General features: G+C 43.4%; 2 protein-coding genes, 2 long non-coding RNA genes and 2 pseudogenes across 8 annotated transcripts; 3 read left to right on the plus strand and 3 right to left on the minus strand.

Annotated features, from left to right (window-relative positions):
* Nucleotides 1–12814: 12814 nt before the first annotated feature.
* Nucleotides 12815–22342, minus strand: LOC144581970 (uncharacterized). Its single transcript, XR_013533523.1, has 3 exons — nt 22231–22342; nt 18222–18390; nt 12815–17747 (listed from the first exon to the last, which is right to left on the minus strand). It is a non-coding gene; the product is annotated as an uncharacterized LOC144581970 (long non-coding RNA).
* Nucleotides 22343–64564: 42222 nt separating this feature from the next.
* CCDC149 (coiled-coil domain containing 149) lies at nt 64565–176797 on the plus strand. 4 transcript variants are annotated; one of them, XM_078367418.1, is made up of 14 exons: nt 64565–64787; nt 100665–100826; nt 103408–103446; nt 125251–125358; nt 140269–140385; nt 141144–141316; nt 142050–142122; nt 143512–143596; nt 146889–147033; nt 154654–154830; nt 156226–156302; nt 158016–158048; nt 159112–159228; nt 170911–176797. In XM_078367418.1, exons 1-14 carry the CDS (start codon nt 64725–64727, stop codon nt 171339–171341), a joined length of 1800 nt encoding a protein of 599 aa, XP_078223544.1. In that variant the 5' UTR covers nt 64565–64724; the 3' UTR covers nt 171342–176797. The 4 variants fall into 4 exon arrangements, with proteins under 4 accessions (XP_078223544.1, XP_078223545.1, XP_035149839.1 ...); XM_078367419.1 differs by lacking the exon at nt 158016–158048; XM_035293948.3 differs by lacking the exon at nt 154654–154830.
* Nucleotides 175201–176061, plus strand: LOC128931637 (zinc finger protein ENSP00000375192-like; annotated as a pseudogene).
* Nucleotides 176798–179451: 2654 nt separating the features above from the next.
* On the minus strand, nt 179452–184821 carry SOD3 (superoxide dismutase 3). Its single transcript, XM_035293950.3, has 2 exons — nt 184738–184821; nt 179452–180846 (listed from the first exon to the last, which is right to left on the minus strand). The coding sequence occupies exon 2, from the start codon at nt 180829–180831 to the stop codon at nt 180130–180132; it is 702 nt and encodes a 233-aa protein (XP_035149841.1). The 5' UTR covers nt 180832–180846; nt 184738–184821; the 3' UTR covers nt 179452–180129.
* Nucleotides 184822–194536: 9715 nt separating this feature from the next.
* Nucleotides 194537–195477, plus strand: LOC100395551 (small ribosomal subunit protein uS5 pseudogene; annotated as a pseudogene).
* A 20480-nt stretch (nt 195478–215957) lies between these two features.
* Nucleotides 215958–218368, minus strand: LOC118152340 (uncharacterized). 2 transcript variants are annotated; one of them, XR_004741021.3, is made up of 3 exons: nt 218304–218368; nt 216493–216882; nt 215958–216205 (listed from the first exon to the last, which is right to left on the minus strand). It is a non-coding gene; the product is annotated as an uncharacterized LOC118152340 (long non-coding RNA). The 2 variants fall into 2 exon arrangements; XR_013533524.1 differs by having other exon boundaries at nt 215959–216205; nt 216656–216882.
* Nucleotides 218369–288358: the final 69990 nt, after the last annotated feature.

Below are 288358 nucleotides of genomic sequence, written 5' to 3' on the forward strand. Positions count from 1 at the left end.
TTTATTTTCTCACAGTTCTGGAGGCTAGAAGTCTGAGATCAAGGTGTTGGCAGATTTAGCTCCTTTGGAGACCTGTCTCCCTGCCTTACAGATGGGTGTCTTCTCACTACATCCTCACGTGGTCTTTTCTCTGTGTGCACACATCCCTGGTGTCTCTCCCTCCTCTTTGTTATAAGGACACCAGTCAGATTGGGTTAGGGTCCACTCTGACAGTCTCCTTTTAACATAATCACCACTTTAAAAGACCTGTCTCCAAATACAATCTTATTCTGAGGACCTGGAGGTTAGGGCTTCAACATATGAATTTGGTGGTGGTGGTGGTGGGAGCAATCCAGCCCATAATAGCAAGCAATGGAGAGAGAGAGAGAGCGAGAGAGAGAGAGCGAGAGAGAGAGAGAGAGAGAGAGAGAGAGAGACTCTCTGCTGCTTGGATTCTTTCACTATAGGGAAGATATAGGTCTTCTAGGTCTTCTTTTTTTTGAGATGGAGTTTCACTCTGTCACTGGGCTAGAGTGCAATGGTGCAATCTTGGCTCACTGCAACATCTGCCTCCTGGGTTCAAGTTATTCTCCCACCTCAGCCTCCCAAGTAGCTGGGATTACAGGCACCTGCCACCACACCCAGATAATTTCTGTAATTTTAGTAAAGACGGGGTTTCACCATGTTGGCCAGGATGGTCTCAATCTCTTGTTGTGATCCGCCCACCTTGGCCTCCCAAAGTGCTGGGATTACAGATGTGAGCCACTGTGCTTGGTCCATCTACATCTTATTTTTGAGGGTCATATGATTATCTCAGGCCCATTCAGGGTCATCTCCCTTTTGATTAACTCAAAGTCAGCTGATTAGGGACCTAAATTACACCTGAGATCCCCCTTACACCACTGCCATATCACATAACATAATTACAAGCATGACATCCCATTCCCTTGCCATATTTATTGGTTAGAATCAAGTCACAGTTTCTGCCAACCTCAAGGTGAGGCAGTTATATAGAGTGCAGAGCTAAGAGGTAAAATCAAGGGGCCTCCATGGGGAGTGTCCACCACAAAAGACATGACAACCTCAGTTTGGTTTCCTGGGCCACTCACCTGAAGCTCTCTGTTACCCATGTAAGTGGTCTTACTGTCCCAAGGCCTCCATGTTGAGAGGAAGCCCAAGCTAGCCCACGTAGAGACCTCAAGGAGAGCCTTGAGACTAAATGAAGAGAGAGGAAGATACCTGGGCAGCCTCTACTGCTCCAGCCACGATTTGACCACAGTGCATGAGAGACTTGAAGCCAACACCACCTGGCCAAGCTCTTTCCAAATTCCTGGCCAACAGAAACAATGAGAGCTAATGAAATTACTATGGTTTTAAGCCACTATATTTGGGGGCCATTCATTATGCAGTAATAGTAACCAGAATAGTAGGTATTCCAAATGGGACATCACTCCTCGTATTGGTAACTCTATGGAATAAGCATCATAGCGAATTTATTTAGCAGCCTCTCCTGCCTCCTACCACCCCCATTCTCTAACCCCTTATTTGTTTATTCTTCTCCATTGCGCTTACTGCTCTGGCATACTGTGTGTTCAGTTGCTTGTTTGCTTACTGTTTGATCCCCACCACCACCTTCCAAAATGTAAACTCCACAATGGAGAATTTTCTCTCTTTCCTCATCACCTGGCAGGTATAGATCCTCAATACAAACTTTAGTATTTCAGCTGTTGAAGTTTGGCCTAACAGCTGGAAAGAGGCCAGAACAAGATAACAAGTGTCCTGAAAAGGCAGAAGATCAGAAGACCATAGAGAAATCAATCTGGAAGGGTCCTTAGAGACCATACAGCTCAATGCCACAACATCCTTGAGGAAACGGATGCCTAGAAAACAAGGACTCGAATGATACAGGAGGTAATGGTAGAGCTGGTTACTCCAGCCAGGTCCTCTGCTCCTCCTTCTTGGGTTCCTGCCACGAAGTCACTTTCATAGGGATCCCATGCAAGGTGGTCAGTGTCTTGACTGCTCCCTAAGTTTTCTGGTAGAGTTCTGCTGGGACATGTACACATCAAAAGACATTTTAATTATTCTTAAGATTCTTTCATTTTTATTTCTCTATCAAAATTCAGTTATTGCATTACATTGATTTTTTTCAATGTATGGAGGTAGGCTATGTTACACTGTGAATGTATTTCATTTCAGAAGATTAGGGGATCATTTTACACTGGGATCCCTGGAAAGCACGGCCTCATGGGAAGTCTTTGTTACATGGATTGACTATTGGAGAGCAGGATCTGGGGGAGCTGGAGTGAGGAACAGAGGGAGGAATAAGCTTGCCCATGCTACAGGGGCTGCTGCCTGAGCATCCCACTGGGACCTTCTAAGTAGCTGTATTCGATGTATTTTGGAGCTGCATACCACGGAGATGAAAAGGGAAGCATTTATCCAACAGCTTTGTTCATCCCCCATTGGCCAGCGGTGGCCTCACAAGCATTTACTCTCCCCACTTCTGAGTCAGGCAGGCTCTGGGGGTGCCCCATATGAAGGCATCAGGATGTATGTTCACCCCAGACAGGAGGACAGAGGTGCGTGGTGAATCCCAGTACATATGTCCAGTTGTACCTAAATAAAGCTGGTCAAAGTCAGCCTGGAACTGGTCACTGCAGTAGTGGCTGGGATAAGAGGTGGGGCTCAGAAGATTTTAAGAAGTACTCAGCAAAGATCTGTCTAATCCCCTAAACCTCACAGTGCAGACAAGTGTCAGTGCTTTAGAAGGAAGCGTCTGGGAGCTTCTGCGATGAGCCTGTGGCATTTCTGGCTAATCACATGACCTGGATTTCTCATCTTAGAGTCCTCTAGGAAATTCCATCTGCAGCATCAAAGTCATAGGGGAAGTTCAAGTGCCTTTATATTTGGAAAGAACTGAAACAAAATCTCACTTCTGGGAATTCTTGGCTCCTTAAGGTCTCCCACTTCCTTGATGCTGCAGTGGGTTTTCAATTTGTCCTCACATGGGCTCTGAGTCCATGGAGGTTAGTAAGGGGGGTGCAGGGAGCTTAGCCTGCCAGGGAGGATGCTGTGAGGAAATTAGCTGTGCTGACATAGAGCAGCCATCACTCACTGAGAACCCACCAGTTCCAGGCACTTGGCAAAGCACATAAAAGACATTTTCTCATTTACATCTCTGGGAAATAGTATTCTCATTTTATAGAGAAGCAAGACTGGCTATATAACTTACGTGTCCCAGGACACAATGAAAATGCAGGGCCCATGTTAAAAATTATTACAAATTTCAAGATAGCAACAGCAAAGCATGAAACTAAGTAGGGAACCTTTACAAGTGGAGGAGAGCCTGAGCATCTGCACATTTCACACTCTTGAAACTGACCCTGTAGAGGCGGAAACCAAAGCTCAGAGTGGTTTAGTGACCTTCCTATGATCACACACAGTGGTAAGTGTTGGTGCCGTGATTTGAATCCAGGCAGTCTCGCTTCTTCATGAACGTTCTTGGGCTGAAGCAGAGGGGTGTCCTCGGAAGTACACTCCATCCAGAGGCAGACGACTGGTGTTCCAGCAACTCCTCACTCGTTAGGTTTCCCGACTCAGGTTTCTTCTACCCGGCTTCCTCGCTAGCAACTTGAATTCAAATAGTGATTGTCAATTCACTCTGTAAGCCCAGCACAGCAGCAGCCTCCAGAGATAGAGGCGAGTGGGGATAATGAGAGTTGTCTTGCATTTTGCCGATGGCACAGACGGCAGCGTACTTGCAATGTACGGAACTACCTAGAGCAGTGTTTCCTGCTGAGAAGTTAAAGATTCCTGTGTTTTTCCTTGGGAATAGGATTTCAGTAAGAGACTATTGAGGAACAGGACCTTAACTAAATCCCAGCTGCAGCCATCAGTGCTCTAGGCTGCAGGCAACTGATGCTGGCTTGGGCTGGCTAAGCAGAAGAGGAGTTTATGAAAAGGGTGCCCAGGCTAAACACTAGATCCTCTCCTCTAGTTTCTTTGAATCAAAGCCTCCCTTAGAACACTGACTGGCAGAGCCTCATGCCAGGAGGGACTTGGCCATTGGGGGTTTCTGAGTTCTGCCATGTGGAGGCCCAACTCTTAATGTCAGAATTCCCCCAAACTTAGCAAAGATGCTCAAATGCTTGAGACAGACTGAAAAGCAAAAACATCAGTGCATTGACTTCAAAATGACACCATAATGATCAGTGACGCTCATGTTTAACTCATGTCACAGAAATCCAGCTCCTGTGGCCGAACCAAAAGAGGGTTTATTCTGCTCACGTGATGAAGAGTCCTGGGTGGGCAGTGCCGGGCCTGTGAAGCTGCATAAGGAACTAGTCTCCTTCCTCCTTTCGCCCTTCCTATAATGTGACTGTCAACCTCATGGTTTCAAAGAGGCTACTGGACCTTCAGGCGTTGTGTCTGCATTCCAGGCAGCAAAAGTAGGGAAGGGCAAAGGGCAAAAGGCAGATATCAGTCAAGTCTGCTTTTTCTCATGCTAACAACAGCTTCCTCAGAGGGTCCACCCAGTTGACTTCCATTTATTCTTTTTGACAAAAACTAAGTTACATGGAATCTAAGGAGGAGAGTATTTGAACACAAGACCATCACATCAGGATTTTGCTAGTATAGAAGAAACAGAGGTAACTATTGGCTGGGCTGGCCAAGCAGTGTCACCCACAGCCACTCTGACACCATTTTGGCTTAGAAAGCCTCACTAGCATCCCACTGCCCATTCCAGCACTGTCTAATAAAAATAGAACACAAACCACAAATGCCAGCTCCAGCTGTCCTTTAACATTGTCTAGCAGCCACATCAAAAGAGCAACAAGAGGCTGGGTGCAGTGGATCATGCCTGTAACCCCAGCACTTTGGGAGGCCAAGGCAGGCAGATCACCTGAGGTCAGGAGTTGAAGACCAGCCTGGCCAACATGGTGAAATTCATTTCTACAAAAATACAAAATTCAGCCAGGCATAATGATAGGTGCCTGTAATCCCAGTTACTCGAGAGACTGAGTCAGGAGAAGCGCTTGGACCCGGGAGGCGGAGGTTACAGTGAGCCAAGATCGTGCCATTGCATTCCAGCCTGGGTGGACAGAGTGAGACTCCATCTCAAAAAACAAAAAAAGCAGCAAGAAGCAGGTGAGATGAATTTAAATATATCATTTACCATGATCTATCCAAAGTATTATCATTTCATCATGTAATCAATCTTTTAAAAATATTAATACAATTTTTTTCATAGCAAATCTTCAAAACCCAGTGTTCGTTCTTTTCCACGTGCAGCACACCTCAGACTAAGTTCATCTCAAGCCCTTCACAGTCACTTGTAGCCAGCAGCTTCCATACCGGAGAGTACATGTCTATACTTAGGCAACTGGTTTTCAGCTGGGTGTAAAGGCAGGGGAGTAGGGCTGTCTTTTGTCAGCAGAGATGATGAGGGTCCTGAGAAACCTTTGGTAATCACACAGGCTTAGGACAGTCCCATGACGATGAAGAATTTTCCCGTCCAAATGCTGATAATGCTTCTATTGAAAAGCACTCTTTCATACATGCAAAGAGCGTAGAACAGTGCCTGGCCCACAGTAAGCACTGAATGCAAGTTTATTATTATCATTACTGCTTTCCCAAGAAACCACACACACACAGCACACACACACACACACACACACACTCCATAATAATACATATGAGTAGTTTCTATATCTTCTATGCATATAATATTTGTGCATGTGTGCGCGCATAGTCCTGAGTGTGTATATGTGAATATATATATAAATATTATTTTGGGGGGTCTTCATATATCTCACTTCATTGCTCTGCAAATCTACCTTGAGAATAGGAGAGTGTATTAGTCCGCCTTTACTCTGCTGATAAAGATATATCTGAGACTGGGCAATTATAAAAAAAGAGGTTTAAGGGACTCACAGTTCCATGTGGCTGGGAAGGCCTCACAATCATGGTGGGAGGTGAAAGGCACGTCTCATATGGTGGCAGACAAGAGAACTTATGCAGGGAAACTCCCTTTATAAAACCATCAGATCTTGTGAGACCTATTCACTATCATGAGAACAGCACAGAAAAGACCTACCCCCATGATTCAATTACCCACCACCAGGCCTCTCCCACAACACGTGGGAATCATAGGAGCTACAATTCAAGATGAGATTTGGGTGGGGACACAGCCAAACCATATCAGAGAGTAGCTATAATTAGTTTTGTTGTACAGATAAGAAAACTAAGGCCAGAGAAGTGAAGCTGCTTGCTTAAGTTCACACAGCAACTGAGGAGGAGCCACAATTTCAACCTTCCTTGCTAGAGATTAGAGGTTACTATCCATAAATCTGGGAGCGCTAGCAATACCAAGGCTATGGGTATCATGACTGAAGCCAGTCCATCTTCCACTGGACTTGCCAAAGACCTGCCAAGACCTTCCTTGGGTGACACACCGGAAGAATTCTGCCCATGCCTGGGCCTGAGGCTCACCATGCAGTTTCACTCCTGTCCTAGAAACAAGCCTGGAGCCGGCGACAAAGAGAAACATCCCAGTGCAATTTCAGTCTCAACAATGACAACTGATGATGCACAATAGCGGGATCTGGCCTGTAATCAGCTTCAAGCTATACTTAGCCACTTAGGCGTCCATTCTGCTCACTCCAGAGAGTGTGGGGGAGAGTCGCACACCCCTCAGCTTCAGCTTCTGGCTCATCACCGCGAGCACCATGCGGAAAAAGGACCCCTTTGTGACAGCGCCGTAAATTACAGCCCAGGCAATCTGGAGTCTCAGTTAGAGTGGATTTTTCTGTCTCCTAAAAGAAGAATCTGTTTTAGGCTTAATTACAGTCTGTCATTACCCACAATCTTATAATGATCCAAAGCCCCTGGAAAATGATACTAATAATAAAAAAGAGAGAAAATCGATTCAAATATGAATGGAAAAAGTCAGACAAATGGAAAAAGGCAGGGAGGTGCTGGTAGTGTTCTTCAGAAACAATTGCATCATGACGATCAGAGCTTTATAATGGTAAACACTTATTCTGGCTCAGTTGTCAATTTACCACGCCCAAGGGCTCAGTATTAACTTTACCCACTTTCTGAATCTTTAATCTCGTTGCTTCAGAATTCACCTTATAAAATGCAGGCGGCAGCTCCCATGATAAATTGATGCTGAAAATTAGACAACTGAGATTTAACAGGACAATGCTTCTCAGATCCCGCGAGGACGCCTTGAACAGACGAAAAGTGTTCAGTGATTGCTCTTGGTATGTTAGCAAGGCGATGCTGAGGTTTATCAGAATCAAGTTTCTTTGTCAGTTTTCACGGACAGGACTTTCAGGTAGAGCGACCATTGGGAGCTCCCTCTGGTGGCCATATCAGGAATGAAAATGTATCTCTTCCGCCACCTCACTCACCTCCAAAAGCAAGACTGAGACCAACTGACCCAAGCTGGTGAATCCGCGATTGCGTACTAGAGTGGGAGGCCTTTGGGAAGTCTCGAATGTTATGCTTAAATTTTCCTGGAGTCCAGATGTCCTTCGGAATCCACAAAACCTTGTGAAGCGATGTGAACGTCAGGAAAAAATTCTTTTTTTCTTCCTGTTTAACTTCCTCAAGTTATTTATGGACATAATTACTTTACGTTATATACAGATTATATGAAATAACTCCTTGATTATTTTTAATTTATTGCAGTGAGAATTCCTGGTGCATCAAAGAAGCCTTTTAACACCATTTGGTTCCACAACAAGATTCTCGGATGAATTCAGTTTACTGGAATTAACATCAGTGCACTGACGTGACAGTCATTTTGGAACATGGAGCTGACTGTGTTTAGAGAGGGTTGAACAAGTTCCCGGGGCAGGTTCTTTTTATTGTGATGGTCCCTGGGTCACAGTGAAAACTTGGCCACCATCCCATGCAATGCCTCCTTTTCTTTCCCTTGCACTCTGGTTTCAGGAAGGAAATGATGACATGACTTACCCATCAGCCCTGTTTCCTGATTTTGAAACCACATGGAATCTATTCAACTGTAGGAACCAGGTTAGGAAAAGAATGAGTTAGGAATCATTACATTGTGAATAACAGAAAACCCAAACCAGTTTAAACAGCATATGGCATTTATAGGTGCAGATAAGTGACAAATCTAGATGTAGGTTTCAGGTAAGGCTTGATCCAGTAGATCAGGACTATCGCCAAGGACCCCACTTCTCTCCATGTCTTCTCTCTTTCTTCTAAGGTATAGCAGACACTGTCTGTGCTCTGACAGTTCCCCACAGCCTCTCCTGAAGATCACTTGCGGACATTTCCTGTATACTTAATAGACTGCCTTCATCTTTCTGCCTGAGGGCATTCCTGTTCCCGGTGGTGTACACCCAAGCTGGAAATGCCAGAAGGTTAACACCCGAAGGTCGATCCTCAATCCTAACAAATACAAGTTAATAAATACCCCGAGGTTCCTTACCCACGGACAATTAGGAGATACGCTCCACAGTATTTCTCAAGGTATTTCCCAAGACACTGAGTCCCTGTCCTCCATGGTGGCCTTATTAATTCACTCTTTACTGGCTTCCATGTGTTCCCTGTCTCACTTCCCTTCTCTCTCAAAGTGCTCGCTGTGATTCCTCTGCCCCAAACCCACTTGCACGCAGTCCTTCTCAGGGTCTCCTGCGGGGGAAACTCAGGCTAAGAACAAAGTGCATCGCTTCCAGAAGGGAGCCGTGAGTGATGGAGGACCAGCCACAGATGTCATCCTATTGAGAAATCCTGAAGCCACGCCCAAGTCAGAGAAACCAGAAGACTTCCCTTCTGGATATGGGGCATTTTACCAACGGAAACCAGTGAGTCCAAGTAGATCTGAATATGTAGCAAAATTGCCAGCATTTCAACTGCGAACGGCACATAGCATGCTAAAACCATTTCATTCTCTGGTGGGCGGTGGGTGGCGAGTGGTGGGAGGAATGACAGGGAAAGGGAAGACAGTTCATTTTATTCACAGGGAAAATTAGAGCCAACGACCATGGGAGAATGGGCTCCAAATGCTGTCCTACCCCCATCCTTGCTGCTTCATCTGAGGTTTTTCTGATTTTCCTGATTACTCCAGAATTCACTGACCTCCCACACCAACAATGAACCATCCCTCACAATTTAGACTAGTGGTGCCCGACAGAAATAGAACGTGAGCCACAAATGCAAGCCACCACATGCAACTTACAATTTCCTAGTGTCTATGTTAAACAAGGGGAAAGAAACAGGTGAAATTAATTTTAATAATGTACTTTAACTCAGTAGATCACGAATATCTTTCAACATGTAATTAATATAAAATTATTAATATGTATATTATTAAAAATATGCAGTCTTTGGAAGCTGATGTGTGTTTCACACTACCCCACATTTCAGCTCAGACTAGCTGCATTTTACATGCTCAGCGGCAGCCGGTAGCTTATGGCTACTCTGTTGGACAGCACAGATTTATTTATTCATTTTTTTTTTAAGACAGGGTCTTGCCATGTCACTGAGGCTGGAGTCAGTGGTACAATCATAGGTCAGTGCAGCCCCAAAGTCCTGGGCTGAAGCGATCCTCTTGCCTCGGCTTCCAGCGTAGCTGGGACTACAGGTGTGCACCATCAAGCCCAGTTAATTTTTAATTTTTTGTAGAGACGGGACTGTGGTTATATTGCCCAGGCTGGACTTGAACTCCTGACCTCCTACCTCCTGACCAAGGTAGAAGCAATCCTTCTACCTTGGCCTACTAAACTGCTGGGATTACAGGAATGAGCCATTGTGCCCAGCCAGGTAGCACAGATTTACAACACACCCTGTTACTATGTTTGCATCGAGCTTTTGATTTTCAAAATGCTTTCACATATGTACGTATGATCATCTGGTCAATATTCCTAAGAGGGAGACCTATGTGGTATTGTCCTCCCCGTATTGGTAATGCCTTAGGGAGGTCAAGCTATTTTATCCTCCTTAGGGGTAGCAGGGCTGGGACGAGTACTGGACTCCAGGGCTGGCCGCCTTCGACCTTGCCTTGGGTATTTCATCTTTGTTATCTTCTTCCTCTGCTATTAGCTAGACAGGCTTGTTGATTCACAGGTAACATGAGTCAGATTTTGTTTGGCCACAAATGACAGAGACTTGATTCAAACTGGCTTAAGCCTAAATAATGGAGTTGTGCCGGGGGTGAAATGTTGGTTTGTAAAATGAATGCACGTGGTTTCAGGAATGGCTGGATCAAGGGAGAAATGGATGTTTCCTGACCCATGGCTCTGCTCTTGTCTGTGCTTAGTAGATCTCAGGCAGGGTCTCCACACAAGACAGCCAAGAGGATCTCCAACCTGCCAGCTTGGCATCCTCAATGGAAGAAGAATACTTCTTTGCTGAAGCTCCAGCAAAAGCGCTGGGGAAGGAGCTCGTTGGTCAGGCTTGGGTCCATGCCCATCCCTGAACCAGTCACTGAGCGCCATCACTGAGTCCCGTGTCCACTCCTGCAACCACGAAAGCAACACAGTGCCAAGGGTGGTCCCCCAAAGAAAGGGGAAATAATGGGTCCCGGGCAAGCAGCAACCACAGCTGTCTTCCCTGCCAACCCTGCACGTCTGTCTTTGAATTTTGTAATTAGAAACGAGCCTTGTTTGTTTTTCCTGATATGGTCCATCCTTTAATCTAGCCTGAACAGGCATCCTGGGAAGCGCAGAGCCCTTGTTATGATGTGACCCATGCACACTCCTCTAGCGGCCAGATGTCCTCCGCAATCACGCATAGCTTCCAAATCCCCGCTCGGCTCCAGAGCAGGTGTCCATCGCACACACCTGACAACACTTCTGGGAACATCCTTCACAGAGGACACCGTATCAGCACAGGCCAGGTGATGGCACACTTTTTCTTTTCTTTTCTTTTTTTTTTGAGGAGGAGTCAATCTCGCACTGTCACCCAGGCTGCTGGAATGCAGTGGTGCGATCTTGGCTCACTGCAACCTCTGCCTCCGGAATTCAAGCGATTCTGCTGCCTCAGGCTCCTGAATAGCTGGGACTATAGGCGCGTGCCACCACGCCTGCCTAATTTTTGTATTTTTGGCAGAGACGGGGGTTTCACCATGTTGGCCAGGCTTGTCTCGAACTCCTGACCTCAGGTGATCTGTCTGCCTCAGCCTCTCAAAGTGGGAGCCACCACACCTGGCCTGATGGTACACTCTGGATAAATGTCCTGGTGGTACTTCTACACCCATTTCCACCTTCTCCAGCCCCTTGCCCGACAGATGCCTGGTTCCAGGGCCACACAGTGCCCAAGCAAGGATACCTGCAGACAACCTCAAGGGGTCTCTGCCTGTGCCCCATGTTGTTTTCCTTGATCAGTGGGCCCTGGAATCACTCTAAGGGGCCCAGATAGACTAGTAAGGATCCTTTTGAGCACCAGGTACCCTTAAAAACAATTAAATTGATTTAAGGAAGAAGCTAATTATCAGCTCAAATAACTAAAAAATCTAAAGTAGGCCAAGCTAAATACGGGGTTCAGATGATTGCCACCAGATCTTTCCTCTCCTTTCTACTTCCCTCCCTTCCCCTCTTCTCCCGTCCCTTCTCCTTTTTCCTGTCCCCTCTCCTCCTCTACCCTCCTTTTCTCTTATTTTCCCTTGTGTACCTGGACCACACTGGAACACACACTGCACTTTTCAGGACCCCATCCAGGCTTGAGTTAAATGATAGACCTGATTAGAAATAACTCATTTCTAATTGCAAAATCCAAAACCAGACATGGGGAATCAGCAGGGAAGACACCTGCGGTTTCTGCTTGCCTGGAACAGGGACCCATTATTTCCCCTTTCTTTGGGGGACCACCTTGGCACTGTGTTGCTTTCATGGTTGCAGGTGTGGACATGAGACTGTGGTGTGCACAGTGCTGGTTCAGGGATGGGCATGCACCCAAGCCTGACCGATGAGCTCCGTCCCCAAGACATTTGCTTCTCCTCTCCTCTCCTTCCCTCTCCTCTCTTCCCCATCCCCTCTCCTCTCCTCTTATCTTTTCTCTCCCCCGCTTCCCTATCCTTTTTCTTCCCTTCCCTCTCCTGTTCCCTCCCCTCCCCTCCTTCTCCTGTCCCCTCTCCTCCCCTTTCCTTCTCCTGTCCCCTCTCCTTCCCTTTCCTTCTCCTCCCCTCCCTTCCTTCTCCTCCTCTCCTCTCCCCTCCCTCTCCTGTCCCCTCTCCTCCCTTTCCTTCTCCTCCCCTCCTGTTTCATATTCTCTCCCCTCCCCTCATGTTCCTTTCCTTTTCTCTGCCTTCTCCTCCCCTCCACTCGCTCTCCTGTCCCCTCTCCTCCCCTTTCTTCTCCTCCCCCCACTTCCTCCTTCTCCTTTTGTCTCCCCTCCCTTCTTCTTCCTTTGTCTCCTATCTTCTGTCTTTTCTTCCTCCCGTCCCTTCCTGTTTTAGTCTGTTTTATGCTGCTATAACAGAACAGTTATCATAGAATCACTGAGATTGGGTAATAAATAAAGAAGAGAAAGTTATTTCTCATGGCTATGGAGGCTGGGAAGTCCAAGATCAAGGTGCTGGTGTCTCATGAGGGCCTTCTTGCTGCAAACTCACATGACATCAGAGCAAGAAAGCAAGCCAGTGGAACCCTGCACAAAGCCTATTTTATAAGAGCCTTAATCCCAGGAACAAGGAAGGAACCCTCACGGCCTCATCACCTCTTACAGGCCCCACCTCTTAATAGAATCACATTGGCAACATCTGAATTTTGGAGGGGACACATTCAAACTACAGCATTTCCCTTCCCTCCCCTTCCTTCCCCAGCCCCTCTTTCAACCCCTTTCCCTCTAGCTCCTGGTTCCATTCTCTTCACTCACCTGTTTCCCAGTCTCTCCAGCAACGACAGGGTGGCTGAAATGGGGAGCTTCAGAATCAGGGAGACCCTGAGCCCCACAGAACTGGATCATCTGAGGCCATGCAGTTGAATGGGAGGATGTGATTCGGCAGACATTTATTGAGCACTTACTGAATGCAGACTGGTGTGGGGAATGTGGATGAGTAGGACATGGCTTCCCTTTAAGAAGCTCAAAGTCTAGTGAGAAGAAAAAATGAGTCACATTGGTTGAGACATTCTTATGTGCTAGGGAATTACATTATGAAATCCTCATGACAGAGTCACCCAGAAAAATGCAGAAAGGTCTGGTGATTTCTGGGTACTGCAGCAGAGCTGGGAGTTGACATTAGGGCTGCTTGGCTCCAAGGGGGTCACTCTGACCTCCAGAGCCACACATTTGCCACTTGAAAAACTACGTCTCCTGGAATTGCTGAAAAAGCAAAGAAGTGAGGGTTTCCTCTGCAGAATTCGGGGATTTTCACCTCTCTAGGGTTCTGGCTGGGGGTGGGGCATACTCACATGGGAGGGCAGGATGCAAAGCTGATGCCTTTCGAGTCTCTCCTAGGCCTGTGAGTCTCAAACCACAGATGGCTGATTGGTGGGAAAAGCAGCCGGCACCTGCGGGTCACCTTCCGCCCTGGGGAGCAAACTGTCAAAAGGAGCAGTGCCCGAGGCTGACCTAGTTAGACAGCGGGTCGCACACAGGCGTCTCCTTTGCAGGATTTGTTCCAGGCATTTGTGTATTTGTACACCACTTTATTTGCCACTAAAAATACTTCTCCAAAGCAGAGGTGCAACTGACCGTGACTCGCGGAAACAGCCGAGTGCACAAGCACTGAAGTGTTCTCTCTCGGGTTTCCAGGGCTCGGGGACTGCAAGGGGGGCAGAGCCGGGCCTTCTTGCCTTAGGGTGAGCAGCTCTATTCACTTCCACAACCCCAAACCCAGTCCCTCCATGAGGTACTTGCTGATGAGGAAGCACCTCTCAGACTGCCTGGTGGTGGTGAGGTTGCACAGAACCCTTCAGTTCCAACAAAGAAAACTCAGTGCAGACTGGGTTAATCAGACACACACACACACACACACACACACACACACACACACACACGCGCGTTGTCTCAATGAGCAGAAGTTCCTGTGAGAGTTGCAGGCACAGCTGGACCCAGGACCAATGGCTGGCCGGAGTCCGGTCCTACTCTGGCCTTTTCAGTCCTCTTTTTTCCTCTTGGTTGGCCTCACTCTCAAGCAGGTTTTCTCCTCACCATGTCAGGATAGCTGCCGGTTGCCTCAGGCGTGCTTACTCACAGCTCCAAGTGCAACCAAAAGAGGGCTTCTTTTCGTCGAGCCTTTTTTTTTTTCTTGAGAAGGAGTTTCGCTCTTTTTACCCAGGCTGGAGTGCAATGGCACTATGTCAGCTCACATAGTGAGCCTCCTAGGCTCAAGCAATTCTCCTGCCTCAGCCTCCTGAGTAGCTGGGATTACAAACTTCTGCCATGACACCTGGCTAATTTTTTATATTTTTAGTAGAGATGGCGTTTTACCATGTTGGTCAGGATGGTCTTGAACTACTGACCTCAGGGGATCCACCTGCCTCGGCTTCCCAAAGTGCTGGGATTACAGGCGTGAGCCAATGCGTCCGGACTTTGAGACTTTTTCCCAAGAGTTTTATTGAGGTACAATTGATATACAGTAAACTCCATATACTTAAAGTGTACAATTTGATAAATTTTGACATATGTGTACACCCATGGGACCATCACCATGTCGACAAAAAGAGTGAGACTCCATGAAATGTTTTAAAAGGTTTATTCTGAACCAAATATGAGTGACCAAGGCCCAGGACACAGTCCCAAGAGGTGCTGAGAACATGTGCCCAAGAGGGTTGGGTTACAGTTTGGTTTTTATACGTGTTAGGGAGAGAAGACATCAGTCAATACCCGTGAGGTGTATATTGGTTTGGTCTGGAAAGATGGGACAACTTGAAGGGGAGGGTTACAGCTCACATGTGGATTCCAAGATTTTCTGATTGTCAATTGATTAAAAGAGTTAAGTTGTTATCTAAAGACCTGGAATCAATAGAATAGCATGTCTAGGTCAAGATAATGGGCTGTGGAAACCAAAGTTCTTGTTACGTAGATGAAGCTTCATGAGTGCCCACCCTTAGAGGCAATAGACGGCAAATGTTTCCTATTCAAACCCTTAACAAGTGCTAAACCCTCAGTTTATCTCTTCAGGATTGGGAGGGCCTGGAAAGGGAGAGATCTAGTTAAGAGATTCCTTACAGATGCAATTCCACCACGAAAACAACTTTGCAGGCTATTTCAAACTATGGCAAATAAACATGCTTTGGGGTAAAATATTTTGATTTCCTTCTTCATCTGTAATGTGATGTCATGCCAGGGTCAGGTTGGAAAGTCAGTCAGTCAGTCAGTCAGTCAGAGAGGACTAAATACAACCTCTCTCATGAGATTTTACGGGGTGAGTCCCCAGGCCTCTTAGGAATTTGGGCAAGGGGGGAAGAAAGGCTGGGCGCAGTGGCTCCTGTCTGTAATCCTAGCACTTTAGAAGGCGGAGGCGAGTGGCTTGCTTTAAGCTCTGGAGTTTGAGACCAGACTGGGCAACATGGAGAAACCTCATCTCTACAAAAAAATGCAAAAATTATCTGGGTGTGGTGGTGCATGCCTGTAGTCCCAGCTACTTGGGAGGCTGAGGCTGCAGTGAGCCGAAATGGCACCACTGCACTCCAGCCGGGGTGACAGACAGACCTTGTCTCAAAAAGGTAAACAAAAGAAAAAAAGAAAAGAAAAAGGTCAGAATTTAGTCCTCAATCACAATCAACATGGCAAACAGTCATGACAGCCAGAGTTCTCTTGTGTCCCTTTGTCATCCTTCCCTCTGTCTGTGAAAAGAGGCAAACTCTGTGAAATGTTTGAAGCAATTTGTTCTGAGTAAAAGATTAGTGGCCAGTCCTCCACAGATTCTGAGAACATGTTCAAGGTGGTTGGGCCACAGCATGGTTTTATATATTTTAGAGAGACATAAGAAACCAATTGATACATGTAAGGTATACATTAGTTTGTTCTGGAAAGGTGGGACAACTGGAAGGGAGCTCATACGCAGATTTAAATATTTTTTGATCAGCAACTGGTAGACTTATTTTCAACGGAAAGAAATGTCTGGATTATCATAAGGGGTTGTAGAGACCAAGGTTTTATTATGCAGATGAAGCCTCTCGGTATTAGGTTTCAAAGAGAATAGATTGTAAATGTTTCTTATCAGACTTAAAGACTGTAAATCCGTTCTATCCATAATTCTAAAAGGGAGGAGGATATAATGAGGCATGTCTGGCTCCCCCCTTCACATCATGGGCTAAACTAGTTTGTTTTTCAGGTTATCTTTAGAATGTCCGTGCCAAGAGGAAGGGAGTTAGTGGGTGAGTGGTGGATAGCTGGGAAAACACTTGGGGAATTGTAGGCAGTTTCGACATGGCTGTACTCTTTCTCTGAGCATGAGCAAGCCATATATACAGCGTTAGCAGGGTAATTCTACCTTTTACAGACAATAGTGGCTTTGAGCCAAGCATGAGTTCACATGAGTGATCCCCTAATGTGCCTCATGGGGTGTGGTTATATGATGTATGGGGTTGTGCACTTGCACTCCAAACCTGCTGGATCATGCTGCACTGGAAGGCCACCTTGGCCTACTCCTGACAAAAGTGGAGACATCTTCCCTATACTCCACGTCCCAGGCTGAGGGCATCCCCTGGGCAGGGACACGTGCCCCTAGAGCACAGCCCTGAATTCATAACCCACAACAAAAATACAGAGAGCAACAGCTCACTACTAGGATCCCAGCTATGCTACTTATGACCATTAGGGCCCAGTGTAGGCCAGAGCCTAGGGATGCACGCCATCTCTGCAGGGGATTGTCAGGCTCTCAACCACCTTAATCTCCCATGAGACCCCTTGCAGAGCTGCTGTTATGTTCTTCTGATTGTCAGGGATAACGGTACAACATTGTGTTCCTAAAAGGGCACAGGTGCCTCCTTGGGCAGCAGACATAATAATGTCTAAGGTCATTTGGTGGTGCAATACAACCTTTCCCATCTGATCAACCTGAGCTGTAAATGGAGAGGGCCACTCGGGTGTAATTCAGTGCCCTGGCAGTGTTCTCTGCAAGACCAGTAACTTGTGCTTCTGCAGTTCTGACATCCGCTCCAGGGATAGTCATTGCCAAGGGGTGGAACCACCCCTTGTGAGGGCTCATCGCACTCACAAAAACCGAGAGCATAGTGCCTCCCAGTTATGTGGGAGTCTGGGCAACTTGGGGAGAACAGTGCCAGGCACATAAGGCCACCCCCAGGTACAATGTCCAGTCCAGTCCACTGGTGGGTAAGGCCACCCTGTGTCAATATGGACCCATAAACTCCCAGGGGGCACAAAATCCCTTGGGGCCCGATGTTGGTGGGGCTGCTTGTTCCACCATGCCTTTGGTGTGGTGGCATGTTTTATGTTTACCCAGGCCATGATGTGTACCCACCCCACAGTGGTGTTACCCTAGTGTTGCTCTGTGCACTACAGCACTTAGACATGTAGTACCCCCACTAGCCAGACCCACCCGTCATATTGCTACAGGCCAGCCAGAGGGTGGGCGTGCCCACCTCTGCTGGTCTTTCAGCGTCCTTTGTTCAAAGCTTGTAGCTTTGCGTTCCAGGCATCAGCCATGGGACTCTTAAGTCTCCAGCCATGTGCAGTTCTCTGCAGACACCGAATGTATGTGCCAAGGCAAGCCATCCACAGCTGTTGCTGGAAGGGCGGTACAGGTCCAACAGTTGGAAACACTGGTCACCTCAGCGTAGGTGTGGGCCCCATTCACAACGCAGTTGGAGCATGTTAACCTACGGTCAGAATGACAGAGCAGGCACAGGTACTAATGGAGGTAAAGCACGTCCCTCAGGCAAAATACGAGCTAACCTTTCATTTCTGAATAATAATGCAGCCACCAAGGGCTTTTGCCCTGGGCAATGGTACCATAACTTCTCAGCTCCCCATGGTTCCTTTGAGTCCTGAATCTGTGCCCAAAAAGTCATAGGGGAACTCTTAATAGGCCACACAGACAGTACATATGTCCCCAAAGGAGGGTTTCTTTCCTGGCCATTTCCCTATAAATGGCCAACCACGGGAGCCATGTATTGCACATCCGAGGAGTGGATACCAGTCATACTTTAGGCCCTCCCACCAGGAAGCTACAATGGCCAACCACCAGCAGTGAGGGCTTGGAGGGTCCATGGCCACAGATAAGTGGCCATTCTGTTCTGCTGCCTTCCGGGAAGCTGGGGTAGGCAACAACAGGTTACCATTCATCACCATACCTGGTCGAAGGAGGTCATCCTTGGTATGTATTGGCAACTGACTGGGGATGGTGACCCGGTGTAAAAAAGCCTCCACTGGGGCTGGGCTGCCTTTCTGTGGCCATTCATTTAAGGTCAGGAGCACCGGGTCCAGCCTGGAACTCCAGCCCTGCAAAGACGGGGCTGTGACCTGCAAGTGTAATCCATTATTCAAGAGTCCGTTATATTGCTCCATCCTACCTGCGGCTTGCAGGTTGTAGGGCACACGGAATCCCCACTTTATGTCCATTTGTTGTGCCCGTTGTTGTACCTGTTGTCCAGTGAAAAGTGTTCCCCTATCACTCTCAAAGGCCAGAGGGTGATCGTATGGGTAGATAAGTGTTGCAAGGCACAGATGGTGTTCTGTTGGTCAGCTACCTTGCAAGGGTGTGTGAACAACGGGCCTGTGTCCACAGCTGTTAGCGCATGCATATACCCTCGTGACTTCAGCAGTGGCCCGATGTAGTCTACTTACCACCTGGCCAAGGGCACTCACCCTATCGTTATTTGTTGTGTGACACTGGGCAGCTGCCTCTGTTTAGATAAGTCTGAGCACATGCCGGGGATTTCTAACAAGAGTCCCAAATGTCTTGCGTGGGCAGGGAGAGACTCCAGTGCTTATTGACCTGTTGGTCAGTTCACCCCTCACATGTCCCAGTTTCCAGTGTAGCCACAGGCCACCCTCTCATGTAGATGCCGACTCTATCGGACTTTGACCAAGGCATCTACCTCATCATTACTGGGGGTGGTCAAAGGCATATGGCTTGACACATGATAAATAGTTATCTCACTCTGACCCATTTCCCAGAGGTCTTGCCACATGACTTGGCCCCAAATGTGTCAGTGGCCAACTAGCCACTTCTGTATTTTCCAGGTAGTTAACCACAAGGATAAGCCTCAATAGACCACCCAGCTATTGGAACAGATTACCATAGGTGTCACCTTGTTGATCACCACCCATACTGTCCAATGCGTTATCTGTCCACACCCACAGTGTCCAATGGGGCTACTTTGTACTTTGTCAAACTGTGTGGCGTCCCTACTAGGCCGTTCAGGAAGCAGTAGCACCTTAGCTAGACCAGTCTTTGTACCATGCCCCATTGGGAATAAGACAACACCCTTCCTTAAATGGTGAAGTCTCAGGGCCTAGGGGTGCTGCAGGCCCCATGACCTTATGTTGTGTTAGGGCTATAGGTCCAAAGACCTCTTACCACTCTATTGCTAAGGGACCTGTACTCAGCACATTCTGCTGCTCCAAGTAGGCACCCCACTTTGCCAAAGGGGTTGTCTACACTGTCCCAGTCCAAGGTGTCATTACCCATAAATGCACCCATTTTGCTATCAGGTAAGTCATCCCTACGAAGACTGCAGCCCATCCTGTCACACTCCCACAAGCCTGAAGCATGGTATATACAGCTTCTAGCTGTTTCTCTATCAAGGAATACCAGAGCTCAGCTCCCTTCTGTAGTTGGGACCAAAAGCCTCGTGGCATTCTCAAGCACTTCGTGTGCTGCCACAGGCCCCAACTGAAACCATCTGTGGTCACATGCACACCCAGCTCAAATGAGCACCCCTCATCCACTACCTGCAGGGCTGGTGCCTGCTGAATAGTCCGCTTGGCTGCCAGGAAGGCAGTGTCAGCTGCATCATCCCAATCCCAGGTAGCTCCCTTGTTTGTTAACAAATGGAATGGTTTTATCATCTGGGCTATATGGGCCACAAATTCCCACCAATATCCCAGGAGGCCCACAAAAGTTTGCAGCTGCTTCATGGTGGTGGGCCAGGGATATGCCTGAGTCTTATCAGTGATAGCCTCTGGGATGGCCTTTGTCTTACCCAACCAGATTACTTCCAAGAATTTGGCAGATAATCCTGGCCCTTGGACCTTGGACATTGACAGCCCAAGTGCATGCTGCCAAATGTTGCTGCAAGTGGGGTGCTGCCACAACATTTGGCAAGGTTAATCAGAGGTTAATGTAGTATCATCAATATAATAGAATAGGTAGACCTCTTCAGGACATTGCGAGGTGGCTAAATCCGTAGCAACTAGACCATGACATATGGTGGAGCTATGCACATAGGCCTGGAGCGACACTGTAAAAGTCCATTATCGCCCATCCCATGTAAAGGTGAACTGTTCCTGGCTTTCTGGAGTGAGGTCTATGGAAAAAATGCATTGGCCAAGTCCACTACATAGCGGTACTGTCTCGGTTCTGTCATCAAATGGCCCATCAAATCCACAATTGACAGTACAGCTGCATGCAAAGGGGGTGTTACTTTATTCAGGTCCTGATAGTCCACTGTCATCCACCAAGTTTATCAGGCTTTCTAACTGTCCACACTGGAGAATTGTGGGGGCTGTAGGTGCCACACATTATCTACGTCTCCTCCAGCTTTTTAATTGTCTCAGTAATCTTTGTATACTCAACCAGCAAATGGTATTGATGGACGGAAATAACCCATCAGTGTTGTGGCAGGACCTGAGGCTGGTGATGCATATGTTCATCACATGCACTCAGAGTCTGAATTACCTGGCCATGTCTTGTAATGCCAGGCCATGTAAAATGTCTGCCCCAGAATGTAATTCAGTATGGGAGAGACATACACAGTGTATAAACGAGAAGCAAATGGCTGATGCCAAGGTGCAGAGATACAGGTTTCACTTTCACTGATCAGCCTCCATAACTGTCAGCGTAAGCAGGTTTGCCCTGAAACTGTCAGTGTAAGCCAGGTTTGCCTCTGGCTTCTTATAAATGAGGGTGCAATCTGCTCCAGCATCCACCAATGCTAGTACCCACCATACATTGGAGAGGGACCAGTGAATCGCTAATTCCACATGTGGCTTCCAGTCATCCAGTGTTCCCCCAAGCTGGGCGCTTCGGCTAGTTTTCTAATCAAACAGAAAAGGCTCTACATTTCCACCTGGCGGCAGCAAGTAGTCTTTGAGCTGAAGCGCCTGGGCAGGACCAGGTTGTGCAGCAATGTCCTTCTCCCCCTTGAACATTTTCTGGAATTGCTGCTCCTGAGACAACTGTCTCCACAAAGTTAAGAGTACTTCATTGGGCTGCTTATCAATTTTCTCTTGGTCAACTCTGGCCAAAATCAAGTCTATCCAAATCCATGAGTGTGTCACTCATTGGGGCCCCCTTTTCTCCTATCAGGGAGGCCCCTGTGGATGGAGCATCTGCCCTTTCTTTAAGGCACGGACCCCTTAGTCCCACTAATGGCCTTATGCTTTCCCAAGAGCCACCATAGCAGTGTCACTTCATGTATACAGCACCCTGTGTGTGTATGGGGTAAGGACAATAGCTAGGGAGCCAAAGGCACTTGGTGGGCACAAAACCCCACATAAGATCCCTCATGTGGGAGGTGAAGCGTTCATCATCTGGCCTCCAGGTATTCAGGTCAAATGTAGCCTGCTGCATACCTATTTCCCAGAAGACTTGCACCAAATCAGCATATGACTGACATTTACTCACAGTTTTGGATATTTCACTGGCATTATTTTGCACAGTCTGTATGGGCTGCCCATAGCCACTCAATCAGGGTGTGGTCATGTTGCCTTTGTGCCAACCACCTGCCCACCTGCGATTGCTCAGGATCCTATTTGTGATGCCAATTGTCAGGTGCTAACTGAGGTCTGCGGGGAGTTATGGGCAAGTGGCAGGTAGCTGGAAAAACACGTGAGGAATCATAGACAGTTTCCACATGGCTTTTGTAAGCCCAGTTGCCTCACTGGGAATCAAACGGACACATTCATCACTCTCAGCACCTGATAACTACGTCATCACCCAAGCTCCTTATCTGGCCTTGCCACATGGCTTCCCCGCACATGCCTCTGCACACCATACCCAAGCCCACACTTAGCATTAAATAATGCATCCAACCTCCAGCCCGCTGTTGAAAAACCCTGCAGAAAAACTTTTTATAGAAGCCCCACCATACCCTGCCCAGCAGCAGCCTGCCCTGTAAGCCCCCAGCAGGCCCTTACCCAAGGTCCTGCCTGCCAACCAATGGCAGCTAGCCCCATGTGCTTCCTGCTTCTCAAAAGCCAGTAGAATTGCCTTCACTTTGTTTCCCCAACAGCCAATTAAGGCCCACTTACCCAGGTCCCGCCTGCCTACCAATGACAGCTAGCTCCAGATACTTCCTGCTTCTCAACAGCCAATGAAATTGCCTTCCCTTTGTTTTGCCAATAACCAATCAGTTGCCTTCCCGCCCCATAAAACCCCACGCCCTATGACTTCTTTGGCCCCTTCCTGGAGCACAGAACCTCGCTAGGGAGCTGAACAAATTAGCTTCTCATCTTCTTATACTTGCCTCAGTTTCCTCATTTTACCTCGGCAATAAACCTTACAGCTTTACTCTCTCTCTGGGGGCAATTGAGCAGTATGTACAGCATTAGAATGGTAATTATACGTTTACAGACAACGGTGGCTCCAAGCCAAGCACGAGCTCACATGGGTGATCAACTAATGTGCCTCAAATGGCATGGTTACATAACATGCCAGGTTGTGCTCCTGCACTCTATACCTGCTGAGTCATGCTGCACTGAAAGGCCACCTCAGCCTACTCCTGAGTAAAGGGCAGCCTTTTCCCTTACAGGGAGGTAGTCTTGCATTACTGTTAGTTAATTGACTGGCCCTTGTTTTTCTAGTTTCTGAAGGTGGAAGCTGAGGTCTTCTTTCTTCTTGTTTAATGTGAAATTTTCTCTAAGTATTGCTTTAGGGATATCTCAAATTCCGATATGTTGTGTTTTCAGTTATATTCAGTTCAAAATACTTTCTAATTTAATTGTTTATTTTAATCCATGTTCTTTACAAGTGTGTTATTTAGTTTCAAACGTTGGGGAATTTTCCAGAGATTTTTCTGTTGTTGGTTTCAAATTTAATTCCACTGTGGTCAGAGAATATACTTGGTATGACTTGAATCTTTTTATAGTTTTTTAGTAGTTTTTCTAGGTATTACAATATACATGTAATTCATCACAGTCTGCTGGTATAGGTGTTTTCCCATTTTGAGAGTAGAAAATTTACTTGCATTTAGGTACCTTTATCCTCTCCACTTAAAAAAATATATAATCGTGCCATGTATTTCTCTACATTTACTGATTAACACATAAAATGTTATAATTTTTGCTTCAACCATCAAATGTAATTTAAGAAATTTATAAGAAGTAATTTGTTGCTTCTAATATAGTAGCATGTTTTATTTACCCCTGATTTTACCCATTCCAATATTCTTTCCCTTCTGAAGTTCCAAACCTTCTGCTACCATTTTCTTTCTGCTTAGAGAACTTCCTTTTACAATTTTTTAAGGATAGTCAGGAACAAATTCTTTTATCTGAAAATGTTTTAATTTTTTCATTTATTTCTGAAGGATTTTTTCATCAGATAAAATTTGCAGTCTTTTTTTCAGTACTGGAAGAAAATACAGTTGTTTCTGACTTCCATGATTTCAGATGAGAAACCTGCTGTTATTTGAAATGGTGTTCAATTAGTATTGTGTCATTTATTTCTAGTTATCTTCAAGATTTTAAAATTGTCTTTGGTTCTCAGAAGAAAAATTCTGATGAGTCTTACCATGAATTTCTTTGGGGTTATTGTATTTGAGATTCCCTCAGCTGCATGAATCATAAGTTTGTGTTTTTTGCCAAGTTTTCAGCCATGAGTATTTCAATTTTTTAATTCAATTTTCACTATTCTCTCCTTCTGGGTCTCTTGGTGATACAAATAATGGTTATTTTGTTATTGTCCCACAGGTCAGTATTGCTTTAGGGGTATCTCAAATTTTGATAAGTTGTGTTTTCAGTTTCTTTTTTTCTTTCTTCTTATTTTTTTTTTTTGAGATGGAGTCTTGCTCTGTTGCCAGGCTGGAGTGCAGTGGCGCAATCTCAACTCACTGCAACCTCTGCCTCCTGGGTTCAAGCGATTCTTTCAGTTTCATTCAGTTCAAAATATTTTCTAATTTAATTGACCCACGTTATTTTGAGGTTTTTTATTTGGTTTCAAATACTGGGGAATTTTCTACAGATTTTTCTGTCATTGGTTTCAAATTTAATTCTACTGCAACCAGAGAACATAGTTGGATCTGTTCACTTTTGTCAGTTTATTTTTTTGTCTGTTTTTGGACTGGGTAAATTCTGTTCTTGGGTTTGATGATTTTATCCTCTGTCATCCCCATTCTACTACTAAGGTCACACAGTGTGCTTTTTATTTTATTTAATTAATTAATTTATTTAATTTATTGTATTTTTCAATTCTATCATTTCCATTTGGCTTTTTTTGTTTGTTTTTTGAGAAGGGTCTCACTCTGTCACCCAGGCTAGAGTGCTGTAGTATGATCACTTCTCATAGCAGGCTCAACCTCCTGGGCTCAAGTGATCTTCCCGTCTCATTTGTTAGTAACTGGAACTACAGATATACCACCACAATTAGCTGATTTTAAAATTTTTTTGTAGAGATGGAGTCTTGCTATATTTCCCAGGCTGGCCTTCAACTCTTAGGCTCATCCTCCTGCCTTAGCCTCCCAAAGTTCTGGGGATCCTCCTACCTTGGCCTCCCAAAGTGCTAGGATTATAGGCATGAGCCACTGTGCCTGGCCTGGCTCTAGTTTGTAACTCATTTCTTTGCTGAAATGTCCTATTCTTCACTTGTTTCGAGATAAATTGTAATTGCTTGTTAACGCATTTTCATGATGAATGCCTTAGAATTTTTGCCAGATAACTCCAACATCTCATTCATTTTAGTGTTGGTATCTTCTTCTCATTCATGTCATGATTGTCTTGGTTCTTGGTATAAGTAGTGATTCTTGATTGTCTCTTGGACATTTTGGACATTATGAGACTCTTCATTCTATTTGATATTTTTTTTTAAAGCAGGCATTCCTCTTGTTGAGATATAAATTTATGACTAGGTAGGTGTGCATTCAACTCCCTGCTGGGCTCCACTAACACCTTCCCAGAAATTGAGACATTGACTTGTACCACCTTGTTGCCATTGAGTGAGTGGGAGCACAAACTCAGTTCCCCATTGGGCCCACTGACTCCAGGGGAGAGAGGAAGTAGAGAACCAAGTACCTTGCTTTGCACCACTTTGTTTACATTGAGTGAGGGTGAAGGCTCACCTCCCCTTGGGATTCTGCTGACACTGAGAGTGTGTGTGAATCCCAGTGGTGACTACCCAAACTGCCTTGTTAAGTTTTATTGCTGCTGGATGTGGGTGGAGGTTCAGTTCACCTCTAAATGCCAGTGCCACTACCTTGACTTTGGAGATTAGAACTACCTACTTTGGCCAGGTGGGGAATGGAAGATAACTCCCTGTTCAGTCCTGCTGACCCTGCCTTGGCAGGGAAATTGCTGTTCCTACTCCCACCAGGCAGAAGACGGTAAATTAGATCCACACTTGGCTTTGCTAATACCACACAGCAGAAAGAAGAATTAAAATGTGCTTCCTGCTTCTCTTGGGTGGAAGATCAACTCCCTGCTTGATTGTGGATGTTTTTACATTGATGTTTGGCTAGAGTAATGAAGGTATTGCTACAAGGTTTTCAGCTGTTAGTCCACCTCTTTCTCAACCCTTTGGGTAAGGAGAGCATGCTTTACTTAAAGGTTTTTTTGTTGTTGCTGTTGCTCTTGTTGTTGTTGTTTTTGTCAGTGTCTGTTTGTGGTTCTGGTTGGAGGCATCTGGAGAACCCTGTTTGGACTATGTGGAGGAAACTCACCACCACCATGTCATTCCTCAAGTCCTGAGACCCTAGGCTACCCACCTTCTTCTTTCTGTCCTTCAGCATCTTCCAGTGAGCTGGAATCCTTTTACATTTATTGAACCTCGTTTTCAAGGCCCAAAATACGGTCTATTTTGGTACGTGTTCTGTGTGCAATTGAGAAGAAGGTATATTTTGTTGCTGTTCAGATCTATGTAGGGTGACCAACTATTCTGCTTTGCCTATGATTCTTCTGGTTTTAGCACTGAAAAGTCCACCTTCTGGGAAATCTCTTTTCTCATGCAGATTTGGATAACTGGCAGTTCTAGTCTAAAAATGTCAATTTGGTCAAAGTATGAAGTATGCTGCTTCTGGAACCCAAAGATTCCCCCCATGTTTCTGCTTCTCTTAGTGGTAGGTGATTCAAAATACAATGCATTTAGTTGTTTGTTTATTTACTTTGGATGAAATGTCATGGCCTGCCTCAGGCCACTGAACACCTCTAAATTTAATCAGTGTGGCAGATCTCTGATCCTTTGTAGGGTTTATTTCTCATCTCCTAGAGTGTCCTACTGTGGCATCCACAGTACTTCTTACTCACTGAGCCCAATTACTATAGGTATGGAGTGCCCCAGGTAAAGTATGCATGTGGGTGCATGCTGGGGAGAACTGAGGTACTGGATTACTAAAATAATTTATTTTAATAGCCCGAAGTTACCTAAGTCTGGTTTCACTCTCATAGGAATGGCAATATAGTAATTCAGAAGTTCAGGTGGGAGAACAGAATCAGAAGGTTGTCAGCAGCCTTTAAATGAACAAGACAGTCACTTTGAAAGTTTTTAGAAATCACTTTGAAAGTCTTTACATATGTTAATCGAGGGTCATCAAGAGGGTGAGTTGGGACTATCAGGCCTGGGGCAAGTTCAGAGAAATCCTTGTTATGGGGTCGGGTTGTGTTAACTAGGTTTGCTGTCATCTCACAAGAACTTTGTCTTTTAAGGCAGCAAAAGGAGAAATGACTCAGCGTACATCCAGTTAATTTGGGAGACGATACATGAAAACCTTGAGGCCTATATTTTTTCCTCTCAGTAGTCTAACAGTTGTGCCTCAGTTATTTCAGAACCACCACTGGAGTCTAATGTATGCATTAAGCTTTCTGCCATCTCCTTGGATTAAGATTCAAGCAAAGATTGTTTTCCTCTGTTTGGGGTGCTAGGAGGGGTATGAAGAAAGTGTTGTTCAACTAAAGTCCCTGTAAGAATTTTTTTTTCAATCTTTTCATTGTGATAAAACAGACAACAAAAAATTTACCATGTAACCATTTTTTTAAGAGTACAGTTCAGTGGCATCAAATACATTCATAATGTTGTATAATACCATTTCCACCACCCTTCTCCGCTACTCTTTACATCTTGAAAAAACTGAAACTCTATACCCATTGAACAGCAACTTTCCATTTCTCCCTTCTCTGGATTCTGGCAACCACCCTTCTACTTTCTGTCTTTGTAATTTTGACTACTCTAAGTACCTCGTATCAGTAGAATCATACAATATTTGTTTTTTGTGATTGACTTATTTTACTTAACATAATATCCTCATGGTTCATTCATGTAGTATGTGTCAGTATTTCTTTATTAAGGCTGAATAATATTTCATTGTATGTACATATTACATTTTTCTTACTCACTCGTTTGTTGATAGATACTTGGGTTATTTCCATATTGCTATGGATTGAATGTGTCCTCTCCAAAATTCACGTGTTGTCAATGTATTAAGAGTTGGGGTCTATAAGAAGTGACTAGGCCTTGAGGGTTCCTACCTCATTAATGAGACTAAGGCTGTATGAAAGAGGTTACTCAAATGCAGCATCTGAGTAGTTTGCCCTTTTTACACTTCTGCCTTTTGCCATGTGAGGACAGAAGGTTCCTCACCTCTGAAGGGATGCAGCAAGAAGGCCTTCATCAGATACCAAATACCAGTGTCTTGATCTTGGACTTCCCAGCCTTCAGAACCAAGAGAAAAATAAACTTTTCTTCTCTATAAATTACCAAGTCTTATATATTCTGTTATAGCAACACAAATGGAGTAAGATAAAAGTTGGTACCAGAAGTGGGGTATTGCTATAACAAATACCAGCAGCAAAACATTTGGGATAGTGTTAACCATTTACAATAAAATACAGGTAGAGACATTATTTAATTTATAATTAAAAGGGAAGCAGAATGTAGAAAATTTAAAAATTCTCAGCTTACCATGTAAAGAATTAAAAAGCATGTTTAAGGAAGAAAACCAGGAGTGTGACCAAGCAACCATTTGATAAGATCAGTATGAATAGAAAGCACCCAGGTACTACTCATCAAGACAATAGGAGAATGACCTTGAAGGCATTTTGGAGCTCTTCAGGGCTGCCATGCTTATCACAGGCCCAGAGTGCTAGGACCTTGGGGACAGAACTCTTTCTAGGGAGGGGGCCTCAGGACTTACTGCTCAGGGCCATCTTGAATCTATGCTCCTTGCATTCCAAAACAGTGTCCTTGGCTTGGAAGAAGTCCAGCTGTGGCTCAAGTGGGCCTAGGTGCAGCTCAAGGAACCACTCTGGAAAGCACAGTGGTGAACTTTGGCAGCATCCGTTGTGCAAATCCTGCAGGCATGCAGAGTATATAAGCTGTGGAGTTATGGCTACCTCCACATGGATTTAAAAGGATATCTTGGATAGCCTCGGAGCCCAGGCAGAGACCTACCACAGAGGCAGAGCTGACAGAGAGCCCTCACACAAAGCATAGTGGAGCCTTGGGGGCAGGGCCATCCCTGAGACCTTGGAACTGTAGAGCCACTAGCATGTAGCACCAACCTGGAAAATCTGCAAGCATGTGACTTGCATCAAGCCCGGGCTGTACCCAGCAAAGCCATGAGGGCAGAGCTGTCTCGAGGCTGTCTATAGGTTTTTTTGAGTTTATCCTACTTTGAGCTTGTTGAGCATCTTGGATGTTTATATTAATGTCTTTCATAAAATTTGGGAAGTTTTCAGCCATTATTTCTTCAACTATTCTCTTGGTCCCTTTCTCTCTCTCTTCTTTATCTGGGACCTCCACAACATGTCCCATAGGTTCTTTAGGCTTTGTTCACTTTTTTTCCATCTTTTTTCTTTCTGTTCCTCAGACTAATAATTTTCATTATCCTGTATTCAAGTTCACTGATTCTTTCTTCAACTTTCTCAAATCTGTCTTTGGATCTTTCCATTTTGGTTATTTCATTTTGGTACTTTTCAGCACCAAAATTTCTTTTTGGTTTCTTTTTAGCTTTTCCCTCTTTTTGATATTTCTAGTTTGTTCAGACATCATTTTTTTGACTTTCTCCACATCTTTCTTTAGTTCTTTGAGGATCTTTAACACAGTTGTTTTAAAGTCTTTGGCAAGTAGAGCTACCATCAGGTATTTTTCAGGTACAGTTTCTGCTGACTATTATTTTTTTCTTTGAATAGGCCATACTTTGCTTTGCTTTGAAATATTTTTGTTGAAAACTAGACATTTGTATATAATAATTTGGTAATACTAGAAATCAGATCATCCTGCTTCCCTAAAGTTTGCTGTTTCCCAAGGATCAGGCTGAAGTGTAAACTTAAGGTCTTTTGGGGTCTTTTCTGAGTGTGTGCCTTTTCCTGGGTATGTGCAGTCACTTTCTAATTTTTCTAGTATAGGCAGTTGTTTTTGAATACCTTAGACTTTAATATCTTGGTCTCAAAAAGCAGAAAAGACAAAAATGAAGTGGGGGGTGGGGGAACTCCTTTAATCTTCCAGAAGTCATTTCAGCTGGAGCAGGAGGGACTTGTAATAATGCACATGTTCCTGCACAAAGCTTGCAAGAGCCAGGGTAGGCAAAAAGGGCCCCATCCTCCAAAATGAGGAACCTGTGCTCTGATCACTGATTGCTACTCCAGTGGAGCCCCCAGCCAGACACTGGAGAAGTGGTCTCCCTTCAATTCCCAGATGTCATCCACTTGCCAGTCCTTTCTGGACCAAAGTAGACAGTGGGCAACAATCGGAAGGGGGCAAGTTCTGTTACTTGGGGAATGATCACTTTATTTGGGGTTCAGGTGGATCTCACAGAGCAGCCCAGTATTGTCAGTCACAGTCCACTGGCATCATGATCACCTGCTAACAGAAGTTCTCAAACCTAGCCTTCTCATCAAAAAACTTACTAAAAGACAGTTACTCTCTGATTCCACTTACTTGAGGTATCTGAAGTAGCCAAATTTATAGAAACAGAAAGTAGAATGGAATCACTAATTCTAGGGGACAAAAGAGGGTGGAGGAAAGGTTTGTTTTTTAAGGGGTACCAAGTTTCAGTTTTGAAAGATAAAAGTTCTGGTGATGGATGGTGGTGATGGCTGCACATCAATTGAATGTACTTAATATCGCTGAACTGTACACTTAAAAATGGTTAAGATGGTAAATTTTAGGTTATCTGTCTTTTACCACAAATATATATATATTTGGGATGGAGTCTTGCTCAGGCTGGAGTGCAGTGGCATGATCTTGACTCACTGCAACCTCTGCCCTGTCCCCCAGTTCAAGCAATTCTCCTGCTTCAGCCTCCTGAATAGCTGGGATGACAGGCACCTACAACTGTACTTAGCTAATTTTTGTATTTTTAGTAGAGCTGGGGATTTACCATGTTGGCCAGAGTGGTCTTGATTTCCTGACCTCAAGTGATCCCTCTTCCTTGGCCTCCTGAAGTGCTGGAATTACAGGCAGGGGTCACCTTGTCCAGCCAAAAAATATATGTTTTAAAAAGTAATTTAAACTTCATCTACTTCAGAACTGAAGTGGCTCCAAACCATTATTAATAGAATACACGTAGGTATAAACAAAGCCGAAGGTTTGAGGCGTGCACATTAGCATGCGCTGCACACAGATATGTACACATATACTCCACCATGCTTCCAGGGGAGCGGGTTGTGAGTTTCCTAAAGCCTAACTGAGAGAAATTCTTGGGGACTTTATGTGAAATGATGAGAAAAGGATGATCTGAGAGGGGAATGTTTTAATTTAACTGAAGCAAAGGCAATAAGCACCCAACGAAGAGGACTCCCCTTTCAAAATTGAGAAAGGAAAATTCCTCATCCTTCACAGAAACTCCTTTTCTTCTAAGACTGAAGATACCACATTACTATACAGCACTTACCCTCTTCAGAGTTTCAGCACTTACCTTCTGCAGTGTGGGCTTTAGTGAACACTTGGATTATTAACATGCACATTACTAATCATAATTCCTGCCCCTCAAATCGCACTTATTTCTGAAAGGCCTCAAAGAGCTTTACTGTTTACCATTCCACACAAAACGCTGCTTTCTCTAATAATGCTGTGAGGTGTGAATGGCCACAAAACAGATAGAAAAAGAAAACAATTTAAATACAGTCACTATCACAGGTGCATTTGGGATGGGAAATGTATTTGGTTAAATAGATTGTTATCAGCCAGCCTTTCCCTTCTTTTCTGTTTTTTTTTTAAAGCCATCAGAAAAATCCAGAGTAAGTTACCATGAAAAGCTATAATAATGCTAATTTTGTTCCCATTTCCTGGCTTTTTCCACTAGACTTGAGGCTTTTTAATATGACTTTAAAATTATTTTTCCCATTAATAAAGGCCTTTCTTTTGGGCTCTGCTCTTTTGAAGTTGTACTATTATTTACCTCTAAGACTGACTGTGGCGTATTTGCTGTTTAAAATCAACTCCTAATGCATGAAAGCATATTCCCAAGGGCCACGCTGTCCCCCAGAGTTTAAAAGCTTCCAAAAATGAGTGGGGATGCATCATTCTGAATAGAAACATTTGGGGCAACTTGCCCTGAAACATTCTTGGGTGCAGGCAGATCTGGACTATGGGGTGAATTTAAATGAGGAGGCTTGCATGTCATCTGTCACTTGCCGCCTGCAGTCCTGGTGACAGCCTGGGCACCCACAGAACCGACACATGTGATCATTACCCACTGCAGGTAGCGATTTCCAGTGTATCCCTGCCTGTGGCCCCTTTTTCCGCTCCCCCAGCTTAACAACACCTGCTTTGTAACCCAAAGGAGTCCCTGAGGATACACAGATGCTGAGCTGTGGTGTTGAGAGATTCTGAGTCCCAAGGGCTAGATTTGAGGAACACAGATAGCAGCCAGCCAAGAAGTGAGAATTAAGTCAACTCCCTGTGGCAACTTTGGCCTCGTCCTGTTTATTAGAGGCTCTGAATGGTAGCTACACGTGCCCCAGACCCCTAAATTGGGAAACAAGTTTGCTTCCTTAATAAACACAGCTTGCATGGTGGGAAAAAAAATCTGTTTATTGAACACGTGAATGAATGAGTAAATAAAAAATGAAGGAACTTGTCATTAAGCCCCACCTCTACCCTAAGGGATTAGTACTGTAATTATCCCCATTTTATAGATGCTGCACTGAGGATTGGAGAAGTTCTGAGTGCCTGCCAAGATGATGGAGCTGGCTGATGGCAGAGCTTACTTTCAAATCTTTGTCTTACTCCAAAGGCTGGGATTCTCCACTCCCCTTCCAATGTTGTGCTCATAACCATTAGCCAATTCCTACCTCCGAGTCCACTTGATTTGGGGACCATATTGAAATGAAAATAGTAAAGTGATGTTGAGTAATAATAACTAACATTTGCATTGCACTTACTCTGTGTCAGGCACTGTGCTAAGTGCTTGGCAGATACTAAATACATTTTCACAACCCTCCTATGAGGTTGGGTTACAATCTCACTTCACAGATAAGAAGGCTGAAGACAAATATATTACTCAGCAGCAAGTGGCAAAGACTGGATTCAGCCCCGGGGAGTTTGGCTCCAGAGTTCCTGCTCACAACCTTTGCATTATCAGTGTGATAGAGACAGGGGCTCTGGCATACTCTCTCTGCCACCTCATAGGGCTTGAGGAATGTCAGGGCTGTCCCTACCAATTTCCACCAGGACAATTTCCCTCTCAAGTTCCCAGGCTGGGGTGAATCCTGCAGAGATGACTCTGCCATGCAGATGGTTTCAGCCATGTGCCTCTGGCATGAGCCCAACTCTCCGATCGGTGGCACGATCTATTGCCTCTGTCACCATCCTTCTTTTCACAGCCACCTCTGCTGTCCCATTTGTGCACCCGAAGGTTCCCAAAGCAACCACCCACCTTAGTCATAGGCCCTGGGGAGTCCACACCTGAGTCCCTGACAACATCTTAGAGACAGATCCCATTGGTCTTATTTTTCTGCCTGCTGCTTCCTTCCTGCACAGGGAATTAGGTCCTAACTCCACAATGCACTGTTCTTGCTGTTCTCTCTCAGTTTGACAGAGCCCGAGTCCTGCTTTTCTGGCCTCAGTGCTGCTGCAGAGGAGAAGTATCTCAGGGCCCTTTCTTTCTGCCTCTGAGGTTTTTATAGTTGGCTCGTGTATTTACAAATGTGTGTGAGCCCCTTGAGACCTGGAATTTTATCTTATTTATTTACCCCTTAACCTCAGAACCTAGCACAGGATCTGGCTCAGGATACGTGCTGCACTGGTGTTAGCCGAATGAGTGAATAAACAAAATAGGAGCTCAATGTATCTGGATGACAGATGAGGGAGGCCCTCCACCTCTCTACGACAATTTGGAAGGAATCTCAGAAGCTAGAAGTGTCTTTCTGCACAGGATCAGGTCCCCATAAGCACATGACGGTGGGCACACTGTGTGCAGGGCGGCCCCAGCTACACTCAGGGCACAACCTCTCTTGTCTGATTTACCTAAGAAGTCTGTAAGTGCATCTGTCCCAGCAGGAAAGAGATATCACATTTCTGTGGGGTCATTGAGGAGAGTGTAATGAAAAGCTTATTACCAACAGAATGGACAAGGTTCAAAGAAACCCTAAAGGAGTGATGAAGCTCTGGAAACTAACAACAGCAGCTGCTACCCTTGTCTGAATGGGCAGGGTTAGGGGATTGCGACTGTTTTCACGCTGCTGATAAAGACATACCCAGAACTGGGTAATTTATAAAGGAAAGAGGTTTAATTGACTCACAGTTTCACATAGCTGAGGAGGCCTCACAATCATGGTAGAAGATGAATAAAGATCAAAGGTACGTCTTACGTGGTGAATGGCAAAGAGAGTTTGTGTAGGGAAATTCCCCTTTGTAAATCATCAAATCTCATGAGATTTATTCTTTATCACAAGAACAGCACAAGAAAGAATCGCCCTCATGATTCAGTTGCCTCCCACCGGGTGCCCCCCATAATATGTGGCAATTATGGGAATGACAATTCAAGATTTGGGTGGGGACACAGCCAAACCATATCAAGGATGATTCTGAACCCAGAGAGAGGAAGAGAGAAGTATGGTGAAAGGAGGACACTGGGCAGGAGCACTGCCACTGCCAACCAGTGGCCTGGCAGGGTGGGAGTTAAAGGTGTTACTGTCCTGACCTCTATCTTATTTCATCCTCCAGTCTCCTATGGGCACCTCCTGCTGGCTTCCACTAGGTTCAGCAAGCAGGCAAGGGCATTTGATGATGCACTCCTCAGCACTGTGGAGCAAGAGCAGGGTGAGAATGCTGGAGTGTGGGTCTGCAGAGGCAAAGTGAAAATCCATCAGAGTAGTATGAATCCATGAGCAAAAAGCCTCATACTATTACAAAGACAAAGACAACACAATACTGTGGAAGACATTATTCTGCTTCAACTGTTTTATTCCACAAGAGAGGAGACTGAGGTAGAAAACAGGTACTTGAGTTGATCCATTTGCAAACCTAGAACGCTTGTTACCTGATGGCAAATCCCTAATTCGTCCTAAAGAACATCCTTTGAACTTTCTCCCTTGGACGTACTTCAGAGTCACACGCTCCTCTAAGGACTGCTGTTGGCAACCACTTGCTGATTTTTCATGATAGGTTTCTTAAATCACCTGCTGTAACCCACTGCCTGCCACTCCTATTCCTGTGAATTTACAGTTCCAGTTAAAGTCATGTCCATGAACGGGGAGGGAACAAAGGCTCTCCCTATCCCTTCAAGCCCCCAAATTGATTTGGCACTCGAAGTCACTGTTATATTTTATACTGAGTCTTCTGAATCAGTTCATTGAATTTTAGCTGTAGCTATATAAAATCCTCTCCAGTGAAATTATTTGGCCATATTGCGGATGGCTCTGCCATGATCCATCAATGCCACTAACTATCAGCAATAAAAAAAAAATCCTCCTCTCTTTTCATTGTAATGAATTTTCTAAACTCGGATTGAACCTTGGAAGGTGCTTTACTGGTTTTTTAATTTTTAAAAGGTAGCATTTTGTATTTTTTATATAAAGCTCACAAGATGGGTGGTGGCAAATTTTGAATATTTTCTATTCTGGGAAAGATCGTTGAGGATGAGGTGATTCAGGCAACCCTGGCTTGGATTTCATGGAAGTGGTAGATAGATGTGGGGAGGGCTTCACTGGAGTTTAGTTTCACGTCGACATCTGTGACTTTGTGGAGGTTAGGAGGGAGGAGTTTTCTAAGTGTATTAGTCTGTTCTCACACTGCTAATAAAGACATACTCGAGACTGGGTAATTCATTAAGAAAAGAGGTTTAATTGACTCACAGTTCAGCATGGCTAGGGAGGTCTCAGGAAACTTACAATCATGGCAGAAGAGGGAGCAAATATGTCCTTCCTCACATGGTAGCAGAAAGAAAAAAAAGAGAAAAATTCCCCTATAAAACCATCAGATCTCACGAGAACTCACTCACTATCATGAGAACAGCATGAAGGTAACTGCCCCCATGCCTAAATTAACTCCCATCAAGTCCCTCCCATGACACGTGGGGATTATGTGAACAACAATTCAAGATGAGATTTGGGTGGGGACACAGCCAAACCGTATCACTAAGCAAAGAGCAGGGATGAAAATCCAGCTGTGATTCTTTCAATGCATTAGTAAATAAAGGGGGAAATTAACATAATTTATCCAATAGTTGCAAAAATATTTATTATTGTCCTGCACAAGAACCTGATTTCCTGGGCAGAGAAGAAGCTATTGAAATTGATTTTAGGAAAATATTGTAAAGTGGCTTGGGTGGAGGAAGCAAATGGCATTACAATGAGGAAATAATTCACAGTTCAGAGAGGAAAATCTATGAGTACATATGAATATATGGACACCACAAGTAACTGTGTATTAAAAACCTAAGTCTTAAACTCTAAAAGTGCATCTGGAGTTAACATAAATAAGATTTTTCAGGCAAATCTTTAGACTAATCACAAAGCTGGCCTTAATATTAACTTGCCCAGTAGGCTAGCAGAGGTGAAGCTCCTATCCAAGCTAGGATAAAGTGGCCACGTATTCACTGTGGTCTCCTTAGATTGCCACTTAATATATTTTCCTTTCTCAAAGGAACATCCTTTAGTGAATCAACATTTTTTTTTCTCACTAGCTATGCAATGGCATTTTAACCAATGGAAAGTTAATCAAAAAGATTTTTAAAAATATCTCTAGCAAGTACCTTCTCTTTGTTGCAACATTTGAATTACTTTTGTAATTAGGAAGAAAACCAAGACGTTTTAGTTGAAAAATGTTATGTATGAATTATAGAAAAATAGAAGTAGATAAGTTCTCATGCCTCCTTAAACCAACTAAATACAGATCACTTCAAAGACACATATGAAGACAAGACACATAGAATAACAGTATTCTAATGTTAGTTTAGGTTCTTTGGTTGCAAGCAACAGAAATGGACTCACTAATTTTAGAAAAAGGGATTTATTGGAAGGATGCTGGGGAGTCACAGAATCTCAAGGAGGCTGGAGAACTGGCCTGAAAGTGGACAGGATTCAAACTAAGCAATTGAACCAAGACACATGTCCACAGTGGTGCCTAGTCATGGCACTGGGAAGAAGAAATGCTATATGTTTGAGTCTGCATCTCTTGCTAACAATCTAAAGTCCCAGAAGAGAGAATGATTGGCCAAGCAAGGGCGATGGGTAATGTGCCTATCTCTGACTGTAAAGCATTTTTATCAAAAATACTTATCACCTAAATTCTTCCATTTTGCCTATGGAAAGGTACTTGGCCTTCTTTTGTTTTTTCCTAAAACAATCGTTCTCAAGTTGTGATGCCCAGACCAAGAGCATCACCATAGCTTGATAGATTAGTTTGTCATTTGTCATGGCTGCCAGGCATGGTGGCTCATACCTGTAATCCTGGCACTTTGGAGGCCCAGGAAGGCAGACCACTTGAGGTCAGAAGTTCGAGACCAGCCTGGCTAACATGGCGAAACCTTGTCTCTACTAAAAACACAAAAATTAGCCAGACATAGTGGCAGGACCCTGTAACCCCAGGTACTTTGGAGGCTGACGCAGGAGAATCTCTTGAACTTGGGAGGCAGAGGTTGCAGTGAGCTGAGATCGTACCACTACACTCCAGCCTGGGTGACAGAGCAAGACTTCGTCTCATTAAAAAAAAAGTTTGTTAGGGCAGCCATAACTAATTATCATAAAGAGAGTGACTTAAAACAACAGACCTTCATGCTCTCACAGTTCTGGAGTCCAGAAGCCTGAAATCAAGGTGTCAGGAGGGCCATGCTCCCTTCAAAGGCTCTGATGGGGACTCCTTCCTTGCCTCTTCCTAGTTCCTGGAGTTGTCAGCAGTTCATTGGTTTTCCTTGGCTTAGAGATGCATTGCTCTAATATCTGCCTCTGTTACCACATACTTGGCACCTCCTTATATGTCTCTGGATCTGTATGTCTCTTCTCCTCTCTTTACAAGGACATCAGTCATACTGGATTTAGGGCCAGTGTGACCTCATCCTCACCAATTACATCTGCAAAACCCCTGTTTCCAAATAAGGTCACTTTTGGAGATTCCTGGTGGACATGAATTTGGGTTTGAGCAGGGGTGGGGTGCTATTCAACTCAGTACACCTGGGTAATGGAAATTCCCAGAAACGCAAATTCTCGGCCTCCACCCCGAGACCTATGGGGTCATCAAGTCTGGGAGTGGAGCCCAGCAAACTGTGCTTCCGTAAGCCCACTCAGAGATTTGGAATCCTCTAAAGCATGAGGACCTATGTCCTAGAAGGGACAACACAGGCATCTTCCCACTTCAGCATTCAGTTTTCATATAAAATATACTGATAGTTTTCCATTTAAGGAGAAAGGAGGGTTTGATGGGAGAGGTAATTGGGGAGTAGGGGCTGGACCCTGAAGCAGAAATGAACCTGCACCTGCGCTCTGATGACCTTACCAGTGTTGTGAATTCCCTTACACTTATACTTGCCAAAATAACCACCATAATCACTATTCTTTCCAATTATACATGGCAGAAAACAAGTCACTGCATAAAAGCTCTCAAAATTTATTTTATTTTACTTTCAGTTGTGGGATACATGTGCTGAATGTGCAGGTTAGTTACATAGGTATATACATGCCATGGTGGTTTGCTGCGCCTATCAACCCGTCATCTAGGTTTTAAGCCCTGCATGCATTAGGTATTTCTCCTAATACTCTCCCTCCCCTGTCCCCCCTTGAAAATTTATTTATTGCAGTCAAATAATGATACATCTACCTTAGCAACAGATTTAATTACTTTAAACTTTTTTTTTTCAGTTGCTAATGCTGTTTTTTTTTCTCCCCAGGGAAATGAAGGCTTTTCTTAATAGCCAAAGGAAAAACAAATAATATTTCTGTTTTAGGATTTCTAACCTCAGACTCCTTCTGATCAGGGCTCTCTCTCTCATTAATTTCTCTTTAATGCCCATAGCTGATGTATGACACAGATTCATTCTCAGGGTCTGGCTGAAATGAATTTACACTATTTGGAGATCTTGGTCCTGATGAACTATGGTGATTTCACCCTGATTAAACTTTACTCCACATATCAATCAACCCATCAACGAAGAAGAAATTTCAAGCATATGCTCTGTGCTCCAACACTGTGTTAAGTATTTTTAGAGAGGAATAGGAAGGCACATACAGAAATACCAAATAGCCCCTACATAACCATTCCCCTGCCCCACCAACATATCCTTAAGGAGGCAGTGCAGTATTTAGGAAAGAGTGTGAATTTGGTGTCAGAAGACCTCACATGTATTGCCAACCTCCCTCTTCAGTTCTAGAGCAGTGGGACATTTACTCCTCACCAACTTCCACGTGCTCTTCTGTACGTCCCTGAATCTCTTACGGTTAGGAGGAGTCACGTGGCTAACTCTGGCCAGTAGGTGTGAACAGAAGTGATGTACATCACTTACAAGCGAGAGCATTAAAGGGCCAGTGTGTAACTCTCCAGCTTTTCTCCTCCTCTTCCTCAGCAAGCTTTGAAGCCATTAGCTGTGGCAGTACAACCAAAATAAACTTTAACAGCCTGCATCTCTGACTGACCACATGGCAAGAGCCTCCAGCTTAACTACAAAGACTAAGAAAAAACCAAAATCTTTTGATTTGGTCTTCTGAGATACAGGTTTTTAATATGTCACTGCACCATAACCTATTTGTTAAGCCACTGAAATGTGGGTTTTTAATATGCTATTGCAGCACAGCCTAGTCTGTTGTGACTAATGCAGATGCTGATCTAAATTTGGTCAATAGGTTATTCTCCCAAGACTTTGAGTCCTGAGTGAGCACCTCAATTCATGAATAAATGCTTGGAGGACATTCATCATGACTACAGTTTGCTCATCAGAGTGTTTCTGCTACAAAGCTAACACCACAGCACCTCCTTCCGCCCCTCCTGAGTTCCATTTATTCCTGTCTGTTTCTCAGCCAGGTTATCCAGATTTTTGTCAATTCTGTGGTTCTCTTGATAACCTTCTAATAAATTCGCTTTTGCCTAATTTAGGCCAAGGTCTGCTTCTGTTGGCCTTGATAAGACTCTCTTCTCCTTGGCCTTGGCACCACCAATAATGGGAAGTAAAAGAAATCCACCTGTGCCCCTGAAGATATTTACCATTCTTCTTTCGTCAGCACTGCCCACGGCACCACCAAAAAGTACTTCAGAAACCAGGCTCCGAAAGGAGTCTGTAATTATAACTGGTTTTCCCTTTCCCCAAGAGACTTTCAGGACTGATCTCACTACCTCGGACATCACAAAAGCGTGCCAGCCCCTCAGACCACTCCTTGCTGACCCAATTCCCATGCAGCTCTGGGCATCTCCTAATGTGAGTCAAGCTGCCAACCCTTCCCACTCTCAGGTTCTTCCAGTGAGCCTCTAAAAGCCCCGTTCCCCACCAGCAGTAACATCCCCACTGCCCTAGTGGGGGACTGCGGAGGTTGATTACTGGGAACAGAGTTAGACAGGAAGGATACATTTTGCTGTCCCATTATATACTAGGGTGAGTATAGCAAATAACAATGTAGTATATATTTCAAGAAAGCTGGAAGAGGAGATTTTGAATGTTGTTACCACAAAGGAATTATAAATGTTTGAAATGATAGATATGGTAATGACTTCCACTTGGTCATGATACTGTATACACATGCATTGAAACATTATATTATATCCCACAAGTATGGACAATTATTAGTCAATTATACATTTAAAAAATAAATTAAAAATATTTAAAGAAAATAAAGACTCGTTTTCCCTGAGAACAGTTTTCCTAAAGCCCTCTCCAGTCTTCACAGGCTTTCTTCCTGGAGGAGGTAAGGGGCACTTTCCTCATTGCTCCTTCCAGGCCACTGTTTTCTACCCTACTCCCTGCCTCCCCATCCTGCAAACCTTGCAGCTCCTTGGAAGCATATATACTACTTTCCTAATGCCCTTGCCTACCAGCCTCAAAGACACCCTCCTCATTCAGTGAAGAGTGAAGCAGCTGGCTTGGCTCATAGTATTTTCTCTCCACCATTACTTGTCAGCATTCTTGGAGGCTTTAGAATTCATATAGACTGCCTATCCAGCACTCTGGGCTCTTGGTTCCTCTCTTCCAATTGTCTTTTCTCACACCCATCTCAGCTACCGATTCCCAGAATCACAGTGTAGATCTTGACATTATCAACTACTCCATTTCCTTCAAAATCTCTGTTTCAGTGAGCAACCTACTCTCTAATTATAATACCTCGTCCCATCTTCCCAGCTCATTCCCTTTGCTATCCTACCTCCAGCCAAAATCTTCCATTCCACTGACCCTACAAACTCTTGCTGTCCATCACTGACCTGACGCCTCTGCCTTCTTCCTCGCCATCTTATTTCCAAGGTGCATTGCTACAACCATTTTTATGCACGCATCCTCTGCAGAAACCTCACAGGACTTAACAGCACAGGTTCTGAGCAGACTGCTGTTCACCTCTTGACTCTGGCACTTACTATCTATGAGTCCTTAATAAGCTATTTAACTGATCTGCACATCAGTTTCACTATATACAAAAAGGGGGAAATAATAGTATCTATCTCACAGAATTGTTGTAAAGATTAAATGCATTAATATTCATAAGGTACTTAGAATTGTGTCTGGCCCATAGGAGCCACTGTTTAAGTGTGTTAAGTTTTTAAAACTCCTCAATTATTTTTGAAAAAAAAAAAAAGCATCTAACTCCTTCTCTTTTACTTATCTGGAAAAAACTATATCCTTGGATAAATCCAATTCTGCATTTATTCCACACTTGGGGTAAAAAGTAGACAGCCATATTTTATTTTAAATTTGTGAATGTATGACTGCATACCTCACGTGGGTTCAGATCCTACTGCATTCCCTAATCAATACATTCTCCCACTCTGTTTTTAAAGCATCTTCTCTCCATGCATCTGTAACATCCCTCCCCACCCCTTAGCTGATGACCTTGTTTCTCCCTACATTGAGAAACCAAGATAGCTGGAACTTTCTCATGTTGTGAGCTCCATATCAGTTAGTCCACTTGCATCTGCACTCATCTTCTCTTCTGTTTTAAGGGCAATTCTTCTTCTTGGGCACTAGATCCCATTCTCTTTTATCTACTCAAAGACTTGGTTTCTGCAAGTCCTCCTTCCTTTCTGCAATATAAATTTCTTTCCATCAATGTTGTATGTTTCAATCATTATAAAAATATGCAGTAATATTGCCCATCTTAAAAAAAATCTCAAAAAGCAAAACTGAAAACCTCTCTTATCTATACCCCCCACTGATCCTACTGACCCATTTCTCTCCTGTCTATTTAAGCAAGAGTCTTGGAAAGAGTTATATATATGAGCTGCCTCTGCTTTCTCATTAGTTCTTTTTTCCCTACTATACCACTGAACTTGCTCTTGATGAGGTTGCCCAAGACTTCCACACCAATGAGCACTTCTAATCTGAGCTGACTAATATCAGCAGCTTGGGTGAGCACTGCCTCTTTCTTGACACATCCACTTTCCATGGCCTCCTGGACATCATTCTCTTTCTTGTTTCTTCTGCTTCCTCACTGGCCACCTCTTTTCTCTCTCTTTTGCTGATCTTTCCTGTCCCTGACCTCTAAAAATCGAGAGTTCTGGGCTCCATTCAGTTTCATGGGCTCTGTTCAGTTTCAGCTATATATTGATGACTCCCAGATATATAACTTTGGTTCTCCCTCTCCCCTAAACCTTAGACTCATATATTCATTGTGTCTAGTCTTTTTCTGGCTGCTATGACAAAATATTTACTGGGTGGTTTATAAGCAACAGAACTTTATTTCTCACAGTTCTGGGGACTGGAAATCCATGATAAATGCCCTGCAGATTTGGTGTCTGGTAAGGGCTTGCTCTCTGGTTCACAGATGGTGCCTTCACACTGGGTCCTCATACGATGGAAGGGGCAGGGGAGCTTTCTGAGGTCTCTTTTATGAGGGCACTAATACCACTCATGAGGGTTCTGCTTTGATGACCTAATAATGTCCCAAAGTCCCCACCTCTTTAGACCTTCACATTAGGGGTTGGGTTTTAACATGAATTTAAGGGAGACACAAACATTCAGATCACAGTACACTGTTTAACTAATATCTCTATTTTGATTTATAATAATCCCCTTGAAGTATTTAAAATATAAGTCTTTACTTTTACTACCTCTGACCCTGAATCTGCTCTTCTCATGTCTTTTCCATTCCAGAAATTATACCATGATTAACACAGTTGTCTAGTCCTAAAAGTTTGAAATGAGTTTTGTATGCACTTTCACTTTTAATCCAATCTATTAGCAAGCTTTGCTAGGTCTAACTTAAAAACACATCCAAAATCTGATAATTTATTGCAACTCCATTGCTACTGCTCTGGTCTAAGCCACCATCATCTCTCATCAGGGTGATGGATAGAGCCTGCTATCTGGTCTCCCTCATCCCACCTATTCTCCTTCTTTTCTCTGATCCATTCTCTATATGGCAGCCACTGTGATCCTTCAATATATAAGCATTTCATGTTACTCTTCTACTAGAGATTCTCATCCCATTTGTAATAAAATACAAGGATCTAATCATGACCTTCAAGTCTCATGATAACCTGACTGCCTCTCTGTCTCCATCAACTGCTTACTTACCCTACTCTCAGTCTTTAGCCACATCCCAATCTTTCTTCTCTTTGACCTTCTCATTAATCCTGAAAGACACTAAGTGTTTCTAGATCAAGGCCTTCGTCCTCATGCTTCCTTCAGTCTAGAGTATGCATCTAGGCCATCTTTGCTGTAACTCAACCTCTCTCTTCATTCAGGTCCCTGTTCAAATGTCATTTCCTGCTATTACAATATCTAACATAGTCCACTGTTCCCAGTCAGTCTCTGTGGTAGATAGCAAATTCTGCCATTAGAAGGTTGAGTCGGTATCTCCACCCTTGAGTTTGGGCCAATTTTGTGGCCTGCTTTGATCAAGAGAATGCAGAAGATGTAGCAGTGTGCCGGTCTGTATTAATCTGTTCTCATGATGCTAATACATACCCAGGACTGAGTAATCTATAAGGGAAAAGAGGTTTAATTAACTCACAGTTCCACATGGTTAGAGAGGTCTCAAAATCATGGTGAAAGGCAAAGGAAGAGCAAAGCCATCTCACATGGCAGCAGGCAAGAGAGAGAAGAAGAGCCAAGCAAAAGGGGAACCCCCTTATAAAACCATCACATCTCATGAGACTTATTCATTAGAACAGTATGGGGGAAACCACCCCCATGTTTCAATTACCTCCCACTGAGTCTCTCCCACAACATGTGGGAATGATGGGAGCTATCATTCAAGATGAGATTTGAGTGGGGACTCAGCCCCATATCACAATCCTAAGATTAGCCTTTAAGAGGATTGGCACCTTCTGCTTTGGTCTTCTCTGGAGAGGCCAGCTGTCATGTTGCAAAGAAGATCAGGCTAGACTACTAAATGGTGAGACTAACACCACAGAGGGTGACATGAAGGAGTCCTGAGGCATCAAACATATGAATAACTTCTTGGATCTTTCAGCATTGTCCAGTGCCAACAGAATGCTGACAAGTGGTTGACTCCACCTGGTGTCTCATGGAGCAGAAGAACCATCCAGCTGAGCCCTCCCCATATTTCTAACCCACAATCATGAAAAATTGATGTCATTGTTTAAAGCCATTACATTTTGGTATAGCTTGTTACATGGCAATTGATAACTGAAATACTCTTCAACTCTTCATTCTGTTTATTTTTCTTTATAGCAATTATCTCAATAAGAAATTACACAATTATTAGTTTATTTGTCTACAGCTTATTAACTCTCTCCCTCCAGAATATGAACTCTGTGAGGAAAGGACTTTGTCATGTTCACCACAGTATTCCTAGTGCTTGGAACAATACCTGGCCTATTTCAGGACTTAATATTTGTTGAATAAATTAAATATTAAGAACCCTACACAAAACTTTATTTTCCATAAAAAATTACACCCATCTTCATAGAAACATTTTTTGCTTTAATCTCCACATCCAATTACTTTTCCCTTTTATATCAAAGTTCTCTATCAATTTGCTAGAAAAACTTACCAGGCATTTTTTTTTTTTTTAATCCAGAAAATACTTTGGTTCAAGATCTGCGGTACATTTTAAGATGACTTGGACATTATTACCATTCACTGAATAATCCTGTGGGTAGGTTAATGACAAAGTACCACTTAGTATCCTATCTTCCAGGATAGATTTCTAGCATCACCCAGCCCCTCCCATTTAAGTACATACAAGCCCTCACGTTCAGAATAGCACATCCAAGCAGGGGCTGTAGTTCCTTATTAATTCCTGAAATCCCACCAATTTTTCCATCAGGGCAACACAAGAACAACCCCCTCTTTGTTAGTCATCGAAGAAGATCATTTTCTGGTATTTTTCCTCCCTGACTCACTGGCCCTCACCATGCATAAGACATTGGTTGCTGCCACATTGGGAATGCCTTTCTCTGAAATAGGTTTGCTGTGATTTCTTTCATGCCTGGTTGGAACACAGAGCCATAATTAGAACAAAGCTCCTCTCCCAGATCATTGTTCTGATGGCTCTAAATTGGTTTGCACAGTCCCATTTTCTTTCTAAATGAACAGGACCTTTGCTTTTCTGATTGTAGACATGTGAGATTGATCACCAGGTCCCTGACACTTCCCTCTGACTAATGTTTTCCCTGGTGTTTTCAGGTATTCTGCCCTATTCATTTCACTTTGGAAGCCAGTGCTAGGTTGCAATTTAATTTTTCTAAATTTAGTCTTAAGAAGGCTCATGGCCAATGGGAGGGGATTACAGCTTACCAGGAATCCGCATTTAAAGCAAAGGAAAGTCATCTCTGGGGATCTGGATTTATTTACGGAGTTTGAGGACTCAAAAGAAGACCAAATAGACTTAGCAGCCACACTTCCCTGCTTCAATTTAACAGTCTCTTAAGCACAAAATCAAACACAATATAAATAAAGTGGCTTGACTCTTTCCTGAGTGTCTTACCTCCTGTCTTCTGTCTTGCTGTCCCCTAGGTGTCCCCAAAGACCCCATTCTATCTTCTGTAAAGACCTCTAGTTTTTAAAGGAGAAATAATCACATCTCCTAAAGCGATTCCTGGTACAGCTGGAGCAGTCTGGCAGTGTTGAAACTTAAATTACTAAAAGATCAGATCAGTTGAAAATCTTCATTAGAAAAGGTACTAATTGTATGCAGTGTCTTTCAGAAAACCTGTTAAGCGCTTAAAATTGTACTTGGCATTATGAGAAATACAGAAACAAATCAATTTTATATTTTAGTCTTTGCTAACAAGGAAGTTAAAAAGAGAAGCCACAATATAGTATAGTAGTTTTGAGCAAGGATTGTGGAACTAAACTGACTGTGCTACAATCCTGTTAGAACACTTAGCCTTTCCGTGCCTCAGTTTCCTCATCTGTAAGTTGGATACTCACCTGTACTACCTGGTTAGTGTAATTATTTCAGCAAACATATACTTAATGGTTTCCTGTTGCCTTGTGGAATAAAGTCTAAAATCTTTTGTCTGGAATTTAAGAACATAAATTAGAATCTTTAGCCTTTCTGTGCCTCAGTTTCCTCATCTGTAAGTTGGACACAATAAGTGTAGCTACTTCATAGGGTTACTATGAGGATTTAAATGAGTTAATAAATATAAACAGAAGAGTGTTTACTGACATGTTACTGACATGTAGTAAGTGATTTATATTTTACATAGATGTGGATTATGCATACTTCTATATAGATATACTCTCCATACAATATAGGGAGGAACATATGACAGTGCTGCCAGAATTCAGAGGCAAGAGACATTGTTTGTAGCTAGAGGAAATCAGGAAGGCTTTCTGGAAGATGCAGTGGCAAAGACAATAGTGCTCATAAATATGCATTGCATTAGCTCCACCTGCTTGCTTCCCAAGGCTTTTACGACTAGAGTCATGTGACTAGTTCCTGCCAATTACATGTGTCTAAAAGTGCTGGGTTCATTTAACCTCTCTTCTCTCCTGCTGCAGTGAATGAGAAGGCCACTCACCCCAGATGTTGCAGCTGAAGACGGTAGAAAAGCCATCAGCCTGTGTGCCTGAGTGTTGGTGTAGAGCAGCGACACATCCCCCCACCCCAGCACACACACCTCACAATGGATATGTAGTATGAGCAAAATATAAACCTATCATGTGCTAAGGCACTGGGAGTTTAGGCTTAATTTTGTACTGTGGCATAACCTTGCCTGTCCTGATATATATATATATATATATATATATACACACACCCACACATATATTATAAACACACATGTATCTGTGTGTGTATGTGTGTGGGTGTGTATATATATATGTATATACACATATACATATACACACATATACCCAACCTATTACACTGGTTAAGGTAATCCTAGCTGCTGTAATCATTCTGTTTATGTAATCAAATAAACCCAAAATTGTGCAATGGCTGAAACATGGGACACACTTATTTCTTACACAGAATTCCAAAATGGTGCTTCTGAATGGTAGGTGGCTTCCCTCCATGTGATGATTCATGGATGCAAGCTCTTTTCATCTTGTGGCTTTGCCGGCTCCTAGCTGTGGTTTACAAGGTCACCATGCTTATCTGCACCAAGCTGGCAGAGGAGAAAGGTAATGGAAGGTCCTTTGGAGGTTTAATGCTGGTCTAAAAGCGACACACATCGTTTCTGTTCCCTTTTCACTAACCCAGTTACAGGGTCTCCTTCAGCTGAAAAACAGGCAAGTAAATGTCATTTGTCTGTACAAATTTCCTTTTTTCAGGAAAAAGAGGAAAGGGGTAAAGGTGTTGGGGAATCACAGTAGGCCCTGCTAAACACTTTTCTTGTCAACACATGTGTATGAAAAGAATGATAGTAAACGTACAGCTTCTTGTTCTTTCAACAGACATTTGTTGAGCATCTGCATTCAAAGTGCATACTGTTGGCTGGTGGGGGAAGAGACAGAGAGTCAGAGAGATAATCTAAAGTTCATAATCAAATAGGGAAAAGTAGGTATATAATCAATAAAATATAAAGCTGAAAATGACAAGAGCTCCAAAAGAGGCTCAGATAAGACTTTTTGGGAGCTCAGAAGCAGGGCTCGCTGGAAGATTCTGTGATGGGAGTGGGTGTTCTAGGCAAAACATAAGCAGAGGCACAGAGGGAGGAAATCAGGGAGTCTTTATCACAGAAAGTCAGAGATTCACTTGGACTGCAGTGAAGGGTGTAAGAAGAGAAGAGAGAGAGTTTATGTTGGAAGATGGTGTTGGGGTCTGATCTTCCAAACTTTCCCTAATCACACACAATGTGCATTTCTGAGAGACGCTATTCAATCATCCATCTCCACAGTTTCTATTTTTTCCCACCTATTTTTCATTAAGCAGGTACCCTGCTCCTTTTCCACTTCAAATAATTATAAAGATGATTATGGAAATTATAGTGGTGGTGGCGCTAATGATTAGGAGGGAGATGAGATTTTGTAAAATGTCCTCATCTAACCAGAAATCTTTCTGCGTTGCTCTAAGAAGAATCCTTGAGACCATGATTCACAAGCCACTGAGAGCTGATTCCCAATCCCTGGGAGCCCGCATGAGAAACAGTGCTGCAGACGATGGGCTGTTTGTGAGAATCAGCAGAGCAGGGCTGCTTGGCAATCGGTTTAGGAAACACAGAAGTCACAAAGCAGCACATTTAGGCCAACTCAGAATGGGACCAAGAGTCTTCACCAGACCATGGGACGGCAAACCCCAGGTGTTGAGGCGGGATTTCCACACCTCAGCCTTTCAAAAAAGAACCAGTGGATAAAAGCACTCTGCAAAAAGAGTACTGATTCTTCATTTAAATTAGGCAGACAGATAGCTCAATGCATGACACTGTAGCAACCTGGCAGATGAAGTTTAGCAATAATGCAGGATTATTTCACTTGACCATAAATGTCTCCTGAAAACAGGAAGTGTGCTGCCCAGCCTTGTCACATGAAGTTCACCCCATTCCTCTTGTTCTTGCCTTCCTGACCTTCTGGACTCATTTCAGCTTTTGGAAACATTAGGGAGTGACAAAAAGACACCTCTGCCCTGTGAAGACCATGACGGCACCTGTATCAGTTTCCTAGGGTTGCTGTAACAAATCACCACGAACTCAGTGACTGAAAACAACAGAAATGTACTCTTTCACAGTTCTGGAAAGAGCATTCCAAGCAGGGGGTCCCTGAGGTGGGAGAGTGCTAGGCAAGTGTGATTGGAGCAAAGAAAGCAAAAACAAGAGTAGTATGAGCTGAGGGGAGTCTTGAATCACCCAGTCATGGTCAGGTTCACATATTGGCAATGAGGAGTCAGGGAGTTATTGAAGAAAATGAGAAATACTGGTGGTCCATGTTAGGCCTTCGACTTTTATGCATACCATCCATTCTGTTGGAATTCTTAGGCATCCTTCAGGACAAGCTTGTGCCCGCTTTCCCTCCCTATGCCCTACCCTCTCCTCCCCTTCACCATCTTCTCCTTCCTGAGCACCTGCACCATCTACACATAGTATTAATCTTAACCTCTTTTGTGCCACCACCATCCAATGTATGTGTCTCTAGAAACACACCTAGCATGTCGCTTTGCTCACAGTAATCCCTGAATAGTGTTTTCCTTCTTTATCTCTTAAAATCCTTACCACAACTTCAAGAATTTTCACTGCAAATCAAATTTGAACTGAGTTTTTAGAGAAGTCCAAGTTTATGTGCAAAGACATAAAGATATAATAGAATCCTTTCAAAGAGCTCTCTTGCTAATGCTCAATCACAGGAACAATGCATTGCCTGACGTTTTCAGAGTCCCAGACCAGACATAGAATATGATAGAGGGAGGGAAAGGGGTGAACCATTTTATAGAGGTTTTTTGGTTCCTATCCTTCTTCCAGACTCCATCTTTATTCCCAGGGCAAAAGGAAGAAGTTCACTTAGATTTCATGGATGTGCACAGGTGTAAAAACCATGACTTTTTTCAAGCCAGTTCATATATATAAATATATACACCCTGTAAACGATTTAAGGAACTCTAAAGGACTCCAGGGTGATACAGGAAAAAGAGAGAGAGAGAGAGAGAGAGAGAGAGAGAAAGAGTGTGTGTGTGTACATGAGTGTAGAGAGAGCCAGAGTTGGTGTATGTTGGACATGGGGGAGGAGGTGGTAGATTAAGTTAATATAAGGAAGTTTAATAGGCATTTGACTGCTTAGCTAAATGTACGAGTAGCTCCTAGAGAACTACATCATTGTATGGGAAGGAGGTTGTTTGTAAGTGGCATACTTCAGGCTAGGAGAAGGTTTCAGCGCCTGCTTTCATCAACCTTACAACTATTTTTATGAAGATTTACACTTACAAAAGTTTGAGTTTTTTTCTTGAGTTCCTTCCCTTTGCTTACAGTTTGGAATTTTTCCATGTTTTTGGACGCAAATAAATGCAGCTGTTTGCTCTGCAAGAGCTATGGAAAACATATATTTATGCTGCATTTGTAATACAGAGAATGTTCAATTGAGACTGCATTTGGCTTCTTGTCTTATGTTTTAACTTTTCTTTTTAATAACGTAAGATCTTTCATTCATGCAAATGATGCTATTGACTCATCAGCATGGTATAGTGAAAGAACAGGGGTCTGGCTATAAACACAACTGAGTTTCAGTTCTGCTTTGGCAGTAATGACCTTTCTGGATGTGGAGATTATATTTTTGAAAGACGGCTGCAAGAATCTCACATCTCATATACTCCTTTACAATATGACCTTGATATCTTCTTATCAAGAGGTGAAGTCTATGTCCTCTTCACGAAAATCCAGATGATCTTGGGACTTCCTTGTAACCTCTTGGATGTAGCAGAAGTGACCATGCATGACTTCTGAGGCTGGGGGTCTTAAGGCAATGACACTTCTGCTTTGTCCACCAGAACATTCACGCTAGGAGCTGTGCCGCCTCTAAGGAGTGTGACTGTCCTGAGGCTGCCATTCTGCGAGGAAGCTGAGTGGCACAGAGTAGCCCGTGTAGGTGCTCCAGTCAACAGTCCCCGTCTTCAAGTTGTCCCAGCCCAGGTACAAGACATGCGATTGAAGAAACCTGCAGACAATTCACAGTCCCAAGCAGAGAATCACTCCCAACCTTCAAGCATTTTCAGCCGAGACCCTAAACAGATCAGAGACAAGCTTTCCGTGTTATGCCCTTTCTGAATTCCTGACTGACACAATCCGTGAGAATAATACAATGAATGTTTGTGCTACCAAGTTTGGAAGTAATAGAAACAGAATCAGGAGCAATAGAAATAGAAACATTGAAACAGAAATTTGGAACCTGGAAGTGGGAGTTGATTGTAACAACAACAACAAACAGAAACATGTAGCATTAGCACTGGGAGGCCCAGCAGTCAGGGGGAAGCCTCTTGTGAGAGAAGGCAGGACAAGCTGGACAAGCTGGAAGGGCCTCACAGCAAGTGTTGATGAGGGTTTAAAGAAAACTGAGGAATATGTTATCAGAAACCTAGGAAAGGGAGATTCTTGTTATGCAGTGGAAGAAAGTTCAGCAAAACTGTTTCCTGTGATAATGCAGAAAATAGGAAACATATTTATTAAACTTGATTTCCAGGCAAAGCATTGAGGGTGCTGACTAACTTCTTCCAGTTCCCTATAACAAAATGACAGGAGTGACAGAAGCTAAAGAATGAATTCTTACGTCTTCAAGCATAATTGGAAGGATATACAAGGCCTCAAAATAGTCATCTCAGCCAGGAAAGTGTCCCAAATTAGGACATAGGCTCTGGGAAAGCATATATTCAGAATGGGTCTGTAAGATCCCTTGTTTAAGTCTCAGAAATACCCTACATGCTACTTCAGAGAATCTTCCAGGAAGATAAAAGTCCTTCTCCAAGAATCTATAGTGCTTGCCTTATAGATTTTCTTTATTAAACAATAAGACTGCAAAGAATCTTGAGGGCACTGTCCCACAATAGTGACACAAAGACCCAATATAGAGAAGGGCCTGACTCAAAGAGATTTGAAAGTGTGATTTTTGTCTCTAAAATGGATTATACATTGTTACAAAATAAAACAAAACAAAATACCACAACGTTTTTTTTAAAGGAAGCATGTCAGCTCAGCTCTGATGGACAGGAACGGACACAGAATAAAATGAAAAGAATCCTACTGATCCCCCACTCCCAATCTTTTAAAGGCAAGAAGCAGGCTAAAAAGGCTATTCAATTACATACTAAAGTATTTCTTATGGAAAAAGAAGGGTAACTCAGAGAGCTAAACCAAAAACCACGAAGAAAAACTCCCAGAGAGTGTGAGTACTAAGCTGGCCCCACATTTCAGAATTGCTATGGACCAGTGACCACCAATGCCTTTCATTTTTCTGCTTTTGAACAGGAGTGTCTACAGCAGTTATCCAATGCCTGTTCTACTGTGGAATGCTGCTGGCATGAGGGAAAGATAACTCATCTCTTTAGTTCATAGATCTACAGAACAAGGGGAAGATTAACCCCAAAAAACTGTACCTGAGGAAACTCAGCCACACTTGGACAAGATTTAGTTGAGATTCTGAACTTATAACTGATGTAGTAGCAGGAAGAAACTTTGGCTGTCTTAGGAGAGAGGGGATTCATTTTGTATACATGCTGGGTATTGTAGCCAGTGGATGTGGCCACAGTGGAAGACTGTATTTTCCAAAGGTGACTGCAACAATTTCTTACATCCCATAAGCTCCTTCAAAATGAAACCTCAATACTCATCCATACACAAAAGGTGGCATCTGGACAAGTTTTTGACTCACTCGTAACCGAAAAATAATGTGGTGGAAATGATATTGAATGACTTCCAAGAATAGTTGATAAAAGGCAGTATAGACTCCACCTTGTTAATTAGAATAGTCACTCTTGTGACTCCATGGCACCGTGAGAAAAATTCACTACTCTGAAGCTGCTGTGTTATGAGGAATGAACTCCACATGGAGAGACCACACGTAAGGCATTTTAGCCCACAGTCTTAGTTTTTGGGTCCTCCCAAAGTAGGTGTCAGGCATGCAAAAGAATGAGTCTTCAGATAACTCCAGCCTCCAGCCACTGAGTCACCCTCTGCCTTTGAATTTTCTCAGCTGAGGCCTCATGCTTCATGGAGCAGAGCCAGCTGACCCTACTGTGCCCTTTCTGCATTCTTAATCATGGAATCCATGAACATAACGAGATGTTTCACACCACTAAACTTGGGATGGTTTGTTATGCAGGTATAGTAACTGAAGCCCTGGTCCTCATTTGGCTTTCACATGTGTAACATGAAAAATTTGGCTTAAGTGACTTCCAAGATCCATTATTTCAGCTACAAAGACTTGAATATCTGATCTCATCACTTTATGGCTTAAGATCTTTTGGGTCAGAGTGGTACTGCTCCCCTTATCCCAAATCCATTTTCATCTTTTTTGGCACTTGGCCACCTGGCTAGAGAGTACATTTCCCGGCCTCCTTTGCAGTGGTGTGTGGCCATATGACTGTTCTGACTAATGGAATGTGAGTGGAAGTGACATATACTACTTCCCTGTCACTTGCTTAGAAGGATATTGCCTGGACCTCTTCCTTTCCCATGTGCTGAAACACACTTGAGCTGCAACCCAGCTTCAAACCTGCATCTGAGGGCAGTATCCAAGGTGAAGAAGAATCATAGTGTGTAAGGAATCTAGGGTTCAGAGTGGCCTTGGGGAGTAGAGCTGCCCTGCCAACCTGTCTTGTGACGGAGAAATTATATTCTTTCTTAGTCAAGCCACTGTATATTTGGATGTCTTTGTTACTGAAGCTTAGCTTTAATCCTAAAACACACTTCAAATGTTCCCAGCGCTTGTGTGCTAAATTCCAACTTCCTTAACACATGGCTAAGGCTCTGGTCCTCCCTCCAACCTGATCTCCTGTCACTCTCTTTCCTCCTCTCTGTTCTCTGGTCACACTAATCTTCATTCAAGTTCTTTTGTTCTCACGCTGTTCTCTGTGCCCACATGCCACTCCTCAGTCCACTTTCTTGCCTACCTAACTTTCATACATTCTTCAGGTCTTGCTTTCAATGGCACTTCACTAAGATTCCCTATTAGATCTCTCAATGAAAACCTGTTTTTTTTTTTTCTTTCATAGCATTTATCACCTTAGTGATTAAATAACTTTTGCATAATCGTTAGATGTCTGCTTCCCCACTATACTATAGACAGCATGTGGCTAATACTTACGTCCCTCTTGTCTCCCCTACTGGCCCCAGTACTTAAACAATGCCTGGCACAGCAGGAACTCAACACAGGAGGAACTCAAGAAGTATTTGTTGAATGTTGTTGTAAGAATGAACTTGTAAGACGGCTGACCAAGGTTTGCAATTTAGGCTTGTGGCCACAGAAGTAAGCAAAATATTAACCTGCCCCCATGAGTATCAGCCTGTGACCTTGTCCCCATAGTTATTATGCTCACAAATCAGCTGAGCTCAGCCCACCAGGCTGTGACCCTCCTGAGCTTGCTCCCTACAGACTATCCTGAGTGTCATCAGGGACGCTTCTGATAATAGACTCTCTCTCTTTAAAAAATTGGTTTATGGATGAAAAAGTCCCAAGTATATAGGATGCTGAGTTTAGCAGAATCTGTATGTAAATTGGTATTTTGCTGGTGATCAATCTTGTGCTAAAAATGGAAAATCAATAAAAAAAAGAAAATCTAAGGGGAAAAATAAGTTGTAGACGTTTTTGGTCCAATGATTTTCCAAGTCTGAGGACACTGCATCTGAGACCAAGGTTACTGTATGTTTCAAAGGAGTATGCAGGAAAACCAGACAACTGTCGCACACACTCGGAATATAGCACAAGCCCCCAGCGAGAGAAAAGTTCCAAAGGCAATACCTTCCTATAGCATTCACTGGGGAAAGCCTTTGTAGTATCTCCTTGAACTAAGAAGGGATTCATCATTTGAGAACAGCAGTTCCAGGATCTTGCCAGCTGCAGAGTTCACTAAACTGCTGAAGGGACAGGAGCTGACTCACATACCAGCCACTGATTGTACGAACAGCAGTGAGCTTCAGGACGTTGGAGAAGCATGAAAAAGAATAAAAATGAGTCCAAAATGCCCCATCTTGCAGCCTTCAACTAGGTATCAAAATGATTTGGCACAATAGAAAGATGTCAATTGCATGGAGGAAGGGCAAATATTACTCAGTGAGTGTCAGTTCAGACTGCTTTGACTGAAGTTGGTGGGGCAGGAGGAAGTCTTGAAATGGTGAAGCATTCCCTAGGACCTAGTGGACATACACAATGTGAACATTCTCTAGATAACTTATGTAAATGCCTAATTAACTTTATTATAATGGGAGGGATGTGTCATTGAAAAGAAAGTCGCTATAAGGGCTGGATTGTGCCCTCCTCCCAATTTCGTATGTTGAAATAGCGTCATCGCAGATGTGATTAGTTAAGATGAAGTCATGCTGGAGTTGGGTGGGTGTCTTATCCAATATGATGGGTGCCCTTATAAAAAGGGGAAAATTGGACACAGAGACAGATATCCATAAAGGGAGGATGATGTGAAGAGACACATGGGAAGGCCTGGGACAGATCCTCTCTCAAAGCCCTCGGAAGGGACCAACCCTGCCGACACCTTGACTGCAGACTTCTAGCCTCCAGAATTTTGAGACGATAAGTTCTGATGTTTAATCACCCCCCTCTGTGGTCTTCTGTCACTCCTAGCAAACTGACACCCTAGCATAGCATAGCACTGGGGAGCTGGGGATATGGATTTTGGAGGCAGTGTTGTCCTGGATCCACTCCTTATGAGCTATGTGACTTTCATCAAGTCTTAAAAAAAAAAACTCTTTAAAGTCCTCAGTTTCCTTTTCCTTCACATATGTGGGTAATTAAGACTCCAAACAGTCAACAGCCCATGAAGTGCAGGCAGAGGCTGCCATTCCCATACGTGCGCTGAGGGGTGATGGCAGGCACATTAGTTCTGGAAGACCTGGTCTAGTCTTGCTTGGATGGCTAGATGGGCACCAAACATTTGCCTGCTGAGGTACCAGCACCACCTGCATCAGGGCTTTGTCTACCTCTTTAAGGTCTTGTCAACTTGGTTTAGGAACGGGAGCCACTGTAGGAGAGCCATAGAGAGCTCTCAGTCGTGAGGGAGGCTCCTGGGCCATGTGCATTGGTTCTCTCCTGGGCTGGGGATTTGAATGGGGGAGAGGGGTAAGTGTAGGGTTCATTCAAGGGAGACAGAATAGCCATAATTTACCAAACTATGTGGAAGTATTTTGATATTTCAATGACCAATGGGGCCTTCCTGGCTTTTACCTGCTGAGTATCAGGCCTGGGATATCACAGATAATTATATGGTTTTGTGAAAATTAGATGCAGGGACATGTCACATGCTTAGAAAAATGTTTGGTGTACGACAAGTCCTCATTAAATGCTATTTATAGTATTAATGAGAAGACTAGTAACTAAATTGAGCTCAACAATCATTTTTAAGCACCTAATATGTGCCAGGCACTGTAGGCGCAATCACTGCTCTCAAGGAGTTTATTTTCAGCAAAGCTGAGACACTCTTTTCTATTCCCCTGCTTTTCCTGATAAAGGGAAATTGAGGGTCTTCCAGTGTTTCAGTACCTGTTGCTGACAGTTCCACCTTCTTTCCCATGCTAGATGTTCTCTCATACATTCCTCAATAACAATTAATTTAGGAACCCTCTTATGCCATGGTTGGGCTTAAGTAACCCTAGAACTGGTATTTTCTAAAAATATATAGGTATTGAGACCTGAGTTTAATTGATTTTGTTTCCACTACGGTAAACAATGTCGGTTTCGTTAATACTTGTCTAATATGTTTTTTTCCAAACAGGGCATGATAAAAACCAGAATTTGTGATAAAAATCAGAATTGCTGCAATGGTAGCTTGCCTCCAAAGATGGAGGTCATCAAATCCTTCCCTTCCTGTACAGACATGCTTCTTTCTATGACCATCTCGAGGTGGAGTCTATTCATCCACCCCTCTAAATCTGGGCTGGCCTGGTTTTGAATGCTTTGACTAATAGGATATGGTGGAAGTGACTCTATACCCATTCCAGGGCTGGACTTTAAGAGGACTGGTAACTTCTGTTTCCTCTTCCTTAAAACACTAGCTCTTGGGAAGCCTTCCCTTGGGAACTCAGCTGCCATGCTGTGAGAAGCTCCCCTGGGAAGCTGCCATGTTGTGGGAAGCCCAGCATGAAAAGACATGAGTGGGGGCTTCAGTTGACAGCCTCAGCTAAGCTCCCAGATCATGGCCAGCCATGTAGATGGGCCATCTTCAATGTCCAGTAGATAACTACAGCCATGGCCATCATTTGACATTCACCCAGGAAACTCCACACGAAAACCACCCAGCTAAGTCCAGTCACAAAACCAAAAGAAATGGTAACAAATTGATGTTTAAGCCACAATGTTTTAGGTGGCTTGTTGCATAGCAATAGACAACCAGAATTCTGCTCTTCTTGAACTTCAAATACCTTCAACTCATAAGCATTGTGAGGGAGCCAGGGCATGGGAATTAGAAGTTCCAGGTCATAGCTACAGCCTTGTCCTTATTGTACTTTGTGACCTTGGGCATGTTGCTTTATCTCTCTGGGCCTCTCTTTCTTTCTTTACTTTTTTTTTTTTGAGATGGAGTCTCACTCTGTTGCCCAGGATGGAGTGCAATGGTGCAATCCTAACTCACCACAACCCTGCTTCCTGGGTTTAAGCGATTCTCTTTCTTCAACCTCCCCAGTAGCTGGGACTACAGGCACACACCACCATGCCTGGCTAATTTTTTTTACATTTTTAGTACAGATGGGGTTTCCCTATGTTGGCCTGGCTGGTCTTGAACTCCTGACCATGTGATCTGCCTGCCTCGGCCTCCCAAAGTGCTGGGATTACAGGTGTGAGCCACTGTGCCTGCCCTCTATTTCTTCTCTTGTATAGCAAGGGGTCCAGATCTCTATGATTCTTAACATTTCTGTGTGCTAAGTTATTATAATCCTTCTTGGATAATAGTAACAGCACCCTCATTAACCTTTCATACAGAGTCCCCACCCAAATGTAAAATTAATTTCCTAGAGTCACAGGCCATGAAGATCATCTGGCCCAATCCACCCATGGTGTAGGTGAAAACACTAAGTCACAGACAGGTTAAGGTGTCACACTTCCTGTATCAACCCACTGCTCCCTTTTTAAATGTTTTGTCCAATTACTACTTCCTTCACCTGGGAAAGTTCATTGTTCCTCGTTTTCCAATGTCCTGAGATTTGGTGAGTCTAATCAACCCACTCATGCTTTCCTCATCTTGGTAGTCTTCAATCCTGCCCCTCCCACATCTTTCCAAATAGACCTGGTTTTCCTTTCAGTTCCCCCCTGCCCACCCATCAAGGTTGTTGCTGTTGTTTAACAGTAAAATACACATAACATAAAATTTTCCATTTAAACCATTTTTATATGTACCCAATGAATCTAGTTTTATGGTTCATTTCCGGTTACTGAAAAGGCTTTTTGTGTCTCACATCACAGCTAGAGTCTAATTCTGGGGTGTCTCTTCGTGTTTCTGCAGTATTAAGCTCTTGGCTATCATACTCCAAAAGCCTGGAGGACAGAGGTCTGGGTCCTGGTTGTCATCCTCACTGCCTAGTTCAGCATATAAGAGAAGCTCAAGAAAGGCTTCTTGAGTGAGTAAATGACCTGATATGTTAGAGACCCTGCTTAGCCTCTCTTATAATACCTTAAGATTGCTTTTTCTGTCTCGTGGAAACAAATGGGGTCAATAAGTGGCAACCAATGTGTCATATGTGGGTACAGAGGGGGCATCCATGTAACTCTTTCCCGAAGGTAAGCTGCTTGGTGCAATGGCAGGGAACGTGATATGCTGTTAAACACCCTTGATGACAGTGTCTATCTAGAAATCACGTTTACTTGCCATTTTGGAGAACAAAGAGAAATTTTGCTGAATGAGGTCAAAGTAATATAATGAATAGCACCAAGGGCTGGCAATTTCTGCCCTACAGATATAATAAAAGTGATCAGGTCACTCCCACTTTGAAACAGTTGCCCCAATACACTCACACACCATGGCTCTGAGCTACAGATCAACTCCTCTTTTCCACTGCCAGGCAAAGGGAGCCCCAGCAACTCAGGAACCCAAAAAGTTTTGGACAAAGAAAGGAATCACAGCTTTGGCCAAAGGCAAGAACCAGTGCTGGTAAAATCTGTGTCTAACAGGAGCGGAGGAACAGTAAAACTCTTTGGTCTGGCTTTGCACCTTAGTGTCTTGAATCTCCTGTTTCAATGCAATTGTAAGGTGCAGAGCAAGGCGTGGCCCAGGGAGCCAATTCTCATACTATGAAAGCTTTGATGTCCTGTCTTGGTCACAGCCACGCTGGAGAGGTTGCTACCAACTGGGAGAGCCACATCATTAGATAAATGCCATGACCTGTTGTGGAGGTGGATGTGGATAAAAATCAGTGTTCGATGTTTTGAAGGACAGCCTAATGGACAATAAATATGGCCAGCACTGGCCATTTATATGAAATGCCACCTTTTCACCTTTTCAATCAAATTGTTTTCTTTTATTTCCCCCTTCCCCAAGCCCCATTATTCTTCTACAGTACAGAAGAAAAAACATTTCTGTCACTTCACTAGCAATTTCTAGATACACAGTAGGTCCTTGATCATATTTATTCTCTTCTTTTTTCTCCCTTTCCACCCATGTCCACTGGCTAAAGATTTTCCCCCACCCTAAGACAAAAATTAGATAGGAGGGCAATGTAGGTGATCCTATTTTAGACATTCATCAGATTTTTTTTTCATAAGGCTTCCAGAGCGACAGGGTCAGTCCCTCTTCTGGCCTGCAGAAGAGGCCAGTGGCCCCCAAGTCAGACGTTTCTATTTTCAGCTCCCCAAGTCCAGAGAGCAGTAACCTCCACCTTGCCAAGGGCCAGGCTGCTAACCCGCAGGCAGCACGGGGCCTGCTGCCTCTCTGCGTTTTCATTTCCATAAATTTACATCAAATTTGTGCTGAATCATATCCCCCCCACGCAGAAGAAATGAAATACATTATCAATAAGTACAACAAATTTGAATAATCTGAGAGTGGATGACTTTTCTTGTCTCTTTTCCATTTAACTCCTTACGTGGGCTGCATCTCGATCCACTTCCCCCTCCAGCCTGGGGTTGGATTTCTCCCCACCCAGCTGGCTCCCAGGGTTTTCTGCTCTCCTCTCATGGTTCTTGATCTTTGGGCCTCTCCTCTGGTGCCCCAGGCCCGGCCTCTCCCTCTGTCTCTCTGCTCCTTTCAGGTCATCCTCCTTTCCTCTTGACATCTCAGCCCTGCTTCTGGGAACCCATCCACCAGCCAAGGAGTGGCCTTTCTGCCTCCACTCCTTCCCAACCCCTGTCTCCCGCAATGCCCAAGCCAATCACGCCCAAGCTTGTGCCCCCTTAGGATGACAATTGCCATCCCCAGCCTGCCAGGCCGTCATCAGACCCACTCAATCATTGTGAGCGCCTCAGAGGGAGGCAGTTCAGCAGGGAGTGCAACCTCCGTCCACCCCCTGCTGCCTGGCTGATTGGCAGCCATTGGGGCTGGAGGGGAGCAGCTCGTGCTGATTGTTTGCCACTGGGCAGGAAGGGCTTGGTAGGGGGGTGGCCGAGAGAGGACCTGAGAGCTCAGGGGTTTAATAGACACAGAGGATGTCCTGAGTCAGGAATCTGGCCAGAATCTCCCATCTGCCCCTCTGGGGTCTGGCTGCTGGCCCTCTGTAGGGAAATGATAGATGAGGTCCCTCTCAGAGGCCCTCTATGTAGCGGGAGGAGAGAGAGGCTTATCTTCTCCAGAATTGAGGCCAGTGGTTCAGGGGACCTCAGGTCTCAGGACTCTGCAGGAGGCCTGGCTACAGCACACACCAGTACCTGCAGTCTCCTGACCCTGGTTAAAATCAAGAGCAAAGGAAGTAGTTCAACAGCCAGGCTATAGGGGCTCCTGGCAGGAACTGTCAAAACGGCCCTGCCTTGAGAAGAGCAAGAATTGGGGACCTTGGCTCATATAGAGCTGATTAATAAATATATGTATGTACACACAAACACACACACACACCATTATAAACTACAGTCATTATGAGTCATTTTCTGCCCAGATTGAGTTTCTTAATTCAGGCAGGAGAAAAGTCACTGGGGAAAAAAATGGCCATGAATATTGCCCCAACTGATATTGCCGGGCTTCAGAGAGAAGCCCGGCCAAAATCTCCACTGGAGATTTGCTTAGTTTCCTTTAATGAGAACTCCAACCGCCAGAATTTTGCTTGGGCAACCAGCATTTGAACTGAAATACTGTCTGGAGAAGTCACATCAAAAGCTTTAGGGCTTTCCCACGTGTCTGGGGCTGCTGAGACCTGGTCAGAATCTTCATGCAAGTCGGTATAGAACCCATAATGAGAGCTTAGGTTGCTAACAATAAGTTCAAATCATCCTCTCTTTCCCAGTCTCCCCAGAGATTTCGATTGTTTGTTTTCATCAGTCTGTGCTGGCTCGTTTTTAGATTAAGCTATTTTGGAGTTTCTGCGTCTAAAACCCTCTCAAACTTTTAAAAGTGAAAAGCATCACTCAAAAGCATCTAAGTACTTTCTTCTAACACTATAGGTGCACATAAATAAATCAATAAAACTGGTCCTGGGGCTATGAATATATATGGAAAAATTAGGTCTCTAGAGATGAGTTTTCAGAAAGCTAAGGGGATGTGAAAATAGTGGCGAATGCAAACATTTCAATACTTTGCAACAGGGTGGCACATTTAAGACAAGGGCACTGGGTTTTTAAGCGATCTTGTCCAGTGGACTGTCGGATGAGACATTTAATGTACTGCTTTTATAGGGATAAAGATAGTTGGTGTATGGGTTTATTTTTTTCTTTGAAAAAAGTTAACCACAAAATAATTAGCTCTCTTTTTGTCAGTCTGGGCTGCTGTTGATGAGGTATCTAGAGGCCTTCTGGTATAGGTGCCTAAAAGCTTAAACCGCATTTAATTATTATTATTACTCAATGTCAGGCTACATAAACGAAAAGAGATAAAAAAGAATTGCTTGCAGCTACATTGCCTTGGTTTGTGATTTCATCACATCTCACAAGCAAAGCAGGTTTGAGCTGGCACTTGGGGCATGAAACCTCTAAGGAAAACCCAGGCAGCTAGAGAAGCCGTTTCAACTGAGTTGAAAGTTTCTCCACATGCTGAGGAGGGTAGAGACTTGCCATGCTTTGATTTTCCTCCCCAGCTTTATTTTTAAATACCTTAATAACTGTCTCACTTATTTCAGAGAAGGGGAGCAAATAGGGGAAATGGAGTCACAGGGAGTACTCTTAAAGGTACATAGTCTGGAATGTGAAGATTTCTTGGTTCTCAGTGGCTCATTGTCTGTCCCGCTGCCTGAAACCAGTGAGGGCGCCAAAGGAGCAGTGGTACATCATGAAGGGCTCAGTTAAATGTGGAAAATGGAATGGGCTTTCCCACCTGAATGCAGGCAGAGAGCAAGGTGCAGACAAGGAGGCTCGAAAGGCAGATGGACCAAGTTCTGCCCACTTTTCCTACAGTCTATTTCATCCACAGGTCAGGATGAAACCAGATGGCTTGCCAAAGGGCAATATATTGGCGGACAGTACCTTGCTTTTTAGGCATGAGACGTCAGGCTTAGGAACAAGTGCTTGGCACTGAGTTAATTAACTCTAGACATTCAGCTCAAGGATGACCTTCTTTCTACCTCCTTGGATTCAAACGATAAAGAGTTAGGCAGTCTCGAATGGTCAGAAGACCAGAAGCTTTAGCTGCATTCTAGGCTCCCCTTCACCCTTTTTTCCTTTTGTTCTCTAGAGCATTAGTTTGCAAGCCCCCTAGGGCAGAGACCATGGTGTGCAATCTTATTGAACTTTCCCAGGATGAGTGCTGCAGTTGTGTGCAACAGGCAGAAAACCAACGTGCTGACTAGTACACTGGTTCCTTTTCTTAGATCCTGGCCAGCCAGTTTGTTGTAGAATCTTCTTTAGATTATGATGCCAGGGACTGTTGCTTTTTGAAGGGCTGCCAGCAAGAGTTCAAGCCATTCAGGCCTGTCATCAGTTGTGTCACCATTCATTTTGATACTTAGGAAATCGCCCTAAAACTTAGTGGCTTAAACTACAACTACTTATTTAGTATGTGATGCTATGAGTCAGCTAATTGAGGAAGGCTCAGCTGGGTGGTTCTTCTGTTGGCCTCAGCTGGGCTCACTCATGTGCTTGTCATCAGCTGCGGGGGTCAGCGGCCTCATTCATGCATCTAGTGATTGTTGGCTGTTGGTAGGGAGTCCTATCCTATCCAGCAAGCTATTCTGAGCTTGTTTACGTGGTGGTGATCACAGGTTGCCAAGAGCAGAAGCAGGAGTAAGTCCCACTGCACAAGTGCTTTACAAGTCTTTTATTCTGGTAACACATGGACAAATGTTGCTTTGGCCAAAGCAAGTCACATGACTGAGAACAGAGTGAAAGAGACAGTGGCAAGGCAATGAACAAAGAAGGGGAATGACTGTTACCATTTTGCAAACAATCTATCATGTGCAAAACAAGGCCAAGAACAAACTTCCAAAGTGATACTTCATCCTTAGATTTCCAAGATGCTGGAGCCAGAAGTCCTAGTTGAGTCCCTGTTTCTCCATGATTCATGTCTCAGTTTTCTTATCTGATAAATGGGGATAACATTTATTTCACAGAGTTGATCCAGAATCAGCAGGGGTAAAAGTTATAAATAAATGTTGTCTATGATGCTTCCACAACTGTACAATGGGTTCACGACTTCTCAACCTTCTTGCTCATCTCCACACATAGTTTTTCTGTGAGTACAGAGGGCTCATTATTGGTGGTGGTCCATGAGGGGATTTTAGGTGTCACCACCTTGAATAAGATTGACTTACAGGTGAGATTCAACTTCCCTCTGTCATTCTCTTTCAGTCCTTCCTCTTGGGAGAAGTCTCAGCTTAATGCCAATGTCTTTTCTTTTTGCTAATTATTTTATTTTTTGTAGAAAGGGGGTGTCTTGCTTTGTTGCCCAGGCTGGTCTTGAACTCCTGTACTGAAGGGATCCTCCTACCTCAGCCTCCCAAGGTGCTGGGATTACAGGCATGAGCCATGGGATACCACCAATGCCAGCTTGTCTTTAACACCTCTCCCAAGCCATGCTAACCACCTCTCTCAGAGTTTTTGGCCCTATTTAGAATTGAATGCTTTATTTTCAGTGTTTACATTTGCTTTCTATTTATGATAGCTGATACGTTAAAAAAAAAAATAGATATAAGCAAACATTAACAGTTTAAAAAATAATGCTAAGTATATAATAGTATGCGGTTCATTCATTATTGCGTTCAACAAAGATTTGTAGAGCATCTCCTAGGTGCCAGGATCATGCCATCAACGAACAAAGGAAGCCCTGCCCTCGGGGAGCTTACACTCTAGGGGTAAGAGTCGGGATGGTGGTCACTGAAGGGCTGGATTTGGGGATGTGCTTCTTGCGGGGGCCACAGACCGGTCCGTGGAGCCCACCTTCTGCGCGGAGAGCGCTGAGGGGTCCCGAGTGAGAACCCGGTCTCCGTTTGCCTAGAGGCCGGGCAGGGGGTCCCGGAGCCCGGGGTCGCGGCGCGGAGGGCGCGGGGCGGGCCGGCGGGGCTCGGCTGAGGCCCGGGTTGTGTCTGCGGCCCCGGCGGCCGTGCCCCTCCTCCCTTTCCTCCCGCGGAGGCTGACGTGGAGTCAACAGCGCGGGCGGCCGAGGGAGGCGGCGGCGCGGCGGCTCGGAGGCGCCGGGCCCTCTTAGGGCCGCGCGGGGCCCGGGCGGCGGCGGCGCGACGCCGCGAGGAGGAGGAGGAGAAGGAGGAGGAGGCGGGGGTCCGTGAGGCCGGCCCGCGCATGGAGGAGGAGGCCATGAACGGCGACCGGACCGAGAGCGACTGGCAGGGGCTGGTGAGCGAGGTGAGGCCGCGGCGCCGGCCAGGCGGGATGGGCCCTGGGCCCGCGTCCCCGGAGAGACCGAGCTGGAGGGACGAGCGGGGGGCGCGCACCCCCAGTGGCCGCGGCTGCCGCCCCTGCGCGACCCCGCCAGGTGGCCGCCCCTCCCGCACTCGGGTCTGCGCGGGCGCCACTTTCTTCAGCGCCATCTGGTGCCAGCCTTTGGGGAGGGGCCTTCCCCCCCCTCCCCCCGGGCAGGGGTTAGCCCTGGATTGGAGGCTGCAGCCCTGGGATCCGGGAGGAGAAGGTGCCAAGCCCCACCTGCCTGCCCGCTCGCCACTGTTGTGGAGCCAAGCGATTGGACGCCTGATACTGAAGCGGAAAGGTGGTGCCGTGGGGGAGAATCTGAGCCCTGGGGTGGCACCTGGGCCAGGTGGAATTCTCTGCGGCGGTGGTGGTTCGAGTTGGGGGAGTTCGGGGGTCCCCCGAAGCCGTTCACTCATTCACTCACTCAATCCATTCAACACGTGTTTACTGCAGGCCTACCATGTGTAAGGTGGGGAGCGGCATTTACCAAAAAAGTGAAACACAGGTGCAGAAGTATTTCGATTTGTGGAAGCACAGAACACCGTGTCCCCTGCCCCGCGACTCTTTTGTCAGAAACATACCCCGGGGGCCCACTTTCAGGCTCCTGTGCTGTTTGCTCTTTAGTCCCCACTAAGAGTTTTGCTGACCAGGAGAAGCTGCTGGCCTCTCCAGGTGAGAGGGAATGCTGATGTCTTCCTCTCACAGATAATCTGCCCTGGTTTGCCACCATTTGTGCTGGCAGTTCCCCGTGTTACTTAGCCATACCGGGGAATTATTTCACCCTTCTGAGAACCAAGCTCCAGCCCAAGGCTCCTTTCCTTTTTTTTTTTTTAGACGTCTCACTCTGTCAGCCAGGCTGGAGTGCAATGGCACGATCTCAGCTGCGCTTCCCAGGTTCAAGCGATTCTCGTGCCTCAGCCTCTCGAGTAGCTGGGATTACAGGGGCGCACCACCACGCCTGGCTAATTTGTGTATTTTTAGTAGAGATGGGGTTTCACCATGTTGGCCAGGATGGTCTCAAATTCCTGACTTCAGGTGATCCACCCAACTTGGCCTCCCAAAGCGCTGGGATTACAGGCGTGAGCCACCGCACCCTGCCGTGGCTTCCTTTTCTTTACTCACTTGCACTCAATGCGGAATGTATGGGTTTGCCCTTTTCCTTCCCTTGTGGGGTATGAGAAGGGAAACCTTCTGCTGTCTCACTCCTTTCATCGTTTTCTGGGTCTCCAGGTCAGTCTGATAATAGTGCTTCATGCCCAGTATGTGCAGAGCGTTGTGTTTCTGAAGAGGAATAACAAGGGGTAGCTTCTGCCCCAGTTTAGTTTGATCAGCATTGGTCTAGTACTTGAAAGCTCTCCTGTCTGGTGTTATGATCCATTGTATTGCAGCCTGGCTCCATCTTCTCAAACTGTCAGGCTTTATGTCAAGGGACAGATCCTCTGGGGACTTTGTTTATGTGCCCATCAAGATCCTTAGTAGTCAGGGAGGCTGGAGGTAGTTCTCCTTAGAAGTCCAGTGTGAGGTCCTTAAGTCACATTAGAACTGTCACTACAACAATTGCATGTCAGATGCCTGTTAGGAGTTAAGTACATTGTTAGGTGCTTGGGATTGGGATTCAGTGATGCATAAGACAAAGAACTCCCCTACCCTCAAAGACCTCCTGGGGCTTTCATGATATAGTCTGGGAGGAAGATCATACCACAGAGAATAAGAGCATGAGCATACTAAAGGATGGAATGTCTTCAGGTGCTAAATGGCATGGGATGTCCCTCAGTGCGCTGGGCTTTCCCCCACCTTGTGCTGACCACATTATTGTAGTGATGGGTTTCCTCACTAGACTGTGTGCTTTGTTTGACTCTTTATTTCAAGGGCCTATACACTGCACTCTGTATGCAGCAGGTGCTCAATAAATGCTTGTTGAATAAGTCAGTGAATCCTGAGGTAGGTCCTTCAGGAGTTTTCCTGCCCATTCCAGCAGAGTTTTTCCAGAGTAACACCTCCTTAACTTCCACCAACATGAGGTGGGCACATAGCCAGTGTCCATGAGGGGGGTGAAAATGGGTCTAACTTACCACTCAGCTTAATAACCAATGACTATTTCTTGAGTGTATTGTTCATGTGAATCATTTTACATGGCCTTGTACTCACAATGACATAGTGTAGGAATTCTTTCTTATTTTACAGATAAGGAAACAGTGGCTCAGACAGGCTAAGGAACTTGCTCAGAGCCTCACAGCTGATAAGTGGAAGAGGCAGGATTTGAATCCTGGTCTGTCTGACTCCTTGCTTGTCTGAGCCTTGCTAAGCCACACTTTCTGTTGTAATCATTGCTCATCTGTCTGCATCTTCTGCTGGATGGCAGGCTCCCCAAGGAAGGGGACCATATCTGGTTCAACTTTGAGTCCCCAGCAACTGGATCAGTGTTTCTCAGAGTATGGCCTACAGATCAACTGCATCAGTCATTTTGGGTACCTGTGAAAAATTCAAGTTTATGGGTCTCTCCCAAATTTATTGTAATGAGTTGAATTGTGTACCCCCCACCATAGATGCGTCTGAGACCTAACTCCAGTAGCTGCGAATGTGACTGTATTTGGAAATAGGGTTTTTGCAGATATAATCAAGTTAAGAATCTTTTGATGGGATCACCCTAGATTTAGGGTAGGTCCTAAATCTAATGACTAGTGTCTTAGAAGAGAAAGGACAGAGAGATTTAAGGCACAGACACACAAGGGAGCAGGCTACAGGAAGACGGAGATGCATGAAAGAGACCATGTGAAGACAGAGGCAGAGATTAGAGTGATGCAGCCACATGCCAAGGCATGCTAAGGGTCACTGGCAGCCCCTGGAACTGGAAGAGGCAGATTGTCCCTCAAAGTTTCCAGAATAAAAACAAATGCTGACATCTTGATTTTGGACTTCTGGCCTATATCAATCACGTGAGCAAATATACTTGTTGTTTTAAGCCAGCCCATTTGTGATCATTTGTTATAGCAGTGTATTAGTCTGTTTTCATGCTGCTGAGAAAGACAGACTGGACGATTTACAAAAGAGAGGTTTAATTGGCTTATGGTTCCATGTGGCTGGGGAGGCTTCACAATCATGGTGGAAGGCAAGGAGGAACAAGTCACATCTTACGTGGATGGCAGCAGGCGAAGAGAGAGAGAGCTTGTGCAGGGGAACTCCTCTCTATAAAAGGTGATTCCCCTACCCAGTCACGTTTGACTGGCAGGGTTTCCATGGGTGTGACTGGGTCTGGTACCAGCCAAGTAGGAATCAGGGAAGAGTATGCTCAGCAGCTGTGGTGTCACACAGTGATTTGGGGACCTGACAGAAGAACGTGAAGAAAATATCACCGCACAGCTAATCTGTGCGGTGGGATTTTTGTGAGCTTGCATCTATTTCTGCAGAAGTCCTGGGTGCTGCCTCCCACTTTGCATCCTTTCTCGATCATCCTTCCTGCCCAGAGCCCTGTCCTCTCTTTCAATCAGTTTGCTTCCTCCAGTTGCCTCTAGGAAGCTGTTTTCATTTAATACGATCCTACAGAGATCAGTCTTATTTTCATATTTTTGGTATAATAAGCTGAAATTTCAGCCTTCTCTCAGGCCCTGAAGTAAACACACCCATGCATGTGAAAGAAGCATGGCCAGTGTTCTGTTTTGGAAATTAAATGTCTGGGGATGGGCAGATGTTCTTATCAGCACCTGAGGTGAGCTTTCAAAATTGGAGATATCTCAAAGTGCAACCATGCAGGCAATCAATAACTTTTTATTTCCAAGATAAAAATCCTGGTCATCACTCAGGCCATCACTCTATGATAAATGATGCATAATTTCATTTCACTAGTTGAATTTTGGTTAATTAGATAACAATTAATCTCCTATTCCTTGAGCATGTTGTATGCAGGGGTCAGAAGGCAGAAGAAAGTTAACAGTGGGCCTTCGCCCAAAGTAAACATGATTTTTTGTTTTTGTTGTTGTTGTTTTAGAGATGAGGTCTCACTCTGTTGCGCAGGCTGGAGTGCAGTGGTGCAATCCTGGCTTACTTCAGCCTACCTCTCCTTCTTCATTTACCAAAAAGTAACATGGATATGGTGCAGACAGCCAAAGGGCCAGTGGACACCTGAGGTGGGATGAGGGAAGACACAGTGACCTAGAGTGACCAAGGGCAAGATACAAGACTGAATTAGGAGAGTGTGGGTAGGCAAAACAGCTCACCCCAGCATCCCAGCCAAGACTTAGCCTTAGTCTTAGTATTTCATAAGTCCCCTAGAATTTAAATACAAATACTCCTGCTTCAGCCTACTGAGTAGCTGGGATTACAGGCACATAATACTATGCTCAGCCAATTGGCTGAGCATAGCCAGTTTTTTTTTTAGAGATGGAGTTTTCATGGCAGATCTTGAGCTCCTGGCCTCAAGGAATCCTCCTGCCTCAGCCTCCCAAAGTGCTGGGATTACAGGCATGAGCCACTGTGTCTGGCCTAACCATTGATATTTGGAAAGGAGACGTTGAGTAGGTGTAGACGAGCTCTGTGGTTAATTAAGGTAAAGACCCAGCTTTGAGTTTCAGTTGTTGACTTAGACTCTGAAGGTAATAAGAGACGTCGGGGTACATCTTGACCCTGCTTCTTTCTTGATACAGAAGATCAAAAACCCAAACCAAAGTGGATAAGCTTAGAGGGAATTTACTGCCTGATGTTGTAGGTTTTATTGTGTCCCCAAAAAGATTTGTTCAAGTCCTAACACCCTCCCCTCCACTGCCACCTCACAAACACCTGTGAATGTGACCTCATTTGGAAGTAGGGTCTTTGCAGATATAAACAAGTTATGATGAGGTCATCTTGGGTGGGCTCTAATCCAATGACCTGGTGTCATTATCAGAAGAGGCAAATTTGGACACAGAGATGCACAAACGGAAGACAATGTGAAGACACAGATGGAAGAAGGCATGGGACAACAGAGGCAGAAACTGGAGTTATGCAGCTGCAAGACAAGGAAAGCTGAAGATTGCTGGCAACCACCAGAAAGTAGGAAAAGGCAAGGAAGAACCCTCCCCTAGAGCCTCGCTGGGGAACATGGCCCTGCCAAGACCTTAATTTTGGACTTTTAACCTCCAGGATTGCGCAACAGTTGAATTCTGTTGTTTGAAGTCCCCCAGTCTGTGATAATTTGTTATGGCAGCCCCAGGAAGTGAATATAACTAACATGACTAGTAATTCCATGCTAGGGCTGGCTTTTGAATGATTCAACACTCAGTTTCTCTCCATCTTTGAGTCTGCTTGCTGCCTGGCTTTAGTCTCAGCCTCTCATCCTCTCAAGTTCAAGTCCAGAAGGGAAGGCGAGATCCTTCTCTAGCCGATCCCGTGAAACCCTGGGAAGCTCCATTTAAATCCACTTAGATCACTCACCTATTCTGCAGAAATCTCTCAGGCGGGTAGTGATCTGATTGTTTTAGGCCCGGAGTTGTACATGGCACCCTGTCCCAGGACACACGGACTGAGTGGAGCTAGGGTAGATCCCCAAGTAAAATTGGGGGGCTATTTTCCAGAGGAGGGAGAATGTGTGTTGAGGGAATGACTGCACCATGCAACTTCTCTGAGCCTCATTTTTCTCAGCTTTAAATAGGGTAATAAAAGTACCTACTTCCTGGTGCTCCTAATTGTGAGGGTCAAATGAAATGGTCATGCTTGTTAGTGTGTAAGCCTCTGCCGGGCAATGCAGTGGTGGAACAGTGAGTGTGAACCTCACAACAGAAACTCTGGTGTGTGAAAACTGTGTTTTGCTATAATGCCTTCATTTTGATTACAAGTTTTTGTGGTTTGAGTAGTGGAAATGTAATCTGCATATGAAGCCATACCACTCCCTTTTCCTGAATTTGTATTTAAATTCTAGGGGGCTTATGAAATACTAAGACTAAGGCTAAGTCTTGGCTGGGGTGCAGGGATGAGCTGTTTTGCCTACCCACACTCTCCTGTCAGTCTAGTGTCTCGCCCTTGGTCACTGTAGGTCACTGTTGTGTCTGCCCTCATCCCCCTCGGGTGTCCTCTGGCCCTTTGGCTGTCTGTACCACATCCATGCTACTTTTGGGTAAATGAAGGACAAATTGATGAACTGCTTTTCACTGCTCTGGGCATGATGAATGTTGCTGTCTTGGCTGAGGTGGGGCAAAGTTTATGCATTTTTAAAATTTGGCTGGGTGTGGTGGTTCAGGCCTGTAATCCCAGCAAGCATATAACCTGAAGTCAGGAATTCGAGACTAGCCTGGCCAGCATGGTGAAACCCTGTCTCTACTAAAAATACAAAAATTATCTGGATGTGGTAGCATGTGCCTATAATCCCAGCTACACAGGAGGCTGAGACAGGAGAATTGCTTGAACCCAGGAGGCAGAGGTTGCAGTGAGCTGAGATCATGCCACTGCACTCCAGCCTGGGCTACAAGAGTGAAACTCTGTCCCCCAACCTCCCCCTCCCAAAATAAGTAAATAAATAAATAAATAAATAAAATTTGTTCTGCTGCCTCTGAGTTACTCTAGGGCTAAATTATTATGCTGCCCTCAAATCACTCTGGGGCTTATGGGAAACTATTGTGCACACACATGTCACAACACCAAGGCTGGGTCCAGGGAATTGGAGATTATTTTCTACTTCTTAAGAAATAAGAGTGTGTTTGTTAGGGTAAAGTCTACGCCACTGTGAGAAAGATGCCTGCCTCCAAAATAGAGTGGTTTAAGGTAGACAGTTGTGTCTTTCATGTGACAGTGTGGTACTCCAGGTCTAGAGGGCAGCCCTGCTCTGTGAGTCATCTCAGAATTCAGGTTTCTTCTATCGTATTTCTCCACCATTAGGGTCCTCATCTGTGTGGCTTAAGCTTGTTGCTGCCACATTTGTGTCCCAGCCCATAGGAATGGGGAAAGAGAGAAGAGAGAAGTCCAGAGCAGGGGCCTTTTCTTTCATTAGGGATTAATGGAGAGCTGTACATATCACATCTGCTCACATCCCATTGGTCTGAGTATAGTCATATGGCCACTCCAAGCTGTAAGGGAGGCTGTAAATGTAGTCTTTAGCAGGATGTGCCCAGGTTAAATTTGGGAGGGTCCTGTTAAGAAATAAGAGTAGGCCAGGCACAGGGGCTCATGCTTGCAATGCCAGCACTTTGGGAGGCCAAGGCAGGTGGATCACCTGAGGTCAGCAGTTGGAGACCAGCCTGGCCAACATGACAAAATCCCATCTCTACTAAAAATACAAAAATTAGCCGGGCGTGGTGGCATGCACCTGTAGTACCAGCTACCCAGAAGGCTGAGGTGGGAGAATCACTTAAACCTCGGAGGCAGTGGTTGTGGTGAGCTGAGATCGCACCATCGCACGCTAGCCTGAGCAACAAGACCAAAACTCTGTCTCAAAAAGAAGAAAGAAGATGAGTATATAGGACATGAAACAGATAAGTTATCAAGAAAAAAATGAATACATTGGCATTATCAAAATTAAAAAGTCATTTTCTTCAGAGGACTCTGTTAAAACCATAAAAAGTCACAGACTGGGAGAAAATATGTGCAGAAGAGATACCTTGTATCCAGAATATATAAGGAGCTCTCACTACTCAATAAGAACAAAATAAACAATCTGAATTTTTTAATGGAGTAAAGGAATAAATAAACCCTACACTGAAGAAGAGATATAGATGGCAAATAAGCACATGAGCAGAGGCTCAGCATCCTTAGGCATTAGGGAAACGTAAATGGAAACCACAGTCAGATACCACAACATACCTATTAGAATGGAAAAGTAACAAGTTACAAAACTCATCATCCAAAGGCTGACAGGGACTCAGAGCAACTGGAAGTCTCATACATTGCTGGAGGGAATGTAAAATAGTACAGTCGCCTCTGTACTCTTTTAAAAAAACTGAAAAATACTGAGTTTACTGAGGTATAAAAGTTTTGCAGTTTTTTTAGAAGTCAAACATACACTTAACCAAACAACCCAGAAATCCTTCTCCTAGGCAAGACTGAAGAGAAATGACAACACATGTCCACACCTCCACACCTGTCTACACTCTGTGTATGTAACTCAAACAGTATACAACTAAATAACTTTCTTTTAAAACAAAAATGTTTTAGCAGCAGAGGTACTGCTACTTGTGGAGCAGGGCTTCCCCACAGGCACTGTGCCCAGAGCAGCCGCAACCAAATGACTCATTTGCGGAAGTGGGATACAGAGTACATGGTACAGGATAAAAGCTGATGGTTTTAACATTTGTGATGAGTGACTGTTTTGTACTCACGAATTAATACTATCTCTTTTTAAAAACACCTTTATTAAGGTATAACTAATATATAAAAATGTGCACATATTTTAGGTATACAATTTGATGAGTTTGAATGTGTGCATACAGTGGTGTAACCATCCCCACAATCAAGGTATACATGAAATTCTTGAAAAGTAAAAACTAAAAAGACAGAAAACTGATTAATGATTGCCAGAGCCTGAAGGTACAGTAAGGAAATTGGCTGCAGAGAAACGTGAGGGAATCTTTGGATTTATGGATGTTCTCTATGTCTTGATTGTGGTGATGATTACGTGACTGTATAAGCTTGCTGAAATTCATGGAACCTTACATCTAAAAGGGGTAAAATTTTCTCTAAACTATACCTCAGTAAACTCAGTGTTTTTCAAAAGTTGGTGAATGGATATTCAAGACAGCCATTGCTGCAGAGAGCTTTACTCCTTACCTCTCCAATTCCCGAGCTAATAAAGTTTCCACCAAAACTAGCTGTGGCCCCCAAACCTCAGCCCCAAGTCCTTGCTCTGCCCTCCCGACCCGAGGCTGATTGGGCCAAGCTCAGTGTTCCTCCTTGAAAACTGATAACCAAGCTCTCCTTTGCACTCTGATTCTGCCCTTTTCTCAACTTGGAAGGTCCTTTCTAGTCTTTTGAGGAGCCATGGTCAAGGGTGCCACTGTAGAGACTCCACTGTGCCATCATATCTTCAGGAGCGGGCCCTCAAAATGGAAAAATCAGTCAGCTGTTACCTGTGTTCTGCTGTTCTGTGTCTTTCTTGGACATAAAGGCAGAATGTCTGGCTTCTTAAAAACGAAGAGGGATATGTGGGGGAGAATTAGGGTAGGGGTTTCAGCAAATGGAGGCAAGGTGGGAAGATAGGCTGTCAGTTAATAAAATACACTTGCTTTCTTTTTTCTGAGACAGGATCACTCTGTCACCCAGGCTGGAGTGCAATGGCACAGTCTTGGCTCACTGCAACCTCCGCTTCCTGGGCTCAAGTGATTCTCCAGCCTCAGCCTCCTGAGTAGTGAGACTACAGGCATGAGCCACCAATGCCTGGCTAATCTTTGTATTTTTTGGAGAGACAGGGTTTCACCATGTTGCCCAGGCCAGTCTTATATTCCTGAGCTCAAAGTGGTCTGTCGGTCTCAGCCTCCCAAACTGCCGGCATTACAGGTGTGAGCCACCACACCTGACTTAAAATACAAGAGTATTAGCTGGTATTTTAAGATGAAAACACCATGTACAATAGTGGACAATAGATCTTAGACACTAATGTAGGCAGTTGGTGAGGCTTGATGAAGTGGGGAACAGCTTCTTAGAAGTTGAGCTTGAACTGAGCCCCTCCCCTTTGGCTAAAGAGGGTAAGGGAGATTATGAGCAGGCATGAACACTGGGCCAACTTGGCCTTTGCAGAGATGGTCCAGATAAAGGCAGAAATCACTGGGTTGAAGTACAGCAGAAAATAAGATTGGATAACCAGGGATGACCAGATGGTGAGTGACTTCAAAAGCCAGGCAGCAGGATGTGCCCTGACGTAGCTGGGAATGGGGAGGCACTGAATGCTTTTTTTAGCTGGAGTGCAAATTGAGGAAAATACTTGGGATAGGTTTGTTTCTATTGAACTCAACAGTTATTGAGTCTGTTTTGTCTGCAAGGTACTATGCCAGGCCGTGATGATATAAAAACTAATTTGGTGACTCTGCCAGGAATCAGGGAAGGACAAGTTTGGAAGTGATACCAGTAATCTAGTCTTTTCTGCGGCCAACAGCATTCTCAATTATTCCCATTGCGCCTAAGTCATACCACTTATCATGTGGTTTCAACCTAACCCTTGACTTATCTATCTCTCCACTGGACCCAAAAGATCCGGAACTCTTTGAGAGTAGGGACCATATGTTATTAATGAATAACCTTAGCAGTTAGTGCTGTACCTTGCCCATTGCAGGTGCTCAATACTTGTAGAATATATGGATGTTTGGATGTTTGAATGAGTGAGGTGTGAAGAGGTTACAGTATTGGTGGGAACAGAGAAAAAGGGGTGGCTATGGGAAACATCCTAAAGGAAGACCCCTACAGCAAATCATGGCTAGCAGGACTGGGGAGATGGAATAGAATGAGTCCAGGATGGCCCTTGCTGCATGGCTGGAGCGAGGTCAGCGGAAGTGAGTCTGGTGAGAAGAGCATGGGTTCTGTTCAGAGTTTCCTGGGAGTACTCGAGCTCTTGGGAAGCAAGCTTAGTGCTTACTGGGAACATTTTCGATGAGCAGCTATCTTCATAGTGGCAGGCTAATTTCAGAGTAAGTTTATTAAAATTAGTGTGTGGGGGAAAGTGAGCTCAACTGCTATTTTTAACTGATGGGATTCATGTTCTCTCCTGTGCGGGGAAATTCACATATGTGCTCCTAAAATTGACAATTTCTACTCTTATTATGTTAAAAAATTAATATAGTGAGTTTTACATTGAATAAAATACATTGGCTGAAGATGAGAAGAGGACTTTGGCCAGTCTCTGAATGAAAATGACCAGAGTGAATGACATTTCTTACTCACTGTCTGGTTTTCCACCAATAAAACCTTCCTGGAGCTTTGGTACCTGGAGGCAGAGAACTTGCTTAGGTTGAGAGTCTGCACCTCTCTCTGGCCCATCAGGCAAAATGGTTCCCAAAGAACACAAACCTTTGGTTGATTTTCATTTTGAAGTCTTTCCACTTTCACCTCTTCTGGTCCACTCTCTTTTTATTATCTGAAGCTATTTTATTGCAACAGACACCCTAATATTGTTCAGGGTATCAGATTCTCTTCAAGTCAGTTTATCCTCTGTACAGCTAGCCAATTAAACCACCTTTAAGAAAGAACATTTTTCACAAGGTCCTCTTACTCAGAAACCTTCAGTGGTGGTTCCCCATCGTCTGGTGTTCGAGCCTTCTTATTCTGGCCTTGACCTGTCTTTCTGCCTCTGTCTGACTGCTCCCCGCAATCTGCCATGCCTTCTGGCTGCCACCTCATCCATCTCACACCCTGATCTCATCCAGGTGGCCCTCTCCCTTCTCCTCTGACCACAGCCTTCACCAGTCCTACATCCCTCCTAAGATCCTCCATGACTCCAGTCTTGGAAGTGAGCTCTTTGTCCTGTTGCCTTATGTGCCTTGGCTTAAACTGTGATCCTTTCACACTCACAAGCTGCCTAAGAAAGAAAGACACCTTCTCTCTGTGTAGATATTAACTCCTATATAAGTTAATGAGCTCCTTAGAGAAAGGCCTGTGACCACCTGTGTTGGGGCAGGAGCCAGGAATTCTGGAAGGATGAGGCATCAGGCAGTGGCTTAGGTGGTGCAGGAGAGGAGGCACTGATACAGAATACGGAACCAACCTGGTTCTGGCCCATTTGCAGAGCCTCTACTTTGATCTCACTTCCTTGTTTAGGGAAAGCAGCTCATGGATGTGCCTGCCCACCTATAGCTTTATTAATGGCAGGCACAGAGGTAGGGGTCAGTGATGTCAGGGAGATCCACCATTGTACTGGGTTGGCTGGTTGATGTGAAGGAAGAGTGAAGGACACCCCTCATATGTCAGTAGGACAGGATGTCTAGCAGAGGAGAAGGTCAGCATTCAGTGTGCCAGTTAAACAGTGAGCATCGCTATGTGCAAAGCCTTCTGCATATGACAATTGCCTTCTAGGAGTTTACAGTCCAGTGGTGATAGAGAATGGGGGTGAGGCCACTACCCTATGGTGTGCATTGTGATAAGGGTTCTTCAGGTTACAGGGAAGCTAATTCACATTGGAGGATTGAGGAGGGTTCTTGATGGAGGTGGCACCTGGGCCAGGAAGGTTGGGCAGAATTTCAGCAAATGGAGATGTAAAGGAAGGGTATTCTAGACAGAAGGAATGGAGATGGCAAAGGTGCAGAGGTAGCAAAATGCAAGCCTTGTAGGGGAAGTCCCAGATCATCTGGTCTCTGGTGGGGACACATAGTAGAGCATCAGGTGGTATTGGTTAGGCAGACCTTGAATGCCCTGTTAACTGTATAGAGGGTGCTAGGGTCCCGAGTATGGCATTCATTCTGGAGGTGAACAATGGCACAGTAGTATGCTTTGCGCAGAAGAAGTTCCTGGATGGATTGGGGAGGGAACTGATCTGCCAGGAGTATATGTGAGGGACTGGACAGGGATGGGGCTTGGGGAGAGCACAGGAGCCCATCTGTGTCTGTCTGTTCCTTTGCCCTTATCCACTGTCAACTCACTTGAGTCTCTCATTCACAGCTTCATTGGCCCTGATAATGCTTTGCCAAGACTGCTTAAGACCAGCCTCCTAACTGCCACACCCAGTGGTCTTTCTCTAGGACTCAGTCCCTGGCTTTGCAGCCTCTGCCACTCTCCTCTCCTTTTCCTACACGCTGAGCTTCTGCATCCCTCCGTGTGGCTCCTGGCCATGTCCCCAGGAACTAAACACCTTACTCAGTGTGCCCTAAGTGGAACTCCTTCCGTATCACACTTTTCCTCTCTCTCCTCCTTCCAGCCTGTCTCAATGATATCACTGTGAAGTCTACCTCAATTCTTCTTCCCCTTACACCTCCCAACCCAATTTAATTATTAAGATCTGTCTTTTCGGCTTTTGAACAAATCATTAAACAGGGCATCGATATTACCATTCCCGCTCTTTCACTGTGGCCCAGATTCTCAACCCATCTCTCTGGAATAGCTTCTAGGATCATCTTTCCTCCATGCAGTTACTAGAGTCATCATCTAAGCACTGAAGTCACGTTACCACTCTACTGCTGAGAGCTCTCTGATGGCTTTCCAGGGACTGCAGAGTGAAAGCCATGTCCCTCAGTTGGCCTTCAAGGGCCCTGCCCACTCCACATTTCTGATAACTCCTGTATCCCGTATTTTCATCACCTCCCCTAGTCTTTGTAGAACTCCCGACTGTGACAGATCACTCCATGCCCTGTAGCATCTCTAAGGCTTGCTTATATCCAAAGGGGACCTCCTACTCATATGATAAAGCCCAGCTTAAACATCACAGACTCCCTTTGGGTCTCCCACTTCCCTTGGGCCCCAAGAAGTTGGGCAATGAATGATACATTGCATTTGGGAAGATGGCGTGGGGGACTGTTGGCAGGGCCACTGGGTCCCTGAGGATGGGGTGGTTAGTGGTCATCAATGTCTAGCACAAGACCAGGCACAGGAGAGACACTTAGCAGTAGCTGGTAGAAGGGACAGATCAAGAAGGAAAGACAGTTAACCTTGCCATTTCCAGGTTTGTCTTTGAAACCAGGCCTGCTGGTGTGCCCCACTTCCAGCCTCTCCCCCAGTCAGTCATGGCTCTAAGAGAGCTGGGAGTGTCTGAAGTGCCCCAGAACATGCCCAGTGTCCCGGCCAGCTTCCGGGCTCAAGTTGCAGTGGGTTTTGTAAGTCACCAAGCTCCACCAATAGGTAGCTACCTGGTTTTGAGCAAATCTCCTGAATTCTCCAATGCTTCATTTTCTCTGGACTTTGTACGTGAGGATAATGGTACCTACCTGTGTCTCTCAGTTAAGATGATTATCATCGATAAAGTCAGATGATGTATGTGAAAGTGTGTTATAAAGCCTCCAGTCCTCTCCAGATGAGGTAGGGCTTTGGGAAAACCTTTCCTGGGGCTTCAGAGATGCTCCTGCAGAGGTAGGTGGGGTGTCAGCTGCTGGCTGTCAATATTATGCCATGGAAGAATCATATTGATGGGGTGCAGATTTCTGTGCCTGCTTGTTCTGCCATTTGCAGACCCTACGACCAAGGCAGTATTGAAGGTGGCAGGGATGGTACTCTTCTCACTAGCCAGTTCCAATTTGCTTTTTAATTTGCTCCAGCCTGGTGAGTGCTGCTGGGGTCAATCTGTAACCTCTTCTTCCTTCCCGACAGTCTCCGGCTTTGCCAGACTTTGTAGCGTGTGTGCAGGCCACTCAGTCAAGCCTGGGCAGCTGCCATTTCCACGGCCTCCTAGTTACTTTCCAACTTCTTACGCCTCTTACTGTACCCAAGTCCAAACTCATGCCCAAGTCCAAACTCGTGCCCAAATTGTTCTTCCTCTCTTCATTCATACCCCTTTCTGGCCTTCAGAGCATCCGCTGGCCGCTCTCCTTTGCTAATTTGCTTGGGTTTGAAGAAGCCTTTTATTAAGCTGATTTCAGTGCTTAGGGAAGAACACTGCAATTGTTCACAAAGAACTCACAGCAAGCGCTCTCTGGGTTTTTTTGCAGGCCTCCTCAGCAGCCTCCCTGCCTCCTGTGTCTCCTTGTACTTTTCCATTGCATTCATGACTGCCTGATCAAGTGCCTGGAAGCTAAACTCTGACGGTGACCCTTCCTCACTCACAGTCCTCCATAGCTCCCATCAGTTCTCATGTTGGCTCAAACTCTGTTGTGATTTAAGGCCTTTCTTTCATCCAAACTAAACTTCCAGCCTCATTTCAACTTTCTCCTTTTCACACATCCTGTGCTCCTGGAAAACAACCTCTTCCATTTCTGTCTGAAGCCCGTACTGCCACACACCCAGCCTTTGATCAGGCCGTGCCCTCTGCCTGGAACTCCTGTTCTCTTACTTTTTCTTACTTCTCTCTCCAGGTTCAGTCACAACTCTCTTGCCCCCAGACTAAAAGCCCTCCTCCCCTTCTGTGATCTCACGACTTCTAGCCATGCCTCTCTGACCGCGTGTCTCCCTGGTCACTGTGGGTTGGAATTACATGTGTTCGTGCCTTGCCGCCAGCCTGGAGTTACTCCAGTGCAGGAACTGACCAATTCATCCTTTGAATCTCCCACTGTGCCCATCACAATGTCCTGCATATAGTGGAAAAATTTAAAAGAGATGACAGACCTCACGGTTTCTCAGTTAATACTCAAATTGAAAAACTACTGAATTAACACAAGGACGTTCATTTTTTTTTTTTTTGTCCAAACAACATTCTCAACTGTTTCTTTTCTCAAAGTCCCTTTGTATCCATTTTTTATTTATTTTTATTTTATTTATTTATTTATTTATTTATTTTGAGACGGAGTTTCGCTCTTGTTACCCAGGCTGGAGTGCAATGGCGCGATCTCGGCTCACTGCAACCTCCGCCTCCTGGGTTCAGGCAATTCTCCTGCCTTAGCCTCCCGAGTAGCTGGGATTACAGGCACGCACCACCATGCCCAGCTAATTTTTTTGTATTTTTAGTAGAGACGGAGTTTCACCATATTGACCAGGATGGTCTCGATCTCTTGACCTTGTGATCCACCCGCCTCGGCCTCCCAAAGTGCTGGGATTACAGGCTTGAGCCACCGCGCCTGGCCTTTGTATCCATTTTTATCTTACAGACATGACTTTCAAAATATAGATTGTGATCTTTTCAAGGTAGTAAGTCAAATCACCTTTTAATAAGCTCTAAGGGATTTATGAACTTACTATAAGTCACTTCCTTCCTCCCTCCCTTCTTTGCCTTCCTTCCTTCCAAACTGGAATTTTATTATCTCAGATATATTGCTTGAAAAAAGCCAGGCAGAGGCTGTGGGTGGGAAATCATTTGGTTATAAAGAGCTACGTTCTATAATGGGATCTGACCTGTATTATATTGTGTCTGAACATACACCAGGCTTTAACTCTCTTCTGCTCTAGAATTCAAGCTTGCCCCAAAGGTTATTTGCCACCCACGGTTGACTCTCGTGCAAAAAAGTCATGCAATTTCTTTGGCCCCTGTGGTTTCCTCATTAAGAAAAATAATAATAATTCTTTACATTTGCCTTTCTTCAACTGATACTTACAAGGATTTACTGTGTCTCAGGCACTCTGACAAAAGTTGGGGTCCACAGTCCACTAGGATGTCATCACCTTCCTCCTCATTTCCAATGGAGCCCTCATAGCAAGCTTGTGGATTAGACTGAGCGGGCGGTCGTGACCTCATTATATAGACAAAGACATGGCAGTTCAGAGTATTCATGAAATACTCAGAAATTCAGCGTCCTTGTTTATGGTCGGTCAGCAGGTAGAGCTTGGTTTCAACTTCCTGTCGGATGTTTTTCCCTGCTGCACCCTGGGTTTGTGTTGGGAACCCTGGATTCAGGTCCCCTGCATGCTCACCTCCAGACAGGAGACGGCAGCCCTTGCATGCTGCAAGAGTGCTTTCCTCATCTCTAACCTGATCTAAACCTGAGCATGTGAGCTGAAAAGGAGACTTTTGGGGTCTGGTTCTAGATTTCTGCCCAGACTTCAGTATAGGTTGGAAATTGAACAACAGTGGGGTCAGGTTATCCTGAAGGGATGGTCTCACAGCCCTTCTGCTGTGGGAGTCTGAAGGCAGGTGCCCCAGGTGACACAGTCCTGTCTGAGCAGGACACAGTCCTGCCTCCGACTCACCCCCCACCTCATGCCTGCTTCATCCCCACTGTAGAAAATTTCCTCAGGCAGCCGTGAGGGTCCTGCCCCAGACTGCCTGAGCCTGTGAATGAGGAAATGTTTGAGTTGAAAGTGAATGACTGAAGGTGTAGAGATGATAAATGTCTTGGGTAACAGTGAATTTTAACTTTAAACACTGAGCAATGTAAATTCACTGTACCCTCCAAATTTAGAAAATACTAATACATATAAAAGAAAAAAAGCCACCTACAGTTTTACTACCCAGAGCTGACTGCTGTAATTGTCCATGTTTCCATGCTGTAATTTCTAAAAATGAGTTTTTGGTATATGCTGCTTTACTATTTCATTTGTATCAAGGCTAACATGTAGGAAGCAAATGCACACATTTTAAGTGGACAGCTCAGTGCAATTTTACATGTGCACACAGCTGTGTAACCACCACCCAGAGCAAGTTCTAGAGCATTCCCAGCTCCCCAGAAGGCTTCCTGTACCCTTCTGAGCCAAGATAGTCCTCCTGCCTCACCCAGAGGTAACCAGTATTCTGGTTTCCAGTATCATATGCCGTCTTTATAGCTTGTTCTTATTCCTAGTCAGCACTAAGTAGTAAATAGTTTCCATGTCACTCACTCATCATCACTGTCATTGTTGTCATCGTCATCATCATCATTGCCACCGCCACAGTGGCAGCTTGGGATTCTGCAGTATTAACAAACCATGCCTGTGTTGGACTTTAAGTTTATGTTTTAGAAATACCTACTGTAGGCCAGGCGCGGTGGCTTATGCCTGTCATCCCAGCACTTTGGGAGGCTGAGGCAGGCAGATCACAAGGTCAAGAGATCAAGACCACCTGCTCTGGGTGGTGGTTACACAGCTGTGTGCACATGTAAAATTGCACTGAGCTGTCCACTTAAAATGTGTGCATTTGCTTCCTACATGTTAGCCTTGATACAAATGAAATAGTAAAACAGCATATACTAAAAACTCATTTTTAGAAATTACAGCATGGAAACATGGACAATTACAGCAGTCAGCTCTGGGTAGTAAAACTGTAGGTGGCTTTTTTCAACATGATGAAACCCCATCTCTACTAAAAACACAAAAATTAGCTGGGCGTGATAGTGCATGCCTGTAGTCCCAGCTACTCGGGAGGCTGAGGCAGGAGAATTGCTTGAACACAGGAGGCGGAGGATGCAGTGAGCTGAGATTGCGCCACTGCACTCCAGCTTGGCAACAGAGCAAGATGCCATCAGAAAATAAATAAAAATACCTACTGCATTGTTTCCCACTGTCAGAAAGCCTATGTGGCTTGCATTAGGGGTTCTTTTTGGTTCTAGCACAGGCTGCAGGGGTGTCAGTGACTTCGAGATTTTTTTTTTTTTCTTTAAGGCCTGCTTGTGCCTTCTGTGGCTTGTTTAGTTTTTTGAATATACATGTGTTATGCTAAACATGCTAATAACCATTGCTGCGTGTGTCCAAAAGGGCATCTCACATCCTAGCATGCGTGTGAGATGTGCTTTGGAACATACATTTGCTCTGGTGTTTACAGGAGAACAAATACCAAGGTGCTAGTTTGTCCCATTCCTCAACTTCTTATACCTTTGCTTTTAAAGAGGAGAGAAACTCACTGGACAATTTAAGTACCTGGGTTGAGAGAGAAGTTCTTTTAAGATGACATTGGCAAGCAAGCAAAAGACTATTTTGATTACAGGAATTATTTGTGAAGACATTGACAAGGAAGAGAAAAGCTTCATGCATCTCCCAGAAACACCCTCCTACTCAGTGCTGAACAGCTGAGTCTTGATTATGTAGGCATTGACTGTGCACACTTGGAAACCTGCCTCTCTTCACCCTCGCTCACTTTAGGTTTTGATTATCTTACTACCACTATCACTACACCACTGTGATTGCTACCACCTCTCTTATTATTATAACTAATGGCAATACAATTATATTAAGTTTCCATCTGCGGTGTGCCAGGCACCGCATGAAGATTTTAAATGTAATTTTCAGAAACTTATTTGAAGGGAAAAGGAAACATTCATTGAGCACTTTTTAATACTTTGAGTCCTGTGCTGGATACATGATGTATGACTTTCAGTACTGCTAAAGGCTGATAGGTAAACATGGGGGAATATGCAAGGAAAGCCAGAGCTGGGATTTGAACTCCAGATTTCTCTGATTCTGAAGTCTGTGTTGTTCCTAGTCTACCACAGCCTCACCAAATGAATGAATGAAGGAATGAATGAGTGAGTGATTGCACCAACCGACCTAGTGCTGCAGCACTCATGTTTAAGAAGTTGGTATTTTAGCCCCAGCGCGGTGGCTCACACCTGTAATCTCAGCCCTTTGGGAGGCCGAGGCAGACAGGTCATGTGAGGTCAGGAGTTTGAGACCAGTCTGGCCAATGTGGTGAAACCCTGTCTCTACTAAAAATATAAAAATTAGCTGGGCCTGGTGGTGGTGCCTGTAATCCCAGCTACTCAGAATGCTGAGGCAGGAGAATCACTTGAACCCAGGAGGCAGAGGTTGCTGTGAGCTGAGATCGCACCACTGCACTCCAGCCTGGTCCAGAGAGTGAGACTTCATCTCAAAAAAAAAAAGTCTGTATTTTAGATTGTGCTAGAAGGGAAATATTCTTTTATTTAAAACTCTAACTTCATAATGTGCTGATGTCGTGCTTACATGCTTTTGTGTCTTGGATAGCCAATGTCATCTGTCAGTGGTGACATAGAATTCTGATTGTGAAATGGATTACAAATCTTACAATATTGGGTGCCCAATTTCCTCATACCAGTTATTTGGGTATGTTCGTATTTTATTTAGGATTAATTTTAATGAAATACCAGAAGTAATAATGGCTTAAATAATAATGAACTTGATTTCTTTCTCAAGTGCAATAAATTTGGAGCTAGGCAGTTTAGGGCTGGCATGCTGGCTTACAGTCTGTTAGAGACCCAGCCACTTTTCATTTTTCATCATTCCACACTGACTCATACACAGGGTCTTACTTGGAGGTGTCCACTGCTTTCCATCTTTTGAAGTCTCTCTGCCTCTGAATTTCGTCTCCTTTTGGAATGGTCAGCCTGGGCATATATTAACAGTCCATTTTGATGCTACTATTTATGATCATCCTGATGAATACTGAATTTCTTTTTGACCCTTTTTTTTCTTTTTGAGGCAGGGTCTCACTGTCTCCCCTAGGCTAGAATGTAGTGGTGTGATCATGGCTCATTGCACCTCAACTTCCTGGGCTCGAAGGATCCTCCTGCCTCAGCCTCCCAAGTAACTGGGACTACAGGTGTGTACCACCACACCCAGCTACTTAAAAAAAGAATTTGTGGAGAAGGGGTTTCACTATGATGCCTAAGCTAGTCTCAAACTCCTGGGCTCAAACAGTCCTCCCACCTTGGCCTCCTAAAGGGCTGGGATTACAGGCGTGAGACACTGTGCCTGGCAAATTTTTTTTGTTGAAAGTGAAATGCCCAAACCTTGAGCTTACCTGAATTAGTGATGTCTATGTGCACTTCTCCAAAGGAATTTTTAATTTAATATTAGATCTTATAGATGCACATGCAAAAGAGTAAACCGAACAACCTATTTTATTGTCATTTAAACGTTCTCCTGATCAATAGTGATGACAGAGGCGATGATGGTGGTGGTCAATGGACTGTTAAGGAAGGCAAGTCAAATCATGCCCATCATTGGCTTGCAGTCCACTGGCAATCTGCAGCCAGAGAAGATTTTGGCATTTTCCCTGAAAGCCATAATTCATTTGGGTCACCCATGGGAGCCTTTTGATAGCACAATCAACCCATGGCAGTTATCAGTCAGAGAAACACCTGGATGGAGTCCCCACCTTAAGCAGTGTTTACAATTTAGTTTGTCCTATGTCTCAGAATAAATCTCTGCCTGACTTTTTGCTGGGGGGCTGAGTTCTGAATTGACAGTTCTTGTTGAGGAACATTTCTCACTAATCAGGAGTGTCTGGAGTTGATAGAAAGAAAATAAAAATGACGAAGATGAAGTGCAGGAGCAAATTAACAGTGCTCAGGAAAATTTGAGCAAGGCACAGTGAGAGGGAGAAAACAGCTCCCAGCCACAGGGCTTGGCTGGGGAGGCCTGCACGCTATAGGCAGAAATTCAGAGCCCAAGTGGCCCTTTAGCAATGACTCTGAGGTTCTCATCCAGAGAGAAATACTGTGATGATCATGATTGGTTGAAATCTCAGCAGATGGTGGTAAGAGCTTTATTTACTTGGATAATTAAAGTAGTGATGGATTTGCACGGCTGATTTCAAAATCTCAAGTCTGCAGATGACTGCCTTTTGGGGCAGACTGGGATGGAACACCTCCTTGCTTTAGAGTATGTGCACCTGACTCAAGTATCAGAGAGCTGGGAGCCAGGGACTGTTCTCACAGATGCTCCATCTTGAGTTGAAGCTTCATCTTGAACACACTGGCCCTCTTACAGGACTGTTCATCCCAGTAGGGGAATCATATTTTTCAGAAGGCAAGATCTGCCGACAAATTGAGGAATAGAGAATGTTTTCTGTCTTCAAATGGGACAGACTCAGTTTTTTTGATTACCATGGTAATAAGATTGGTGTCTTTAGAGTTTATTGAGTGCTTTTTTTCATGTGTATAGTTTTATAGAGTCCTTCCAACTCTCCTGTGAGTGAATGGGGTGCTGTGGCAGAAAGGGCATGGGACAGGCCTGGGTTCAAACCCTGCCTTTGTCTCTTACAAGCATCATGATTTTTGTTTTTTGTTTTGTTTTGTTTTTCAAAAAACTATTAGAGCCTTAGTTTGTTCACCTATAAAAGGGGGTAATGATGCCTACAGTTTGGGGTTGTGATGAGGATTAGTGATGAATGTACGTGAAACGCTGAATCATCTGTGAGTACTGAGTAGGCTTCAAAATGTTGCTGGCTGTTCATATCATTATGGAAAAGAAAACTGAAGCACAGAGTGGGGAGTGGCTTTTTGTGGTCCTCGTGGTAGGAGATGGTGACAGAACCCACATCATTTCACTCTCAAGCCCAGGTGCCACATTGCTTCTACTAATGATGTCTTCCTGTCTGTATCTCCTGAGTTTCCCTTTCATTAAAGGACAGTCAAGGAATCAATCCTCGTTCTGCTAATACCTCCCTGTAACCCTCTCAGCACCTCATCTATAAAGTGGAGGCACAATTACAGGCCTCACGATTGCCTCCCAGGGTTCGGGAACAGGTATAAGAAGTTAAGAGCTGATAATATACAAAGGTACACTGGGGCTCATCAGGAGTAGGGTTTTTAGGGTCTTTTAAGGATTTCTTTTGAGACAGATAAAATGAACCACAGCAGTTTTGCAGCTTTTAAAGTTAGTCTGATCAAAATATCATACATGCTTTGCTTGTACTTTTATTGCCACACAGCCCACAAGAAAAGCTCCTGCAACTGAATCGAATTATTACTCTGTGACTCTATCATTACATCCCATATGTGATAGTTCTATGTCATAATATGTAATGGCAGTATGTGAGGGCTGGTGATACAAACTGTCTGTCACCTGTATCCAGAAGATCTCAGGCTCCTGGCAACCTGAATGGCAAAGAGAGGGTTTCAGATGCTTGGGGAATTTTAGTGCTTCATCCTGAACACATCCATGATCTCTGAAACAAACCAGAACTGCAAGCCACACGGCAGCATCTTGGCCTGAGGCAAGGTCGCATCAGCCTAGCACTGGGGACAGAGCAACTTCACTCTAGGCAAGCAATGATTTTTAGAAGCAGATACTCTCTTCAGCAAGTGAGAGGGGGTTTCCTAGCCCATTTATGGCCAACGAGAAAGAGAGCCAATCCTTTTTCCATGTCTTTCCTCCTCTTAGTTAGAGACTTGCAGAGGACAAGGGCATGGTCAGTGGAGAATGCAGAGACTGAGAAGATGGTGAGAGGGAGGAAAGGAGAAATAAGAGAAATGAAAGGATTGAATTAGATATTCAGGCAAACCTTCGTTATTCAAAACTTTGGTTAACCAAGACTGTCAGTGAATTTCACATGCCCCCCAGCTACTATAGTTCACATTATAAACTCTTCCAATTACCTGAAATCTCACTTAAATTTCAGCACATCCCCTGGGGCATTCAAATAATCAAAGTTTGCCTGTCAAAAGTAATACCAGAGAGGGAAAAACACCATGGTGAGCCTGAGAAAGATATATCATAAAAATAAAAAGTCATCTTAGAGAATGGCATTAGAATCATTAAGCTACCAACTTGAAATCGCTGAAATGTTATCTAAAAATTACAGAGGTGAATACAGATTTAGAAACGGCTGTGGAAATGCCCAGGGAGTTTTACAATTGGAAGATGGAGCATACACGTGGGTGAGAAAGGCTCACACCCAGGATGTGAGGGAGTTCACGTTGCCTGGCTTAGGGATTGCCGCGGCTGGAGGACTGCAGCAAAATGAACATCAGTGTGTGACCAGCCCCACAGGGCACTGTACTCCACAGACGCCCAAGCCCATGTCTGGAGAGGTTAAATGTACATGTATCTCCAAGTGGCAGTTCTGAATGCCTGTCTAGGGTTGGTGAATCTGCAGGACTTTTAAGAATGAAGGTGGTGAATGGAGTGTATGCCCCTGTGATGGCAGGGAAGTGGTCCTTTTAAGCAATAAAAATGAGGTCAACACACAAATGTCATTTTGATGATTTTTTTTTTGAGATGAAGTTTCACTCTTGTTGCCCAGGCTGGGCAATGGCACGATCTCAGCTCACCACAACCTCCACCTCCCAAGTTCAAGAGATTTCCTGCCTCACCCTCCTGAGTAGCTGGGATTACAGGCATACACCACCACGCCTGGCTAATTTTGTATTTTTAGTAGAGATGGGGTTTTTCCATGTTGGTCAGGCTGGTCTCGAACTCCCAACTAAGGTGATCCACCCGCCTCGGCCTTCCAAGAGCTGGGTTTATAGGTGTGAGCCCCCATCAAAACAACCTGTTTTGATGATGTATAGGAACATTCCTTTTTATCCTCTCCATACACACTGAGCTTGTGTAACTGATTTTTTTTTTTTTTTTTACTCAAAGCATCATGCTAAATGAGATTTAGACCTTTAGGCATAATAATAAATTGATGGCTATCTGACTAAAATATGTAAATCGATCTATGTATGTATGTATATATTCAGCTTGGTGGGAACTGAAACTTATTTCTCAAGTATGTATTCAGGACACTCTGTGGGCCAGGAGCTGTGTCCGGCTCTGGAGGTGCAAAGATGAACAAGATGGGCCCTGGCTGCAAAGAGGCCTCAATCAGACAAGTGGGCAGGTGGGCAGGTGCTGCAATGCAGGGTATGTGCGTGCTACTCTAAGTGTACTTACAATGCTGTGGAGCCAGCTCTCACTCTGCCTGGGTATGTGGCAGAAGCTTCCCTGACAGGAACTCGGGGAGTGGAGGACAGTGTAGAAAAAGAGAGAGGTAAGGAAGCTTGAGCGTGGGGGCAGCAGTAGGTGGGCTGAACAGGAACGTGGAGGGCAGGAAAAGGAAAGCTGATGATGAAGTCAGAGAAGCGGTTGCAGCCAGATACTGAAAGGCTCCTGTTTGCAAATCTCTTTAACATCAGATTTTTTTTTTTTAAGAAGAGTGGCAGGGCCTAATTTACATTCCCCAAAGGGACTGGTACCTGGACTAGCCAGGTAGGGAAAGAAAGCTGCTGTGATAGTCCCGGCCAGAGATCATAGGGCAGAGCCAAGTGGAGGTTCCAGGCATGGAGGGGTGGCTTGTTGGAGGCTGGGGAAGGGATGTTGATTGTTGAATGCTGTTTGTTTGGAGCTGTTTGTTTGGTGGAAAGTGAGGTTTTGCTGGATCAGGGATGCAGAAGAGGGGAAGGCAAGGGTAGTCACAAGTAGAGGGTGGCCAGGGAAGGAGGCACCTCTGCAGAAGAATGAGTCTGCGGTTGAGAAGTTCCTGAATTATTCCTGAACATGAGCCCTTTGGCCATGTCTGTTTATCATCTGCTGAGAAGCCTGTCTGGATTAGCAGCATGTCCTTGCAGCAGCCGATGAGAGCTAGCTTGATCCCATTAGTGAAAACTGCCAAGGACCAGGAGTCTTTGTTTGGGGAGAGGTGACTCCACCCCATTCCCCCTCCCACCACCACACCTCAGCTACCTTCATCTCTCAGCAGCAGTTATCTGGCTCTAAAGCCACCCAAATAGTAATGTGGTACGTCAGATAGTCATTTAATTATTATGATCTTTTGACCTTTGTTTTAGCAATTATGATTTGCTTTAGTGCAGGTATCAGTAAACAGGCAGATAAAAGGCCCCTCGATGGCTGAGGGTTTGGGCTCTTAGGATGACGAGCACAGGGCTGCCTTCATGGTGTTTGTGTGTGGGCATGAATTAACATTGACAAATGAGTTATGAACTCTGCTTTAAAAGTGTAATTGAAATGCAATTCCAGAGAAATATATTTTGAGAGAATAATAAAAACATTTTATGATGTCTAGTATTCACACCCAAAACCAGGCATATTTTACTGAGTTTATTCCATCCGTGTGTCACTGGATACCCAGTATATTTCATGTTAGTATATACCAGGTGGTTTCTTTCTCTAGCTGGTATGTGTGTACCTAAGGGCAGCCACATGAGCCTCGCCCTGAGTGTTCCTGCAGCTTCTAGGGACTCCTGTGTTTCTGCATATGATTAATAGAGACTCAGAGGTTAATTAAAGTGAAAGGATTATTATTAACTGATCACCATTTCTTTTTCAATCTTTATTCAAAAACCACAAGAAGGGGAGCCTTAGTAAGACTGAGAAATACACTCAGTAGCATGGATCCTCGCCAGGTTGGTGCAATGCACATTTGTTGTCTTCTCGCTTCCCAGCATTCATTTATCTTTCTCAGTAGCACGCCAAAGTGGAGGGTATTACTGTTGGATACAGTCTGTGTGTGTTAAGCACTGCAGAGAGGTGCCCAGGCAAAGGCTTCCCATGATCTGCTTTAGGCTGCTGGAGACATCCTTGAACGGAGAGACAAAGAGACTGAAATGTAACAGAATCCAGTTCATCCTGTTGGGCATCCTCTGACTCAACCTTTCCTGCAACAAGACCTGGTGGTTGGTGGTCCTTGGTTCCTGTCCCCATTGCCCAGAGTTCCCTTGCTACCCAACTGTGTCTAAGTCTAGCTCTGCATTCTCTTTCCAAGTCTCTAAGTGCCAGTATCCTTCCAATATATTCCTTTGTTAGAGTGTTGGTTACTGTTGCTTATAATCAAAGAATCCTAATTGCTATATACAGGTAACAGTCTGGCTCTGCCACTTACTACCTTTGTGATGAAAGATAAATTTACCTCTTTGAGGTTCACTGTTCTTCTCTGTAGATTGGGACTAATCTTACAACTTATTTCATAGTGGCCATATGGATTAAATATGGTGTTTCAAGTAGAACATTTAGCAATGTGGAAAATAGTAATGCTCACTAGATGGTGGCTGCTCCTGTTACTGTTATAATCAAATGAAGGTCCTATTATTACTCCTTTTTTTTTTTTTTGAGACAGAGTTTTGCTCTTTTTACCCAGGCTGGAGTGCGATGGCATGATCTCGGCTCACCATTACCTCTGCCTCCCGGGTTCCCGCGATTTTCCTGCCTCAGCCTCCTGAGTAGCTGGAATTACAGGCGTGTGCCACCACACCCAGCTATTTTTGTATTTTTAGTAGAGACGGGGTTTCTCCATGTTGGTCAGGCTGGTCTCAAACTCCCAACCTCAGGTGATCCACCTGCCTCAGCCTCCCAAAGTGATGGGATTACAGGTGTGAGCCACTGCACCCAACCCTTATTATTACTCCTAAGAGTACATGGCACATAGTAGATTCAAAAAAATACTAATTTCATTTCTCTGTCCCCTCTCCTGAAAACAAACTGAAACCTTCTTGAGCTGGGAAACACAGAGAGAATGTTGGTGGTCCCTACTCTACACGTGAACTTGACCAGCAGAATTTCGTTTTACGAGCAAAAGTGGTGGCATTAGGAGAATAAAGTGTGTGTCTCTTGGCCCCTCCTAGTGACCAGAAGATGGGGTATTTCTCCGTTTTGTCCTGCTCAGCTTGGCCCTTCGGAGTGTGTTTGGGCAGCCATGTGACCCACTCACCCACTGATGTGATTCTGGCACCAGCTGTCATGGTGGAGGCTGAAACCATGCCTGTGTCTGGTTGCCTGGGTAGCACCCTGTCGAACAATACTGTGTTAGACACCGTGATCACGGACTGCGTTAAGAAACAGCAAAACTGGTGTGTTCTTTGTAGGCCTGACAGCTCAGACCAAACTGCAGTATCCAAAGGTGTGTCTGCAGCAGAGTAGGCCCTGAACCACAGTCATTTTCTCTTCTCTTCACGAGCTTGGCAACAAATTCCACCCACACTGTACTGTCCAATATAATTATACCACAGGATGTCTGGATGAAAGTTTCTTCCTAAGATGATTCTTAATGACACTCCCCCATTCAGAGCTCCTTGGGGCTCCTGGTTGCTGGAAGAATACAATCTGAACTCCTCAGCACCACGTGCAGGCCCTTTCTGACCTGACCACCATCTGTCTTTCTGGCTTTATCTCGCACAGCTTGTACTCCCACCCTCCACTGCAGCTAGCCCAGGGCGTCACTTACTGTTCTGACCACATTTCTTCTCACCTCTCACCTTTGTGCTTTGCTATGGCTGTTTCCCTGCCAGGAGTAACATCTTCCCTGTCACTGCCACTTGTCACAACTCCATCTATCCCCAACTATGATGAATCCCTCTACCTGTCCTTCCCGATCCATTTCAAATACCTCATTGTCCTCCAACTCCTTGAGCACCTTCTTTGCTAAGCTGTGATCACTCCTCCATGATAACAATAGCCGTGATCATGAACACGTATACATCACACTGTTTTAAATGTTTTACATATACTAACTTTTAATTCTCACACCAGCCCTCTGAAGGTGCTATAAATGTCTGCATTTAAAAATGGAGAGACGAAGGCACAGAAAGCCTAGGTAATTGATCACATCGCTAGTGAGTGACGAAGCTGAGATTTGAACACAGGCATTTTTGGCTCCTTCTACCATGTTCACAGCCATTAGTCTAAACTGCTTTTCTCTCTTTTCTGGGAGTTTTGTGTCTCTTTTATGGCGTTTAGCAACTATATTATGGTACTTAGCAACTATTAGTGAATGATAATCAGCTACTCATTACCATCCATTGTTGTCTATACCCATGCATTGCTTAAGGACAGGGATATGGCCGGAGAAATGCTTTGTTGCACAATTTGATCATTGTGTGACTGTCCTAGAGTGTGCTAACACAAAGCTAGATGGTATAGTCGGCTATGCACTGAGGCTACATGGCACAGCTTGTTAATTCTGGGATACAAACCTGTACAGCATGTGCCTGTACTGAGTACTGTAGGCAATTGTAACACGGTGGTGTTTGTGTGTTTAAACATATCTAAATATAGAAAAGATGTGGTAAAAATATGGCCACATAATCTTATGGGACCACCATTGTATATGCAGTTGTTGTTGACAGTGTTAATTTATAGGTGGCCTCTTGGAGCTCAGCCATGTGGAATTTGACCTAAGGCCCCAGGAGACCTGGAAATGAGTTACAATGTATTCCTCTGAGCTACTTGGTTACCTCTAGGAATGTCTTGTTGAAAATATAGTTTTGCTCAACACAGGTAATGTTGTGTACCACTTATAATTAATTTAGTGCCAATATAGAAGAGTAAAAAGAACCTGGAATGTGCAATGGAAGGTTCTGGTCTGAGCTGACAGTTGTTAGTTACATGTCTCTAGGAAGACACTAACCTCTCTGAATCTCAGCTATTTTGCCCATAAAATGGGGAAAGCAGTTCTCATCCCACCTATCATCCAGTGTTAACTATCAAATGGGAGAGTGTCTGTGAAAGTGTTGTGTATGCTTTAAATGATCCCAAAATAATGTTTCCAATCTTTTTTTAAATTTACAAGGCCTTTAACATAGCACACTTCCTTTCAAGCTCAGAATAACCTCAATGTGGAGGGGAGCAGGCAGTGGGCAGAGCTGTGACTCAATCCCAGAGAACCAGAGAATGATTCCCATGATATAATGGTCTCCATTCAGGTGCCTTTTACACCTACTCACCTCTCAGAATTCACATGAAGCATCATCTTCTCTGAGGCCTTCCTCCCTGCCCCACCCCCACCCACCTGTGCTTCTTTTCTATTCCTTTCGCCAAATATTTATTGAATGAATGGATGAGTGTCCAGAGTGGCTTACTAGAGAAAAGTCGTTTTCAGACTTTTAAAATGACAGTTTGTAAGAAATATGTGAAAATAGGCATATGTGTGTGTTTATTCCTATAGACTTTTCAAATGGAAAAGCTTCAGGAAACAATAATTACCCTTACTACAGGGGATACACCCTGATATTTTCTGCTCTGTTCTGTATCTTTTTTTTTTTTGTTTAAAGAAAATAAGGGTTGCAACAAATGTATCATGACCCACAATTTGAAAGATGCTGTTATGGAAGATGCTGGAAGTCAGGATCCTTGTTCTTTGCCGCTGGGCAAGTCACTTGGATTATCCGTGAGGTTTATTCCACCTCCAGCATCCAGTGCTGACTCTGAAGGATAAGGAAGTTAGGAGGCCAGGGGAACAGGTGCATAAGCATATGGAAGCTGGAATATTTACTGCATTTAATATACTTTTAGTTTTTCTTGGCCTATGTGAGGAAGTAGAAATCTAATGAATGCTTAGCTTTTTGGGCAATTACTGTTGGAGAAAGGTTTGATTTTAGTCACACATATGTCATTGAAACTGTAGAGATTTGTAAGGGTGACTCCAATAGAAGATTCCATATCAGCTGTGTGCAGCGGCTCATGCCTGTAATCCTAGCACTTTGGGAGGCCGAGGCAGGTGGATCATTTGAGGTCAGGAGTTCAAGACCAGCCTAACCAACATGGCGAAAACCCATCTCTACTAAAAATACAAATATTAGCCAGGTGTGGTGGTGGGTGCCTATAATCCCAGTTACTCAGGAGGCTGAGGCAAGATAATCACTTGAACCTGGGAAGCTGAGGATGCAGTAAGCCAAGATTGTGCCACTGCACTCCAGCCTGGGTGACAAGAGTGAGATGCCATCTCAAGGAAAAAAAAAAGAGATTCCATATCTAAAGTTCTTGGACCCCCAGATGTGTTTCTTATGCAGGAATTTTGAGAATCTGAAATAAATGCAATACACATACTGTATATTATATGTCGTCCCTGGCAGAGTCTCAGGCAGCAGCCAGGGCTCCAACACATTGATTTTTCTTCAGCAAATATAAGTATATCACACTCCACGGGTTAAAGACCATAGATACCCTCACATCAGCTTAGGTCACTAACGAGATAGGAGCACATTTTCAGGTTTCAGAACTTTCAGGACTCCAGAGAGCAGGAAATAACATCTTGCATCCAGGTGTCATGGCTTTCCTTTTCAAAATTTGACGATACCATTTATCCCGTGTGTATCCCATATATAGACCCTATATGATAGCTCAGTGCCCAGATATAAAAGGCATCCAGAAAATACTTAACTGAACAATGAGACCAACCATAGCTTGTAGAAAACTCTTGTTGCGATCGAACTGCTTTTGGGAAAAGAACCTTCTAGATCCTTTCTGAGGCCCATTGGTTTGTCCCATTTCTTAGAAGTGAAGTGAATGGAGAGCTTATTGTTTCCACTTGGCTCTGTCACAAAGGGGAGAGAGTAAGGAGGCTTGTGGATTTGTAAACATTTTGTTCCGTCTTCCTTTAGCTTTTGCATCTGAGGAAATAAGTGGCAGACCCACTAGTTTTAGAAAAAGTTGGTTTGGTCCATAAAACCTTTATTACCATTGGTTCTAGGTCCAGAAAAGTAGCCAAATTCAAAATGTGTCTTTCTTTCCTTCCTTGTACCAGGAATACCGACTAGACGTGGTAACCAACTCCAGGAATGTTCTGATTTTTGAGGGTGGGGCACAGAATGTTTAGTTTGTCAGGAGATGGGGTTCCACAGGTTTGGCTCTGTAGTGAGCTGGGTTCAAATTCTGGCTTTGCAGTCCCTTGGCACATCATGCAAACACTTTCATTTGAGCCTCATTTCCTCATTTATAAAATGCAGATGATAACACAGTAACCTCATTGCATTATTGTGAGGATAAAAGGAAATTATACAGGTAAAGCCTGTGTTACAAAACCTTGCTTTTTGTCTTCAGTAGCACTGCTAATAGTGATCACATGAACCCTTGTCCTCAGTGTGGTGACTCAGTAGACACACAGCCCAGGGACAAGTAGAGCCTCCCTCCACCTCAGACATTCCCACTCTTTGATATAGACCATATGAGTCAGAATGGGTTAAGTTACGCTTCAGTAACAAACCCTCAAATCTCAGTACCTTGACACCCCAAAATTTTTTTTCTGGATCACATAAAGTTCTCTGTGGACCTGAATGGCTCTCTAGGCAGGGGTCCGCTGTGCTTGGCCCTCCAGGCTCTGTTATCCTGCAGCACTCCCATAGTGACCTGCGCTCCCATCATTGCTGCTGCAGGGGAGGAGGAGGCCCAGCAATTCCCACCTCCCCTCTCAAGTGCCTTCCTCCTGGAAGCAACTCAATCCCTTCCAATCCCATTTTATCAGGCAAAGCAGATTCCATGTTTCTGCCTTACCCAAAAGCAGCGGGGATGGATAGTCCTGCCCATGCCTGGAAGGAAAGGATAACTAGAAATATTAGCAAGAGCCATGAATGTTGACCCAATAGACATTTGGCCTTTTCTCCCCCTATTGTAAATTGCTTCTACAAACACAGCTTCAGCCCCAGCACCCTGTCCCATCAGGTGGCTGTCCACAAGCCCCTGCTGCCAGAGATTCTGGACCTACCCTGGCCACAGATGGTCTTTGGAAATCATTGAGCCAGCTCTGTCTTAGGTAAGGCAGAGAAAGCAAGTTGTGGGCGCTCGAATCGAGTTGTATCTTCTGGACTGGAGCCCTTACCTCCCTGCAGTCTTCATATCCAGTGACATTGGACAATGGTGTGGAAATCGTGGGTTCCTTAAGTTGGAGAGCACCCTGGGAACCCCCTCATCTTCCAGGTGTGGAAATGAGGCCCAGGTGGTATGTGCTCTTTGGTTCCTTGTGCTTTATGGCTTTCACAAGGTACCTGCAGTTCATGATGAGCCCATTGCTGGATCTGCCGTCTACAGTTACTGATCCTCCTCTGAAGCCTAAGTGGCCCAAGCTCAGTGACTTAGCCTGTCTGCTTTTCCATTCGAATTTTGATTCCTTCTAATGCCCCAGCCCTTTCTTTGCTGGTTCTTCAGAGCTGCCCACTAAGAAGGATCTTCGTGATCCTTTTCTCTCCTTTTTGTTGTTCATTTCCAGTCAGAGGGATAAGAAATGGGACATTTTAACAGCTATCATTACAGGGAATAAACTTTTACTTTTTTAGAAGAGACCCAGAAATTTCATCTCATTCTCCAACACTCCCTTCTCCCCACTTCCTAGAGTTTTCTGTTGTTGTTTTGATGAGACGCATATACAGTCCTGTCACTTAACGATGGGGGTGCTTTCAGAGAAGTGTGTTGCTAGGCGATTTTGTCATTGGTGAACACAAACATAGATGGCACAGCCTACTACACACCTAGCCTATTGCTCCCAGGCTACAGACTTATACAGCACATTACTGTACTGAATATAAGGCAATTGTACCACAATGATACATATTTGTATATCTCAACGTATCTAAACATAGAAAAGGTACCACCACCGTTCTGTGGTAGGACCACCATCATATATGCAGTCTGTCATTGACTAAAGGGTCATTATGTGCTACACGGCTGTATAAGATTTTTGGCTAGATGCAGTAAAATATAGTCCATTTTTGTACTTGTTTAGAATACCAAAAGCTACGAGGTGGCACAGATACTCACTGGAATGGCTCTGAGACTGTTCCTTGCCCCTGAAGTCGTGGGCTGTGGCCTCTCAGTCCCTCTGGACCATTTTAGTTGGTTCTAACTTTTGAGACACTGTGCAGCTTGAGGCTTCCAGAGCCTGAGTTTTCAGAGTGTGGACTGGATAAGAATCATCTGGACCATGTGCTAAGAATGCAGATTTCTGAATCAGGCACCCGAGATTCTGATCCAGTTGGTCTGGGCTGGAGCCCAGGAGTCTTCATTTTAACAAGCATCCCAGGTGATAGAGAGCAGTGTTTTCTTTTTCTTTTTTGAGGTGGAGTCTCATGCTGTCACCCAGGCTGGAGTGCAGGGGCATGATCTCAGCTAACTGCAACCTCTGCTTCCCAAGTTCAAGCAATTACCCTGCCTCAGCCTCCCAAATAGCTGGGATTACAGGCACCTGCCACCATGCCCAGCTAATTTTTTTTTTTTGAGACAGAGTTTTGCTCTTTTTGCCCAGCTGAGATGGTACAATGGCACCATCTTGGCTCACTGCAACCTCCACCTCCCAGGTTCAAGTGATTCTCCTGCCTCAGCCTCCCAAATAGCTGGGATTACAGGTGCATGCCCCCATGCCTGGCTAATTTTGTATTTTTAGTAGAGAGAGGGTTTCGCCATCTTGGCCAGTCTGGTCTCGAACTCCTAATCTCAGGTCATCTGCCCACCTCAGCCTCCCAAAGTGCTGGGATTGCACATGTGAGCCACCATGCCCAGCAGAGAGTAGTGTTTTCTAGGGTTCCTTATAGATGCCAAAGACCATCATGCCAGGGTATGACAGAACTACAGGGACGGTGTCTCGCCTTCAGCCAGAGCTCTGCTTCGAGCTACTTTATAATTGAGGCTTCAGCCTAAGGTTTGTCTTGCTGATAAAAATAAGTAACATGGAGTAAAATTGTTGGGACCTACAGAGCTTCTGCTCTTCAAATCCAAGGCTAATGGGTCTCAGCAGATGCCTCTGTACCTGTTTTCTACCAGGTACCTTAGGCCCAGAAGCAAGGGAGACATTTTACTGCCCTTCACAGTTTTCACCGCCCTATTTGGACTGTGCCTTGTGAGTGAAACAGCTTTTCTCTTGGACCCTAACATAGGGCTGTTCAAGGTCAGGGAACTTGAATTTCCACTTTGGCAGTCAGCAGCGGCCCTTACCTGTTCCCCTTCAGTAGACAAGGTGTTCCCTCGGCACTTACCTCCTGCAGCTTCCAATGTCTCCGTGCTTGATTTTTGTCCCCTACGTTGGAAGGCACGAGTGTCTTTGGGGCCTCAGGTTCGAATCTAAATGGAAGGGATAAAGGTGACTGTCTTTGCGTCACTGATACTCAGGCTGCTGATTATGGTAAAGAACGGAAGGAACAAGGGCAGATGTGTTAAATTGTGTGTAAATGGTATTTTTCCTGTGAAATCTCAATACGTCCCGGAGGACACTGCAGTTTGGGTTTCTGAGCCACTCTGATACTTACTCATTGGGGATTTTACTCTTGAGAAATCACTGTGGCAACAGAACCATTTTGCCTCCATGAAGACGATGTCAATGTCTCAAAATCCGGGACGTTTTAAGGCAGAATTCCAACCTCATTACTGCCAGGAATAAAATTCATCCAAGGTGGAAGTGTCCTTTTTTAGAACTTAAATCCGTCTCAGAATGCCTTTTCTTTCCCCTTTGTTTTTGAAGCCAATTACTTTTTTTTTTTTTTTTGGTTAGGAAAAAAAATTGTGCAAATGCACAAAACTCTCTTTTTCCCCCTTTCATTTATTTGAAATTGAACTTAACAAAGTCAGTTCCGAGCAAGCACTATATATGAGTAATGCTTTTTGTCCATAAAAGAGCATTGACTCCAGTGGAATGGGAGTGCTGATTCTCGCTCCGCTTTGTGTGAGCGTCCATAATGACAAAGTACTCATGTCAGAGTGTATAATGAAACTATAAATTGTTTTCATGAATGCTCTGAATTTGGTCTTTTACGGGGCAAATTCAAAAGGTATTTAGTGCCACATTTCACATATGTGAATAATACCAGACGGTGCAATATATCCAATAAAAAGTGAAGAGTCCTATTCAGGCCCACACTGGCCAGTATGGTGGGTCAAGCTTAGGAGAGGGTGGTTCACGGTGCAGGAGAGTGAGCAGAAGGAAGGATGGAGAAATCTTGTCACTCTGAGGCAAGGGTTCCAACTGAGTGTACTCAACTGCTTTGGGAGAATTCAAAATGTGACTAAAATACTTTGCTCTTAAGATTAGTCTCTCGATGAGGAGAGTGCCTCCATTTGAATCATAGGAAAAGTTAAACACATCAGGAGCCTGTTAGTGGACACATTTGCAAGTGAGAAAATACCTGCTAGGTTTGGTGGGCAGGTGCAATCTATGGCAGTAATTTATGGTTCGATTATTTTTAATACTTTTGGGGAGCATTTTTTTTACAATAAAAGCCATATGGGCCAGGCATGGTGGCTCATGCCTGTAATCCCAATACTTTGTGAGGGTGAGGAGAACATATCACCTGAGGTCAGGAATTTGAGACCAGCTTGGCCAACAGAGCCTGGCCGTCTCTACTAAAAGTACAAAAATTAGTCGGGCATGGTGGTTCACATCTGTAATCCCAGCTACTTGGAAGGCTGAGGTGGGAGAATTGCTTGAACCTGGGAGGTGGAGATTGCAGTAAGCCAAGATCACACCACTGCACTCTAGCCTGGATGACAGAGCAAGACTCCATTTCAAAAAACAAACAAAAAACCATATGGATTTACTCTGGAAACAGAAAACACAGAAAAGCATCAAGAAAAAATTTAAAACCTGGGTAAATAATTTTACTATCAAGAAATTACCGTTAGCAACATTTTAATAAAATTTTTATTTAATATCTTAGTAAACTTTTACATAATCTTATTTGGGTATATAAGTCCTTTTTAAACAAAATTGGGGTCCAGCTGTCTACCTGTTGATACATTTATGCAACTTTTTAAAATGTTCTGCTTTCTAACTTATTTGTCCAAGGTTTAGTTTCTGTCATGAGGGTGCCGCATGTTAGCACTGTAGAAGCCTTGACGTACGTATGTCATTCGCTGAAAAATGTCTCTCTGGGCATGTGAGCTCTAAAAATGAGAATGGCAAAATCTCCCCGGAGGGTGTGTGAAGCACAGTGTGTGTTAATTGGAGGCCCGTGGATATTTTTGACCAGTTACCTGAATTTTTTTGCTTTGCAGTACCTGGTGTGTAAGAGGAAGTTGGAGAGCAAGAAGGAGGCCCTGCTGATCCTCTCCAAGGAGCTGGACACCTGTCAGCAGGAGAGGGACCAGTACAAACTCATGGCCAATCAGCTCCGGGAGCGCCACCAGTCACTGAAGAAGAAGTACCGAGAGCTGATCGTAGGTGTTAGGCTGCCCTGCCTGTTCCCCAAATTAAAATATAAAGAGATTTTCACATGCTGTTTCTTTAGAAATGGTTAATTGCAAACAGTTGAAAGTGGAAACATTTAAAAGTGAAAGTCACCACCCTATTTCCTTTACAACTCAGTCCCACTCATAAGTTAATCTGTCTCTCTCTCTCTCTCTCACATGTGTATGGTTGTGTGTGTGTGTGCTTCTTGCTCTGCCACCTGTGAATATATATGTGTGTGTTTGCAGTAGGCTCCCCCTTTATCCAAGGGAGACATGTTTCAAGACCCGCAGTGGATGCCTGAAACCACAGATAGTACGAAACCCTGTATATACTGTTGTTTAATCTGTTAGCCAAACCAGCTCCTCAGTGACTAGCAAGTGGGCCACATAGACATCATGGATACCCTGGATAAAGGGGTGATTCACATCCCAAGTGGGATGGAGGGAAATGGTGCAAGATTTCATCACACGACTCAGAACAGCATACAATTTCAAATTTATAAATCATTTATTTTTGAAATTTTCTAGTTAACATGTTTGGACCACGGTTGACTTCAGGTATCTGAAACTGAGGATAAATAGGGACTACTGTATGTGTGGCTGTTTACTTGTTAATTTAATTATATGGAGTTATTTAAAAAGGATTCGTAAGTCTGCAGCAATACAGAGGCCATTAGCTATAGCTGGCTGCTTAATTTTAAATTAATTAGAATTCAGTAAAATAAGAGGCTCCATTCTTCCATCTCAATGTCATATTTCATGGGCTCAGGTGACTAATGGCTACTATATTGGACAGTGTGGTTAGAGAACACTGCCATCATTGCAGAGAGCTCTATTAGGCCAGATGCAGTGACACACCTGTAATCCCAACTACTTTGAGAGGCTGAGACCAGAGGATTGCTTGAGCCCAGGAGTTTGAGAACAAGCTGAGCAATAAAGAACCCCTCAAAAATAAATAAATAAATAAAAAGTTCATGGGAAATAAAATAAGTTCCAAATTTATTTAAAAAAAATAATCAAACATGCTGTTTGTTTTCCCTTAGCATTTTATTTCGGACATGTTTCTATGTATACAGATCCAACTCACCCAGATTTGAATCATCCAGATTTCAAGGCAGGCAGATTTAACTCAATCTTTTAATAGCTACATGGTAATCCATAGTATGGACATATCCATAATTTTTGTAACCTTTCTTATATTCTGGACTTTTGTTTTTCTCTAAGTTTTTGTATGGCAAAACTTTTTTTTAATTTTTTTTAATTTTTATTATTTTATTTTTTATTGGATTTTAGGTTTTGGGGTACATGAGCAGAGCATGCAAGACAGTTACGTAGGCACACACATGGCAGTGTGCTTTGCTTTCCTTCTCCCCTTCACCCACATGGCAAAACTTTTAAGATGCAAATGATACTGAAATGGAGAATGCCAATAGCATAATACTAGTTTTCATTCTTGCTGCTTTTGAGGCAGTCTCTTTTCTAAGTGAGACACCGTTACTGACATTTAACTATCTGTGTTGGCATTATTAAACTGCCCTCGAGTAGAAATAGCATAGAATAGATTCCTCAGGTTAAAATCATGTTGACTTATGTGTGGGCCACGTCAGATATAAGAGTGCTCATTTAGTGAGCATTTGCTTATTCACCTGAGATATGTGTATTCCCAGATGTGGCACAAATGGGAGAGGAACTTAATCTTTTTTTTTTTGAGACTAGAGTCTCCCTCTATTGCCCAGGCTGGAGTGCAGTGGTTTGAGTGCTCACTGCAACCTCTGCCTCCTGTGTCCAAGTGATTCTCCTGCCTCAGCCTCCCTAGTAGCTGGGATTACAGGCACCTGCCACCACGCCTGGCTAATTTTTGTATTTTTTTTAGTGGAGATGGGTTTCAACATGTTGGCCCAGCTAGTCTTGAACTCCTGACCTCAGGTAATCTGCCCGCCTCAGCTTCCCAAATTACAGAGATTACAGGCGTGAACCACCACACCTGGCCTGAATCCTTTTAAGGCAAACAAACAAACAAAAAAACCTAATAGAACTAGAAATTCTCAGTGTCCTCTTAACTTTGAGCAAATACTGTCCCTCCCAACACTGATTGTTCTGCCCATATAGAAATCTGTCTCTCTCTGTCTCTCTCTCTGTCTCTGTCTCTGTCTCTCTCTCTCTCTCTTTCTGTGTGTGTATCTATCTGTGTGTATGTGTGTCCCCATCACTGTTCCTTTGGTTCTAACTATTTAAAAGAGGAACTCAAACCAAATGAAATATTATTTTAGCTTAGGCTCTGATCAAAAATAATTTTGACAAATCCAGTTTTTTTATTCAAATAATTTTAGAAAATATATAGATTTGGTCCTAATGGGAACTGATTCCCTAGAGGTTTTTCCAAAATAACTCTGGTTCAGTTTGTAGTTAATTTTTTTAAGTATATTTGAGCTTGCTTCAGTACATTACTGGCTGCAGGGTGGAGAGGGTGGGGAGAATCTACATTTAAGTTCATAATTTAGTCAACCTCTTGTTTCTAAATACATCTATTTTTTTAAAAGAGTAAAATGTAGCATTTGTTTCTTTGCAGGATGGCGATCCATCACTTCCTCCTGAAAAAAGGAAACAGGTAACACTTATTTCTGATCTCAGATTGTTTTATTGATACCTTGCCACAATTGGGAGGATCAGGGAATCTCAAAATGTAGAGAATTTCCTTTAATTTCCTGGAATTCTTTCTGTTATTGGGAGGAGTGGGTAGAGATTGCAAAGAGAAATTGGGAGTGAAGGAAACTCAGTGAAGTCTGGATGGAGGAGGTACAGCAGTTGACTGCATTCCCTTTCTTGTTGGAATTGTGATGAGATATAGAGTTGAGGGCACATGGTCACAGCACTTGAGCTACCTGCCATTCAGTGGGCACATGCTGTGGGCATATATATACCATTTGGTGGGTGCCTACTGCTCAGTGGGTACATACTGTTGAGTGGGTGAGTGCACACCATTCAGTGGGCACATACCATTTGGTGGGTGGATACCATTCTGTGCCTGTATGCTGTTCTATGGGTGCATACCATTCGGTGGGTGCATGCTGTTTTGTGAGTACATACCATTCTGTGGATGCATACTGTTCAGTGGGCACATACCATTCAGTGAGTGCATACCATTTTGTGGGTACATACCATTCTATGGGTGCATACCATTTGGAGGGTGCATGCTGTTTTATGGGTACACATTATTCAGTGGGTACGTACCATTCTGCGGGTACATACTGTTAAGTGGGTGCATATAGTTCAGTAGGTACATACCATTCAGTGGGTGTATACTGTTTGATGGGTGCATGTTGTTCATTGAGTGCATACCATTCTGTGGGTGCATACCGTTCTGTGGATGCATACTGTTCAGTGGATGCTTATGGCTCAGTAGGTGCATACCATTCAGTGGGTACATGTTGTTCTGTGGGTGCCTGCTGTTCTGTGGGTGCATGCTGTTCAGCAGATGCATATGGTTCAGTAGGTGCATACCATTCAGTGGGTACATGTCATTCTGTGGGTGCCTGCCGTTCTGTGGGTACATGGTGTTCTGTGGGTGCATACCATTTGGTGGATGCATACTGTTCAGCGGGTGATACCATTTGGTGGGTAAATACCATTCTATGGGGACATAATGTTTAGTGGGTGTCACATTCTGTAGATACATAACATTTGGTGGAAACATGCCATTCTGTGGGTGCATACTATTCTGTTTAACAGGTTTTGCCACTTCACATTCTTAAAAGCTACCTTCCGTCACAATTCACATGCCTTTGCTTTCTTTTCTCCTGCATGATGGCCAACACTGTTTATTAACCAAACCAATGGTTTTAGATGCACATTTTTGTCATCAAATCCTTATGTGGATCTGTCTCTTGACTCTCTCTTCTGTTCCTTTGAGCTTCCTGAAAAGTCCTGGGGTTCTACTACATTATTCTTATTGTTTTGCTTTATAATACTTTGAATATCTTCTTGAGTTAATCTCCTTCACTTTGCTCTTCCTTTTCAGAAGTTTCTTATTTGTTACTTTTCTCAGATAAAACCTAGAACCATTTGATCAAGTTCTCCTCTGATCTCTCCCACACAAATCCTATTGGTATTCTGATTGGGGTTTTGTTAAATTTATAGATTAATTTGGTGTCTCTCTCATAGATAGATAGGTTCTGTGGCTTTATAATTTAAAAAATTTACATTGACTAAGGAGAATCTGATGTATTCCAGTAAGTCTGTTAAGCTGCATTCTTTCAGCTCTAAAAATACAAGTTCAATGACCTAAACATTGGCTTTGTAGCATTTAAAACGACATTAAGTTTCTGTCCCTTTAGGATTGAGACTGTGATGGTGGGAGCTTGGGCTCTGCAGCCTTCCTGCATGGGTTGGAACCACTGAGTCACTCTCTGTTATACATGTATTTATGAGAGAAAGAATGAGAGAGCAAGTTATTTTCATATATACCTTTGTTAGAACTTCCCTTAACTTTATAGTTTTCTGTACTGACATGCCCTAAATGAAGCTTTTTATGGACTTGAAGGGAGTCCAGATGATGGTGATGTTAATGCTGTATGTTTCCCATTATAGGGAAGCCTCTGTGCCTGAGCAGGACTTTGAAATGGGTGGATGCAGAGAGCAACCCAGGAGTGATTTCCTCTTTTCCCAGCTGTAATGGCTAACCCAGCATCCTGCTTCTGTTCATTGTTGGTGTACCAGAACCACATGTAAATTCCTTGATTCCTTGGGGACATTACCTTGAGATTTTTTTATACTGGTGAACAGTATACCCAACACACACACATTTATCCTCAGAGAGCAACTCAGTCCTATGAGTACCCATTCATTCATTCTTTCATTCAGTGTGCTTACTTATATACTCCCTTCCTATCTTACAGGATTATTTTATAATGCTCCAGGTTTGATCTAAAGTCACATTTTTCCATGGTGCACATTCACGTTTTTTTCTAAATAAAATGTAGAAATTTATCTTTAATGTTTGAAAATTGGAGTTCTTAATTCTGAATTGCCAGGTGTTTTGGGTTTTGTGGTTTCAGTGGTTATAAGCAGCACTTTTGCTGCTATTTTAGAGTTTGTTAGTATTCATGAAGGAGTTTTAAGGGAATTCACATTCTACAACTTTATAATAAAAAATGTATGTCATCTGAGGAGAGTCTGATGAATCCCAGTAAGTCTGTTAAGCTGTAGTCTTACAGCTCTAAAAATACAAGTTCAACGCCCTAAACATTGGCTTTGTAGCTTTTCATATGGCATTAAGTTTCTGTCCCTTTAGGATTGAGACTGTGGTGGGAGCTTGGGCTCTGCAGCCTTTCTGTCTGAGTTGGAATCAGTGATTGCTGCATGAAATGGATGCTTCAGCGCAAGTGACAACAGTTCTAAACTGCTTGAACCATAAACGAATTAACTACCTCACACAGCCAGATCGGAGGTCATGTGGGCTTTAGGTACTTGATGGGCTGTGGCTTCATGAAGTCATCACGTACTCGTTCTCTCCACTGTGCCAAATTTAGCAAGGGAAAATACAGGGCACCCAGGTACGTTTGAATTTCAGATAGGAATGTAGAAAATTGTATTCTTTTTAAATACGAAAGTGTGTTCCATGCGATTTGGGGGATAAGGTTATACTAAAGTGTTATTCATTGTTTATCTAAAATTCAAATTTAACTGGACATTCTGTATTTTACTTGACAACTCCACCATTTTGCCAACTTTAGCATGTCAACTTCCTCTTACATTTAGTATCATCTTCTTTCTATGGCTGGTTCCCCCCAGGAGAGGCAGAAAATGCAACCATGGAAAATACATTCTCCTCTCCAGTCTGGCTGGGCTGGTATAAGACTTGCTCCCATTCCTGGTCTAATAACATGTACTAGGGGCAGCTATACATTCATTGGCTTTGTTTCATCACTTGGGATGGAAGGGCTATTAGGAGTAAACAATGATGCCCACTAAACTAATTGAGAGGCCTTAGGAAGACTCTTTGGAGTGTCTTGAGTCTCAACTTTCTCATTCGTAAAATGGGGATAAATATGGCACCCACCACATGGTGTGGCTGTCAGGATCAAATGAGACAATACAAGTAGAGCCCTCAGCACAGTGCCTGGCGCAAGGTGAGCATCCATCAGTGTTTCTCACCTGCTGCTCCTCATTGTCATCTCTTTTTTAAACAATTGTATGTTAGTAGGTTGATTCTGTCCAGCACAGCTCTTGGCTGTCAACAGGACACACTGCCTCTGTTGGGACCCTTTTAGTTGCAGTTGGTGCTCAAAGTAGCTTGCTCCACAGAGGAGGTTCCTGCTCATAGATTATGGGAAGAGTCGGTTGAGCAGCCCCCGTGGGCACCATAAGTACAACTGAGCCCCAGGAATAGCCACAGCAGGGCCCAGAAGCCCAGGCCTCTCCTCAGCTCTCATCTCCTTTTCTGCACGTGTGTCCTCAGAAGCAGAAGCGTGGCTGCCAACTGCAGCTGGGATGGAGCCCCCACACTAGAAAAAGGCTGCTCCCGAGTTCCAGGGGAGAACTCCCAGAGGCCAGGCTCGGGCCAGGGGCCCTTTTCAGGGTCAGATGGACATGGTCAGGCATCCTGCAGATGAAAGGCAGCTCCTTCTACCACCATGTAGAGGGGTGCTGGGTAGACAGTGTCAGAGCCATCTGCCTTATACACCTTCTTAAAACAGTTGCAGGAGGACAGATCATCAATCGCAGCCGACATTATTGGGTGCTCACTCTTACCAGGTGCCAGCTGCTGTGCTGGACATTTTGCTGTGGATGATCTCATTTAACTCTCACACAGCCATGTGCGGTAGGTACTATTTTGTTATTGCCATCTGATAAAGGAGAAAATTAAATCATATAAACTCAAGGAAACTACCCAAGGAAATAACACAACTAACTGGTGATGGAGCCAGAACTTTGAATCTCTGCAGTCCACTCAGAGTTCATGCTGATAACTACCATGACTCAGTGAGCACGCATGGGTGTTGTTGGAAACGGGTTTATAATGCCAGGAAAATCCCCACCGAGACAATGGATCACTCAGCAAGGCTAGTTTACTTCCTACAGGAAGGGTGCAACTTGCCGGCAGTCTTGCTACAAGAACACACCTGAACAAGGGAGACGGGGACAGTTATAATTTTCACAACCTGACACAATTGCCCTACTGCTGTGTCCAGTTTCCACTGGCCAGAATGAGACCTCACATTCTATGTTTGATTCGATTAGCTAAAAACTTGGAAATGTCCTGAATAGATAAGGGGGAAAGAAGATGAGGAAGAAGACGAGGACGAAGAGGAAGCTAGTCAGGAGAAGGTCAGGAGGGTTTCCAAATAAGGAATGCACGCACGATGGTTTGGAGCTTGCCCAGTTCTGTTCAGACATGCCGGAGCGAGTCAAGGTAGCTGAAATAGAGAATGTATATACATGTTTATGCTAATAGCAGATAATAGCCATAGAGCAAGAGATTGTGACTCCTTTTAATGTAGTCAAAGATATGAACTTTGAAGAAGAACTTTCCCATCTCTCCCAGGTGTTCATATGTAATTTAGACAGATAGGGCATGGGGGTGAAAAAAGGCAAACCCAGATCCCTGAGCTTGGAACTTGCATTGCAGTGAAAGTGACCAGCCCTTTGTCTTACCCAGGATCATTTCCACTGACACCCCTTATCCTGGGATCATTTCTATTAGTGCCTCCTTTCACTCCACAAGGTGTCTTGGTTTGGACAGTCAATAATATAGTTAGTGTATAGGGATGCTATGAACAGACAACACACAAAATAATTATAATATATAGGTTGTTAAATGGTAATCAGGGCTAAGAAGAGAAACATATAGTTCCAAATTAGGGAGGGAATTCTGACTTAGAAATGGGCAAAACAGTGGAGGAAATGGTTCTAGGATTTTAAAAAAGTAGACTCTTGCCCATTTAACATATTTTACATTTTTATTTACCGTTAATTTAAGCATGTGAGTAATTTAGGGTTGGTGGTAAGATGTCCTCTTCATAGTTCAGCATGGGGAGGAAAAGGTAGCATTAAATTTTTAAAGGTGGTTGCCATGAAACTTTCCATTTAGCCAGAAGGAGAAAGCTTTGGTGTACATGGGCAACTATGGGAAAGGAGAGGCACAATTAGTTTCTAAATCGTGTCACCAGCAGGATGAGGATAGAGGCACACACCCTGACTTGGGGTCTCCTGTGTTTTGCTAAATATCTATGCCAAAGGCAGCACAGCAGGGGAAGTATTTACCCCTCCAGCTGCAAAGCAAGCACATCTTGTATAAGCAGAAGGCACTGGAACAAGAACCAGCTGCCGAGTTAACAGATGTGACACGGAGGTCATGAGATGTATGAACAGGAAAAGGAGAAGATGCCACAATGAGCATATTGTTGCCTATTGGCCTTGAAGCTGTGACTTGACTTCTTGACCCAGAAGGTTGAATTTCTGTGATCTGAGCTTACTGGTCTCTTCTGTTTGTTTCTTGACTCAGAGGGAAAGATGGTAATGATCACCCTTGTTGGATTTTCTCCTTGTTTCAGTTCCATTTCTCTGGACCAGTGGTTCTTATACTCTTGTGATGTGAATCAGAGATACCTTTGAGAATCTGTTGAAAGTCATGGGTCTTTGCTCTAAAACAAGATGCATGTGCGCAAAAAAATTTGCGTTCGATTTCATGGAGTCACAGACCTACAGCCAGTCTACAGATCCCTGGCGTTCTATACACCACATTTAAGACCCACTGCTCTAAATGTATGGACGGTTCTTCTCAACTATAGATAGAAAACAATACCACATTCTTAGTCTTTGAAACACTATGCACTTTACAGAGACCATGTATATATGCATGCCTGCATGTAATCTCCTAACATTCTTCTGAGGTCACACAGGGAGGTATGTCTTTCATAAAGTCACAAGGCACCATCAGTTAGCAATAAATAAAAATAGAGCTTAGATTCTGGCATTTAATTGCATTGCATGGATTCAAGTTTAACCTTTACACTTGCTGACTGGGCAAACTGTATAACCTTTTGTTAAAACGTGCACTGTGAATGAAGAGACCCCCCCCAAGCAGGCTTTGTGTGAGCAACATGGCTGTTTATTCATCTAGGTGCAGCAAAGGGCAGTGGGATAGGAGTTGGTTTTATAGGTTTGGGGTGGGCAGTGGAAAGTTACAGAAGTTTACTTTAGGGTGGTTTTTTTGCAAGCTGGGAGGGGGTCATAGGTTTGCAAGCTGAGAGGGAGTCATAGGTTTGCAAGCTGGTAGGGGGTCATAGGTTTGCAAGCTGGGAGGGGGTCATAGGTTTGCAAGCTGGGAGGGGGGTCATAGGTTTGCAAGCTGAGAGGGAGTCATAGGTTTGCAAGCTGGGAGGGGGGTCATAGGTTTGCAAGCTGGGAGGGGGTCATAGGTTTGCAAGCTGGGAGGGAGTCATAGGTTTGCAAGCTGGGAGGGGGGTCATAGGTTTGCAAGCTGGGAGGGGGTCATAGGTTTGCAAGCTGGGAGGGGGTCATAGGTTTGCAAGCTGGGAGGGAGTCATAGGTTTGCAAGCTGGGAGGGGGTCATAGGTTTGCAAGCTGGGAGGGGGTCATAGGTTTGCAAGCTGGGAGGGAGTCATAGGTTTGCAAGCTGGGAGGGGGTCATAGGTTTGCAAGCTGGGAGGGGGTCATAGGTTTGCAAGCTGGGAGGGGGTCATAGGTTTGCAAGCTGGGAGGGGGTTGTTGGGTGTGGAGTCAAGAGGTTGGCCAAGGCCAGTTACAAAGTCCAATGACCTTGTCAATTGAGGCGGGAATAAGAAACTATAGAAGAACATCTCAGGTTAGTTAGGCGCTGCAGGGGTCGATCAGTCTTCCTTCCAGCTACTTCAGGTTTTCTGATTCCGGAAGGCCCTCTAGAGGTGTAAGTGCAGTTCATGGGGTCGCCATGCTTTCCACAGTGTGGTCAGACCTTACACCTTTCAAAGACTCAATTTCCTCCTGTTCATAATGCACATAATACTGAGATGTGTTTGTAAAGCTCTTAGGAGGAATTGGGGTGGCAATGTTTGTGATGCTCATTGCCTGTTAGTTGGAGAGTGCTCAATGAATATTGGATATTTTAAATTTTTCCTGTGACTTATCCAAGGACACATAGCAGGTTAGTGGAGAAGGCCTAGAATTCAGACCCTGCTAGCTTGTAGTTCAGTGTCGTAGTTCAGGTTTTTTGTTCTATATTCGATTCTTAAACTGTTTGAGCCAGGAAGAAGCATAGTCAACATTGAATCCAGCCCATTTGGAAGTCTAAAGATTAAGTGCCTTGTTCAAAGCCCTCTGCTTAGGAGTGGGGGAGAACCAGAAATTGAGCTAGGAACTTTTACCTGCCAAGCCAATCTTATTTCCTGTGGCAACCAATATCTGGTTATGTATGTATGTATGTATGCATGTATGTGTGTATGTGTGTATGTTTTTTATATATATGTATATATTTTGCTTTTTGGGTCTTTGCATTAAAGGACAGACTAGAACTTCTACATTTGTAGTTCTAGAAATATAGTTGTTGGGGCTTTCTTTTGGAGCTCAGAATCCTTTTTAAAACAACCAATTTCCAATGGCAAATCATCCGTTAAAGAAGCTGTGAAGAAACTGAGACAACAGTGATTGCACTAATAGCTTCTCATGGGATATTGAAATGAAAATTTCTTCTTGTGACTTCAGGCAGAAGTGTACACAGAGCTCCCCTTTGCACTATAGTACGAGATCACTAAAAGATCTCAAACGACCCTTTAAATATTTTTCTTTTGCTAAATAAGCAGTTCCTGCAAAGCAGACAAAGGGGAATTTAAATTATCTTGGGTTAATCTTCTTATAAATGGGATTCTTCGGGATCACAGAGGTACATTTTCTCCGTGAAAACTCCTTGAGTAAACAGTCAAACACATCTTTAAGATCTTTGTCTTTTCCTGTTTTGATTTCAAGCAGACATACCTCGAGAAGTATCTCTCTTGGTTGAGGAGGGAGCTATTGCTTTCTTGCCTCTTAAAAGTAATGGCTTATTTAGATGGAGACATGTGCCAAGATGACAACTCTGGAAAAATCAGAGCGTAGAATGGCCCTTTGTGAGATAGGAAGGAGCCTTTCATTTTAGTAGAAAAGTCTCCTTGGTCAAGCTTATTTTAGTCTCCTGTGACTACAAATCACAGTGACTTTGTATATGTGTCCTGGTTTGTTGCTCAGAACCTGAAACTTCCTATAAAGATCTCAAGTGCTTTGAGATGTTTCTTTTTATATCACTTTAAATGGTATGACTTTTTCATTACACCAGGGAAACTAGGAAGAAATCCCAGGTCCAGCCGTTAGAGCACTCCTAAATCATAACAACAGCAACTTTATTGTGAGGACTAATGCACCTTGCCATAAGCCCTTTGAATCCTTGCAACAATTTTGTAAGGAAGGTGGAAGCACCCCCAAGTTTTTGTATGAGGAAATTTAGGCTCAATGAGTCTAAAGAACTTGGGAGCTATTAATGGAGCCACTAAGTGGCAGATGCAGAATCATAATGGCCAAGATTAAGCAAACATTTATTTAAATAGCAACCTCCCAAGTCTATTCAAAAGCATTTGCCTGTGAGGCCTGGAATGCATTTATTCACAAGTGTGTGTTTTGAGATTAGAAGTGGCAGTAGGCTGCTAAGGTCTCCTTGCGTAGCCAAAAAATATGTACGAATAAGCTCTCGGGTGGTTGTTTTTTTGTAAATAAGAAAGCTGTCGCTGTAGCAAAGGTCATCACTTTGGCAGTTGCTGTGAATGGGAGGCCCTTGCTAAGCAAAGCAAGTTTCACTCTATGCCTGTTAACACAGGAGTCACCATCAGACCAAAGCAGCGGAGTAGAAATTGCAATTAAATTTGCTATCAATCACACCTCTCAAGAACACTTGATGTTTCATCCAACATTTTTTAAAAATGTATTCTTGCTTAATCTAGTACTTTCCCATATTGAAGGTAAAGGATCCCCGAGTACCATACTTTTTAATACCATGTGAAAATCTGGTCTCTTTTTCTCTTTCATTCTCTTTTTCCTGATTTTTCTGGAGAAAGTGCCCAACCCAAGGGCTTGCTTGTCCATCTGTCTATCTCTCTCTCTTGTTTTCCTCTCATTTTGGAGTTCCAGTTCTCATTCATGTCTTCAGATTGAGAGGTATGTTACCAGACTTTCTGGTATACAGTATTTCTGTATTATCATATAGAATCATTTTTCATGGCTAGGTTACATATACAGTCAATGCTCAGTATACAAAGGAGATTGGTTCCAGGACCCCCATGTATACCAAAATTCTCACAAACTCAGGTTCCCTCATCAGCCCTGCAAAACCTGTGAGTAGAAGAAGTTGGTTCTCTATATCCATGGGTTTTACATCCTGTGAATACTATATTTTTGAACTGCATTTGGTTGAAAGAAATCACATATAAGTGTATCTGTGTGGTTCAATGCCCTGTTGTTCAAATATCAACTGTATTTAATAAATTCTGAAGATTTGGGTGACTTTGTACTGCCCAATGGGTTCATGTTACCCACTGCCTAGATAGAGCCAATTTATCAAGAAAAGAAAATTGCAATAGAGAAAGAGTTGAATTCACACAAGGCCAGCTAAATGGGAGACAGTTTTATTTATTTATTTATTTATTTTTTTACTCATATCATTCTCCTTGAGCATTTGAAGACTAGCGGTTTTCAAGGATAATTTGGCAGCTAGGGGCCCAGGGAATGGGAGTGCTGGTTGGTTGGATCCGAGATGAAATCATAGGAGTCTTCTTGGGCTGAGTTGGTTCCTGGATGAAGGCCACAGGGCCTGTTGGCTTGTCCGGGTGAGGTTACCCAGTTGTCAGAAATGCAAAAACCTAAAAAGACATCTCAAATGGCCAATCTTAGGTTCTATAATAGTGGCATTATTAGCAGGAATAATTGGGAAGACTGCTAATCTTGTGATCTCTGGGATAACAGCTGGAAATTATTTACCTACCCTTCAGCAGGATTCAGGCCCCTCTGTCCTTCTAACTTGGTGGCTTTTTATTAGTTTTACAAGAGCAGTTTAGGTTTTGAGAAGGACTGCTATTTAAACTATAAACTAAATTTCTCCCAAAGTTTGCCTGGCCCACACTGGGGAATGAGCGAAGACAGCCAGCCTGTGAGGCTAGAAGCCGTGTCAGATTTCTCCTACTGTCATAATTTTGCAAAGGCAGTTTCAACTTGCAGGATTGTTCCTGGCATGTTGGCGTTTTCCTCTCTTGACTACTGGTCTGAAACATTTAAGGACACAGGTGAAAATATGTGGCCTACCCTTCTGATTTCTATTTCCAGAGTTTGAAATAGCACAAGGTTAAAAGGTGTCTCTTAAACTTTTTTGTTTTTGTTTTTGTTTTGAGATGGAGTCTCGCTCTGTCTCCCAGGCTGGAGTGCAGTGGTGCGATTTCGGCTCACTGCAACCTCCACCTCCTGGGTTCAAACAATTCTCCTGCCTCGGCCTCTTGAGTAGCTGGCACTACAGGTGCAAAACTACCACAACCGGTTAATTTTTGTGTTTTCAGTAAAGAGGGGGTTTCACCATGTTGGTCAGGATGGTCTCGAACTCCTGATCTCAGGTGATCCACCCGCCTCAGCCTCCCAAAGTGCTGGGATTACAGGCATGAGCCACCACGCCTGGCCTCTCTTAAACTTTTATCACTTTGTTTTCATTTTGTCTGTGGAAGAAATAAAGGTTTTCCTCTCCCCTCTTAGATTCAGTGACTGGGGCCTACAAACTTAAACGACAAAAGACAAATGAACAAGAGAAAAAAAGCATACAATTTTCTTAATATTTTCCAATGGGAATTCACAGAAAAAAATAAAACTCAGGAAGCAGACTCAGGGGCTTATATGCCATTTTAACACAGGAAAGGGGATTTGGGCTTTGAGTGATGATGAATTGTGGAAAAGCAACCAGGAAATATATAGGAGAAAATAATAAAAAATAAGAGTTATTTTAGTAAGGTTTGTTTATGAAGAATATTGTGTCAGGTTTGAATCAGACTAGTTATGTTAACTCCAGCAGGGGCCAAGAGGTTTCATAATGAATCAGTGGCCAACTAAATGTTTTCAAATTCACAATTTATTGTGAGGGTTTCACACACCAGCAATCATGTAAGTATATTCAGTGCCTACACAGGCAGTCATGAGAGAGAAGGGGACAAGCCACAGCCAGTAGCTGGGAAGACCCACACACCCACAGACAAACTAGATAGGCCCGGAGTTTTCTAAAAATGCTGACCATTAGGGGTTACTGCTCTTTTTGAGCAGAGCTTCTGGTGACCCCTGATGGTAGGGAGAGGAGACCTCAGTGTTATCACAGGCAGAAGTTGTACACAGGCTTCTCAAGGGTCAGTCACTTTGCTGTTTGTTTTTTGTTTTGTTTTTTGAGATGGACTTTCACTCTTGTCGTTCAGGTTGGAGTGCAGTGGCGTGATCTTGGCTCGCTGAAACCTCTGCCTCCCAGGTTCAAGTGATTCTTCTGCCTCAGCTTTCTGAGCAGCTGGGATTATAGGCACCCGCCACCATGCCAAGCTCATTTTTGTATTTTTAGAAGAGATGGGGTTTCACCATATTGGCCAGGCTGATCTCGAACTCCTGACCTCAGGTGATCCACCCACCTCAGCCTCCAAAGTGCTGGGATTGCAAGCATGAGCCACCACGCCCAGCCGCTTTGCTGTTTTGTTGGCCCTCCATGGGAGGGCGTGCCCTCGCTGTCTCAGCTGCCATGTGACTTCACTTTCTGGTCAGGTCTCAGGGGTGCCTGGCCACAGCAGGTATTATCACTTCAGTCCATTATACATATGTTTATCACTTTGAGGGGTTAGCAGTTTTACTGTCACTTGTCATCAGTGACTTCCTTTTGAGACATTTAGCATCACAAAACGTTACTATATATCAAGATTCATCTTGGTGCCGACTGTCTCTGGTGATAGGAATCTCTCTCTTCTTCCTGGTACTGGACTAGGGGACACCTGCTCAGAGGGAAATGTATGCCCGCTTTTAGGCTGAAAAGGGAGTGCAGAGAGCTCTTCCTTTGTTTGTTGATTCTCAATTGCCTTTAGCTCAAAAGACTCCTTATGCCAAAGTGGCTTCATTTAGGGTGGTGTATCCTGATTCCCTTCAGGTCCATCTTCTCATTTCTGACAGCAGGGATAGAAATGGTATAGAGTGGAAACTTCTCTCCCAAATCTAAAAGATTTAGGGCCGTTTCCTATAACTAGTATCCTGAAATCTCTTTCTTGTGAACCAGTGTCAAATATTTGATCATTGAAAATAGGTTCCCTTCACATCATGGTCATTGCCAAACAGTATACATGATTACACAGATGCTCCTCAGTTTACAAGAGGGTTACTTTTTAAAAAAAATTTCAGTAGTTTGGGGGGAACAAGTTGTGTTTGGTTACATGAGTAAGCTCTTTAGTAGCAATTTCTGAGATTTTGGTGTACCCATCACCCGAGCAGGGTACACTGTACCCAGTGTGTAGTCTTTTATTCTTCACCTCCATTCCACCCTTCCCTTCGAGTCCCCAGAGTCCATTGTATCATTCTTCTGCCTTTGTGTCCTCATAGTTTAACTCCCACATATCAGTGAGAACTTACAACGTTTGGTTTTTCAGTCTTGAGCTACTTCACTTAGAATAATAGTCTCCTGCTCCATCCAGGTTGCTGCAAATGCCATTCTTTTGTTCCTGTTTATGGCTGAGTAGTATTCCTTGGTATATATATATACCACATTTTCTTTATTCACTCATTGATTGATGGGCATTTGGGCTAGTTCCATATTTTTGCAATTGTGAATTGTGCTGCTACAAACATGCATGTGCAAGCATGTTTTTCATGTAATAACTTTTCTTCCTCTGAGCAAATACCCAGTAGTGGGTTTGCTGGATCAAGTAGTGAGATTGCTGAATCAATTGCTGATCTACTTTTAGGTCTTTAAGGAATCTCCATACTGTTTTCCATAGTGGTTGTACTAGTTTACATTCCCACTGGCAGTGTAAGAGTGTTTCCTTTCTACCACATCCGCACCAACATCTATTATTTTTTTATTTTTAAATTATGGCCATTCTTATAGGAGTAGTGTTATTGCATTGTGATTTTGATTTGCATTTCCCTGATGATTAGTGATGTTGAGCACTTTTTCATTTGTTTGTTGGCCATTTGTATATCTTCTTTTGAGAATTGTCTATTCATGTCCTTAACTCACTTTTTAATGGAAATATTTGTTTTTTTCTTGCAGATTTGTTTGAGTTCCTTGTAGATTCTGGATATTAATCCTTTGTCAGATGCATAGTTTGCAAAGATTTTCTCCCACTCTGGGTTGTCTGTTTACTCTGCTGATTATTTATTTTGTTGTGCTGAAGCTTTAATTTAATTAAGTCACATCTATTTATCTTTGTTTTTGTTGTGTATGCTTTTGTATTCTTGGTCTTGATGTCTTTGTCTAAGCCGACGTCTAGAAGGGATTTTCTGATGCAATCTTCTAGAATTTTTATGGTTTCAGGTCTTATATTTTAGTTCTTCATCCATCTTGAGTTGGTTTTTATATAGGTGAGAGATGAGGATCCAATTTCATTCCTCTACATGTGACTTTCCAATGATCACAGCACCATTTGTTGAATAGGGTGTCCTTTCCCCACCTTATGTTTTCGTTTGCTTTGTTGAAGATCAGTTGGCTGTAAGTATTTGACTTTATTTCTGGGTTCTCTATTCTGCTCCATGATCTATGTGCCAGTTTTTATGTCAGTACCATGCTGTTTTGGTGACTATGGCCTAATAGTATACTTTGAAATCAGGTAACATGATGCCTCCAGATTTGTTCTTTTTGGTTGGTTTTCTTTGGCTACATGGTCTCTTTTTGGTTCCATATGAATTTTAGGATTGTTTTTTCTAGTTCTGTGAAGAATGATGATGGTATTTTGATGGGAATTGTGTTGAATTTATAGATTGCTTTTGGAAGTATGGTCATTTTCACAGTACTGATTCTACCTATCTAAAAGCATGGGATGTGTTTCTATTTGGTTGTGTTGTCTTTGATTTCTTTCAGCAGTACTTGGTAGTTTTCCTTGTAGCAGTCTTTTTCCCCTTGGTTAGGGATATTTTGTACTTAATTTTTTTGCAGCTATTATAAAAGGGTTAAGCTCTTGATTTGATTCTTAGCTTGGACACTGTTGGTGTATAGCAGTGCTATTGATCTGTATACATTGATTTTATATCCTGAAACTTTACTGAATTCATTTATCAGATCTGGGAGCTTTTTGGAGGAGTCTTTAGGGTTTTCTAGGTATAGGATCATATCATCGGCAAACAGCAACAGTTTGACTTCCCCCTTACTGATTTCGATGGCCTTTCTTTCCTTCTCTTATCTGATTGTTCTGTCTAGGACTTCCAGTACTATGTTAAATAGAGATGGTGAAAGTGGGCATCCTTGTCTTGTTCCAATTCTCAGCGGGAATGCTTTCAAGTTTTCCCTGTTCAGCGTAATGTTGGCTGTGGGTTTGTCATAGACAGCTTTTATTTTCTTAAGCTATGTCCCTTCTACGCAGATTTTGCTGAGGACTTTAATCATAAAGGGATGCTCAAAGGGGTTACATTCTGATAAACCCATTGTAAATTGAAAACATTGGAATTTGAAAATATGTTGAATACACTCAACATCACAGCTTAGCTTAGTCTATCCTACCTCAAACATGCTCAGAACACTTACGTATATTGTCAGAGTATGGTTGGGCAAAATCATTTAATATAAGACCGATTTTATGAAGTATAATTTTTTCCATACTGTACTGAAAGTGTAAAAACAATAGTTGTGTGGATACTCAAACTACAGTTTCTACTGAATGAGTATCTCACACCATTGTAAAGTTGAAAGATAGAAGTCAAACCATCATTAAATCAGGGACTGTCTATATTTTAAAACCTCCCATTGGTTCTTATAAGTTGAAAAAACATGTTGCATCTGTAGAATAAACCATTCTGACATATTTTGCAGCATTTATAGGGGAATTGAAACGGTGGTAGAGGCAAGAGCTAAAGTTCAGGGTGCAACAGGACTTAAAGAAAGGTTGCAAGATAGCTTCCCTCTCACAGGTGGCTAACCAAACTCGCTGGGAAATTCTGCAAACGTCAGGAAGAGGTTGGGATGAGATCCGACGGCTCTATCAATTCCCTGGTCTTTACCTTCACAACAACTGTCAGTATTTGTAGCCATCATCCCTGTCCAGAAAGAATTTCCAGGGCCTCCCAGTTCCCACACCAGGGGCTGGCTTTGGTGAATTGCTTCTGCAGACATCATTTGTAATTGGGGATTGAGTTGTTCCTTGACAAAGGAAGGTGTTTCAGAATGGAGGGCTGTCATATCCTTTCGGCCTTGAATCTCACAGCCATGTTTCCATCAAATCTCTCTTCCCTCCCTTTCTCATCACAATTTTAATAAACTCCTAGCTAGAAAGAGTGACTTAAATATATGGATTCTACAGTGTATCCCACTACATTCAACATTCCACTATTATCAGAGCAAAAATGTCAACCTTTAATGTCGGCCCTGGCTTGATCTGAATATTTAAAAGAAGCTTCTTTGTAAACCTTTTTATGTTTTGCTATTTATGCTGCCTCCTGCCCCCAGAGATTCAGAGGAAATCATCTCTTGGTTTTGTTTTCCTTCCCTGTGAAACCCGGTCTTAGGCGGACTGCCACTTTTTCCCTGACATTTCCTTTACATGGTGCTGCTATTCTAAACTGATGGTCACAGAGTCCTTCTCAGTAACAGGGAGACAAAGCACTCTGCATAGCTGATAAATTATAAGCAGGCACCATGTGTTAGCTTGATGGATTGTTATAGTGAATGTGTGTGAATCATGAGTGTTATTTTTGGTCAAAAGAATTGTGTGAACTTTCCTCCTCTATTTCGAGCACTTTGAAATGGACTACTTTCTTTTTTTTTGTTTTTCTTTAAGGTGTATGTCAAGGAATTAGGCGCCCCATCAGAATAGTCATTTTCTAGTTTTCAAAGTTATTGTTTTAGAGTTGAGAAGGTGGAGGGACTGAATAGAAAAGAATTGCATGTTGACAAGGAATCTAGCCTGTTACATGTAAAAGAAAATTACAGTCACCTGCTCTGAAGCAGTGGTGCCACCCCCACCCCACTGAATTCCAGGGGTCAAGTTTAAAGTTGGGGTAGATTTACAGGGAACTCACTCTTGGAGGCATTGTGATTTTAATAAACCATTTTTTGCAGCTAATATAAAAATGCCTGGCTTTTGGTAGATTTCTTTTAAGCCAGGCTGTAGAGTAAATAATGTTCTGTAATCACATCACTGGATCTCTAAATAAATGTTTCCTAAAGCAGCCCACCGTCTGTCCTGGCCATCACTGGAATTATTGACCGATTGGGTGTCTTCCTTACTCTAGTTTCCACATTTCTAGGAAACCATTTCAGCTCAATGCTTTTTAAAGTGAGGCCCAGGCTGCAACCAATTGCTTCTGGTTCATGACAAGATACGTACAGAAATTGAGAGTAAGTGTTCAGAAAGTTTTATAGCAGTTTGACAGCATGGTTTTATGTCTATTTAATGATGCACACTTGGGGTTTTATCTTGTTGTCTTCTTAAATTTATTTGCCTAGTCATTCATTTTTATTAGATTTTATAAAAGTATTGATCTATTGTGGATTGGAAAGAGAGAACTGGTCTTTCCCCACCAATAGATTACCTTGTACTGGTTTACTAATACAGTAACTACCAATGGAGCTACTGCAGTTACATTATCAGTGACTGCCAGGGTCTTCCCACCCACCAGAGACTAAGGAGATAATGATTTAAAAAGGGAGTTAGGGAAGTTGGAGACTTTTTCCCCCTGTCTTTTGTTACATTTTCATTGTTGGTCTTACAGACATTTCTCTGGGCCACTCTTTGCCATTTAGCAGAAGGCTAAAGGAAGGTTTAGGCGAATTTTGCCTAAACCCCCCTCCAGATGGGGATGCTGAGAGTCACCTGAATGTGAAGTTGTCAGCTAGCTCCCAGACTGAGCAAGCACTGGGCTGCTCCTCCCGCCACTTCCCAGGGATAGTCACTGCTGCCCGGTGGTCTGGCCCTCCATCTGGTAGGGAGGGATTATGTTTGCTGCCAAGGGAAAGGATCAATGAGCTAATGTCTGGGGAACGTTCTGGAGTTCCATGGAGGAAAGGCAGAGGCCACACACATGTGACACCTTGAGCTAAGGAAGGAGAGCTGTGGATGGAAAGGGGGAACCAGGAAAAGAAAATCAAGAATTGCATCATCTCTTGATTTCACTATAGTCCCTGGCCTGCTCTTGTGGCCTTGAACTATACTTTCAAATGGAAGTTTTGAGACGAGATGGGGAGAGGAAGAGAGGGAAGCCTATGTGCCTTTTCCCCTGCCTGGGACTTTTTCTCTGCAATGTCTACAAGGCTCTGTCTCTTGCCTTTTTCAAGTCTTGACTTAAGGTCTTACTGAGGCCTTCTGTGGCCCTTTTCCCCAGCTCACTCTACTCCCTTTGCCTGCTTTATCTTTCTCTGCAGCATGTTACCAGCTAACACATGGATCCATTATATATTCTATTGTGATATAATGTAGTTAATGTGATGTCACCCATTCAATGCAGTTTCCAAGGGCAAGGGTTTTGTCTGTATTGTTTGCTGCTGTATCTTTAGGTCTAAAGCAGTGCCTGGCAGATGCCAGGTGCCCAATAAATACTTGTTAGGGAAATGAATGAATGAATAATCAAGAGTGAAGGGGCAGGATGGTAAAGGAGTCAGCTGTGTCCAACTAGGCCTTCTCTGCATCCACGCAGCTCTGTTCACTGAGTGTTGGATTAGGAGACATGAGATGGGCATAGCCGAGGGATGTAAACCACCTTTAATGAGCGCATACTGGATGCCACGGACTGTGGTGGGCATTCCATGTTCATTATTTAAAGATTAAATCACTATGTATTGCTAGCTCCATCTTACAGATAGGGAGGCTCAAGAGGTTAAGAAACTACTGCAGGGCCACCCAGCCCAGGAAGTGGCATGATCAGAATGCAGCCTCGTCTGATTTCTCCCATTCAGGGAAATTTCCAAAAGCAGTCATTTGTTCATGTGTTTCTTTGCTTTCCTACCCACAAAATAGATTTTAATTTTTCTCATCCATCACCAAATTTTTATCTTTGGAGAACAGAAATCTGGGAAAATTGGAACTCAAATATTATAAGATGGGAGCTTTGCAAATAGGGGGCTGAAAAATTCGATGGAATTACCGAGTAATGTTCTCAAATAAATGAGTGGAGATTAGAGCTGGATTAAATGATCAGAGCTAATGGGGATGAATAGTGCTTTTGTTTTTTGTTTTTTTTTTTGAGTCGGAGTTTCACTCGTTACCCAGGCTGGAGTGCAATGGCGCCATCTCAGCTCACCGCAACCTCCGCCTCCTGGGTTCAGGCAATTCTCCTGCCTCAGCCTCCCGAGTAGCTGGGATTACAGGCACATGCCACCATGCCCAGCTAACTTTTTTGTATTTTTAGCAGAGACGGGGTTTCACCATGTTGACCAGGATGGTCTCAATCTCTTGACCTCATGATCTTCCCGCCTCGGCCTCCCAAAATGCTGGGATTACAGGCTTGAGCCACTGCACCCGGCTGGTTTTGTTTGTTTTTTTTTTTTTTGAGACAGAGTCTTACTCTGTTGCCCAGGCTGGAGTTCAGTGGTGTGATCTCAGCTCACAGCAACCTCCACCACCTGGGTTCAAGAGATTCTCCCGCCTCGGCCTCCTGAGTAGCTGGGACTACAGGCACGCGCCACCATGCCCGGCTAATTTTTTTGTATTTTTAGCAGAGACGGGGTTTCACCATGTTGACCAGGATGGTCTCGATCTCTTGACCTCATGATCCACCCTCCTCGGCCTCCCAAAATGCTGGGATTACAGGCTTGAGCCACTGCACCCGGCTGTTTTTGTTTTTTTTTTTTTTTTTTTTGAGACAGAGTCTTACTCTGTTGCCCAGGCTGGAGTTCAGTGGTGTGATCTCAGCTCACAGCAACCTCCACCACCTGGGTTCAAGAGATTCTCCCGCCTCGGCCTCCTGAGTAGCTGGGACTACAGGCATGTGCCACCAAGCCTGGCTAATTTTTGTATTTTTTAGTAGAGACAGGGTTTCATCATGTTGGCTAGGCTGGTCTTGAACGTCTGACCTCAGGTGATTCACCTGCTTTGGCTTCCTGAAGTGCTGGGACTACAGGTGTGAGCCACAGCAGCCGGCTGGGGATGAATGCTTTTCTATGCAAGGCTCCATGCCAGGCATTGGTTTCAGTCTTGGTACTCACTCTTATTTTTCCCAATCTCTCCTAGGAAGAGCGCAACCTCCACACTCAGCTTATTGCCTCTTATTTTAAAAATAGTTATGGAGCATCTACTAGGTGCTTGGGAGAGGTCAGTAGAGACAACGAAGTTCCTTGCCCTTCATGGAACTTATGTTTTAGTAAGAAGAGGGAGACAGGAAGTCCACAGTAAGCAATGAGCCATGAAGTAAATGATATGGCATATTAACAGATGGCAAGCGCTCCAGAATCAAAGAAAAGGTAGCACAGGGGAAGGTTTCAGTATTAAATCGATGAGTCAAGATGGACTCTGTTGAGACAGTGACCTTTGAGCAAAGACTGAAAGAGGTGAGGAAGTGAACCAAGAGGCTCTCTGGAGGGAGAACATTCCCAGCAGAGGGAACAGCGCCCTGGCATTGAGATAGGATCATGCCTGGTCTGTCAGGGGGACCACAGGCAGGGGAGCAGGAGGTGGGGAGACTCGGTAGGTGTAAGTGAGACAACAGGATATCCCAGCAAGTGAGATACGGGAGGTGAGTCAACATGGGATCATCATCTTTTTCCTTTCATTCTCTTTTTAGTACTCACCATAGTTACATATTCCTCCAAGTATTAGCATTGAAGTCTTTGGAAGTGTAGCCATTCCAGTTGGACTCGTTCTCTGACCTCTCTGGATTTGGGTTTCTGCAGCTGTAGCAGGAGGGGATCCTTTACTATTAAGATCATCTTTAACCTGCCTTATTTGACTCTCCTTGAATGCTTCCCCATTCCTGAGGGCCTGTTGGATTCCTTACTTGCTTCCCTCTCTCCTTTCTTCCTTCATTTATTCATCCTGAGCTGTTAAAACATTCTTCCTTACCCAAGCACTGTCTGGAGCAGTGCATGTGGAAGCAGAGGAAGTAGAAAGCAGAATCTCTGCCTTTCAATAGCTTGCAGTCTTTTCTTACTAAGGTTCAATAAGAAGGTGATAAGTCAGGTGAGAATTAGGACAAGTCTGTTAGCAAAATAAGAATAGTACAGAACAAGAAGCCATTCGAACGAGGAGGAATGTGAGTGAAAGGCTGGAATAGGTAGGTACATTGGCGAGGCAGTCAGAAATTCCATGTTCAGGGAATGTGGGAAAGGGGCGAGGATACCGCCAAAGGTGTCTGCATGCTCTGGGGAAAGGGACAATGAGGCTGTGACATGGAGCCACACCAAAAGGGGAGGCAGGCCAATGGACCAACCATGGAGACCCAAGAGACCTGGATCCCGACAGGAGGCAAATCTTAAGGAAAGGATGATGCCATGAAGATGGGAACAGAGAGCGATTATCCTGGATATTTAGTACTGTGTGAGGTAGAATAAGGAAATAAAGAAGGGAAAACCAGCCCAGAAAACTGTTGCATTTCTTCAGGATCCTGATTTTGAAAATTCTTGCTTGTCAACGACCTCTTTTCTGGCTGCCCCCTAGAAATGTAATCAAAATTTTAGACACTGAGTTCACATACAAAAGCTTATGAGGCAACATATACAAGAAAAAAGAAGCTATCTAAACAAGAAATGAAGCTTCTTTTTTATACTGTTAGCCCAATTTTTAGAATTTAGTTCCATGTCCATTTTCAAGATTTTTAGTGATAAACTCTCAGGTTATTATTATTTTTTAAATGGAGTCTCGCTCTGTTGCCCAGGCTGCAGTGCAGTGCAGTGGTGTGATCTCAGCTCACTGCAACCTCTGCCTCCTGGGCTCAAGCAATTCTCTTGCCTCAGCCTCACATTATTTTTTAAGGGAAATAAGACTGACTCTTCCATTGCTTGTTCAAGTACCCTCTGTGAGCCATTCTGGAAACAAAGAATATCCCCACATTTGAGGTTCATGGCCAGCTTCACTTCCCTCCATGCCATTGCAGTGGTGTGATTTGCACACTGGCTGGACTCATATATGCGTTTCCTCTAATGGGCTTTGTGTGGTTCGGCTGGGCTTGGACGCCAGCATCAACAAGCCCGATAAAACCCGGCAGTTATCCACGCCTCCATTTCTGATTGTATTTCATAATGTGTTGATATTTCTAGGCTAATCTTGCACAACTACTGAGAGATTCTCAGGACCGAAATAAACATCTGGGAGAAGAAATTAAAGAACTTCAGCAAAGGCTTGGAGAAGTCCAGGGTGACAACAAGGTACTGTGAGTATTTGCAGAGAAACAGCTCTGCTGCAAAACTGTGCGTTAGAGGTTTGTGTATTGCACATCGGAAAAATGTAGTGCAGCATTTGTCGAAAAGTTTGTTATAGATTTTTAAATTTATAATGGAAATTTGCAGTTAGCATATCTTTTTACATTCCCTTTGTGTGTATGCATTCCTGTATATGTGTGTTTCTCAGTGGCTCTAAAATATTGCCACAGCCCATTGTAGAAGTTTCATTACGTTCAGCTTGGTGGTGAATAGCACTGTGGTGGAGGGCAAAATAAAACCCAAATGCTATACCTCCCCCTTCTATACAAATAATGGATTTGTGGCTCAGATGATTGGAATTATTCACATTCGGTTTTGAATTTTAAGTAGTCGTCCTACTAATTATGTTCACATAACCAATTTATTTTATTGCTAAATTTGGCAATTTGTATGGAACATTACTCAAAATCCACTGCTTGGTATTAATCAAACTCCCCTGTTGGCAACGTTAATTATAAAATATGAACTCATAAACTCCCAACTAAATGTGTGCACTCCCTCTCCCAACTGAAGCTATGAACAAAAGTACAATTGAGAAAGGAAAGAAAAACTACTGAAGTTTAATTCTGTCCCCCAGAATCATTTCCTGTTTTGCCAAGATTGATTCATTTCCAGCTCCTTGCCAGAGGCAGCTTTTGCAACAGAGATGGCATTGGAGGTTGACTCAAGAAAACTACAGTGTGTGTGTGTACACGTGTGTGTGTGCACTTGTGTGTGTGTTGGGGGGAGTAGTTCTTAGGGAAATGTTTTTAGATGTTACCAAATTGCTTGACAAATGATGGTGACTTTCATCATTGCTGGAAGTTGTTAGTTATTAGAAGGAGCCATTTTGAAAAAGGCTTACTCTAAACAATGCGTAGAATTGCCTGGGTTGTCCAGAGAACTCTTCCGTAACAAGATATCAGAGAGGGCCCTGCATACAGCTGGCTTGAGAGGCCTGACTTGAGGGCATATATGCATCTAGTAAGCCTTCTTTACACAGCTTCTTCTCCACTTAACTAGCCTTAAATTTTTTAACCTCTTGGATTTAACATAAATTTGAAAAATTAGGCTCTACTGTTCCTGGTCATAAAATAGAGGGTGGGAAAGAATGTCCAGGAAAGGTTCTAATTTACACTGGACAAGCTTATCTGGCCCCTCGTGTGGTTTTATGCATCATTAAAAGGAGTTAGGCTCTGTAACCTAGGTGTTTGGTCAATTAAGGACCAACCTTAGTCACTTCCTCAAGTGATAATAGCAGGGCAAGATTTTCTAGAGAATTAAACAAAATGTATGTACTAGTTTTCTTTAAGCCTATGAAAATTCTGGAGAAGTTTATAAACCCATGAAATACTGAAACATAGGCCGGGCGCGGTGGCTCAAGCCTGTAATCCCAGCACTTTGGGAGGCCGAGGCGGGTGGATCACAAGGTCAAGAGATCGAGACCATCCTGGTCAACATGGTGAAACCCCGTCTCTACTAAAAAATATACAAAAAATTAGCTGGGCATGGTGGCGCGTGCCTGTAATCCCAGCTACTCAGGAGGCTGAGGCAGGAGAATTGCCTGAACCCAGGAGGCGGAGGTTGCCGTGAGCCGAGATCGTGCCATTGCACTCCAGCCTGGGTAACAAGCGCGAAACTCCATCTCAAAAAAAAAACAAACAAAAAAAAGAAATACTGAAACATATTTAAGATGTGACTTTCGGATCTGTGACTCCTCTTGACCGACTGATACAGATTTTTTCTGTTTTATTTTATTTTTTTCCTGAGCTACCCCCTCCCCCAACTTTCCTAAATATGCTATTGTCTCATCTTTTGGTTACTTTTAATTTTTCTTTTGCCTTTTAGGCATGAGAATTTTAGGAATTGATGTTTGCAACTGATAGTTCACGGAAACAATAAAGGGAGAGCAGTCAGGCGTGGTGGTGCACATCTATAGTCCCAGCTACTCAGGAGGCGGAGGCCGGGATGATTGTCTGAGCCCAGGAGGTTGAGGCTGCAGTGAGCCTTGATCATGCCAATGTAGTCTAGCAAGGGTGACGGAGTGAGACCCCATCTCTTTTAAAAAGAGAAAAAAGAAAGGGAGGGCCTGTGTGTGGGTGTGGTAGTGTGTGTGCAAGAGCATGTGTGTGTATGGAACACTGAGCACAGATTGTCACAGTCTGAACTTGGTGATCTGCGTGCTCTCTGGGTCTGGATTCCAGTACCCGGGCACATTCATCAAACTTTGTCTTCTCACCTTAGGTTTAGAATTTAGTGACTCCTATTCATGGCCTGTGAAGAAATTTGCCTACCGAAAGGGGTAGGGGGAGGATGTTCTGTTGTTGAGCATACCTCCCCATTTCAGTGTCTGGCCTCTCTCCCTCAAAAAGAAAAAAAGGCTAACTGCAGTGAGCCCCAGAGATTTCATTTATTCTCATTTGCCTGTAAAGTTACAGGGCTGGTTTATTTTCAGGCTCGTGTGAGTCATGATCATCCTTCCCCCAACCCCCACCTGGAGGCCAGATTACTCATTCCATAATGATACCAGGCTTGCTTGAGAACCTCAGAAGCCCCTGTTCCCAGGTAGCTGTGACTGTGTGGTAGAGAACGAGTTAATCCTTCCGTTTGTTTAAAAAATTAATTCTGACACTTTCTGCTCCAACACTTTCTGCATTCAGCTCTACCTCTGGGTGCACTAGGCCTCCATGATCACGGTGTGTTAGGCCCCCATGACCTGATCCCTACTGATTTCTACAGCCACATCCTTGCTGCTGGTCACCCCATACTTGAGCAGTAGAGTGCGAATTTCAGCCCCTTTGCTGTGCTACACTGCCCATGGTCACAGGACCTTTGCACCTGCCATCACTGAATCTGGAATACTCTTCCCCTTTATTTCCCCTGCAAGCATCTGCTCGTCTCCCAGGTCATAGGTCAAATGCAGTCTTCTCCAGCTCTTAGGCATCAGTCCCATGCAGGCTGCAATGCCCTGCTCTGCCCCTCTGCTCACACTTGTGTAGCACCACCAGCCCCAAGGGTAAGCTCTCTGAGGGCCAAATTTCCAACTGTATCCTATAAATTAGTATTCTTAGTTCCTGATTTATAGATATTATATAATCTCTACTGAAGGAATGGAATAGAATAAATGAATGAATGAAATGAAAAGGGAATGAGAAGAAGAGCAAAAGGATTCAAGGAAGAGAAAGAGAAAAAGAAAAAAAGCATGCAAGAAATAAACAGACCGGTTGCCATCTGATTGTCATCAGCACTTTGTAGAATAAGTAGTTTAGACATTTGGAGAAAGGAATTAGAAAAGCAAACTGTTCCACAGGGGTGGAACTAACCCCAGATACGTGCCTTTGAGAAGCTTCTGTGGAGAGAGCGGAGGGTCAGTTGCTGAGCCCTGGGGGACAAAGAATGAGTGTCCTGCTCATTGGCTGGTTCAAGTCTGTTAAATTCAAGAATACTTAATCATTGTTGTTTTTGGACTCTTAACTCTGAGGCCAAACAGCAGGGCTGATGGCGGCATTTTATGAGTGACTGTTAAAGTGGAAGATTTTTTATCTCTGAGTTGCCATTTTAACTGATGACCCTTATCCATATTTTGGGAAGCCCAGATTCTAGATGTTAAGTACATTTGAAAAACAAGGTGATAGGAAATTACTTGCCTTGGCTATTTTAGGGTAGACTAATTTTTCCATTTGTTCAGCTAGAGCCTTGTAACCCTACGGGCCATAAAGCATTTCCAAACAGCCTCTTGAAAGATTTGTTGCCACCCTGGCTTCCAAGCAGCTTAGCTCTCACATGGGGCAGGGGTGGGGTTCTTGTGCCAGCATGGGTGTCCTGTGATGGGGGGGGGCTGTGTGATCGATTTCCTCCTGCCATCTCTGTCTAGTTCCTAAGAATTTCTCAGGCTCCCAAACTAACACAAACTCCCAAGCCAAACCAGAGGAGAGATGTGAAAAGGGAAACCTCCTAGATACCCTCCCTTCCTTAAAAATTACAGCTCTTAAAGATTAACAAGGAAAGAGGAGGCCTCCAGGGAAAGAAGGGCTCATGAAGCCACGCATTACCCTGGAAAAGCTTTGCACGTTGCCCAGGGCTCTCAGCATGTCAGTCTGTGAGGAATGAGGAGAGACTCAGGCAGTGCTGGGACTGCGGAGACAGCTGCAGCTCCCCTTGGCCAGACCCAGAGGTTGGCCTGCTTCCTCTTCTGGGCGTTAAGAAAAGAGTAGTTTCAGGGAACAGAGATCAGGCGGAAAAACGGGGTCTCCGAGAACTTAAGGATAAGTCAAACAGCAGAACTAGCAGAGGACATCTGAATCACAAAGACAGCAGTCCTTCCTTATCTGTGGGATACTTTCCAAGATGCCCAGCGGATGCCTGAAACCTGGGTTAGTGCAGAACCCAGTTGCCATCAGTCAGAGCCAATTTCTCTCATGTCTTCTACCTACAAACGCGATGCCTTTTCCATCTTCACCGAACACTTCCGCACTGTGGCCGCAGCTTTTGTAGTTGAGGTGCAGCAGCAAAACTAGCACAGATTTCTCCTTTCTTCTTTACAATTTCATGGATAAAAGATTAGTTCTTATTGTAGATCTCAGCAACCTCCGCATATGATTTTTTTTTCCTTAAATTGAGAACTTTCACCTTTTCACTTAAAAGAAGCACTATATGGCTTCTCTTTGGCATGTCCAAGTTGTCAGTGTCACTGTTCTTGTGTTTGGGGTCAGTATTGATTTTATATTTTTACTTATTTATTTTTTTGAGACAGAGTCTTGCTCTGTTGCCAGGCTGGAGTGCAGTGATGCAATCTCAGCTCACTGCAATCTCCACCTCCTGGGTTCAAGCAATTCTCCTGCCTCAGCCTCCTGAGTAGCTGGGACTACAGGCACGTGCCACCACACCCAGCTAATTTTTGTATTTTTAGTAGAGACAGGGTTTCATTACGTTGGCCAGGATGGTCTCGATCTCTTGACCTCATGATCCACCGGGCTTGGCCTCCCAAAGAGCTGGGATTACAGGTGTGAGTCACCACACTTGGCCAGGTTATTATTAAGTAAAATAAGAGTCCCTTGAACACACTGCGATACCATGACAGTTGATCTGATACCTGAGATGGCTACCCAGTGAGTAAGGGGTGGGTAGCGTAGACAGCAGGGACCCTGGACAAAGGAAGGATTTGCACGTCTCCAGCATGCCTGGGTGGGATGGACCAGGACATGAGATTTCATCATCATCTATTCAGAATGGCACACACTATAAGTCTTATGAATTTTTTATTTCTGGGATTTTTCATTTAATATTTCCAGACCATGGCTGACCGCAGGTAACCGATACCAAGGATTAGGGGGGCCACTGTACCCAGAAGTGTGCTCGTGAACCAGCTATCTCAAAGAAGAAGCCTGACGTGTAACATTTTGCCAGTGTCTGTTTGATAAATACTGGTACCATGACAAACGTCAGCTTACCAAAGTGAACTCACTGAACTTGGAAAGATTTGCACTCCAGGAAAAGACAGCTCCAGGCTGTCTCTGTGAAGTGGAGAGTATAGTGTGGCCCAGGAGCTTCATCTTTTAAAATCGTCAGGCCCAGGTTTATGTTCTCATTCTACCAGTTACTGTCTGTGGCTTTGGGCAAGTCAATTTTCTCTCTAGGCCTCAGTTTCCTCGTACTGTAAAATGGCAGTAGTAATACCTCTCATAGAATTGCTTAATCATTTATCCACCACATCATTTGTACCCCACATAATTGGGGACATACTACATGCTAATTAAACATTCTAGCAGCTAAGGACACATCAAGGAATAAGAAAGACAAGGTACTAGTTATCATGGCACTTACATTCTAGTTGGGGAATAGATAACAAGAACATAAAATACATAAGTAATTTCATCAGACGGTGCTTAGTACTGAGAAGAAAAGAAAACAGGACAATGAGATTGAACGATTTAGGGATGGAGATGCATGCAATATCGTTTGTCAAAGATGCTGTGTGGTGCCTAACACCTAGCAAGCACTTAACAGAAGGTAAGTGTTGCTGTTACCTTTAGCACAACATAGGCCCATATTGACTTAGAATCCCCTTGTGCAAGAATTCCACCAGAAATCTTAAGATCTTCCTCCTTATGGATCAGCTATTCCCAGTGAGCTAGATATGTGCCCCCTCCCAGTAGAGACAATGATCCTGCTGAGACACCTGGCATGTGGCAGATGGATCCCCAAAAGTCAGCCCTCCTCGTCACCAGCCTCGACTTTGCCAGCATCAGGCATGATTGCTTTGGTGCCAAGCTCCTGGGAACTTTCTTGCATTTTGTGTGTCCCTTGTGGAATAAGCACCTAATAGGAGACCCCAGAAGCGGCAACTCGGGTTCCCACTGGGACGGATGACAGTTGGTCTTTTGTCTGTTTGCTTTAAAGATTATGGCACTTTCGTGCAGAGAACCAGTAATATGGTGTAATGTGTTCAAAAGCAAGGAAGTTCGCGGGAGGCGGATGCTCCTACCAGTGTCATGCATTTACACTTCTGGGCCCCTGCTGGCAAATTTAAATTTAGCTCTTGTGATATTGCATAAACACAGGGTTTTGCCCTTAATAATGAGCTTTATGTGACATCAGCTGAAGGTCTTTAGGTACCTCTGTTTTATGTGGCGTTGGTTTCATAAAATGATGGAGACTTTCTGTGAACGTATCTCAGCTGACATGGAACTTTTGGATGAATTTGGCAAGCAGACCAATTAACAAACAGCTACAAGCCAATAAAGACAGACCAATGAGTGTGCAGGTGACAAATTAAAGTACACTTCATTAAAAAGGAGTGTTCAGCTGTGAATGTTTGTAATGGTCCAGCATGAGGGATAAGAGAGCTCTTTGGAAGCTGTTTCACTTTATGCTTCAAAGGGAGCAGAGAGGTCCTAGCCTGCAAGAAACTCAAATGAAGATGGCACTCTAATGAAAAGCTCTTACCTTGGGGCACTATAGAAATTAATTATGAGGAATTACAATGAGAGAGAAGGGCCCTTCACTGTATCCCTGCCCGCACCCCTGGGCCCCATCATGTCTTACTCTACCCGGCATCTTGATTATGAACTATAGGCGGTGCTCAGTGAGTCTTGTTCAGCAGTCTCTAATGTTTTGTTCTTAAGTGAACCGGATACACTTGGTCTTCAGATACCTTACTTGAGTCTGTCGTGGCTTACATGAGCTCACAGTATGGGTAGACCTTGTGACCGAAACAGCATGGGTTTTCAGATATTCGTCCCATAGGCTGGAGCATCGCACTTCTTAGTGAACTGACTCTGAAAGTTAGCTCTGCCCAACACTTACTTTATCATACACCATGTCCAAATTACACACTAAAATAAAAATAAATCAGAGCTTCTTTAAAACTGCTTGATGGGACCCTATAAAGATTTTGGCTCTGGGAACAACATGTGCTGAACTATCTAACTGTAATTCAGGGGCTTCTTAGCTGTGTGATCTGGGGACAATTGTTTGACTTCTTTGTGCCTCAGTTGTTCTCATCTGTACAACGGAGATAGCAGTAGTACCTCCCTCAAGGAGGTTGGTTTGGTGCAATTAATTTCAACATGTATTTGTTGAGGATGGACTGTCTGGTCTAGGGCTAGCAGCAAACAATACCAATGAGTTCCTGCTCCTGTGGGGGTTTCATTCTAGTGGGGGCAGATGGACAGTGAGCAAATAAATCATATTTCACAGACTCTGAGAAGCACAGTGTTTCACATTTGGACATCTCTGATACCGTTGGTGTTACGTAGTTATGATTGGCACTTTTATTCTTTTTAGAGGTACACAGTGTTCGCTCTTAAAGTTGATGGAATCTTATATTTGATGAAAATAATATGTCATGAGTATAACGTGTCAGGAGGTGATAAGTGCTAAGTGAAAAACTAAAGCAGGAAGAGGGGCTAGAGAGTGAAGCCCGGGTGGGAGGGGATGCTGTTTGGATCTGGTGGTCAGGGAAGGCCTGCTGCTCATGTGCGTGGCGCAGAGCCCTGAAGGAAGTGTGGTGGGAGGGGTCAGATATAAGGACGAGGGATGTGAAATCCAAAGACCCTTGGAGGGGAGCGAGTTTAGGATGTCAGAGGGTTGGTGGGGGGAGGCGGGCAGTGTGCCTTTAGTGAGGACTAAATAAGGAAAGTTCTATAAAGCAGTTGACACAGAGCACATTTTCTTTTTTTGGTGAAACAGAGTTTCGCTCTTATTGCCCAGCCTAAAATGCAATGGTGAGACCTTGGCTCACTGCAGCCTCCACCTCCTGTGTTCCAGCAATTCTCCTGCCTCAGTCTCCCAAGTAGCTGGGATTACAGACACCTGCCACCATGCCCGGCTAATTTTTTGTGTTTTTAGTAGAGATGGGATTTCACCATGTTGGCCAGGCTGGTCTCGAACTCCTGACCTCAGGTAATACACCAGCCTTGGCCTCCCAAAGTGCTGAGATTACAGGCATGAGCCACTGCGCCTGGCCGAGCATAGAGCACATTCTCTAGGGGAACTGCTGTGTGGGGATTGTTGCCACAGTTGTGAAGAAAGGGAGCACAGCATAGACTTCAGAGCCCTGAACTGCCAGGCTCAATTCCTGACTGCCATTTATAAGATCTGTGACATAGGCAAGCTTCTCATGTGCAAATAAGGATAGCAACAATACCCGCTAGGGTGCTTGGTGGACTTAAATGGGTGGATGGGAATCAGCACGTAGGACTGTGCATGGAATGGCGCCTTAGTGCTAAGTGCTACCTGGCCAAAAGCTTTGGGGCGAGGGTACTGTGGCCCACTGAGTTTTTTGTTTGTTTGTTTTTTGTTTTGAGATGGAGTCTTGCTCTGTCACCCAGGCTGGAGTGCAGTGGTGTGATGTCAGCTCACTGCATCCTCCACCTCCTGGGTTCAAGCAATTCAACTGCCTCAGCCTCCAGAGTAGCTGGGACTACAGGCACACACCACCATGCCCAGCCTAGTTTTCGTATTTTTAGTAGAGATGGGGTTTCACTATGTTGGCCAGGCTGTCCTCAAACTCCTGACCTCAAGTGATCCACCCGTCAGCCTCCCAAAGTGCTGGGATTACAGGTGCCACACCCAACCTGGCCCACTGATTTGTACATGGTTCCCAGTGGGCCCCAGTGCCCTCGCCTTGAAGCTTTGGGCCAGTTAACACTGGCTTCAGAGCCCTATGCCAACCTCTCAGGGGCTTCTCCACTATAAAGAGATGACAGTGTCTGCCTCTGAGAGTTGTGGGAGCACTGAATGAGGGCTTCCTGTTTACTAGATCTAAGAAGGATGCCAGACACAATTGTGGAGCCCAAGGTATTTTAGTGCATATGACAAGCGAGGTTTGTGCCATGATGGAGCTGACAGTGGGGTGGACACAAGCAGATGAATGCAATTATTTCTGGTGAGTATGATGAAGACAGGGAGGCAGGGTAGTGTGGATTGAGAGTGGCGTGGGGATGAATGCCTCTAGTGATGATGGAAGGCTTCAGAGAGGGGGGATTTGATCTGACCTGAATGAGACAAAAGAAACAGCTCTGGAAAGACCTGTGAGCAGGTTCTCCCAAAGGCAGAGGGCGTGCAAAGGCCCAGGGGCAGACATGAGAGTGGCATGTTTAGGACAAGGGAGGGAAGCCGGCATGGCTGGAGCACAGACATAGCGGAATGGTTAGAAATGGGGTCAGAAGGCAGGTGGCAGCCAGTCATGTTGAACCTCTTCAGCCCTGGTAGAGGCTCTGTGTGGAGCTCAGTGCTGCGATGAGCCACTGGGGGTGTCTGTCGATGGTGTAAGGAAAGCTGCTGGCACATTGCTCACTTGGACCCCACTGGGAACTGGGAGACAGCCATATCCACACTAATGAGTGTGCCTGATCATCTCCAGGATGAAAACTACTGTTTTGATTTAAGTGACAAATTCTTTTGTTTGAAACTAGAACTAGAATGTCATATAAATCTAGGAATTTGGACTCTGGTGTACACAGTAGATGGCCCACTTGGAGCCTTTTAGTCTTTCATGTCCAGTTTTATGGAAGGTATTTCCAAAAGGTCAAGGGGCACTTGGAGAGGATGTGGAGAAAACCAACAGGAAAAACAATAATAGGCAGGGTCTTGTTTATGGAACTGCCCTGCACAGCGCCACTCCAGATGAATGCTTAATAAATGCCTTTCGGTGCTGACCGCTCCCTGGTGTGCCATCTGCAGCAGTACATGAGGACTGGGGGCAGGGAAGGACTAGCATCCACTTCCTGTTAATGATTCTTTCATCTGACCCTCCCAGTAGCCCTGGCAAATTGACAGCCACTGTGTAAGAATTGTAACCATGCCAACTGTAACTGGGGATTGCACTTTGAAAGCTCGTGAAGTTCCACAGACAGTGGTCATTGCCTTGTATCTTCCCATTGTGGGAATGTGATCTCCGCTGATGGAATTGTGCAGTGCACAGCCTGGGCAGCTGTCCATGACTATCCTGTCTACAAGATGGATTTTATCCCTTTTTGTTTTTTTTAAAGAAGTCACATGTGGCCCACCAAGGTTAGAGGGCTTGCCAAGGGCACATAGCTAGGATTAGCAGAAGCTGGATCTGAACACAGATAACACCCGGAGAATAGCTGCTCCTGCACCTGGCTGCCTCTCACTGTCGGGTGAAACAGATTCAGGCAAATGAAAATAGGATGAGGCAGAGAATGTTCAGGGCTGCGAGAGACAAAGGCTGAGACGAGATCAAGGAGGGAGCAAGTCATTCTGACTTGGGAGGCTTGGGCAGGCCTCATGGAGGACAGATTGAGCAGGTCCTTGGCCGAGTTGGGGGCAGGGCACCCAGAAGCCATTTTACCACATTGTTTTGCGGCCTTGTCCCTCAGCCACATCCCAGCTGCAGCTGCGCCTCATCCGCAAGCTGACAACTCACACCCATAATTCATTCATAAACATTTATTTCTATCTAAATCAGCAACCGAATGCATCCATTGGTGGTGGTGCGGGCGCTGTGCAAGGCACTGATCCACTTTGTGGGCTGGCACAGGGAGGCTGGCTGTGCAGTTTTGATGGCCCTGTTTGAGGAAATTAAGTGCCCTAAGCGGTTGCTTCATAGCCGTTTTCCAAGGTGGAAAAGCAACATTGTTTGCCTGTGCTGCACAGATAAGGCTGACTCGGGAGCTCTGCTTTCTCCAGCTTAGAAGAAAGGTCGGGCTTCCCTAGTGGGCTTCTGTGTGGGGAAACATACGTGGATGATGATGATGATGATGATGATTCCAATAATCATAAGAGCCCCTAACATTTAGTATTTATTTATTAGACATATTATATCCTCCAGGGCCTGTGCTAAGTATCGACGAGAAGTCCCATCTTCTCTTACTTAGGGTTCGATTCTGAAGTCAGCATGGAAGAGGCAGAAACTTGGATGTAGCCAAAATCCCCCCCGATGGTCCCTTGAAATTGTCCAAAACTTCCAGAGTTTGTGTATGCTTCAGAATAATAGTGCTCTGTAAAAATAAAACAGTGTGACTTTGCATAAATGTATTATCAGTCTGTCTCTCCCCTCATTCCCCAGCAGGGATATTGAGCATAGGTATTGGGAGAATCACACAGTGTTCCGGGTTATTTCTCTCTCATCCTTTTTTTCCCCTTCTTTTAATCACCAAACTCATCTGTACGAGGAATTGAACTCCCCTGACTTCAGTGTTCTTTTAACGCAACCGCACTCTCTCATGTCATACTTAATAGCACTTCTCCGAGGCTACAGTTCTACTGCTGTGTTTCTACAGAGGAGGAGACTGAGGCTCCGAGAAGTTTAGACAAGGTCCTGAGACTGCACAGCTCACAGACTGTGGAGCCAGGATGCACGCCCTAGGTGGGCCAACTCCAGCGCACACCAGCTGTCAGCTGGGAAGGCAGGAACTTTCTCCCCGGGGTTCTGCCGTGCCCCGTGCAGTGACCTCCTTAGACCCCCTCAGCTACCGCACTTGAGTTTCAGACCCAACTAATGGACCAGCTATTACCCACTTGGGCCTCACTTTTAACAATAAGTGTTTCAACCAGTCCAGCCCTGAGATTTAGCAGCTGATACTGTATGCACATTAAACACCAAATGATTGTTAACATATTTATTGAAGCTTAACAGGCATCCAATATATGAAAGATGACTCTCTTATATGGCTGTCAGACCTCAATAAACATGTTTAATACTTAATTGGCATTAAGGAAACATAATCGTGCAATTCTAAATTAAGTGCTCAGTGAAGCATATTGGGAATGGAAAACCACAGTGTTTTATTACTTAAAGTTCAGGCGGTCAGTATGGCTTTTCATAGACCAAGAAAAATACCCTGCGTTTGAAGACACGACCTGAGCCTCCTGTTGGCCTCATACCGAAAGGCAGGAATTTTCTTGTTCCTAGACCCTTGGATCTGATAGACATTTTTTAATTTGGCTTGCTGTTTGCCTTCCTGTGTATCTACTTTTGGGGATCTGATGTCCCAAGCCAAGAGCTATGTGATGTGATAAGGTTTTGCATATCAGCTTTCAGTGGAATTGCCAGTTTCGCTACAAATTTGTTCTGTGAAGTCACTGCAAATGACTAGACTAGTGAATACTGAGCCATTGCTCCTAGGAGAAGTGCAAGATGAGGTTCCTTTAAGCCTCTGGTCACAACATTTTTGCCAAGTTGATCAGTCATAACCTTGTTTTATGTGTGTTTCTGTTTAAAGTAACCTTATTTGACATATATGGTTAATTCATGAACAGTGAACTGAGTTCAACAGCACCGTCACTCATGCCTGGAGGAAGCTTCTTTACACACCTATCATCTCCATTAGGTACTTACTATTTAGAGCACTAAGTACAAGCACTTCCAGCACTTCAGCACTACACCTGGGGGCCACTTTAAACAGCAAAGTCACCAGTGCAAAGCATAAAAATGTGACAAATGTAGCGACACGCACTAGATCCTGAAAGGGACATTTGTTTGCAATCCAAGGGCTGAAACAAGAAGGCAGAATGTGGCCTTGTTTGACCTCCGTGGGAATGTGTGTGTCAGGCGACTCTAATTTTTTGCCACTCTCTGCATGTCTGACAATGACCATGAAAGCACTACAAATATTGATTTTGGAGTTAAAAATAACTTTCAGCAAGTAAGCAGATTCACAAATTCAGAATCCATGGATAATGAGGATCGAGTGTAACCAGATTCCAGCAAGTGCAGCCATCTGCACATCTAAGCGTCCTGCATCTTCTGCCTGCCTTTGCACGGTCTGTTCCACCTGCCTGGGACACTGTCCACCCAGTCCCAGTGGTGCTTTTGCTCTTGGTAGGGACACAGTAAATATTTGTGGAGTTCAACTGCGTACTTTTCAAATAAGGACCCAAAGTAAGTGTCATTTGAAAATGCACTTTACTTTTCTTTAGTCATCATTTCTTTCAAAGTTCCTTGCTGTTATTTATTATTTCAATTTAGTTAATATTCTCCCTTGGCTTGAATTAACTTCCTATCTCTCACCTGCCCATAAATCCTTCAGAGACTCTGAAAATTAAGCCATTTTCTCGACTGGCAACGAATCCCTTAAGATTCATGCAGAAACAAGGAAGAGCATGCCCCCCGCAGGCACTCCGGCTGGGTCAGATCTGTGTGACAGTGTAAAACTGTCCCCAGCATCCCATTCATATATGAAACCCATCCACATCGTCCCTACACGGAGGTGTGGAATCAGACTTAAAACCTCCATGAAAGAAACATTGGGAAGCGCTGCTGTAACTTTTGAAAGTCACTGTTCAGTGGCGATCCTTGGCGTTGTGATGGGCAGGTAGGGTGCTCTGAGACCATTGGGGTCTTCATGGGCCTCTCACACCATTTCCATTGCAGCCCCAAGACGGTTTGGAGCTGCAGGTGAGGTCTTGGCTCTGGAGTCCAGGAAAGCTATGGGTTCTGCAGGTTCCTTTGGAAAATTATGTTTTGGAAAACTGGAATTTTACTCCTGAGGATTTTAAAACATAAATAAAGGTATATTCTGAAATTCATGCAGTGAATAAATCTTTTAGAAGTTAGAAAGTAACAAGCAGAAAGCAACAGTCTCACCATCACCAAAATATACACATTTTAAATATTTGAGTGCATTTGGTCATTTTCTGTGTATGTGTGTGTGTGTGTGTGAGAGAGAGAGAGAGAGAGAGAGAGAGAGCGAGAGAAAGAGAGTTCTTAGTATAATTTTAGTCATACTGCATAGAAACATTAGTATTCTTTTTCCCTCCATTTAACATGGCATCATAAACATGTCTTCTGCTGTTACCTAGTTCACATAATAAGCCTCATTTCAGACCGCTGCAAATAGGCCACTTGACTGGTTGCACTGTGGTTTGCTAAGCATTCTACTACTGCTAAGCATTGTTTTTAGTTAGTTTTTTTTTTTTTTAACTCTGTAAATAACAGTGCAGTCCACTTTTGGATATTTTCCTAAAGTTAGCAGTCTGGGATTATTTTTAGCCCAGATTTTTAGAAGTAGAGTTACTGGGTCATTGGGTGGGGACATTTTTAAGGCTCTTGATAACATCACCTCACTGTTGACGCGTGTGGGAGTGTGCCCATCTCAGCAGATCATCCAGCATTGGGTTATGATTTTTGAATCTTGGCTAAATGTTAATGGGAACCCTGTAGCAATGCTCCACCAGACATCCAGCTTAGAGTGCCTGGGCCTTAAAGAGTGTGTACATGTGTATACTAAATACAATCTATATTTTTAATTTTTAAAAAAATTGATGTCACTAGCAAGTAATTGTTTTGCACTTTCCCCAGCATTTCTTGAAAGTGTCTTATCTCCCAAAAGTTTCTTAGTGTCCTTTGGTTTTTATTTGGATCTGTTTATTCTCTGTCCCTTTTGCTTTTTCTACCAATGGACAATGCAGCTCTTGAGGATGACGATTGCTAAACAAAGGCTCGGAGATGAAGAAATCGGCGTGCGACACTTTGCAGCCCATGAGCGTGAAGACTTGGTTCAGCAGCTGGAGAGAGCTAAGGAACAGGTTCTCACCAACATTTATTCAGAGTGGGGGATGCGTTTGCACAGCTGGACACAACACACACAAGAGTGGACCATGCTGTGTCCCATTTCTCAGAGTGTGGGATGCCTGGGATGCATGTTGAATGCCTTTACTTACTCGGCACTGCACTAGGGTCCCAAGCTGACTCTTGGGTTTCTGGTCTCCAGCAGGCAGGTCTGCTCCCTGACATTGGGTACCATTGTTCTGAACACAACAAGAAACCTTCCTCCTACCCAGGATAGACAGGGAGAGAACAACACGTGACAAACTGGCCTTACTTTGCAAGTTTCTGCTAAAATGCTGAGCAAATGCCTTTTCGGCAAAATCTCAACAAGTGCAGAGCCCTAGTTAGGTAAAAACTAAGAGAGCCTGGGCTTCCTTTCCTCCTCTTACTAACTGAAGAGCAGAACAAGATTTCTGGGTCTAGAGCAGATTTGAAAAAGTGTGGATCTGTCAGACGCTGGCAGCTGCAGGGCACCCTAAAGAAGGCGAGGTTCTGTTCTGGTTTTCCAAGCTGCTGCACCTCTCCTATCTTAGATATAATATGCGTCTGGCCGGAAGTTGTCCTCTCGCTTTTAGCTGTTACCGCATCCCAGTGTGTGGGGCTTATGGTTTTAGGGCATGCGGCTGGTATTAATAAGTTTTGTAAAAATCAGTCAACCAAGTGGGAGGCTCCATCTCTAGCTGTAAAGCCGGTGCCTGAGGAACATCTTGAGTAGGGGCTCTCCCTGTGGTTTCAGATTGAGTCTCTGGAGCACGACCTGCAGGCCTCTGTGGACGAGCTTCAGGATGTTAAGGAAGAACGGTCTTCCTACCAGGACAAAGTGGAGAGGCTCAACCAAGAGCTGAACCATATCCTGAGTGGGCATGAGAACCGCATCATTGACGTGGATGCCCTGTGCATGGAGAACAGGCAAGTGGCCAGGCCCAGGCCTGTGCATGGGAAGAAGGCTGGCTCTGTATAGGCCTGCAGGCTGGGAGTTATTTGCAGACCTATTTATTTTGGAGAAAATTGCCTTGTAAGTGAAAAGAAACTCACTCCCCCCAAAATGATGACATCGATGCTATTTATTAGTTGTGATATAACTAATTACAACTAGCATATGGAAAAGAAAGCAGCCACACCTATATAGCGACACACATTCCTCTCCCTTCTCATTCCCTACACCTTCCTTGGTAGGTCGAGAAGGGCCAGGAACCCGTGAGAGTTGCTTGTTATTGCCATCAAGGAGAAAGAAAAGAATAAGAAAATAAATTGAGAAATTCCCTTAGCTGTTTCTTTTCCTTGAGGCAAATTTCAGTATGTGTGTGTCTAACTTAATGTTATGTCTGGTGGTGCCTCTTCCTGCCTCTCTTCCCCGTGGAATCATCTTAATGAGAATTATGTGAAAACTGTGTTGATATCCCTTAGGGGAACTCTGCGAGGGCTGTTTTAAAGTGGGGTGTCTGTGATTTGGGCATGTTTCACCTTGACTGCATTCATTTAAGAAGGCCATGAAGATGCATGTGGCTCTCCTCTCTCGTGAGCAGGTGAGGTGTTAAGTGTAAGAGATAGCTCTTCTGGCAAGTGGGTTTTGTTTTTCCTCTTAGACATCAGTGTTTGTTTAGCTCTCAAACACTTCTGAGTTTTATGTATTCTTTTCCAGGTACCTTCAAGAGAGATTAAAGCAACTCCATGAAGAGGTCAACCTCTTGAAATCAAACATTGCCAAATACAAGGTAGCAAAATCATAAAGACAATGATGGTGATTCACTATTGTGCCTCTAAATGTCATTCTATTTTAATTCCCTTTTATGTACCAAAGGTATCTTAGTACTTGCCTGCCCTCCCAGATAGAGTCTACTAAAAGCTTTAACTGGGTAACCAGCAAAAATTAAAATCCCAAACAACAAAAAAACCACAGCAGCTTTTCGCAAAAGCTCCTTCTGCGGCTGTTATCCAGGCAAGGCATGGCCACCCAGGGTGTGTTTTAGCGCCTGGTATAGCCTCTCCACCAGAATCTGGACATTGAATCTTGCCTACCACACAGCCTTGGTCCATTTGCAATTAGGTTTCTTATCCGTTTCCTCTATAACATGTTCAGTCGTCAGATGCTGTTTCTCTCATAATCATCCATAAGAAAACGGTTTCCGAGTGATGAAGAAACAAATACTGGGAAGTCACAGTCTAAAGCATAATGTTCATGTCACACTGCAAGGACGAATGTTTAAATTCTCCCCACTGTTACTTAGTCTAATTCCAGCACCATTAGTTTGATAATATCTATTTCTGCAGATGTTAGTTGTAAGTGTTATAATTAGAAAAATCTCCTGGGTTTCTCTGCCTGGAAAATAGATTGATTTCTCTTCCTGAGGGTGAAGTTTTACAGCCGTCTAGATGCTTGGAAGAACCTTATTTTCCTGGCTTTTGACATTAGCATTTGTTCTTGCAAGTCTCCATGCTGTTCTTCCTTTCCACGTTGTGGGGGCCACGCATTATACCATCTATCTATATGCATTCAGCCAAAGAAGAATATAGCCTTTAAGGTTGTATAATTAATACATATTTTTTAAACGTATGGATGCATTCATTTAACAACATTTATTCAGTTCTCTGTGCCAAGCACTGGCTAGATTTACATATCAATTTTAATGTAAGTCTGTTCTAGAAATGACATGTAGGTGGCACATATGTACTTCCTTAATCTGTAGCCATGGCAGACATCACTAATTGATCATAGCTGTCTTTCCTTCCAGAAATCACCATTGGTCCATGAAAATAAGTCTAGTCACCATCTCAAGTCTATTCAGAAGAAATTTTCATTACTAGTGACTTCACATTAGACTACATTCTTGCTTCAGATTTTATTTAACATGTATTAAGTGCTTTTTGTATACAGGGGACTGTAATTGCTATCATTCTGCCATATACCACCTTTGGAAAAAAAAGACTATTTGCCAGGCCATAAAAATTATAACTCTTGGGTGTAGACTTGGAATTCTAAATATTAGGCTAGCACTTGGAGTTTGCAAGGGGATCTTGTGTGCCGTTGGGAGGGGGCAACTGCTAGATGCTTTTCCATTGCTGGCTTTTCTGACAGGCTTTTTTCTATCCCAATCCTGTTTTAGAATGCTCTTGAGAGACGGAAAAACTCGAAGGGCCAGGGTAAATCCAGCAGCAGTGCTCTGACAGGAGTCCTGTCTGCAAAGCAAGGTAGGATATCGTGCTTCAGGACAGACCACTCACAAGCGTACTACAGCTGCGAGGCCACATCCCATCCAGGTTGCTCCTTTTGTGGATTGGGAAGCAAGACGATCCATAGCAGGGTGGCTCCCCAGCTTGCACATGCGTCGGAGCTGCCAAGAGGGCCTGTTAAAACACAGATGACTGGTTCTACCCCAGAGTTTCTGAGTCATAGGTTTGGGATGTGACCTGAGGATATGGATTTTTAAAAAGTTCCCAGGCAATGCTGACACTGGTTCAGGGACTCTACTTTGGGAACCACTGCATTCAAGGTTTTTCTAATGACTAGACCCCATTGAGGCATATTCCCCTAGACTGTGCTCTCTTTTCCAGAATGTTCTCCCTTTCCTAATCACCAACTCAGCGTCTCCAAGGATGTGTTTCAACCTCCTTGAATATCTCCTTTTTTCCCCGGCCTCTACGGTCAGGAAAGTCTTCTAGCTGCTGAAATCATTTTCTCACATAACATGTGCCTTTTTCGAAGAAGCTTTTATTGATTGCAATTTTGTTCCTCCTTCTTGTCGATTCCAATGAAAAATAATGATCTTCCAGGAACAGTCCGGGGGAATAAATAGCAGCACACTGGCTTCTGACACTTAATATTCAGAATTCAGTGCTAAACATAAGTCTTGAGTTGAACGTGCTCAGCCGGCCCACTTTTTGGTTGTTGATAGCGCAGACCAACAGCTATCATACGGCAGTCTTAATCAGCACTACTGTGGCTTAAAAAAAAGTGCTGAGTCTCCGGCCTACATAACAACCAAGGCTCTTTTCCAAGCAACTTCTTTTTTCCACTCAACCAGAAAAGAACACCCTAAAATTGTTTTTAAAAAGAAAACTACAATACTCTATAAAAATGCGAAGTAGCCCATCTAAGTTTAGCTCTGGGTACCAAATATAGCGAACCATATTTGAATGTTGATACCCAGTGTTATCATTGATGTGGGGAATGCCAGCCACACTCAGACACGGTGGCAGAACCATGAATCTGGCACAGCCTTTCCAGAAAATCTGTCATAAAAAGCATCCTATCAACAACCTATTGGTATTGGTAAATGAAATCTATGACTCTATGGCAGCATGCTATGGAAAGCCTTAAACTGGCCCCCTGTGATCCAACAGAAAACAATTACAGACATGCAGATATTTTGCCACAAGACAGTTCTTCATACATTACTGATAATAAGAAATATTGGAAACATCATGAATGTCTAGCAGTAGTTAAATAATTCTATATCTGTTTTTTGTTTGGTTTTGTTTTTTGAGGCAGTCTCACTCTGTCACCTTGACTGGAGTACAGTGGCGTGATCTTGGTTTACTGTAACCCCTGCCTCCTGGGTTCAAGCAATTCTCCTGCCTCAGCTTCCTGAGTAGCTGGGACTATAGATGCGTGCCACAATGCCCAGCTAATTTTTGTATTGTTAGTAGAGACGGGGTTCCACTATGTTGTCCAGGTTGATCTCGAACTCCTGACATCAGGTGATCTGCTCACCTCAGCCTCCCAGAGTGCTAGGATTATAGGCATGAGCCACCACACCCAGCCAAATAATTCTGTATCTATACATGGACTACTAAAGCAGCCATCCGATTTTATGTTTTAAGGAATATTAATGATGAGTATTATTGAGTGAAAAAAGCAGGTTTCTTTTTCCATTTTTGAAGGAAAACTTGTTTGAATTTGCATATCTGTAGAGAAGATATACAATGTGAGATTTATACTATTTTTTTTATGTCTTGTAGGAATACCAGTGGTTGTTGTCTTTTTGTTTAACTCTTACTTTATCTCCTACTGAAGAGTGCATTTGAAAAACCCAAAGCAGACTTGAAGAACAGCCACTCAGAGTCAGAGAGGATGCATGCACAGGAGCATCTGAGGAGCAAAACACTGGGAGAAAAAGCAGGAGTTGCAGATGTAGATTGGAGCCATGCTGTAGATGGATGGGGCTGGTGGCTTCTGAGAGCAGTTTAAGCCAGTTCAATCCCAGCCAAACATAAATGGGGAAGCATAGTTGTAACAGTATCACATGTGAAAAAGTCACAGATGTTTTAGTAGGTAGTATTGTCATATTACTCATTAATAGTGTTTTACTACCAAAGAAGCTAAGGACATCTTACATTCTATTTACAGAAATACGAAATTTGGGATAAAGGAGGTGATAGTCCTACTATGTGCTAAGCTAGTCATACCACACTGTAATATTCCTTTATATATTTGTAAGTGGCATGCAGACAAATTAGGAGTTTCTTTAAAATAGACACTTTGGAAACTGAACAAAAATATAATTTTCTGTCAGAGCCATTCAGAGATGACTGGAGATGTTAACAGACTCATCCAGGGCAGGATATGCGCAAGGGGTGGGTCTCTCTCATGCGGGTCTCAGTCCTTCAGTTACATGGAACTGTGGATGTTGACTGGCTTTCATTTTGAACTTGGCGGTGAATGGGATCTGGCAGTTTGTGGAGGAACAAGCATCCAAGAACAGCTAGCTTTTGCGCGTGCTCTCCCAATATTTAGATGTTCGCAGTCTGCTATGTAACTTTTTGCCCTATCGTTGTGCTACCTTGGTATTGTTGGCTTAATATTTTTCTTTAAGTCAATTTTAAAGTGACTCATTCTACTTGGCCTTATCCTATGTAGTAGCACCTGCGAAATCACTGGTTTATGATGTCATTTATATATTTTTCTAGAATACCTTCAAACAAACGCATAGCTATTAAAATACAAAGCATATTTGGCATTTAAATAATCTCCTAAATTATCTTACCACCTGCCAGGGGTATCACACCGTGGGAAACTCTGACGTAAAGCAAGGTGCTCGTAGCTAGGAGTCATTGTCATTTGAGTGTGATCTTCAGCCAATGTTCTTAACCCATCTGTGCCTTGCTTTGCCCATGAAATGGCAAAAAAAAAAAAAAAAAAAAAAAAAACAAAAAAAAAACGATATTTTGTAGGGTTTCTTTTCCCCCAGTTTTAAGACTTTATGAGTTAGGCATTCATTATGAAAGTGTTTAAAATATTAGACAAATGCAAATGTTATCCTCTTAAAAACTGCTGATAAAAGTCCTGAGAACTTCCTCCTCTCTGTTTAGTTCTCACACTGGATTTTGCTTTGTTGTGTTGACACTGGAGGTGGACTCTCAGTACACATAGTAGCATTTTGAAGCAGGGGACATATCATTATCCAGGAAGGATTGACACCAGTTTGCATTCCAGCGTTTCAGAAGAATGATGACTGAGTTACGTATTTTATGTCCTATCTAGTTCAGGATCTGCTATCTGAGGATCACGGATGCAGCCTCCCAGCTACTCCACAGTCCATTTCTGACCTGAAATCTCTGGCAACAGCCCTGCTGGAAACAATCCACGAGAAAAACATGGTCATTCAGCACCAGCGGCAAACCAACAAGTAGGTGGCCAAACTCTTGGGTTGGGGGGTGCGTGCAAAGGAAGTGGGACCAGGCTACCAGAAGTGAATGTCAACCAGGTGGAGCCACAGACCTGCAGAGAAGGTGAGACCCCTCAAATCAGGAAGCAAACTTACTAAACTAGGAGGGTGCATCTGCTTTATATCAGCATCTTGGCTACCAGCTGGAGCCAAGCACGGAGAGTACCAGCCATATTGAATGCTTCCTCTGAGCTACTCACTGAGTAGTATGCACTTCGTGGACGAGTTCCATAAAATAATTGCCTAAGTGACTTGACCCCCCTCTCCTCCAGCTCTCCTTTTACAGGGGAAACTGCCTCAGTGCCATTTGAAACTCCCAGCATGACTTTGAGGGTCTTTGAATGGCAGAGACCACCCAAGCATCAACTTCCATAGGCTGCTGGGCTCAGAAAAGAATCTCATGTCACTCTTCCAGATCAGCAAAAAAGATGGTGAAAAGGAAGAGTAATTAAAATGGAATGTCTCATTTGGTTTTTATAGCATGTTGACTATGTTATGTAAAACCAAGCAAGTTAAAGATGGTTAAAGCAGCCATTAGAGATGAGAGTCCATTATCGAGAGTGTTCAGAGAATGGCGAAGACACAATAAGTTAAAGTAGCAAGTACTACACATGGGGTTGGCGTTGTGGGCATGCAACCTGTGCTCAGAAGGACCCCACATGAGGTCTGATCCTCCGCTGTCACCATCTTGAAATTCTTAGTCGTTTTTTAAACAAGAGGGCCCCACATTTTTATTTTGCACTGGACCCTACAAAGTATATAGCTGGTCTTGCTTGCAAGACAGATGTACACCCAGAACGTTCCCAAAATGCAAGTGTGAGAGAACTGCACGGGGCCTAGGAAGTCAGGCTTCAAGTGACAAAGGGAGGGACCAGAGAACTGGGGGCCTGGCGAACGCAGGAGCACGGGAGAGAGACAAGTGGAAAATGATTGAAAGTATTATAAAAACAAAATAGAAAAAAGAGAAGCTGGAGTGAAGGGAAGATCGCACCAGAGATGAAGATGTATGTGGAAGAAAGCGGAAAGCAGCAAAGGGAAGCAGGGCAATCTCGAAGGGATGACAAAGGTAATTTATTGACAGGAGAAGGTTTAAACATTCTTGAAAAAATGAAATCTTAACCAAGGAATGAAAAGCCAGGTGCTGAAATGCAGATGCTTCTCAGGGGAGGAAGAAGGAATGGGCATCCCCCGCAGCAAGAAACGTCCTCCGTGAGCTGGCTTCATCCTTCTCTCTCTACAGAACACCTCATCTTTCAAGCTTTCTCAGGTCTTCCAAACCCTGGTCCGTTCTGAGCAGGTGACCTCAGTTCCTCATTCACTGAGAAAACAGGTCTTCTCGCCATGAGCCCCTCGACCTGCGGCTGCCCTGAAACCAGTGTCTCCCCATGTTCTGCTCACTCCTGCCTCCAGGAAACACACCAGCCCACCATCTTGTTGGTCCATGACATCTTCCCTCTTCTGGGCTTCTGCTCCCCTGGGACCTCCTCTCTCATCCTCATCAACCTCTTCCCTTCCTCTGGCTTTTGCCTCTTTGCCCTGAACCTCCAAACCCTTTCCACCATCCTGCTGCCTTCCCCAAAATTCCACCAGCCTGGAATGTTTGTGAAGAAGGCCTCTTCTCCTTCTTCAATAGCCACCCTATTGAAGTGTGTTCTGGGAGGTCATTTATGTTGGAATTGCTTGGGTGCAGGGACCTGGGGGGCACTTGTTTATAAATGCAGATTCAAAGGGATTTGTGGGAGGGAAGGTCAGAATTCTGGATTTTAGTAAGTTCCAGGTGAGTCCCTGCACAGGACAGAAAGATGACCTTGGCTTTAATGCCTCCCAAAACCTCCTCCTACATGTCCCATGACATTCTTCCTTTGCTGGCCACTGGTATCCCCAAACTCTACTTTCTTCTTTAATTTTTTCACATCGAGATTTTCATCTTGAAATCCAAGTAAGATGGGCTCCAAGGGAGAAACTCCGACTCTCTCCACTGTCTCGTTTCCTTTTCCCACCTCTTCCCTCACCCCCACCCCAGGCCCAGTCCATCTTTTCTCTCTGTCTCCTGTGCTTTTCCTCCCACCTGGGGGACCTCATTCTCTGTCTCTGTCTTGGCCTCTCACTCTCTGCAGACTCTTCCCAGATCTCTTGTCCCCACCACCCTGTCAAGAGCAAGACCAAGACCCACGTTTCCAACTCTGGTTGCTGGTTTCTCCAGGTATCCTTTCAGCTGCTCAAACTCCAGCAGTCAACATCCATTCCCTAGTAGGTTTCAAATATGGCTGTTCCCTCTGAACATCACTTCTTCCTTGGGGAGACCCTCCCATAGCTCCATCCTCAGACCCCAGCCCGACCTTCCCTGACTCACCCACCTGCCAGCTACAGCCACCAGCCTTCCCTGCAAAGCAGGCTGAACCCCCATTGCCTGCGAAAGGCAGCATCCACAGGCTGTCAGCCTGACATGCCTCTGCAGAGGACTCCAGGCTCCCCTGACAGATTGATTTCCTAATGTGTTCCTAACCATACCCGCTGCAGACACGCGCATTCCCCAGGTTCACAGCACTCTCTCCCTCCATCGAGAAAGACCAACATTTTCGTTTGACCATGTTTATTTTTGTTTCCATGCACTTTTTCATGTTTATTTTAAAATAATTTTTGAGCCATCCTCTGGGGCTTTTTTTTTTTTTTTTTTTTTTTTTTGACAGAGTCTCACTCTGTTGCCCAGGCTGGAGTGCAGTGGCACAATCTTGGCTCACTGCAACCTCTGCCTCCTGGGTTCAAGCAATCTTCGCGCCTCAGCCTTCCTCGTAGCCGGGACCACAGGCTCATGCCACGATGCCTAACAAATCTTTTGTATTTTTTTTTAGTAGAGATGGGGTTTCATCATGTTGCCCAGGCTGGTCTTGAACTCCTCACCTGAACTGATTCACGTGCCTTGGCCTCCCAAAGTGCTGGGATTACAGATATGAGCCACCATGCCCGGCCCCTATAGTTTTAATTTTAATATTAATTTAAGGTTAAACTACAATGTATTTCCAAACGACTCCCAGCTACCTTAATACTCTTCCTGAAAGAAACATCCATTCCTCATTTATTTCCTATTCTTCCAAAGCATGCCTAGACAGTGTAAGCAAGTGCACAGTACGTTTATGTGTATACACATAAAGTCATATGTTTGCATAGATATGTTGTCTTTCTTCTTGTTTACAAATAGTAACTGATATTCTTTTTTTTTTTTTTTTTTTTGGGACAGAGTCTCACTCTGTCGCTTAAGCTGGAGTGCAGTGGCGCTATCTCGGCTCACTGCAACCTCCACCTCCTGGGTTTAAGCAATTCTCCTGCTTTAGCCTCCCGAGTAGCTGGGACTACAGGCACACACTGCTACGACTGGCTAATTTTTTGTATTTTAGTAGAGATCTGGTTTTATCTTGTTGCCCAGACTAGTCACCAAGCTCTTGAGCTCAGGCAATCTGACTGCCTCCGCTTTCCAAAGTGCTGGGATTACAGGTGTGAACCACCACACCCAGCCAGTATTCATTTTTTAAAAAGGTTTATGTTTTCATTGTTCTGCACCTTGAATTTTTTCCCCCTGTAATGATGGATCTTGGAGATTGCTTCATATCAGTATATACGTTGCCTGTTGTGCCATATTTAATACTTAGAAGGTCCTCTGTTTCATACTTTTAATAAATGTTTTATTTGGGGGCATGTAAGGGAACTAATTATACTACAAATGGAATGAGGGCTGAGAGTAGAATGAGACCTTGGTCTGTGTGCATTCTCCCCCTCGAGTTAGCCTTACATAACTAAAATAATAAAATAGCTTTTGGAATATACTGGAACCCACCCTGGTCTCTGTGTGCATGCCCCAATTGCCATCTTAGAAAAAATAATAATAATTAATTAATTAAAAAAAGAAAAGAACTTGTTTTGTTTTGCTGGAGCGTTATAAATAGTAGAGCAGGTGTCCTTCCTGGCAGCGTGCGCTCCCCTGCTGCTTTCCACTGCCTGACAGTTACCGCCCTTGAGAGGCACCAGTGGGAGCCATCTCACTGAATTGATGAAGAAACCTAGGACTTTACATCTTGAGCGACGTTCAATTAATAGACAATTTGCTTGAGATACTTCTTGCCAGCAAGTTGGCAGTTGCCTGTTGATGGAGAAAGAACGGTTGTGAGGTTCATTTGTCTTTTGAACTGGGTGGCAAAGCATTCATGGAAGAGGCCGGTGTTCATGTGGTGTTTCACTGCGCACCACATTTAGTTCTCCCGACCTTCTTTCCAGGCTCATGCCTTGCCATGGCTGAGGGTGATGGTGAACATATGAAGACATATTGGCCTTTTGCTATGTTTCCTGCTATGCCTGAAACCGTTTCGTCTTCTCTTTCCCTGGCCAATGGTAAATGAACTTGGAAGTTCAGTATCTTGGGGAGCAGCAGCAAGATGGTGTCATGGATCCAGAGCAGAAATGCGGAAGGAGGCTACCTGGGGTGGGAGGAGGTGGGGGCGTCTCCAGGTATGTAGAGACACAGTTACTTCCCCTTTAGAGCCAGGCTTTCCTTAAAGACCCTCACTCAGGTACTCCTGCTGTCTGTATTGTCCAGAGAGCAAGCACAGTAGTGCAGTTTCTGTGTGAGTTCTGTCTTCGCAGACTCCTCATCCCGCCTTCAGTGATGTCATTATTATCTAAAACACTGCAGGGAAGCCATCTGGAGGCCTAGAGTCCTGAGAGCTTTCTCTAAACTACTAGGTAGATATATGCTAAAATCTCCCCCAGAACAACCCATAGCTAAATAAAAACTTTAAAACATTAAAATCCCCCTCATCCTGCAAGAAAACAAAACCAAAACCCTTGCCCAAGCCTGAGTATGCCTCAAGCTACTGCCCTGGTTGTCTCCTGCTCGTCACTGCTAAGCTACCGGAAGAGCTGGCTCTATTCACTTTTCACATAGTATGCTTCTGTCTCAGCCCTGTCCCTTGGATTCCAGATTTCATCCCCCCTACTGTCCTGAAACATCTCTCCTTCAAAGGTCAGGCATCTTCTAAGCTGCCTCTTCTCAACTCCCATCCTGCATGACTACTTTCTAGAATAAGACAATACTGATCACCCCTTCTCATCTGTACCCTTCTCCACCTGGCTTCCAAGGTGGCACGTTGTCCTGACTGTCCTCTGGCCCCTGCCCTGTTCCTTCTGACTCCGCACCCTCTGGTGGTGAGCTGCTGGCTCCGCTCCCCCAGCCTGCCCTCTCAGAGCTTTGCCTTTCTTCCTGCGTCCAGTGTGTCTGCACAGATCTCTCACAGGCATCTCACTCATCTACCTCCTTGTTATTGCCCCATTCCTGTAGCACCCCTGCATCCACTGGCTTGGTTTGGACCATATCGTCCCCAACCTGGATGATGCTCTTCTAACTAATCTGTTTCTACTCACATTCCTTCTATTCCATTCTCAATTAGGCATCAAGAATACTTTGCCTAAACTTCCTTATGCTGCTTTATTGCTTAAAACCCTTCACTCAGCTGGCATGGTGGCTCACGCCTGTAATCCCAGCACTTTGGGAGGCCGAGGTGGGCTGATCACGAGGTCAGGAGTTCAAGACCAGCCTGGCCAATAAGGTGAACCCTGTCTCTACTAAAAATGCAAAAATTAGCCGGGTGTGGTGGCATGCACCTGTAATCCCAGCTACTCAGGAGGCTGAGGCAGGAGAATTGCTTGAACCCAGGAGGTGGAGGTTGCAGTGAGCCGAGATCATGCCACTGCACTTCAGCCTGGATGACAGAGTGAGACTTCGTCTCTTAAAAAATAAAAAAATAAAATAAAACAAAAAGCCCTTCACTCTCTCCCCATTGCCAACATAGAAAAGTCTGAATGTTCTCAGTAGAGTAGGTAGGTCTTTCATGGTCAGGGTTCCTACCGGTCTCTCTAGATTGATCTTACACTTAGCTCTTCATTTCTGCACTACAGTTTTAATAAGCACACATGTATTTTCAAGCCTGTGTTCTTACCTGGCTGCTCTGCTTGCCAGCTGCGTAAGCCTGAATTAGGTAACCTCTCTGAGTCTGTTTTCTCATCTACAACTGATGCATCAGTTGCTGCAGGACAAGAAGAAGTGTGTGTGCATACCTGGTACACAAGTGATGCATACGCACCAGCTGGTATTAAAGCCTGCCACTGCACTGTCCTTGTATGTGTTTGTGTATCACTCTGTCTCCCACCAGACAGGGACAGGCTCGTGATGCAGGGACAGACTCTCCTCCCCATTATCCTCTACAGCCTGTAGCATAGTGCTTTACAGAGTTGGATCTCAGGAATCGTCTGTTGCATTGGTCAAACTGACTTGAATGGACTCGGCTCCTACTTCTTCTCTCTCCACCTATCTGTGCTGCTGGCCACTAAGACGCAAATAGCCACTCTTTTCTCCGTGGTCTGTGTCACACCAGGTTCAGCGGGCTCCCTGCCATGTTCTTTCAGTGTGAAGTTAACAGATACTCTCTTTGCCACATGAAGCACTGTGGCTTGTATTCTGCAAGTCACCTGTGACCACATCCATATTTCAACATGAACAGTTTCTAAGAAGTATTCCATGTAGACATGAAAAAGAAGATGAAAAAGTTTGTTTTTGTTGTTATTTGTTTGTTTTTTGAGATGGAGTCTCGCTCTGTCCCCCAGGCTGGAGTGCAGTGGGCGAGCTCAGCTCATTGCAACCTCTGCCACCCAAGTTCAAGCAATTCTCCTGCCTCAGCCTCTGGAGTAGCTGAGACTACAGGCACATGCCACCACACTCAGCTAATTTTTGCATTTTTAGTAGGGACAGGGTTTCTCCTTATTGGCCAGGCAGGTCTTGAACTCCTGACCTCGTGATCAGCCCATCTTGGCCTCCCAAAGTGCTGGGATTACAGGTGGGCGCCACCGCACCCAGCTGAGAAGGTTTATTTTAAAGTGCCATTATAAGGTATTGGTTAAGAGCATGTGCTTCAGAAGCAAATCGAGGTTTACATTCCGATACAGCCTCACCACCAGCTGAGTCTTGCATGTGGTTTTGGTCAAGTTAATTAACTTCTGTTCCTCAGCTTCCTAATGGGAAGATGGGCATATGGTGGATGAGATTGCTAGGGGCTGGGAAAAGACAGAACTTTGAGATAAATTGTGCATCCTTAAGCAAGTTGCTTAACCTCTGTTCCTTAGAGTCCACACGTGTAAACGGAAGGTAACAACACCATGTATACCACAGGGTTTTTGTTAGGTTAGATGAGATAACAGGTCAGTGTTCAGCGTGGTCTCCCATGCGTATTAAGGGTTCAGGAAAGATTAGCTGTCTGTGTTAACGGTAGTGCAGTTGCTATTGTTGTCAATGGTACTATTGTTTTTATTTCTACTATAGGAACTACTACCAAGTCCATTTTACTACCTTCACCCCTGCATCAGATGCTGATAAGAGTCAGGTCAGAGAAGAAAGCTGACAAACTTAGCAGGGGCCCTAAAAGTAGATTGCAGGGCACACCAGCACATTCACTTCATTACATTTTTGAGAGAAATGTCTGTGTTGTCCCAAAACATCAGAAAAAAATATAACCCAATATCTCTTCACCATACCTTCAGACACAGCTCAGACGGCATTCCCCAGCCTCCACGGAAGAGTCAAGCCTTATCTTTTGTTTCCAAGAAGCAGCCACCTACAGATGATCTGATCTCTTTAAGAAACAGGCATCAACTTGAACACTGTTGTGATTGCATCTCAAACCCATCAGCTGGTGAAAAGGGAGCTTGGATCAGAAGGTCTGAGCAAAATATGGAAAGAAAGATTACAAAGGATAGTGTCTATTGAAGGGTCAGGGACATGAAAGCAAAAGAGACCCAACCAATGGAATGAAAATGAAAAGTAATTGACAAAGACCATGCATAATTTTAAGGCTTAGGGAAAAGAAGAAAAGAAAAGCTCTAAGTACCTAGATGGAAGAAAACCATGTTTAGTAATTCCAGAGTTTTCTGTGAACTCAAAGGGAATATTAATTAAGATGGTACGAGTCAATTCAGGTAAAACAAGGATGAATCCACAGCCATATGTATGTGCGGATATATACATATTCATGTCTCTGTGTGTATGTGGGTGTGTGTAGCTATCTCTGGAATATAAAGAGAGGTAGGAGAATAATTCTAGTGTTCTGATTTATCTTGCTGAAAGGAATTGAAACTTTGCTATTAAGGGGAATTCCACATTGTTTTAGCACAGCAGTGCCAAGAAAATCCCCCAGATAAAATAAAGACTGGTTTTTCAATTTCCAGCCCAGTGAAAAGTGATTGAAGTTTTAGTTGACTATTAAATCATTTCTCAACTATATTTAAGTTTTTATAGAGTGAAGTGGGAGTATTATGCTCACATGTCTATCCATGCATGTAGTGGAAGTTTGACTTCCAAGTAAACAGTATGGTCTTTTCAAATACACACATTCTAAATCTGATACATCTTAGTGACTCAGAATGGTCACCTTGGAAAGCAATGTAATTATCCCAACGATTCTGCAATTGCTGAAAACTCTTTTGAAATACCACTTTTTCGTTTTTCTCATAGCTAATTATGAGTCCTGAAAAAAGAAAATCATTTATTTAATCAAATATATTTATCAAACACCTCTCGTGTATCAGGCATTGTGCTAAACAAGAATATGGACATCAGTAAGATGAGTCAAAGAAGGCTGATGGTGTTATTTATCGACTCAAAATAACAATACCAAGCGTGCCCTTCCATCTTATTTTTTAGACCTGGTTTTTTCCAAAAATCAGATCCACCCTCAAAGAATCAATGTGTGATACTACTAAGGGTATTCAACATTTATTGTCATTTTTGCAATGAGCATTTCTCAAATAGAAATTCCATCAAATGATGTGGGCAGTAGTGGATCATTGTTTGGTTTCCCAGGTGAACTACCTTTCAGGAGAGGACTCACTTTCCTGGCATTCTAGTATCGTTTTTAATCATTCACTGTACTTGCTATTTGCATATGTACTTTCAGTAGAGTGCATATTATTTACACACATCTACATACAAATTCTCCACCCTTAGCATATATCATATATCTCAACACATTTCTATTAGGGCACTAGTGGGATTCCTGGGGCTGTGGGCTGGCAGGATGCTCAATAATCGATTTTCATTTTCTCCCCTTTTTTCAGAATCCTAGGGAATCGGGTGGCTGAGCTGGAAAAAAAGTTAAGAACTCTGGAAGTTTCTGGTTTGTGGAGTCTTCCAGGTAAACAAAACTTTATGAAAACGATTTTCCTTTTTGTTTTTGTTTTTTTTTTAAAGAAATGAAGTTCCCACATAATTTACAAGAATATGCTACCTTTTTAAAAATTCTTTTATTTGGAGATCATTGCTGAAAACATCTATAAGTATTCTAAGTTTAGAAATTGACATGGTGGAGTGGGGGTGAAATCGGAAAAATGCAATAAATATTCAGGGTCTCATCTGTGGAACTATAACATTTTGCAAACCTGAATTCTGAAATTGTCACTGTGTCTGTATTTTTTTTTTAACTTTCATGGATGTAGTGAATTGTTTCTTTTAATCTGTAGATATCTTATAAGGATTTATTCAATTTGTTCAATTTAATTATTGGCCCTAAAACTGAATATAAGAACTTAACAAAGATTTGTGCAATCTAATCACCAGCCCTAAAATTGAATGTAAGAACATACAAAGATTTGTCCAATTTAATCACCAGTACTAAAAATGAAGATAAAAACCAACAATTTTTCTAACCCAAAATATATCCCACCACCTCCTTCTCTTCCCTTCTCCCATCCCATTTTTACTTAGCCTGAAAATGTGAATTTTCTGTGATTTTTTTTTCAGCCGTACATTGAGTTTGGAAGCTCTGGTGTTCCACTTTAATTAGCTGTACTTATCTCACTTGTCTTGGTAAACTACTCCTTTTGTGAGACCCCAGCCAGCCATTCCCTGTTGATATTTTACTCTTCAGAAACTTCTATTTACCATTTCCATCATCTCCCCTTTCCCTCGAAACCATGCTGTACATATACTTTCAGTTACTTAACCTTCTGCACAAACCAGTCTCCTTCCTTCTTGTATCATATGGACGCTTCCCTGGAGTGAACAATGAGTAAAAATTAGCACAGGGAGGCAGGTGGACAACAATATGTTTTCTGAAATATAAACCCAAATCGCTGCCTTAGGTTGCCTTTATGTGTGTTTCTTTTTCTTTTTTGAGACAGAGTTTTGCTCTTGTTGCCTAGGCTAGAGTGCAATGGCACTATCTCAGCTCACTGCAACCTCCGCCTCGCAGGTTCAAGTGATTCTCCTGCCTCAGCCTCCCAAGTGGCTGAGATTACAGGCATGTGCCACCACACCCGGCTAATTTTGCATTTTTAGTAGAGACAGGGTTTCTCCATGTTGGTCAGACTGGTCTCGAACTCCCAGCCTCAGGTGATCCACCCGCCTCAGCCTCCCAAAGTGCTGGGGATTACAGGCGTGAGCCACTGCACCTGGCATGTGTTTCATAAATTGGAATTTTTAGCAGTGATTCCTTGAACTTGATGTCAAAAGACCTAACAGAACTAATTAGTGCCAGGTACAGTCCTGGGGATTTGAATGATCCATTTCTGCACAAGAATCTTTTGATGCTCTTAAAACCTCATCTTCTATGAGGGCCTTTCTTTTATTGCGTTGAATTCCAACACAGGTGGGCGACTTGATCATGTATTTGTACAGTCAGACTGCCATTTCTGTGCGTGTACGGGGGTACAATTTTGATTTTTTTTTTTCTCAGAATGACTTGGTGAAATTTCTCACTGTTTCATTTCTACAATTTATATTAAAAGATGGAAGTTACACGAGTGAACAAATGCTGAGAATTTTCTACGGTTTTGTTTGGTCTAGGTACAACTTCAAATGGCCATTATGCAATAACAGTTATTTCCTTCTTTCCTTTTGCTGCCTGAAGGCCTGAGCTACAATGTTTCAGTAGGATTTGGGAGTATGTTCTGTTTAAAATCTCTGTTTTTGTGGCTAATATCAGCAGTGTATTATGTTGTCTCTGCATGTAAATAAGTAGAAATGCATTCCCTACCTTTCCTTGAACTTTTCTGATTAGAATTGTCAATTGAAAGAGAGAATTCAATTAGTACAAAACAAATATTAAAGGATGAAATTAGCTTTGGGGGTCTGGCTGAATGAATTTTATGCTGTGGCCCTGTGTGTTCTAATTTCTGGTCTCCACATAGATACAAAGTGGGAGGACAGGAAAAAGAGGGGCAGCTCCCCAGATCTAAGACAGCTTATGTCATGGCAATAGCATTGCCCTCCTGCAGTGATGCAGTATGTTATGATGAAGAATCGTGTTAAGATATTTTCAAACCATGGTGAAAGTAAAGGGAAAAGAGCCTCTTCTAGTGTAAATCAGATCAGTCTCTTCTGTCTGCTCATAGTCTTTTGTGTCTCCATTTAAACTACTAAATGGTAGAATAAGATGCAATACATTCTTTTTCGCCCCCTCCTCCTCTTCCTCTTCTTTCTTTCCCCAAGTAGGAGTCAAATCATAGTGTTTAGCCAGCTTGAGAGCAGAATCCCAATGACATCAAAGAATTGCCAACTCTCTCCCATTTACCATCACCTGGAAAGAATCCATGCCTCTTCCAGTAATCAGCCCATCGATGTGTTGGTATCCTTTTAACACTTCAGCATTGACTTTGTGAATTCAGTTCTGTACCAGGTGTGCTAGACATGCTTATCGCCCTCTACAAAAGCCTACAGTTCCCTTAGGGAAGGAAGATGAATACATGTCAAGCAGTGAGAGGAAAGGGAAAAATGGCCTATAATTCAGTGCTAAATTAGTGATAAAGATTTTGTGCGTGTGTGTGTACTTTTTACAGTGGTTAGGGCTAGAGTGGGTGCAGTAGTGTAAAGAAGTATGGAGGGTGTCAGCAGTTGTAGCAGGCTTCCCTTTAGTGGTAGCCCTGAGCCAATTAAGTGTGTGGGACTAAATGTAACCTAACTCCACTGATGATATAAGACATCCATTTTTCCCTTTTCTACAACAGGGGGCAAGGACACCATACTATTCAGTGACCCCACTCTTCCTAGTGGACAGAGGTCAAGATCCCCACTGCTGAAGTTTGTTGAGCAGCCCCCTGAGAATAAAGTGGACCCCAAGGATGGTAAGCATGCCTCGATTTCTCCATCTTTACCTGGACTATGCCGGCCACAGAGGAGTGGCTCAGTGGACATCAGTCTCCTCCCCTTCCCCTTCCTGCTGCTGCTTCGACATCACTGGGACATTCCTCAGATTTCCTCTTGTTGCTTGTGTGGGTTCATCTTGTTGGGAGATTTTAACTGAAAAACACAGGCCCCTGCTCTCTGGGCATGGTGGCAGAAAGGTTAAGAGAGAGGACCCTGGGCCGGGTACAGTGGCTCACACCTGTAATCCCAGGTCTTTGGGAGGCCGAGGTGGGTGGATCACCTGGGCTCAGGAGTTCAAGACCAGCCTGGCCAATATGGTGAAATACTGGGGAAGATGAGGTAGGAGAATCGCTTGAACCCAGGAGGCAGAGGTTTCAGTGAGCTGAGATTGTGCCACCACCCTCCAGCCTGGGCAATAGAGCAAGACTCCATCTCAAGTAAATAAATACATAAATACTTACATACACACAGAGTGAGGACCCTGGAGTTCACAGTCAGTTCCACATCACATTGGTTATGAGAACTTGGGCTGGAGACTTCAGCCACAGTTTCCTTTCCTTTAAAACAGTGACATGATCATGCCAACCTCAGGGAAATCTTGCACATTGCTTGGTACATGGGAAGTCTGTGAAGCAATAGAATAGAGAAAAGCTCCTCCTCTACCAGACAGACAGTTCTGGAGGCAGGGTGTTCTGAAAGGGATCAAAGACCCATATAGAAACCCAGATGAGCCAACAGGTGTGAGAGCCTGATCTCTTCCCATGTGGGAGTCTTGTCTCCCCAACAAACTTCTTATCTTCTGAAGCTTTGCTTGTCTTCTTCTGCCACCCCAAGTGTGGCAGCCAGCTTCTGAGAATGCACCAAATGCTCCCTGCCCCTTGATATTCATGCCCCCGTGTAACCATCTTCCATGTTGAATCAGGATCGGTCTGTTTGATTAATAGAATACAGAAGTGAGGGTATGTGACTTCTACAGCTAGGTCATAAAAGACAAGAGGCTTGTGCCTTGGGCTGTCTCTTGGGTCGTTCACTCTGGAGGAAGCTGGCAGCCATGTCATGAGGACACTCAAGCAGCTAGCCACACTGTTCATGTGGCATGGAGCTGAGGCCTCCAGCCATCAGTCACTTGAGTGAGCCATCCTGGAAGGAGATTCTCCAGCCCTAGTCAAGCCTTCAGATGCCAACAGTCCTGGTCAGCATTTCTTGGGCACCTCATGAGAGACCATTAGCCAGAACCACCCAGCTCAACTGTTCCCAGACTCCTGAGTCTTAAGCTGCTAGGTTTGATATAATTTGTTACACAGCAATAGATAACCAATATACATCCACATTTCTTCTCCATTTTCTCTTGCTCAGACTCTTGCATTTACTCATTACCTCCATAAAAATACTCTCAAAGTTACTATAAGGAAATATGCACACGAATGTTCATTGCAGCACTGTTTACAATATCAAAGACTTAGAACCAACCCAAATGCACATCAATGATAGACTGGACAGGGAAAATGTGGCACATATACACCATGGAATACTATGCAGCCATAAAAAACGATGAGTTCGTGTCCTTTGTAGGTACATGGATGAACCTGGAAACCATCATTCTCAGTAAACTGACACAAGAACAGAAAATCAAACACTGCATGTTCTCACTCATAGGCAGGTGTTAAACAATGAGAACACATAGATACAGGGAGAGGAGCATCACACACTGTGATCTGTCGGGGAAAATAGGGGAGGGACAGTAGGGGGTGGGGAGTTGGGGAGAGATAGCATGGGGAGAAATGCCAGATATAAGTGATGGGGAGGAAGGCAGCAAATCAGAGTGCCATGTGTGTACCTATGCAACAATCTTGCATGTTCTTCACATGTACCCCAAAACCTAAAATGCAATTAAAAAATAAATTTAAAAAAATGCTCGCAAAGTACTTTTCCCCCACAGGGTTTCATCTGCAGAGTTACACCCCACATTTCCCAGAGCCCCAACTTGCCTTGCCCTGAATACTCTGTGGACTTCTTAAGCACAACATCACCAATTCTTCCTGCTTTCTTCCTTCTGTTTTTGTCACCCTCTTAGCTTCTCAGGCTCGAAACCTTGGAGCCATCAACCACTGTCAACCTTCCGTCTCCAACTCCATGTGGTCTTTCACTCAACTCTTTCTGCAGTTTTCGCACCTGGGGGCCTGCCACCTCTGGCATGGTTCAGGCCCTCGTTTTCTTGTCGGAAGGGCTTCTCTCCTGGTTTTTCACCCTCCCTGAGTCTCCTTGCTTTATTCCTGTCTTCATCCTGCTACCGTAGAATAAAGCTTTTGGAGTACTGTTTGCATCACATTTGTGCCCTGCTCAAAATCCCAAGTGGCTCTCCACTGTCTTCCACTTAACATCTCAATTCTGCAGCCTGGCCTAGCCTACCTTTCCACCTCATGATTGTCTGCCCTAAAAACTGTGCTCTCATCTAAATGGACCAACCAGCTGTATCAGTTCACTATTACTGGGTAACAAACCAACTCAAAATATAGAACTTAAAGCAACAACTATGTATTGTTTTCACGAGTCTTTGGGTCAGATGGGTGGTTCTGCTAATCCAAGTGAGGCTCTGCAAGGCTCTCTCTTGTATATGAATGAGGGAGCCCTGCAGAGCTGAGTTTAGATTAGCAGAACTGGAACCACCCATCTGACCCAAAGACTCATGAAAAATAATATGTAATTGTTGCTTTAAATCACTCATAATAGTGCATGGAGTGGTAAGAAGACCACTTTGTATAACCGGGTAAGAAGACCCAGATGAGCCAACAAACAGGTTTGAGAGCCTGATCTTACATGAGGCCGTAATAGTGCATGGAGTGGTAGAAGCCAGGACATAGCTGAGGTTTGAACGGAAATATTAGCCCCACCAAGTACATGTGGGGAGAATTTCTAGAGAAAGACCCTGACTTTAATTAATTCCACACTGGCCAGAAACCAGGGTCAAGTCTTTGCAGCCAGCCTCATGTGGCTGACTGTGAGGCTGGCCTGGAACACTGTGGCCCACCGTGTCATTTGGAGCATGTTTTGGCTGGTGATTATGCCATGCTGAGATCCAGTGTCCATGTGGAGATCCAAAGCCTTCTGTCTGTTCTGGGCTTGCTGAGCCTCAGGGTGGACCTGGGCCTGCTAACCTGAAATGGAGCATGAGCCTGGCTTGATTTTCACAAGGGCAGTGTAAGTAGTGGACCGATTCAAAATGATAGCTTCCAGAGTTGTATCCTTAGCTCTCATTGTTCCTACCCCGTCCTCCGACAGCGCTGGGTGGGAACAAGGAAGCCTTTACGCTGTGACTGTCAGCATCGGGGATGGCCTCATCACTGTCACATCTATGATCAATTCCAACTGAAAGCGGCACACACTTAGGAGGACCAAGCCTATCAGAGAGCAGTTAACAAAGGAAGATGCATAGCCCCTTCGGGCCAGTGGTGGAGGGAAGGCACATTTTTGGGTGATTAGCCATCTTTTAAACAAAGAGATACTGTTTCTTTATCTTTTAGAGAAAATATTTTTCTCTTTCCACACTATTTGTGTCATAATGTGTTTGTGTCGGTTGATTGCCTTCTTATCATTGATATGTGCATTAATAAGTATTAACGATAATTCTGCTTGCTAAAACAACATAGAATAATTACTGTTATTTGTAATATTTTCCCACTCTTGGTTGCTTCAGAAATCTTTTATAGAAATAGCAGTTATGTGTCTGTCCTTAAAAATAAAATGCCCACAGCTTAAGAGTTAAGATTATAGAATCTTTAAAGGAGGATTTTGCTCCCACAGCAAGTAACCAGAGGTCACAGTGATAGCTCAACGTTTGGGACATTTTTAGTAACTGCTTTTTGTCTCCTGATAATGACTTGAGTATAATTTTTCAGTATCTTTTGAATTAAAAAAAATAGGCTGGGAGTGGCTCATATTTGTAATCCCAGCACCTTGGGAGGCTGAGGTGAGAGGATCACTTGAGGCCAGGAATTTGAGACCAGCTTGGGTAACATAGCGAGACCCCATTTCTACTAAAAAATTTAAAACATTAGCCATGAATGGTGGCACATGCCTGTAAGTCCCAGATACTCCAGAGGCTGAGGTGGAAGAATCCTTTGAGCCCAGGAGGTTGTGATTGCAGTGCGTTGAGATCATGGCACTGCACTCCAGCCTGGGACCATGTGAGATCCTGCCTAAAAAAAAAAAAAAATTTTTAAGTGGGGGAGTGGGTTGGTAAATCCTCCTGTTGACTTGTTACAGTTCAATTCTAGATCCTAGCTCCTGTCGCTCTGTGATCCTGAGGCTCTGAAAATCTAGCCTTTCTCAGAAAAAGTAAACAGAGTAGGATTCCAGCCTGAGTTCATTCCTCTCCTTACTGTGGTTGTGTTTTAACCTCTAACGAGGATAGCAGTGTCGGCCCCACACGCACCCCCCACACCCCCTGCTTAAAAAGTTCTCCCTGCTAATCTCAGAGGTTTACCATATTAAAAGAGACTCATACATTTGGACATGAGCAGAATGTCATCTAGCAAAATGGCACAAGGCAAAATACCAGCAAGGGAAAGTCCCCTGTGTAATTTAGACCACCTTCACTTAGATGTAAATTAAGGAAGAGAAGATTAACCTGACCTACAGTAAAAACACACTGCAGATGGTTTAGGAGTTAGGTTGTTACAAGTAAGGTTAATTAATTTTTCAGGGGCAACAGAATATACTATTAAGTGTCCTGGAAGAAGTAATTTCATAAGAGTAATTTCCAGAAGGAGTTTATTCGTCTCACGTTGGTGAAAAATTTAGCTGCTGAGAGTACCGTAATTTACTCCTTTTAAATAAAGCTTCCCCACCGTACTGGAAACTTGCTCATTTTGACCCACTGTTTCTCATGTCCTCTGTGCCACCACTATAAAAATTTTCATCTGTTAGTATGAAAATTATATGATTGCTTCCCTGAGCTACCTTAGATGTAGATAAATGTTTGTGCAAGTCAGAAATCTTTATCTTTCTTTTTCAAAAAGTACCATTTTCAAAACTTTTAGACTAGCAACCTGAATATAACCTTAAATGACTACCACAAATTCAAGGATTGCTTTCATATATTAACGAATGGTATTTAAAGAGATGTACTAATATATTCATGGATTCATGTATATTGTTCATATATTCAAACATTTAATAAGCTATTTATTATTGAGTCCCTACTATGGAACAAAGTTAAAAACTTAATCAGGCAAGATTCTATATTTAAGGTGGGAATATTACTTCTGGCCAGATGTAATCAAGTAGGCATCATGGAAGAGGTGGAGGTGGAGCTGACTCAACATTCATCCCTGGGACATACAAGAGAATGACAGTCATGGAGGAATCAACTTTCTAAGCATAGGTGCTGGGGACAGCGGTGGGCGACAGGAAGGGCTCAGTGTCGCTGGAGCAGAGGGAACAATAAGAGGAGTTGGTTTGCCAGGTAGAAATGTAGATGGATATTGAGTCATGGAAAGCCTTGAATGCCAGGTTATGAGCTTAGGCCTTGTTCCTGAGACACTGGCAGCCTTTACATGATGTAGAGCTGGGGAAAGTCATGGTGAGATTTGTGCTTCAAGCTTGCTGTGCTGCTCAAACTGAAGCATACACATCATCACCCAGGATCCTATTACAGTGAAGATTCCGAATCAGGAGTTCTGGAGTAGGGCCTGAGATCCTGCATGTCTACTAAGTCCCCAGGTGATGCTGCCACTGCTGGTCTATGAACCACACTTAGGGTAGCAAAGCTTTAGGGAAGATTCCTCTCCCAACAGATTGGATTAGTGCAGGGGGAGACTAGAATCAAAGGAAACTATTAGAAACTAACATACCACCCCCTGGCTGAACAGATCTGAATAGTTGTTTTTTGTTTGTTTGTTTATTTGTTTAAAAATCAAGGCTTGATTTATTCTTTTACGTATTTGCACATTAGAGCTAACATACCTTATCCTGGCTGAACAGATCTAAATAGCTATTTTTTTTTTAAATCAAGGCTTGCTTTATTACATTTATGTACTTCATTGTAAGTGAAAGTAATGGTCTACTTTGAGGATATAATACTGAGGCCAGTGAATTCTTAGGAGAATAAATATAGTCGTCCATGACTAAACGCAGGCTTCAGAAACCATAAAGTAGATTTGGTCAAAATTCTGTCCCTGGGATTTGTGTATAGTCATCAAAAAGGCTAAAGACCATAGAAGCTTATTTTGAATGTGAAAAGCAAATTTGTTTCAGGAGAATGAGAGCTATGGGGTGTGGTCACAGCAGCCAAGACCCACCCTGCTCAGCTGAAACCCACAGTCCTCTTCTCTGTTGATACTGATGTTTGTTATCGCCTCGATGTTTCTGTCTGTGATCATTTTCTCTTCCTTCCTTGTGCTCTACCTTTCATCTTGGTGTTTCATTTTAGTCTTAAAGTCCATCTAATTTCACTCTTTCATTTCTTCTAGAGTTTCTCAGAGTTTTTACCAAGGTTCAGCCATTCAAAAACTTTTAAACATCTGATTAAGTAAATAAATGCTCAAAAGTTTATTCAATTATGTAATTAAGAAATGCTCAACACCACATTCCATGCATATCAATCAATACTTTATGTCGTCTCAATACTCTTATGCTGTATTAAAATTAGAACGGATCACAGATGTAGTAACATTGTTACACGCTGCAGAAATTCTAAGCTCCATTTTAATTCAAACTTGTTAGATTATATTTCCTTTTTAGGTTGTATTTAACCTGAAGTATCTAACCACATGTTTAGACTTAAGGTGTTTTGAATATACATTTTTTCTAAATTATATAAATAATCTTTATAAATTCGTCTTATAAATTGTCACCAGCCAGGGTCTGAGTTCCAGAAACACTGGGCATGGTGTGCCCTTGCCTTTTGAATGCTTACCTGTTCATTGGCTGAGGGGATAGTATGAAAGTCACATCCAGCCGAACCTTGGGGAAATATGCCTCAGCAGTTTATCTAGAGACCTTCGAAATCCAAGCCACGTTTGGTACTGGGCAAGGAGAAGAGTAGGCAGATGCAAGGAACATTTCTGAGTGTCTTAGTGAGTTCAGGCTGCTATAACAGACTACCATTCCACAACTACCATGTTGAACATTTTCAACAATAAGCAGATATTTATTTCTCATAGTTCCAGAGGCTGGGAAATCTAAGATCAAGGTGCCAAGAGATGCTGTGACTCACGAGGGCCTTCTTCCTGGTTTGCAGGTGGTGGCCTTCTTGTTGTATCCTCAAAGAACAGAGAGAGAGCGGGTTCTGGTCCTTTCCTCTTTATATAAGGGTTCAAATCCCATTATAAGGGACCCATTTCTTGACTCATCTAACCTTGACTACCTCCCAAAGGCCCCACCTACAAATACCATCACACTGGGGATTAGAGCCTCAATATGAATGTTGGGAGGACACAAGCATTCAGTCTATAGCACTGAGGGTATGGTTTGGCTGTGTCCCCACCCCAATCTCACCTTGAATTGTAATCATCTCCATGTGTCAAGGGTGGGGCCAGGTGGAGATAACTGAATCATGGGGGTGGTTTCCCCCATACTGTTCTCTTGGTAGCGAATAAGTCTCATGAGATCTGATGGTTTCATAAATTAGAATTCCTCTGCACAAGCTCTCTTGCCTGCCACCACATGAGATGTCCCCCTTTGCTCTTCCTTCATCTTCCACCATGATTGTCAGGCCCCCCCAGCCATGTGGAACTGTGAGTCCATTAAAGCTCTTTCCTTTATAAATTACCCCATGTCTTTATTAGCAGCATGGAAACAGACTAATATAGAGGAACAAAAACGGGATTTGACATTGACTGGTCTTCAAGGTCTTAAGCCCCTGTGACCGTGAAGCAGTACTGAAACTGCAAACAGGAGGGACTCTATGGGGGAAACTATCTTCTGGAAAGTGCCAGCAGATTTTCCAGGTGGAAGATCCCATTGGCAGCCAGAAACATGGGTTTGTATCTTTTACAGGAAGTGGGCAGAGCCATCGATATAGATCTGGGAGCTGTACTCAGAGGCAGGAATTAAGGTCACATGATAGCCAATGAGTGAGAATGAATGAAGTGAAGAGAAACAGATGGCAGATCCCTGGGGAAGTGCCTGCAGAGGGGCCAGAAGGAAATATCATAATCAACAAAGGAAACTGGGAAGGCATAGATAGGAGGTTGAATACTGGCCCTCAAAGATTTCAGGTCCAATTCCCTGAAACCTGTAAATATTACCTTATATGGCAAAATGACTTTGCTGATATGACTGCTTTATGGATCCTAAGATAAAGAGATTATCCTGGATTATCCAGGTGAGCCAAAAATGCAATCTCATTTATCCTTTCAAAAGGGAGGAAAGAGAGATTCTGCACACATAGAAAAAGAGGAGGGAGTGTGACCACAGCAGCAGAGATTGGAAGGATACAGCCACAAACCAAGGAATGTTGGCAGCCATCAGAAACTAGGAGAGGAGAGAAATGGAATCTGCCCAGAGCCTCCAAGGGAGCACAGCCTTGGTTTTGAGCCAGTGAATTTTTTTTTTTTTTTTTTTTTTTGAGTCAGAGTCTCTCTCTTGCCCAGGCTGAAGTGCACTGACACAATCTTAGCTCACTATAACCTCTGCCTCCTGGGTTCAAGCGATTCTCCTGCCTCAGCTTCCCGAGTAGCTGGGATTACAGGTGTTTGCCACCACAGTTGGCTGATTTTTGTATTTTTAGTAGAGACAGGGTTTGGCCATGTTGGCCAGGCTGGCCTTGAACTCCTGAGCTCAAGTGATCTACACACCTCAGCCTCCCAAAATGCTGGAATTATAGGCATAAGCCACTGTGCCCAGCCCCAGTGAAATGTTTTTGGACTTCTGATTCCAAAGCTATAAGAGAATACATGTGTTTTGTTTTAATCCACTAAGTTTGTGGCTATTTGCTACAGCAGCCATAGGGAATGAATGCAACATGCTCACAGAACTAGATTGAAGGAGAAACCAGAGACCACGGGGGAAAGAGCTTGAGAGGAGCATGTGGCCAATGGGAAAGTATGCTACAGGTTGGGGAGGGGGACATAGACCTCACAGGCAGGAAGGATGCAGAATAGACTGAAGGATGGAAGGTGTGAAGCAGCCCTGGGAAGTGGAAGCAGTGGATATGGGTTCCTAGCTCTACAGATCAGTGTAGCAAAGGAAAGATGAGGTGATGATGGATGGTAGAATCTTGGAGGTTGCATATCTTGTTTTATAAAATAGGAATATAGCACATGTTAAAAAATGTAAACAGCACAGAAAGGTGGAAAATTAAAGACTTCCTCCACCTTCTTGCTGTGGTCCTCAGTCTACTTTCCAGAGACAACCTTCAATTTTTAGTGCATATTATCAGAAAGAATCTCACAACTTGGCCAGTAAATCCTTATACATAATTCCCTGTTGATGGGCACTTGGATTTTTCCAGACTTCTGTTATTAAAAACAGTGTTGCAGCGAGTATCTAAGAACAATGTGTCTTCAAATATCTGGGCTAATATCCATAAGTAGATTCCTAACAATGGCCTACAAAAGAGTCTTCCTAATTTTTATTTTCTCTATTAATGCCTGACTGTACCTGTTTCCCTGCATCCTTCACAGCACTGAGCTTTGTCAAACCTTTTCATTTTTGCTATTCTGATACAGGAAAAACTACATCTCCTTGTGACTTAGGTTTCTGCATTTTTGACTGATGGTGTGAATCGTTTAATATGTCTGCTCTCCATTTCTCTTTTTCGGTTTCCGACTTGCCCGTTTTCATTCAACGTTTACATACATGTTGGAAATTGTGGTGCATTCAAATAAACAAATTCTATACTCAAAAATGTGGGTAAATCTCACAAACTCATGTGAAGCAAAAGGACCCAGCACAGTAAGATTCCTGGATATAAAGTTCAAGGACCAGGCAGATTGCATTTTGGCATTTTGAACAGGCTAGTGGTTATCCTTGGCAGAAGAGAAGTGACTAGAAAAGGGGTCTAGGAGTATTGGACTAGGAAGTATTTGCAGTGGTTGGTAATATTTTGTTTCTCATCCTGGTTATGTGGGTGAATTCGCTTTGTGAAAATTCATTCAGCTGGATACTTCAGTTCTGTGCATTTCTCTTCATGTATATTCTACTTCCATTTATAAAAGAAAGGGACTATTTTTTAAATATTTTTGAATGCTTAGAATGTGTCAGACACTGGATGAGTCAGATGAGGCTCCTGTTCTCATGGACTTAAATTTAGAATGAGATAAACACGTCAAATATTTAGTGCAGTGCCTAACATGGAAAAGCACCCAACAAGCATTAGCTGGGAGGATTTATTTAAGACAGGGGAGAAACTGATCAGTGCATATGGAGACCTAATGGGCACGTGGCACGGCTGGGAGGACAAGTGTGATAGAACTGTGGGAAATGAGGCTGCAGAGTGAAACAGGAGCACATCAGCAAGACCTTGTCAGGGCCTAAGCAAAAGAAAATGTATCCCGAAAGTGCCAAGACTCCAGCAGAAGGTTTTAAGCAGGAAAAAGGCATGGCCAGATGATGCTCACCATCCTTTCTAACCTGCTGCCGTTCTCCAGCTCCCCATGGTCCCATTCACAGCCTAAAAACACACCTGCACATATCTGATGGCAAGCCCAACTACATACAGTAGGGTTCTGCTGTGGTTCCATTCAGGGGTCAGGAAGTGTTCTTGGGGGACCCTTATTCCTGGTCCAGGACCTGCGCCCAGGCTAAACCTAGCCCCACTGTGGCTCTATCATACATTTCTTCACTGCTTAGCCTGAGGGCTGAGGAGAAATTGGCTTCTGGGGAAACTCAGTGTCTGTTGTGGAATGCAGATGCCCAGGTACTAAGCACTCGCTTCACCACTCCGCCGCTCCCCACTCACGCAGAGCAACCATTGCTGGTTATGTCCAGAAGGGGCAGCAGAGAGTCCGGTCCCGATCACCAAGCGAGTAGGAAAATGAGGGCTGGATATCAGCCGTTTTGGGGCTCCCCTTTCTCTTCCATGTCCTTCCTGTTGCAGTGCTAGACTTTCCATTCTATAGAGAAGGGGTTTAGGGACAACAGCTCAACGGGGGAGGGAAATTGAAGCTGCATTTGCATATAATTGATTTGAAATTGAGGAACATCAGGTGTCTGCATTAAGGACTGCGATGCTGATGGAGAATCGTGGAGAAGCGGTGGCCCGAAATCCTTCCCAAACTGCCCTTCTGCTTCCCACCCTCAATGCAGCCGGAACCTTTTTTCATTACTAACCAGCCCCAGCTCTGAGCTGCAGAACCAACAAAACCTGTGTCCTCAATTTAAATATTTAATGGGCACAAGGAGCAGCCATTAGAGAATGGAACAGAAGCTGACCAGGTGTCTGGAAAGGATGGATTATAACATGGCCCAAGTGCTCCCTTGCCCTCCATTAATAATGCAGGAATCACTAGAGTGCATGCTCGCTGGTTTCACCTGGGTCCCGTGTTCCCCTTCGGCTCCAGTGCCCTGCACTGTCTCACACTTTCCTGCTTAAAACAAAGTATTCCTTCTTTTTCAGAGGCCCCGTGCCGGCAGGCTGGGCGGGAGGCTGGCAGAAGAGGGGTGGTGAGGGCTGACTTGCTGCCAGAGGTTTAATGCTGTCCTCGTTCTGTTTTCAGGGGAGGCTCAGAAGCAAGAAGGAGATGAAAGTTGTGCCGCTGCTGAGGCGTTGACAGCGCCTGAGGATGCTAGGAGGCCCACTGTCAACTCCCCACCAAATCAGAGCTGCGGGAACCAGAGCAAGCTCTTTCATTCTTCGTTACCCCAGTTACCTTGTGAGGGAGAAGTAAACAGCCTTGGAAGGGAAATAATTAAACTGACAAAGGAACAGGCAGCTGCAGAGCTGGAAGAGGTCAGAAGAGAGAGTCCCATAGAGGGTCATAGGAGTGAGACAAGGCCAGCCCTGCAGGGCCTGGCTGCCCAGGGGAAGCTCCCCACATCTCACCTGGACTCCTTCGAGACCAGCCAGCCAGCAGCCGAAGCTCCCGCACTGGAAGATGGTGAAGAGATCCCAGAGGGCTCAGGCATGAGGAGCACCACGAAAACCTGAAGGGGAGAGGGATCTGACACAGTGACACACTGAAAGTCCCAGAGAGGGTCAAGAAGGAAGCATCAGAACAGCGCGCTCACGTCGCCTTCTGAAATACCTCCGAGTCTGCAAGTGAGAAAACGCTCTGATCCTGTTGCAAACTGTGAATATTCTGATGATGCCAGTACAGTCTGATTTATTAAATGGAGGTCCTCAAGCTTCTCCACGTCATCTCTGCGGAAGAGTGCTACTGTGATCAGGGCCAGGCCCAGGAATTGTGTCCGCCATATGTCTGGTTTTCAGCATCTGTGTTTCTGTCAGCTTTTGTTTTATCAGAGATAAGATGTTTTTGTATTAGCATTTCATGTTGTCAATCAAAATTACAGGAAGAGCTAGAAACTGATGGGGTTTTAATCAGGTCCCTGACTTGGTCAACGTTAGGCAGCTGGAGAGGAAGGTGTAATTGATCAGAATGTGTCCAGAGGGCCCTTGCAGCCCATCAAGTTAGGTCCTGGTAGGACTGCCTGACATGGGTGTGCCTGGCATTGTGCCCACAGCACTGCTGTCATGGGGCAGACTGACAGGTGGAAGGGGCCTTGAGCAGGCTGAGAAGGTTGGGCTTCTGGGTTGATCCACGGCCCCTGTTGAGGCCTGTGTGGTGAGTGCCAGAGCTGAGTTTTCCAGCTTGTGAATCTGGAGAATTAACTGACCTGCAGTGATTGGGAGGGGTGGGCGTAAAAGCTGGAGATCAGGACTCCCGGTGGTGATCTGGTTTTTTTGTGAGGTGAGATGAGATGAGAGCTACAACCTGGAAATGCTCGTTCTCTGCATTCGACCTGTCTCACACTGGGATTGTATGGCCAATTTAGGTTTGGGAGAGATCTACTTGCCGGGAGCCAGTCTGGTTTCCTGGACCACCGGGAACTTCCAAACCCTTCTTCACTCCTTCAACAATATTGAGGCTGCCTCATTTGTGCCACCAAGCATTGGAATTTTAAAGACCAGACACAGAGTTTATGACCTTGTAAGGAAAAGAGAGAGGAAAACAAAGCAGCTTTACTGGAGCCTGGCAAGGGGGCTGTGGCACCACGGGCACAATCCAGGGTTGGGAAAGGAGGCCATGGTCAGTGCCAGCTGGTTCTTTCCTTTCGGATAAAAATTAGGTTTTCTAGGTAGCGTCCAGCACTGCAGAAAATTGAAAGATCATCCAGCCATAGCTTTTTCCTTTCCTGGAAAGCCTGAGACTAGATCCCAAAGCTCAGAATGCCTCTGAGAACCAGAATCACTCCTTTGAGTGACCCTCCTTGCAGAAAAAAGACAGGCTCCCAGAGTGGCAGCCTCTCTTAGTGAAAATGCATCCTAAAAATTCCATGTTTATACCAGGCTTGTGGCACTAAGATGTGGCATCTGGACACGAGGGGCCAGCTACACAGATACATCCCTCCCAGATTGCATCTCCAGGAATCCTCTGCTAACAGAATGGGAGCCCCATCACTTTCTGTGCTGCTCCTCTGAAGTAGGCCCAAGTGCAGCCCAGGCAGACCCAGTCCTTTGTCTGATGCATACTGGCTGGGCCTCCCACTACTTTAGTTGAAAAGGGAGCATGGTGAGAAGGACATACCATTGACCCCTGCCCACCACCGGCTCTAATGTTCCATCCTTCTATGTCCCAGCCTGTCCCCTCCCCACCAGGCCCACCCCCACAGCCTCTCCTCAGGGGAGGCTGCTCCTGCAGCTGGAGAGCTTGCACAGACCAGCAGTCACAGAAATCATTCTTCCTGCTGGACTGGGCCTTAACTGCCTGCAAATGTTCAGCACTACTGCATAGGATGCCAGAGCCACCAAAGGAAAACACAGCCAAATTTAATACAATAATAATAGAAGGAACAATCTCACCCTGAAGATCTCTGGTTCTGACACACTGTTGGTCAGATGCACCTCTTCAGGGCCTGTTCTGCACCTTCTGAAAAGCAGGGCTCATAACAGACTCCAGCACATTCCATCAGTGTCAGGAAAACTGCAGTGAGTCCCAGAGAATCTGGGGTGAGGGCAGGAGCAGCAGTCATAGGAAGCTATAACCTAAACTGTGTGTAGTCATGTAGTCAGCTGGGAGGGTCTTATATTATTAGATGAAATGAGAGCCAATGAGTAACTTGATGATCCTGTCACAGATGGAACCATGATGATAACACCCCATGGATATGTGACACATGTGTCCTGCCCCTGCTTTCTCCATCCAATGTGGTGTTTTTTTTTTTTTTTTTTTTGAGACAGCGTCTTGCTCTGTCACCCTGGCTAGAGTGCAGTGGTACAATCTCGGTTCACTGCAACTCCGCCTCCGGGTCCCAGCTCAAGAAATTCTCCTGCTTCAGCCTCCTGAGTAACTGGGATTACAGGAACGTGCCAGCATGCCCATCTAATTTTTGTATTTTTAATAGAGATGGGGTTTCACCATGTTGGCCAAGCTGGTCTTGAACTCCTGACCTAGTGATCCTCCCACCTTGGCCTCCCAAAGTGCTAGGATTGCAGGTGTGAGCCACTGCGCCCGGCCCAATATGGTTCTTCTGCTCCACAGACATTAAAGGGGAGCTCTGCAATCACAGCTGTCTTTTGTCTTTTTTAGGATCATTGTTTAGGGGGCAGTATTCTCTCCCCTGCTTCGCTAGATAACCCTGCATCAGTCGTGGTCCTCTCAGCTCCAAGCCACATTTATAGAAACAAACAGTAGGCAAATGAATTCTGTTGTATAACAGGAATTTCGGAAATAGGGCATTCCAGCGCTGTACATTCAAGAAAGTCATCAAGGTTCTAGTTTCCGTCTTCTTGCTCCTCCTGCTGTGTCAGCTGCTTTCTCATGATAATGAGATGGATGCACCCGTTCAAAGGCAAAAGGAAGTTTCTCCCACATACGTGTGTGTGTTTCAAGAGCAAAAAACCCAGTTCCTATCACATTCAATTTGTCAGAAGGATCACCTGGGGCTTGTCCGATATGACCTTATAACATGATGGTGTCACATGATGATGTCTTAACCAATCCTTAGCAAAGGAGATGGTATTACCATGATCCGTTTAGGTTCACCAAGATTCACCCTTAAGAACGGAAGAAGGGCCCTGTCCCTAGACATTCAGACTCTAAAAGCCTGAACACCAAAACAGTATCATATCTTGGGATGTGTAAGAATCTGGGAATAGACAAACAGTGGTGTTGTCTCTGAACCCCATGTCTTTGTGGGGTTTTGTTGTTGTTGTTGTTTTGCTGCATGAAAAGCCAGAAAATCATGTTTCTGATGAGTCTGGAGTTAAGGGGAGGGGCTGTGGCTGTTTGCTCAGAAAAATGCCATCTCATCCCCCTCCCTGGCATCCTTCTGAACTGTCCTGTTTTGTAGGTGGAATGTCCCCACCTTTGTTTGTCTCTTCAGGCGTGTTTGTCCTTCCATTATTTTTCCAGCTGGGTTGCCAGCAGAATGCAGGGCAGTCTGGAGAAATGAAGCAGAGCTGACAGGTCTCTTAATGAAAGCTCGTTTGCACACCCTGCCTTTCCTGTGATCGCTCTGTACCTGAGAGCCTCTAGGTGTGGATTTTTACATATGAGCATTTGTCCTTCTTTTAATTAAGGCCCTAGAAATGGATTGGTTTTTCTAACCAGGCATTTCTCATCCCTCACTCTTGCTCTTCCTCTTTCCACACCTTCTCTGCCCACCTTCCTCTCCTCTTCCCCTTCCTTCTCTTGCTCCCGCAGCTATTCCCAAAGCCTCTTTGGCAGAGAGGCTCCTGATGGCTTCAGCTCAATGCTGGCTGGACCCTCCCGCCTTTTGGCAATCAAAATGAGTTTGCCTATCATTGCTCCTCTTCAGGGACTTCCCTCCCAAACATGCACCACCATCACGACACGAAGTTCTAGAAAACGCTCTGCTATCAGTTATTCACGTGTTGGAGGAAATATTTTGATGTGTTATTCCTACTGGTAGCCTTTGCACCCCAGTTGACCATATGGCATGAAAAGTTCTGTCTCCTCTCTAAGGAATGGCAAAGACCAGTTACTTACTCATTGAGGTGATCTTCCCTGTCTCTTTAAAATTACAGCATACCTTTGCCCCTCTTGGTTTTCACTCCAAAAAAGTGGGGTGGCCTCCTGGCTTTGTTGTTTTCCCATTGCCCTGTGAATGGTGTGGTACCCTACTAATTTGTTTTTTTTTTTTTTTTTGAGACAGAGTCTTACTCTGTCACTCAGGCTGGAGTGCAGTGGCACGATCTTGGCTCACTGCAACCCCCACCTCCTGGGTTCAAGCGATTCTCCTGCCTCAGCCTCTCGAGTAGCTAGGACCACAGGCACATGCCACCACACCTGGCTAATTTTTTGTATTTTCAGCAGAGAGGGGGTTTCACTGTGTTAGCCAGGATGGCCTTGATCTCCTGACCTTGTGATCTGCCTGCCTTGGCCTCCCGAAATGCTGGGATTACAGACATGAGCCACTCCGCCCATCTTTTTTTTTCTTTCAAGAGTCTCACTCTGTCACTTAGGCCGGAGTACAGTGGCATGATCTCAACTCACTGCAACCTCTGACTCCCAAGTTCAAGCGATTCTCTTGCCTCAGCCTCCTAAGTAGCTGGGACTACAAGCATGCACCACCATGCTCAGCTAATTTTTGTATTTTTAGTAGAGACGGGGTTTCCCTATGCTGACCAGACTGGCCTTGAACTCCCGACCTCATGATCTGTCTGCCTCAGCCTCCAAAAGTGCTGGGATTACAGGCATGAGCTGCCACTGCACCCAAACTCTACCCTACTTCTTCCTGAAAAAGAGAGCCCCTTGTTCCTCTGCTTTCGTTCTGAAGCCTCCATTTAAAACACTCCTCCTCCTTAGCAGTAGTGAGAGTCCCTTCAGACTAGATAGGATGTCAAAAGGGCAAAGCATTGCCCCCAACTCACTACTTTAATGAACTCGCTTCTTTCCAGGTGTCTTCCTGAACAGAGAAAAACTTACAGCTTAGAGAGATGCAATTGGGAGCTCCATCGTGAATCTAGTTAGAAATGAGAAGCACAAACAATAGGAAAGACCCGTCTCTCAATATTATGGTTGCTTCCAAAAACAACGCCAAACAAGTTGATACAGCATGAGGGCAATTTAAAATGATAGATCTGGACATGCTGCTGTGCATTTCATATCCCCACTTTACTAAATGAGAATTTTTTTGGATGCAAAGGGAAAGTGTGCATAATATTGAAAAGTTTGACTTTCTGGAATCTATGTGAGCTGAGGAATATATTTGGGGATCTTAGCAGAGGCCAGTGGTAGCCTATTAAATGTAAAACAATTGGCTTTGTTTTTAAAACCAGCTGCTATTTTGTAGTTTCATTTAAAGAAAGAGTACCTTCTATTCATTTGCAGAACTTGCTTTATTGGATTCTTTGGTCATTGTGTATCATAACTATATCATTTTTTGTTACCTGAAATAAAAATGTGGCAATTTTCCTGATCGAGATGATTAATTATCTTTATTGTTTGCTTCATATTCCACCCTCAGCACAGGGCAGGCAGAGGCTGACCATGATGGCTAGCGTATTGCACCAACTTACCAGTTGCAGTCTGTCACCTAAAACTATTTGATCATATGGTAGTCATGAAAAATATGGAGAATGTAAAGATTTTATGCATTCAGTCAAAAAAAGGCAGATCTAAAATCAGTTGGTTTATTTCCTGCAGTCTTTCAAGTTGACCAAAGCACTCACTGATTTGCTCTATTTTCTTACGTTTTTAGTATTTCTGTATATATGCACTAAAGAGCCCCACTCGGAAAAAAAAAATCAGTGCAATTCTGAGAAAAAGCTTATCCTAAACATCTAAAGATAGCATTTCTAATTATTTTCTACATTGTGTTTAAACTGTGCAAACTTGAGCATTATTCTCACTTTACCAGCTGTGTCAAGGTAGAGTCATTACATCAAACGCTTCTAATTTTACAAAAAGAAATCAAAACAAGCGTGTGTTTCAGTCCCAGTGACAAATGCAAACCCTGTGAGTCAAATAGGCAAACTGATTAGCAAGCTGGCTGTGAAGTCAAAACAGCAAATATAAGGAGATTAACAAAATAGATCTGTAAGATGAGAGGAGTAAAAATAGACTCCAGGGGCCAAGCGGGGTCCAGTGGGTGGGTTTGGTGGCACACATAGGGTTCTGTGCCAAGAACAGATGTCTGCCTTTATGACCCACAATCCTCCCTTCATCCTAGGTCCCCTCCCCACAAGAGCTGGGATGGAAGAGTTCATGTCATCCAGTCTCTCAATGGATGCAGAAATCCTTCACGGGAACCTCAGAGGTAGCAACTTTCGTTCATTTGAATCCTGGTTGCATGATGCTTACCACCTTACAAGGCAGCCCCATCTATTTATTAGTAGTAGCTATTTTTTTTTTAAATCTTAGCCATTGTTAATTAGATACTTATTAGGTCCTTATTTGTTGTGCATACTATGCTATGCACCTTTCACGAAGAACACTTGATTTAATCTTCAAAACAATCTGGTATGATGATCTTATTTTACCCATGCTCAGAGAGGTTAAGGGACTCGTTCAGGTCACACGGCTTGTGATTGTGGCAGAGCTGGGGTTCAAATGGAGTTCTCTACCTGAATCTGACTTGTTAACCATCATGCTATATGCATATCTTTGCCCTTACAATTAACTGTAATTTGTTCTCCTATTATTTTCTGTTTTTTTTTCTTTTCTTGTTTGTTTTTTGGTTTTTTGTTTTGGGGGTTTGTTTGGTTTTGTTTATTTGGTTTGGTTTTTGGCTCTGGAGGCCCATAGGATATTTTATCCATCCTATTCCTGGAACAGAAATGGAGTGAGTCTGCTAGGGTGTCTCTCCAGCCCTGTCTAGGGGGTCAAGGGCTGTGAAGAGAGACACTAAGAACTGAATGCAATTGACAAGAAGCGTCAGCCTCCTTCTGAAAAAAAAAAAGGTCCACACCTTTCTTGATGATCCTGAATTCACCATAATCCAGGCATTAGAGTAGAAGACGGATGTTGGGGATTTTAATCCTCTCCATCCTGAGCCCCCATGTAATTGTTACCTCGTGGCAACTTGTGATTGGGGGATATTTGAGATCAGGATCGGGAGACTTAGAGACACGTTTGCTCATTCCCTTTCAGTGCTGATGTCTACAGTTCAAGTTAGTATTCAAACCAGTAAGAGCCAGTTGGTGGAGCAAAGTCACCAGGCAATAGCCTTTCTCTCCTGTTGTCACCTGGGTTCAAGGAAAATGTTTTAAATAACAAGTTAGTCCTAGTTAGAGGTAAAAATAGCCCCTGGGGACAGGTTTCTGGCTGCGGTTCAGTTTGACGCACTGCCTTAGGAGTCTAGGAGAGCCGGAAGCTGCCTCCCAGTCACCGGGGTGGAAAAGCCACGGCTAGGAAGTGAGGCCACCCTGGGAGGCTAAAAAGTTATCGCAAGTACGTTTATTCTGTGAATGAAGGTGTACACACAAGACTGTTCTAGCTTGGTTATAGATTATACAGTTCAATAGAAAGCTGAACTCCGAACAAGCCTTCATCAAAAGCAGCCGCCTTTCCATCCCACTGCCTTCGTTTGCCTCTGATCTTGGTCCTGCTGTATGCTAACAAAGTCACATTCCAACCCCACCATTCCAGTCACGTGGCTTCCCTGGCACTGTCTCTAACATCTGGGAAATGGACCTAACGTTGTATTCAGAGGCAGATGTGACAAGCCACCAGCCCGGGTGACATAGAATGCCTCCTCCACTCAGGCCAGAGTCTCCCGTTTCAGAATCATCTGGAAGCTTGTTGCAAATAAACTTTCTCTTCTCCCTTTGGATTCCACAGCTCTGGGATGTAGCCCAGGGAGCTGTATTTTTTTTTTTTTTTTTTTTTAACTTCCCTGAGTGATTCTGGTGATCTTCCTCTTGGAGCCACACTAAAGGGCAAGACAAACAGTGGCTGAGCGTTGTTGCCAGTAGGGTTAGCGGGGTGGGGGCAGAGGATAAGGAGAAGTCCTGCAGGGATTTTGGAAATATCTTTGCCACTTAACAAAAGGAAAAAGGGGGGAAAACCCAGCTGAGCCTGGTAGAGAATCCTAAAACAAATAAAAAAGTAACTAAGGCCCCGACGCGGTACTGAATTGCTGAATTTTTAATGTGCAATATGAAGATTGCCTAACATCCCCCCTAAGGAACAGCTCTCAGTGGGGTGGCGGTGGATGGGAAACAGCTCAGGACGCCGGGCAGTTGGCCTGACTTCCGCTGCACCGGCCAGCTGGCCGCGGGAGCGGTGGTGGGTGGGAAGGGGTAAGGGGACTCTAGGTAACCCCCCAGAGGGGCCTCCGAGCGAGCGCCTAGGAGGAATCTGAAGGCGGGAAGAGGGAAGATTGTCAGGTCAGAGGCGGGGATTCAGGGTTTCTAGAGTGAGGGAGGAGGGTCAGAGGTGTTGTCTCAGGGCTTATGGGGTGGGGGAGGAGGGTCAGAGGCGGGTACTCAGGGCTTATGGGGTAGGGGAGGAGGGACCGGGTGGAAAGAGGCCTCCGGGAGCCTAGGAGGCTGTCAGCGTGGGCGGGGTGTTTCAGTACAAATGGAGGCCCTCGACCCACTGAGTGGGGGACTCCGAGGGTCGGGCGGTTCTCTGGATGGAAAGGGTGGAGGGTCTCGGCGCACATAGGGGAGACCTGGGCGGGGAGCGCTGCGGGGAGATTTCAGCAAAGGCGAAGGTGAGATCCCAGGGAGGAGGGTGCCTGTTGGAGAAACTCAAAGGCAGAGGGGGGCGCCGGGGGTCCCTGGCCGCCGCCGGGTGGGGCCGCGCTCAGGCGGCCTTGCACTCGCTCTCGCGCCGCCGCTTCTTGCGCTCCGAGTGCTCCTGCGCGTGGCGCGCCCAGGGCCCGGGGCCGCACACCCCCACCACGCAGCAGGCCAGCCGCCGGCCCGCGTTGCCGTTCTCCACGCTGGCCTGGTTGCCGCCGCGGCCCAGGTCGTCCTCGCCTGCGTGAACCACCACGGCCCGGCCCACGATGGAGTGCGGGCCCGCGAGCGAGGCGGCCAGGCCGGCGCGGTACTTCCAGAGGCGGCCGTCGCGCACCGCGAAGTTGCCGAAGTCGCCCGGGTGGCGCGGGTGCGGCACGGCCAGCGGGTTGTAGTGGGGCCCGGTGGACTCGCAGCCCTGGCTCAGGTCCCCGAACTGGTGCACGTGGATGGCGCGGCTGGAGCTGTTCGGCTCGGCCGGGAAGCCCTCCAGGTCGAAGAAGGCCTCGAGCTTGGCACGGGGCGCGAGCTGCCGGAACAGAACCACGCCGGTGACCCGGGGCTGCGCGGCGTCCAGTGTGGCCGAGGGCTGCACCTGGCAGGTGGCGTGGAGCGCGTCGTCGTCGTCCTGCCGCTGCGTGAGCTTCTGCCAGATATCAGAGACCTTGGCGTGCGTGTCTCTGATCTGCTCCGCCAGGTCCTCTCCCATCCAGACATCCGAGGCACCGGCTGCCAGGAGCAAGCAGGAACACAGCAGCGCCAGCATGGCCGGGTCAGGCACCTGCGGGACGCCCCCACCGAGGCAGGGGCAGAGTGAGGCTTAGTACCTTGAAACATAAAATCTCAGGGACCCCATCGTCACAGAGCCAACCCCCTAGTTCCCAAAGGGCTTCCTGACCCAGTGGGCATGCATTCTTGCAAACACAGTGGGCCGGGCACTGTGTTAGGTGCTGTGGTTGTAAAAATGGGTGAGACCCACTCTGAAGACACCCACAGGGATCTGAGTCACAAATGATCATGATGCTTTTCAGTCCCATCTCCATACTGGGGAGGGGTCTCAGGGAGCATGAGGGGTGTCCATGGCCCTTCCAGACCAGTCCCTCCCCTCCGCGGCTGGCCTCCTGTCACCCTCTTCCTTCATCCTCCTGCACAGACAGGAAGCTTCCGTCCTGCCTTCTTGGGCTTTGCATGTGCTACGTCTTCTCCCTGAAGTGACTTCTCCCTGTTCTCTGCTACACTCAGTAGACTTGGAGCTTCTTGAAGACAGAAACTCAGTTTTATTCATCGGTGTCCCCAGCACCTGGGCCCACACCTGGCAATAGGAGACATACAATATGTGATTGTTGCATAAGGAGTTCAGCAAAGGACAGACTTGGCATGCAGTCATTCCAGCACAATCCAATGACTGAGGATGGGGCCTGTGCTGGAGAAGGACAGAGGAGGTAGTACCTAGTACCCATCTCCCTAGGGGCCTCTGGGAGGCTTCTCAGAGGTGGTGACTTTTGAACTGGATTCCACAAGATGGGTAGGAGTTTTCCAGCCAAGTTGGGTAGGAAGGCCATCTCAGCAGTGGGAAGTTTTTAAGAAGAAAAGTGGGTGATGAGGTAGTCTTTGGTTCCTTAAGTCCTACAGGTAAAAGGATGTGGGCTGGACTTTGGGATGAAGAGAAAAGGGGAGGAAGCATGGGAGTAGCCTAGGGAGAGATAGAGAAGCAGAAATAGAGGCACGGAGACGAGTTAGGGGGGCCCTGCAGTAACCCAAGCCTGAAATGAAGGCTTTTACCAACGTGGAGGCAGCGCACGCAGAGGAGGCATGGGTTTGAGAAATACGCCGGGCGGCACTGGCAGGCAGGAAGGTGAATGCACAGTGCAGTTGACCAAGTTCCCAGCAGGAGAGACTGATCCCGAGAAGAAGGGAGAGAAGATGAGTCCAGCCAGAGTCTCCAGAGGGTGAGATGCTGGGTGGTGCCCAGGTGGGGAGACAGGTGGGCAGACAGATGAAACTTGGGTTTGGCACTTGGAAGGGAGAGGAAGCTGGCAGGGGCTCTCAGTGTTGACTGCACATCAGATTCCAGTTTTTAAAAATCAGATGCCCAGGCCCCACCCCAGGAGATTCAGATTTGTGAGCTTGATTTAAAAAAGAAGAAGAAGAAACAAGAAAGAGATAAAGAGAGAGAAGGGAGGGAGGGAGGGAGGGAGGGAGGAAGGAAGGAAGGAAGGAAGGAAGAAAGGAAGGAAGGAAGGAAAGAAGAAAGGAAGGAAGGAAGGGAAGGGAAGGAAGGAAGGAAAAAATTAATTCTGGTGCCATAAAAGATTCTGGGTCCCAACCAGGAATTATAAAGTCAGGTACGGATTTGAATCCCAATTCCAACCTGCACTAACTGTGATTTCATGGGGTTACTGATGCTCTTTTAGCTTTGGGTTCCCTACGTGTAAAATAAGGCCAACCAAACCGCTGAGGTATGTCCAGAGGGATTGATCCAGAGAGACTGATGCTGCCTCCAAAGAGCTGCTTTGAAGGTCAACTGCATTTCCAATGCCAAACTAGGTGCCATTTAAAACCTTCAAGACTGAGTAGATATACTTTATATAACCATCTAGAGAGGCGGTTTAGTGTGGTGATTAGAGGGATGGATTCTAGAACTCACCTCGTGAATCCAAAGCCTGGCACTGCCATTTACTCTAAGTATTAGCTGTTATCATTTTTATTGCTGAATAGCACAGGAAATGCTGGACTGCATACTGTAGACTGCCTTCTCCTCTGTGAACCTGTTTTCTCATCTGCAAATAGGGGTACTGATACAGACTTTAGACTATAGAGGCTTGCTGCGAGGCTTGAAAGAGATGATTCAAATGGCTAGAACTTATTGAACGCAGGTGCCAGACACTGTTAAAAGCACTGTGTATGGGTTAATTCATTGCATCCTCACAAGAACATTGTTCAGTAAGTGTTATCCCCATTCTAAAGCATGGGAAACTGAGTCACAGAGAGGCACGTGTCCTGCCCATGGTGACACATTCAATAAGGAGCTGATGGCAGGATATGAAAGTGTGTGTCTGCTTGAAGCCCAGGGTTTAGGCACCCACTGCATATCTCTCATCTGGGGCACATAGCACAGAGCCCAGTACAAAGAAAGTTCTCAGTGCCTGGCAGCTCTTAGTTATCAGAGGGAAGCTGCTGGTAGAGATTTTAGGACCATTAGCTAAGAGATGCTATGGACACTGTGGGAGGAGGAGGTTCCCTAGAAAGGCTCCAAGAAGTATCCAGAAAGAGGGAGAAGCAGAGAAAGCGATGTCCGAGAACTCACCCAAATGACATGGCCCAATGTGGTACTACCACCCCAAAGCCTCAGGGAGTAGGCAGGAAATGGGGCAACTTTCCTACCAGACCTAGACCCAAAGTTCCCCATCATCAAAGACCCCTCCTCCTAAGACAGCCCTGCCACTCAGAAAGGCTCTGCTGCTTAGAAAGTTCTTCCCTAAGAGCATAGAACAAAACCAGATTGTTTGGGGTGTGTCCATGAGCTTTCTTTTTCAAGAATCCTTGGGTAATAAACATTCTGAGGAGATGAGGAAGAGCCAGGCATGGTGGCTCACGACCGTAATCCCACCACTTTGGGAGGCTGAGGCAGGAGGATCACTTGAGTCCAGGAGTTTGAGACCAGCCTGGGCAACATAGGGAGACCCCTGTCTCTACCAAAAATAAAAAAATAATTAGCTGGGTGTGGTGGCATGTGCCTGTAGTTTCAGTTACTTGGGAGGTCGAGGTGGGAGGATTGCTTGAGCCCAGGAGGTGGAGGCTGCAGTGAGCCATGATTATAATCATGCCACTATATTCCAGCCTGGGTAACAGAATGAGACCATGTCAAAAAATAAATAAATAAATAAATAAGGAGGAGGAGGAGAAGGAGAAGGAAGAGCAAAGAAAATTCACCCTCAAACCCAGGTAAACTCTGACTTCTTGTTTCTTAAGCTTTTGACACCTCTTCCCCTTGAGACACCCTCATTCTTCTCCCACAGCCTCCTGCTCAGTTTGAGGCCTGAATGACCAAGTGCATTTTGAAGGGCCTCCTTTGTACATGGACCTGGAGAGGAGGACAGGGTTATCAGAGAAAGCGGACAGGGGCCCTTATCAGGGGCCTTGTCCTGAACCAAATGGAGGCACCAAGCCTTTATCTCCTTCCTGGATTTGGATCTGAAAAGAACCTGCCCCTCTTGAGCCTCGGGTGTGTTTCATCGCTGGGCTCACTCCTAGAAGGAGCTCTCGTTGGGAGCCTGAGCTGAACAGGCCTTTTCTGCTTTCCTATGGAGGAAAGGTTGTTTACAGTACCTGCTGTCCCATAGTCTCTCCCAACACCCAAGCCATGCAACATCTAGAGAGGCCCCCTTTCTCTTCCCTCCAGATTCCCTTTTCCCAACACTAAAGTCCTCTTGGACTGGTCTTTGCAGTTCCACGGAAGGAACGGTTTCTTCCTCCGCAGTGCCCTCCTCTCCCCTCACCCCACCTCCCCACCCACCCGCAGCAGCACAGCCTGGCTCTGTCCGTAAGTGCATTTCCCTCCCAAGATGATCATCCCATTTGTTCCCAAGAAGAGGCCCGATGTCCCAACCCACCTTCAGACTCGATAAGCACACTCTGAGAAGAACAAAATCAGCCTCAACTTAGCACCCACCTTTCCAGCTCCTCCAAGAGAGCTTTCTCTCCTGAGAAGAGAGCTGCACCCAGCCGGCCAGGAACGCTGGCTGTCCCCGGAGCCTGGACTGTTAGCGCCCAGTGCAGGAGGCCAGCCCAGGGGAGTGGTCAGCGTGATGGAGGCGGGTGGTTGGGCTGGTCGAGGGAGGAAAAGCAGGCTGAACTGCCCCTGGTTGTAGAATCGCTTAGCCTCCTCCTCCTCCTCCTCCTCCTCCTCCTCTGTCCCCACCTCTCCTGCCCCTCCCATTTCTGAGTTCCCTGGCCAAGGATTCCTTTCCGTGACTTCACCAGCCTGTAGTCAGTGACCTTCAGCACACAGCAGGGGAATAAAAATGAGACAGAAAATCGCCTCTTTGGAGAGGTGGACAATGACCTCTTTATTGAGAGGCCCTTTGCTTTTCTCTAAGTCAATAACTTATTGACTTATTTTTGCTGCATGGAAATGAGCACCTTGCAAATGTGCATGGCGTGTGCTCCGGAGCTGCGCTGTCCTACCTGCAAGAGCAGAGCAGCAGGTGGGTCATGATGACACGCTCAGGCTGCAGAGTCCCAGGCTTGTCACTTCCTATCTGTGTACCCCTGCAGCGGCTGCACCACTCCCTGCGCCTCCTTTTCATCATCTGTAAAATGGGGGTGTGATGCTGTCCATCCCCGCAAGAGCGTGAAGATGCAATGATATCATCACTCACCAGTGAGAACACAGTGCCTGGCACTAGCCACACTCATAATCATCACTGCCATGGTCGTTACCATTGTTACGAAAGAGATGAGGGAGTCTTTTAAAAGAATGTGTGGTCTGGGAGAAGTGGAGTATTTCCCTCCCAATGTCCTTTCTTCTTTGGCTGCTGTGAATTTCCTCAATCATAGCAGCCCTTTCCAAAAATAGAAGCTCTTCTTTCCCAGAAAAGCCCATGTGGGCAAAACCAGGCAGCCTACTAGTTGGCCTCCGTCCTCCCTCATTCCTTCAACAAATGTTTATTGGGTGCTCATCCATGCCAGGCACCATGCTGTGTGCCAGGCACCCAGAGCTACAGGAGTTGCCTTGGGGGTTCATACTCTGGGACGGAGACAGCTATGTCAATAGATGCAACCATTACAGAGTGTAGAGCGTAGCAACGGAGAAATGAAGAGGGTCTCCTGAGGTCCCACACACTCATTTTGATGGCAGGAAAGCTTGGAAAAAAATCTCAATCTCCGGACCCCACCCCAGGCTGGGTGAATTAGTTACCAGCAAGAGCTTCCTCATCTTGGAAGAACTCAAACTAATGATCTTTATCCAAGGGCAGGTGTTCTGTGAGATAAGGAGACTTCCCAGAAATCAGAGACTCCAGCCCTACCGCCCTACCGTCCTTCCTTCTGACCTGCTGAGAACTCAGGCACCAGCAGCTCAATCTCGCAGCTCTGCATTCTGTTGGCGGGTGTAGTTGTCCTCGACCAATGAGTTTTCAGAGTTCCAGATGCCACCCACCACCCCCTCCCGCCACAACATTCTGGTTGCTTACTGTGAAAGCTTCATCCCAGTTTTAAAGCATTTATATTTTCATTCAGTTCTTGAAATTGTAATTATATACATGCATGGCTACTATAATGAATGGCACTTTCTTCACTTAGCCTAATTTTATTTCTCTTAAGGTCTAAGAAAGCACGTCTCCATTCTGGTATTCTAGGATTGGTGCTAAAGCCGAGATGTACTTCCATTTTGATGGCATTCTAGAGGAAATTGGTCTTTTTCTCACCCCCTATCATTGCAACACTCATTCCGTCGTCCTTTGGTAACAGCATCCCAATTTCCTTCTGAGAAACCACTACACTTTTGGTCCAGCAGGTGGTGGTGACTTCATCTCCTGCTCCAGAGGTAGGATTGTGGCTTAGGTTTGATAAATTCATCCTATCGCATTGGTTGAGGGATGATCCACCTTCAGAGCCCATGAGATGCAATGCTACTTTCACTGGGACTGTTGAAAGAGATGCATGCTCTCTTTCTCACGGGACTTGAAACTGGAGAAAAAAGGCTGGAGTTATTGCCACCATCATGCTCCACTAAGGGAGACACTGTCTGTGGATAAGTCCAATGCAGAAGGCAATGGAATAAAAGTAGAGTGAGAGCTTGGGACAGTACCACATGCATGTGTAGTCCCAGCTACTAGGAAGGCTGAGGCAGAAAGATTGCTTGAACCTAGGTATTCAACGCTATGGTGTGCTATGATCACTTCTGCAATCAGCCATTGCACTCCAGCCTGGGAAATGTAGGGAGAACCTGCCCCAGACACAAAACATCAGAGTGAAATCTGAGCCCACCATCAGTGTTTGGGCTTCTGACCTAGCCATACTTGATACTCTATTTTTTTTTTCTCTTTTTTTTGAGACAAAGTCTTGATCTGTTGCCCAGGCTGGAGTGCAGTGGCACGATCTCGGCTCACTGTAGCCTTGGCCTCCCAGGTTCCAGCAATTCTCCTGACCCAGCCTCCTGTGTAGCTGGAGGCATATGACAGTACGCCTGGCTAACTTTTGTAATTTTAGTAGAGACAGGGTTTCGCCATGTTGGCCAAGCTGGTCTCAAACTCCTGACCTCAGGGGATCTGCCCACCCCGGCTTCTCAAAGTGCTGGGATTACAGGCATGAACCACCATGCCCAGCCTGACATTCTGTTTTCATTACATGAGTCGATACATTCTTATTTTGCTTAAGGTGTTTGGGTTGAGTTTTATGAAGTCGCAACTGAACACTTTCTGAAGCACCTTCTCATAGAGTATCATATTTAATGCTTGCACTTTCTTCACTTAGCCTAATTTTATTTCTCTTAAGGTCTAAGAAAGCACGTCTCCATTCTGGTATTCTAGGACTGGTGCTAATTTTTGTGGGGTGGATATTAATTTGGCAACTTTGTTTATAAGAAAATAAGGTCCAGTAAGAAAAGGTAATGGACCCCAGGCTGGAGAGCTAGAAAATGGCAAAGTCAAGATTTAACCCGAGGACTTCGATTCCTAAGCTTGCACTCTTAGTCAGTTATGCCTTAGTACCACCTAACCTAATGCGAGGATGAAAGCAAGGTCAGAGGCAAGTGAGAGGAATCAGAGTCGTTCACATTTCACTGTGGTCTCTGTAGCATCAGCGACTGCCAGGCAAGCGAGACACTGGACCACTGACCTCTTCTTCTCGTATTTGTTAATGTAGAATACACTGGAAAGTCAGTCGAGCACTGTCAAGCAGCGGTTTGAGGAAACACATGGGAAAACACTCCTCCTACCATGTGGAAGAGCTCTCTGCTAGAGAACTTCGTACGTTTTGTGCAGGAATACAAGTATACGAGTTGTAAATAGCCTTCTTTTCCTGTGTCCAGAAAACTGATAGAATTAAATTCTGCCAGGAAACAGAGTGGTTACCCTGAGGAGAAACTTTTTGAAAACAATTAAAGTTTCAGGTTAACCTCCCTAGAAAGCCAGGTTTTGTGTGATTACTGTTTACCCAACCAGATTACTTCAAACACTCCTGAAAAAACTTACAGTACGTTTGGCCCGCCCGGGGTTCTCCCAGAAGCTCCCCTGGGAAGTTAAAGTAAAACCAGGGAACTGCATAGTTCAGTCTTGGATCTTCTCATTTTATCTAGACTCATCTGGGTAACGGGAAAAGTGGATCCTCACTGGCAGGGTAGGCAGGGAGAAAAGAAGCATCGTTCTTATATGAATAGAAATAAGATAGCAGGCCAGACACGGTGGCTCACATCTGCAATCTCAGCAATTTGGGAGGCTGAGACAGGAAGATTACTGAGGTAAGATCAGCCAAGGCACCATACGAGACCCCCATCTCTACAAAACATTTTTTGAAATTAACTGGGCATGCTGGCACATGCCTGTGGTCCAAACTCCTCAGGAGGCTGACGTGGGAGGATAGCTGGAGCTCAGGAGGTTGAGACTGCTGTAAGCTATGATTGTGCCACTGCACTCCACCTGGGTGACAGAGCAAGACCCTGTCTCAAATAGAGGAAGGAAAATAATCACATCTAACGTTTACTAAGTGCCTCTTCTGTACCAGCGACATACACCCTTTACGTACACCTCTTCATTTGTATTATTAGTCCTGTTCCTCAGTGAAGAGGAGAGATTGCGTGCTGTTGCATGCCCCATTCTGGCACGTTTGCTTTCATTGTCAACATGTCAACCCTCCCCTTTAAATGCTGGGACAGTGTGTATGAAGGAGAAGTTAATGAAAACCAGTCAGAACCAGTAATTTCTCAACAAGTTACACATGAGGCCACTTGAGGAGAATGACCAGTGGTAGAACACAGAAGAAATGCCTTTTCTGATCCAAAGGTGAGTGTGTGTAAAATATTCTCAGGAAGACAACCAGAGTTAAATTCCTTCACATTGCGTTCTGCATGAGCTTGGACCCTCCCTCCAGTTCTACTCTCTGTCCCATGCCCATGAGAAAACTTGGGCCAATTCTGTTTTGCCTTAGGGAAAAAAGATAGCATGGCTCAGCTACACCCAGGAATGGCAATAATAATAATAATAGAGAGCAGCATCGTAACTTAAAAGCAAATTCAATTTAATGTTTATTTCCTCAAAGTAATGTCATGGTACACACTACTTGGGAAAAAAAAAGACTTTTCCAGCTTATTTTCTAATTATATTTATTTAACAAACATTTACTGGGCTCAGCAGCCATATTCTCCCTGATTCTTACTCTCTCCTTCCCAAGAAGCTGAAAAGCCAGACATTTGCTCTCCCAGAATCCCTTTCATCTAGCATTGGTCATGTGACCCAGCTTATTGCCTATGAGACATAACAAGATGAGCCTTTGGGAAAAGCTTTTTCTTTCTGTATAAAAGGCAGAAATGGCTGGTGTTTTCCCCCTTCCTTTTGCCTAAAATGTGGGTGTGATGCGTGGCAATGTGGGTGTGATGCCTGGCAATGTGGTAGCTGCTTTGGGTCCATGCAATGACAAGAATGAGAACATAACGCCAACATGCCCAGCATGGCAAAAGGGAAGGATGGAAAGAACCTAGGTCCTCAAAGACCTCACTGAACACCTTAACCAACACCTGCACAGCTCTAATCTTTCTTGTAATAGAAGAAAATTAGCCTTAACACGTTCTACTGCTAATGGGTTTCTGTTACTAGCAGCCAAATTTATGCCCAGCTGATGCAATTATGTACCAGACCCTATACTGGGCACCATGACTATGAAGATGTAGAAATCACAGCCTCAATTCAAGGGGGCTCATAGTCTATTTGGAGAGGCATATGTGCAAAAGAGCATAGAATCTTCCCAGTGTCATGCTCCTATTTTATAGATGGAAACCAAGATCTAAAATGGTTAATTGATTTAAAATGGTCCATTGTCATCCCCATGAGATGAAGAGGAAGCACTTGAAGGCTTTTAGGCTGCTGATCTTCAATCTCACTAGTTCCAAGGCTCCATTGACCATCTCTTCACCTCTCCCCTGCTTACCCTGTCACACATAGACACTGCAATTTCACCATGAGGAAGATGTTCTCTCCCCAGTCTGAAAGCCAGCTTGGCCCTGCTCCTTTCCTCGATGCTCCCAGAATGAACAAACTAATAGAAAAGATGGGCAGAAAATCTCAAGGAGCTGTGCAAAATGCACAAACATTGTCACATGTAGAGAATAGAATCTTAGGAGGGAGGTAAGAGAGACTACGCTTAGAATTTTAGAAAATTGTTAGAAGGACATGTAGAGGGCAGAGAGATCCTCTTGACTCAGACTTTATTTTAGAAAAATAATTAGGAATTCTAAATGCTGACAGGATTCAAAAAGCCTCAGATTCAAGGCCTAGGCAAGAAACAGGGCAGCAGCCATGTGTCTCACTCGGAAAAGAATCCAGGATGGTTCTGGCCAATCTTAAGGGATGATTTGAAATGAAGTGGGTCATAGCTTCCATCACAGTCCCCAAATCACCATCACCCACCAAGGTCACCTAAAGAAGAGCAGCTACAGGAGAACCAGCATCTGGAAGATTAGAAGATTCTGTGTTGTAGCTCTAGTAATAGATTTTGAATTTCACTTCACAGAAATTTGGAGCAGTCCTATAAAGCAGCCCACCTCCTCAGAGTGTTCTGGGCCATGGCCCAGCTGTGCAGACTCCATCTCGCCCTTCTGGAGAGTACAGAAGGAATATGGTTGAGTCTTAAGACGTCCTCTGCACAGAAGGGATGTAATACAAGTTTAGCATCCTTCATCCTAAAAGCTCCAAAATCTAAAATTTTTTGAGCACAATCCTGAGATAGTGACACCTTTGCTTTCTGATGGTTCAACATATACGAACTTTGTTTCATGCACAAAATTATTTTTTAAAGTTGTATAAAATTACCTTCATGCTATATGTACTAGGTGCACATAAAACATAAATAAATTTCACATTTAGACTTGTGTTCCATTCCCAAGATAACTCATTACGTATATGCAAATATCCCCAAATCTGAAAAAATCCAAAATCCGAAACACTTCTGGTCCCAAACATTTTGGGTAAGGGATACTCAACCTGTATGAGCTGTTGGCAGCTTTAGCCTAGGACCACGGCATGAACTTTTAGAATATCTCTCCCAACTTCTGTCCATTTTAGCAGAGGAAACTTACCATACTGGCCATTCTCCCCAAACTGTTACACTTAAGCAGGAATTTCTCTCTCATTGGCCTATTTCCACCCCAAGCCATTGCAGAAAAGATGGAATTTAACTACTGGCTCAACTATATTTCACTTAGGAAGACAAGTTTTAATAGATCAGTGACCTCTGATCTATTGGCTGGGCACTAGTGACCAAAACAAAGTTATCGTTTCTCTCATGAACGTATTCATCATTTAAACACAAGCATAGGTTTTCAACCTCTTTTAAAATGTATTTGTAGAGACAGAATAGCTATTTCTATAAGAAAATGACTATGCATTGGCTGAAGCTATCATCTCCTTTTTATGTTCTTTCCCTCAAAGCTGGAAAATTTCAAATTTACTACCACAAGAATTAAAGGCTCAGTGCCTCTGGGGCCATACAGGTCACATAATGAGTGAAGTTGGCTGGATAGAGATCTCTTATTTGTTGATGTGATTTGGATATTTGTTCCCTACAAATCTCATGTCACAATGTCATCCCCAGTGTTGGAGGTAGGTCTGATGGGAGGTGTTTAGATCATGAGGATGAATCCCTCATGAATGGCTTAGCACAATTCCCTTGGTGACGAGTGAGTTCATGCAAGATCTGGTTAAAGTGTGTGACGCGTTACCGATCTCTCTCTTGCTCTCGTCATGTGACATGTTGCTTCTACTTTCACTTCTGCCATAAGTAAAATTTCCCTGAGACCTCACCAAAAGCCAACCAGGTGCCAGCACCATGCTTCCTGTACAGCCTGCAAAAAGATGAGTCAATTAAACCTTTTTTCTTTATTAATTACCCAGCCTCGAGTATTTCTTTATAGTAATGCAAAAATGGCCTAATACATTTGTCTTTAAACTCACAAACTGCTTATCTACATTTTGTCTTTCTACCTTAGTGGAAATACTAACCCAAAAAATATTTCTCTTCTATGAGAAGAACAGCAGCTCATTGAAAAACGGCAATTCAGCCATTCTCAGATTGGATAAAAAAACAAAACCCAACTATTTGCTGCCTCTCAGAGATACATGTCAAATATAAAGACACAGACAGACTGGCAGTAAAAGCATGAAAGGAAGATTTACCATGGAAACAGTAAGGAGAAGAAGGGCATCGTTATATTAACATCAGCCAAAAATTGACGTCAAAGCAAAACTACTTCTGTAGATACTCACAGCAATTGGACAGTTCACAATGAAAAAGGCACATTTATCAAGAAAACATGATAATCCTAAATTTTATATCTCCAACAACAAAACTTCAGAATAAATGAAACAAACATTTTGAAAACTAAAGACAGAAATAAAGCAACAGTCATACTTGGACACTTTTAATATACCTTCTCATTAACTGATAGAAGGCATAGACAAGATAATCAGTGATTATTTGATCAATATCATTAACTAACATCACTGAACTTGCATTCTCCCAGTAGTTCCAAAATAAATATGTTTTCAGTTTTACATGGAATATTAACCAAAACAGATCGTAGCTTAGGCTAAAAATAAGTTTGTATTAAATTTAAAGTGGTTAAAACCTTTCAGAGTATATTATCTGAATACAATGAAGGTAAAATACAAATCAAAGAGATATATAGAAAGTCCTCAAATATTTAAAAATTAAATAATGCACCTCTAAATTACTTATGAGTGAAAGAATAAACCACAGGGAGATTAGAATATATTTCTACATGAAAACAATGTATCAAGACATAGAGGATGGAACCACAGCAGTTCTTAGAGGAAAACACATAACTTTCAGTGCATATATTAGAAAAGTCAAAAGGTTTAACCATTAAGAAGCGAAAGAAAGGAACAAATGAATCCAATGTAAGTACAAGAAAATAAGTAATAAAGAACATAAATCAATAAAATAGAAATGGATAAACAGTAGAGAAAAATTTTAAATGGAAAGTCGATTATTTGTTAAGATTCATCAAATTGATAAAGTTCTAGCAAGACTAATAAAAAAGAGAAATCAAAATTACTAATATGAAAAAGAGGGCACATTATTCATATCCTATAGCAATCAAAAAGATAAGGCAGTCTTGTGAACAAATTTTTGCTAATAAAGTCAATAACTGAGATGCAATGGGAAAACCTTTGAAAAACACAACTTACAGAATTTACACAAGAAAAACAGTGTGCATTGTCCTTAAATATTTTAAAAATTTATTTTGTTATTTAAAGAATCCTTCTCACAAAGGAAAGTCTAGACCAGAGGAGTCTGCTGGTGAATTCTATAAAATGCTTATAAAATATTTAAGAAATAAGTAATACAAATTTATACAAATTCTTTCAGAAAATAGAGAAGGGTAACATTCTTCTCAATTTCTCTTCTGAGACTAACATAACCATGAAATTAAAAGCCTGATAGACAAGTATCTCTAATGAACATAAATAAAAAATTCCTGAACAAAATTTTAATAAAACAAATTAAGAAAATGTACATCCAATAAAAAATTCAAAAAAAAAAGAAAATGTACAATATGAAAAATATGTTGTGATCAATTATAGTTTACCTCAGAAATGCAAGCTTAGTTTAACATTTGAAAGTTAGTTTATATAACTAACCACATTAACAGAATGCAGAGGAAACAAATCACATGATCATCTGGATAGATGAAGGAAAAGTAGTTCACAAGAATCTAACCTTACTTGTGATAAAATAACTCAGCAGAACTTCCTGTTTGATTAAAGGCAGCTGTGAAAAACTACAAATAGCAGCCCACTTAATGGAGAAATATTGAATGTATTCCATCTAAAATTGAGAACAAGGTAAGGATATCTGCTCTCCCCATGTCTAGTCAATATTGTATTAGAAATCCTACCTGTGTAATAGGACAAGAAAAAATAATAACAAAAAGCAGAGCGGTCAGGTGCAGTGGTTCACACTGTAATCACAGCACTTCGGGAGGCTGAGACAGGCAGATCACCTGAGGTCAGGAATTTGAGACCAACCTGGCCAATATGGTGAAACCCTATCTCTACTAAAAATACAAAAAATATTTAGCCAGGCATGGTGGCACATGTTTGTAATCACAGGTACCTGGGAGGCTGAGTCAGAAGAATCACTTGAACCCAGGAGGCAGAGGTTGCAGTGAGCTGAGATTGTGCAACTGTACTCCAGCCTGGGTGATAGAGTTGGACTCCATCTTAAAAAACTAACTAGCTTCTTCTCCAATAAAACACCAAATGGCGGATGACGCGGTGCAGTGGGTGGGGGGGGGGATGGGCGGAGGCCCCGGGGGCCCCGGGATGGGGAACCGCGGTGGCTTCCGCAGAGGTTTCGGCAGTGGCATCCGGGGCCGGGGTCGCGGCCATGGACGGGGCCAGGCGAGGCCGCGGAGCTCGCGGAGGCAAAGCCGAGGATAAGGAATGGATGCCTGTCACCAAGTTGGGCCGCCTGGTCAAAGACATGAAGATTAAATCTCTGGAGGAGACCTATCTCTTCTCTCTGCCCATCAAGGAATCTGAGATCATTGACTTTTTCCTGGGAGCCTCTCTCAAGGATGAGGTTTTGAAGATTATGCTGGTGCAGAAGCAGACCCGTGCTGGCCAGCGCACCAGGTTCAAGGCGTTTGTTGCTATTGGGGACTACAATGGTCACGTTGGTCTGGGTGTTAAGTGTTCCAAGGAGATGGCCACTGCCATTCGTGGGGCCATCATCCTGGCCAAGCTCTCCATTGTCCCCGTGCCTAGAGGCTACTGGGGGAACAAGATTGATTGGCAAGCCCCACACCGTCCCCTGCAAGGTGACAGGCCGCTGTGGTTCTGTGCTGGTGTGCCTCATCCCTGTGCCGAGGGGCACTGGGATAGTCTCAGCACCTGTGCCCAAGAAGTTGCTTATGATGGCTGGTATCGATGACTGCTACACCTCAGCTAGAGGCACTGCCACCTTGGGCAACTTTGCCAAGGCCACCTTTGATGCCATTTCTAAGACTTACAGCTACCTGACCCCTGATCTCTGGAAGGAGACTGTGTTCACCAAGCCTCCCTATCAGGAATTCACTGACCACCTTGTCAAGACCCACACCAGAGTCTCCGTGCAGAGGACCCAAGCTCCAGCTGTGGCTACAACACAGGGTTTTTATACAAGAAAAATAAAGTGAACTAACATTGCAAAAAAAAAAAAACTAAATAAATAAATAAAAAGCATGGATATTGTGGAGCATATGTAAACTTCATGCAAACATGAATGCCTATATAGAAAAGTCTAGGCCAGGTGCAATGGCTTGCGCCTGTAATCTCAACACTTTGGGAGGCTGAGGCAGGCAGATCGCTTGAGTTCAGGAGTTTGAGAGCAGCCTGGGAAACAATGGCGAAATGCCATCTCTACAAAAAATACAAAAAGCAGCCGGGCATGGTGGTGTGCACTGGTAGTCTCAGCTATTCTGGAGGCTGAAGTGGGAGGACTGCTTGAGCCTGGGAGGGGTCAAGGCTGTTGTAAGCTCTGATCACGTCACTGCATTCTAGCTTGGGTGACAGAGTGAGACTTTATCGCAAAAAAAAAGAAGAAGAGAAGAAGAAGGAGGAGGAGGAGGAGGAGAAGAAGAAGAAGGAGGAAAGAAAATTCTAAGGATATTTTTTAAACACACTAGAAATAATCAGGGAATTTACCAGGGTCACAAGATACAAAGTAGTCAGTAAGTAAAGGTAAATTGGGTTTCTAGATACTAGCAAGAAACAATTTGAAAATGAAATAGTTACTATTTATAAGAACACCAAAAGCAATGAAATATTTAGTAATAAATTTAGAAAAAAGATTTTTAAAACTCTACCCTTAGAATGTGCAAGATATACAGAAACACGAAATGGTTCTGAGAGGTCTTAAAGTAGATCTAAACAAATTGAGAGATACGCCATATTCATGGATTAGGAGATTCAGGATTAAGATGTCAGTTATCTCAAATTTTACACAATGCCAATCATAATTTCAGCAGCCTTTGTGTAGTAATTGAAAAGCTTATTCTAGAGTGTATGTGGAAAAGTAAAGGACATAGAATTGCTAAAACAATCTTGAAACACACACACACACACACACACACACACACATAGTTGGAAGACTTACACTACCTGACAAGCCCTATTATAAAAGTTTAATAAGACAGTGTGGTATTGGCATAAGGACAGACATATCGATCAACAGAACAAAATAGAAAATTGAAAAATAGACCTATACGTATATATGGTCAACTGACTTTTGACAACAGTGCCAAGGTAATTTAATGGGGCAAAGGGTAGACTATTCAACAAATAGTACTGGAACAACTGCATATCCATATGGAAGTAAAACAAACGTTGACCTTTACTTACAACACACAAAAATACTTTTTCAAAATGGAGCACAGACCTAAGTGTAAAAGTGAAACTGTAAAATTTCTGGGATGTAAATCTTGTTTACTAGAACACCAAAAGCATAAACCATATAAGAAAAAATGGACAAACTGGACTTCGTCACAAGTAAGAATGTTTGCTCTTCAAAAGAAACCTTTAAGAAACTAAAAAGACAAATTATGGATTGGGAGAAAATATTCCTAATACACATATCTTTCAAAGGACTTGTATCTAGAATATATAAAGAACTCTTATTACTCAGTAAGAGGAAAGACAATCCAATTTAAAAACTGGATGAAAGTATTTCATCAATGCTTCACAAAAGAAGATACACAAGTAACCAATAAGCATATTCATTGATTATCGAAAAACGCAAAACAAAACCACAGTTTAATATCTCTCTATATCAATTTGCTTGACTAAAAATGAAAGCGCTGACAATGGCAATGTTGGCAAGGATGTGGAGTAACTAGAACTTTCATACGTTAATAGTGAGAGCGTGAAATGCTACAACTACTTGGAAAAACTCTTTACAAGTTTCTTATAGGCTTAAACATGCCTTTAATTCAATATTTTCATTCACAGGAAAAGAAAATGTATGTCCACAGACTTATAGATGAAAATACATAGGAGCATTCTTCATAATGGGTCCACTGGGACCATCGCACATATCCATCAATATCCATCAGCAGGTGAAGAGATACATTATGTGTGTGATATTTCCACAATGGAACACTATTCAGGAATAAGATGGAATAAACTACTGTACATAAAGTAACATGAACAAATCTCAGAACTATTAGTCTAAGTGAAAGCAGCAAGATGCAGATTAGTATATACTGTGTGATTCCTTTCATGTGAAGTTCTAGAATAGGTAACCTAATCCTATAGTCATAGAATTTGGAAAAATGGCTTCCTTGGGATGGGGGTAGAGGAACACTGGTGTGGGGGGGAGAGAAAGAGAGAGAGGGAGAATTGGAGAATTGGAATTAGCTGTAAACGCGCGTGAGAAATCTCTCTGGGGTGATGAAAGTGTTCTATATCTTGAATGTGGGACACTTACATGAGTGTTTACATGTCAAAGATCACGCATTTTACTGCTTATAAATTATCCCTTAATAAACTTGAAAAGCACAGACATCTTACAAGCATTAGCAAAGAAGGTTGGCAACTCTTGGGCTGACCTCATTGATGCGAGGATGACCTCAAGTTCAAATCCTTTCTAGGCAAGGTCACCCAAATAGAATTCTGTATTCGGTTGTTCGTTCTTCAGACTCAGTCTTACAAAGTTTGATATCGAACACTAATGACTGAGCATTGGAGAGTAAAAAGAGAAAGCTTTCACATTCATTGGTCGGGCAATTGTCCTATAGAGACCCTCCTCTGAGGTTTCTGGGGAGAGCACTGCTCCTGACCTCAGACTAACTAAAATGACACTTCCCAGACAGCACTGATCCACTCCAAGCCTCACTGTCCCCTGTAAAGAAAAAAAAACTTAGGATTTTGTGAGGATTTTTTTTTTTTTTTAGGATTAAATGGAATAATTATGTAAGAAAACCAACAAAGTACTTGGCATATAGCAATCGCTGAATTCTGTAATTTTGTTACCTGTTTTTTGAGGTTAAACCTTTTGAGGTTCCTCTGAGGTCCTTCATTTTATAAGTCGGACTGGTGAATACAAATGTATCAGAGTGGAAATGGGGAGACTTGTGAATGTAGAATTAATTTTGTTATCTTGCCGTGGATTTTTGTTTCTTCTTTTTAGGACTCAAGATACTGGTACCTTTTGTTTCTTTGTTAGCTAGAGCTCCTTAAGTTGCAAGTGACAGAAATGCAACTCATGCCAACGTCAGCAAGAGGAAATTTTACTGGCTCATATAACTGAAAATCCAGGATCTTATATTTTCATAACTCTGCAACTTTGAATAGGCCCATCAAAATTGCCTTGTTGAATCTCATGAAACCCACATGGGTCCTGTTTCTGTATCTGAACCAGTCACTGTGTTGATGAGGATGGAATTTTTTCATCATAGGCTTACTCTGTCAGCCAGAAGCAGGGTCAGCACCACCAGAACTGCATGGGGACAGAGGAAAGACACTATTTCCCACAGAAAAATACAGGTGCTGGTCTGTTTTGTCTTAGTTTTGTATGTCTGACAAGTGGTTTCTCTGGCACTACAGATTGTTCTCCCTGTGTTTGTAATACCATTGTGGATTATGCACAAGCAGGTTAGTGTTCTGGGGTGCGATTCACTCCTGTGAAGCTGCCTACGCATCACATGATCCTGCTACGCAGTTTTCACATCTATTCCCAGTGAGGCACCCATTCTAAAAAAAGAAAAAGAACATTAGCTCCACAAAGCAGGGAGAGGGGGGAAGCTATTCCTACTAAGAATCTATGATTTTGTCTTGTTAAACAGACGTTGGAAACTTTTTTCCATTTACAGAAAATTTGAGTTCATTCCAGCACCACCCTTTTGTACACTGAAGATGCCTTAGTCAGGAGGGAGAGAAAGATGGAATTGTTTGTTTTTTCAAATATTCATTTTTACAAACAGGCCAGTTGGTCACTTGGAACACTTTAATTGCTTCCTGTTATGAGACCAGTCAAATTGGATGAATGAATTAGACCATTCATGCAGAAGCCATAAATGCCAACTGAATGGCCAAGAAACTAAACTCCCCCTTTCCAAATGGCAGCCAGAAGGTTTGTAAACCAATGCTGATGGTAGGCTGGCATCATCCTCATCATCATTTTGTGCTTTGGGACTTCGTATATTTTGCAAAGTGTTTATATAACATGTGGGTAGTAGACACTGACTGTTTCCTGTGATTGTTGATCTCTGCTTTTCTATCAGGTATCTGTTTTGTTCAGGTATAGAAATCTATCATAATGTAGGGGATCACCAAGAAAGTTTCTGATTAATATTGTTTGATCAGCACATGGTATTCCCCGAGGATGGCCAAGCAGTGAGGTGGAGTGATCTGGGCCCTTGAGGCCCTCATGGCTCTGCATCTGCATCTTTTTTTAACCTCTGGACTTCCCATTCTGCGACTTGGTTGTATAAGTTAGTGCAAGCCAAGACTTTCTTTTACTTGCAGCCCAAACTAATACAGTGTGCCTATCATCATCCATCCATTCATTTATTCATTCAATCTAACATTTCTAAATTGAGTCAAAGTACAGTTTTGTCCAATCCTAAGCCAAAAAAAAAAATCTGAAAAACAAAAACAAAAACAAAGCTGGAGGCATCACACAACCTGACTTCAAACTATACTGTAAGGCTACAGTAATCAAAACAGCATGGTACTAGTCCCAAAACAGAGCTAGACCAACAGAACAGAGACCTCAGAAAACCACATATCTACAACCATCTGATCTTTGACAAACCTGACAAAAACAAGCAATGGGGAAAGCATTCCCTATTTAATAAATGATGTTGGGAAAACTGGCTAGCCATATGCAGAAAGCTGAAACTGGATCCCTTCCTTACACCTTATACAAAAATTAACTCAAGATAGATTAAAGATTTAAATGTAAGACCTAAAACCATAAAAAACCCTAGAAGAAAACCCAGGCAATATCATTCAGGACATAGGCATGGGCAAAAACTTCATGACTAAAATAACAAAAGCAATGGCAACAAAGGCCAAAATAGACAAATGGGATCTAATTAAACCTAAGAGCTTCTGCGCAGCAAAAGAAACTATCATCAGAGTGAACAGGCAACCTACAGAATGGGAGAAAAATTTGCAATCTACTCATCTGACAAAGGGCTAATATTCAGACTCTACAAAGAACTTAAACAAATTTACAAGAAAAAAGCAACTCCATCAAAAAGTGGGCAAAGGATATGAACAGACACTTCTCAAAAGGAGACATTTTGCAGCCAAAAAACATATGAATAAAAGCTCATCATCATTGGTCATTAGAGAAATGCAAATCAAAACCACAATGAGATACCATCTCATGCCAGTTAAAATGGCAATCATTAAAAAGTCAGGAGACAACAGATGCTGGAGAGGATGTGGAGAAATAGGAATGCTTTTACATTTTACACTATTGGTGGGACTATAAATTAGTTCAACCAATGTGGAAGACAGTGTAGCAATTCCTCAAGGATCTAGAAAGAGAAATACCATTTGACCCAGCAATCACATTACTGGGTATATCCCCAAAGGACTATAAATCATTCTACTATAAAGACATTTGCACATATATGTTTATTGCAGCACTGTTCACAGTAGCAAAGACTTGGAACCAACCCAAATGCCCATCAATGATAGACTGTATAAAGAAAATGTGGCACATATACACCATGAAATACTATGCAGCCATAAAAAATGATGAGTTCATGTCCTTTGCAGGGACATGGATGAAGCTGGAAACCATCATTCTTAGCAAACTAACACAAGAACAGAAAACCAAACACCGCATGTTCTCACTCATAAGTGGGAGTTGAGCAATGAGAACACGTAAACACAGGGAGGGGAAAATCACACATTCGGGCCTCTCAGGGGTTGGGGGGTGAGGGGAGGGATAGCATTAGGAGAAATACCTAATGTAGATGATGGAGTGATGGATGCCGCAAACCACCATGCCACATGTATAACTATGTAACAAACTTGCATGTTCTGCACACGTACCCCAGAACTTAAAGTATATTTAAAAAAAAGTACAGTCTTATCAACAATATTTTCAGCACTTTAGCTTCGCTAACGCAAAGCCTACAGAGCAGGTCTATGTAAATGTTCCTGCAAATACTCTGTGAGGAATTGGCCTTTAGTCAGGCAATGTGCAATAAAGAAGGCACACTGCTTCCCCCTTCCAGACACACCAGAACCAAGATGGTAGTTTTCACTTGGATCAGTTCAAGAGTATCTGCCAGGAATGCTTTTGGCTACAAATAAGGAAAGTACGACAAAAGCTTGCTGGAACACTTAAGCATTTGTTGCATGGAACAAAAAGTCCAGAGCTGGTAGAGGCTCCATGATGCCTGCAGGGCTTGCGATTTCCCCATCTTTGCTTCCCATCATTGTCAGTGTGTGGGCTCCTGACCTCATGAATGTTGCCTTTTACATTCATGGTGGCTTTTACATCTCCAGATGCAGCACCTCGCTTCAGGCAGAAAGAACAAAAGGGGAAGTAGCAACACCCTATTTCCCAGATAATTTCAATTTATGTCTCATGGTCAGATGTGTCACAGGGCATCCCCAGGCACACAGGAGTGTGGCAGAGTAAATGTTCTTTTGTCCAACATACTGCTACCCTAGCAAAATCAAATTTTCCTTACTATGAAGAAAGAAAGGATTTTATCAGCTAGGCAGCCAGCAATACCTGCCACACTGGCTCAGATATTTACCTTTAGTTCTTTAAGGAACTATGGACACTCTTTAATTTGGGATTTTATAAAGAAACCAAGAAAATTTGTTGGGAGGGACCAAACTCATTCCATGGAATTAACTGCTTACAATTAACCTAAGCACGAATAAAGAGGCTTCAAACTCCAAGCAATGACAATAATTCGGTCCACACAATCCTTATCTGGAGCGAGTGATATAACTCTTAACTGGGTTCAGCACAGGGAAATGTTTCTGCCTGAATCTTCATCTCTCATTATCTTGGTTCTAATCCATTCACAGATGTTCTTTGGGTCCCACAATAATATCCACTTGTTTTCCTCTAGCAGAGCTGATGGATAAATTGTACTCTCTCTGCCAATCGTCATCATCCATCCATCCATTTACTCATTCAATCTAACATTTCTAAATTCAGTCCAAAGTACTGTCTTGTCAACAATGCTTCTAGCACTTTAACTTTGCTAGTGCCAAAGTATATATTAACACTTACACTCTGTAAGTGTTCCTTCAATGTGCTCTCAAAATGCTTTGTTCTTCTTTCTCTCCTTCAGGGCTGCAGATACTTTATGTCATTCTCTGCTATGAGCAAGCTGTGATCTTCACTGCAAAACTAGAAGCAGTTTTGTTGTCTGCTCTGATTTTTGACAGAAATGCAAACCTTTCTACTAGGGAAAAAAGTCCCCTTTTCAGAGCCATCACTGACTCTCTAAAACTAGGGAGATGCTCAGTGCAGCATAATTAAGCAGTGACTCTCGGCCTTCCCGCAACCAGCACCACTAGCCTGCAAGCACAGGGTTTTGCTGTTTAACTTCATGCTGGGAAATAGGTGGAGCTCCTGTTTTCACACAGAGAGAAAACAAGAGCAAGAATGTAATGGAACATTTTAATATTTTCCTCTAGGCTTGCACAAGTAAGTCAGGAGTCTCATCCCTAAGAATTGTAGTAAATATGCTAATTTTTCTAAGAAATGGAGGGAGACTTTCTTCCATGAACACATGTGAACACATGATTTTCCTAAAGGTGCAAGGAGCTATCTTGGAAATGCATGGACAGACAGTTTGTTAGTCAGCTTGGGCTGCTGTAACAAAATGCCACAGGTGACACAGACCATAGACATTTGACTCTCATGATTCTGGAGGCTTGGAAGTCCAAGATCAAAGTATCCACAGGTTTGGTTCCTGGTGAGGGCTCTCTTCCTGGCTTGCAGACAGCCACCTTCTTGCTATGTTCACATATGGTAAAGAGAACAAGCTCTGGTTTCTCTTCCTCTTGTCCCATCATGGAGGCCCCCATCCTTATGACCTCATCTAAACCTAATTACCTCCCAAAGGCCCCACCCCAAAATACCATCCACTGGGATTTAGAGCTTCAACATATGAATTTGGGGGAGACACAAACCTCAGTCCATAACCAGTGGTCAAGGGTGAGTGAAAGGGGCATCCTAACAGCGATAATGCAAAAAGATGTTTTGGTTATTTATTGTTTTGCAATATCCACCCCAAATCTAGTGGCTTAAAGCAGCAACCATTTTATCATATCTCATGATTCTGCGGGTTGCCTAGGGGTGGGCTGGCAGTTCCTCTACTGGTCTTGCTTAAGTTCTTTCTTGAAGCTGTAGTCAGTTGGCAGCTGGGGCTGCCACTGGACTGAATGTCAAGGCCTCAGATGCCTAGAGGCCATGTGGCCTGTCTCCAGGTGACAGCTCATCCTCTGAGGCCTCTCCCTGTAGCCTGGCTCTACAGCAGAGGAAACTGGACTTCCTCCATATTGGCTCAAGGCATAGCCAAAGATTTCAGGTCTTTGTCACGCCTGGGCTCAGAAATCCAGAAACATCACTTTTTCCAAATTCTATTGGTCAAAGTAGTTATAGGTCAAACCCAGATCTGGAGGCAGAGAACGTAGAAACATGTACGAGGAGTTTCAATGCTTACGGTGTGAAAAAGAAGAGAAGAAAAGGCACCAGACCAAACTCGCCTATTTCACAGCTAGATGTGTAGCCAGCACCAGTGGCCCACAGCACATAGTTAATGAGACATCCTGACTTTGGGGATCTGGGTTGTGAAATAGGATTGTGTAAGATTTTGGAGCCAGGCTTAGAGGCAGAGAGACTGTCACCAATACACTCGTTTCCTCTCCACAGCTCCACATATGTTTTTAATAATCCTTTCCTTGCAATGAAAATAAGGCCTACTTTAAAGCATCTGAAAAAAAACAGAAAAATGGCTTCATTCTGCTATGAAGGAAGCCTTCATGACCACCTGTAACAGCGTCTTATTTAAACGAAACGTGTTGAATATTTTTAGCATAACTTAAGCCCCGGGAGACTAATGAGGTGTTAACAGTGTGCGTTAATTATGTGATTTTTGTCGTCTTCATTAAAGTTAAGATTCTCAATCCTATTTGCCATCTGAAGTCCCAGTGGAGACACATTACTCTTCTGACCCTGGTATCTTTTAGTTCCCTGCAGTTCACACAATCACGTAAACATATTTTGCTTCCCCTGCAGAGAACCAGATGAGCATGCTCACACACTCAGAGGACCTCGGATTCCCCCCTTTTAATTCTTATCCATTTTTAATCTCCATTATTAGTTGTTAGATCTTACAGTAAGTTCAGGGTGCGGGAAGCTAGCGACACGAGCTCATATTTCATCATTTAGACCTGACTGTCCTTCACTCAACAGAAAACTGCCAGAGATGCTGGCAGGAAGAAGGAGAAGCACAAAAATCAGCTTTCATTGCTTTTGGCAAGCATTTTAATTAACCAAGGAATTGTGTTGAATACACACGACTCTGATTATTTTAAACTTCTGCAATATATGCTATACCTCTGTCCTGAGTGACGACACGTTCCATCCAGCATAACCTTTCCTTAGAAAGAGAATCACCTAACCCAGACTCATTTGAAGTTGCAATCAACATCCCTTTCATGACTTTGTCTGCATTGCTGATGTTCTGGGGTAACTGTATTTGGCAATGGTGTTAGGGGCCTTATTGCAAGTCCAGGAGGTAATGGAGTTCAGGATTTCAGCCAAGGATGTCTTAATAACGGCCTCATCAGGGTGTATGAAGTTGTAATGAAAATAGCAGGTGAATCTGACTAGCAAATAGCACATTATGAGTCTTTCTCATACTTAGAGTTGTCTAAAAATGGAATGGGCTGTCACACGAGGTGATAAGCTTTCCATCAAAGAGTCAGGATGTTGAGATGGGGGTCTCTTACGAGGTGAGGGTTAGACTCAACAATCTTTTGGGCCCCTTCCACGTTTCATCTAGATTCTAGCATTGTTTTAAGTCCACACAGTCCAGTAGTCTTGACTTTGGCAATTTGCAAGCGGGGTTCCACGATGGAATGTGATAGAGTGGAAAGCCAGGCAGTCCTGGGTTCAAATCCCTGCTCTAGCACTATGTAATGGTGAGCAGGTTACTTAAGCTCTCTCCGTCCCTATAAATGAGGATTGAAATATATTGCTACTACGGCTGTTGTAAGTGTTAGAAATATTGCATTTAAAATACGAGGCCCAAGGTAAGCACTCAATAAATCACAGCTCTAGTTACCCTTAGGATTCTAATTCTCTTACTTTTTTATTGACTCTCCACTTCAGTGATACAGTCTTGGTTTATAAAACAGAAGAAATGAAGGGCTCATAAAGACACGGGAACAAGGTTATGCTAATGCTGGGCCAGTTGAAGAAAGCAGGCGGAGAAAGTCTTCAGGAGTCACCAGGGAGAGCCTCCTGAGCAGGCAGAATCCCCCAGCATCGTCCCTTCACAGGAAACGATATCAGCGTTGCTCAGTGCCTACAGTATGCTGGGCACATGCATGTGTTATCCTAATTCTCCATACCACTGTCATACCAATTCTGAGAGGTGGACCTGATCATCTGTCTATATTTTAAAGAGGAGGAAACTGATGTTCAGAGACGTTATGTGCCTAATCCAAGGCCATATGGCTATTCCCAGATCTATCTCACCCACTCCACAACCAAGTACCCTCAGCATTACACTGCATCCTCCATTTATAGGGGAGAGTAAATACAGGAGTCCAGGTGCTGCCTGGGAGAGATACTCCCATCTGATAGGATATGGTCATAAAAGACCCACCAAGGAGAGCCTCTGGAAAGCTAGTGTTTTCAGTTTGCAGATTCTAAATTAATTGTGATTTGCCATTAATTCATTATTTATCCATTTACCTTGGGCTTTACAGAGGGGATGTATGCATCTCTTAGACCCTCGTATCCCCTCTTGTCCACGTGGTTCAAACAAAAAGGTATACAGTGAAGTGACTCCCACACCCCGTCTCCCAGCTACCCGATTCTCCTCTTTAGAGGAAGCTTACCAGTTTCTATGTACACTCTGCCAGAGATATATGTTTTTGTTTTCTTTGCTTCTTTTCTTTTCTTTTTTTGGGGGAGGTGATGGTGTCTGTCACCCAGGCTGGAGTGTGGTGGCGCAATCTCAGCTCACCGCGACTTCCACCTTCCAGGCTCAAGTGATCCTCCCACCTTAGCATCCCAAGTAACTGGGACCACAGGCACATGCCACCATACCTGGCTAATTTTTTTTGTATTTTTGGTAAAGATGGGAGTTTCACCATGGGAGCCTCACTATGCTGACCAGGCTGGTCTCAAACTCCTGTGCTCAAGCGATCTGCCTTCCTAGGCCTTCCAAAGTGTTGGGATTGCAGGCATGAGCCACCACACTGGACCTGTTTTTGTTTTCTTATTTGAAGCAAAATGTATACAACATACAATTAGCCATTTTAAAGTGTACAATTCAGTGGCATTTAATGCATGCATAATGCTGTGCAGCCACCACCACTCTTTAGTTTCAAAACTTCTTCACTCCAGAAACACGAAAAGCAAAGCTACCCACTGAATAATCACTCCTCATTCCCTTTCCTCTGTTCCCTGGTAACCACTAATCTGTTTTCTGCTTCCGTGGATTTGACTATTCTGCGTATATTGCATAAAAGGACTCATACAATACGTGACCTTCTATGTCTGATTTCTTTCACTTAGCTTAATGTTTTTTAGGTTCATCCAATTGTAGCATCCATCAATACTTCATTCCTTTTCATGGCTGAATATTATTTAGTGAATGTCCATACCCCCATTAATTCATTCATTCATCCACTGATGAACAGTTAGATTGTTTTGCTAATTGGTTATTATAAATAATGCTTCTACAAACATGTGTTTCCATGTTTCTGTGTGGACATATGTTTCCACTCCTCTTGGGTACATATATGATGATTCTATGTCTACGTTTTAAAGAATCCAGAGATCTTTTTCTAATGCACAGTAATTTCCCCTATTTTTACACAGTTGCTCGCATACCATCCACATTGTGCAGCACCTTGCTTTATTCACCTGAAAGTGGGTTTCAGAGATCTTTTCAGTGGTGTGCTAATAAATATTTAACAACTGGCTCTTACAGGTTGAGCTATGCTCTGATTCATACCATTTATAGATTTTCATAATGCAACTCTCACCATGGCAAATTTCAAGTTGTTGCTGACTGCAAAATTAAGAAGAGACGCTAACAATCTGCCCTCATGAACTGGTCCAAACCGGCTGTAGCACTGTACCGGATCATTCGACATCAGAGCATGAAGAGCTGCCTCATTCTCCTTGACGTGTGCATAGCATGCCATTTTTGGAAGTGCTATAATTTTTTAACCTGTCCCTGATGGCCGACACTTAGGTTGTTTCCAGTCTTTTACTTCCACAAACCAGGCTTTAACGGATAACCCTGTGTGCATGTCACTTTGCTCACGTGCAAATACAGACGTAGACATGGTTCCATGACTTCATAAGAATCACCATGGGAGGAAAATCTTAAAAGGCAATTTATTACTTCATTGGACAGTTATGACTGACAGGAAGAATTCCATGCAAAGAAATAATCATTTTTGCCCCAGCTTCCTTGGAAATAAAATGGATAGTAATGAACTAGCCACTTGCCAACACCAGAGAGTTCTCAGAAAACTTGAAATAAAATTAAAAAATATGTTTTTCTTTTAAAGATAGGAATTTCTGTAAATACAAAGTAGCAAGGTCCACATTTAGTAACCTAAAGAGCTTTCACAAGTAGGTTGGTAGGGAAAAAGTGCCTGTTCCCAGGACATTGTGATTCTGCTCTAGAGTCTCATGAAGGTGAGATTCACAGCAGAGGAATTCAACAGCTGATTAGGAAATAGGGTAGTCAACTTTAGCCCAGTTCTTATTCAGATGTTTTTTTTTTTAACCAAGGAACTCTAAGACAACGTTTCTCAACTGATGCTCCTCAACTTACGAGGGGTTATGCCCAATAAACCCATCATAAATTGAAAATATTGTAGGTCAAAATACATCTGGTTACATTCTTATAAACCCATGGTAAAGTCAAAATACTGTAAGTTGAACCACTGTAACTCAGATGGTCCTCAATTTACAATGGAATGACATCTCAATAAACCCATCGTAAAGTCAGAACACTGTAAGTCAAAACAACATAAGTTACAGACCATCTGTCCTTTAGAATCATCTGGGAAGCTTTTAAAATCTTGGTACCTGGGCCACAGCCAGATTAATCAGACTGGACTGTTTGGAGATGGGGACCCAGGCATCTGTACTTTTTAAAGCTACCCTGGTGATTCTACTGTTCAGCCAAGGTTGGGAAGAGAATATAAGAAAGGAATCAAATTAGGGAAATAGGGAAACACATTTGTCAGGATTCTCTGGAGAAATAGAACCAGTAAGATGTGTGTGTGTTTGTGTTGTGTGTGTGTGTGTATATATACGTGTGTGTGTATATGTACACGCACATACAGTTTACATATATATGTATGTATGAGTTTTATTTTAAGGAATTGGCCTACATGATTGTGGAGCCTGGAAAGTCCAAAGTCCGCAGGATGGGCCGGGAGGCAGGAGACCTGGGGCCAGGAAGAATTAATGCTGCAGTTCAAGTCCTGAGGCCATCAGGTGGGGACCCAGGGAAGAGCTGATGTTGCACTTCCATCTTAAAGCTGTCGGCCGATGAATTCTCTCTTGTTCAGGGAGGTCAGTTTTATTTGGGACTTCGACTGATGACATAAAGCCCACCCATCTCGTGGAAGGAAACCTGCTTTACTCAAAGCCTCCTGATATGTCTGTCACAGAAATACCTGGAATAATGTTTTTTTCTTTATGTGTTTGTTTTTAAAAGACATATTTATTCAGCATCATGATCAGACTTACATTTAGCAATTAACAGCATGGGTGCAAAAAAAAAAAAAGTCTACATTTAACGGTTTTTGTGGGAATGCTTTATACTTTCCACAGCACAGAAAGTAAAATAACACATTGTGCAACTAATCACAAATACAGTCCTTGAGTTTTTTGCCCATACACACAAGTATTGTGTAACACATGTCTTCTTTGCGGCAGCTAGGGCCTGCCACCACTGTGCTTGGCTGAGTTCACAAATCTGTTGTAACCTGTAGCTTCCCTGTCACTTCTCTGGCTCACCTTTCCTGCCGAGCTTTGTTTCCTGGCAGTAATTAAAATCTGCCACCGCTGTAGCTACTGCTGCTACTGAAACCTTGGTTTCATGGTTTGGCAAAGCATTGGCCTCTACTGCCGTAGGGGCCAGAGCTTCTGCCTCCAACGTTTCCTCCCTTCATGGATTCCAAATTTGAAGATTGATTGTTTTAATTGCCAAAATCATTGTAGCTTCCACTGCCTCCAAAATTGCTTCTATCATTACCCAATTCTTTATAGCCAACCCCACTGCCACCATATCCACCACCACCATGGCTGCCACCAAAGCCAGCACAACCACTGAGTTTCCTCTATGACCAAAGTTGCCATTCCCCTATGACCACCTCTATGACCCCGCCAAAGTTTCCAGAACCATTTTGGCCTCTTTGGCTAGATAAAGCACTAGCAATCTCCTGTGTAATGGGGCTCTCCTGACTACACAGTTGCTGCCATTCACAGGATGGCATTTCCAAAGGACAGTCTTATCCATGGAATTATGGTCTTCAAAGGTTACAAAAGCAAAGCCCCTTTTCTTGCTACTGCCTCATTCAGTTATGATTTCAATCACTTCCGTTTTCCCAAACTGAAATAATCTCTTAGGTGATGTTCTTCAGTGTCTTCTTTAATGCCACCAACAAATACCTTTTTCACAGTTAGGAGGACACCTGGTCTTTGAGAATCTATTCTCGAGACAGCTCTCTTTGGTTTCACAACTCTTCCATCCACCTTGTAGGGCCTTGCACTCATGGCTGCCTCCACCTCCTCCGCAATGGCACTGGTGACAAACCCAAAGCCCCTGGAGCTCTCAGTGTTTGGATCTCTCAGACCACGCAGTCTGTGGGAGTGAGCCTTCCCCATTGCTCAAAATGGCCCATTAGGCTCACCAGGTGTTTCAAAGCTCAAGGCCCTGATACAGAGCTTTCGCACCAGTTCAGGCTCTTTAGGAGACTGGCTTAGACATGATGGCAGTGGGAATAGAGACTTTAAGGATGCTTCCTCTGGAACGTCCCCGGGCAGAAAGCCGGAATAATGTTTCACCACATATCTGAGCACCACGGCCCCACCAAGTTGACACATAAAATTAACGATCGCAATTTAAGTTGTTTGGAAATACTCAAAAACCTCATGTTTAGGGAGTGAAGACAGAAGTTTGGTAGTTATTTGAAATTGTGCTTTTCTTGTTTGGTTACAAACAGATTCTCTCCGAAATTCCCCCATGGCTCCCCCAAGATGAATCTTTTACTTGTCATTTGTAAGCCCTGTTCCCAGAGCCCACAAATTTTATTAAAATTAAGGATTATGAGAAGATAAAGTGTTTTTTAAATTTTCATTATCTCTGAATTGGATGTTTTTATTAGAAGATTATCAACTTTTTTGTCAGTGGGTGCAAGTGTTATAAAATGTGCAAAGAGTCATTTTAAGTTATGAATATATCTTCTTAAGAAAATATGATTCTTTCTGTCCTCTTGAAAGAACCCCAGTGTCCAAACCCAGAACTCACAAAGATTGGTGACAAGAGTTCTGTTGATCTCATAGAAAGGAATCCATGATTTATTGGGAAAATTCTGGACCACCGAATTATCCTTTCTCTCCTTTATAAAAGAGCTTTGGAGGCTTTCCATGTCACCAGCAATAGGGTTTGCTGTCTTCCGTATAGGATTGTAAATTTTATTTGGAATTCACTTTTTGTGAGCAGCTGGCCATTAGGTTGCCTGGATTTCCTGAGGTGTTCCATCTCAGGTAACAGGTGAGAATTTGAAGTGCTTTGGCTAATCAGCAGTCTCAGCTCTGCACGTCCAGCTGGCCTTGCATCCTCTCCCCTGGTTCAGGCTCTAGGTTCAGAGTGCACACTCGAAATATTCTGTCCAGTGAGAAGGCTCAGGCCATGTGGAAAAAGCAGGGATCTGAGGCCTCATGCTAAGCTTCTCACAGTGGCCACATGCAACACTATTTCCCAGGGACCTTAGGTTCTGCCTGGAGCCACTTTTATCCTGGGGAACCAGCTGACTGGTAAAGCGGGGACTGCTGTGAGTCAGCAGGAAATTGAGTCAGCCTCATCAATTTGGAGTAGGAAGGTGTGGGCTGAGTTTGTGGGGACCCTGAATGGGTTTTTGAGGGGTCATGAAGATAGCTTCATTTTGACAGCTATGAATTGACTAGCATCCATTCAGGCCCAGAAGCAGAAAGGTTCACAGATTGCAGCCCTGAAACAGGAACTGTGACATGTGGATCTGCCTTATTTTAGAGACTCGAGGAAATGGGGCAATAGCAAGGGGTCTCTCCCACATGGCTTCGCTGCTTACACAAGAGGGCATGTGGGAAGAGCTATCCAAGCATGAGAGACAGCCTGACCCAATGCAGTCCTGTACTCCTATCCTGTTCCCTGCTAAAGTTCAGCAAAGCCTCGGTTTTCTGTGTAAAGCAGTTCAGGAACAACATGGATGTAAGAATCCTTCTGCTGTGTTTGGTCCTGGTTGTGTAGGCAGAACTGGTATGTACTAGTCCCAGATGCTCCTGTTGTTAAAACACTGAAATATTTTCATACAACCTGGTAAACAGACATTGACTCAAGCTATCTGTTTGCTTCCCAACTGTCAGCTACCCACCCTTTCTTCTGGAACCTCATGAGCTTCCCCAGGATCCAGAAACTAAAGGATTAATTCCTGGCACAGTGGGGCATCCAGAAAATCGGATTCACTCTTTCTCTTGGAAAAACAAAAACAAAAAACCCAGTAACAAAACCCAGAATTCAGAAAAATCAGGGGCAAAATTCTACCATTCTCAATAGACAGAAATTATAGTTTTTTGGGGAAATGATGGAAAACCCAAATACCCCTTATCTCCTTTATAAAGGGACTTTGGAGATCTTCCATATTACCAGCAATAGGATTTACTGTCTTCCATAAATGATCGTAGGCTTCAGCACCAGGGCCAGCTACATCCTTTTGGATTGGTCTTGGACAACACAGAGGTGGTTAAACACAGCGACCATCCCCATTGAGTGTAGACGTGTGTGTTCTGTTAAATGAAAGTGTTGGGCTAGTAACTCAAGGGACTATATCTGTGGCCCTGCTTACATAGTTAGCAGAAAATATCCCATGATTCCATCCAGTGAGTTCCAGTGGTTTCAATGCTTTGGGCATCTCTCTCACATATTTTGGGCACAGACTCCTGGGTTCTGCCACTTGGGTCTCTTCATACCACCATATGGTGCCCACAGTGATTTTCTTCTGGCGGCCTCACTGCTACCTGCAGCCTGACCTCAGGGAGGGATTGCTGACCTCCTTGTGTCCACTTAATCTCACTCATGGGAAGGCCCATCCTCTTGCTTGCCACAGCAAATCAGAGACCATGGTGTCATTCTTGAGAACTAGCCTAGGTGTGGGAATAACTGCAGGAAAGTAAAAGCCAGGTAAAAACTCACAGATGTGATGAACTTAGGCCTGTCCCAGAGTTTTTGCAGGTCAGTTTCCTAGACTACATCCTGCTGGCCAATTTAGGGCTAGGCTGGGCTTCCCCGAGCAGCTGTCAGAAGCACCCCAGATGTCCCCACACCTTAAAGTCCAGGCCAAGCTCCAAAAAGTGGAAGTGCTTTTCTCACCTACATCTAGGGCCCAAGACCAAAAGCCTGGTCAAAATGAAATAACACCAAACTCAGTTTCTCTTCAAGGGTTCAAACATTTTGCAAAGGAGTCAGACCTGGAGTCATCCAAGTACAGAATAGTCTTCAATTCCCATTTACCGCAATGACGTTATATTATTATTTCCATTTTGTGGAAGAGAAGCTGAAGCCCAGAAATGTTTAACAACTCAACTAAACTCACACAGCCTGTAAAGCTTCTCAGGTCTTTTACCTGGATGATCACTCCAAAATCCATGCTTTTAACCACTACATAAAGCACTTGTCTCGTGGGGATGTGGAAAGTTCTTTAAAGTCTTTCATCATCAACAAGTTGTAAAAGCATGAAAGGCATACAGAGCTTCTGAGTTAGGCATGAAGGCAAGATTGAAGGGCTTTACCTGGTTTCATATGAAACAGAAGCCAATAACAAGAAGCTTAGAAGAGGAATGCTTTCGAAATTTCCGGGTTAACTTCTGCACCATATTACCTGAGATGCCCGGACAGGTGGCTTCAATCACAGCACTAGCATTCTCAAGTTCCTCAATTGCCCTGTTCCTGCTAACATTATCCACACAGCTGTTTAAGATCAGCAAACACAGGTGCAGTGGCTACAATCAGCTCAGTGTTTTCACACCACCTTGATCTGCCACGTTCTGTAGTTTCTTTTGTATCGGGCATCTTCCTATTGTGATAAAGCTCCATTTGGGCTGAGTATGATCTTCCCAGCTGATCTTTTCCAATCAAATTTGTCATTGTTATATTTCTTCCTTCTATCCTTAAAATCTACACATCAGTTGAATCCATACACCAGCTTTCTGATTTACTTGCTGGCACGACAAAAATGCCCTTATGGGGGTCCAAAGTGGCTCCCGCTGGAGGTCATGGCACTTGCGAAGGCGAGGTCATGAGTTCAAGGCTAACCTGAGCAACCTCATAAGCTCAAACTGACTGGCAAAAATAAAAATAAAAATAAAATAAAAATAAAAATGCCCTTACAGATTCCAGGTAATCTCTTTGGTTCCCCATTTGGTGAGAAACTATCCCCAGACTGAATCCTTTAGGACAGGAACCATGTCTTAAGCATCTGTGTCTTTTTCTCAGCTCCTGGCACTGCACCTGCTGTAGACACGTTCGAATTTCCTTACCAACCACTTCGAGTCCATCTCATGGCAACTCTAAACCATTTCTGTGTATCTCTGCTGTGCAGAGAAGGTAAGAAGCAGATCATTCTCATCCCCAAAACAAGGTTTTATTTTCTTAAATTTCAATTAAACTTCTTTTCAATATTTTGCTCATTAGGCAAAGTGACAAGTGTGATTTTCCAAAACTTTTTTCTTGCTACTCATGGAAGCCAATTTTATATTGTGGCATATGCACTGGGCCAAACACCTTTAAGGAAACTTATTCATAGGTGTAGAGGATTCCTGTGGACCTCCTTAGGAGGCCATGTGCTGTCTACCACAGGCAGAAAAAGTACTACATGACACAGAACGTCCTATTGTGCTAGGAAGTAAAGAAATGCTCAAGAAATGATCAGGGCATGCAAAAAAGGATACCATAATCAGCTTGAAAGACTTTGTACTAGTTTTCTAGGGCTGCCATAACAAAGTATTGCAGCCTGAGTGACTTCAACAGCAGAAACTTGTGTGAGCACAGTTGAGGAAGCTGGAAGTCCAACATCAAGGCATCAACAGGATCGACCACTCTTGCAGCCTCTCTCTATAGCTTGCAGATGGCTACCTTCTTTCTGTATCTTCACACAACCTGCCTATGTGAATGCATTGAGAGAAAAAGGAGAGATATTTGGTGTCTCTCTTCTTATAAGGACACCAATCCTGTTGGATTAGGGCCCCAAACTTATGACCATATTTAACCATAATTATGTCTTTAAAGGCCCTATCTTCTATTATAAATCATTCTACTATAAAGACCCATGCACACATACATTTATTGTGGCACTGTTCACAATATCAAAGACTTGGGACCAACCCAAATGCTCATCAGTGATACAGTGGATAAAGGAAATGTGGCACATATACACTGTGGAATACTATACAGCCATAAAAAAGGCAGAGTTCATGTCCTTTGCAGGGGCATGGATGAAGCTGGAAACCATCATTCTCAGCAAACTAACATAAGAATAGAAAACCAAACACCACATGTTCTCACCCATAAGTGGGAGTTGAACAATGAGAACACATGGACACAGGTAGAGGAACATAACACATCAGGGGCTGTTGGGGGTGGGGGATAGGGGAGGGATAGCATTAGGAGAAATACCTAATATAAATGATGGGTTAATGGGTGCAGCAAACCACCATGGCACATGTATACCTATGTAAACTGCATGTTCTGCACATGTACCCCAGAACTTAAAATATAATAAAAATAAAAAATTAAAAAATAATGAAGCCCTTATCTTCAAATGCAGTGACTAGGGCTTAGGGTTTCAACATACACATTCTGGGCAGGACAGAATTCAGTCCTTAACAGGCCTCTGGATCTGTACTGGGATCCAGGTCCTACTGTGTGAGCAAAAGCAGGTCAAGAAAGCTCTCCGGACATAGCAGGTGTAGGGAAGTCTGCGTGTGTAGTGCAGGGCATCTGAGCATCTGACAATAGCACATAGCTTTTAATTCCACGTTGCTGGAGTGATTGAATGCAAGCACATTCTGTTTGGACAAATCTGTACCACTTTTCAGTTTCAACATTTGACCTATGTCTCCTATTAGTTGTTTCATGGGGAAAACAGAATTTGATGGCCCTGGAATGTGTGAACCTACTTGGGTGTCTTGATCCTGCAAATAAGAGGCAACACTTTTGGGCTTCTTCATGGCCTTTATTAGATAGTCATATAATATGACTTGACATGGCATATAGTAGCCCTGTGCATCACCACTCAATCCATCTTCACCACAGCCGGGGTACCTTCATGTCCAACTGGTCATGTTCTCAATGCTCCCTCTCACCCCAAAACCCAACTTAAAGTGATTCTCATGGCTATCCCAAAGGTAAACTGTAAGATAAATGGAGCAGAGATTATAAAGCAGAAGCACGGAATCACTCAGAAATATGTTTTCTTGTCTATCATTCATTCTTTCTTTCCTACTATAAAATAAATGGAGAAAAAAAATCTTCAATAATGAAAAAAAATACAATATTTTTTGCATTTCTTTGCAATGTTTTCCATATGTCCATTCCTGAATACTACTTTCAATCCCAGGGCATATGCAATTCTATATTCTGCTTTTTATCTCTAACCTTAGAGAATTTAATATGGTGTGTGGCAGTTTTAAAACATACCTGCAAATTGTTTGTCACCCATCTCATGGAGGGGTGATATCTACGTCTCCTACCCATGAATCCGGGATGACTTAGTGAGCACCTTATAACCAATAGAATGCAGCAGATGTGACACTGTTTTTAACTTTCAAAACTGGGTCAGAAATGATCAGACAGCTCTTGCCTGGTTCTTTTGGGATATTAGCTCCAGGGTAGACCAGCAGCATGGAAGAAGGCCAAGTGTCCTGAGAGCGCTGTGCTGGAAAGCCCACATGTAGACACTGAAGACAGCCCAGCTGAGCTCACAGCCAACAGCAGCATCAGCTCTAAACCATGCATGTGAGCCATCTTGGACATCCAGGCTGGTCAAGTCATCAGATGTTTGCAGGCCCAGCTGACATCTTCCTGCAACTGCATGAGTAACCTCAAATGAGAACGGCTCAGCTGAGCCCTTTTCAAGTTTGTGATGCACAAAATTATGAGTAAAATAAAATGGTTGCTGTAGGGAACTACATTTAAAGACAAATTTTCACACGGTAATAGTGACCAGAACGAACTGTGGTACCGGGAAATGAGGGTCCACAATAATAGCAATATAAACCACATGCCATTGGTTTTGAGAATAGGCAGCAGGTGAGGGCTGGAACGTAAGCTGAAATCTGATGGGGCTTGAGAAGTGCCATATGTCAGGCAGGGCTTAAAGGAAGGTGAGGGAAATGTTACAAGAAGCTAAAGAGGAGGAGACCGTGTTTGCATGGTAGTGGAAAGTTTACCAAAACTATCACCTGCTGTAATGTGGAAAATAGAAAATGTACTAAGGCATGTGATGATCTACCTAAGAAAATTTCCAAGCAGAGTGTTTAAGATGCCATCTGGCTTCTTATAATTGCCTATGATAAAATGGAAGTAGAGAGAATAAACAGATAAACTTTAAAAACCAACAATTTCATTTTCAAAGGAAATCTGAAAGAAATACAGAGGGCTCAAGAGAATATTTTCATTCAGCAAAGAATTCTTAAAGGAAGAAAGGGCCTTAGGGAAAAAGACCAAACCCAGGGCTCTTTCAAGAAAACACCATCAAAGGGTAAAAATGAAGCCAGAAGGGTAATTTTAAAACACCTTTTTTTTTTTTATGATATCAGAAGGATTTAAAATAGTATCTCATAGAAATGGTCAGCTAGATAAAATGTATCTAAGGATCTTAAGATCAGGCTTTGTAGTAGACCATCCCTCTTAAATCATAGAACTTCTAGGCTCTGAAAGATGTTGCAGCTTTATAGAGAATCAAAGCTAGAGAAGAGTCTGTCCCAAAGACTGTAAAGGGTCTTTGTCTAATGAAGGGACTCTAGTAAGATTCATAAAAAGCTGACAAAAATTTCAAGGGAATTATATTGGCAGGAGCAATACCATCTTGGTCTGAAAGAGACAGAAGCAGCACAAAACGAAAGCAGTTCTGATCCACAACCTTCTGTGGGAAGGAAGTCAAATGAGAGAGCCACCTAGCTGCACTTGCAGGCTGTTTATTATGAAAAAGGAAGGATGACTCAGAGGGAAAAACGGGAGCCTAGAGGAAGGAGCCAAGAACCTAGGGGAGCAATTCCCTAGTACAATCAGTACTGATAAACAATCCCCTAATATTTAGTGCAAACCAGTACCAGGGAATCAGTACTGATGTACTTAACACATCAATACAATCCATGGTACTGGATGACATGAACCAAAAACTGGTGACAGGTACCCAGCTGTATTTCAAGTTTCTCTTGACTAGCGACTGCTTTGTGCTTGCCATCCCTTCCTTTTTGAATAGGAGCGTCTAGGTTATTTATTCTAACCTTGGTCTCTTTAGTCCTGAGGTCATCAGAAACTTGAGCAGATTCATTTACACCTGGAGCTGACTGAGATAATGAGATCTGGAATGTCCAGCCGGAGCCTGATGCTGTAATAGTTGAACCTTTGTGATGTCTTGATAAGGGAGAGGGTATGTTGCATGTGGGAGGAATGCAAATAAGATTGTAGCAATTTTAAAACATGTCTGTAATTCCTCTGGCAGTCCTGCCATTGATGGGTGGAGTGTGTATCCCTTCCCCTTGAATTTGAGCCAACATTACTGACTCACTTTTAACCGGAAGAATACAGGAGATATGACACAGCATAACTTTCAAGATTAGACCAGGAAAAGCTACGAGGCTTCCACCTGGTGCTCTTGGGACTTTACCTCTGCGAGAAACAAAAACCCTGTAAAGAAATCTGATTATCCTAAGACTGCTATGCTGGGGAGGCTGCATGTAGGTGCTCTGGTTAACAGCCCAGCTAAGCTTTCAGCTGTCGTGTGAGTGATCCATCTCGGATGACAAGCCTCGTCATGCCATTGGACGACCACAGCCCCAACAGAGATCGGAATGCAGTACATGCCAGACTCCAAGTAAGAACTTCCCAACCTTTTGAAATGTCTGACTCATAAAACTGTGAGCAAACAAACATGACTGGTTTAAACTGCTATGTTTTTTGGTTGTTTTTGTTTTGAGACAGGGTTTCTCTCTGTTAGCCAGGCTGGAGTGTAATGGTGCAATCACGGCTCACTGCAGCCTCGTCCTCCCCAAGCTTGGGCGATCCTCCCACCTCTGCCTACCATGTTGCCATGGCTAATTTTTGTATTTTTTTTTTTTTTCTGTGGAGAGGGAGTTTTGCCATGTTGCCTAGGCTGGTCTCAAACTCCAGGGCCTGAGCAATCTTCCAATCTTGACTGTCCAAAGTGCTGGGATTACAGGCATGAACCACATTGCCCGGCCTAAACTCCTATGTCTTCAAGTATTTTTGCTATGCCCCAATTATAACTAGAATATATTGTTACATAAATATCCTTTGAATTATATAGCTGCTTTCTGTTTTTTTCTTATTCTCTAATATAGGTAATGAAAACAATCATCTTCCTTGTTTTCCTTCTTTTGGATTATTTCCTTAAATTAACTTTCCAAACAAAGAATAATCGAGTGACAGAGTATGAATATTTTCATAATTTCTAACTCATACTGCCAAATTACTTTCCTAACAGATAGTACCAATTTGCCACCAGCATCTTATGATACAGAAGTTTTATTGCAACTTCACCAGTTTGGGTATTATCATCTTAAACCACATTTAAAAGCATCACAAATTCAAAAGCTATTCTGGTGGACCTGTTGTAAAATTCCAGTACTCTAATCTTAGGAGGGAATCTACACTAGTTGTAGCCATAGAATCCTCTCCTGCTCAGTCTAATGCAACCCTTTACTATCTGGCTAGTGCTTTTTTTTTTTTTTTTTGAGACAGAGTTTCGCTCTTGTTACCCAGGCTGGAGTGCAATGGCGCCATCTCCACTCACCACAACCTCTGCCTCCCAGATTCAAGCAATTCTCCTGCCTCAGCCTACCAAGTAGCTGAGAGGGCATGTGCCACCATGCCCAGCTAATTGTTTGTATTTTTAGTAGAGATGGGGTTTCACCATGTTGACCAGGATGGTCTCCATCTCTTGACCTCGTGATCCACCCTCCTCGGCCTCCCAAAGTGCTGGGATTATAGGCGTGAGCCACCATACCTGGCCTTTTTTTTTTTTTTTTTTTTTTAATAAAATGCTTCCACTGTGTTCCCAGCCTCCTCCTGGAAAGTTGGCCTGGGAGAACATTAACAGCCTGGGCTAGATCTACTCCTCTGCATTGCTTACATGTCTCTCAAAAATAGCCCTGAACTATGCTGACATTCTGGTCTGTGTCCATCCTGATACCAGGTTATCGATGGAGAGTTAACCATGAGTCATGCACATATTCATTTCATTCATTCTCTTAACCAACTTGCAAAGTAGACTTTATTCCCCCTTTTCAGATGAAGATACTAGGCATCAAAGGCATTCAATAACTCGGCAAGGTCACACGATTTGTAACCGATGGAGACAGGATTTGAACCCATGCTTTTGGCCACTGCATTTCACTGACTCACCTAGTCTACTGATCTATTGGGTGTTTCCTTCCCATTTTCCCAGCCTTCGTGGGAGGAACCTAGAAGGCAGTGGAAAATTACTCTTGGCTCCCTTAAAACACTGTCTACTTCCTCTAAACACTGTCCTGATCTGTATTTTTGAACCACTCCAATTTAAAAGTCAATATTCATGTCATGACTCTGTCTATAACCCCGTATGGCAAGAATATTATAATGTGTCTTTATGTATATTTTGTTAGAAATTATTTGGAGGAAGTACAAATGAATATGCCTGTATAAATATATGAACATCTTTTCTGAAAATTTTATTTACAGGTCAAAGAAATGTTCAGACTTCTTAAATAAAGTGGAAGAAAAAAGTATTTGAATTATTCTACTTTTCTCTAATCCTTTATCTTTCTCCTTCCTCAGAATAAGCTGTGATATGAAAAATCGAAGCCCAAAAAAGAATCCTCTGAGAGATTGAAGAGTGTGCTATAAACGTGACTTTGCTCCTCAGGAATGGGAATTCCATGAAAGCAAGGACTTTGTTTTGCTCACTGCTGTGTCCCAGCATTTAACAGCACCTGACCCATAGTAGGTGCTCTGCTCATATCTGCGGAGTCAATGAGAGTGCTACCTGGGTCCCTGCCCAACAATGTCTAGTCTCTACAGCTGCAATAATTTGTCATACAACTTCAAACACTGCATCTGCCACTGAACCAACAAACCCTAAGCCCTTGATGCTCAAAGCCTGGTCCCTGGGCCAGCATCTGGAAGCTTGCTCAGGAATGCAGAATCTCAGGTCCCACCCCAGAACCACTGAACCGGAATCTGCATTTTAACAAGGTCTCCAAGTGATTTGTGTCTACATTAAAGTTTGCAAACGACTGTCTAAGCCAATCTCAAAATGTGGTCTCTCGCCTAGCAGCATCAATACGACCTGGGATCCTGTTAGAATACCTATGAAACCAGAGACTCTGGGACCGGGGCCCAGCTCTATGCACTTGTAACCTGTAGGAGATTCTGATGTATGCAGCTGTTTGCAAACCACACTGCAAATTTTGTTCCAAATTCCACTTGGACCAACACTTAAATCTTGGTTGTAGTAACTAGGCTATTTTCTTCTGTCCTATAACCAAAACCTTGCTTAAACCCTTTTAATTATGGGGAATTAGCTTTCTCCAAATAAGCTTTACATCCCAAATTTGGATAGTTCTGAAAGTTATTTTTGCCATTTGTATGGAGTTTGGAATTGAATCATTCCATTCCAAACAAAATGAGTAATCTTATCCCTCTGACCCAACTCTTAGCGTCTAGATAGAGAATTCCAAACATGGGTTTCAGAAAATAGGAATAGATGCTGTGGAGACTATTCATAGCCATGGGTACAGCTATTCCCTGCATGAAGGTTCTCAGCAAAGGGCCATATATGAAAGCTGAAATCCAGCCTATACTTTATTCTCCAAGCAATTCACCCACAGGGCTACATCTGCCCAGTGTGTGACTTTTTCTAATTGACGTAAAGTTATTGGAGAAGCTGGCTGTGGTCCTGAGTCTTATGCCCTTGACGTGGGGACCATGATTTAAACGGCTGTATAGTGCAGGTACTACTGTCCAGGATCAGTGTAGTGCGCACCATTCTAACAGCATTTTCTATGCTATGTCCACACACCTTGATTACAGTGATCGATTGTTCTCCTCTATCTAATAGACGGTCACAGAGGGTGTTTGCTCTTGTTCTAATTCCCTCCCTTTCCTCCAAGTTCACTGTTAGTTTCTCACTTGTCAACTATTTGATCTCTCTTCTAAGGCTTTATTTGTGTTTCTTCTTTCGTTTGTCAGAGCTCCTATACATGGTTCTGCAAATTTTTACGAAACTCCTAAACACACTTAAGTAAATAAATGCTAAAAACATACATGGCCATTTTATAAATAAGGTTTTATTATATCAATTTCAAAATAGAAAACTCATATTTGTCATTACAGATTACAACTTGTGAAAGAATTCCTATATTTAGTTTTTAAAAGAGTAGTTGAACAAAACCTTAACCAAACACACAATTATAGCTTCCACCTGCCTGTCATTCATCAGTGTCAGTATTTATAAATTAACAGTGTTCAGTCTTCACAATTATACATACCTGGACTAAAATTACAAAGTGAAAACCCACTTCTAGGTGACCTTATAGAAAATATATTTATTTTGTATAGAGTCCTATGGAATTAAAATGTATCTACCTGTAGCTTCTAGCTATCAATCCTAGATCTGTCACTGGAGATAGACAGAGCAGATGCTATCCTTCTTCCCTGCAAGTTAAATGCTCCTTCCAGTGTTCATTACATGGTGATTGAAGTCAATTCACCATCTTGATTGTTCTCCTCTAAATGTGTTCTTGACAGTCTCTAGCACATAAAATGTGTGATGTCTAAAATGAAGATAGAACTTTGAGTGCTCTAAGAAGGATGAAACAGAGGAAGACTATCACCTTTCCTGTTAATATAATATATCTCTATTAATGCTGTTCAATAACACAGATTGCTTGTTTATCAGCCACATTCTGCTGCTGGCCCACATCAAAAGAAACCCAAAATTGTTTTTATACCTGAGGTTGATAAGGAAGTCATTGCTACCCAGCACTCCCGTGAATGGTTCTTGCTACAATGGCCTTCTAGAGATATACCCCCCAACTTCTTGCCCCTCCAGAAAAGACTACCAGCACCCATTCTCACCATGCCATGTTCTCAGGACCAGTCCAAATCCTGTGTCATACAGGTTAGGACAGCCTTCATAACTATTGCTGGCTGTTTATTCACCAACAGACTTGAAAACTTGATTTTTAACAAGAGCAACAACAACAAAAAAATGGTGCTATCTATGAGGAAATCTGGTGATAATGATTTGTTATTATTACTGCTATTCCCAGCCCAGATGGTTCTCCAGATGAAATAGATAAAAATTGGATCTTCTTTGTAACTGGTGACAGGTGCAGACTTGGCCCCTCCAGTGGGATTTCATCAGGCATACAACATACCGCCGGCACAGGAGCGTCCCACAGGCACGCATGTGCTATAGCAATCCCAAAAACTGTCAAGTGAATAATTGGCCTCTTATCTGGAGTCTTTAAAAGATTCCCTTCTGCACATCCTTTGAAAAGCTGTATCAGTCAGATTCTTTGCTTGCCAGCAACAGAAACAGGCTCTGGCTAACTTGAGAAGGAAAGGTATTTATTGGATGGACATGGGGGTCCTTCCAGAATTGATGAAAGGCCAGAGAACCAGGCTTTGTACCTGATGAGAATCAGAGGAGCCTTAGAAGTAGAGGTAGCATGAGATAATTTAGAATCCAGTCACGGTGTTGCTAAAATGAATGATGTATAACACTTTATTTTCTGTTGTTGTATCACTCCTATCAAGATTTTAGCCCCAAGATTTGGGACAAGAGAGTTTGGTAACTCAGCTTTGTCTTAGGTGTATTTTCTGGCAAAAAGGGTGGGGTCTCTGGTCGGCAGTCCTAGCAAAGCAGCACGCAATAGAGCAATATAACAACAAAATTGTATTGAAATGGTGAAACTTTGAGAAAGGTAGAAAAAGGAACTCAGCAAATTCTTCCCCCCAAAAAACAACTGAACAAAACTGTCAAAAACAACAACTTTGAGACACTGAAAATTGACAAAAGTCATGCAAAAAATGAAAAGAGTTTATTCAAATAAACCTACTGACACTGGGCTGAGGACAGTGGGACACTGATTGCTTTAGCTTAGGGCTGTTCCTGTCATCCCCTCAATTCCATCAGTGTAGCAGGTCTACCAGGTCAGGGTACACTGTGAAAACCAATGCTTTTCTGCCAGGGAAGACTGCTTTGAAATGAATATGGGAAAAATCCCATGCCCCAGACATCATGGAAAAGAGTAGTTGATTCACAACAGTGATTTCATTAGCAAACAAATGAGGAAGGCCAATGTCGCAGTAAGTCTGTGGTTATAACATTGATTAGGATAAGCAATAGACCAGACCAGAAATTTGACAGGGAGCTCCAAGTAACTAGACAGCCAGAGTGAGCCTTGTTAAGTTCCAAAATGTCCCTAAAGGTCTAAAAGGCTGTGGTTATGTGCAAGGCTGACTGCATGTGCAGAAAAGACTGAAGAGGACACTAGCTATGTACACATATCTGGCTGGATGTGAGATCTTGTGTACATACAAAGAAGACACAAAATCTCAATTAGGTAAGAGCAGGGACAGAGCTGTAAACTGCCTGAACTTTAAATGTGTTCTGCAATCCATATAGTGATCCATTAGCAAAGAGTAGAAGCCTTACTGACTTGATGTGTTTGAGCACAACCTCTGATCAATTAGTGTGAACCAAGAGTTAACAATAGGAATTAAAATTTAGGGAAAAAGTAAGAACAAAAAATAAACTTTAGCAGAGATATCACAGCCACACATTATAGTAGAGAGACTTTACAGAATAAGTCCAGGAAAGTCAATACACAACCAAAATCAGCAGTATCAACTCCTAGAGAGAGAGCAAGAAGTTACAGTTGCTAAAATATATTATTTAAAATTTCTAATTTCCAAAAATGTTGCAAGACATTAAAAGAAACAGGAAAGTGGAAAAAGCTCAGGGGAAAAGTCAACAGAAACTGTCTCTTGGAGGTCCTCTAAGATGTCAGACTTTGCAGAAAACAATTCAAAGCAGCTAGTAAAATTATGTTCAAAAACTAAAGAAAATTATATTTTATAAGTTAAGGGAAATTATAATGGCAATGACTCATCAAATAGAGAATATCAACATACAGATAGAGATTATATTTTTAAAAAAACAAAATGGAAAATCTAGAGTTGAAAAATAAAGTAAAACAGAAAGTATACTAAAGGGGCTCAATACCAGATCTGAGATGCCATAATAAAACATCAGCAAACTTGAAGGTAAATCAATAAAAATTATCCAATCTGAAAAAAGAAAAAACAATGAATAAAATTGAACAGATCCTCAAACAGCTGTGGAACTCCATCAAACTCCATCCGTAGCAACATTCATGTAATGGGAATCCTGGAAAAAGAGAAGTAGGAAAAGGGGCATACAAGTATTTGAAGAAATAATGCCAAAAACGTTCCAAATTTGATAAGAGACATTAATCTACACATTTGAGAAGCTCATGAACTCTGAGTATGATAAGTACAAATAGATCTACATTTACATACACAATGTGTAAACTGTTAAAAGCTAAAGGCAAGCTTGAAAACAGCAAAAGAAAAATAACTCATCATGTACAGTGGGACAATACAATTAACAGCTGACTCCTTATCAGAAAGAGTGGAGGCCAGAAGACAGTGGGAGGACATATTGAAGGTGCTGGGGGAGAAACATCTGACCACAAGAAATTAAATTAGATATCTTTAACAGAGAAACTTGGGAAATTCACAAATATTTGAAAATCAACAATCCACTTCAAAGTAACCAATGAGTCAAAGAAAAAAAATCCACAAAGGAAGTTGAAAATATGTTTAAATAAATGAAAATGAAAACAAAACATATGGGAAATTTATGAAGTGTAGCTAAAGCTCTACTAACAGAAAAATTTATAACTTTAAATTCCTATGTTAGAAAAGAAGAAAGATCTCAAACCAATAGTTCAGCTTTCATCTTAAGAAACAAGAATGAAGGAGGAAAGCAAACCCAAAGCATGCAGAAAAAGGAAATAATAAAAATTACAGTAAAAATCAATGAAATAGAAACAAAATTTGACAAATCAATAACACAGAAAATTGGCTCTGTAAAAAAAAAATCAATAGAATTGGCAAATTGTTAACTAGACTGACTAGGGGAAAAAATGGACGGACACAAATTACAAAAATCAGGTCTGAAAAGGGGGAAAATCACTACCTATCCTACAGAAATTAAAATAATTACAAGGGATTAGTATAAACCTGTTGTGGAAACAAATTTGTTAACTTAAATGAAACTGACAGATTCCTAAAGGATGCACATTATCAAAATGAACTCAAGAATAAATAAAAACATATGAATAGATCTATAACAAGAAAAGAAATTGAATTTAAAATCTCTTCACAAAGAAAACCCAGAGCCAGATAGCTTCATTGGCAAATGCTATCAAATATTTAAATAATAAATAACACTAATCCTTCCAAAATCCTTCCAGAAAATGTAGAGGGAAACACTTTCCAAAGCATTCTATGAAGCAAGCATAACCCTGATGCTAGTCAAACATCTTACAGGAAAATAAAACTACAAACCAATATTCACATGAATATAGATACAAAACTCCTCAACAAAATATTAGTAAAATAAATCCAGAAACATATAAAAAGAATAATACACCATGACCAAGTGGGGTTTATCTCAGTATTGCAAGATTGGTTTAACATCTGAACATTAATTAGTGTAATGCACTATATTAATAGAATAAAGGACAAAAGCCACACAATTGTCTCAACGCATGTGGAAAAAGCACTTAACAAAATCCGGCACTCATTCAAATAAAACATTTTCAACAAGCTAGGAATAGAAAGGAACTTTTCAACCTGATAAAGGGCATCTATAAAAATCTTACAGCTAATACCATACTTAACAGTGAAGGACTGAGTGCTCTCCCCTCAAGATCAGGAACAAAGCAAGATGTCTCTCGCCACTTTCTACTTAACATTGTGGCTAGAGGTTCTGGCCAGTAAAGTAAGAAAAATAGTTTCCATTGAAATGGTTCAGATCAGAAAGGAAGAATAAAATGGTCTTTATTTACAAATTACATGATCGTCTTGGGAGAAAATCCTAAGGAATCCACTCTAATTTTTTAAAAAAACTTCTAGAGTAAATATATGAGTACAGCAAGGTGCAGGACACGAGATCAATGCACCAAAATCAATTGCATTTCTACATAATAATACATATAACAAACCACAAAATGAAAATAAAATTTCATTCACAATAGCGACAAAAAGACTAGAGTATCTTGAAATAAGCTTACAATAAAGTGCAAGACCTGCACACCAATAATTACAAAGCATTGCTGAGAGAAAATAAGAAAGATTTTAATACATGAAGAGACATTCTATGCTCTTGGATCAGAAGACCCAATATTGTTAAGGAGTCAAATATCTCCATGCAAATCTACAGATTCAACACAATAAAAATGCCAGAGTACTTTTCAGAAATTGACAAGCTTATCCTAAAATGTATATGAAAAGGTGAAGGTCCCAGAATAGTCAAAACAATTTTGGAAAAGAACAATGTGGGAGAACTTTCACTTCAAAATTTACTACAAGCCCCTCTCTGTTCCTGCTCTTCTTCAGGAATTCCCTTGCTCTACTATCTTCCTAGATGGTGGCCTCAGAGCCATACATCTCAGGTCTCATCCTGTACAGGACTCCCTGCTTATGCCACCCCGTCTAGACACCATCCAATAAAGCTCGTTATGTGTTACTGCATCTCGTGGTCATATCTTTCTCCTTGATCAGCCTCCAAAACCTTTGCAATGCCAATGATGTTATAGCACAGATGAACCTTAAAAACATCATCAGAAGTGAGAAGTCAGACACGAAAGACTATATAGCACATGATTCCATTCGCATGAAATGTTCAGAAAAGATAAATCTGTACAGACAGAAAACAGATTAATACTTGCATGAGGTTGGCTGTGTGAGTGGGGATTGACTACAGATTGGCATGAGGAACATTTTTGGGGTGCTGGAAATGCTGAATTTTGGTGATGGTTCCACAACTCTAACATTTACTAAAAATAATTGAATTGTACATTTAAAACAGGTGAAGTTTCTGGCATATAAATTTTATCTCATGAAGTTGTTTAAAAATTATATTTGAGTGATGATTCCAAAAGAAAGAGGCCAGGCATCGTGGTTCACACCTGTATTCCCAGCACTTTGGGAGACCAAGACAGACAGATCATTTGAGGTCAGAAGTTCGAGACCAGCCTGGCCAACATGGTGAAACTCCATCTTTACTAAAAACACAAAAATTAGCTGGGCCTGTGGTGATCATCTATAATCCTAGCTACTAAGGAGGCCAAGACAGGAGAATCACTTGAACCTGGGAGGTGGAGGTTGCAGTAAACCAAGATCACACCACTGCACTCCAGCCTGGGCAACAGAGTGAGACTCTGTCTCAAACAAACAAAAAAAGAAAAGAAAAAAGAAGAATGAATACTGGATATCAAAACACAGTTAATGCCCAAAGTCATTTGTACCTTAACTGTCATTGATTCCTGGTGTCATTGTTGAAGGTTAAGTGTGTATACAGTCATGCATGACTTCCAGAAAGCTATGGTGCTATCTTTCTCGTTGTTCATCAATGTAAGTTCCAGTTATCTGCCTTCTGGGCACATAGTGTGATTGTACTTGCTGGGTTCCAGTGGTTGATGAGACCATGTGACTGCTTCTGACTAATCTGTTGTGGGTCACTTCTAGGCTGAGACTTGCCAGTGGAAAGAGTTCCAAGTATTCCTTTTGACTCTCATGACGACTGGCAATGTTTCATATGACTGAGACTCTGACAACCCCTAGTCAACCTGTGATGGACAAGTAATGCAAGTAAAATAATTATTTGCTGTGTTATGCCCCAGAGACTTGGGGGTTATTCGTCATCAGAGAATAATTTAGTCTCCTGACTGATATAAGGCAGCCTAATTGGAACCCAGTGTTTTTTGGTCTGAATCTTAGTCACACCAATTGTCACTAATGGTTTTAGCACCATTTATAAATCAACTGCTATGTGCCGTATGTTCTGCAAAGTACCTGACCTATCCCTCATCCTCATAGCATCACTTCTAAGTAGAAATTACTTTTTCATTTTTCAGATGAAAAAACTGAGCCTCAGGAAGTCTCAGTAACCTGATCAAGGAGATATAAGCCTGTCAGTCGTCAATATGAAGTGTGCTTATTTATTCAACAAATATTTGCTGCTACTTATTGCCTACTGATTGTATATGCTGAGCACCGGGGAGCAAGACGATCACAGTTCTCCTCTGCAGGGTTCAGATGCCACAATCCTCCCCTAGAGAGTCATTCAGTTGTTTGAGGAGCGGACTCTGGCGTCAGTGCTTTTCAAAACCTCCCAGGTAATTCCACTGAGCATCAAGGGTGTAAGCCACTTGTCTGGAGTCCAGCAGCCCCAGTTCTTTTGACTCCAAACCCAAAATGTTCAGTCTCGTCATGAAAACTCTCACTTCTATAGATCCTGTGCCAGGTTTGACTGGACCAAAGCCAGCAGCTCAGGTCACCAGGCTCCTCTCAAGTCTCTCATCGACTTCATCATAATCATCTTTACCCTCAGCTGTCTCCCTCTCTTCCTCTGCTGGGAGGGTCTGTGTTAACAACAGAATGTTTGAGCTGGACGAGATCCTAGTTACAAAGATCAGTGGTTTTCTAATGTTTTAAAGCTACTAATTCCTCTTTTTCCTAAAACAAATTATCATAAAAGCGCAATATATGATGCAGACATTAAAAGAGACCTGAAGAGAATTAGGAGTAGGATCCAAAAGGTGGTTTTGCCCTCTTTTTGCTTCTCACCTGGACAGCTTTCTCCAGAATTCCCAGAGCTCTGAAGGACATAGTTTGAAAACTACCAACATAGCCCTGCGGACCCCATTGAAACACCTGGCACAGCCCTCCTCCTTCATGAGAACCACTGGAATATCCCTTCTCCCCACGAAGAACACTGTCATGGCCCAACTGCCTCTTGAGAACCACTGACATAGCCCAACTCCCCCATGGACTTCACTGACATAGCTCTACTCCCTCATGAGAACCACTGTCAGCCCTACTCCCTCATGAGAACCACCTACACCTTGGGAGGCCAAGGCGGGTGGATCACGAGGTCAAGAGATCGAGACCATTCTGGTCAACATGGTGAAACCCTGCCTCTCCTAAAAAATACAAAAAAATTAGCTGGGCATGGTGGTGCGTGCCTGTAATCCCAGCTACTCAGGAGGCTGAGGCAGGAGAATTGCCTGAACCCAGGAGGCGGAGGTTGCGGTGAGCCGAGATCGTGCCATTGCACTCCAGCTTGGGTAACAAGAGCGAAACTCCGTCTCAAAAAAAAAAAAAAAAGAGAGAAACACTTATAGTCCTACTCCCTCAGGAGAACCACCGACGTAGCCCTACTCCCTCATGAGAAGCACTGACATAGCTCTACTCCCTCATGAGAATGACTGGCATAGCCCTACTCCCCCATCCTGTGGGCAGAGCAACTGAAGCCTAAGAGGGAAAGGACTTCCCCAGGGCTCCACAACTTCATCAGTGTAAGACATGGGGCATCTTCTCACTCCCTATCTAGTGCTTGTGCCACTACAACACACAGCATCCCACACCATGTTCCTCTTAGCACCAATGTCCTAGAATCCAAAAATATCCAACCAAACAATAGCAGGACCAGTCAGAAAAGGCCCTTTGGAGGAAGGAGTGGCTGAGCTGAGGCCTGAAGAATGAGTTGGGTGTTAAGCAGGCCAAGGGAGGCAGCTGGTATTTTAGCTCAAGGAAGTTGTCTGTGCAAAGGCCCTGAGGTGAGACAGACAGTGGTAACTTCAGCAGCTAAGTCTAAGCAAGTGATAAGAGATGAGACCGAAATTGCCACCAAGGGCCAGATCATGAATGATATCATGCTAAGGAGTTTGAACTTGGCCTTTTTCCTAAAGGCAATGAGAATAACCTGGAGAAAACATTTATTACAGAGCCTCACCCTGGCTCTGGGGAAGAGGATGGTTTAAGTTGACCAAGACTTGTCACAGACAGCACAGTTCAGCTGTTGTGATAACACACAAGGGGAGGCTTAGTACCAAGGCAGTGAAGGCACAGGCAGACTGAATAGACAGGTGATATTGGCAAGGCCCAATGAATGGTCAAGTCGGGAGGATGACAAAACGGAAAGCACCAGGGATGGAGCTGGGTTTCTCCCGTGGGCACTTGGGTGGATCAGGTTGCCGTTCACTGTGACAGGCAACAGAGGAGCAGGGAGCCTGGAGTGAAGAAGGTATGAGAGCAATCCATCAATCAGATGCACTTGTCTCTAAAAATCAGGAGACTCAGTCCTAAATGGTTGAGATAATAAGGGTTTGTACTATTTCATATTACAAAAAATTTAGAGGAAGGGGAGTTTCCAAGATGCTTAATTCAAGAACTCAACAAATGTATCAGAGACCCAGGTTCTCCTGACTCCGTGCTGTCACTCTTCTATCTGTGAGCACATCTCATGGTAGCAGAATGGCACCGCAGCCCAAGGAGTGACACTGTCATACACTGAATCAATTTCCTAGGGCTGCGCTAACAAAGTGCCACAAACTGGGAGCTTCAGACAATAGAGATGCATCGTCTCACAGTTCTGGAAATCAAAGGTATTGGCAGGGTTGGTTTCTTCCAGAGGTTCTGAGGGAGGATCTGCTCCATGCCTTTCCCTTAGCATCTAGTGCAGGTAACAGTGTTCCTTTGCTTACAGCTGAAGAATTCCAAACTCTTCTTCCATCATCAAATGACATTCTCTCCGTGTCTGTATCTCATAAGGGCAGTCATATTCAATTAAAGGTCCACTCTACTGCAGAACGAGCTCATCTTAACTAATTACATCTGCAATGAAGCCATTCCCAAACAAGGTCACATTCAGAGGCACCAGGGTTAAGATCTCAATATATCCTTCTAGGGGGATACAATTCAATCCACAAGTCATGCCAAGTTAGAATGGGGATATGATCACTCATTTTCTGTCAACTTGACTGGGCCAGAGGGTGATATTTGGGCAAACGTTACTCCGGGTGTTTCTGTGTGGGCATTTCTGGATGAGAGTAACATGTGGATCAGTAGAGTGAGTAGAGCACATTGCCCTTCTGAATGTGGGTGGGCCTCAGCCAATCAGTGGAAGGCCAGAATAGAACAAAAAGCTGCCCCTCCATTGATTAAGAGAGCATTCTTCCTGCCTGTCTGCCTTCCAACTGGGACACTGGCTTTTGTCCTGCCTAAAGGAAACATGGGTTCTTCTTGGGTCTACAGCCTATCAACCTTTCAACTGGAGTTTACACTGTCAGTTTTCCTCATTCTCGGATCTTTGCATTTGGACTGGAATTAAATAATTGGCTCTCCTGGGTCTCCAGCTTGCAGATCCTTGGACTTGCCAGCCTGCCTGGTACATAATAGCATGAGCCAATTCCTTATGATAACCTCTCTCTCTCTCTACACACACACACAAACACACACACACACGCACACACACACAGAGTGATGGTGAATACTGAGTGTGAACTTCATTGGATTCAAGGATGCAAAGTATTGATCTTGGGTGTGCCTGTGAGGGTGTTGCCAAGGAGATTAACATTTGAATTAGTGGACTAGGAGAGGCAAACCCACCCCTAATCTGGTGGGCACCACCTAATCAGCTGCCAGCAAATACAAAGCAGGAAGAAAAAAATGTGAAAAGGTTAGACTGGCTTAGCCTCCCAGCCTACATCTTTCTCCCATGCTGGATGCTTCCTGCCTGTAAACATCGCACTCCAGGTTCTTCAGCTTTGGAACCTGGACTGGCTCTCCTTGCTCCTCAGACTGCAGACGGCCTATTGTGGGACCTTGTGATCATGTGAGTTAATATTTAATAAGCTCTCTTTTATACGTAGCTATTCCATTAATTCTGTTCCTCCAGAGAACCCTGACTCTCTCTCTCTCTCTCTCACACACACACACACACACACTCTCTCTCTCTCTCTCTCTCTCTCTCTCTCTCTCTCTCTCATACACACACGCAAATCTTACTGGTTTTGCTTCTCTGGAGAACTCTGACTGAGACAGGGGTACTAGCTCTTCTTATCACTTTTACCTTTTTTTTTTTAGAACTAAGAAGCCTTATGTAGACACTCTGTTCTCATTGACCAAATTTGGCGTATGAAGCTCCAGTGATTGCTTTAGGCCAATCTGAATTAACCCAAGCGACTCAGGGGAGATGTGGCTACTGGAACAAAATGAAGACTCCAGCGTGGAAAAATGAGGAAAGGCCTGCCAGTGCCGGCTGCAGCTGAGGGCAGAAGCATTCAGGGCCAAGCACACCCTAGGTCAGGACCCAAGCCCGCAGGCACAGCAGACAGGAGTCCGCCAGAGACCAACAAACTCAAGTCAAATCTCTCATCCAGTGAAACATTTCCTGGTGTATCTTTCTCAAGGACAGGACTCATCCCAGCAAATGAGTCTGCTGGAATCTCTGTGAGGAAATGGGGAGGTGCTGAAGGCAGACCCTGTCATCCAATCTTAACAGGAATAAATATTTCCCCAGCTACGAAAATGTAGAGTGTTGAGATTTTGCCCACTCGTGTCCCATGACTCATTCTTACCCTTCAGATGAACCCGAAGATGCTGCTGCGCTTCGGCGGGTCCTCAGAGTGGCAGGCGCATCATCTGTCCCTGAGAGGCAGGCTGTGAACATCCATTATCACAGAAAATAAGCCCATCTCCACGTACTGGGTATGGCAAAGAACTGCAAATGTGTGATCCCTTCTCTTCAGGCACTTACATTCTACTCTAACCCCCAAAACATAAGGCTATCACTATCATCACTCCTATCTATAAGGAATCCTTTCTAAATGCCAGGCACAGAGCTGATGACCTGCCACATTCATTTCTCTCTCACAATAGCATAGTGGTTATCTTTGTAGTTATTCCCATTTTGCAGGTGAGGAAATGGAAGATCAAAAACATTTCCTCTGTGTTCAATTTACATGAATGACAGAGTTGGGACTCACACTCAGCTGTGACACCAAAGCCTGTGTTCTCACCCACAGCATCTATGGGGACCAATAATGTCTACTGGAGTTTCAGAAAGAGAGAAATGTTTGCAGATGGGATAGGGATAAAGAGCACAGATTTCCTGCAAGGACAGTAGTTTAATGAAGCTCACCTTGAACGATGAATTGAATTTATTCTACACTTTCTTTTCTTTCTCAGTGTGAGATAGTGAGACACAGTAGGAACAATTAATCTCCCAAGGTCATGCCACAAGTCACTGGCCAAGCCTGGCCTGTCACTCAAAGCTCTGAATTCCCAGCGCACTGAACTCAGCGGTTGAAGCCTCCGTGGTGGGGCTGCATCAGAACAAGTGTGGAATCAAACCTACCTACAGATCCGCCCCCTTCTTTTCCCCACTGTGTCCTCTGTCTTCTCCACAAACAACCTTCTTATGACCCTTCCCACCGATCCATAAACTGTCCCAGGAAATGCCAGGATCTGAACATCAGATTGGCCATGAGGGACTCAGTCAACTTCTTTGCCTTCTGGCTGTTCTAAACAAACAAAGGGCAGCTCACAAGTTATTAGTAAATACCAAGGCTTCGTTTATTGTATAAAACTTCAATCCAACAAATAAATGAGCCATCAAGTTTGAATTTATGTAGCATTCAAAACACATTAAAGCCATTTGACCATGACAAAGGCCTTTCCTGCTTTGAATGATGAAGCCAGCACTGCAAATACCCTTCTGACGAGACATTAAGCGAGGTCCTTTCAGTTTGTCTCTGGGGACTGTCAAGGTGGAAGGTAAAGATTCTGGCACTCTTTCTAAAGCATTCTCTGGGAAAATCCCATCCTGGCTGAAATCTCTTCTCTCTAAAAACACAAAACAAAACAAAAAACAAATTAAAAAAGGGTTTGTAAACCTGAAGCAGTCAGAACAATTAGTCACTCATCTAGCTGACCACTCTTCTGCTTATTTCCCTTAAGTTATCCTGGAGAGACACCAGGGAATACAGGGGTTCTCACTATGGGATTCTGGTAGCTTATTCTAGGAGGCTGCAGCTGCTATTGAGGCCTGTCTCTAAGCAGTTTCTCCATCAATAAACTGGCTGCAGTAGCTCAAAGGAAGGATGAGTAATGAATGATATAAAAATAGAGGAAAAAGCATTTTTTAAAATTCCAAAATGCTATTCAAATCAGAGGTGTCATTATTAATAATATGTAGGGATAATAGTTCAGCCTCACCTCTCCATTTTAGTTGGCTTTCTTTTGCTATAGGCAACAGAAAGATTCTCATTTCTGTGGCTGTTTCTACTTTTGCAAGGAGCTCTTGGGGCTTGCAGCTGCTGCTAATGATTATGGGAGTCTCGGGATTTGACATATTGGAGCTGAGCTCCCTCTACAAGGTCTGAGCCTCCGCATAAGCAGGCAGTTTTTAGGCAGGCATCCCCTAGGGACATAGAGAGCCTAGAAGGAATTCTATTTGTTCGGTCTCCTTCCCAATGCGCTCCCAAAACCCTACCCAAATGAAGATCAAAGGCAACATTGAAAGTAAACACCAAAAACATAGAAATCCAATGAGTCTTGGTAAGAGGGGTTGAGAAGGGAATATTTATTCAACAGCGATTGGGCACCCACCAGTCACCAGCACTGTGTTGCCTTCTGAGTTAAAAAGATGAGTAAGAGGCAAGCACTGTTCCCTGGGGAGTCAGACATAACTAAATGCACCGTGTAAGCACTCTGGCCAAACACCGTGAGCAACCAGCTGTGTCTTTCAGAGTCCAGTTCCACTCCCTTTGCTTTAGGGCCTTTAAGGTTAAGACTAATTTGTGTGTGGAAAGTTTCTGGTCTATTTCAGCACCTCTTTCTTCCACGTGTGGGGCTCTCGGTCATCACCTCCTCAGTCTGAGTTTGGGGTGACCAATCTCAGTGGATGCATCACAAAGATGCCTAATACAAATTCCCTACTGGAAGGAACTCTGGGTGACACAGCGAAGGATTTCAAGAGAGCACAGAAGACACAGAGGTGAAAGAGAACCTGGTTCTTGGTCTCCAGGTTTCGGAACTTTTTTGTGTAAAACCTAGAGATAATGACTAATATCTACTAAATTCTTTTTGTGCTATGTGCTTGATCTTAGTTAATCATCACAACAATCCTGAGAAACAAATAGTCACATCCTCATTCTACAACTTAGGAAATGAGGGCCCAGAGTTAATGCCTTCTACAAGATCTGTAGCTGGTAAAGTCAGGATTCAAACTCAGCTGTAACTGATTTCAAAGATGGACTCTAAAATGTACACTGCACTGTCCCCAGCCCAAGCTCTTTTATCTTGGACTCCTTGTTAAAGGCTTGGTCTTTTGAAAAAAATGTTTTGAGGCTGACCACGATGGCTCACCCTGTAATTCCAACACTTTGGGAGGTTGAGGTGGGTGGATCATCTGAGGTTAGGAGTTTGAGACCAGCTTGGCCAACATGGTGAAACCCTGTCTCAACTAAAAATACAAATATTAGCTGGACATGGTGACGTGCACCTGTAGTCCCAGCTACTAGGGAGGATGAGGCAGGAGAATTGCTTGAACCCAGGAAACGGAGGTTGCAGTGGGCCAAGATCATGCAATTGCCCTCAAAAAAAAAAAAAAAAAGAAAGAAAGAAAAAGAAAAAGATGCTTTGAAGGTTAAAGTTCAAGTGAGATGATGAGGGTACGGCCTCTAGTATAACATCTGGAAACTACTAAGTATTTGCTACAGACTAATATCTGTGTCCCATCCAAAATTCATATGTCAAAACTTAATCCCCAGGGTGATGGTATTAGGATCTAGGGCCTCTGGGAATGATAAGGTCATGAGGTGACTAAGCTCCTGAATAGGATTAGTACCTGTATTAGTCTGTTTTCACACTGCTAATGAAGACATAACTGAGACTGGGCAATTTACAGAACAAAGAGGTTTAATGGACTCACAGTTACATGTGGCTAGGAGGCCTCACAATCATGGCGGAAGGTGAAAGGCACATCTCACATGGTGGCAGACAAGAGAAGAGAATTTGTGCAGGAAAACTCCCCTTTATAAAACCATCAGATCTCATAAGACTTATTGACTACCACAAGAATAGCATGGGAAAGACCTACCACGCCCCCATGATTGAATTACCTCCCACTGGGTTCCCCCCATAACATGTGGGAATTGTGGAAGCTACAATTCAAGATGAGATTTGGGTGGGGATGCAGCCAAACCATATCAGTACCCTTAAAAAGGGTACACCAGAGAGTTCCCTTGCTTTACTCACCATGTGAGGACACAGGGAGAAGACAGCTACCTATGAACTTTCCTTCAAAAGGAAGCCAGCTCTCATCAGACACCAAATCTGCTGGCATCTTGATTGGACTTCCAGCCTCCAGAAATGTGAGAAACAATTTCCGGTGTTTATAAGCCAAGTAGTCAGTGTTCAGTTGTAGCAACCCCAAGAGACTAAGACAGTGTTGAATACATTATTGCTATTTCCCCTACTATTATTAATGAGAGTCTGTGTTAAAGGGACTTCCCAGGGTCGGCTGGGGTCGTGGTTTCGAGTTCTGGAATTCTCTGGCTTTCCTAGGGTCCTTTGTTTCTACTTTCCCAGCTCTGGCAGGCCAGGTAGGGCCTTTGTCTCAATTTTCTCACCTCTGGCTCTTGGAGGTGGGGTCTCTGTGACTCAGTTGTAAAACAGTAGCCAATCCAGTAAAGGAGTCAACGATCAATCAATCCAGAGAAGTTTGAAAGAACTCCTCTCATTGGATGAGAACATGAATGGGGAGGGAATCATTCAAGGGGAAAACCTCTAGCTGCCACAGCTTGGACGGCACCCTTTCTCCGGGTCCCCTTCCACAGCGTGGAAGCTGTCTTTTTGCTCTAATAAATCGCAGTTGCACACTCATTGGGTCCAAGAGTTCTATTTCAGCTGTAACACTCACCGTGCCTCTGGGTCCCCTTTCCCAGTTCTTCAGGATCAGGAAGGCCAAGAGGCTAAGTTCCAGCTGCAGCTAGGCCACTTCTGTGGTATGCTAGCAGTTTGAGTTCCTGGTTTTCACCCAGGTGGCCTGGGTTCAACTACTGGTGTGGTGAACCAGGGAAGCCGGCTGCAGTTACTCCAGTTACATTATTATGCCATGATGGGATCTCAGAGAACAAAATCCAGCTGTTGGCAGAAGGCACTGAGGAAAACCATGCAGATTATCAATATATTCAGGGCAGGTCCCACAGACACAGCTGGGCAAGTTTCCGAGGCTGTCTATGACAAGAAAGGCAGATCTTTGGGCTAAACAATAAGATTCCTGAGTGTGTGTGTCCATCCTTCCAACAAACATTTTAAGCATCATCGCATGTACCTGGCGCTGAGTATAAAGTGGTGAACAGACATAGCTCTGCTTCTGTGAAGGTATAGGTGAGGAGGATGGGAAAAGTTAACACATAAGTCAATAAATATGGCATCACAAATTGGGAAAAGCTTAGTGAGTGTAATGTATAGAGTGGTATGCTAGAGAATGATCTAGGAGGTAACCTATTAGGGTAGATGATCAAGGAAAACCTATCTGAGGAGGTGACATTTAAAACAGACGTGAATGATAAGAAACCAGTCAGCAGAAGGGATTGGGTCAAAGTGACTTGAGACTTGCCCAGAAGATTTTTTTTTCTTTCCTTTTTTTTAAATTGCATTTTAGGTTTTGGGGTACATGTGAAGAACATGCAAGATAGTTGCATAGGTACACACGTGGCAGTGTGATTTGCTGCCTTCCTCCCCTTCACCCATACAGAAGATTTCTTAATAGCAAATCTTGTTGGCAAAATGTCTCACCTGCAATGTTTCAACCAATGTTGCAGTGAAAGCTGGTGAGTGACCCCTCTTCATCATTCGTGCAGACACTGGGGTCATGTGGCTTTAAAGGTGACCCTAGAGAGATCCCACCATGGGGAGCTGGGCTATACTAAACAAAGACACCTGTAGGGGCTGATGAGTTGGGGTTCAAATTCTCTCCCATTCTTCATAAGATGCACTGAATGAAAGGGTTGGAAGGTTGGAGGAAGCTGTGGAGACTGGCCACCCAGTGACCTCAGGTCAGTCTGTTTCCCAAAGCCCCGAAACGAGCACTGTCGCTATTTATATTTCAATGTAAATCAAGCTGACTTCAACCAGCAAGGCTGTGTAAACTTGTGTTTAATGTCAGGTTTATATTAATATTTGCATTAACAAGATTGATTGTTTACATAACAATGCATACGTAAAGTCTGGGCTAGGTTCAGGTTTACACACATTTGCATAATGTTTACAGATTGATTGATTAGACAGACTGTGCATAAATCCAAGTAAACTGCTAGTTGTTTGTTTATTTTTTCTATTGGGGCTTGGTAGCCTATATCTTAATAAATGGCTAAACTGAACCTAAGTCCTCTATTATAACCTTCACAGAAGATTTAATAGTTCTGAAAAGTAATTTTCACTGAAAAAGAGTGCGATGAAATCACTGCGGCTATTTTTTCCCCTTAATCTCCAGCACTGAGTGGCTAAAAAGGAGGACATTGGCTTAAACTGTGTTCTAAAAGAGATAAAACCAGGCCGGAGGGAGAATATCTGCACTCAGACTCCTACGTGAGCCATTGCTGAGAGTTTCTTAGAGAAGCTAGGTTTGGCAGGAAACTTTCCAGGTCCTGGGAGCCTCCACTGCCTGCTGGTCAGTGGAGCGAGGTGGAGCGTTGCTTCCTTCCTTTCATGTGCTGACTGCCTCTGCCTGGGAAGCAATGATCTGGATACTTAGTCCCCAAGCAGAGGGAAGCTTGGAAAAGGGCAGGAGGAGTAGAAAGATTTCAGAAGAAAAAAATATCATGCAGAAGGAAATGAAAACAAACTAATTTTTTTTTTTTTTTTGAGACAGAGTTTTGCTTTTGCTGCCCAGGCTGGAGTGCAGTGGCACAATCTTGGCTCATTGCAACTTCTGCCTCCCAGGTTCAAGTGATTCTCTTGCCTCAGCCTCCCAAGTAGCCAGGATTACAGACATGCGCCACCACACCCGGCTCATTTTTTTTTTTATTTAGTAGAGATGGGGTTTCACCATGTTTGTTAGGCTGGTCTCAAACCCCTGACCTCAGGGGATCCACTGGGCTCAGCCTCCCAAAGTACTGGGATTACAAGCATCGTGTCTGGCCCAAACATTAACTAATTTTTAAAATGTTTTTTCTGTATTTCGTGTGAACCTCCAAGAGTTTGGTGAATCACTTCCTCAGCTCATGGCACATGGTCTACAGGTCTGTGCAAAGCCCTGAGCTCCATTCTCCAATCCAGTTCATTCCCATTCCTCAAAGGCGTACCACTCAAATGTGCCCAGCAGGTCTCTTTGAAGACTGTGGGAATAAACAAAGACTTACCAAATGAGAACAAGCAAAGGCTCTTTATTCAGAACTCACTGTATAGCAAGAGACAGCCATTACCACTTGCGTTTGGCAGAGACTGAAAGGCAGGCAGAGGAGTAGGGAAGCTTTACCCCGGAAAGGGAAAGCTCTGGGTGTGCCCTGATAGGAGGCTGTTGGCCTGAAGAAGCTGGAGGCGTCTAACTGAAAATGAGGCATCTTATGTGATTGGTTAGGGGTGCATATTTGACTTTCTCTAATTGGCCTCCAGTTGGAAGTGGAAACAAAATTTATGGAAGTTGTCAATTGTTAATCAAGTCCTGGCTATTTGAGATCAATTGTTACAAAAGTTACTGTTTAGCCTCTTGAATTGTTACTAGAGATAACATCTGATTTTCTAGAAGTCTGACTTCCAGCAGGCTAGCTTCCTGGGTTGGCTTCCTGGGCCGGTTGTGAGTTCCAGTTCTATTTCTGAAGACCACTGTTCATGTGTACATTCAGTTTCTCAAGATACAAATGTCTTAGAAAATGTGCAGTGTTGTTTTCTGTGGGTATGTTATTAAACAGTATTGTGCTAAAGATCTCTCGATGTTCTTAACCTTTTTTTCTTACTCAATAGTTGAAGTTGATTGTTTACATCTGGGGATATCTGGGTTGATGTCCACACATGGTTCCTTGGACCTTATGGTTGCAGGTGCTACATGCTGGTCTCCTGCCAGGACACACCTTCTGCATTTTATGACAAGTTGCCTCCAGTATCCACCACCATTAACAGTGCTGAGATGAATACTTTCATATTTGTTCAATTGGAGGATGGTTTGCCAGGGCTCCCTGTTTATATACTCAGGATGGGAGAGCTGAGTCATAATATATATGTTCCTCAGTGTCAGTATGTGCCACCAGATTGTTCTCAGAATGGTTATAAAAGTTTATATCCTGTCAGCAGTGCATCAGAGTTTTCATTTTCCCACATCCTTGCCAACACTTGGTAGTTAACAGTCTTTCTTTCTCTCTTTCTTTCTTTCTCTCTTTCTCTCTTTCTTTCTCTCTTTCTTTCTTTCTTTCTTTCCTTTCTTTCTTTCTTTTTTTCTCTCTTCTTTCTCTCTCTCTCTCTTTCTTTCTTTTCTTTCTCTCTCTCCTTCCTTCCCTGCTTGCTTTCTTGCTCTCTTTCTTTCTATCTCAGGGTCTCCCTGTGTCTCCCAGGCTGGAGTGTAGTGGCACAATCTTAGCTCATTGCAGCCTTGACCTCCCAGGCTCAAGTGATCCTTCCACCTCAGTTTTCCAAGTAGCTGGGACTATAGGGACACGCTACCATGTCCAACTAATTTTTTGTATTTTTGGTAGAGATGGGGTTTTGCCATGTTGTGCAAACTAGTCTCAAACTTCCTGAGCTCAGGCAATCTGCCTGCCTTGTCCTCCCAAAGGGCTGGCTGGGATTCCAGGCATGAGCCACCATCCCTAGCCAGTGGTAACAGGCTCTCTATTTATGAAAAAGAGGATAGTATTCAGTATCTACTTCATTGATGTTTTAATTTTCCACTCATTTATTATAAGTGAATGAATATCTCATCACATAGTTATTACACATAGAATATTTTCATTTCTGTAAAGTGACTATTCATATATTTTTACTGATGTTCTACTGGTTTTTTTGTCCTTCCCTTGTTGATTTGCAGAAACTCCTCATTTATTCTAGGTGTCAATCCTTTGTTGGTTTTGAAGGTTACAAATGTTTTCTCCTAGTCTGTCATCTTGCTAAGCAAAACTGCTGAATTTTAAAGAAAACAAATCCATCAATTCTTTGTGCATTTTGGGGCCACTATCTTAGAAGTTCTTCCCTAGCCTGAAAAACTCAAAAATAATCTCCTCTATTTCTATCATCTTTATTGAAGGGGATTTTAACCAGAATGGCATTAACCTGGAATTTAAGATGTCAGTGGACTTGGATGGGAAAAAGAATACATTTTTATTTTCGGTAACCTCTAATAGACATTTAGTATTTCTTCTGATTATGAATGTGGGCAACAAGCCACAGTGGTAGTAGTAGGCCTTCAATTTCTTCTCCAAAAAACATATAGTTTTAGCTTACGTCACCATTGTTGCATATACTTCAAAATTGTTTTTGAGTGCCACTATTTCAAAATTGCTATAGTTGTTAGATTTGCTGCCAGATCTGATTAATGCTTGTATTAGTCCATTTTCATGCTGCTGATAAAGACATACCCAAGACTGGGAAGAAAAAGAGGTTTAATTGGACTTACAGTTCCATGGCTGAGGAGGCCTCAAAATCATGGTGGGAGGCAAAAAGCACTTCTTACATGGAGGCAACAGGAGAAAAATGAGAAGAATACAAAGTGGAATTCCCTAATAAAACCACCAGATCTCATGAGACTTCTTCACTAACATGAAAACAAATGTTGGAGAAACCACCCCCATGATTCAAATTGTCTCCCACCAGGTACCTCCCACAACATGTGGGAATTATGGGAGTGCAATTAAAGATGAGATTTGGGTGGGGACACAGAGCCAAACCATATCAATACTTTAACACAGAAGCATATATTTTACTTCACAAGTTTTAAAATTTCTATGTAATTGTTTCCTTCTATAATCTTTTTTATTCTATCCATTTAAAAATATTATTCTGAGAAGGAGTCTATAGGTTTCCTCAGATTACCAAAAAGATATATTTTTAAAATGCTGTTTTATAGCTGTACATTTCCCAATTAGGAATTATGTGTGAATTAGGAGTTTGACTCAAACCATATACAAAGATGAACTCAATCTAAGTTTGTCTTTGTATATGGTTTGAGTCAAGCTCCTAATTCACACCATACACCAATACCACATGCAGAGAAATCCTTTTCTTCCCTGTGGGCTGATTTCTGGTGCCATCTTAATTATGACAAATTTTCCTGAAATTCTGCTATCAATCATTGCATGGTCCAGGCTAAAATATTGAGATGTAGAGCAGGAGGGATGAAGAGTGGAATTGGACACACTCATGATGTCTCCATTTTGAGGTTTATTTTATTTTGGTTTTATTATTACATGTTCACTGAGATACTCCTCAAGAAGAGCAACCCCAAGGCACATAATCATCAGATTCACCAGGGTTGAAATGAAGGAAAAAATGCTAAGGGTAGCCAGAGAGAAAGTTCAGGTCACTCACAAAGGAAAGCCCATCAGTCTCACAGAGGATCTCTCAGCAGAAACCCTACAAGCCAAAAAAGAGTGGAGGCCAATATTCAACTTCCTTAAAGAAAAGAACTTTCAACCCAGAATCTCACATCCAGCCAAATTAAGCTTCGTAGGTGAAGGAGAAATAAAATCCTTTATGGACAAGCAATTACTGAGAGACTTCATCACCACCAGACCTGCCCTACAAGAGCTCCTGAAGGAAGCACTAAGCATAGAAAAAAACATCCAGTACCAGCCACTGCAAAAATAAACCAAATGGTAAAGACCAACGATGCAATGAGGAAACTGTCTCTACCAACAGGCAAAACAAATAACCAGTAACAAAATGGCAAGATCAAATTCACACATAACAATGTTAACATTAAATCTAAATGGCCTGAATGCCCTAGTCAAAAGACACAGACTGGTAAACTGGACAAAAAGTCAAAACCCATTGGTGTGCTGTATTCGGGAGACCCATCTCACATGCAAAACCACACACATAGACTCAAAATAAAGGGAGGGAAGAAGATCTACCAAGCAAATGGAGAGCAAAAAAAAGCAGGGATTGCAATTTTAGTCTCTGATAAAATTGACTTTAAACCAACAAAGATCAGAAGAGACAAAGAAGGACACTATATAATAGTGAAAGGATCAATACCATAAGAACTATCCTAAATATATATGCACCCAATACAGGAGCACCCAGGTACAGAAAGCAAGTTCTTAATAACCTACAAAGAGACTTAGAGTCCTGCACAATAATAGTGGGAGACTTTAACACTCCACTGTAAACAGATTAACGGGACAGAAAATCAACAAGGATATACAGGACTTGAATGCAGAACTGGAACAAGTGGACCTAATAGACATCTACAGAACTCTCCACCCCACAGCCACAGAATATACATTCTTCTCAGCACCACATTGCACTTAGTCTAAAATTGACCATATAATTGGAAGTTAATCACTCCTCAGCAAATGCAAAAGAACAGAAATCATAACAAACAGTCTCTCTCAGACCACAGTGCAATCAAATTAGAGCTCAGGATTAAGAAACTCAAAACGGCACAACTTCATGGAAACTGAACAACTGGCTCCTGAATGTTGACTGAATAAACAATGAAATGAAGGCAGAAATAAAGATGTTCTTTGAAACCAATGAGAACGAGGACACAACATACCAGAATCTCTGGGACATATTTAAAGCAGTGTCTAGAGGGAAATTTATAGCAATAAATGCTCACATGAGAAATGAGGAAAGATCTAAAATTGACACCCTATCATCAAAATGGAGAGCCAGAAGACCAAGATGAAAAAAACTCAAAAGCTAGCAGAAGACAAATAATAACTAAGATCAGAGCAGAACTGAAGGAGATAGAGACACAAAAACCCTTCAAAAAAAATCAATAAATCCGGGAGCTGGTCTTTCAAAAAGATCAACAAAATAGACAGACCACTAGCCAGATTAATAAAAAAGAAAAGAGAGAATAATCAAATAGATGCAATAAAAAACAATAAACCACCAATCCCACAGAAATACAAACTACCAACAGAGATTACTGCAAACAACTCTATGCACATAAACCAGTAAATGTGGAAGAAATGGATAAATTCACGGACACTTGCACCCTACCAAAACTAAACCAGGAAGAAGTTGAAACCCTGAATAGACCAATAACAAGGGCTGAAGTTGAGGCAGCAATTAACAGCCTACCCACCAAAAAAGTCCAAGTCCAGACGGGTTGACAGCTGAATTCTACCAGACGTACAAAGAGGAGTTGGTACCAATCATTCTGAAATGATTCCAAACAATACAAAGAGAGGGAATCCTCCCCAACTCATTTTATGAGACCAACATCATCCCGATACCAAAACCCAGCAGAGACTCAACAAAAAAAAGAAAACTTCAGGCCAATCTCCATGATGAACATAGATGCAAAAATCTTCAATAAAATACTGGCAAACTGATTGCAATTGCACATCAAAAACTTATCCATCACCATCAAGTAGGCTTCATCCCAGGGATGCAAGGCTGGTTCAACATGCACAAGTCCATAAACGTAATCCATCACATAAACAGAACCAAAGACAAAAACCAAGTGATTATCTCAACAGATGCAGAGAAGGCCTTTGACAAAATTCAACAGCCCTTTATGCTAAAAACTCTCAATAAACTAGATATTGATGGAACCTATTACAAAATAATAAAAGCTATTTATGAGGAATCCACTGCCAATATCATACTGAATGGACAAAAACTGGAAGCGTTCCCTTTGAAATCTGGCACTAGACAAGGATACCCTCTCTCACCACTCTTATTCAATACAGTATTGGAAGTTTGGGCCAGAGCAATCAGGCAAGAAAAAGAAATAACAGGTATTCAATTAAGAAAGGAGGAAGTCAAATTGTCTCTATTTGCAGATGACATGATTGTATATTGAGAAGACCCCATCACCTCAGCCCAAACTCTCCTTAAGCTGATAAGCAACTTCAGCAAAGTCTCAGGATACCAAATCAATGTGTAGAAATCACAAGCATTCCTATACACCAATAACAGACAAACAGAGAGTCAAATCAAGAGCCGACTCCCATTCACAATTGCTACAAAGAGAATAAAATACCTAGGAATACAACTAACAAAGGAGGTAAAGGACCTCTTCAAGGAGAACTACAAACCACTGCTCAAGGAAATAAGAGAAGACACAAACAGATGGAAAAACATTCCATGCTCATGGTTAGAAAGAATCAATATCATGAAAATGGCCATACTGCCCAAAGTAATTTACAGACTCAATGCTATCCCCATCAAGCTACCATTGACTTTCTTCACAGAACTGGAAAAAACCACCTTGAACGTCATATGGAACCAAAAGAGAGCCCACATAACCAAGTCAATTCTAAGCAAAAAGAACAAAGCTGGCGGCATCACGCTGCCAGACTTCAAACTATACTATAAGGCAACAGCAATCAAAACAGCATGGTACTGGTATCAAAACAGAGACACAGACCAATGGAACAGAAGACAGGCCTCCAGAGCAACACCACATATCTACAACCATCTGATCTTTGACAAACCTGACAAAAACAAGCAATGGGGAAAGGAGTCCCTGTTTAATAAATGGTGTTCGGATAACAGGTTAGCCATGTGCAGAAAGCAGAAACTGGACCCCTTCCTGACACCTTACACTTAAATTAACTCCAGATGGATTAAGAACTTAAACATAAGACCTAACACCATAAAAACCCTAGAAGAAAACCTAGGCAAAACCATTCAGGACATAGGCATAGGCAAGAACTTCATGACTAAAACACTAAAAGCAATGGCAACAAAAGCCAAAATAGACAAATGGGATCTCATTAAACTTCAGAGATTCTGTACAGAAGAAGAAACAATCATTAGAGTGAACCAGCAACCCATAGAATGGGGAAAAATTTTTGCAATCTACCCATGTAACAAAGGGTTTATATCCAGAATCTACAAAGAACTGAAACAGATTTACAAGAAAAAAAAAAACAAACCAATCCAAAAGTGGGTGAAGGATATGAACAGACACTTTTCAAAAGAAGACATATATGAAGCCAACAAACATATGAAAAATGCTCATCATCACTGGTCAGTAGAGAAATGCAAATCAAAACTACTAATGGCAATCATTAAAAAGTCAGGAGACAACAGATGCTAGAGAGGATTTGGAGAAATAGGATCGCTTTCACAGTGTTGGTGGGAGTGTAAATTAGTTCAACCATTGTGGAAGATAGTGTGGCGATTCCTCAAAGACCTAGAAATAGAAATTCCATTTGACCCAGCAATCCCATTACTGGGTATATACCCAAAGGACTATAAATCATTCTATCATAAAGACACATGCACACGCATGTTCATTGCAGCACTGTTTACAATAGCAAAGACTTGGAACCAACCCAAATGCCCATCAGAGATAGACTGGACAAGGAAAATGTGGCACATATACACCATGGAATACTATGCAGCCATAAAAAACGGTGAGCTCATGTCCTTTGTAGGGACATGGATGAACCTGGAAACCATCATTCTCAGCAAACTGACACAAGAACAGAAAATCAAACACTGCATGTTCTCATTCATAGGTGGGTTTCGAACAATGAGAACACTTGGACACAAAGACGGGAGTATCACACACTGGGCTCCATTGATGGGGGCTACAGGAGGGATAGTGGGAGGGAGGGTGGGGGAGGGATAACACAGGGAGATGTCAAGTTTAGGTGATGGGGGGATGGTGGCAACAAACCACCTTGCCATGAATATACCTATGCAACAATCTTACCTGATCTGCACATGTACCCCAGAATCTAAAGTACAATTAAAAAAAAAAAGGAGGTTTAATTTGACTCACAGTTCCACAGCCTCTACAGAAGGCATGGCTAGGAAGGCCTCAGGAAACTTATAATCATGGGAGAAGGTGAATGGGAAGCCAGCACATCCTAAATGGCTGGAGCAGGAGGAAGAGAAAGTGAAGGGGGAAGTGCCACACACTTTTAAACAAACAGATCTTATGAGAACTCATTATTTCAAGAGCAGCAATCACCATCCACCAGGTCCCTCCCTCAACATTGGGGATTACAAGTCAACGTAAGATCTGGATGGAGACACAGAGCCAAACCGTATTACTCCTCCTCACGTGTACTTGTCATGCTGACTTCTCTTACCTTGCTCTGGCGGGCCCTGCTGCCTCGATAGGAGGCATTTGCATTTGCTGTTCCTTCAGCCTACAGTAGCTGTTCCCCAAATCTTCTAATGGCTGACTCCTTGTCATTCAGGTCTCAGCTCTAATGTTACCATCCAGAGAGCTCTCCATGCTACCCATATCCCCCGATCCTCCCACCCAGCATGAGCCATTCCATTTCTGGTATTTGATGTATTTTTTTTTCTTCATAGCACTGCACCTGTTTGTAACCATCTTATTAATTTTTAAATGTGTGTTGTTTATGCCCTCCATTAGAATATTAGTTCTTTGTGGCCAGAAATCCAATATCCAGTTTTTGCTACAGTCTCTGTTCCTGGCACCTAGGAGGGCCTCAGTTAATGATTGATTGAATAAGACCAGATTTAGTGGCTCATTCCTGTAATCCTAGCCCTTTGGGAGGTCGAGGTGGGTGGATCACTTGAGGTCAGGAGTTCAAACTCAGCCTGGCCAATATAGTGAAACCCTGTCTCTACTAAAAATACAAAAATTAGCTGGGCAAAGTGGTGTGTGCCTATAATCCCAGCTACTCAGGAGGTTGAGGCAGGAGAATCACTTGAACCCAGGAGGCAGAGGTTGCAGTGAGCTGAGGTCACACCACTATACTCCAGCTTGGGTGATAAGAGCAAAACTCTATCTCAAATGAACAAACAAGATTTACTGAGTAAATGATCCCATTTAATTTTCCCCAAAACTCATACAGCAGATGATGCTCTACAGTTGAGAGAACTCAGGCTCAGAGAAGTTAAACAATTTTCCCAGGTCACACAGCTAAAAACTGGGGAGGACAGGGGTTTGAAGCCAGGGTTTGTCTACCTCCCATTATTTTAATCACCTCCTATTCAGTCCATTGACAACAAGGAGATTCTCTCCCTAGGGCTATGAGAATAGCTGAACACGAGACACCTTACACTGGACAGCTGAGATCAGCAGCAGTTTATTAGTGACATATACTCACACCCAAAAGGAAGAGTCACTGTGCTACGCAGGGCCACACAGTGGCGGGTTGTGGGAGTCGGGAACAGAGCGAACCAAAGAGGTTGTGGAAGGCAGGCTTTGTAGGATCAAGAGGGTGGGATGCCCCTTGGTTCCCAAAGAGGATAGATTGGCTGATTTAGATAATTCTGCAGACTAGTGGAGAACTGAAACTTGCTACTCTGGGATAAGCAAGAACTACACCTGACTCCTTTAACTAGAAGGGTCCTGTGGCCACCGGACCCTATCTGTGGGACTCTAGAGTGGGAAGGGGGACTTGTGGTTAGGCATGGGAGACCCTCTCAGTATTACCAGATGTCAAGGTACAGATAATATTGGACCTTAATTTTAAGCCTTATACCACCTCCATGTCAGAAACCGCATGAATACCGAAAGAGAAAACAGGAGGGCTGGTGGTAAGGAGATGAGGTAGAAGAGGCCTTAGAATAAGGCAGCCTAAAAATAGAGTCAGTCAGTGCCCCCTCAAGGAAATGCATGGCTCTTTCCAAATGCCTTGCAATCTTCCAGAAATTCTTTCTTATTTCAACAATACTGCAAAATTGGCAAGGCTGGTCCCTCTGGGAAGAACCTCAAGGGCAATATTTTAGGGCATTTGAGCTCATGAGGATGATAGATGATGGCTGACTTGCATGCTGGAACCGATTCAACACCTACCCATAATACCAACGGGTTTTGCTAGTATGGTTTTAAACATCCATAAAAATCAAGCTTTATTGATAGGGAAAACATAACATCTTCTTGGAAGTGGGCCCCGTTTTGTGCAAAGAGAGCATACACAATGTTCCAACTACAGATAACTGACCCAGGAGTCCTCTGGGGCTACTGTGGCCTCAGACATAAACACAGTGGAAGAACTCGTTAAAAGCAGCGTGATTGGCAGCTAAGGCCTGTCACCCTCGCCTGCAGTTTAGATACTTAGTTGTGTCAAATATCAAATTTTCATCTGTGTGGGATGAGGAGCAGTTTGCAGCTCTCGCTCATTGCGCTTTGGGCGTGTGTATTGCTGTTGTTGTGATATTCTCATCTTCATCTCTTTGAGATTGAATTCTTTCTGCACTTTGACACCTCCACACAAAAAAGAGGAGGTGAGCATTGAGGCCGACGTCCTCTGACTGGCTCGGGAGATGGGCAGCCTTTTTAAATGCATTGGTTGGAGATATATTTCCTATGTGCCCTTCCCCTCGACCTGAGCATGCACATGTGCACACACCACACACACACATAGCTGTGCACTGCCACAGACAGTCTGGGTCGAACCTACCTTTGCCACTCACCACCTCCCTCTTTCACCCTGCCACAGAGAATATCTGCAGACATTTCAGTGTCTTCAGCTCCGGACAGTCCTGCTGTTTGGAATGCTCTTCCCCGCCACCCTCCTCTCCCTGCCACCTCACCCTCTTTCACTGGCCGACTCACACTCACCCTTCAGAGCTCACTTCCACACAGAGGAACACACTTTAGTTAGAACCTTGCATTTCCCCTTTGTCATCCTCTGTGTTTTTAGGCTGCCTTGGGCCTGCACACAGCAGCCCCTTCAGCTACAATATGGAATGTAGCTGAAGGGGCTGCAAAGTGTACATGATTAGTAATGATCAGACAACAGGGGCAACATCGTAGCACCAGCCGGGAGGGTTGCATCTGTCCATTTCTTTTCCTGAATTGTTCTCAAATTGGTATACAACCTTTCGATCCTGTTTCCTGTCCATTTCAGACCACCATTGATATCCCATGAAGTATGCTGGCAGCCTTTTAACTGGCCCTGCCTCAAGGGTTGCCCTGCCCAGTCTGATGAGGCAAGAGGTGCAATCTTTTGCCTTGGGCTTCACTCCTGGATTCTGTACTGTAGAGAGCCCAGCTCTGGCTCTCAGAGCTCTGGGGTCCCAGCTGCATCCCTCCATATGGAATGAGGAGTCTGCAGGCTAAAGAAATGTTCCCAACAAAGCCCTACCTGGCCCTCCACCCCCAGACAATTCCAGATCAGAAGACACACACCCAGAACCCTGCATTCCTGATATCCAGCCCTGAGCCATTCTGGGCCTGCACAGGACTCCTCCCCTGAAGGCGCAGCCACTGCCTGTGTCCACACTACCAGGCCTTGGAGTGTGGACAAGGGGTAGCAGTTTCCCTGGGAGTGGGATGTGGAGGGAGCCTGGACATAGGATGGTGAAAACACACACCTGCCCAAGTTGGGAGAACCTGGGGAGGGAAGAGACAAGAAGCCAGCAGCAGACCGCAGGCCCTGCAGATGTGAGGACAGGCTGAGGTTGCTCCCTGTCTTGACCTCAAGGACTCCCCACTTCCTTCAGGAAACAATGCAAACCCCTTAGCATCAACAGAAGGCCCCCGAGGGAGCTTTTCCCGTCTGTACTTCTCCAGCTTCTACCATATCTCACAGTTTTCTTTCGAATTCTCATTTTAGACCCACTAAACAATTTGCATGTCCTTCTCAAATAATTGATCCTATTTTATCATTACTCCTTTACTTTCTGGCCCTGCTTTTCCCCACAAGACTGTGTGCTCCTTGTCATGTCTTGTCCTCCACGGATGTCTCCCCAGCATCCAGGATCGGGCCTGGAACACAGCAGACAATAGTATGTTGGGGGATGGGAGAAAGCAGAAAAGAGCCGCAAGAGCTCTGCTTCTTCCTGTTGGATGTGTACCTTGAACCTCTGAGCGCAACCCCAGGCCACATGGCAACACTCTGGGACACTTCCAAGAACCCTTAGACTTAGTTGAGTCCAGGAACAGGGGAAAAAGTGAGCAGGAAGAACACGGAAGAAGTAATAAGAAATATTTGTGTGGAGATAATGATGAGAAACAAGGCCTCATTAGAAAATCTTCCAGAATCCAAAGCTGCAGTTCCCACCGTGGCTGTGCCAGGAGCTTGATGTGTGGACTCTAAATCAGGGCATTGCCTGGGGGCCAAGTTCTGAACTATGTTAGGCTCTGGGTGTTGGACACTGCTGTGCACACTGTGATAAGAAACGTAAAATTATGTTTTAGATTGTTTAAAAACATACAAAAAATTCGGAATTATTCTGCTGTTTGCTGCCTCCATTTCTTGTTTCTTTTAGAGAAGGCGTTTTCCTGATGTAACAACCCTGGACTGAGGCATCCATAGACAGGTGCATTATTTCACTCCTGGTTCCACCACTTACCGTCTATGTCAGAGGTCAGCAAATATTTTCTATAAACAGACAGATAGGAAACACATTAAGCTTTGCAAGCCTATACTTTTCAACTCTGCCTTTGCAGTGCAAAAGTAGCCACAGACAATGCAGAACTCAATGGACATGATTGTGTTCCAATAAAACTTGATTTACACAAACAGACAGTGGGCCAGATTTGGTCCACTGGCCATAGTATGCAAACCCCTGATCTCTATGCTCTCCAGCATCTCAAACCTTATCTGAAAAAAAAAAAAAATGGGATATGATATCTGTCTCTATAGGAGATGAAGAAATGTTATATGAAACTATTTTGAAAACTAGAATAAACTAAAGCACTAGCAAACTGTACATGATTAGTAGTAGCAGTTACGTTACTATGCTATAGTTAGTCCCATTAATAAATCACATTTATTAAGAACCCACCGTATACTACGTGCATTGCATTCACGATATTACTCAATCTTCACAAAGATCTTGCAAAAGAAAATTGTTACAAACATACAGATGAGGAAACTGAGGCTCAGAGACTGTGGCTCAAGGGTTACACAGGAAGTCAGAGGTAGCACTGAATTCTAATAGCAGTTCCTGGATCCAAAACAGTGATCGCAAAAAACGAAATATAATGTGTTAAGGATGTAAATAACAGATAAAGAGATGAGTACATGGCCACCAACAGAAAGGCCCCTGCTGCATTTAGGCAGTGGGATAGGATCAGGTAACATTCCTGCTGCTTTCAAATGACAGAAACCCCATGCTTGCCATGGCATTTGGGTGCTGGACACTCTCCCCTGGAGGAAAAAGGCTTTTCATGGCAGGGTTCCAAATTTAAATCCTGAATGAGGCAAGCTCCTCGTGATGGGCTCTGCCAGTGGTGGAGAGCTGGCCATCCCTGTAAGGAATTGTCTGAGTCACAAGGCAGCCCTCCAGAACTTTCTGGGCCTGCCTGAAGCCAGGCCTGCCTCAGCCCCACAGGGAGGTGTGAGCAGCCGGCACCACTTGAATGCCGAGTCTCTTGCTTCAAGAAGGCCAGATTTAGCAATCTGTCACACACAGCCCGCCTCATTGTGACACTGGGCTCCAAGAGGCTGGCAGCGCGGGCAAGCAGAAAAGCATCTGTCGGCATACCACGCAGACAGGGATTAGAGAGGATGGGGGAGGATAATTATGGCATTTGCTTTCCTATAAAGTGCATGTCAGGAGGAAAGGATTAAGCTAATTGAAGAAATCTCCAGCACTTACGTCAAAGGTGGCTGCAAAGCGATTGCTTTATCATGCATCTCACCTGCTTCTGAGAGCCCGGCTCGAGGAGGCCTACCCACATCTCCACTTTGTCCCCAGCAACTCTTTGCAGAAATAGTTTGAGTTGGCGTTAGCCATTCTGCAAAGGAGAGAGGAGCTAAAAATAAGAGCATATGAACGATGCTCCCCACCTTTCTATTTTTTTAATTTAAAGCTCACATCAAGTTTCTTAAAGAAAGACGGAGAGCTGATTTTCCTGAGGTTTACATATTTGTGTACGTGTGACAGGTGAAATAAATGGCACCTATAGTGCGCGTACTATACGGGGACAGGTGGCGGCCGCTCTCAAAGTCTATCTCTTTTTCATCTCTCTGGAACATTAGCTTATGCTCCTGAGGCCCAGCCTGCATGCAAAGAGAAAGCTCAGGCCTCAAGATCATTTATCATCACCCTCCCCCGTGTGAATCCCAAACATCCCCAAACCCGAAACCAATGGAAGGGGACAGGGATGGTCTTTTGTCTTCTGTCATCCAGATAAAACTTGGTTTTTGAGTTCCAGGTGACAGGTATTGGAGTTGTTGTGGTGATGAATTTGGAAAGGGAGTAAATAGAAAGATTTCCTCTTTCTTTTAATTCCAAATATCATACTACATTTACCCAAATATGACTTGCCCAATGGACTCATTTTCCAAAGAATAAGATACCACATCTGGAAAACATAGTCGGCTGCCTAATTTTTGCCATAATGAATCCTTAGATTGCTTAGAAAATGGATTGTCAGAGAAATCTTAGAAATATTTGTTTGAGTGCTTAGGACAGGAAAGCTGGCTTCGTTATCTGTCGCTTTCTAGCTCTCTGACTTTGCATGAGGTATTTCAACTCACTTTGATTTCTTCATTTGTGATAGCTCAAGAAAAGCGTCTGACAGGTAGGAGGGACTCAAAACTGGGCACTATCACTGTCTTGTTATCATCATCATCTTCATCTACCAGAAAGCCATAAGGTATTATATTAGTCAGAGGTTGCCAGAGAATCCCAACCAATAGGATGTGTGCATGTATCCTGTTATGCATGACAGAGAGAGAGATACTTAGATATAGAAAGAGAGATTTATTTTCAAGGAATTTGGCTCACAGGTTTATGAGGGCTGGCAAGTCTGAAATATGAAGGGCTGGCCGGCAGACTGGAAATTCTGCCAGGCATCGACGTTGCCCTTGAGTGCAAAGGCAGTGTGGAGGCAGAATTCCTTCTTCAGTGGAGGATCTGAGTCTTTTTTCTTAAGGCCTTCAACTGATTGGATGAGGCCCACCCCCATTATAAAAGGTCATCTGCTTTACTCAGAGTCTACTGATTTAAATGTTAATCACATCTAAAAAAAAACTTCCCAGCCACATCTAGCCTGGTGTTTGGCCAAGCAGCTGGGCACCATAGCCTAGCCAAGTTGACACATAAAATTCACCATCACAGGTATGTCATCTTATTTCATGGAAAACCTGACCCAACTATGTAGTAAACACTGAATAAGCCAGGCACTGTGGCTCATGCTTGTAAACCCCAGCACTTTGGGAGGCCAAGGTGAATGGATCACTTGAAGTCAGGAGTTCAAGACAAGCCAGGCCAAAATGGTGAAACCCCATGTCTACTAAAAAATACAAAAATTAGCTGGGCATGGGGGCCGGCACCTGTAATCTCACCTATTTGGGAGGGTAAGGCAGGAAAATCACTTGAACCTGGGAGTTGGAGGTTGCAGTGAGCCAAGATCCTGCCACTGCACTCCAGACTGGGTGAGAGAGCGATTCTGTCTCAAAAACAAAAAACACAATAGATTTTAGATTTACAACACGCTGTCTTAAAAGGCAAAACAACAACGCAAAAGGTACAACAACCCCCTGCTTAGCCACCTTGAAACCTACCAGAAGCCATGAGGAAGGAAGACACTCTGGTGTGATAGAAATACACCATGCTCACAGCCGGCATCCCAGCTTCAGCCCCCTCTGCCTTTGAGTTAGTGTGTGGTTTTAGGTAGATTCCTGAGAATATCTAAACTTCGACAGCTTCAACTCATACTGGACATATCCACCCTGCCTTCACAGGGGAAGGTGAGAATAAAATTAAACAACTGTCGGGACGGGCTTTGTAAACAAACTTTTAAATGTCTTAATGTAAGATATTATCCTGAGAGAAATGTAGTGCTCTGGGCAGACTGAGTCCAATGATTTTACTAAAGCAAGCAAAAGGCAACTCTAATATGTCATAAGTTTGACCTAACTCTTATATGTTAGCTAACAAAATCATTAATGTTTTCAATTAGAATTAATTTCCTCGCCTTCTTGTTAATCACATCTAATTCACATCCAAACGCCGTTCTCGGGATTTAGATGGCTTTTGGATGTGAACTAGATGATGAAGTTGTCTGAACTCCAGCCTTTTTTTCCCGCCCTCAGTAAATTTTCACATAGAAAACATTTCACTGCCTTTGAGCATGGCTCAAAGCAGCAGGTCCAACAAATGCCCGTTGTAGGATAATTCATTCATTACAGAGATATTTATGGAGCCCTCGCCTTGCACCAGGCAGCGAACCGGGATCTGGATGAAGAGGGTGGTGACTTTAAGTGCTGGCAGCCCAGTCATGGGATAGCATAAGAATCTGACAGATGGCAATATTTATTATTGGTTCATATGTTATTATGTGACCATTTTTTATAAAAGTAAGACAGGATTAATAATTTAAAATAAAGACATGGCTGAGCCCAACATTCTTTCCAGCCTCGGCAGCTTTTTCGAAGTTCCCTGGCTTGCACTTAGCCTCAGTATAATATCACAGCAAAGCCAAGGCACCAACAGACCAGATGAGTGAGGCCACTGTTCTTTGGGCAATTTCACCATCAAAGGAAATTGTCTTGTCATGACTCTCAGAACACTTCACACTTCATTGGGAAGCTAGAAAAACAATTACCAGGTCATTACTAAAGGTTATTATTTTTTTAAGATTCAAAAATGCGCTCCCAGAATGACCTTAGCTGCATTTCAGTGGGAAGAGTGAAAGCTTTGGAGTGGAAACCACACGACCCTGCAGCAGGTGTTTAACCTTTCCCAGGCCTCCGTTTCCTCAACCCTAAACTGGAGCTAGGAGTCCCTGCCTATCTCTTTGACTGTAGACTGGGTGAAATAAAATCGCTTGGAACTGGATGCAGAGATAAAAGGCAAGCCTGGGCAACATAGCAAGACCCTGCCTCCTTAAAAAAAAATGGCGGCCGGGCTCTGTGGCTCACACCTGTAATCCCAGCACTTCAGGAGGCCGAGGTGGGCGAATCACAAGGTCAGGAGTTCAAGACCAGCCTGGCAACATGGTGAAATCTGGTCTCTAATAAAAGTACAAAAAATTAGCTGGGCGTGGTGGCTGGAGATTGTAATCCCAGCTACTCAGGAGGCTTAGTCAGGAGAATCTCTTGAACCTGGGAGGTGGAGGTTGCACTGAGCCAAGCTAGCGCCACTGTACTCCAGCCTAGTCAACAGGGCAAGACCCCGTCTCAAAACAAACAAACAAAAAAAGGCCTGAGAATAACTACAAGCGCCAGTCTGGCACTTGGAATAAGTCAGTAAAGCAGGAAAGATGGAAGTGAGCTCTGGATTCCTGGGAATAGGCTTTGTGCTGCAGTATCAACCTGCAAGCCTCAACAGCTGAAAACAGCCAAGTTCATTTCTCACCACACCCCGTGTCCAGCCATCACGGGTTGGCAAGCGAGCTGTATCCACCTCAGCCACTCAGAAACCCAGGCTGGCAGATGTACCATTTGGATGCACAACTACAAGAGCAGAGGAAGAAAAAAGGAGTATAGCAAACCATGCACTAGCTCAAAGTTTCTGCTGATGTGATCCACATCATTTGCATTCTTATTTCATAGGCTGGAGCCAGTCATACTGCTGCAGTGAGTAAATGGCATGGGGATGTATCATCTTACCATGGCCACAAAGAACAGACAGGTAGGAAGGGACCATGGTACAGTAGCTTGGCTCAAGCCAATCTCCATAAACAATAACAAAGTATGCGGAATTCTAGCAAAATGTTTGGCTTTGAATCCTGTCACATCAATAAAAATTATTTTCTATAGGTGCTGGGTGTGGTGGCTCATGCCTGTAACCCCAGCACTTTGGGAGGCTGAGGCAGGAGGATCGCTTGAACCTGGGAAGCGGAGGTTGCAGTGAGCCGAGATCGCGCCACTACCCTCCAGCCTGGTGACAGAGCAAGACTCTTGTCTCAAAAAAAAGAGAGAGAGAAAAAAAAAAGCAAACAGAGACTCTCAAGGTGATGTCAGCCTCTAAAAGCTACATTTGCTCCTACTGTGCCATGTTGCCTCCATTAACCCAAATTTCTTTTCCTCTAAGGATACAAGCTACTGTATGTAACTCCCTCACACAACACCCCACCAGCTAGATTTCCCATAAGGGAACTTTTTCTTTCTGTCCCAAACTTTTTTGAGGATCTGATGGAGGGTATAAAATCCTTCTCCAGAAAAATGCTCATTAAACACATAAGAAGGGAAAATTACATGCAGTGCACTAGAAATGGTCTTACTTTATAAATGCTCAAGCTTATTGTTTAACATAGCGTGTCTCTCACTTTGATTCAATGATGCAACAATTAATGGTTCATTCCAGAAAGAAAAAAATGCACAATAAAAGTCCATCCTAGTCCGGGCACGGTGGTTCATGCCTGTAATCCCAGCATTTTGGGAAGCCATGGTGGGCGGATCACCTGAGGTCAGGAGTTTGAGACTAGCCTGGCCAACATGGTGAAATCTCTTCTCTACTAAAAACACAAAAATTAGCCGGGTGTGGTGCCTGGAGCCTGTCATGCCAGCTACTCAGGAAGCTGAAGCAGGAAAATCACTTGAACCCAGGAAGTGGAGGTTGAAGTGAGCCAAGTTCATGCCACTGCACTCCAGCCTGGGTGACATGAGTGAAACCCTGTCTCAAAAAAAAAAAAAGGTCCATCTGAAATATGCTAAAAAAATCCATTTTAAAAACACGATGGTGCTTGCTTTGATATAGAAGTTGAAATGGTAGTGTGCAGCTCGACATGGTCCCGGCATATCATCTTTGACATCTAATCAGTCTGACTTTGCCTTTTGAAGCTATTAAATGCTGACTCACAAAAGAATCAGTGCACCCAAAATCTCTGCTAAATGAGAGACTTGTGCCAAGGAGCACCAGCATTCTCCAAGAGAATCTAAATCAAGGATTCTATCCACATTTGTTAAGCTGTGGTGGAGAATAGGCAACAAAATATGTAACTAAATTGATTTAAACCCTCAGAATATATTTTTTCCCAGGTAATTAGCCTGAAAATAAGTCTGAAAATTGCACTATTAATTCAGCAGCTCAACAACATCAGGGTTCTGGGTAAGCTTCTCTGTAATTCTCTTCATCTTCCCTTTATGGTCACAAGATAGCTGCAGCAACTCCAGGCAACACATCTTCACAGGCCAGCCCATCATCTTCACAGGCCAGCCCATCATCTTCACAGGCCAGCCCATCATCTTCACAGGCCAGCCCATCATCTTCACAGGCCAGCCCATCATCTTCACAGGCCAGCCCATCATCTTCACAGGCCAGCCCATCATCTTCACAGGCCAGCCCATCATCTTCACAGGCCAGCCCATCATCTTCACAGGCCAGCCCATCATCTTCACAGGCCAGCCCATCATCTTCACAGGCCAGCCCATCATCTTCACAGGCCAGCCCATCATCTTCACAGGCCAGCCCATGAAAAGCAATGGTGATAATTCCAGATGGGTGGTTCCATCTGGCGGAACCATTGCTTCCATTTTCTTTGTCTACTTCAAGTCCCAGATAAGCTACGTCAGCCCCATATAACAAGATTTCCCCAAATCACTTCAACTGTATGTGGCTGATTTTATTTGAAGGGTAAATATATAACTATTTAAGACAGTTCAACCAAAGGTTTTGTATTGAAACAAATACAAGTTTAAATACAAGTTCAGCCTTTTAAAATTAAACTTTCTAGGCCTGCTGTGGTGGCTCATGCCTGTAATCCCAACACTTTGTGAGGCTGAGGCAGTTGGATCACCTGAGGTCAGAAGTTCGAGACCAGCCTGACCAAAATGGTGAAACCTGGTGGTGGCACACCTGTAATCCCAGCTGCTTGGGAGGTTGAGGCAGGAGAACCTGGGAGATGGAGGTTGCAGTGAGCCCAGATCACGCCATTGCGCTCCAGCCTGGGCGACAAGAGCGAAACTCCATCTCAAAAAAAAATAGGCTTTCTTATGAAAGAATGTCTCTGCATTGTCCAGTGTCAGGATGGACAATCATAACTTTGTCACACAAGAAGCACTGGGATTGGGGAGAGAGTTCTTGTCATGTTTGGTGATAAAAATGGAAACAGTGGATATATATAAATTTGGACCTCATCTCTTTTCATTGATATTTTTCCACTCGAACTAAGCCTGATGCAAGCAAAGGCAGGAGTGCCCATTCACAATGGTAGGATGTGTTGTCACGAATTTCTGTCAACAGGAATCTCTTCTCATCCACGGGATGTCAGGGTAGTTACTACTATATCTGTTACTAACCACATGCAGAAACTTCTTTTCCATCCTACATTTATTTGCAGTGAAACTATACACCAACAATATTTTTACATTTAAAAAGCACATTACTTGCACAAAGATAATTTAGCACAAAAAAAATTAAAGAAAATACCTATCTTCCCACCAGGAAACTATTCATGGACTGCAGAAGAGAAATGTTTGCAAACGATTCTCTTCTCCTGGTGCGACAGAATGGTAAATGATACTTTTCATGTGATCTCAGAGTTCTGCCTCTAAGAACATCACCCACACAGGACATACTAAAAGGACGGGATGCAACTGGTTGGCAACCTTTCACTCATCATTTGCTCGGGGGTTGATACAAGTAAGGGAGAGAGAGTGAGGGTGTCTCTTTGGAGGTGCCTGGTAGAGTGGGGAAGTGTGGTCTGCCGAGTGAGACAGATATGGGTTTAAATGCTGACTTTCTCACTTCTTGGATCTTTGTTAAGTCAATTACTATCTCTCGACTTCCATCTTCTTACCTGAACAAATGAGGCTAATCATTACCTCCAGTGGAAGTGACTTTTTTTTTTTTGAGACAGAATCTTGTTCTGTAGCCTAGGCTGGAGTGCAGTGGTATGATTTCGGCTCACTGCAACCTCCGCCTCCCAGGTTCAAGCAACTCTCCTGCCTCAGCCTGCTGAGTAGCTGGGATTACAGATGCCTGTCACCACACCTGGCTAGTTTTTGTATTTTTAGTAGAGATGGGGTTTCACCATATTGGCCAGGCTGGTCTTGAACTCTTGACCTCGGGTGATCCACTTCAGCCTCCCAAAGTGCTGGGATTACAGATGTGAGCCACCACGACCAGCCAGGAGTGAACCTTTTTAAATTACCCAAATTGACCTGTGTGACTAAAAGTGACCAAAGGATGTTTTACCATCTAAGAGTGACCTGTGAGCTAATGGGACCAGCCTAGTTTCTACTAGGAAGGTAAGAGAATGACAAGGTTGGTTGCATAATTCTATCCCCATCGCATAAATATAAACACACATGAGAGGTCACTTGAATCCACACTGCCATCCTGAACGCAGCAGGCTAAAGAAGAGCAGCTGGCTAAAGAAGGCAGTGTGCTAAAGAAGAGCAGTCCAGGCTTACATTTGTAAGCCATTCACACCAAGCCTCCAACTCACCAGGAGGAGACGTTCTGCCACCCGGTGGTCCAGAGACGCTTCAATGTGGGAGGCACCGACTTTTGATTTCTTCACCTTGGTCTTGATCAGGCTAGAAAAAGAAATAGCAGCAACGTACCAAGCTCATAACTGTACGTCTTGGGTCAGTCGCTCAACCACTTTTTCTCTCTCTCACCCTTTCCATATAATGTCATTAGCATGAATAGAGACAAACTATTAGAGTAGCCGAGAGGGCTGAGATCCCCACCTCCGAGATCAGTCTTCATCTCTGTCCTTAACTCACTTCATTTTGTGGGCTACCAGATTGTAAAGTCTTATATTTTTACTCCATCATTCATATGACTTACTAACCAAATATACTCATTTAAATCCACATATTGAATATATTCATTTCCACATTTATAAGCACATGATTCTTTGCATGTAGAAATGAATGCATGTATGTATGCCATCTTATGCATTCCAAACAGAGTTTATAAATGCGTTATTTAACCTAAAAAAATTGTCCTTAATGTACAAAAGATTAAATTCTTGACCGCTCACCATCAATCTCTCTATTGTACTAAGGATCCTGACAAATGCGTATCTTTATGTAAAAAAAAATCCATTTCTGCCCTTTTCTACATTCTGAGCAAGACTTCACATCTCTCAAAATGTTAAAAAAAATTGGATCACATTTCCTATATTTCCAAGAACTGATGGAAGTCAAAAGATGTGGAGGATTCCATGAATTCCTATGTGATTTAGGTTCTTGAGGTCACCTGCAGAGTCCACGTCTTCTCATGCTGCCTCAGATCAGCCGCTTGGTGTGAAACTCAGGTCCTTCCTTCGATTCCCCCTCTACAGTCACTCTCATCAAATAGAACCAGAAAGTATTTATCCAGAAATGCCAATTCACAGCTCTTCTACCGCCCCCTCATCCTGAGCTAAAGGGGAAATTTGGGTGTGGTCTACTCTGCATTTTTCTTTCTTATTCCTCTCACCCCACTGTGGGTTCTTATTATGCAGATGCGGGTATTACAGAGCTGGAGAATCAAAGGTTGCGGACTGCATTGGAAAATGCAGAGATTCCAAAGAGAGAGTACAAGAAAAAAGTAGAAAAGTCATTAGAGAGAGAGAGGAAAACTAGCAATGGTCTTTTAGGTCAAGTGTTAGAAAAAATATATTTCAAGATGTATAATTTATTTAGGAACCATTTAGTAGCTCTTCCTATGTGTCGTACTATTTTGAGAATACAACAATTATTAACACAATGACTTCTCATCACTACCCCACGAAGTAGGTACTATTATCATCCTCATTTTACAGATGAGAAAACTAAAGCACAGAGAGGTTAAGTGACTTGCCCATGATTACACAGCTTGTAAGCGAGAGAGCCAAACCTCAAACTTAGGCCACCTGGCCCAGATTCCATACTGGGAAACCTTGTTCTATCCTCCTTCCCATGTGATTTGTGATCTGCATTTCCTTTTTTGATATTACAGACATTCAAGTAAAGTTTGGAATGAGCAGTGCACTGGACGACATAATTTTGCCCACGACATCAAGTTGAGACTAACCCATGGAGCCCCCACATGTATTTGGCTTTCATAAGACCATCTGAGCTGATCGGTTTTGCTGAAGATGCAGGGTGAAGTTCAGAGAGAAATCATAACATAACGTCCCAGACTTCTGCCTCCCTGACATCCTCCTCCTTCCTCTTTCCCTCCCTAGTCTTATCTCTTTCCTCTGGGATTGCCTCAGAAACTCCAAATTCTTCTCCCTTTATTATACAGCTTTTATCAAGCTGCTTCTTTCAAATATGCAAACCCCGACCCATCATTGGACGATTCTCATTTAGACAGTTTCAAAAGTTTGCCTTTGGTTGAATTCCTTTGTTTCTCTAGCTTCTGAGAAGATAAATTGGAACTCAGTATTACTAGGGTGTTATCCATAGAGTGCTGATAAAGTGTGAATACCCAGAATTATAAAGAAGACGCATTTAGAGTCACCCTCAAGAGTCTCCATGGAAAAATACTCTCATCTGTAGCATGCTTGGCTTTTCTACATCATCCAGTTTACCTTCACTTCACTCTTCTGATAAGCAGAATCTAGAGGTTGGTGCTTCTTAGATATAATTGCTTATTGCTGAATCTTTGAAAAGCCAAGGGAGAGATATTTTTCAAAAATCTGGCCACTTTGATATCAACAGCGACTTGAACCCAGTAGAGAATGTTACTTCCTGTTACCAAATTGCAAAAACGCCCTCTTGAGTTTCCAAAAATACCTCTTTGCTGAAGAGTTCTTTGCCACAAAGAAGGGTGACAGGTCGCAACAGCCACTAAGTAAAAGGCAGCAGGCATTAGTCACACAGGAGAGAAGTTGCAGATAAATTTTAAGAGCTGCCACAAACACGGGACTATATGGTGTCCAGGGGCACTTTTGTTTGAGCAGATATATCTCGGGATCTTTGAGGGAATGGTTGCACTGCCAACTCGTCAATTAATCAAGCCTCCCAAGGTCACCTGGGACGTTCTGGATTGGGTTCGGGCAACAGGGGCCTGGAGGAACTGGCTTTAATTAAAGGATTTGTGCAGTAATGGAATCCTCAAATCCTTTGAGCAATGTTGCATGAACTGGGCCTTTCAATCTCCGTGTGCATTTTCCATGGCTGCAGAAAAGTGACAAATATCCTGACCAAGCACTTCTTTGGAAGTGTGTTGTTGTTAAGCCATTTAGAAACCCCACTGAAGGACACACGGTTGGGGAACAAGCCCAAGCAAATGAAAAAGAAAACAGAAAACTGCGCTCTGCAGCATTGGGAAGGGTATTTATTCTCCAAACTCTGGTGATAAAGTCCTGGCATGGTCATAACTATTTTAAGGACTAATTGCTTTCAGGGACATTAAGTATTTTGATACTACCTGCAGTCCAAATTCTCACCAGCCATCTTCATTTGAATTATTACTTAGGATTTGGATGGGATAATTAATATCTGAGAGTTAATAGTCGTACAGTTTGTGTGACCCCTTAACTGGGGATCCTCTTGCAGAATTCTGCCCTTAGATGTTTTTTGACATGACAGTATTCTTGTAGGGCATCTTTTAGCTTCTGACAATTGGCTACTCCCTTTTTACCAGGTGTACACTCTCTGGGCCACTCCAAACACAGCCTCACATGTCTGGCTCCTGAACATATTTTTGAGTTTGTGACTGATAGGGTTTGGATTTGTGTCCCCACCCAAATCTCATGTTTAATTGTAATCCTCAATGTTGGAGGCGGGGTCTGGTGGGAAGTGATTGGAACATGTGGGTGGATCCTTCATTAATAGGTTAACACTCTCTTTTTGGTGCTGTTCTTTCTCATAACAGAGTTCTCACGAGATCTGGTTGTTTAAAACTGTGTAGCACCTGCAACCCTCTTGCTTCTGCTCCAGCTACATAAGACGTACCTGCTTCCCCTTCGCTTTCCACCATGTGTGTAAGTTTCCTGAGGCTCCTGTAGAAGCTGAGCAGATGCCAGCACCAGGCTTCCTGTACAGCCTGTGGAGCAATGAGCCGATTTAACCTCTTTTCTTTATAAATTTCCCAGTCTAAGGTGTTTCTTTACAGCAATGTGAGAATGTGATTAGTGACCCTGATCAGACATTTCTTTAAAGCCATGTTCATCCCCTTTCTGTCATTTGGCACTTGTGAAATTCACACATATGCCACCCTCATACCCTCATGCCTGGCCCGTATGATGGGCTATAAAACAGAAAATATGGGCTAGGAATAATGCCAATTCCCAGTCACTAACAGGAAGTCCACCTCACTGCTGATTGCTACACATCTTTTATCAATCCCATCACCAAGAAGCTTGGATCCTGTGTGACACTACTCAGTCCCCTAAATCTTTTCAAAGAACTATGATTTAACTTTCCGGCACCTGCTTTTTATCAGGAGCTGTTATAAGGTCATCTTTATGTGTTTTGAGAAACTGCTGTCAAATTCTGATATATTGCTCAATGTCTTATCAAAGCAACCTGCAGGCTAAGTTATTTGCAGAGCTCAGAACTGGTAACAGTTTGCTTTCTTGATACTTGGAGATATACAGTACACATGTCAAAGTCTACTCAGGCGGCCATAATGAAATGCCATAGAGTGGTGGCTAAAAAAACACATTTATTTTTCATAGTTCTGAAGACTGGAAGTCTAAGATCAGGATGCTAGCCTGGTCAGTTCCTAGCAAGGGCTAGCTGCATGGCTTGCTGGTGGCCTCCTTCTCTCTGTGTCCTCACATGGGTGGACAGGGAAAGAGAGTGCTCTCTGGTGTCTCTTCTTATAAGAACACTAATCCTATAGGGTCAAAGCCCTACCCTTGTGACATCAATTAATCTTAATTACTTCTAAAAACTCTCTATCTTTAAAGTGAACATGTAAATATTGAGGGTACACAATTTAGTTTATAGCAATGTAAGTTCCTGTCTGGTTTCTTTCTCTCTAGATGCTAAGAATATCATAGCAAATTTTGGGCTCAATTCCATTCACGTTCTAAATGTAGGCTTTCACTTATATTATTTCCATAACCTCTTACCAGGCCCATCCCAGCACCAGGCCCCTATTGCCTGAGCAATAGGCCAGTGGCCATGGCCCCATGGTCAAGGCTGGTCTCCACAGGCCCAGGCTCCTTGTTGGACCTCCACAGCCCTTGGCTCCCAGCTCATCTTTGAAGACCCATGATCCAGGCCCACTCCAATACTAGCTTAGCTTCTATCACCCTAGGTATCAGGCCAACACTCAGGGCCTCAGGCTCCAGGCTGGCCCTTGTAGACTGAGTATCAAGCTTTCCCAAGTGGCCCTATGGTCTTGGGCTCCAGCCTCATCTTATAAAGCCAAGCTCCATGCTCACTCCAGTGCCAGGTCAACCCTTGACCCCCCAGTCCTTGCAGACCTGGTCCATAGACCCACCCTTGCATGATCAGTCTCCTGGCTCACCCCAGTATTATGTTAATCCCCATTGACTCAAGCTCCAGGGCAGCCTTATAGACCCAGACTCTAGGCCCAATGCTTAGACCCAGGTTTCATGCCTAGCTATGTGAATCCAAGCTCCAAGTTGACCTTTGTGAACCCAGGCATCAGACCCATCAACTCAAGTGAGTCCAGGCACCAGACCAACCAGCCCAAGCTCTCTAGCAGCAAATTGGACCATCCAGAATCTCTGGATAGGCTGACCTGTAAGACTTTCCCCGCTGAAGCCAATCAGTAAACACTGAAAGAAGTGCCTACTTCTTCAAATACACAGATACCAATGCAAAGCCACAAAGATCATGAATAATAATAATAATGATAATAAAATGACACCACAAAAGAAACAAAGTAAAGCACGAGTAATCAACCCTAAAGAAATGAAAATCTACAAACTGCCTTACAAAGAATTCAAAATAGCTGTCTTCAAGTTCAGTTAACAACAAAAGAACATAAATAGACAACCAAACAAAATCAGGAAAGCAATACATGAACAAAATGAGAAGTTTAACAAAAAGATAGAAAACATAAAAAGCAACCAAGGAAACTCTAGAGGTAAAGGACACAATTACTGAACTGAAAAATGCCATAAAGCTCTTCAATAGCAGGCCTGATCAAGCAAAAGAAAGAATGAACAAGCTAAAAGGTAGGCATTTGAAATTACCCAAAGGAACAAAAAGGAAAAAAGATTTAAAAGAGTGAAAAAGGCATATAGAACTTACAGGACACCATCAAGTGAACCAATACATACATTATGGGAATTCCAGAGGAGCAGAAAAAGAGAAAAGGGAAGAAAACTTATTTAAAGAAATAATGAAAGAAAACTTCGCAAATCTGTAGAGTAAAATGAACATTTAGTTTAATAAATCCTAAAGAACCTCAAATAGATTGAACATGAAAAGATCTTCACCAAGACATATTATAATTAAATTTCCAAGAATCAAAACAAGAGAATTTTGAAAATACCAAGAGAACAAACAATTGTCCTTTAAAAGGAACTGTCATAAGATATCAGCAGATTTCTCAACGCAAAAAGTGCAGGCCAGGAGAAATTAGGATGATATATTCAAAGTGCTAAAAGAAGAAGCAAAATAATCTTTCAACTGAGAATACCATAGCCAGAAAAGCTGTCCTCTAGAAATGAAAGATAAGGACATCCCCAAACAAATAAAAGCTGAAGGAGTTTATCACCACTAGGCCTACTTTACAAGAAATGGCAAAGGGAGCTCTCCAGGTAAAAGTAAAAGAATGCTAACAATATGAAAACATATGAAAGGATAAAACTCACTGAAAAGATAAGAATACAGTCAAATTTAGAATACTATAATACTATATTGGCTGTGTAAATCTCAAACTCATCTAATTCTAGTATAAAAGTTAAAAGACAAAAATATTAAAAATAACTATAGTGATAATATTCTGTTAATAAATATACAATATAAAATGTAAACTGTAACATATGTAACATAAAATGTGGGGAGAGGGAAAGTTAAAGTGTAGAGTTTTTGTATATGGCAAAAGTCAAGTTGTTATCAACTTAAAATAGACTGTTATAACTTTAAGATGTTTTATATCAGCTTCATGGTAACCACGAAGCAAAAACCTGTAATATATATACAAAGATAAACCAAAAGTAATCAAAGCATGCCACTATTTTAAAAAATTATTCATATCAGAAAGAAAGACAACAAGAGAGGAAGAAAGAAAATATAGAACAGTCAGAAACAATGAACAAAATGGCAATTCTAGGTTCTAACCTATCAATAATTTGTTTAAATATAAATGGATTAAATTCCTCATTCAAAATACATAGATTACCTGAATGGATTTAAAAAAAAAATAGGATCCAACTATATATTGCCTACAAGAAACTCATTTCAGTTTTAAGGACACACATAAGCTAAAAGTGAAAAAATGGGGAAACTATTCCAAGCAAATGGTAATCAAAAAAGAGGAGGAGTAGCTATACTCATAATAAACAAAATGGACTTTAAGCCACAAACTCACAAGAGTCCAAGAAGATCATTAGATAATGAAGGGACCAATTCATCAAGAGGATATAACAATTGCAAATATATATACAACCAGCATTGGAGCATCCTAAATACATAAAGCCAAACATGAACAAAACTGAAGGGAGAAATAGATAACAACAGAAAAATGATATGAGGGGATTTCAATACCTCACTTTTAATGATGAATAGATTATTAAGACAGAATATTTATAAGTAAATAGAGAACTTGAACAACACTCTTGATCAAATGGACCTAACAGACATATACAGAACATTCTAACCAACAGTATCAGAACAGATGTTCTTCTCAATTGACCACAGAACATTCTCCAGGATATCATATATTAGGTCACAAAACAAATCTTAGTAAATTTAAGAAGACTGAGATTATATCAAGTATCCTAAACCCTAAAGACTCCACCAAAAAACTCTTAGAACTAATACACTAGTATAGGGACATTGCAATAAAAATAGAACTCATATTATAAGTTCCACTACATAAAAGCAGAATATTGTTTAGCCTTTTTTAAAAAAGAAAATTTCATCATTTGCAACAATGTGGATAAACTAGAAGGACATTATGCTAAGTGAAATAAGCCAGGCACGGGACAACCAACATTGCACAATATTGCTTGTATATGAAGTCAAGTCAAACTCATAGAAGCAGAGAGTAAAACAGTAGTTTCCAGGGTCTGGAGATTGGAGAAAATGAGAAAATGTTGGTCAAGGGGTACAAAGTTTCAGTTACTTGGGATAAATAAGTTCTGGAGAGCTATTGGACAGAATGGTAACTATAGCTAGTAATACCATATTGTATGCTTTAAATTTGCTGAGAATATATCTTAATGTTCTCAACACATACAAACACAGAGAGAGAGAGAGAGGGAGAGAGAAATGTAACTGTGAGGTAGCAAATGTGTTAATTAGCTTGATTGTGGTAATCATTTCACAATTTATATCTGTATAAAAACATCACTTTGTACACCTTAAATATATGCAATTTTTACTTGTCAATTTTGCCTCAGTAAAACTGGAAAAAATATCAGGAAATTCTAGGGCTAGCCTGCTATCCACTAATAAGTTGTTCTGTACTAAAACTACTGTGAGTAGTTTTCTGTTACTAAGAACTCTATGTCAGACAGGATCTTAGTTTTAAACAACAGAAGCTGACTTTGATTGATTAAGTCGAAAGTAGTTGATTTAAAGGATGATGAATTGCCTCCACTTTTAATAAAATAGACATACTTTCCCCTATTCCTCCCATCAAGTATGACTTAAAAATTCTGAACATTACATGAATAAACACAAGAAGTCTCCAAATGGTGAAAAAAAAAGAAGGTAGACTGTCTAGGAAACTTGAGATCCAAGGAATGACACAGTGATAAGGGTTTTATTTTGACATGGGCTTGATTTTGCCTCACATACCCTAGATTGGATACCGGAGAAATTGGAAACCCAGAAATGTCAATGAGAATAGATAAAAATTCCCCAAGAAAACCTGCTTTTTCTAGCCAAATGACCAGAAAAGGGAAAGCCAAACATAATAGAAAATGTTAGACAATAGCTACCCTAGTTAAACACCACACACACGCACACACACACACACACACGCACACACACGAAAAGCCCTGTAGCCCCACTCATACCCTTCTAGCAAAAACCTGTAGCCTAGATTCTCACTCTTGCCAGACTGTACTGAGGTGCCTCAGCTTCCCTCGTGGGGTAGTATCAGACAAAGCCAAGTACAGAGCCAAGATAGATGTACATCTCCCTCAGCATCAAGCAGTAATGACTCCTCTCCTGTAGTATCAGTGGAGACCACTTAAGAGGCTGAGTATTAACCCCCACCCAGCCATAATGAGGCACCTTCCACATCCTTGCTGGGTTTATATCAGAGCAGGTCTAGTGAAGAGTCAGGACTTTCACCATCACTCAGTGGTAACAAGATCACTCTCCCACAGTGTCAGTGAAAGCCACAATGTGCTCCTCCCCCTCCAGGTATCAGAGGCTAGTGAGGAGCCTAAAACCCCTCCACCCAGCAGTACCATGGAGCCCCTCAGAGAAAAACCTGGACTCCCACCCCCAGCTGGCAATAATGAAGTGCTCTCCCCCTTCATTCAGCAGAGCAGTGTCAGAGAAGACCTGCCAAAATCCAATATTTATTATAAATAGATCGAGAGTTGTATAATATAAAAACAAAAATATCAATTAAAAAAATCACTCTTCATACTGAAGACCAGGAAGAGCACAGAGTAAATTTTAAAAGGAAATCAATAGACATCAACACCAAGATGGCACATGTTAGAATTATTAGATAAGAAATTTAAAGCAAGTATGTTTCAATGAGCAATTGTGAGTATGCTTAAAACAATTTTTTAAGACTCAGCAAAAAACAAGAAAGTCCCAGAAATAGAAGACGCACAGAACCAAATTAAAGTTTTATAACTAAAAAATGCAATGACTAAAATTTTAAAACTCAGTTGGTGGCTCAGCCACAGAATGGAGAGGACTGAGAAAAGAATAAGTGAACTTGAAGAAAGAACAATAGAAATAACTGAGAACAATCTGATAACAGAGAAGAAAATGACTAAATAATAAATGAGCAAAGCTCACTCTTCTGTGGGACTATAACAAAAGATCCAATGTTAGGGTCATCGGAGTTTCAGGAGAAGAAAAAGGGTGTGGGGCTGAAAAGACATTCAAAACAATAATGGCTTAAAATTTCCCAAATTTGGCAAAAGACATAAACCTACATTCAAGAGGGCAAGTGAACAAAGGTTAAGCATTCACTGTAAGACATGCTATAGTAAAGTTCTGAAAACTAAAGACAAAAAGCAATTTTAAAGGCAGTCAGAGAGAAATTACGTTATCCACAGTAGAAAAACAATTCAAATGTCAGTGAATTTCTCATCAGAAACCAAGCAGGCCAGATGGAAGCAGCAAATTTTCCTTTTTAAAAAAATGTATCTTTTTTTACTTTTATACAGACGGTATCTCGCAAAGCTGCTTGGGCTGGTCTGGAACTCCAGGACTCAAGCAATCCCCCTGTCTTGATTACAGGTGGGAGCCACTGCATCTGCCCCAATTTTTCAAGTATTACTGAAAGGAAAGAACTGTCAACCCAGAATTCTATATCTAGTAAAAATATCTTTCAGGAATAAAGGGGAACTTAATACATTCCCAGATGAAAGACAGCTGAGAATTGGTCACTAGCCAACCTATCCTATAAAAGATGGCTAAAGGAAGTTCTGAAAACAGAATGGAAATGATGAAAGAAAGACTTTAGAATACTAGGAAGAAAGAGCATAGTAAGAGCAAAGATATGTGTGAATAAAATAGACTTTCCTTCCTAAGTTTTCTAAATTATGTTTGAAGTTTATGCAAAAATTGTAGCAGACTAGTGTGGTTCTTAATGTATGTTGAGGAAATATTTAAGAATTATTAGTAATAGAGGAAAGTAAAGAGACATAAAGGTAAGTAAGGATTTTATACTTCATCCAACTGGCAAAATGTCAATACCAGTACATTTTGATAAGTTATGTTTATACAATGTAGTCCCTAGAGCAACTTTTGAAAAGTTACACCAAAGATATACTCAAAATATTATTGATAAATCAAAATAAAGTTCTAAAATGTTTAAGTAATCCAAAGGAAGTCAAGAAAAATAGACAAGGAAAAAAACAGAGAAAAGAAACTGAAAACAAAAAATCAAATGGCAGACTTAAGCCCTAAAATGTCAATAATTACATTAAATATAAGTGTTCTAAATATACCAATTAAAAGGTGGAGAATGAAATAGTGGATAAAAAAGTAACAGGACTATGTGAATACATTATATATACACACAAGAATACCACTTGAACTATATTGATATACATAAATTGGCCACACAACATAGAAAAAGTGTTCCATATCAGAATTAATCCAAATAGTTTGAGAGTGGCTATATTAAGATCAGATAAAGTATACTTTAGGGCAAATAAATTTTCCAAGGACAGAGAAGGACATTACATAGTAATAAAAGTTCCAGTCTATCAGGAATACATAGCAACCTAAATGTGCGTATACCAGGCAATAAAGCTGCAAAGTATGTGATACTGATATATTGAACTGGTAGCATTGAAAAGAGAAATAGACACGTTCATTCACCTGAGGACTTTGCATCACATCTCTCTCAAAAACTAACAGGAATGAAACAGAAAATCAGCAAGTTGGTTAGAACTCAATAACATCATCAAGCCATCAGGTCTAATTAATATTTATAGAACATTCAACTTATTGCATGTTATTTACAAGTTTTCACAGAACATATCTGAAGGTAGACCATAATCAAAGCCATAAAAAGAACCCTCAACACATTTAAAATCATTGATATCATAATGTCCTCTGACTGCAATGAAGTAAAATCAGAAATGAATAACAGAAAGATAAAAAGGAATTTTTTTTTAATCTTTTGAGACAGGGTTTCACTCTGACTCCCAGGCTAGAGTGCAGTGGTGCAATTTTGGATCACTGCAACCTCCTCCTCCCAGGTTCCAGCAATTCTCCTTCCTTAGCCTCCCTAGTAGCTGGGATTACTGGTGTGCACCACCATGTCCAGCTAATTTTTGTATTTTTTAGTAGAGACGGGGTTTACCATGTTGGCCAGGCTGGGCACAGTGGCTCATGCCTATAATTCCAGCACTTTGAGAGGTTGAGGCAGGCAGATCATGAGGAAAAAGGAAATCTTAAAACACGGTTATATTAGTTTGCTAGGGTGTTATAACAAAATACAGGAAACTGGATGGTCTATATAACAGAAATTTATTTTGTCATCATTCTGGAGGCTGGAAGTCTGAAATCGAAGTGTTGGCATGGTCGATTGCTTTTGCAGTCAGTCTCTTTGGCTTATAGAAGTTTCTGCAAGCCAAAGAGACTGACTGCAAAAGCAATAAACCTTCTCCCTGTGCTTCACCTGGTCCTCCCTCTCTACTTACGTGTGCTCTAATACTCCCTTCATATAAGTGCCTCAGTATTGGTTTGGGGCCTACACTAATAATTTCATTGTAACTTTATTTTCTCTTTAAAGACATCTCCAAATATAGTCACAATCTGAGGTACTGAGAGTTAGGACTTCAGCATATGAATTTTGTTCATATTTGAACAAATTGTCTGTGGTACATAGCTGAAGCAGTGCTGAGAAGGAAATTTATAACACCAGATGCTTAGTGTTATACGAAGAAAAAGCCTCAAATCAATATAACCCGAACTCCCACTTCAAGAAACTAGAACAACAATGAAAGAACAAAATAAACCAAAAGCAAACAAATAGAAAGAAATAATGAAGAACAGAAATCAATGAAATTGAAAACAGAAAAACAATAGAGAAATAAATGAAACAAAAAGCTGATCGTTTGGAAAGATCAGTAACACTAACAAATCTCAAGCAAGACTGACAAAGGAAAAGAGAAGATACAAGTTAACAAAGTCAGAAAGGAGCGCGGCATGGTGGCTCACTCCTGTAATCCCGGCACTTTGGGAGGCCGATGTGGGTGGATCACCTGAGGTCGCGAGTTCAAGACCAGACTGACCAACATGGAGAAAACACATCTCTACTAAAAGCACAAAATTAAATAAACAAATAAAGTCAGAAAATGAGGCCTGGTATATTATGACAGACCCTGCAGTCATCAAAAAAAACAAAAAGGGAATATTATGACCAATTCTGCATATGTAAATTTGGTTTCTGACAAAGGTGCAAAAGCAATTTAATTGAGGCAGTATATAGTCTTTTCAACAAATGGTAGTAAGGCAATCAAATCTTTATAGGTTAAAAAAAGAAATGGCACTTTGGGAGGCCAAGGCTGGTGGATCACAGGGTCAAGAGATTGAGACCATCCTGGTCAGCATGGTGAAACCCTATCTCTACTAAAAATACAAAAATTGGTGGTGCATGCCTGTAGTCCCAGCTACTTGGATGGCTGAGGCAGGAGAATCACTTGATCCTGGAAGGCAGAGGTTGTAGTGAGCCGAGATCATGCCACTGCAATCCAGCCTGGCAACAGAGTGAGACTCCATCTCAAAAATAAATAAATAAATAAAATAAACTTTGACTTACACCTCACACCTTATAGAAAGTTAACTCAATGAATTATACATTTACTTAAATGTAAAATGTGAAACTGTAGAGCCTTTAGAAAAAGATTATAGGAGAAAACATTTGATATCTAGGACTTTATGGAGAGTTCTTAGCTATTATACCAAAAGCACAACCCATAAAATAAAAAACAGATAAATTGAATTTCATCAAAGTTTAGAGATTTCACCCTACAAAAGACCTTTTTGAGAGGTAAAAGAGAAGCTACTGATTGGGAGAAATATTTGCAAACCACATATCTGACTGAGATCTCGTTTCTAAAATATATAAAGAACTCTCAATACTCATCATTAAAAGGAAAACAGGCCAGGCACAGTGGCTCACACCTGTAATCCCAGCACTTTGGGAGGCTGAGGTGGGCAGATCACGAGGTCGGGAGTTCAAGACCAGCCTGGCCAACATGGTGAAATTCCATCTCTACTAAAAATACAAAAATTAACTGGGTGTGGTGGCATGCACCTGTAGTCCCAGCTACTTGGGAAGCTGAGGCAGGAGAATCGCTTGAACCCAGGAGAATGAGGGTGCAGTGAGCTGAGATTGCACCACTGCATTCAAGCCTGGTGACACAGCAAGACTCCATCTCATAAAGGGGCCAGGAGCAGTGGCTTATGCCTATAATCCCAGCAGTTTGGAAGGCCAAGGTGGGCGGATCACCTGAGGTCGGTAGTTCAAGACCGGCCTGACCAACATGGAGAAACCCTGCCTCTACTAAAAAATACAAAGTTAGGTGGGTGTGGTGGTATCTGCCTGTATCTCAGCTACTTGGGAGGCTAAGGCAGGAGAATTGCTTGAACTCAGGAGGCAGAGGTTGTGGTGAGCTGAAATCATACCATTGCACTCCAGCCTGGGTATCGAGAGTGAAACTATGTCAAAAAAGAAGAGAGAGGGAAGGGAAGGGAAGGGAAAGGAAAGGAAAAGAAGAGAAAAGGAGAAAGAAAGGCAATTACATTAGACAATGGGCAAAAGCCATGAAGAGAATATATGGCTGGCAAATAAGCACATGAAAAGATTTTCAACCTCTCTAGCTGTTAGAGAAATGCAAATGAAGGCCACAATGAGCTATCACTATGCACCTATTAGAAGAGATAAAATAAAAGACAGTGAAAGATGCAGAGAAATCCAGGGAAAGATGCAGAGAAACTGAATTTCAAATGCACTACAGATGGGTATTTAAAATGGCACATCCACTCTAGAAAATAGTTCAGCAGTTTCAAAAAATACAAAAATTAGAAAAACAAAACCTATCCTTACCATATGACCAGTAATTGTACTCTTGGACATTTACCCTCGAGTTAAGAAGCCGTGATACATCTATACAATGCAATGCTACTCACTAATGAAAAGGAATAAAGTATTGCTACAGACGGCACTTAGGATGGATCTTAAGAACATTATTCAGAGTAAAAAGTAAAGTCAGTCTTCAAAGAATATGTACTATATGATGGCAATTGAAAAAAACATGCTCAAATTGATAAAATAATGGAAATGGAAAACAAATTAGTGGCTGTCATGAGCTGGGAATGAAGGGTGGGGTCAGAGAGAATGACTAAGAGAAAGAAGGGCTCACAGGAGTTAGGCATCTTGATTGCGGTGGCGAATACATGAATCTACACATGTGATAAGATGACATGAAACTAATAATAAGAGCTATTTATGACAAACCCACAGCCAATATCATACTGAATGGGCAAAAACTGGAAGCATTCCCTTTGAAAACTGACACAAGACAAGGATGCCCTCTCTCACCACTCCTATTCACCATAGTATTAGAAGTTCTGGCTAGGGCCATCAGGCAAGAGTAAGAAATAAAGGCTATTCAAATAGGAAGAGAGGAAGTCACATTGTCCCTGTTTGCAGATGACATGATTGTATATTTAGAAAACCCCGTTGTCATAGCCAGTTGTCATTAGTTCCCTCAACCAGGGAATTATTGAGTGTGGAAAAGAAAAAAAGAAAGAATACCCCATTGTCTCAGCCCCAAACCTCCTTAAGCTGATAGGCAACTTCAGCAAAGTCTCAGGATACAAAATCAATGTGGAAAAATAAAAAATATACCTACACACCAATAATAGACAAACAGAGAGCCAAATTATGAGTGAACTCCCATTCACAATTGCTACAAAGAGAATAAAATACCTAAGAATACAACTAATAAGGGATGTGAAAAATCTCTTTAAGGAGAACTATAAACCACTGCTCAAGGAAATAACAGAGGACACAAAGAGATGGAAAAATATTTCACACTCATGGTTAGGAAGCATCAACATCATGAAAATGACCATACTGCCCAAAGTAATTTATAGATTTAATGCTATCCCCATCAAGCTACCAATGACTTTCCTCACAGAATTGGAAAAAAAAAAAAAAACATCTTAAACATCATATGGAAAACAAAAAAGAGCACACATAGCCAAGAAAATCCTAAGCAAATAAAAAAGAGGCCAGGCATGGTGGCTCAAGCCTGTAATTCCAGCACTTTGGGAGGCCAAGGTGGGTGGATCACGAGGTCAAGAGATGGAGACCATCCTGGTCAACATGGTGAAACCTCGTCTCTACTAAAAATACAAAAATTTAGCTGGGCATGGTGGCATGTGCCTGTAATCCCAGCTACTCAGGAGGCTGAGGCAGGAGAATTGCCTGAACCCAGGAGGCGGAGGTTGCAGTGATCCGAGATTGTGCCATTGCACTCCAGCCTGAGTAACAAGAGTGAAACTCTGTCTCAAAAAAAAAAAAAAAAAGAAGCTAGAGGCATCACACTAACTTCAAACTATACTATAAGGCTACAATAATCCAAACAGCATGGTACTGGTACCAAAAACAGAGATATAAACCAATGGAACAGAACAGAGACCTCAGAAAGAACACCACACAAGTACAACTGCCTGATCTTTGACAGACCTGACAAAAACAAGCAATGGGGTCTGTGGGGGAGAAACAGGGGAGGGACAGAGGTGGGTGGGGAGGAGGGGAGGAATAACATGGGGAGAAATGCCAGATAAAGGTAATGGGGAGGAGGGCAGCAAACCACACTGCCACGTGTGTACCTATGCAACAATCTTACATGTTCTTCAAGTACCCCAAAACCAAAAATGCAATTAAAATAAATAAATAAATAAATAAATAATTTTTTAAAAAAGCAATGGGAAAAGGATTTCCTATTTAATAAATGTTGTTGGGAAAACTGGCTAGCCATATGTAGAAAGCTGAAACTGGATCCCTTCCTTACACCTTATACAAAAATTAACTTTAGATGGATTGAAGATCTAAACATGAGACTTAACACCATAAAACTCCAGAAGAAAACCTAGGCAATACCATTCAGAACCTAAGCATGGGCAAGGATTTCATGACTAAAACACCAAAAGCAATGGCAACAAAATCTAAAAGAGACAAATGGGATCTAATTAAACTTCAGAGCTTCTGCACAGCAAAAGAAACAATCCTTCAAGTGAATCGGCAACCAACAGAATGGGAAAAAACTTTTGCAACTATACATCTGGCAAAGGGCTAATATCCAGAATCTACATAGAACTTAAACAAATTTACAAGAAAGAAAAACCAACCCCATCAAAAAGTGGGCACAGGATATGAACAGACATTTTTCAAAAGAAGATATTTATGCAGCCAACACACATGAAAAATGTTCATCATCACTGGTTATTAGAGAAATGCAAATCAAAACCGCATTGAGATACCACCTCACGCCAGTTAGAATGGCAATCATTAAAAAATCAGGAGACAACAGATGCTGGAGAGGATGTGGAGAAATAGGAATGCCTTTGCAATGTTGGTGGGAGTGTAAATTAATTCACCCGCTGTGGAAGACAGTGTGGCGATTCCTCAAGGATCTAGAAATAGAAATACCATTTGACCCAGCAATCCCATTACTAGGTTATATCCAAAGGATTATAAATCATTCTATTACAAAGACATATGCACATGTATGTTTATTGTGGCACTGCTCACAATAGCAAAGACTTGGAACCAACTCAAATCCCATCAATGACAGACTGGATAAAGAAAATGTGGCACATATACACCATGGAATACTATGCAGCCATAAAAAAAGGATGAGTTCATGTCCTTTCCTGGGACATGGATGAAGCTGGAAACCATCATTCTCAGCAAACTGACACAAGAACAGAAAACCAAACACTACATGTTCTCACTCATCAGTGGGTGTTGAACAATGAGAACTTTTGGACACAGGGAGGGGAATATCACACACCCGGGCCTGGAGTGGGGGTGGCTAGAGGAGAAATAGCAGGGGGTGGGGGGATTGGAAAGGGATAGCATTAGGAGAAATACCTAATGTAGATGACAGGGTGATGGATGCAGAAAACCACCACCCTGGAATGTGTATGTAACAAACCTGCATGATCTGCACAGTACCCCAGAACTTAAAGTATAATAAATACATTTTTTAGAAAAGATGACATAAAACTATGCACACATATTTACCAATGCCAATTTTCTAGTTTTTACAACAGTCATTTTAAATGTAGTCATTGGGGGAAACTGGATGAGGGGTACATTGAACCTCCCTGTATTATCTTTGTAACTGTCTACAAATGTATACAAAGTTAAGTTAAAAGTTTAAAAATAAGATTACTGGGGAGGTATGGTGGCTCAGCCCTGTTGTCCTGGCATATAAGGAGATGAGGATAGGCGTTTGAGACCAGACTGAGCAACATAGCAAGCCCTCACCTTTAGAAAAAATAAATAAATAGGGATGGGTGTGGTGACTCATGCCTGTAATCCCAACACTTTGGGAGGCCGAGATGGGCAGATCACAAAGTCAGGAGATCAAGACCATCCTGGCTAACACAGTGAAACCCTGTCTCTACTAAACATACAAAAAGTTAGCTGGGCATGGTGGCGGGTGCCTGTAATCCCAGCTACTCAGGAGGTTGAGGCAGGAGAATTGCCTGAACCCAGGAGGCGGAGGTTACGGTGAGCCGAGATCGCGCCATTGCACTCCAACCTGGGTGACAGAGCGAGTCTCTGTCTCTAAATAAATACATAAGATTGCTGACTATTTCACAGATGACACTAGAGTGTTGGAGAATGAGCTTGAGGATAAGATTTGGTAAAGGATGGCCAACTCCAAGATGCAGGCCTGATCAGAGAAAGAAATAGCAGCCACTGCCATGTGCATGGATACTGCAGTGTGCCCTACCGCATTCTCACTGTCTGCAGCCTCCACTGCATGAAAGAGACAGAGAGAGAAAGGGAAACACAGGGAGAAGGAGAAAGCAGGAGGACAGGGGAAGGAGGGAAAGAGAAAGAGGAAGAGGGAGAAGGAGGGAGAGAGGGATAGAGAGGGATAGTGAGAAGGAGAGGGGGAGGGGGGAAGACATGTGGTAAGAGAAAGAGAAATGGCAAAAGGAGGAAAAAAAGAAGAAAGAAAAAGAAGAGGAGGAAGAGGAATGAGAAGAAGAGAAGAGAGGAAGAGGAATAAAAATGTCACATGGGACCTTCTCATTGGCCAAGCTAAGATTTAATGACTGTGTCCCAGCTCTGAGAAAGGCTGGGAAAGTGAATGTCTCTCTTTTCAGCTTCTAGCAGGGGAGGCAGTCTTTGTCCCTCATCAATACTCAAAAGTGAGAAATCCCCCAAATAAATAGAAAGTGCATCCAGATGCCAGATGGCCCAGACAAAGCAGATGCTCATCTCAACCCTGATGGAGAAGGGCCTCTTCCCAGGCCTCGCTGCCTCCAGCCACCCTTCGTCCTCCACACGCAATCTGCACCAGATTATTTAATTTTCCTTCATGGACTCTTAACCTTCAGGGCTAAGGGGGAACCGCTCAACTCAGCGCACAGGCATTTTATGATGTGGCCCCTGCTAACCTCCCTGCAGCTTCACTCTACTATCACCCACTTCCTCTGCTCATTACACGTGCGTCCCAGACTCCAGCTCAACAGCAACGCTAAGTCCTTAGAGTTCCCGCACAGGGTCATGTTGCCTCGACCCTTCCCATAGGCTGCTGCCCAGGCTGAGATGGCTCCCCATCAGCACCAGCTTCCTCCTGCTCTTACTTAAAACGCAGTTGGTCATACCACTTTCAGAAGGAGAAGGGGAGAAGCCACTCATTTCCCAGTCCACTCCCTGTGAGCTCCAGCCATGCTTTCTACCCATGGGTTCCAGAAAATCTCCCCGCTCCCCTTTCTAACAAACCTCCCTTTCCGTTTAAGCCTGTTTGAATAGGTCTCTGATTCTCACATCAAACTGTACGCTGGTGCAGACAAAATTCAAGCCACCTGGGACATGCACATACATCAGGTACTCCCCACGCCTCTGACTCAGCAGGTAAACGCAACTTCCTCTGAGGGGGCTTCTCTATCATGACAGTCCACAAATTATGCCCCTCTTATTCCCCTCTGGCACCTCTTTGGAGCCCTAAGCCTGGTGTGTAATTGCGCATTCACTTGTGACTGTCTTCACACTAGCTGTGGTCCTTTGGGAAGAGACAGCATGTTTTTGTTCAACTTCACACACCTAGCAAGACACAAAACACAAGAAGCCTAGTAGGCGCTCAATAAATAGCACTTGAAAGAATGCTCTTGGCCACATCCATCACTCCCTGAATTCTCAGGTGATGAGCGTAGTGATGTGCAATCTGGAGGGTCAGCCTGTTATGATAACGTGTCTCCGACCTCTCTCTCTCTTGCTGCTGCCAAGCCTGCTGTCCTCACTGGGCAAACTCCTAAAAAGGAGAGAACTGACTGTGACCTCCTCTCTCCATTATGCCGTCTTCCAGCTGCGAAGAGAGGGGACAGGAGAGGAAGAGGAAAGGCAAGGAGGGGGCAACATCTACAAACCCGTCCTCCCCAGAGGAGGCGCCTGACCCACATCTGCGCTCGGGGACGTTCTGGCAGCTCCTGCAATCTTGCCAGTGCCAGAATGCCAGACGATGAACTCTTGATGGCCCGCAGTCATCAACTTCACGCCACTGTCAAAACAACCCCTTCTGTCCTCCAGAACTCAAAATATCAGGGGTTTTTGTTGCTGATGAATTCCATCACTTTAAAACGGTCACATAAGGAGTACGCTGTGGTGGCTATTGCTTTTATGTAGGTGGAAGGTGCTTTTGAGCTGAGACCTCTCCTTGGCCCGTTGTTGCCTAGAAGAAATGTTACAATCAAATCATCACTCCCTGGAAATAGCAGCCTAAGTGGGAAATGCTGACAACTTCTAACCTGAGCAGTGCAAATGCCACTGATGGACTATCTAAAATAAATGAATACAGCAAAAATAAAAAAAAAATCCTGAGGTATGGATTTCCTTAACACAGCAGAACCGTGTGGCTCTGAGATTTCCATGAACAGGAAAGGGAAAGGAAAGGAGATACCCAGCATGCGGACGGGAATGCCTTTGCTGACCTTTGCACGGTATTGTGTTCTGCAGGCATTGTTCTAAGGAGCAAAGCTGGCTCTGCAATGAGGTCTGGTTATCAGAGAGGTGTCAGAAACCGCCTCTACCCCGCCCAGCCTCCCAAGCTCTCCTGCAGCATGGAGAATACCAGCCACAAAGCACCAACCTGACTGTGCCCCTCGGATCAAGAGGGACAATGTTCTGTGCATGAGGTCTTGGGTTTACACAGCTTTTTCTCTTTTTCACAGGGACAAGACAGGTATTAAACCCTCCATTTTATAGGTAAGGACACTGGCAACAAGTACATGGCTCACCAGGTCTAGAACTCAACCTTTCTCTCTCTCTCTCTCTCTCTCTCTCTCTCACACACACACACACACACACACACACACACACACACACACACACAGAAGAAAAGAGACAAGGGCATGCTGTGTTGCCCAGGCTGGAGTACAGTGGTATGATCTCAGCTCACTGCAGCCTTGACCTCCTGGGCTAACACAGTCCTCCCTCCTCAGCCTCCCAGGTAGCTAGAACTACATGCACAAACCACCACACCTGGTTAATTTGTTCATATATTTTTTTTGGAGGGGTATGGTTCCACCAGCCCAGGGTCTCAAACTCCTGGGGCTCAAGTGATCCACCGGCCTTGGCCTTCCAAAGTGCTGGGATTACAGGCATGAGGCACCATGTCTGGCCAAGCTCAACCCTTCGGATTTCTAACTCAGTGCTCATGCCACCAAACTCATGTTTGGAAGTACGTGGAAGTTTAAACAATAGTAACGATGAGCGAAATAGCAATGATGGCTGACGCTCATTAAGAGATCACAATGTGACAGGTCTGCAGTAAGTATTTCAATGCCATTATCCCATTCCATTGAGTAAGGGCCACCATTATCCACATTGTGTAGGTGAAGAAACTAAAGCTCAGAGAGGTTAAATAACTTGTCCAAGGTCACACAGCTAGCAAGTAGCAGAACTGAGATTTAAACCAGGTCAGAGTCCAGAGACAGAACTCTCAAATCCCAGATATGAGGCCTTGTCGAGGATTCAGAGTTAGGGGAAAGAGAAACATTATTTAATTTCTGAATTTTGCTTTCTTTATTCATTTCCTTATTCTAAAAGTGACTTAGTTACACTGTTTAGAAATTAAGATATGTTCACTTAATGGACTCTCCCAGCACAATGCGGAAGATATGGAAAGGTATGAAATGTTTATCATAAACATTTACATATAAAAGCAGGATACAACATTGTCAATACACTAGAATTACAACTATGTAAATAGGAGTGAAAATCTATAAAGAAACACATCAAGATAATCAGTAGTTATGCAGCGGAATTATGTGAAGTTATCTGTGTGTTTCTTCAATGTTCTCTATTTCTAAATTTCCTGAGTTTTGTTTTTTAAAGATTTTAAGAAAATATGAAAAACTTTCCAAAAATACAGCTTGACTTGTGGCTTTGAATCTCTGCCATTGGAAACAGTGGTGAAAAAAAAAAGCAATGTTACATAAAGCTGAAAAAGTAGAAACAGCTTATGTTTTAAATTTTCATTGCACAAAAACTTCAAGGAATTTGTCTCAATTACATTAGAAAAAATGTGTCCCCACTGCTCCCCACCCCCCATTTCCCAGAAAGAAAGAAAGAAGGAGGTAAATCTTGCAGCGCAGCAAAACCATTAAATTTCATTGCTTTGTTTGGGAACGACTTAGCAAATCCACAAACACCAATCTTGCTGGGTAATTAAAACAGTGTAAATGTCACTGTTCCAATCTTTGACATTTAGTTTGGGTCCTGACAGGACGCAATGAATTATAGAGAAGGAATCCTCCTGTCGGAAGCCCGTGTGGTAGTGATCCTGGCACAAGGTTTTACTATTCCTCTGGATGTTTGCAGCGATCTGTATAGCTAGACATATATGCTCCTTCTGCACTTCATCACACGCTGCCCTGCGACGTCTCTTCTATGGCTTCTGTGTGCTTGTCTTGAATCATTGAAACTTCCATGAGTGTGGGTCTGGACTTCCCACAGACGTGGCATTCTCCCTGAGGGAACTGATTGTATTCTGTTTCTTAGTAACAATATCATATACACCAGAGAAAGCCAACCACATTTGGATAGTAAAAATATTAATAATAACAGCTACCATGAATTAATCACCTACTATGCACTGGGCGCTGCTCTTCACAGACACCTACTCATTTCATAAGAAGCAGTGTGTGCAGTGAGCATGGAGCCAGTCGGTCTGAATTCCAAGTCCCCAATTTACTAGCTCTGTCACCTCTGACAATTTTTTTTAGCCTCTCTGCTTCTTAGTTTCATCTCCAGTACAATGAGGAAATAAAAGTACCTTACTTCTTAGGGTTATCACAAAATTAAATGAGTTCATATATGCAGCATGCTTGCTCATGGTAGGCACACAGTAAATATTAATAAGTATCAGTGCATTACTGTATTGTTCATTCTTACATTGGTTGTTCATTATGATGTGTTCATTCTTCTAATTCTTGCCTCTCCCTGACCCTGTTTCTTCCGTAGATTTCCCCATCTCAATAGATGGCACCACCTCCCTCCTAATCGTCTGTGTCAGACTTCAATGTATCGTTCTTCAAATTGACAAATGATGATTGTACATATTTATGGAATATGTAGTGATTTTCCATATGTATAATGTATAGTGAACAGATCAGGATAATTAGCATATCCATTATCTCAAACGTTTATCATTTCTTCGAGTTGAGAAGATTCAATATCAAGGCATCATTCTTGATGTCTTTCTTTGCCCTTCTCCAAATCCAATCACTTAGCAAAAACTGGCCTCTCCAGAATACCTTGAATTGCCCCACTGGATTCCATCCAGGGAAGAAGCACACTGTGGGGGCCCTGCCTGGATTAGGAGCCTTTCTGTCCCACTTACTAAGTATGTGGGATTGGGCAAGGCACTTGAACTCTCATCTGGTAAATAATGGAACCTACCTCATAGGGTCATTGTGAGGATAAAATTACATGGTCTAGGTAATGCACTTTAAACAATGCCTGAACATAGAAACCACTCAGGCAACGTTAGTTATTGTAACACATCCACCGGTTCCAATTCGAGTCCAAGCAGCCTTCCGTTCTTACTTGGACTCAGGCCATCATCTCTGAATTGCCCGCCCTACTTCAGTTCTTACCCTTCAATCCCTTCACCCCGCAATAGCTAAAGGGATCTTGTAAATGGAACCGTAGCCCTTCATTGCTAAGAATCTTTCAATGGCTTCCCATCACACTTAAATAAAAATCCAAAGCCTTGGTCTGGCCTACAAGTTTCTATGTGAGGTGACCCTGTCTGCTCTGACCCCAGTTTGGGATTATTCTCCCCTCTCTATAATCCAGAGGCACTAGCTATTTTGTAGCTCCTCTAATGCGTGCAGCTGCAGCCCTCCCTGGGCCTTTGCATTTACTGTTACCTCTGTCCTCAGAACAATCAATCTGGCTCGTATTTTTATATTTTCTAGTTGGCACAATTCAAATTTCTCTCTTCTGCCAGGATTTCTATGGGGAAAATCTTCTAGCAGGAGTTGCCTCTCTTTTCCCCTCTCTTCAGTTACATCACCCTATTGTTAGTTCTTTGTGCTCATGTTTGAAAATATCTTGTTGTTTACTGGCTTAGCATCTTTCTGCCCAAGTAGCACACAGTTTTTTTCAGTTATAAGGGTGGCATAACAAATTACCCCAAAACTTGCGGCATAAAGCCACTGCTTATGATGCTTATAGATTACGGAGCATCAAGTTCATATAGGGCACAGTAGAGATGGCTTATCTCTCGGGGCTTGCACCAGAGGTCAAAGGCTGAGGTCTCGAACAGCTGGGATGATTTGGGTATCTTTCTCTGCCTCTATGTGGTCTCTCCTTGTGTCCCTTCATCTTAGCAGCTATAGGGTAGCTAGATTTCTTAGATATCAACTTAGGGATTTCAAGGCACGTGTTCCAAGAGAGAAGGCCAGGAGAATCCTGCCTCACCCTTTTATGATTAGCTTGAAAAGTTATGGAGTATCATTTCCCTGAGAGCCACAGTCCCGCTCTGATCCAAGGGGAGGGAACATAGACTGCACATCTCTGTGAAGGTGTGCCAGTGTCACCCTGTAAGGATAGAGTATGGGATGGAATACACTGGTGCAGCCATCTTTGAAAATACAGACTACCAGAGAGTGCTGTGACAGCAGCAACTTTGCCTTGTTGACATTGTTCCTATACTCTAGAGCAATGTCTGACACATAATAGGTGCTCAACAAATACTTGTTGCGTTAAGGAATTAAATGCTGTATGATTTAAATGTCTCATCTTCATTTTACAGATGAAAAAAAATTGGGCCAGGTGCAGTGGCTCACACCTGTAATCCCAACACCTTGGGAGGCCAAGGCAGGCGGATCACTTGAAGTCAAGAGTTTGAGACCATACTGGCCAATATAGCAAAACCTCATCCCTACTAAAACCACAAAAATTAGCCGAGCATGGTGGCACACACCTGTAATCCCAGCTACTCAGGAGGCTGAGGCAGGAGAATTGCTTGAACTTGGAAGGTAGAGGGTGTAGTGAGTTGAGATTGCACCACTGCACTTCGGCCTGGATGACAGTGCAAGACTCTGTCTCAAAAAAATTAAAGAAAAAAGAAAAAAGAAAAAAAAATTGAAGTTCAGTAAGTGGCTCAGGTAGAAACACAGTTGTGACTCCAAAACTCATTTCTGAATAAATTACATACTGCATTCAGTTCCTTTCCTATGTTGGATACCAAGTAAATGAATAAAAAAATAAAGGACTGAATGATTCTATTTCCTACTTTAGTAAAATTACTCTGATATCAGTGATTAACATTCAGATTCTATCAAGTCTTCCAGTTTCATTCCTATACTTCCCTTTCCCAAACTTTTTAGTCTAATTCTTAACACTGATATGTATCAACCATCATTTTTTCAATCAGGTCATATAACGCGTGGTCTTAGGATACCTAAAACTACTGTTTCCAGGTAGAAGGTCCTAGGAATGGCTACACATGGTTCTCAATGGACTCCAGCCAAGGGCGTTATTAGTCTTCATAACTGAAATCACCTAAAGGTTTCTTTCCTGTCCATTTCAGAAGACCGGCTCTTCCTGTAGGTCAATTCCCAGTCTTGGCCCCAGTAGGGCAAAGGGTTAGATCATGGTTCAGAGGCACAGCGCCACCTATGGATGACTGACTCCACCTCCATCACCCTACAGCTGGGCTTGGACCATCCTGCTCAGGACCCAAAGGATGAGCAGGGGTCTTCTGAGCAGAACAGTGGAATCTTAGTCTAGACCTGCAACCCAAGTATTTGAAGTAACACTAAGACAAATAGAATCATAGCACATTCCATGTGGTGCAGGCCAGTGTGGTTCTGTGAGGCAGCGAGGTAACTCAAACAGGAAAACACTCTTTCTAAAATACTGCATGCATTTTTCTGGCAAGTCTCCTCACTAAATGATACTTTATAGAGGAGAATAATCCCAAAGCATATTTAATAGCATTCTACCATGACATTAACTAGATTATTATTTCCAGTGCAGTGTTTTCACTTCAACTTTCACATGTTTCTGAGAAATTCCAGCTTATAACATAAGGCAAGAAAGATCAAACTCAAATGCGTCTTGTTTTAACCAGAAGACTCACGGCTACAAGTAACAGAAAGCCCATCACAACCTGACTTAGCTATAAGAAACCAGAAACTCCCGTTAGAGAAAGTTCAGAGTTGGGATGGGGTTTAGGGTTGGTTAATCTAATGTTCAAAGATGCCATCAAGAATCCAGGTTACAATGCAGCAAGAAAAAGGAAAAATACTGATACATGCAATGACATTGTGCTGAGCAAGAAGAGAGGTACATGAAATACTGCATACCACATGAATCCATTTACATGAAGTTTTAGAACAACCAAAACTAATACATAGTCACAGAAATTAGCACCATTATTGTCTGGGGCAAGGGAAGTTAAGAAATAAATTGCAGGCTGGGCACAGTGGCTCACACCTATAATCCTAGCACTTTGGGAGACTGAGGTGGATGGATCACCTGAGGTCAGGAGTTTGAGACCATCGTGGCCAACATGGTAAAATCCTGTCTTTACTAAAACTACAAAAATTATCTGGGCATGGTGGTGGGCATTTGCAATCCCAGCTGCTCTTGAGGATGAGACAGGAGAATTGCTTGAACCCAGGAGGCAGAGGTTGCAGTGAGCGAGGCCACAGAGCAAGACTTTGCC

The sequence above is a fragment of the Callithrix jacchus genome, chromosome 3, assembly GCF_049354715.1.
Source record: "Callithrix jacchus isolate 240 chromosome 3, calJac240_pri, whole genome shotgun sequence".
NCBI classification, from domain to species: Eukaryota; Metazoa; Chordata; class Mammalia; order Primates; family Cebidae; genus Callithrix; species Callithrix jacchus.

Excerpts from the sequence above, each read along its gene's own strand:
- CCDC149 (XM_078367418.1), top strand. The coding sequence starts at position 64,725 with ATGGAGGAGGAGGCCATGAACGGCGACCGGACCGAGAGCGACTGGCAG. Across the intron at positions 147,034-154,653 it reads CACCAGCGGCAAACCAACAA|ACACAGCTCAGACGGCATTC; the intron begins GTAGGTGGCCAA and ends CCATACCTTCAG. Across the intron at positions 158,049-159,111 it reads TGTTTCAGTAGGATTTGGGA|GGGGCAAGGACACCATACTA; the intron begins GTATGTTCTGTT and ends TTTCTACAACAG.
- SOD3 (XM_035293950.3), bottom strand. The coding sequence starts at position 180,831 with ATGCTGGCGCTGCTGTGTTCCTGCTTGCTCCTGGCAGCCGGTGCCTCG.